The 244504-nt window shown below is 42.3% G+C and overlaps 3 protein-coding genes and 2 long non-coding RNA genes across 22 annotated transcripts; 3 read left to right on the forward strand and 2 right to left on the reverse strand.

Annotated features, from left to right (window-relative positions):
* Positions 1 to 7947: 7947 nt before the first annotated feature.
* LOC141410366 (uncharacterized) lies at positions 7948 to 14073 on the reverse strand. Its single transcript, XR_012435278.1, has 2 exons — positions 13862 to 14073; positions 7948 to 9209 (listed from the first exon to the last, which is right to left on the reverse strand). It is a non-coding gene; the product is annotated as an uncharacterized lncRNA (long non-coding RNA).
* Positions 14074 to 33914: 19841 nt separating this feature from the next.
* SLC25A4 (solute carrier family 25 member 4) lies at positions 33915 to 37944 on the forward strand. Its single transcript, XM_005556412.4, has 4 exons — positions 33915 to 34132; positions 35426 to 35912; positions 36423 to 36563; positions 37483 to 37944. The coding sequence occupies exons 1-4, from the start codon at positions 34022 to 34024 to the stop codon at positions 37638 to 37640; spliced, it is 897 nt and encodes a 298-aa protein (XP_005556469.1). The 5' UTR covers positions 33915 to 34021; the 3' UTR covers positions 37641 to 37944.
* Positions 37945 to 53437: 15493 nt separating this feature from the next.
* On the reverse strand, positions 53438 to 101438 carry CFAP97 (cilia and flagella associated protein 97). Of its 8 annotated transcripts, none has more exons than XM_065545751.2 (5): positions 101333 to 101438; positions 82586 to 83646; positions 67483 to 67748; positions 55684 to 55834; positions 53438 to 54587 (listed from the first exon to the last, which is right to left on the reverse strand). In XM_065545751.2, exons 2-5 carry the CDS (start codon positions 83628 to 83630, stop codon positions 54457 to 54459), a joined length of 1593 nt encoding a protein of 530 aa, XP_065401823.1. In that variant the 5' UTR covers positions 83631 to 83646; positions 101333 to 101438; the 3' UTR covers positions 53438 to 54456. The 8 variants fall into 8 exon arrangements, with proteins under 8 accessions (XP_065401823.1, XP_065401822.1, XP_005556471.1 ...); XM_065545750.2 differs by having other exon boundaries at positions 101340 to 101429; XM_005556414.5 differs by lacking the exon at positions 101333 to 101438 and adding an exon at positions 98644 to 98740.
* Positions 71378 to 75859, forward strand: LOC135971048 (uncharacterized). Its single transcript, XR_010587108.2, has 2 exons — positions 71378 to 73475; positions 74348 to 75859. It is a non-coding gene; the product is annotated as an uncharacterized lncRNA (long non-coding RNA).
* Positions 101439 to 104667: 3229 nt separating the features above from the next.
* Positions 104668 to 242922, forward strand: SNX25 (sorting nexin 25). 11 transcript variants are annotated; one of them, XM_045391913.2, is made up of 20 exons: positions 104668 to 105338; positions 140898 to 140982; positions 152374 to 152590; positions 157878 to 158050; positions 160880 to 161066; positions 171013 to 171111; positions 176196 to 176266; positions 191990 to 192171; positions 199396 to 199527; positions 202200 to 202472; positions 211589 to 211753; positions 218614 to 218745; positions 221252 to 221392; positions 225173 to 225286; positions 230419 to 230583; positions 232443 to 232560; positions 236633 to 236699; positions 240901 to 241082; positions 241575 to 241675; positions 242341 to 242922. In XM_045391913.2, exons 1-20 carry the CDS (start codon positions 104913 to 104915, stop codon positions 242419 to 242421), a joined length of 3111 nt encoding a protein of 1036 aa, XP_045247848.2. In that variant the 5' UTR covers positions 104668 to 104912; the 3' UTR covers positions 242422 to 242922. The 11 variants fall into 11 exon arrangements, 9 of the variants coding, with proteins under 9 accessions (XP_045247848.2, XP_005556482.3, XP_015306576.3 ...); XR_012435279.1 differs by lacking the exon at positions 171013 to 171111 and having other exon boundaries at positions 211589 to 211707; XM_005556425.4 differs by lacking the exon at positions 171013 to 171111.
* The last annotated feature ends 1582 nt before the right edge of the window (positions 242923 to 244504 follow it).

Genomic DNA, 244504 nt, shown 5'->3' on the forward strand with positions numbered 1-244504 from the left:
ACCGGGTAGCAGAGGGTTCTGGAACCCATGTCAGTGAGCCTGAACATCTTCCTGAGCGTAGGCTCCTTGACATGGGTTCCAGAGCCCTCTGCTACCCTGCAACCCATGTCAATGAGTCTGAACATCAGTAGGAGAGTCACTGGAGAGCCTGAGTGTAGAGTGGACAAGATTAGACTCGATTTGGAAAGACCTCTCTGGCTTCAATGTGGAGGACGGATCGAAGTGGGGATGGATCGAAGCGGGGACGGATGGAAGTGGGGACAGATCAAAGGGGGGACGGATCGAAGGGGGGACGGATGGAAGGGGCTCGCTGCTGGTTGAGGCTGTGGCAGTGAACACAGTGAGACAAGCACAGGCATAGCCTGTTGTTAATAATGTTGTATTTATAGTTTTTGGCTTAAGACTTTTTACCTAATATTTCATATTTAGGGTTTCCCATTTCATTAAAATTTCATTGTAATCATTTTTAATACCTGCTTGGCATTTCATTTTATGGATAATCCATGATTTATTTAACGACCTTCTATTTTTAAAGGTTGTTTCTGTTTCTTATTCTAGAATGAGTAGAATTAACATTTTGGTGCAAGGATTCTTGTCTATATTTTATAAATATTTTCATAAATGTTAAGATTATACTAATCTCTTGCATCAGATGGCAGAAGAGGTGGCGGCAGTGTTACCAAAAGGGGGTGTGTGTGTGTGTGTGTGTGTGTGAGCAGTTTTACTTTGTCCTACCTAAATTGCAGATCTTTCAAAGAAGCCATAATCTAATATATTCATCCCCTATGTTGCATGGGGCAGGGAAGGCTGTGGGTTTGCACTGCATAGCACATTGTTCTAACCAGGCAAAAGGGCAAGCGCTGTAGAAGGCCAAAGCTAAAAATACAGTGTGGCACTGGGGAAACGAAGGAGCTGTCCAGGGGAAGTGAGTCATACTGAGTCAGTACCTCTCCTCCTGTACACAGCAGTAACCTCCTCAGCTAGGGAAAGCAGACTGGTTCTTACATGAAAGTAATTTCAGGTCAGGCCTGGTGGCTCATGCCTGTAATCCCAGCACTTTGGGAGGCTGAGGTAGGCAGATCACCTGAGGCCAGGAGTTTAAGACCAGCCTGGCCAAAATGGCAAAACCCCCATCTCTACTAAAAATATAAAAATTAGCCAGGTCTGGTGGCGCACATCTGTAATCCCACCTACTCAGGAGGCTGAGGCGGGAGACTCACTTGAACCTGGAAACTGGAGGTTGTAATGAGCCAATATTGCCGCTGCACTCCAGCCTGGGCGGCAAAGCCAGACTCTGTCCAAAAAAAAAAAAGTAATTTTAATAATAATACCAATAATTTTGGTAACAAATGGAGTAATTTCATTCCTGTAGCGCTTTTGTTCCTAGAGGTCGACTTCTCATGGACCATCCATGGACCGGGACACCCCTTGTCCATTAGCACAGGGTCTCCAGGAAGACAGCACCACACAGGCAAAGAATCTAAGGAGCTGAGCCTCCCTGAAAGTTTCTCACTGGGTCTGGTAAGACTCGGTGGATTAGAAGAATGGCATTCCCAGTCTAGAGGGGCAAGCAGGGCATTGAGAGGATATTGTGCACGATCCCTGTCATTACCGTGACCCTGGAATTTCTCAGGAAATCCAAATAACTAATGCCAGTTGGACTGTTTATAAGGTTTCCTCTCTTCAGGAAATCATCAAAATATTCTCTCAGCTGCCAGGCCAACTTCTTCAGGACTGAAAGAAAATCTTTTTTTTCAACCACAGAGAGAGAGAGCAAACAGCCATTGCTACTTGACAAAGTTTGGGGAGTGGGAGGTGGTTTTATTTTGTTTTTTTGGAAACAGGGTCTCCCTATGTCACCCAGGTTCATCTCAAACTCCTGGGCTCAAGCGATCCCCCAGCCTCAGCCTCCTGAGTAGCTGGGACTTCTGGTGTGTACCACTATGCCCAGCAGGTTTGGGTTTTAAATTTTTTTCCTTCTTGTGAAGAATCTCAGGGAGGAGGATGGAGAAGAATATGGAGAATTTATTAGCATAATTTTAGGTAGCTACTATGTATGGATAAAACACAACAGGGCTATAAAGTCATAGTGACTGACTTCCTGGGGCTTACGTTATAACTGGAGAGCGAAAACTCCATGTTAGTGGTTGTTACAACTATTTGTACAGATAACCTTTCCACACCAAGTGCTACAACAGTCCCAAAGAGGGAGGGCTCACTCCCTGCTAGAACATCCAGAAAGAGGAAGATAGCAGGGACATTTTTCAATGGAAGGTTATTTCATTTTCTCTTTAGAACTTGTCTATTTAAGACTGAATTAATTTAAAATTTTATAAAATTATGCCATTCACAAAATGACCAAAATATGTAGAAACACATGCTTAACACTTAGGTCATGTATCTTTTCTAAATAGATAACTTAATATATAGGTTTATTTCCAATCTTTATTTTACCCAACTGATTCATGTCTTTAACATAACTAAAAACCAAAGCAAATCAGGTTACATTTATATTTTGCTCACTCTATGTCTCCACCCTGCCTAGATATACTGGGATTTACAAAATCAGAGAAATGCTTTTCAGAGACTCCCATAACAGACAGAAGGACTGGAAGCAGTGGATCATGCCTGTAATCCCAGCACCTTGGGAGACTGAGGCCGGCAGATCACCTGAAGTCAGGAGTTCCAGACCTCAAGACCAGCCTGGCCAACATAGTGAAATTCCATCTCTACTAAACATACAAAAATTAGCCGGTGTGGTGGCACATGCCTGTAGTCCCAGCTACTTGGGAGGCTGAGGCAGGAGAATCGCTTGAAGAAGAGATTTGGGTGGGAACACAGCCAAACCATATCACCTGTGAACTTTGAAATTAATAAAAACAATCCAAAGAAAATATTTAGGTAATAAGAATTCTAACCAAGCAAATCCTACAGAGCTTACTTTTCTCTTTGCCTTCGCATTGGTTTGAAAATCTAATTCTAATGGTAAGTATTTACTGTGTGCCAACTATGTATTATCCAGTGGAGTTAAAAAGATCAATAAGAAAATAGCTCTACCTTCAAAGGGCTGTTATCCAGTAGGGAAAATACACTTGTCCATACATGGTTAAATGACCCAATAGGCGGGGCACAGTGGCTCATGCCTATAATCTCAGTGCTTTTGGAGGCCGAGGCGGGCGGATCATCTGAGGTCAGGAGTACCAGACCAGCCTGGCCAACATGGCGAAACCCCATCTCTACTTAAAAAAAAAAAAAAAAAAAAATAGCCGGGCATTGTGGCACATGCCTGTAATACCCCAGCTACTTGGGAGACTAAGGCAGGAGAATCGCTTGAACCCAGGAGGCGGAGGTTGCAATGAGCCAAGGTTGCACCATTGCACTTGTTGCCTGGGCAATAAGAGTGAAACTCCATCTCGAAAAAAAGTAAAAAAATAAATAACCCAATACCATTTACAACCTAAATAACAGAGAGGGAGACTCTAAAGGAAAATGATGTTTATTTGGGACTAGAGCACTGCAGTAGGAGTACACACTCCATAGTAAGCTCTGCATATTCAGGAAGGTAAAGGAAGACAAAGGTCTCTAAAGGAATAAATGAGGAGGATTACAGAATTGTTTTGAGATAATTATCCTTGGCTACAGGATCAATAGCAATTATGGCACCAGTCCAAAGCTGGACAAGCAGTTGATGGGCAGTTGTCCTCACAGAATTATTTTTTTGAGTAAGGTTGCAAAGGCCTTTGTGCAAGCTTGTGGTTTTTGCAGAGTCTTTTATGATAGATCCTGTTGCCAGGCACTTGTGAGAGATCTCCCTTCCACGGCCTTCCCCAGCCCCATTTGTCAGGATTTTTAACACGAGTGACTCCAATGTTGATTCTGTCAACTTTCACAGATACAAATTATTAAGACTGATACACCCAAGTGCTGACAAGTGTGAGTGGGCTAAATTGTATTCCCTCAACATTCATATGTTGAAGTTCTAGCCCCCAGCACCTCAGAATGTAACTGTATTTAAACATACAGTCTTTGAAGAGATAATTAAGGCCAGGCATGGTGGCTCATGCCGTAATCCCAGCACTTTGGGAGACTGAGGTAGAGGACTGCTTGAGGCCAGGAGGTCAAGACCAGCCTGGGCAACATAGTGAGACCTTGTCTCTACAGATAAATACATTTTGGATAGAGTTAATTAATGTGAAATAAAATATGGTTATTGGGGAGGGGTTCTAATCTAATCTGACTAGTGTTTTTGTAAGAAGAAGAAATTAAGACACAATGCACAGAGAAGGAAGACCATGTGAAGACACAAAATGATGGACACCTGCAAGCCAAGGAGAGAGGCTGCAGAAGAAAACCAACTCCAGTGACACCTTGATCTTTGACTTGCAGCCTCCAGAATTGTAGCAAATACATTTCTGCTGTTTAAGCCACCCAGGCAGTGATACTTCGTTTTGACAGCCCTAGCAAACTAATACAGCCAGATATTTTATTAGTCCATTCTCATACTGCTATAAAGAAATACCGGAGACTGGGTAATTTACAAAGAAAAGAGGTTTAATTGGCTCACAGTTCCACACGCCGTACAGGAGAAGCCTGGCAGCTTCTGCTTGGCTTCTGGGAAGGCCTCAGGAAACTTACAATCATGGCAGAAGGCGGAGAGGCAGCAAGAGTATCTTACATGGCCAGATCAGGAGGAAGAGAGAGAGGAGGAGGAAGGGGCTACACACTTTTAAACAACCAGATCTCGGGAGAACTCACTATCGCGACAACAGTTCCAAGGGGGATGGTGCTAAACTGCCCCCATGATCCAATCACCTCCCACCAGGTCCTACCTCCAACATTGGGGATTACAATGTGACATGAAGCTTGGGCAGGGACACAGATCTAAACCATGTCAGAGACATACAATATAGGAATTTGTATACATTGCTGGTAAATAAATGGGCACATTCATTTTGGAGAGGCACAAGCCCCAGTAGCCAAAAAAATCCATTTGAATTATCTATTCTAGAGAAAGTCATGCAAATGTGCCCCAAAAGACATATGGAAAGCTGTTCAGTGAAGCATTTTATCTAACTGTGAAAAAAATGAAACTCACCTCCCCTCAGTGGAAAATGGCTAAACTGTGGTTCATTCACACAATGGAATTCTACAAGACAGTTAACATGAATGATCAAATGTATCTGCATATATCAACAGGGATAAATCTCAAAACCAATGTTCAGTGAAAAAAGAAAATTGCAAAAATATTTCTACAATATGATATCATTTATGTGTAGTTTTAAAACAATTGTCTATATTGTTTATGCACATATACATATGTGTAAAAGTACAAATACACACATGAGCATAAGATGCGTGTAAGATAATGGTTAAGAGCACAGACTGTGGTGCTTCCTCACCAATTATATAACATTTGATAACGTTAATCCTGTGCCTCAGCTTCCTCATGTGTAAAATGGTGTTAATGATAGTGCCTACCTTATTGGATCATGGGGAAGATTACATTAGAAAATGCATACAAAATGCTTAACTCAGTACCTGGCTCATAGCAAATGCTCAATAAATATTATATTATACTGTTGTTTAACAAACGTCCACTTCAAAACTCATGGTAAAATGTGTCATTGTGATGGTATTGAGAAGTGGGAACTCTAAGAGGTAGTTAGGTTATTAAAGCTGTCATCATGGGAATGGGCTCATTACCATGGGAATGGGTTTGCCCCCTCTTACAATCAATCAATCAATCTCTCTCTCTGTCTGTCTCTCTCTGTCTCTCTCTGTCTCTCTCTCTCTTGCCCTTCCACCCTTCAGCCATGTTATGACGCAGCAAGAAGTCCCTTGCCAGATGCTGGTGCCTTGACATTGGACTTCTCAGCCTCCAGAACTGTGAGCCAATAAATGTCTATTTGTTCTAAGAAATCTTACTAGATAAGGGCCAGGGGCCGTGGCTCACGCCTGTGATCCCAGCACTGTGGGAGGCCGAGATGGGTGGATCACGAGGTCAGGAGATCGAGACCATTCTGGCTAACACGGTGAAACCCCGTCTCTACTAAAAATACAAAAAATTAGCCTGGCGAGGTGGCGGTGCCTGTAGTCCCAGCTACTCAGAAGACTGAGGCAGAAGAATGGCGTGAACCCGGGAGGCGGAGCTTGCAGTGAGCAGAGATCGCACCACTGCACTCCAGCCTGGCGGACAGAGTGAGACTCCGTCTAATACACCCAGTGTAGACCAGGAGGAAAGCTAATGCTGGTGCGCATATATACTGTTAGTAATAAGGTAAATTGGTGTAAGTTTCTGGAGAGCAGTTTTAAAAATATTCCTAAAGATATTCACAATTATGTTTTGCCTGTAGGAAATAAATGAATAAATATTTATGTATATCCATTAAAGTCTTAAATATAGTAAATATAATAGTGAATAACTGGTAATAATTTACCAGTTTGGGGGAATTGTTAAATTATAATATATCCATTTGATAAACTCTTAGGTGGATATTAAAATTCATATCAAAACTCTAATTAATGATTTGTTGAAATGTTCATGACGTGATAATGACATTCACGAAATAATAATGAGGATGATCACAAATTTTGTTTTATTTACATTTAAAAATTTGTTAAACTAGAGATATACCAACATAATAATAGTGATGATCAGAGTGATGAAATTATTAGGTGATTTACATTTTCTTGATTATATTTTTCTATAGGTTCCAATTTGTCCATAATAAATGTGTTTTTTTAATCTGAAAAATCCTCAAATGTAAAACAATGAAATGTGGGCCGAGTATAATTCTTAAAATATTTACTTTTTGCCTCTTTTTTCTGGATCATGTTTTTCAAGTTCTCTCATATTCCTAAATTCTTCTCTGAACTTGTCTTTCAGTCACTTATTTACATCAAGTAGCTCTTCTTCTTCCTCTGTTCTTGATTTTTTTTTTTTTTTGAAATGGTCTCTAGATATAACTGAAGAGGGAAAAGATCAATTATTTACTTAATTTAAAATTATATAAAAAGATAATTTTTTGGCAAAAAGTAGGTTTGACCCTTTGCATAAAGCATTATTTTACTTTGGGAAATACGGACTTAAATCACTTTTCATAAAAATCTACACTATACCTATACATGTCAGAATTTTTTAACCTGGAGTCCATGAACATCTAGGGATTCACATAATTTGAGGCAGCCTCAAATTATGGTCTAGCTTTTTATTTCCTCTTCGTAATCCATCAGCCTTTGGTAAGGTCTTTTTGAACCCTCAGCTTTGTCTCAGCTGTGCCTTGGAGTCTCCTAGGAGGGCCCTTAGGCCACAGCTGGGGGAGCCTCCCCATGGTGGGTGTGGAGGTGGCCACAAGCGTTGATGAGAAGTCAAAACACAAGTGACTCTTGGGGGCACAGAAGGAGAACTTCTCAGCCTGGCTTCTCGGTCTCACCTGGGAGATTCATTTTCAGTGTTCACCTTGAAAGTTCTGACTTTATTAAGAAAGGTGATTTTTTTTTATGATGTACACATACTTTATAATGTCAAAGAATAAACACGTGTAGCTTGCCTCATCTGTTTAGTTTTTACCTGAAACCTCTGCGTGCTTTGATGATTCATTCTGATCTTCTACTCCCAATTTTTTAAGAGTTACATCTCTGTTGAGAATATCTATTCTCTTCTCACCATACCACTAATGGAAATGATACGTGTGGTTTAATATGTAAGTTTTATGACACTGACAAGTTCATTGTCTAGCGATGGCACATGTGAGCTATGGGGGCTGCCAGTTTCTCCTCCTGGGTGCCTATCAGACAACACCGTTCAACACAGCTTTCTTCTTGTCGAGCCCAGATTCAGCCTCAGAATTTTTCCCAAGTTCTACCAAACACTTGGCAATGGTATGCAGTATGAAACATACTGATTTATATATATGTATACAGATATACACACACACATACACACAATGGATTTGTCTGTTTTATTATATTTAAAATGAACAATTTTTAGAAGTCCTTTGTCAGGCCATGTGTCCTGAGTTTGGATTTGAAAAAAATATTCTCATTATATGCACACCACATATACTCTTGCATGCGTAATTATGGTGAAATACATCAACTGCTCATGCTTTGCCTTCAGTAGGAAATTATACGGATAGGTCCTGGCCCTCTGGGCTGTGTGATTTCACAGGTTGATTCTTTGAGGCCCAGACAGAATATGTTTGGGCCTGACTTTGTCACCTTTGTAATTTTTGTTTTTTGAAACGAAGTCTCACTCTGTCACCAACGCTGGAGTGCAGTGGCACAATCTCGGCTCACTGCAACCTCCGCCTCCCAGGTTTAAGCGATTCTTATGCCTCAGCCTCCTGAGTAGCTGGGATTATAGACATGTGCCACCACGCCCAGCTAATTATTGTATTTTTGGTAGAGACAGGGTTTCACCATGTTGACCAGGCTGGTCTCAAAGTCCTGACCTCAGGTGACCTGCCTGCCTCAGCCTCCCAAAGTGCTGGGATTACAGGCGTGAGCCACCGCACTCAGCCTGTTATCCTTGTAATTAATAACTAATGTTCTTAGCTACTTTCCCCTTCCGCTGAATCTCCCTCTTTCTTAATCAAGGCTTAGAGAGGTCTTTTTTAAAATCCTAGCCTCAGTATCATTCTTTCATCTACTGAGCTATTCCATGGTATGAGATCCAGGAACCTGTTTTCAATAAAAAGAACAATGGATTGGCTAAAATGTGAAGTATGTTTCACCATAGATATATCTATACAGTATATGGACTCCCAGTGGCCTTTTCTTTTGCTAATAAGACATGTTCATTTTGATTGTTAGAATTTTATCATTTGAGTTATCAGTGTGAAGGCAGAGGGGAAATAACCAGTAAGTCACGCCTCTAACTCTGTCTGAGATAAAAGCCCTCTGCGAAAGACATTTAGCCCTATGAGTTCCAACAGAAGCTGCTGGACATTCAGAATCAGCTTGCAATTCCTTTTTTTGAAAAAGACATGCAGTGATTTACTCATTAGGTCAAAAGCAGAGAGGTGTCTCCCTTGTTTCGGCTTCTCCGTTGAGGTTTATATGGATCTGTGAGGCTGCCGTCAGTGCCCCTGCCTTCTGTTAAAGGGGTCAAATCAAGCAAGAATTCCGAGGGAATCGGTTCCTCTTCCCAAACTGCTGCATAGACTAGCTCTTCAAACTTTATTGTGCTCTTGGCTTGGAGTTTCAGCCTATAAGAAATTAAGAATATAGGGAAAGGAAAAGGGATTTGCAAATAGAACAGAGTTGTATTCCAGGAAACACAGTAACCAGATCCCTTCCCAAAGCTTTTACCCTTTTTAGCTCAGATATTAAGTTTGTTGTTGGTGGTGTTGTTTTGTTTTGCTTTTTTGTTGTTTTTTGAGACAGCTTCTCACTCTGTCACCCAGGCTGGAGTACAGTGGCATGATCCTGGCTCACTGCAACCTCCATCTCCCGGGTTCAAGCAATTCTCCTACTTCAGCCTCTGGAGTAGCTGGGACTACGGCCCGCACCGACACACCTGGCTAATTTTTTGTATGATTTTTGTATTTTTTTTTTTTTTTTTGGTGGAAATGGGGTTTCACCATGTTGGCCAGGCTGGTCTCAAACTCCTGACCTCAAGTGATCCACCAGCCTCAGCCTCCCAAAGTGTTGGGATTATAGGCATGAGCCACCACACCCAGCCAGATATTAAGTCTTAAAGTTTAAAAACGTGGTTTCGAATTTTACAGTTTTCTTCAAGTTGATGTGGAAGAAAATTAGTAACAAGTTAAAAAATAATAATGAAGACAGTGACTTTGAAAGTAGGACTATCAGTCTAAAAGTAACTTCTTCATAAACATACTCTGTGTTGTAGAAATTGATCACACAAGCTGTGCCACTCTTGTCCACCCAACCAAAATAGAGTGGAGGTCTGGGGGGAAGAGCGCTCAGGACACGTGACATTGCTCTATAAATAAAACTTCTGCAAGTCTGGTGGCTGAAACTGCCTATTGTAGCCTGAGACCAGTTTTATCTGTGGCCTCAGCAGCTACAACTCTAGGACTAATCTTGGCCACCATGGTCACCCACCAAATGGAGCTGGCCAGCCCCCGGAGCTTTGCTAAAACCAAAGAACTTTCTCCAGGACCACACACACAGAACATTCCCTTTTTTTTTTTTTCTCATAAAATCCCCAATCTTCTCTTTATTCTTTAGACATACCAAAAACCACTTAGTCTGCCTGTATGCCCTGAATTGCAATTCTTTCTTCCCAAATAAAGTGTTAAATTTAGAGTTTCATCTCTAATTTTTTTATTCTCACTTCCACAGTGTGTATGTAGGTGTATGTGGGGCGAGGGGGACAGGAAAAGGAAGGGAGAGAGGGAGACAGAAACAGATCATAATCCTGCTTGCCTGTGTGACAGGACTGGATTTTGTGTTATATCATGGTAGAAATCAGATTGTGGCAGCGAAAAGAAAGAACGACAGCAGGAAAGCATTCCTAATTCCTCACATGTCTGTCCTGCCAGCTGAACCCTTCTTCAGGGATCTCCCAGCTTCAGAGCCCTCAACCCCTCTCCCTGCCCTGACTCGGCAGGGCATAAATTGTAGCAGTCACAGGGTCCCATGCAGGTGATCGGCCTGAGCAGGAGTTGGGGATGCTGCTTGGGACTGATCTATCTTCTCAGGAATTTAGACAACACCATGAGAAGCGCATCTCTGCAAGAATTAAAGAGTCCCCAGGACCAAAAAGGAGATATGATGATTTAAAAAAAGGAGAGGTCAGCACCATCCACTTTGATGTCATTGCATGTTGCTTCCCTCATATAAACAATACTACCGGCCAGGTGCCGTGGCTCACACCATAATGCCAGCACTTTGGGAGGCCGGGGCCAGTGAATCCCCTGAGGTCAGGAGTTCAAGACCAGCCCGGCCAACATGGTGAAACTCTGTCTCTACTAAAAATACAAAAAAAAAAAAAATTAGCCTGGTGTGGTGTTGCATACCTGTAATCCCAGCTACTCAGGAGGCTGAGACAGGAGAATCCCTTGAACCCAGGAAGTGGAGGTTGCAGTGAGCCAAGATCACGCCACTGCACTCCTGCCTGGGCAACAGAGTGAGACTCTGTCTCAAAATAAAAATAAAAATAAAAAACACAACACAACAATATTACCTTCACCCGTTTTTCATCTTCCCTTCATCCTGTCCTCCTGCCTCCAGTTTAATTACTTGGTAAGTTCGCTAAACATTTATTGAGAATAGAGCACTCCCCAAACACTGGGGATTCACAGTTGATTAAGACTTGGTCTGTGTGAGCAAGGCGCCTGGCCTCGCTGGGACCGCTAAGCACGTGATGGCCAGTGCTTTGACAGCGGGGTGTTGGTACAGCTGTGCACATGGTCCCCTCCAAGTCTCATGTTGAACTGTAATCCCCGGTGTTGGAGGTGGGGCCTGGTGGGAGATGACTGGGTCACGGGGGTGGATTTCTCTTGAATGGTTTAGCGTCATCCCCGTGGTGCTGTGCTCGAAATGAGCGAGTTCTCACGAGATCTGGTCATTTAAAAGCGTGTGGCATCTCCCCGCACACTCGTTGGCTCTTGGTCTCATTCTCACCATGTGATGCGCCTGCTCCCCCTTTGCCTTCTGCCATGATCGGAAGTTTCCTGAGGCCTCCCTGGAAGCAGATGCCAGTCTTATGCTTCCTGCACAGCCCGCAGAACCCTGGGCCAATTAAGTCTCTTTTCTTATAACTTGCCCAGTCTCAGCTACTTATTTATAGCAGTTCGAGAATGGCATGATACAGGTGTGGATACCAGAAGGACATGGAGCACAGTCACTTAAATCTGGGTGAAGGGTCGTGGGTGGGGGGTGGGTCAGGGAAAGTTCTGCAGAGAAGACAACGCTGGGGTGAATTCTGAAGAATGATCAGCAAGTGACAGGGGAAAACCTGGGGTGGGAGAGGTGAGCCAGAGGTGGGAGTCGGATGGGACCCACATGAGGCAGGGAAAACAGCTAAAGACGAAGGTGAGAGACAGCAGGGTGTGTGCAGGGCATTGCGGGGGGAAGCCACAGGGCTGGAGGAAGATGCACAGGGGCGGAGAGGGATGAGGCGGGAGAGGTGGACAGGTGCTGACCGGAATGGGCCTTGTTTCCTGAAAACAGGACAGAGGTAGTCTCAGCAAAGCACACATGAAAATGGCCTGTCTACTATGTCCCCTGTCTTGGGGACTAAGAACCTATTCAGTTTGAGCCAGCAAACACTGACCAAGTTCTGTGCCCTGTGCTAGGAGGTACAGATGAAAGGTGAGTAAGACAGTACCCCTGGCCTTGTAGAGCTCGCATGATAGGAAGAATTCTGGAAGCAGGGCTATCTTTGGGCTTCTTCTGTTCATTTTACTTCCCTCTTATTGTTTAGTCTTTTCATAAAGTATCTGTAAATCTTCTAGCCAGCTTTCACTAGAGAAACAGGGCAAGAAAATGATTCTGCTCTTCCTTGGGACCAGAACACGGAGAGGGGAGGAAGCAGCACCCCCTGGGGCCTGCATGGTGTTGGTGATCTCAGAGAGGCCATTCTAACCAAGGGCAAACAAAAGCCTGGGACTCAGGACAGGAGCCTCTGGTCCAGCTGTCCCTCCCCCTTGAGAGTCTTGGTCAATTCTGTCTCCTGGCAAGAAATCAAACCTTCCCATTTTAGTTTAATAAAGGAAGGGGGTTCCCTTGTACCTGGGTGCCTTGTTATTCAAGTACTACCTACCCCCAACGTAGAGAATCTTCTCGGTCAAGCCAAGAAATCAGTTATAATCCAGTCACCCACCTGGAGTCTCCCCACTTAGCCCGGCCTTACAGACAGAGACCCAACACTTGCATTCACCTGCAATACATAGGCAATACCCACTCAGCGGGGGCCGCCCGCGCACATCCCGCAATACCCACTCAGCAGAGGCCGCCCGCGCACATCCCGCAATACCCACTCAGCAGAGGCCGCCTGCGCACATCCCGCAATACCCACTCAGCGGGGGCCGCCAGCGCACATCCCGCAATACCCACTCAGCACGGGCCGCCCGCGCACATCCCGCAATACCCACTCAGCACGGGCCGCCCGCGCACATCCCGCAATACCCACTCAGCACGGGCCGCCCGCGCACATCCCGCAATACCCACTCAGCACGGGCCGCCCGCGCACATCCCCCAATACTCAGCACGGGCCGCCCGCGCACATCCCGCAATACCCACTCAGCACGGGCCGCCCGCGCACATCCCCCAATACCCACTCAGCAGAGGCCGCCCGCGCACATCCCGCAATACCCACTCAGCAGAGGCCGCCCGCGCACATCCCGCAATACCCACTCAGCGGGGGCCGCCCGCGCACATCCCGCAATACCCACTCAGCAGAGGCCGCCCGCGCACATCCCGCAATACCCACTCAGCGGGGGCCGCCCGCGCACATCCCGCAATACCCACTCAGCAGAGGCCGCCCGCGCACATCCCGCAATACCCACTCAGCGGGGGCCGCCCGCGCACATCCCGCAATACCCACTCAGCAAGGGCCGCCCGCGCACATCCCGCAATACCCACTCAGCACGGGCCGCCCGCGCACATCCCGCAATACCCACTCAGCAGAGGCCGCCCGCGCACATCCAGCAATACCCACTCAGCACGGGCCGCCCGCGCACATCCCGCGATACTCACTCAGCAGGGGCTGCCCGCGCACATCCCCCAATACCCACTCAGCAGGGGCCGCCCGCGCACATCCCCCAGTACTCACTCAGCACGGGCCGCCCGCGCACATCCCGCGATACTCACTCAGCAGGGGCCGCCCGCACACATCCCGCGATACCCACTCAGCAGGGGCCGCCCGCACACATCCCGCGATACCCACTCAGCAGGGGCCGCCCGCGCACATCCCGCCCATCTCAGGGCTCTGGGTGGAATCGGGGTAACAGAGTTCCCCATCAAGAAGACCCTTGGCTCCTCAGTGGTGCTGACTGGAGGGAAATTAAGAGGAGAAATGTGCGTAGCAGAGCAAGAGAGGAGAAAACACAACTCCTACACCTCATCCACTTCTGTCTCCAGCTGGATTCCAGGCTGCGAAGATGGGCGGGCCCTGCTGCCCAGCCGGGTTCCGGGCTGCGGTGATGGGCGGGCCCTGCTGCCCAGCCGGGTTCCGGGCTGCGGTGATGGGCGGGCCCTGCTGCCCAGCCGGGTTCCGGGCTGCGGTGATGGGCGGGCCCTGCTGCCCAGCCGGGTTCCGGGCTGCGGTGATGGGCGGGCCCTGCTGCCCAGCCGGGTTCCGGGCTGCGGTGATGGGCGGGCCCTGCTGCCCAGCCGGGTTCCGGGCTGCGGTGATGGGCGGGCCCTGCTGCCCAGCCGGGTTCCGGGCTGAGGTGATGGGCGGGCCCTGCTGCCCAGCCGGGTTCCGGGCTGAGGTGAAGGGCGGGCCCTGCTGCCCAGCCGGGTTCCGGGCTGCGGTGATGGGCGGGCCCTGCTGCCCAGCCGGGTTCCGGGCTGCGGTGATGGGCGGGCCCTGCTGCCCAGCCGGGTTCCGGGCTGCGGTGATGGGCGGGCCCTGCTGCCCAGCCGGGTTCCGGGCTGCGGTGATGGGCGGGCCCTGCTGCCCAGCCGGGTTCCGGGCTGCGGTGATGGGCGGGCCCTGCTGCCCAGCCGGGTTCCGGGCTGAGGTGAAGGGCGGGCCCTGCTGCCCAGCCGGGTTCCGGGCTGCGGTGATGGGCGGGCCCTGCTGCCCAGCCGGGTTCCGGGCTGCGGTGATGGGCGGGCCCTGCTGCCCAGCCGGGTTCCGGGCTGAGGTGATGGGCGGGCCCTGCTGCCCAGCCGGGTTCCGGGCTGAGGTGATGGGCGGGCCCTGCTGCCCAGCCGGGTTCCGGGCTGAGGTGATGGGCGGGCCCTGCTGCCCAGCCGGGTTCCGGGCTGCGATGATGGGCGGGCCCTGCTGCCCAGTTTGGCTCCTCTGGCCTCCACAGATTCTACGGTCAGTTTGTCGGCCTGAGGTCATCCAGAAAGTCACAACGCTAAGAAAGATGTACTCCTGTCATCAAAATGGTAGATGTTCATCAGCATTCCAGGCAAAGAAAATAACAAAGCTTAGGGCACTCTTCCTACTGACAAATCAACTTTTAAAAACTTCTTATTTTTGGTCGGGTGCAGTGGCTTACACTTGTAATCCCAGCATTTTGGGAGGCTGAGGCTGGCAGATCACCTGAGGTTGGGAGTTTGAGACCAGCCTGGCCAACATGGTGAAACCCTGTATCTACTAAAGATACAAAAATTAGCCGGGTGTGATGGTGCGTGCCTGTAATCCTAGCTACTCGGAAGGCTGAGGCAGGAGAATCGCTTGAACCCAAGAGGCTGAGGTTGCAGTGAGCTGAGATTGTGCCACTGCACTTCAGCCTTGGTGACAGAGTGAGACTCTGTCTCAAATATATATATATGTATATATGTATATATATATTTTTAATTTTTGTGGGTACATAGTAGGTGTATGTATTTATGGGTTACCTGAGTTGATTTTACATGAGTTGATAAAAGCATGCAATGTGTAATAATCATATCAGGCTAAATGGGGTATCTATCACCTCAAGCATTTATTCTTTGTGTTACAAACAATCCAATTATACTCTTAGTTATTTTAAAATGTACAGTTAAATTATTTTTGAGGCCGGGCACTGTGTCTCACGTCTGCAGTCCCAGCACTTTGGGAGGCAGAGGCGGGCAGATTACCTGAGGTCAGGAGTTCGAGACCAGCCGGACCAACATGGTGAAATCCTCTCTCTACTAAAATTACAACAATTAGCCAGGCATGGTGGCGGGCACTGGTAATCCCAGCTACTTGGGAGGCTGAGGCAGGAGAACTGCTTGAACCCAGGAGACAGAGTTTGCAGTGAGCCGAGGTCATGCCGTTGCACTCCAGCCTAGGTGACAAGAGTGAAACTTCATCTAAAAAAAAAAAAAATTGTTTTGGCCTATTGTCACCAGGTCTTATTCATTTTTTTTAAAAATTTTTTTGCACTCATTAACCCTCCCTACTTCCCTCATCCCACCTCCCCCACTGCCCTTCTTAGCCTCTAGTAACCATCCTTCTATTATCTATCTCCATAAGTTCAATTGTTTTACTTTTTAGCTCCTACAAATAAGTTAGAACACGTGAAGTTTATTTTTCTGTACCTGGCTTATTTCATTTAACATAATTACCTCCGGTTCCATCCATGTAGTTGCAAATGACTAGATCTCATTCTTTTTTATGGCTGAATAGTACTGCATTTTGTCTATGTACCGCATTTTCTTTATCCATTCATCTGTTGCTGGACACTTAGTTTGCTTTCAAATCTTGGCTATTGTGAATAGTGCTGCAATAAATGTGGGGGTGTACATTATCTCTTTGATAACACTGACTTTCTTTCTTTTGGGTATATACCTAGGAGTGGGATTGCTGGATCATATGGGAGTTCTATTTTTAGTTTTTTTAGGAATCTGCAAACTGTACTATAGTGGCTGTACTAATTTCCATTCCCACCAACAGTGTATAAGAGTTTTCTCTCTCCACATCCTCACCAGCATTTGTTATTGTCTGACTTTTGGATAAAAGCCATTTGAACTAGGGTAAGATGATATCTCATTGTAGTTTTGATTTGCATTTCTCTGATGATCAGTGATGCTGAGCACCTTTTCATATGCCTGTTTGCCATGTGTATGTCTTCTTTTGAGAAATGTCTATTCAGATCTTTCGCCTATTTTTAAATAGGATTATTAGATTTTTTTATAGAGTTGTTTGAGCTCTTTATATATTCTGGTTATTAATTCCTTGTCAGATGGGTAGTTTGCAAATATTTTCTCCCATTCTGTGGGTTGTCTCTTCACTTCGTTGATTGTTCCTTTGCTGTGCAGGAGATTTTTAATTTGATGTGATCCCATTTGTCCATTTTTTCTTTGGTTGCCTGTGTTTCTGGGGTATTACTCCAGAAATCTTTGCCTAGTCCAATGTCCTAGAGAGTTTCCTCGGTGTTTTCTTTTAATAGTTTCATAGGTTCAGGTCTTAGATTTAAGTCCTAATCCATTTTGATTTGATTTTTTTATGGTGAGAGATAGAAGTCTATTCCTTTTGCATAGGGATATCCAGTTTTTCCAATACCATTTGTTGAAGAGATTGTCTTTTCCCCAAGGTATGTGTCACCTTTGACAAAAGCGAGCTCATTGTAGATGCATGGATTTATCTCTGGGTTCTCTATTCTGTTTCACTGATACATATGTCTGTTTTTATGTCAGTACCATGCCATTTTGGTTACTATAGCTCTGTAGTATTACTTAAAGTCCAGTCCTGGCATGGAGGCTCACACCTGTAATCCCAGCACTTTGGGAGGCCAAGATGAGCAGATCACTTGAGTCCAGGAGTTAAAGACCTTATATCACCCAGAGTATTGCTCCTATCACAAAAGGATTCTCAGGACCACAGTGATAGCTCCACCACACTTGCAAAAAAGAACAAAGGTGCAGGCAAAAAACTGACCAAGACTGTAAACTCAAATAACTAATATTTCTATTAGGTTAAACGAGATGAAAGTGTAGTTTTATGTCAACTATCATCATTTCTATATAGTTTAACGTGTGTGTGTGTGTGTGTGTGTGTGTGTGGGTGGGTGGTGTAATTAAAACATACATCCAAAAGTTGTTTCTGGGAACTGATTCCAAAAGTGAGACTTGGCAGGCTTTGGATAAGCTATCACCTCTAAATTATCTCCATCACTTTTAAAATGGAACTATGACATACTTTGATGTATATTTAAAAATGTACAGAAGAAAAATAATTCCAACAGAATCTCCTCTCTTCCAAGTCCTGCAGTTCTTTAAATTCTGCACCTAAAAATATCCCATGTATAAAATGTAGAATAGCATTTGTGTGTATTTTGATGGCTAAATGGATAATCCTTTATAGGACTATCTATATTACCCCAGGTGTGGGAGGGGACATTAAATAAGGGACCAGAAGCCCGGCGCCTACTAGCTGTGTGGCCTTCTGTGGACTTCAGTTCACATGTGTATAAAACAAAGATAACTTGCCTCATGGAGTAACTTGTGAGTATGACATGACACGTAACGAAGTAAGTGAGAGGCCCTTACAATTATAAAGTGTTAAAAATGTTGATTACTACATTTCCATAAAGGGCAAGGCTGCAGACCACTGGAGAGTCATAGCTGTGGTTTGAAAGGAGCTGAAATAGATGTGGCTTCCACTTCCTGCAAGGGAAAGAGCCATCGGCAGACAGGCTTCCGTGTGATGACGGCGCAACACGAAGGACAACGTGCCGGTGTGTGAAATCAGTTAATGTGGTCAGTGTGGACAGACCCATCTCAGCACTGCGGCCCTGGGAGGTTATTTCACGGGCCTAAATCATTCAAATAGGCTTCACACAGGGATCAGATTGATTGGGTAATTATACATGCTCATTTCATTATTCTGGTCGCGTAGAGAAATAATCTTGTTGTTATTGTTTTAGAGACAGGGTTTTGCTCTGTCGCCCCGGCTGGAGTGCAGTGGCGCCAACACAGTTCATTGCAGCATCAAATTCCTGGCCTCCAGCATTCCTCCCTCCTTGGCCTCCCAAAGGACTGGAATTACAAGCGTCAGCCACTGCACCCAGCCTACAGAGAGAGTTTAAGCCCAGCTAGTTTCTATGGGTTTTGTCTATTTGTATCATCGGCGCATTAAAACAAAGGCACTTTGGTAAACAGCAAACACACAGATGATCTGCTTGTGCAGAGTGCAGTGACCAAGATGTAGTTGCTGCCCTCCAAGGTCTCACACCTGGGCCTGAGTGGTGTTTTCCAAAAGACCATCAAGATGGCTAAATAGCAGAAAGGAGAGCTTTACTGGGTATATCAGTTTGCAAAATGGGAAGAGATGGTCTCCAGCATGGACAGAAGGTGCTCTCTCTTTGAAGAGAGAAAGGGCAGGTTGGTTTCATGCCTTACAGGGTCTGTATTGCACAATAGAATCAGAGATATTCAGCAAATTTTGGGGGAAAGCTATACATATTTATAAGGGGCACTGAGCACATACATAGTGCATATACATATATATAACATATATCCCATGTTCACTTTGGGGTGGTGTTTTAGCATTAAAATGAGGTGGGGCCAGGCGTGGTGGCTCACGCTTGTAACTTTGGGAGGCCAATGCAGGCGGATCACCTGAGGTCAGGAGTTCGAGACCAGCCTTGCCAACATGGTGAAACCCCATCTCTACTAAAAAATCAAATATTAGCCCAGCGTGGTGGCAGGCACCTGTAGTCCTAGCTACTTGGGAGGCTGAGGCAGGAGAATCACTTGAATCCGGGAGGCAGAGGTTGCAGTGAGCTGAGATTGTGCCACTGCACTCCAGCCTGGGCGACAGAGCGAGACTCCCTCTCAAAAAAATAAACAAATAATTAAAAAATAAAAAATAGAATGTGAGTAGAGGGATGGAGGAAATGGGATTCATTCTGTAGAAAATAGGGAGACATCCTAGAGGCCTTCAAGCAGGAAAGTAACACCTCAAAGGAATGAAGACCCAGATGAAGGTCTACTTCCTCCCACCATCACTGGTGCCAAGGCCAACGCCTGGTGATTTCTGGGTTTTTTGGCAGAGTCTCACTTTGTCACCTGGCTGGAGTGCAGTGGAACGATCTCGGCTCACTGCAACCTCTGCTTCCTGGGTTCAAGCGATTCTCCTGACTCAGCCTCCCAAGTAGCTGGTCTGCAGGCACCCGCCACCATGCCCAGCTAATTTTTTTAATATTTTTATTAGAGACGGGGGTTTCACCATGTTGGCCAGGCTGGTCTCGAACTCCTGACCTCGCGATTCGCCGCCTCCCAAAGTGCTGGGATTACAGGGGTAAGCCACCGCGCCCGACCGATTTTTTCTTTTCTTTTCTAATTTTAGATTCCGGGATACACGTGCAGGTTTGTTCCCTGGGTATATAAACCACGATGCTGAGGTTTGGGCTTCTATTGAACCCATTAACCAATTAGTGAACATGGTACCTGATAGGTCGCTTCTCAGCTGTTGGCCCCCTCCCCCGCTTGCACCTTTGGAGTCCTAATGCTCATTGTTCCCATCTGTGTGTCCGTAGGTTCCCAACCTTTAGCTCCCGCTTACAAGTGAGAACATGCAGGATCTGGTTTTCTGTTCCTGCGCTAATTGGCTTAGGACATGGCCTCTAGCTGCATCCATGTTGCTGCTAAGGTCAAGATTTTGTTCCTTTTTATGGCTGAGCACCTGGTGATTTTTAAAAAGAAAAGTTTGCTGAACGGAACCTGTTTACACTGAGGCCTGCACGGTGGGGCTTCCGGAAGCAGCACTCCTGCGGAGGCTGCGACCAGGCCCCAGCTAGAGGCGCCTGGGGGTCGCGCCTAGGCAGGGAGAAGCTCCGGGGGACGAGGCCTCTGACCAGCCCCGAGCACTCGGCTCCCGGCACCGCGGTGGGGACCCCAACCGCGCCACGCGCGCCGAAAGGACTCCGCGAGCTCCTGCAGGTAACGGGCTGGGTGCAGTCCGGAGCCCAGACCAGGCCGCTGCTGAATTATGCCCGGGGGAGATCCGCGTCCTTCAGGGCGGAAGGCTCAGAAACGGAGCGCGCGAGCTTCTGGGCGGCGGTAAGGGCGGGTTGGGAGTTGGGTTCGGCGAGTTCAAAGGAGGCTCCCGGGCTGCAGAGGCCCCGCCAGGCTGTCCCTGCCCTCCGAGCCCGGTCTCCTGCGGTCTCCTGGACTGCGGCGACGAGGGGTCGGGGCCGAGGCTCCCGTCGCCTGGAGATGCGCTGCACGCGCAGAGCGGCTTCGGGGCGCTGCGGCGGGACCGCGGGTGCGGGAGGGCGGAAGGGGGCGCGGACGCTCCGGAACCCACGGCCCAGGCTGACCCAGGGCTTGGAAGACCCTCGGGAAAGTGCGGGCGTTCTGTGTCCGGGATGTGTGCTGCGGGTCGGACTGGGGGTTAGGCTGAGAAGGGGGCACTGAGATTTATGTATTTATTTACTTATTGAGACAGAGTCTCTCTCGTCGCCCAGGCTGGAGTGAGTGGCGCGATCTCCGCTCACTGCAACCTCCGCCTCCCGGGTTCACGCCATTCTCCCGCCTCAGCCTCCCGAGTAGCTGGGACTACAGGCGCCGCCACCACGCCCGGCTAAATTTTTTGTATTTTTTGTAAAGATGGGGTCTCGCCATGTTGGTCAGGCTAGTCTCGAACTCCTGGGCTCAAGAGATCCTCCCTCCTCGGCCTCCCAAAGTGCCAGGATTCCAGGCGTGAGCCCCGCGCCCTCCCTCCCCTGGCGGTGATTTGGCCTGGAAAGCTCCGCCGCTCTGGCCAGCACCGGTTTCCTCCCCGCCTCCCCGCGCTCCCACGCCCGCCTAGTTCAGAGCGCTGGTGGCGTTACCCGCAGCCTTGGAGTCCCCTTTACTGTTCCCAGAGGAGCTGCGAGGTGGAACTGGCTGCGCGGTGGAGGTTTTCTCCGGCCCCGGGACGAGTGCCCAGCGTCCCTTCCCCGCGACGCTCCCTCGGAAGCCCGGGGGAGAGCGCAGCAGAGGCGGGGAGGAGGCGCGAGCGGAGGGGACCGACTTCCACCGCACCCGGGTGTCGCCAGCCCCGCCTGGCCCTCGGCGCCGGGACCCGGACGCACCGCGCGCATCGCGGCTGGTGGCCTGGTGGGGGACTGCGCCTGCGAGCCCCTGTTCACGCAGAGATATCGGGATTCTCTGAACCCCAGAAATGGGCCTGGCAGGGGAAGGAAGTTGCAAGAAAGGAGTTAATCTGCAGGCCGCTCAATTCTTTCTATGTCAAATCGCTTCATCCTCCTCTCAGCATGTCAGAGCTAGGGGTGACCGAGTTACGCCCCGGGCGCTGCCTGAGCAACGCTTTCTACCGCGGTCCTGGTGTCTCCGCTCCCTGGAAATACATGCCGAGCGCTGACTGTGTACCTCTTTCTGCGGCTTGCGGAGAACAATTAAAAAGGTCCCTGCACGAGGCCGTTCTAGTTCGCATGTCCCTATGACGGCTTTGTCTGCTACTCAGGTTAAATGTCCCGTTTGTATCTTAGTGGACTTGGCGGATGGTAGGCGCATGTTTAGCCTTAGTGGACCCTACCAAATGGCTTTCCAAAGTACCATTTTATTTTTCTTCCAGCAATGTGGGAGAATTCCAGTTGTTCCGCTTTCTTGCCAGCACTTGGCATTCTGTTTTTATTTTAGCAATCTGGAGTGTGCAATGGTATCTCACTGTTCTTGTTGTTTAGGTTGATTCATGTGATATTGCTGTTAATGGGCCACTTTGGGATTTATTGGCAATTCCTTCCTTCCTTCCTTCCTTCCTTCCTTTTTTTCTTCCTTCCTTTCTCTCCTTCCTTCCTTCCTTCCTTCCTTCCTTCCTTCCTTCCTTCCTTCCTTCCTTCCTTCCTTCCTTCCTTCCTTCCTTCCTTCCTTCCTTCCTTCCTTCCTTCCCTCCTTCCCTCCTTCCCTCCTTCCCTCCTTCCCTCCTTCCCTCCTTCCCTCCTTCCCTCCTTCCCTCCTTCCCTCTCTTTTCTTTCTTTCTTTTTTTTGACAGCCTCGCTGTGTCGCTGGATGGAGTGCAGTGGTGCCATCTCACCTGATTGCAACCTCCACCTCCTGGGTTCAAGTGATTCTCCTGCCTCAGCCTCCCGAGTAGCTGGGACTACAGGCCCCCGCCACCACACCCAGCTGATTTTTGTATTTTTCATAGAGACAGAGTTTCATCATGCTGGCCAGGCTGGTCGCGAACTCTTGACCTCAGGTGATCCGCCTGTCTTAGCCTCCCAACGTGCTGGGATTACAGACATGAGCCACCGCCCCCGTCCTTTATTGGCAATTTATTTATTTATTTATTTATTTATTTATTTATTATTATTATTTTTGAGATGGAGTTTTGCTCTTTTTGCCCAGGCTGGAGTACAATGGCTCGATCTCAGCTCACTGCAAGCTCCGCCTCCCAGATTCAAGCGATTCTCCTGCCTCAGCCTCCTGAGTAGCTGAGAATACAGGTCTGCGCCACCATGCCTGGCTAATTTTGTATTTGTATTTTTAGTAGAGACGGGGTTTCACCATGTTGGCCAGGCTGGTCCCAAACTCCTGACCTCAGGTGAGCCGCCCACCTCGGCCTCCCAAAGTGCTGGGATTACAGGCATGAGCCACCGTGCCCAGCCGGCAATTTCATGTTTTAACCTAATAATTTGCATTTCCCTGGTGAGAAATGATGTTGAACACCTTTTGAAATGCTGGTTAACTATGGGTATGATCTCTTCTGTGAAGCCTACGTTTCTCTTCAAGCCTGATCTATTTTTAGATTAGGTTACTTGTCTTTTTCTTTTCTCATCATCTGTAGTGTAAACCAAAGAGTATCTGAGACAAGTCTTAATCAATTTAGAAAGTTTATTTTGTCATGGTTAGCCACAGGAGGTCCTGATGGCGTGTACAAAGGTGGTTGGGGTACAGCTCGCATTTATACGTTTTACGGAGACATAATACATCAAGCAGTAAATGTAAGGTTTATATTAGTTCTATCTGGAAGAGCAGGACAACTGGAAGGAGGAGAGCGGCTTCCAGGTCATAGGTGGATTTAAACATATTCTGATTGGTGACTGTTCGTGGTGGCGGCTCACGCCTGTAATGCCAGCACATTGGGAGGCTGAGGTGGGTGGATCACTAGAGGCCAGGAGTGCCAGATCAGCCTGGTCAACATGGCGAAACCCTGTCTCTACTAAAAATAAAAAAATTAGCTGGGTGTGGTGGCACACGCCTGTGGTCTCAGCTACTCAGGAGGCTGAAGCATGAGAATTGCTTGAACTGAGAGTCAGGGTCTGCAATGAGCAGAGATCGTGCCACTGCACTCCAGCCTGGGCTACAGCGCAAGACCCTGTCTCAAATAATAATAACAATAATAAAAATAAATAAATAAACCTATTTTGATTGGCAATTGGTTGAAAGAGTTATTATCTATAGAAAGGAATGTCTAGGTTATAAGATCACTTGAGGTCAGGAATTGGAGATCAGCCTGGCCAACATAGTAAAACCCTGTCTCTACTGAAAATACAAAATTGCTTGAACCTGGGAGGCGGAGGTTGCAGTGCGCCAAGATAATGCCACTGCACTCCAACCTGGGCAACAGAGTGAGACTCCTTCTCCAAAAAAAAAAAAAAAAAAGTTAACATAGTCCATTTTCAGCCAGATGTGGTTGCTCAGGCCTGTAATCCCAGCACTCTGAGAGGCCAAGGTGGGAAGATTGTTGAGCCCCAGAGTTCAAAGCCAGCCTAGGCAACATAGCAAGACCCCATCTCTACAAAAAATATACATCAATACAAATTAGTCAGGTATAGTGGAGCATGACTGTGGTCCCAGCTACTGGAGAGGCTGAGATGGGAGGATTGCTTGAGCCCAGTAGGTTGAGGCTGCAGTGAGCTGTGATCACACCACTGTACTCCAGCCTGGGCAACAGCAAGGCCCTGTCTCAAAAAAAAAAATTGAAAAAAAAAAAATCAGTTTAATATTATGTATATTTTACCACAATTTTTAAAAGAAACACCCTCCTCCCCCAAAATAGTTCATTCCTCTGTGTGTGTGTGTGTGTGTGTGTGTGTGTGTGTGTGTGTAGAGACAGGGTGCCTCACTATGTTGCCCAGGCTGCTCTCCAACCCTTGGCTCCAAGCAATCCTCCTGTCTTGGCCTCTTAAAGGGCTGGGATTACAGGGATGAGCCATCCCACCCAGCCTATCTTTTTACTTTTGACCAAGTGCATTTCCTGCAGCAGCATATACTGGGGTCTTGCTTCATTTTCCCCATTTGAAAATCTCTGCTTTGACTTAATTATTTTCTCTATTATTTTAAGACTGCACTGTATGTCTTCTTAAAAATAGAAAGGGTTTGGGTTTTTTCCCTTAATTTTGTGTACTATCGACAGATCTTTGATAAAAATTAGAAACTTAGAATACTATTCTGAGAATAGCTATGTGTGACCTCCCTCTAGTGGCCACATTGAATAATGTCATGAAATGCAAGCATTTCTTCTGGAGCAGAGCTTCTCCGTGGCAAGCTATGCACATTGAACTATTAATTTGACTTCAGTGTTATCTGCAACTGTGTATAAACTGGTATCACAGTCCTGAGAGACACTCAGTGCCTAAATAAGCCAAGAGGGGGAAACTTGGCCTCCTTGGAACCTGGAAAAATAGTAGCCACCTAAAATAATAACAATTATGGTGTCATTAGCCCCTTAACATGTAATTCAAAAACACATGTAGTAGTTGGCATAGGATAGTTATGGTAAATAAGCAATGGAAATGATGAATTTCAAGGACACGTAGAAGGAGGACAAAAAGTGTAAAATAAAATGGCAGAAATAAAATTTAAAATATGGGCAGTCATTCCTTTGCAACTTCTTTTGAATCTATAATTAATTCAAAATAAAAATTAAAGAATATCAGTGTAATAATAAATGAAAATGGATCCAAACTCTATAGTTAAAATAATGAGAATTTTTCTGAGCACGTGACACACTCCTGTAATCCCAGCACTTTGGGAGGCTGAGGTGGGCGGATCACCTGAGGTCAGGGGTTCAAGACCAGCCTGGCCAACATGGTGAAACCCCATCTCTACTAAAACTACAAAAATTAGCCAGGTGTGATGGCGGGCACCTGTAATCCCAGCTACTCAGGAGGTTGAGGCAGGAGAATTGCTTGAACCCAGGAGGCAGAGGTTGCAGTGAGCCGAGATCACAGCACTGCACTCCAGCCTGGGCGACAGAGTGAGACTCCGTCTCAAAAAAAAAAGAGAAGGAGAAAGAAAACATAGAGGTTTACAGGGGATATACTTATACAGAATGATTGAAAGTAAAGGGTTAGAAAAATATAAACCAGGCAAATACCAAAGGAAAACAAATAGCTCTATTAATTTGTGGGGGGAACGACTTTAAGGCAAAAAGTATTACTACAGATAAAGAGGGCCACAACTTAATAATAAAAAGTTAAATTCACCAAAAAGATATAACAATTCAAATTTTATAGGTCTTTATTTTTAATTAATTAATTAATTAGAGATGGAATCTCACTGTGTAGCCCAGGCTGGAGTGCAGTGGCACTATCTTAGCTCACTGCAACCTCTACCTCCCAGATTCAAGCAATTCTCCTGCCTCAGCCTCCCTGGTAGTTGGGACTATAGGCATGCACCACCACACCCAGCTGATTTTTATATTTTTAGTAGAGACGAGTTTTTACCATGTTGGCCAGGCTGGTCTCAAACCCCTGACCTCAAGTGATCTGCCCACCTTAGCCTCCCAAAATGCTGGGATTACAGGAATGAGCCAATGTGCCTGGCCTATTTATTTATTTATTTTTAGACTGGGTCTCACTTTGTCACCCAGGCTGGAGTGCAGTGACGCGATCTTGGCTCACTGCAACCTCCGCCTCCCAGGTTCAAGCAATTCTCCTGCCTCAGCCTCCCGAGTAGCTGGGATTTAAAGGTGCCTGCCACCATGCCTGGCTAATTTTTGTATTTTTGGTAGAGATGAGGTTTCACCATGTTGGCCAGGCTGGTCTCAAACTCCTGACCTCAAGGGATCCACCTGCCTTGGCCTCCCAAAGTGCTGGGATTACAGGCTCACCACGCCTGGCCCGTGTATGCCTTTAAAAACAAAAGGCTTGAAATGTATAAAGGAAAATTCAACAGACCTCAAGGGAGAAATTGATAAATCCACCATTAAAATGACTGTTGTTTTATATGGCAGGCAGACACGTAACAGAAGATCACATTGCTGCTAGTGTAACTACGCTTCATTTATATGATGACATTCCATGTACCTACATTTCACAGTGCTGCACAAAAATGGCGGTGCTTTCCAGGTTCTCCCTCACTGCAGAAATCTGACAGCCACTGACACAGAAATTAAAGTGCATTCTTTTCCTATTCATTCAACAAGCAGTTACTGAAAGACTCTATGTTGTGTTGAAGGCGTAAGGTTTATACAGTAAAGGAGTCAGTGCTGTACTTAGTTTAGCTATTTAATATAAATTCATAATTCATAAGCTTTTTTTTTGAGAGATGGGGTCTCCATCTGTCAGGCAGGAGTACAGTGGCGTGAACACGGTTCACTGCAGCCACCATCTCCTGGGCTCAAGTGATTCTCCCGCCTCAGCCCCCACAAGTAGCCCAAGTAGCTGGGACTACAGGCGCACCACCATGTCCGGCTGATTTTCGTTTTTGTTTTTGTTTTTTTTGGTTTTTTTTTTTTTTAGAGATGGTGTTTTGCCACGTTGCCCAAGCTGGTCTCCAACTCTTGAGCTCAGGCAGTCTGCCCACCTCAGCCTTCCGAAGTGCTGAGATTACAGGTGTGAGCCACTGCGCCCGGCCTCGTAAGCCAATTTCACAAAGATTTATAGAGAAAACCACCCTGAAGTGCACTTCCCAAATGCACACACACACACACACACACGCACACACACACACGCACACACACACACAGAGTTAAATCTCAGTCTCCTTCTTAATGTGCTTGCTAGAACAAGGAACAGTAATAAGTTTCCAAAATTCTGATGTCTTCAGTTACATTGTTTTTTTGAAAATAAGAGAATACAGTAAGTACAAATATTGCTCCACAAACTCAGCTGGGCAAGGCAACTTAATTTCTATTCAGTCACCATTCTGTCAAGCGGTGGAAATAACCTGGGCCCGCATTTCTCTCCACTGCTCTCCCGTGGATGACTAAGAAGGCGAGGGGAGGGGAGGGGCGCGTGGTCCGGATCTTTATCTGGCCCGGCTGGACCCGCGCATCCCCTTCCGCTCTTCAGTCTGTGCTCCATCAGGGTGTTCTAGCAAAGTCACGCTTTCCTCACTTCCAACCCTGAGGCTCTTCAGGGCTGGCTGTCAGCTAACTGTGGCGGCCTTGAAAAGGAAACGTTGTTCTGCTGCTCCTGGGCCACATTAGAGACATTAGAGCAGGAAAAACTGAACGGGGCTCTGTGGGGACCTTCACTCCAGCAGGCTGCCTTCCTTGTGTGGACGGTGGAGACAAGCAAATCCCTCAGGTGCCGGGTTTGTTCTCCGTCTCCCTTCCCGCGCTTGGATAAACGGGGCTGGCCGTGAGCTGTGTGCGGGGTGTGCGGGAACACCGCCTGGCCGGTTCTTCCCGGCGTCTGTGCCTCCCTGCGCTGCGCCGAGTCCAGGCCGCTCCTTCCCAGGGATCCACGCGAGCCTCCCGTTCTTTGCTTTCTCTCTAACTTTCTTCCTTTCTCTCCAGGTTTGGGAAAACTTCATGTAATCTTTGGAAGAGTAGCTGAGCAGGAAGTTTTTTTGTTTTATCGTTTTTTAAAATTGAGACGGAGTTTTGCTCTTGTTGCCCAGGCTGGAGTGCAATGGCGCGATCTCCGCTCCTGGCTCACGGCAGCCTCCACCTCCCGGATTCAAGCGATTCTCCTGCCTCGGCCTCCTGAGTAGCTGGGATTACAGGCGTGCATCACCACACCCGGCTAATTTTGTATTTTTAGTAGAGACGGGGTTTCTCCATGTGGGTCAGGCTGGTCTCGAACTCCGGACCTCAGGTGATCCGCCCACTTCGGCCTCCCAAAGTGCTGGGATTACAGGCGTGAGCCGCCGTGTCTGGCTGTGTGCGGAAAGCTTTTTGCTTTCCCTCAAGTATTCTACGAAGTCCGCTGGACTTCAGTTTTTTCTCTTCCTTTGGAAATTCTACTGCCGAGAATAGACTTTTATTTCCTCTGCTTCCGGAATTTTTTTTTTTCCTGTGGCGGTGACACAGAATGTCTAGCTGACTATGCGGAAAGGGTCATGAGGTAGAAGAACACATATGGAAAAAATCCTCATTCCTTAAAATAGCAACATATTGTTCTTCAGTAGTACAGATGAAAAAAATAGTCTCTGATAACATTTGTTGCATACTGATTTTAATAATAACAGGAATAAAGCATGTGTTTTAAAAAATGATAGGATGTGTGAAACACAAAACACTAGTTCAAAATGTGTTTACAAAACGGACCCAGTGGGCCGGGCGCGGTGACTCACGCCTGTCATCCCAGCACTGTGGGAGGCCGAGGCGGGCGGATCACGAGGTCAGGAGATCGAGACCAGCCTGGCTAACACGGTGAAACCCCGTCTCTACTAAAAATACAAAAAATTAGCCGGGCGTGGTGGCGGCGCCTGTGGCTACTCCTGAGGCTGAGTCAGGAGAATGGCGTAAATCCGGGAGGGGAGCTTGCAGTGAGGCGAAATGGCGCCACCGCACTCCATCCAGCCTGGGCAACAGAGCGAGACTCCGTCCCCCCCAAAAAAGATAACGGACCCAGTCAGCTCCAGGTGAGTAACGGTTTTATTCACAGAGGTTGCCTGTGGGCAAAACTGGAAGATGCCAGCCTGGCAGGTGTGTGGTTATGGTCGGAAGGCATTATTATACGAGCATAAACATTAGCTTCATTGTGTTGTATGATACTCAGTGTGCTGGTTGGAGGCTTCAACAAAGTAAGGAGAGGTGCTAAGATTGGAAGTGGGAAAAGAAAGGCTCAGAATCTGTCTTTAGGAAGTGCACAGGGTCTGCCTGTGTTTATTAGGGTGCGCTACAGGGTCCCCCAGGCCTCCCTGCCTCCAGCAACCAAGAGGCCAACCTGAATCAGTTTCCCCCGGAAGCAGAGTGCCTTCTAGGAGAAGTCCCTCTGTCTTTTCTATGATTCAAGGGCTCCTCTGCCCCCTCAAATCACCTCCTTTAAATAATAAGGCGCCAAATCCTTCTAACAAAACTTTTTGTTTCACGAACATTCGTAAAACGTAAAAAGTACAAGTTCTGATGGAGGCAACACACTGAAAGTCACTCTGCTGAAAGTACAACCAGAACCCCCCTTGGGTCCTTGCCAGGCTGCATTGGAATTGCCTGTAGGCACCACAGCTATGTCTGTTCCTGGCATGTAAGCTTCTCCACGTAGCCTGGGCAACATAGCAAAACCAGGAGACCACAGCAAAACCCACAAATTAAAAAAAAAAAGAAAAAAAACCCATATATATATATAAAACCAGGTGTGATGGTATGTGCCTGTAGTCTCAGCTACTCAGAAGGCTGAAGCAGGAGGATCCCTTGTGCCTAGGAGTGCAAGGTTTCAGTGATCTGTGATTGTGCCACTGTGCTGCAGCCGGGGTGACAAAGCAAGATGCTGTCTCTAAAATAAATAAATACATACATACGTACATACACATATAAATATCTTGATCCTCTTTGCTTATGCTGAAATTTACCATGTGAACAAATAGTAGTAGTGTGTTCTAATTCCTAATACTTTAAATGTACACCTGCACTCAGGCATTATGTTATCACCACCAAAAGCACATCTTTTATTGTTTTTCTTTATTTCTTGTGACTCTTACTCTTTAGCAACTCCCATTCTCTATTCCCAGTTTGGTAAGAGACTAAGTCTATAAGAGCTTCCACTAAAAATCCCAAAGGCTCGCTTTCCACCCTACTCTCATTTCTACATGGCCCTGTTCCCACCAGCATGCAAGACCCCATCCACGATTGAAAGCAGAGTTTCTTCTCATCTCCTAGATGCCTCGTCCATTCTCCTGCTGGAAGAAAGCCACTAAGTACTGGGTTGGGCGGGTGGACACGTGTTCTGCCGAGCACCATTCTCTCCCCTGCCTGTGTAAGTGATACCAGGATCTTGTGACCCCAGGCAGCTCATGCTCCTGAGGGCATCTGAGGCCTCTCTTTTCTGAGAAAGTCCATGGAGGCAGAGGACAGTGTATGAGTTTCCATGAAAAACCTCTTGTCAAGGATTCCAGCTATGACTCCTTCTATAGAACAGGGTAACTGGAGAGTAGCTAAGGAGAAATATATCTCCCATTTAGAAAACATCAAAAACTCTGATTGGTAAAATTAAGTGTAACAAAGATGATAATACTTCCTGAATTAGTATGTTAATTAAGATTTAATTTAATTTAAATGTCTAATATCTTCCCGTGATGTTTAAATAATTGAACAACTTGATAGTAAAAATTAATCCAGACATATAAGCAGATAAAACTTTATTTTTTAAGTGATTGTAGAATCATATATCAGCTTATTTTTTAAAAATGAAGATCAAATAAATATGTCATAGTGTGGATATTTCATAAATTAAAGCTATTATGACAACTTAATATATGACAAACTAGACTTAGTAATATAAGACAAATAATGGAGAGAAGAAAATATCTGCTTAAGAATTAGTATTGGGATACCCACGCATGATATGGAGAAAAGTGAAATTAGACCTATACCTCCATACAATATAAAACATGGTGTTAGACATTTTAAAAATAGCTACCCAAAGTAGAAGAAAAAAACTGATATATGTACTAGAGTAAATAGACTGCTATATCTAGAAAAGAGATACATTTACATCAGAACATGAAGTATATCATCATACTATAAATCTGTTCATAACACTAATAGAACGATATAATAAATACCAAAAGGAAAACAACAAAATGAAAAACATTCAACACATATTTAGTGCCCCAAATATATAAAGAATTGTTGTTAATATAAATACTCTGCTTCCACTCCAGCAGTAGTCAATGAAGATTAAAAGTTTACACAAAAGGGAAACTTTGTCAAACTGTCAGATTCAATTGAATCATATGGAATATATACAGCTTCATAGTAATTAAATACAAATTCAAACTCATAAATAACTCACAAATAACTCTGTTTTTTGAAAGCCCGTGTTGGAGGAGAGTGTGAGAGAAAGCCCATCTGAAGAGCAATTTGTCAACATGTAGCAAAAGCTACAAAACTTTAAAAATCTTAATCTATCCATTCCATTTGGGAAATATATGAGAAGAAAAAACTTAGAGGAGAAAATGAAGTTTGTGCAAGTTTCAATATAACAGCATTACTTTTCTTTTCTTTTTTTTTTTTTGAGTGAGAGTCTTTCTCTGTCGCCCAGGCTGAAGTGCAGTGGAGTGATCTCAGATCACTATGACCTCTGCCTCTCAGGTTCAAGCGATTCTCGTGCCTCAGCCTCCTGAACTGCTGGGATTCCAGGCATGAGCCACCACGTCCGGCTAATTTTTGTATTTTTAGTAGAGATAGGGTTTTGTCATGTTGGCCAGGCTGTTCTTGAACTACTGACCTAGGTAATCTGCCAGCCTCAGCCTCCCAAAATACTGGGATTTCAGGCATGAGCCACCACACCCGGCCTATTTTTCATAATAAAAATAAGACACAATTCTAATGTACAATTAAAAGGAAAATGGAGGTTTAAAAGCAACTCTATATTACAGGATGGGATACAGTGCGCTATTATAATTAAAAAGGATTACTGTGTGGATTATGCTGATCCATGGAAATCTGTAAGTGAAGTTGTGATAAAGTGGAGCAAGTGATGAATACACTGAACTCTAAGGTCTTTGGAGATGGGCCATGTCTACTTATACTCAATCGGCAGGGCTACACTTGGTTCTTGGGACACAGTGAATGCTCAACAAGAGTCTGTTGAATGAACACATACATGGTTTATCTGTTTGTCTCTTCCGAGGTCTTGACTTTCTGTCTGCTCTGACCTCAGGCAACTTTGCACTAGTTCCTAGCTTTCATTCTGCTTACCTGGATTGCGGAACTCTAGCCTGCCCCACTCTTAGAAAAACGCTTGCCCTCTGTGGCCCTGGAACCGGAGTGACTTCTGCTATACCAAAGTCTCCAGGCCCAGGTGACACACAGCTGCAGCTCCATAAACCTCTAACATGATGTCAGCAAACATAATAAAGAAAAAGCTTATAAAAACAATAAACTTCGTTAAAGGTACAAATGAAAATTAGCAAACACGGGAAGATCATTGAGTAAAGAGTTTAAAGTTAAAAACAAATTGCAGTCATTCTAGGGGAAGGAACAGTTGTATTTGAAAAGCTGTATGGTTACATGAACTGCCTAAAAAACAAGCTAAGGAAAATAAAAGCTCAAATTTATATATTTTAAGAAATTAATTGCAATCAATTTCCTGGGATTAAATAGCATTTCCTCAACCCCAGCTGCCATTAAAAAGAGGCAAATACAGCTAAGGACTGGATCTTCTCTGGAAGACTGACAGCACTGACCCTCAAGAAGGCACCAGCTGACTGAGAACATTCTGCCCTGATATGTGCTGAAATTCCGCTGAGAGCAGAGTGGTACGTTAAACCCTTTAGGGGCTTACAAAAGAAGTGACCTGTGTTTTAGAGTCAGAGTTTTGCCAAAACAAGTATGAATTCACCTAGTCCCCCCTGCACCAGGCCTTTCCTGTGGGCACTGAGTGCCAGACACATCAATATGTAACAGCAGAATGAATGATGGAACGAACGATTGAATGAAATGAAGTGAGAGGCAGCAGTTTGTCAGATTCTATGAGGCAATCACAGCATCGAGTGACCACAGTATCTGAGAGGATTGCCATTTATTCTCTCCGGAGCGCACGGCTCTAAGGAAGCCCATATCCAGGCAGTGAGTTCTGGTGGGGGGCGCCTTTAGATGCAAGAAGGAGGAAACGGCTCGAAATCCCTGGGCCTGAGGGCGGCCCGTGCAGGCCGGAGGGTCAAGAACGCTCCGCTGGAGGCAGCCGCCCGGTGTCTGCCCCGGCTTCAACCCGGCCTAAGGCTGCTTGTGCTATAAATACGCGGCCCACATGCCGCAGTGACACGGTGTTCCTTGGGCTCGGCGGGACAGATAACATGAATGTGCCCTTTAAATGTCCCAAGTTGCAGGGACAGCCCCCGGCCCAGCCCCGCTCCCGGAAACGCCTTCGCCCCCGATGCCCTCTGAAGCGGGAGGAGGGGGCGCCGCGTTCATGCCCAGCCAATGCGCGGCGCGCGCGCCGGCCGCGACCCGCCTCCTCTCGCGAGAGCCCGGCGCGGATATAAGGGGGGGCTGCGGGCTAGGCGGCGGCCCCTTCGCGTCGCGCAGGGTCGGGGACTGCGCGGCGGTGCCAGGCTGGGCGTGGGCGAGAGCGCGAGCGGGCTGCCTGCGGGCTGAGTGCGTCGAGCTGTCACCATGGGTGATCACGCTTGGAGCTTCCTAAAGGACTTCCTGGCCGGTGGTGTCGCCGCTGCAGTCTCCAAGACCGCGGTCGCCCCCATCGAGAGGGTCAAACTGCTGCTGCAGGTGAGGACGGCGCGGTGCAAGGGGTGGCGCGGGCGCGGTGCGAGGCGCGGGCGCTGGCGAGGTGGGCCGGGCGGGGCGCGCGATGCGGCGCGAGCTGCAGGGTGCGGGGCGCCGCGGAAAATCTGCGCCAGGCCACAGGCCCGGGCGCCCGCCCGCTTGTGGGGGAAGAAGGTGCCCTCTGCGTAGAGACAGGTCCAGCGTCAGTCGCAGATTCCTGGTGTCGGGTGGCGCCCGGCGTTCGGGTGTCTATATATGGAAACCCACCCGGAGCCGGTTTACGTGTGCCAGATCCTGCGCCCGTGACAGCACGGGCGTGCACTCAGGCCTGGAGGCACCTAGTGATTGCCAGTATTTTTGGCACCGTCTTATGCGCACGCACCTTTACAATGAAAACACCAAAATAATCATCACGCAGGAATTCCCTTATCGTATCTCACGCACAGTGCTGTATGCAGGCTGACGCCTTCATCTTTATGTAACCTCTGTGAGAGAGTTTTTCTTCTCCATTTTACAGATGAAGCTGAGGTTTTGAAATGTTAAGAAACAATTTTCGGAATAAACTCAGATCATCCTGTCTCCAAATCTTTTCCTCCCCTACCTGGTCGCTGAATGGCTTATCATCATCCTCCTGTTTTTCTCCACCTGCCCAAAAGGTCAGGGCCCCTCAATGAGGAAGAGCCCAATTTGGGAGTCAAAATTGCTAACAAAACCCCCCACAAATTGCTCACAAAGGCAGCGAACCCTCAATAATTGATTACTTGGATTGTCTGCTTGAAAACTTTGGAGCCCTAATGCTTAGTGGATTTATTCTCCTTCCTCTATTAGAGCATCTACTAGAGATCCTCATCTCCAGGGTGATCAGAGTGACACTGAGAAATTGTCATTTTTTGGCCATCATGTCTATTAAATCCAAAGCCCTTTGAAGCAGGGAGTGTTACTCATTCTGTCCCCCAGTAAGCCCCTCATACAGTTCTCAGACCTAGGGAAAGTGAAATAGATAAATGGCTAGCTTTATACAATTCAGTCACCTCTTCAGTTTATTTGGGGCAACACCTTTTCCCTCAAATACCCTAATAATTGAAGCCACATTGGATTATTTTGGCTTGTTATCTAGTAACTAACATGGATAACAGTATCCATTTACATGTCCTCAGTATCCATTTGATTTCCTCATCCTTTTTTTCTTCAAAAAAAAAAAAAAAATCTAGGAAGTGCAAACCTTCTTTTTTCTCCTGTCCTCTTCCCCTGTCTCTGCCCTGCCTGTCCTCTATCACCCACCCTCCCCTCCACCAGGTCCAGCATGCCAGCAAACAGATCAGTGCTGAGAAGCAGTACAAAGGGATCATTGATTGTGTGGTGAGAATCCCCAAGGAGCAGGGCTTTCTCTCCTTCTGGAGGGGTAACCTGGCCAACGTGATCCGTTACTTCCCCACCCAAGCTCTCAACTTCGCCTTCAAGGACAAGTACAAGCAGCTCTTCTTAGGGGGTGTGGATCGGCATAAGCAGTTCTGGCGCTACTTTGCTGGTAACCTGGCATCTGGTGGGGCCGCTGGGGCCACCTCCCTTTGCTTTGTCTACCCGCTGGACTTTGCTAGGACCAGGTTGGCTGCCGACGTGGGCAAGGGTGCCGCCCAGCGTGAGTTCCATGGTCTGGGCGACTGTATCATCAAGATCTTCAAGTCTGATGGCCTGAGGGGTCTCTACCAAGGTTTCAACGTCTCTGTCCAAGGCATCATTATCTACAGAGCTGCCTACTTCGGAGTCTATGATACTGCCAAGGGTGAGAGAGGGGCATCAGGGGAGAAGGAGGGCGGTGTGGATAGAGGATCCTACGGGATCTGTAACTCACAAAGGACTTGATATATATCCATCTTGTTTTTTTCTAGTCTCTGGGATAATTGAGGCTTCTGAATGAGGAGGTGGTGTGCATAAATTAATAGCTAAAGCAGTCTTCGTGTCCTCTACTGAAATACACTCTGGCCTTTAGTTATTAAGAGAGGAGGAAGGGGGAGCCTGTCTCCCTCTAGACACAGCCATAGCAGTTACTGAGTTTAACTTGAAGCCACTTCCAGTGCCCTGCATATGAGCAGAGCACTGGCTCCCCGGGGTCCAGAGACGGCAGCAGCCACCTTTGCTGGCCGCCTGCTCATACGTGAGGCACCTGCACAGGGGCAGGTTCCCCGCAAGGTCAGAGCGTGCAGCTGGAGGTGCGGTGGCCTCTCTCCCTCCACCTGCTTTCTGCTGAGAACAGTCGCTTCATAGCCGTTCGGCTTCTTGGCTCTGTCCACAGGGATGCTGCCTGACCCCAAGAACGTGCACATTTTTGTGAGCTGGATGATTGCCCAGAGTGTGACGGCAGTCGCAGGGCTGGTGTCCTACCCCTTCGACACTGTTCGTCGTAGGATGATGATGCAGTCCGGCCGGAAAGGGGGTAAGCTGGTGCTCTACTCATCTAAACCTCTTTATTTTTGCCCGAGGAGAACGTTTTACAGTGTTCCTTTCAGTCTTCCTGACTGGAAATTAATTTTCAAAATTATTTGATAAGGACTTAGGGAAGAAAGATTGTATTAATTTCCCCCTAATAGGATAGTTGACATTCTCAACTATCCTATTAGGGAAAAGTTTTTTCCATTTTATTAAAGAGATGGTAAGAACATCAACAGAAAGATACTTAGATGTGAATTTAACTAGGTATCTAGCGTTGTAGAGACCCTAGGCCCTCTTCCCTATGAGCCTGGGTGCAACAGCTGGGGAGAAGTAGTAGCTGCTGCTTACGGAGAACTCTCGCTTCCCTCTGACTTACAGGTGTTAGTGGGATGGGGTGTTTGGCTGGGTAGAGATGGCCTGAAGCAATCTGTTGTGCCATAAAAAGTTTTGGCTTCTATAGGGTGAACCATATGAAATTGCCACTTTAAAAATCAAAAACAGTCCAATGTTAGCAGTTTCATATGTTTCAACTCGTTACAGCCTTTTATTTTAACTGCATAACCTTGTGCAGTATCATCTGACGCTAGGCCGCAGTTTGGTCCTCCATGAAACAAAGTAACCACGTAGCGTAATACTCCTGCTGCTCTGCGCCCTTCTTGTTTCACAGTCGGGCAGTCTGTGAATTACTTGGTTAATTGCCCCAGTTCTTCACTGACCTTGAACTAATGGAGTAGGAATGACAGGAGGCCCAGCCTGCCAGTTAAGCAAGGAAGGACATGTCCAGTGGAATGTTGCATGGAGCTGGGACTCCATGCCCAGATGACCCTGATTTTATACAGCTGGTAACAGTGTGTGCAGGTATCTTTCAGAGGAAAGGTCTCTTTCCCCCAGCGTTATGGAGCCCTCACCGTTTGTTTCCACAGCTGATATTATGTACACGGGGACAGTTGACTGCTGGAGGAAGATTGCAAAAGATGAAGGAGCCAAGGCCTTCTTCAAAGGTGCCTGGTCCAATGTGTTGAGAGGCATGGGTGGTGCTTTTGTATTGGTGTTGTATGATGAGATCAAAAAGTATGTCTAATGTAATTAAAACACAAGTTCACTGATTTACAGTGACCTTGATCCACAAGTTCACAGATCCATTGTGTGGTTTAATAGACTATTCCTAGGGGAAGTACAAAGATCTGGGATAAAACCAGACTGAAAGGAATACCTCAGAAAAGATGCTTCATTGAGTGTTCATTAAACCACAGATGTATTTTGTATTTATTTTACATTTAAATTTCCACAGCAAATAGAAAATAATTTATCATACTTGTACAATTAACTGAAGAAGTGATAAGAAATAACTGAATGTGAAACATCAATAAAGACCACTTAATGCACGTTTTCTATTTTATTGAACTCTTATTAACTGTAAAATGCGTTTTTAAAAGATCAAAAATGTATATTTTCTAGCATGATTCATTTATCAGTCAGTGGCCAAGCTTCTAAATGCTAGATATTATATTGAGTATGTATTATATGAGAACATACAATGCTTAAAGTTCCATTTTTCAAACTCAGGCAGGTCATATTCTATCTTACCCAGTGTTGCTGTAGGCTAGAAAGTGACAATGGCTTTTGTAATCCTGCCTTGTTTTAGGCACTTTCCTGCAGTCTTTAGAAATTCTGAGATTCTGCTAAAAGCTTTAAGTCACAGTCTGGAGAATTTTCTATGATTAGGAAATGCTCTGTTTTCATCCCTTTAGATAACTGTGACACCTAGAATTTTATGATAAGTGGAGAGTGTTCATTGAAAGTCAAGGCCAGGTGCGGTGGCTCACACCTGTCATCCCAGCACTTTGGGAGGCAGAGGCAGGCTTATCACTTCAGACCAGGAGTTCAAGACCAGCCTGGCCAATGCAGCGAAACCCCATCTCTAATAAAAATACAAAAAATTAGCTAGATGTGGTGGTGCACACCTTTAATCCCAACTACTCGGGAGGCTGAGGCACCGGAATCGCTTGAACCTGAGAGACAGAGGTCACTGTGAGCTGAGATGGCCACCACATCCATCCTAAGCAACAGGGCAAGACCCTGTCTTAAAAAAAAAAAAATCAGTTGTCTTAGTTCAGGCCACTATAACAAAGTACTGTAGACTGATGGCCTATAAGCAACAGAAACTTAGTTCTGTAGACCGGAGGTCCAAGATCAAAGTGCCTCTTTGGTCAGGTTCTAATGAGGGCCCTCTTCTGGGTTGTGGATTACTGACTTCTTGTATCCTTACATGACAGAAAGAGCGACAGAGCTCTCTCTAGTCCCTTTTATAATCTCACTAATCCCATTCATGAGGGCTCTACCCGCATGACCCAGTTACCTCCCAAATGCCTTTCCTCCAAACACCACCACTTTGGGGGTTAAGATTTCAACAGATGAATTTTGAAGGGACACATTCAGTCCATAGCAGCAGTTATCAAGCTAGTATTTAATACCTCTTAGGCCCCGTGGAAGGGAGAAAAGATAGGAGGGGAGAAAAGGTGAGATGCCATTGTTAGATAATTTAAGACAGTACATCTTGCTTGAGAAGGAATAGAAAGGAAATGAAATCGGGGGAGGGAGTGGTGGGAGATGGAGACTTTGAAAGAAAATAACTAGATTTAGAAGCATGGGTGTGGAAAGCATCCTTCAGTACTTCTGTAAGAATTTATCAAGACCTACAGGAAGTCAGTTTTGCATTTGCCCCTCCGAGATTTGTGAGCCAGGGGAAAATACTTAGAATTTCAGGTTGGAAAGTTCACACTTTGGGACCAGGAAAAGACCAAACAGTTGCTCTAGTCTCCTGGATTGTGACTAATCGGAAGACCTGTTGGGATTACAGGTGTGCACCACCGCACAGCTAATTTTTTGTATTTTTATTAGAGATGGGGTTTCACTGCGTTGGCCAGGCTGGTCTTGAACTCCTGGTCTGAAGTCACTCATTGTGATAAGTCCCTGTATCCTTGGCAAAGCTTGAAAGGCAGGCAAATGTCTTCTCGGTGTTTTCTAACGGGTGGTTGGGTGGTGGGGGTTGGTCTCTGTTCTTTACCTTGCTTACCAAGCCCTTCCACGAACTCACTCCTGCCTCCCCAGCTAAAAATTAGCTGTGTTGCTTTTACCACAGTTACCAAGGTCTGAGTTTTATAAAATCCAGGATCACATCTGACCTTACCTAGTAGATATCTAGGCCAATAGAGTCTAAAGGGCTAAAAAGAAGGTACCTCTCCATCCTGTGTCCTAGAGGTGAGGTAGCACATGTGCAGTTAGAGGCCTCCTGGATCCATTGTCCTCCTGTTGCTTTTCATTCTAAGGATAATATGAGGATCCAAATCCTGTCGCTGATAGGGAATAAAAGCAGGGCAGGCTAGTAGGCAAGTACTTTCATGGAGTGTATCTCAAAGCAGGGCCCAAGTTTAGGAGGAGGGAGACCTGACACAATGAATGAACAGTGCATGCTCCCAACCCAACCAAGAAACATAATTGTGTTCTGGTCTTTAATCTTGGCATGGAAGGGGGAGGGAAGAGGCATGAACATTTATTAAGTAGTGCACATTGTCCACATTCTGCATGTGACCCAGATGTCGGCCCTCCCACTTCCTGCTGAGGTTATCTCTAATGAACGTTACCCCAGGCCCTGCTGAGCCAGTTCCTTACCGAGGCCACTTAACTCACCAGGAATTCCTAGAACCCTCAGCCTCTGACAGAGTGCTGGGATCTGGCAGGAGAACAGGCAGTACTTCCCTCACTAACCTACCCTCATGCCATACCATCACTGTGCAAAGCTGTGTCATGCTGGAAGGTCTGGTTTACGTAAAAGTGGCAACCTCGAATTGAGCATCCGACTCTTGGGTACCCGCCCCAGGAATTTCTCATCAGCCCTGTTTCCCACACAGCTCTCTCCTAGGCGCAGCCCTCCCTCACCGCCACCACCCCCTGCCCCAATCATTTTTAGGTATTTTCTCCCCTAAAGCCTCACCTATTGGCATCTTACATCTTTTTAAGACCTTATTTTAAATGTATGAGAAAAATTATGGAGGATGATACAACATGAGTGAGTCCATAACGGTAACAATTGGACACTAAAACAGTAAAAACTTGTCTCAAGTATTTGTGTTGAAATCTCAATTAACTGAGCGACTGCTTCCGTTCCATTTTATTCTGTAAAATATGTGGTATCCCTTGTGTTGAGGTGGCATTTACTAAACACCCACAAGGTGCAAGGCTGCAAGAGAATGCAAGCACCGCAAGAAGGACTTATCTTCTACACCTGCGATAATGCCCAGGCTGGAGAAGGTGTGTAGCAAGTTTCTGTTGGATGTAAGAAGGAGCGAGAAGGGAAGGTGCATCTAAAAAGCACAGGGAACCTACAAAATACTTGGGAGAGGGTTTCATCAGTTCGGGTGAAATCCTGAACATGCAAAGCACCGTGGGGGTGGCCAGACAGGCTTGTTGGAGTTGTATAATGCAATGAATAAAAACTTACGGCTGCCTTAAATACAAATTTCAAGCCCTTAAATAAAATTGAACAAAGTCTACCGTGTCATAAAGATTCTTTGCTTTTCTGCTCCTCCTGAATAGCAGTAATTTTATTAATCCACAATAAAGTATAGTTGATCTCATTCACAGATTACATATCTGTAAACTGGCTTCACTGACAAACTTTATTTGTAACCACTTTAAGGTCCTTGGACACACAGCGATGTTGCCTGACACACATGTCCCCAGCTGGAGTGGAACAAGGTGACACTTACCCGGCCTTTTCATTTCAGCCTCATCCTGTAAACAAGCATCCTGTTCACGTGTTTACTTCATGCTACAGTAATTCTGCTGTTTAAAAAGGCCCCCAAGCTTTGTGCAGTGGCCAATGCGGTTTATCTGAGGCACAATCATTGCCAATTAACCCCCAAGCAGAGTGCACAAGTGCTGTTCCTCAGCACAGGAGGGCTAAAACATGCCTTGTGGAAAATGCATGTGTCAGAATAGCTGGCTTCGGGCCTGGGCCATGAGCTCAGTGTTAACCATCAGCAATATATATTAAATAAGGTGTCTTTAAGTGTAAATACATAAAACAAGGTTATGTATGATTTTTGTGACCAGCGGCTCATGGGAACCTAACCTTGTATTTCCGCTTGGCAAAATGTTTCAGTGTTTGCCTCAACTTTGTAGTATGTAACTCCTGTGAATAATGGGAATCAGCTGTCTTACCATTTTTGAAGTCATAAACATTGTAGAAAGATCACCAGCCAGGCATGGTGACTTGTCCATAATCCCAGCACTCTGGGAGGCCGAGGTGGGAGGATCACTTGAGCCCAGAAGCCCGAGACCAGCCTGGGCAACATAAGGAGACCTTGTCTCTACAAAAAATAAAAGATTAGGTGGGTGTGGTGATACATGCCTGTAGTCTTAGCTACTCAAGAGGCTGAGGAGGGAGGCTGCAGTGAGCTCTGATTGTACCACTGATTTCCAGCCTGGGAGACAGGGTCAGATCTGTCCCTAAACAACAACAAAATGCCTCTAACATGCCTCACATCAAACATCTCGTGTGTGACTTTTGTGTGTTCTACATAGTCATTTTAATTTTCGTAGCCCTTTAAGGATTAGATGAGTTTAGTTTTGCCATTTTTGCAGTCACTGATGAATCACACATATTGAGTGACACCCATGTATGGCTTCCTGTCAGCCTGAATGCCATAACCAATGCAAAAGCTTCATATGGTCCTTGCTCTCAGGGGCTTTCTTTTATTAGGCAAGTAAAACAGACTAAAAATATGTGAGACGTGACTTAAGTAACACACCACATAACATATAATCTTAAGTCAGTGTTTCCTCAGCTTTTTCTAGCTAAAAGCTTATTTTAGTAACCCAAATGTGATGTGATGAAGGCATGGATTAGAATGATGGCAATGAAAATGAGTAATGTGTTTTGAAGAACAGAAAGGACATGATACAGACATTGAAGAAAAAGGTTAATCAGGCCAGGCACGGTGGCATACGCCTATAATCCCAGCACTTCGGGAGGCCGAGGTGGGCGGATCACGAGGTCAGGGGTTCGAGACCATCCTGGCCAACATGGTGAAACCCCATCTCTACAGTAAAAATACAAAAATTAGCTAGGCGTGGTGGTATGCACCTGTAGTCCCAGCAACTCGGGAGGCTGAGGCAGGGGAATCGCTTGAAACTGGGAGATGGAGGTTGCAGTGAGCTGAGAGTACACCACTGCACTCCGGCCTGGTGACAAAGCAAGACTCCGTCTAAAGAAGAAGAAAAAAAAATGTTTATCAGTGAGAATGCCAAGGTTTTATGCCTTCATGTTTGAGGGAAAAATAACAATATGTTCATTGCACCTGGGAAAAACAATTTTCATTCTTGATCCCTAATCCAAAAATCTGAAAACCAAAATGGTCTAAAATCCAAAACTTTTCGAGCACTGACATAGTGCCACAGATAGAAAATTCCACACTTGACCTTGTGATGGGTCACAGTCAAAACTTTGTCATGCATGCAATTATTAAAAATACTGTATTAATGACCTTTAGGCTATGTGTGTACTGTGTATATGAAACATAAATGAATTCCATGTTTGGACTTGGGTCCCATCCCCAAGGCATCTCATTATGTATATGCACATATTACAAAATCTGAAAATACCGAAAATCCAAAACGCTTCTGTCCAAGCATTTCAGATATGTTACATACAACCTTTAATGACTGAAGTAACATTAAAAATATCCGGGAAGGGACCTGGCAGGGTGGCTTGTGCCTGTAATCCCAGTACTTTGGGAGGCCAAGATAGGCAGAACTGCTTGAGCCCAGGCGTTCAAGGCCAGACCGGACAACATGGCGAAACCCTGTCTCCACAAAAAAAAAAAAAAATTCAGCCAAGTGTGGTGGCACACGCCTGTAGTCCTGCTACTTGGGGGGCTGAGGAGGGGCGATTGCTTGAGCCCAGGTTGAGGCTGCAGTGAGCCATGTTTGTACCACACTGCAGCCTGGGCAACAGAAAAAGACCCTGTCTCAAAGAAAAAAAAAAAAAGACTCATCCATCTTCTGTCTTCAAGAGACCAAGCTCACAAGTAAAGACACCACAGGCTCAAAGCAAAGGGTTGCAGAAAGATCTACTATGCACAGAGAAATCAAAAAAGAACAGGAGTCACTATTCTTGTATCAGATAAAACAGACTTTAAACCAATAAAAATTAAGAAGGACAAATAAGGGCATTACATAATGATAAAAGGCATAATCCAACAAGAAGCTTAACTATTTTAAATATACACACCCAACATTGGAACACCCAGGTTCATAAAACAAGGTCTTCTTGGCCTATGAAAAGACTTAGACAACCACAAAAGAACAGTGGGAGACTTCCACACCCCACTGACAGCAGTAGACGGATCATCCAGGCAGAAAAACTAACAAAGAAACTCGACCTAAACTCAACACCTGACCAACTGAACCTCACAGACATCTCCACAGAACACTCCGCCAGCAACCACAGAATATCCATTCCTCTCATCTGCACACACAACACACGGACCAACCACAGGCTCCATCATAAAGCAAGTCTCCAAAAATAAAAAAAACCCAAACTGAAACCATACCAAACACATTCTCAGACCACAGTACAATATAAATAGAAACCAATACCACGATCTCTCAAAACTACACTAATACATGGAAATTAAACAACCTGCTCCTGAATAACTCCTGGATACACATCGAAATTAAGGTAGAAATAAAAGCACTTTGAAATTAATGAAAATAGGGACACAGCTTACCAAAATCTCTGGGATGCAGCTAAAGCAGTATTAAGAGGAAAGTTTAGAATGGGCGTGGTGGCTCATGCCTGTAATCCCAACACTTTGGGAGGCCGAGGTGGGTGGATCGTGAGGTCAGGAGTTCGAGACCATCCTGGCCAACATGGTGAAACCCCATCTCTACTAAAAATACAAAAATCGTCCTGGCATGGTGGTGTGCACCTGTAGTCCCAGCTACTTGGGAGGCTGAGGAGGGAGGATTGCTTGAGCCTGGGAGGCAGAAGTTGCAGTAAGACAAGATCGCGCCATTGCACTCCAGCCTGGGGGACAGGGCGAGACCCTGTCTCAAAAACAAACGAACAAAAAAACCCATACAGAAGATCAGTGAAACCAAGAGTTCTTTGGGGGGGGGGGGGAGATTAATACAATGCTAGCTTAGCTAGATTAACAAAGAAGAAAGATCCAAGTAAGTATAATCAGAAATGGCAAAGATGACATTACAACTCATCCCACAGAAATACAAAAGATCCTCAGAGAATACTATGAACAACTATGCACACAAAATTTAAAATCTAGAGGAAATGGATAAATTCTTGGAAACACACTATCTCCCAAGATTGAATCAGGAAGAGGCTGAAACCTTGAATAGACCAATATATCAAGCTCTGAAATAGAATCTGTTACCAAAAATAAAAATTCAAAAAAAAAAAAAAAAAACCCTGCAAAAGATGGATTCACAGCCAAATTCTACCAGACATACAAAAAAGAACTAGTACTAATCCTACTGAAACTATTCCAAAAAAAACCAACAGGAAGGGATCCTCCCCAACTCATTCTTTGAAGCCAGCATCAGCCTGATACCAAAATCTGGCAGAGATACAACAAAAAAAGGACTCTTCAGGCCAATATCCCTGATAAGCACAGATGCAAAAATTCTCAACAAAATACTAGTAAACTGAATCCAACAGCATATCAAAAAGTTAATTCACCAGGATCAATTAGGCTTTATTCCTAGGATGCAAGGCTGGGTCAACATATGTAAATCAATAAATGTGATTTACCACATAAACAGAATTAAAAGCAAAAACCATATGATCATCTCAATAGACACAGAAAAAGCTTTTGGTAAAATCCAACATCCCCTCATAATTAAAAAAAAAAAAAAACCCTCAATAGACTAGGCATCGAAGGAACATACATCAAAATAATAAGAGCCCTCAATGACGAACCCACAGCCAACATCATACTGAACAAGCAAAAGCTGGGTTTCCCTTGAGAACTGGAAGAAGACAAGGATGCCTGCTCTCAGCACTCCTATTCAACAGAATATTAGCAGTCCTGGCCATAGCAATAAAAGGAATCCAAAAGGAAAATAAATCAAACTATTTCTCTCTCTCTCTCTTTTTATTTTTATTTTATTTTTTAGACAGAGTCTTGCTCTGTTGCCCAGGCTGCTGGATTGCAGTAGCACGATCTCAGCTCACTGCAACCTCTGCCTCCCAGGTTCAAGCGATTCTCCTGCCTCAGCCTCCCAAGTAACTGGGACTACAGGCGCGTGCCACCATGCTTGGCTAATTTTTTGTATTTTTAGTAGAGACAGGCATTGTGTTAGCCAGGATGGTCTTGATCTCCTGAACTCGTGATCTGCCTGCCTTGGCCTCCCAAAGTGCTGGGATTACAGGTATGAGCCACCACGCCTGGCCAAACTATCTCTCTTTACTGACAATATGATTCTATATCTAGAAAACCCTAATGACTTTGCCAAAAGGCTACTAGAACTGATGAACAATTATAATAAGATTTCAGGATACAAAATCAACGTAAATTTATAGAAATCAGTAACATTTCTCTACACCAGTAACATCCAGGCTGACAGGCAAATCAAGAACACAATCCCATTTATTATAGCCACAAAGAAAATGAAATACTTAGGAATACAGCTAACCAAGGAGGTGAAAGATCTCTAGAAGGAGAACTATGAAACACTGCTGAAGGAAATCAGACATGACAAAAATAAATGAAAAACATTCCATGCTCATGGGTTGAAAGATGTTAAAATGGCCATGCTGCCCAAAGGAATTTACAGACCCAACACTATCTCTATCAAACTACCAACATTTCTTCTAATTTCTTCATGGAATTAGGAAAAAAAAAAAAAAAAAAACCATTCTAAAATTCATATGGAACCAAAAAAGAGCGAGTATTAATAGCCAAAGCAATTCTAAGTAAAAAGAACAAAGCTGGAGGCATCACACGGGCACAGTGGCCAAAATAGCATGGTACTGGTACAAAAACAGAGTAGAATAGAATGGAACAGAAGAGAAAACTCAGAAGTAAAGCTTCACACCTACTACCATCTCATCTTCGACAAGGCCATCACCAACAAGCAGTGGGAAAAGAATTCCCTGTTAAGTAAATGGTGCTGGGATAACTGGCTGGCCATATGCAGAAGATTGAAACCAGACCCATACCTTTCACCATGTACTAAAATTAACTCAAGATGGATTAGATATTTAAATGTACGACCTCAAACTCTAAAAATCCTAGAAGAGGCCAGGCGCAGTGGGCTCACACTTGTAATCCCAGCACTTTGGAAGCCTGAGGTGAGTGGATCACTTGAGGTCAGGAATTCAAGACTAGCCTGGCCAACGTGGTGAAACTCTACTGAAAATACAGAAAGTAGCCGGGCACGGTGGCACCCTACTCAAGAGGCTGACGCAGGAGAACCACTTGAACCAGGGTGGCGGAGGTTGCAGTGAGCCACTGCACTCTAGCCTAGGTGACAGAGCCAGACTCTGTCTCAAGGGAAAAAAAAAAAATCCTAGAGAAAAACCTAGCAAATACCCCTCTAAACATTGACTTTGGCAATGAATTTTTGGTTAAGTCCTCAAAAGCAACTGCAACAAAACAAAAATTGACATGCGTGACCTCACTATTCTAAAGAGCTTCTGCACAGCACAAGAAACTGTCAACAGAGTAAAGTTACAGAATGGGAGGAAATATTCATGAACAATGCCTCTGACAAAGGACTAATATCCAGAATCTACAAGGAACTTAAATCAACAAGCAAAAAATAATCCCATTAAAAAATAGGCAAAATCAGCCGGGCGTGGTGCCTCAAGCCTGTAATCCCAGCACTTTGGGAGGCCAAAGCGGGCAGATCATGAGGTCAGGAGATTGAGACCATCCTGGCCAACATGGTGAAACCCCATCTCTACTAAAAATATAAAAAATAGCTGGGAGTCGTGGTGCACGCCTGTAGTCCTAGCTACTCAGGAGGCTGAGGCAGGAGAATCGCATAAACCCGGGAGGCGGAGGTTGTGGTGAGTTGAGATCATACCATTGCACTCCAGACTGGGCGACAGAGCAAAACTCCATCTCAAAAAAAGGGCAAAATGTCAGGAGTTTGAGACCAGCCTGGCCAACACGGTGAAACTCCATCTCTACTAAAAATACAAAAATTAGCTGGGCGTGGTGGTACAGACCTATAGTCCCAGCTACTTGGGAGGCTGAGGCAGGTGACTCGCTTGAACCCGGGAGGCGGAGGTTGCAGTGAGCCGAGATCGCACCACTCCAGTGCAGAGCACTGGGCCACAGAGCAAGACTCCACCTTAAAAAAAAAAATGGGCAAAGGAGATGAACAGACACTTCTCAAAAGACATGTAAGTGGACAAGAAACATGAAAAAATGTTCGTTATCACTATCAGAGAAATGCAAATCAAAACCACAATGAGATACTATCTCACACCAGTCAGAATGGCTATCATAAAAAGTCAAAAAACAACAGATGCTGAAGAGGCTGTGGAGAAAAGGGAATGCTTATACACTGTTGATGGGAATGTAAACTAGTTCAGCCACTGCAGAAAGCAGTTTGGAGATTCCTCAAAGAACTGAAGACAGAGCTACCATTTGACCCAGCAATCCCATTACTGGGTATATACCCAACGGAAAATAAAGCCTTATTCCAAAAATACACATGCAATTGTATGTTCATCTCCATGCTATTTACAATAGCAAAGACATGGAATTGACCGAGGTGCCCTTCAGTGGTGGACTGGATAGAGAAAATGTGGTACATATGCACCAAGGAACATGACACGCCATAAAAATAATGAAATCATGTCCTCTGCAGCAACGTGGATGGAGTTGGAGGCCATAATCCTAAGCAAATTAACACAGAAACGGAAAATCTTCTCATTTCTAAGTAGAAGCTAAACACTGAGCATGCACGGACATGAACATGGGAATAGACACTGTGGACTACCAGATGGGGAAGGGAAGGAATGGGACGTGGACCGAAAAACTACCCATTGGGTAATATGCTCATTGCCTGGGTACAATATACATGTAACAAACCTGCATATGTACCCTCTATATCTAAAAGTTGAAAAATTCTAAAAAAGTGTTCAATCTAATTATTAGTCAAAATAATACAATTAAAATCACAATGAGCTATATTAAATATCTACTTGAATAGTTAAAACTTTAAAAAAATGACTGAAAGGCCAGTTGCTGTGGCTCACACATGGAATCCCTTTGGGATTGCAAGGACTTTGGTTGGCCTCGGCAGGAGGATTGCTTGAGCCCAGGCACTCGAGACCAGCCTGGGCAACACGGCGAAATCCCATCTCCACAAAAAAATACAATAATTAGCTGGACATGGTGGCGCATGCCTGTTGTCCCAGCTACTTGGGAGGCTGAGGTGGGAGGATCGCTTGAGCCAGGGAGGTCAAGGCTGCAGTGAGCCATGATCGGGCCACTGCACTCCAGCCTGGGTGACAGAGCAAGACCCAGACTCAAAAAAAAAAAAAAAAAAAAAAGAAAAAGAAAAAAAAGACTGACAATAATATTAACGAGTCTCTAGAGCAACACAAACTTACACTTTTGTGGAAGAAGGAGCTGTTACACTCACTGTGGAAGACTCTGGCACTGTTAAACACAAGCACGGCTCTGAGCCAGCAACTCCACTGCTAACTGCATGCCCAACTAAAACGTACACACAGAGCAACCAAGGCACGTTTACAAAAGTCCTCACATCAGCATTATTTGTAATAGTCAAAACCTAGAAACCACCCACAATATCCATCAACCACATAATAGATACATGAATCATGGTATAGTCAAGTACTAGAATACTACATAAAAATCAATGTGAACCAATTACAGCTACATGCAACAATATCAAAGAATCTCACAAACATAAAGATGTTGAGCTACAAAGTCATACATAAGAGCATAATCCCATTTATATGAAGCTCAAAAACAGGCAAAACTACACTCAAGTGTTAAAAGTGAAGACAGTAGTTAATGGAACAATTAGATTTTTCTAGTTTGTACAGGTAACTATGTGGGAAACAGATATATTTGCTTACTGCTGCATATTTTCTGCATGAAATAGATTCTCAGAATGCAATCAAGAACAAAGCACCCTCCAGACTTTGCAGACTAGCTATAATTCCAAAATGTATGAGATAAAATGTGATGTGTGGTTTTTTGGTGAAGACTATCATTGCAATATATATCCTGTAAGAATTTGGCACCATAGTTTTTATCATTTTTGGTGACTCTTCAAATACGTTTTTTTTTTGAGATGGAGTCTGGCTCTGTTACCCAGGCTGGAGTGCAGTGGCGTGATCTCGGCTCACTACAACCTCTGCCTCCTGGGTTAAAGCGATTCTGCTGCCTCAGCCTCCCGAGTAGCTGGGACTACAGGCACACCACCACCATGCGTGGCTAATTTCTGTATTTTTAGTAGAGACGGGGTTTTACCATATTGGCCAGGCTGGTCTCGAACTGCTGACCTTGTGATCCGCCCGCCTCGGCCTCCCAAAGTGCTGGGATTGCAGGTGTGAGCCACCGTCCCCGGCCTCAAATTCTTTTACTATCTTATAATTGTGGATTAGAGTCATGTGAAAAAACTCTGTCTCATTATAGTAAAATAATGATGTTACCTCTTAAGTTTTATTTTGTAAACCAGTTAAACCTCAAAAATGTCATCTAGGGCAAATAGTGCAACTTACCTGGATTTACCAAATAAATTTGGAAATGGAAGCATAGAATCTTGAGTCTATTATGGTGGCTCCAAAAATATCTCTAAATGAATTAAAAATCCATCACCAGAATTGAAAAATCAAATAAAAATTTCTGCCATAACATAATCCTATTTGCTCTAGCGTTCTTTCTCTTTGCTGTTGAGAGCTCAGATAAGCTACTGCAGGAGCTACTCGGGAATTTATTCCAATGGCGCTAGTTTTATTAAACCCTCATAAAAAGTTCCTAAACTGATGTTTTGCAGCAAGCTTTAGGTGTTTATTACTCATACAGAACACGTAAGAAACGATGTACATGACTACTTTTAAAAAATATTTATTGGCCAGGCGCAGTGGCTCACGCCTGTAATCCCAACACTTTGGGAGGCTGAGGTGGGTGGATCACTTGAGGTCAGGAGTTCGAGACCAGCCTGGCCAACATGGCAAAACCCCATCTCTACTAAAAATACAAAAAATTAGCCAGGCATGATGGCGTGTGCCTGTAATCCCAGCTACTCAGGAGGCTGAGGCAGGAGAATTGCTTGAACCTGGGAGGCGGAGGTTGTAGTGAGCCAACATCGTGCCACTGCACTCCAGCCTGGGTGACAGAGCGAGACTCCATCTCAAAAATACAAACAACAACAACAAAAAGCCCATTTCTTTAAGCTGTAAGAGTGTCCACTGTATTGTAGTACCATAACAATTTTACAGAAGCAATTAGATGATGTAGTTTAAATAAATTCTGATTAAGAATATAATTTTAAGCAAACTCTTTTCCATGTAAATATTATACTTTCAAAGACAGAAATAACTGACACCATCCTTCCAACTTTATTCCTACTAATTCTTGGTCTTGTAAGGCACGTAAAAGTTATTCTGATTTTGAAAATAGGAACAAGACAGCGCATTTTAGAGATAAACATAGGATCAAAACTCAGTTATCTTTAATGCTTTTATTTCCTTCTTCATTATGCCAGGCTAGTTCTAAATGCCTAAAATACATTAAAATGGAACAGAAAATTTTAAAAGGATGTTAATTTTAAGTTTCTTACTAATCTTTACTCATAGAAATAAAGAAGCCATAACTGTTAAGCACATTTTCTAAGATTGTATATAATCATTTATGGGTTAAGACTTTTTTGGCATTAAAGATAGTAAACTTTTTATGAATTTAATTATTAAAGTATAATCAACTCACATCTTTGGATTTATATTGGTCTTAACATGTTTCACAGTATGCAGTATTTGAAGAATCTGAAGATGAGAGGCACAGTCATCACTTACCCGTGACCGTCACCTTCTTAAAGCTGTCTAGATACCTATTTTGGACACTCGGGTTAGCAGGGAGAAAACAACTGCATTACACTACATTTTTCAGCAAACCGAAGAACTTTATTTGGAGTAATCGCCAAGAAAACAGCTTTTTATGGAAACTGAAAAGGACAGTAGAGGAAGTATAAGAGCTACCCCTTAAGAAATAACTTTAATAGTTAAAAAACTTTCATAGAATCTTACTAAAAAGGAGGCAACATTAGTTCTAACTTTTGACAGAGATAAAAATAACTGAACAAGAATCTGGCCTAATAACCAGACCTCAGATTACTATACTTTCTAGTTATAGATGTAAATCTTCAAAGTACATATATTCAGTACAGGTCAAAAAAATATAAAATAGTGCTCGACCATCCTTTACTTTTTCATGTCCTTGAAAACAAAAAGAGTAATATACTTAAGTAATTCCTTAAGAATGTCCCTTAAACTATAATAACTTCAGAGCATCTTGACTTAGAGAATATACCACATTTTCCAACTCCTATTTGTCTAGTCATATTCATTATATATAAGTAACCATGACAACAGAATTGTAAGTTCTGCTTAAAAGACTGTTGCCCTTTCCAACTTTTACTTTAAGTTGGATCCCTGTTATCAGTAATACTTAGATGAACTTCCCCTTTCAAAGTAGTAAAAACTAAAGCATTAAATTAGTACCTAAAATCAAAGTACAGTTTTTATTTATAAAACTATTGTGTTGTATCCTGACATGTGGCAGCAAAGATAATATAAAATGTATTCAGAGACTAATGCCATTATGAACAGAAAAGACTATATATAAATATATATAATCTTTATATATATATATAAATCTTTTTTTAAAGATTTTTAAAATAAAATTTATAAAAAAGATTTTATATATATAAAAAGATTATATATATAAAACATTTTTCTGGAACAACTTAAAAATCAATTTTTAAAAAACTGATTAATTCACTATTGGACAGATGTTCAAAGGCTAAATTTAAAATTCAGCATTATCTTCCCTCTCTTGAAATACAGGTTATATAAACATTCAAAGTACAGTAAGTTAAAAAACAAAAGAAAATAAAGCCTTGGTTTAGTATAGCTAAAGCTTACATATACAGCAGGTGTAATAACATGTTCATCAGAACAGAGCATCAAATAACAATGAATGAACATTATGGCCCTCTAAAGAAGAAGAACCTCAAAGCCAGGTTGTGGTCACATGAATTATTTAACCTCACTGCGCCCACGTTCGCAGGCCCTACCCTCAACAAAATCTATTAATACAAACTAAAACCGAGACGTTTGAATTGATGTTTTGGAAAATGTAGTAACACGTTACTGTTAAAGGTGCTAAGGAAAAAGCATTCAGCATACGTGCTACAGAGCCTGACCACTGGAAAACAGAAATCTTACTGTGGCTACAGATCAAAAATTCATACTGAAGACAGACATTTGTCATTTAACATGGAACTTTTCCAATACATTTTAAGGGCCTACTGAAAAGGCTAGTGGTGAACAACGATGGTAACAATGAGATACCATACTTTGCTATACAAAAGCCTAAGTTTGACAGAAAAAAAATTCTAATTTGGAAAGTCAGCAGTATTAAACCCTATCTGCCATTACCAATTCCGTCAAGATTACTAGGTCTTTAAATGTGGGGCTGGTAAAAATAATACTTCCAGGGTTCAATCAAACAAATCAGAGTAAACCAAAACAAGAAAAGTAGCCAATATTTAAAGCAGCAGCCTCAGCAAACGTGTGATTTATTTCCCTTTTTGTTCAAATTTTAGTTTTCTCAGGCCTTATAAATACTTACTGGAATTTCTAAAGCATTTCTTTCTTACGCTAGGTCTTCTCTAGTAACACAGTAAATACTGAATTACCTAAAACGCTGTCCAGCACACCCCAGGATCTGCTTCTTGGCTCTTCATGCTGATGGTGCCATTTCACTGATTCAACAAATACTATAGGTTTTGCTTATGATGCAACTGATGTGGTCCTTAAACTATTCACAAGTTAGAAGACTGTAGCTCTAAAACCTACCTCATTTCTAAGAATCATAAATAGGACTTTACCTGAATGCATAAAAACACAAAGGGAAGCTTCTAAGTTGAACTTTCTAATATTCATATTTGAAATGGTTTGGAATGGTTGATCAAACTTTTAAGATCTAACACTCAGTGCACTTATACAATAACTAGATACCTCTGGTGAATTACAAGAATTGCTCCAATAGAAGCGTCTCTCAATCTGCTCATCAAATCTAGATCAGCTCTACCAATGAAAACACATTTCAAGATTTGTTTCATAATCAGTGTTCAATCTCATACAATCAAGCTACGCCATGCCACGTAAGTTCTAAAGCAGATGAAAAACAAAGCCAGCCAAATTTAGGAGCTAAGCTCATGGTATAACGCTTATAAAGAAATGAAAATAACACAAATTGAAAACTATATAGTGAACATCTTGAGTACAACATGCAATGATACTATCATTACTATTTTGACAGCATGACAATGGAATCAATTTCTATAATGAGAAGATACACATGCATACCACTATTTCTCTATTAAGAACACATCTTATATGAATACATCCTCAGGAAACACTCTTTACATTAAATCGTCTTTTTGACAATAATTTTGCACTGAATAACAATAAATTACAACGCACTGTTGTACACCTTAAATTGCTAAACGGTATTATAGATGTTTACACAGAGAATTGTCGTAATAGCACGAGCACTTCAATAAAAGTTGTGTGAACAATGTTTAAAGTAAAAAAAAGTGTTTTATAACCAAGCTGTACGGACATTAGGGGGTTTAGGTCTTCTTCGAGGGTGGCCACTGGAGGGGTCAACAGCTGATCGCTCACTCCTACAACTGAGACCACTCGTAGCACTGGATGTCCTGGAAGCTCCTCCTGAAAATACACAAAGAAGAAATATCTGAGAAACTTCTCTTCACTTTAAGTCCAGACTAGTTTTTCTTCCACATTCTATGTGTGTCTAATAGTCTAATGCAATGATTCTCGACTAGGAATGCACTTCAGAATTCCCTGTGGAACTCAAAAAATATAGTAACAAACACACCCAGATGCCACCCCAGGGGATTCTGAGGCACTGGACTGGCATGGAAAACAAACATTTGTAAAAGCTTCTCAAATAATTCATGCGAAAAAAATCCCTTCGTATAACCATTTATATACTACATTTAGGGACAGTGCTAAAGTATGACTTACTAAAACAAGACCCTGTCTTAGTCACTATACCACGGAAGCAAGGTTTGGAGAAGAATAAATGGAACTACTAGTCATGAGAGTTGAAGACTCACACGGGGCAGGCGCTGGGAAGTTGTGGCATCGAATGGTTTGGTATTACCTTCTATTTATTACATAGTTTAGAATGCATACATCAAGTACAATATAAACTTCTGTAAAGGACACTGACCTTTCTAGATGTTGCACACTCCGGCACTAAATGGTCACTCCATTCTTGTACTCTCTGGGACACACAACTGGCTAGGTCTGTAACTGATCACACAACAAGCCTTACTGCTTACTGTAAAGTGGTAAGGCTTGCTGTGTGATCAGTTTGCTAATTTTTGTTTTAGTTATCCAGTAAGTAAAAAAAAGCACATATAAGGGCTGGAGTCTATTAGCAATAATTCTTAACTACCTAGGGAGAATGTTTCAGCAGCTTTTAAACAGCACATCTATGCATTTCTTCCCTCAATCAACTTTAAAATTAAAAGTACTTCCTCAATTACCTCAGAACCTACTGATATTTTCGATTGTTTTATCTCCTGGTTTCCTTCCTGTCATTATAGGCTGTAAATGAAACCTGAAATTAAGTGAACTAATACAAATAAAACAAAACATGACAGTGAGAAATAACAGAATGCACTCCAGTGCTGGCATTTAAAACTCTATCAGAATAACATAAGTGACATTTTTTTAAAAAATGGATACAAGATACAAACAAATATAAAATAATTTTGATCTATTTTGTCCTGCTTACTTAATGGGCTGTATTGGCCGAGAGTGGATCTGGCTCGTCTGGACAGTGGTGATGAGCTGAGATAGCCCATATTGCGATGATAGTCCATCAGTTGTTCTGAGCGTTTCATACCTACTGTTGGTTTCACAGCCTCAAGCCTTTTCAATAAAGCCTTCAATAAAGACAGTCAATTTGAAAGCCAAGGTTAAACAGCAATCATTTTTAACAAGGCAATACATTCTAGAGCGTGACACTCACTTTCTTTCCTTTTTTAAGAGATAAGATCTTACTCTGTCACCCAGGTTGGCCTGGAACTCCTGGGCTTAAGGAATCCTCCCATCTCAGTCTCTTAAGTAGCTGGGATTACAGGCGAGACCCCACCACATCCGGCCAAAAGATTTTAAATCATTCCTGACATACCATGTGAAAAACATATTTCAGATAATTTAATTTCATAAAAATCCAAGGGTTTTTGCCTATCCCACAGCTCACCAAACCACTGTGATATAACAGTTCATCCAGGGGTGTCCAACAGAGAGAATACAGTCACGGGTTGTTAGTTTCTGTTTCTGGTTGGGCCAGTAAAGCCCCTTCCTCATCTCTCTTTCCTGCATATCGCTAGAGACAGAAACTAAAAACCATGGCTTCAGGTTGCTAAAAGCCTAAAACAGAACAACAAACAACAAAATCAGGTGGGTTAGACAAGCTTGCTAGAGGACTGATTCTTTTGTGCCAGGTTAGTCTTAGGAAAGGTGCTGTAAGTTGAAATAAAATACATTAAACCTGATTTTCTCACAGACATGATGTAATGGGAGTTATAATGCTAAGAACCTAGTGTTAAAACCTAGGACTGACCACACACACATGGAAGCTACCACAGATTCTCCACATGTACGTTGTAGAGCAGTGCCTTTCACCGTTTCCTTTGCATAGTGCCTCGAGGGCTGGTAGGCCACTGGGGAAAGGCCAGCAGGGAGGGCCCTTGGGTCTTCCCCTGCTAATTTCTACTAGCCCAGCTATGCTTTCTGCATTGTCTGTTTTATATACTAAAGATTCTGCATAACATTTAATTTGGAGAAAAAAAGCTTTTACTGTTAAGAAGTTTGAAAACCAATTAGTAAAGAATATAAAGTTTTTAAAAAAGATATGTAGGCTGGGCACAGTGGCTCATGCCTGTAGTCCCAGCACTTTGGGAGGCCAAGGCGGGTGGATGACCTGCTTGAGCTCAGGAGTTCCAGACCAGTCTGGACAACATGGTGAAACCCTGTCTCCATTTTAATATTTTAATTAAAAAAAAGGATATATAAACCAATTGGCCAAGGCAATACAGTATCCAATAACATGGTAATTTTTTACAATTCAGTAACACAGACTAATGTATAATGTTCTAAATTTTGTTTATAATTATTTCTTAAAAGGTGAAAGAGTTTATTCTGTTGGCTTTTCATAGGCATTGTTGAGAAAGAAATACTGAGGAAGACCAAACCGCTTGGGGAATTGATCCATGATTGTATTTTGTTATTTTCTTTATTGATTCAAACTTTCTCTGAAGGAAGCTAATCTTATTTGCAAAGGGAGTACTGACCTGCACTAAGTTTCACATTAAAAAATCAGACTCATGAATTCAGTCATAGGACAAGTTTTCTCTGTACAATCTTTTTTTCTTTCTTCCTTTTATTGTGGTAAAATGAAACCACATTTTAAGCACTTCTAAGCGTACGGTTCTGTGGCATTCTGTACGTTCACACTGTTATGAAACATCACCACCGACCCCTCCCAAAACTCTTCTTCCACTTGGTGTTCGATCAGTTTCACCCCTGCCCTTCTGCGCTGAGTTCCTGAGCAGCAATTCCAAAGCAGGAAGAGATGGTGGAAGAATAAGCCAAGATATGCAGGGGAAGGGCCATTTAGAAAAGGGAGAGGAGGTTGTTATAGAAACAAAAGGAGGCTTGGAGGCAAACGGCAGAGGGTGCGAAACACACGCAGAACCGGACACAACAACCGAGAACATCTTTACTGCCTGCCTGCATGCTGCTCCTTCTGTGTGAAGTGCCCCTCCCTAGTTTTTAGCCTTCAAAAGCTAGAAAAGAGTCACCTACTCAAATTACCCAACTAGTGTTAGTGGTGCCCTTTGCTGAGCTGAGTTTTGATTTGAACGTGGTTCCACCTGACTGTAAAGTCCACGGTCTTCCATCATATTCTCTTTCTTGCATTGTGGACAGAGAAGCTGTGTGATTCCGGTGTCCAAACCTCCTGAAATTGTATCTTCTCTACCTGCAGTTTATAAGTGTACTGGAACTTCCTGGGGTCACATCTTCAGTGTCTTTCACTAGCAGAGTGCATCTGCCGTTCTGTCTGATTATCCTATTAACTACGCACTGAGCTGTGCAGGGTAGAAAGGACAAGACAGAAGACCTGGTATTTTCAGTTATCTTTCAATTTTGCTTTTTTGCTGGTAGAAGTCTCAATGTCTATTAAACTCCTAATGTCCTAAGTTTATTTATTTGGTTGGATGAGTATTTTTTCTTTTACAAATTTTAAGATAATTACAATACTTATTCATCAGATACAAAACAATATAGATGTGATCAAAGTCAACTCTGAAATAATTGTACAATAATGCAAAAAGTAAACCCATTCTGGAGTCTGATATATAAATTATCAAGTTTACACGCAGAAACTTAGGGAAATAAGAGAGAAATGATTCGGCTCATGTACCCAAATCACACGGAACAATACCATGTGTCCATCTGAGTGTTACATGAATAAAACAAGCTAAACAAAAGCTAAAGGATGTGAGAAATAACTCGTCTATAGAAATAATATCAAAATACAAAGTGTTGATTACCCTAAATTTTAAGGTGTAAACTAACCTTGTCCGACCTGTGGCCTGCAGGCTGCATGCGGCTCAGGATGGCTTTGAATGCGGCCCAGCACAAATTCATAAACTTTCTTAAAACATTATGAGATTTATTTTTTTGGCAATTTCTTTTTTTAGCTCATCAGCTATGGTTAGCATATTTTATGTATGGCCCCAGACAATTTTTTTTCTTCCAATGTGGCCGAGAGAAGCCAAAAGAGTGGACACTCCTGGTGTAAGCCCCAAAATCAAAAGTGTATGCATTTTAATTTAGTCATCAATTTAGAACTCTTATGTAAAACTTAAAAAACAGTAGTTCAGGTTGGGTGTAGTGGCTCACATCTGTGGTCCCAGCATTTTGGGAGGCCAAGGCAGGAGGATTGTCTGAGCCCAGGAGTTCAAGACCTCCCTAGGCAACATGGCGAGACCCCGTCTCTTCCAGAAAATACAAAAATTAGCCGGGCATGGTTGTACGTGCCTGTGATCCCAGCTACCCAAGAGGCAGAGGAGAACGGCTTGAGTCCAGGAGGTCGAGACTGCAGTGAGTCATGATCACACCACTAGACTCCAGCCTGGGTGACAGAGCAAGACCTTATCTCAAAAAAAAAAAAAAAAAAAAAAATCCAAAATGCTGTAACAATTCTAATACAGTGATAATAAATGTAAGGTATATAGTCAGAAAGATTTGGGCTTAACACTTGGCTCTGCCACTGATTGTATCCTTGATCAAATTCCATGACAGGGATATTAATAATGAAATAACCTCAGAGTTAGTTTTTAGTAATTAAGTGATATAATGCATCTACAGTGCTTAAAACAGTGCCTAGTATCTAGCAAAAACTTATTCAGGCTGGGCGTGGTGGCTCACCCCATAATCCCAATACTTTGCAAGGCTGAGGCAGGCAGATTACTTGACGTCAGGAGTTCGAGACCAGCCTGGCCAATACAGTGAAACCCCATCTCTACTAAAAATAGAAAAAAAATTAGCCCGGTGTGGTGGCAGGCGTCTACAGTTCCAGCTACTCAGGAGGCTGAGGCATGAGAATCACTTAAACCCGGAAGGTGGAGGTTGCAGTGAGCCGAGACTGTGCCACTGCACTCCAGCCTGGGTGACAGAGTGAGACTCCTTCTCAAAAAAAAAAAAAAAAAAGAACTTATTAAAATTAGTGATATTGTTAATACTGCTGTATTTTCTAGTTGTCTGACATGCAACAACAGTATTATCTTCCAGCTAAGTTTTAAAGTACATGATAGTTAGGGGAGTATTTTATATTCCTTCTTTTTTTTTTTGAGATGGAGTCTCGCTCTGTCGCCCAGGCTGGGGTGCAGTGGCCGGATCTCAGCTTACTGCAAGCTCCGCCTCCCGGTTTACACCATTCTCCTGCCTCAGCCTCCCGAGTAGCTGGGACTACAGGCGTCTACCACCTTGCCCTGCTAGTTTTTTTTTGTATTTTTTAGTAGATGGGGTTTCACTGTGTTAGCCAGGATGGTCTCGATCTCCTGACCTCGTGATCCACCCGTCTCGGCCTTATATTCCTTCTTTACATTGCTCCTAACAGACATTAAATATTTAATGGATTAAAAAACAATAAGAATGGTAATGTATGGTTTACAAAATCTTAGAACTGCCACTCAAATCAGGTTCTAATAATGAATCCCAAAAGAGTTCGTCCGCTTTTTTTTTTTTAGAAACTGCATTTTTTGGCTGGGTGCGGTGGCTCACGCCTGCGATCCCAGCACTTTGGGAGGCCGAGGCAGGCAGATCATCTGAGGTCAGGAGTTTGAGACCAGCCTGGCCAACATGGCGAAATCCCATCTCTACTAAAAATGCAAAAATTAGTGGGGCATTGTACAAAAATACAAAAATTAGTGGGCACCTGTAATCCCAGCTACTCGGGAGGCTGAGGCAGGAGAATTGCTTGAACCCAGGAGCTGGAGATTGCAGTGAGCCAAGATTGTGCCACTGTACTCCAGCCTGGGCAACAAGAGCAAGACTCTGTCTCAAAAAAAAAAAAAAAAAAGTGCAATTTTGGGTAATTATATATATTAAGGTAAACAACTTGAAGTTTTGATATATGTATACATGTTGAAATGATCACCCTTGAGCTACTCACACATCCATCATCTCACAGGGTTACCATTTTTATTTACATGTGTGGTGAGAACCCATAAGATCTAGTCTCTCAGCAAATGTCACGTACCCGAGACACAAAGTTCCAGTCGTGCCAGATGAGTAAGTTCTGGAGATCTAATGTACGGCATGTTGACTATAGTTAACAATACTGCATTATATACTTATTGATATGGTCTGACTCTGTGTCCCCACCCAAATCTCATCCCGAATTGGAATCCCCACGTGTGGAGGGGGGACCTGGTAGGAGGTGACTGGATCATGGGGGTGGTTTCCCTATGCTGTTCTCGTGATAGTGACGTAGTTCTCACGAGATCCGAGGCTTAAAAGCGGTAGTTTCCCCTGTGCTCCCTCTCCGTCCTGCCTCCATGTAAGACGTGCCTTGTTTCTGCTTTGCCTTCCAGCATGATTCTAAGTTTCCTGAGGCTTCTCCAACCTTGCAGAACTGTCAGTCAATTAAACCTCTTTCGTTTATAAATTACCCAGTCTCAGGTAGTATCTTTATAGCAGTAGGAAAATGAACAAATACACTTGTCCAAATATTTATTTTATAACCAGAATTATTCTCTTCAGAAAAAGAATTAACCTAGCCCATCTTTTGATGTTTAAACAAATTTAAACAAATAAATAATGTCTTAATGATTTCTGCAGCCATTGGCAGACGAGAGTTGCTTTAGTGTTTCTAGAGTGATGAAGCAAAGACCTTGTAAGGACACTAAAAAGTAACAACTGTCCCCCACACAGGGAGAATCAAGACGACTGTTCTCTACATTTCAACAGCGGGAGCCACAGTTATCATTAGCTGGCTTTCTTCAATGGAAGGAGATAACAGATCCTAACCAGAAAAGAAGGAAACCCAAATTAAGTACACTATACATTATTTCAAGATCTTAGAACAAAAGTACTGTTAATCAGTAGATTAATATTCATAGTAGGTATGAGACTTGCTATAAATCTTCATTTTTGTGACAATTTATCACAATCTCCCTTTAATTATTCTGTATAAGAATACTCCTATAGTATTCTTATTCTGAAGTTACTCCTATAGGCCAGGCACAGTGGCTCACGCCTGTAATCCTTGCACTTTGGGAAGCTGAGGCGCATGGATCACTTGAGGTCAGGAGTTTGAGACCAGCCTGGCTAACATGGCAATACCATCTCCACTAAAAATACAAAAATTAGCTGGGTGTGGTGGCGTAAGCCTGTAGTCCCAGCTACTCAGGAGGCTGAGGCAGGAGAATCACTTGAACCCAGGAGGTGGAGGTTGCAAGGAGCCAAGATCACATCACTGCACGCCAGCCTGGGTGACAGAGTGAGATCATATAAATAAATAAATAAAATAAAGTTACTCCTGTATACTAGCAGGCAAAGCACAGAAGAGGAGAATTTTATTATTTATTATTTATCTATTTATTTATTGAGATGGAGTTTTGCTCTTGTTGCCCAGGAGAGTATCTTGGCTCACTGCAACCTCTGCTTCCCAGGTTCAAGTGATTCTCCTGCCTCAGCCTCCTGAGTAGGTGGGATTACAGGAGCCCTGGGATTACAGGCACCCACTAAACACGCCTGGCTAATTTTTTGTATTTTTAGTAGAGATGGGTTTCACCATGTTGCCCAGGCTGGTCTCAAATTCCTGACCTCAGGTGATCTACCGGCCCTGGGCTATTTTTCATTGAATGTTTTAAAGAACTGCCTTAGGCCAGGTGTGGTGGCTCACGCCTGTAACCCCAGCACTTTGAGATGCTGAGGCCAGTAGATCACCTGAGGTCAGGAGTTTGAGACCAGTCTGGCCAACATGGTGAAACTCTGTCTCTACTAAAAATACAAAAACTAGCCAGGGGTGGTGGCACATGCCTGTGATCTCAGCTACTCAGGGCGCTGAGGCAGGAGAATAGCTTGAACTCGCAAGGCAGAGGTTGTAGTGAGCCAAGATTGTGCCACTGTACTCCAGCCTGGGTGACAAAGCGAGACCTTGTCTCAAAAAAAAAAAAAAAAGAAAAAGAACTGCTTTAAGTTTCTAAATTCATACATGCCTTTTATTTTTAAAATAAAATAAAATAAAACACACAAGAACTCCTAACTGGAAAACTTATGCTAACAGCTGCAGAAATCATTAATACATTATTTATTTGTTCGTTTAAATTTTTGTACATGAAAAGATGGGCTAGACGATATTGTCTATTTATTTTCATTCCCCTGAATTTAAAATTTGCTAATAAGCTAGGCGGGGTGTTACACGCTTGTAGTCCCAGCTACTCAGGAGGCTGAGCTGGGAGGATCACTTAAGCCCAGGAATTCAGCCTGGGTAACATCTCCAAAAGCCAACAAAAAACTCCCCCCAAAACAAGAGCAACAAAATAACTAAGGACTATTTTATTTACAAACATAATCTTAGAAAGTAAAAAAAAAAAAGTAAGTTAACTCCATTTAGTTAACTTTAGGCTCCAACCCTGATACTACATTCCTCTAGGAATCTTACTTCCTCCATAACTTTGCTTGAATTACTTCTCTCCCCTCAACATTCTTTCACACCTGAGGAAACTGACACGCATTCAAAAGAATGAAATAATCTCACTTCTTCTTAAAGGGTAAAGTGAAACCATAAACCAAGTATCTTTAACCACCTCTCCTTCTGCTAAGATTGTTCTTGTGCTCTTTTGGAAAAAAGTTCAAATGAAAAGAAAGAGATATGGTTCAACAAGAATCTTCCTTTCTTTTTTTTTGAGATAGGGTCTTGCTCTGTCACCCAGGCTGAAGGATCACTTGAACGCAGGAGGTGGAGGTGGAGTGATTATGGCTCTCTGCAGCCTTGACCTCCCAGGACCAAGTGATCCTCCTCCTCAGCTTCCGGAGCAGCTGGGATTACAGCCATGCGCCACCACGCCTGGCTAATTTTTTATTTTTTGTAGAGATGGAATCTCACAACGTTGACCATGCTGGTCTTGAATTTCTGGGCTCAGGCAACCCTCCAGCCCTGGCCTCCCAAAATGCTGGGATTACAGGCGTAAGCCACTGTACCTGGCTAAAAATAATATTTCAGAATTCATGAATTAAAAAATTACTCCCCTTTTTACAAGTAATAAAATTCTAATATTATTTAAATTATAATGATCATTGAGGCTTTCTACTGATAAAGTTATCTACTGGATAAAAACACTCTCTATTGGATAAAATTTTCATTTCTCTGAATTCAAAATTTGCTAATAAGCTAGGCTAATAAGCTAGAATAATTTTTATTACCTTAATTTTTGTTTGGATGCAATGTTTAATGAGAGGAAGGATAGTATCTACCTATTGAAACAAATAATGATGATCTTGAACCTCATCAGAAGGACAGATGAACAGTATGCTTTTAACTGTAGAGCACAGAAGTCAGTTTTATACAATCGTTGCCTTCCTTCTCTATCTTTTCTGCACAACGCTACTTCTTTGTCTGGGATTATTTCCATCTAAATAGCCTCTGAATTGCTAACACACTGATGTAAGAGTGCCAGAACAGAAATGCTTTAGTCATCATGTCTGTTAGCCACCTGAATTGTTCTCTGTCACTGGAGATAGAGCAAATGAAGGAATATAAATCATAAAAAATATAAAGGAATGAATTCTGTTTTGCAGTATATCTAACACAGAAATAACTACAAAAGTGTGTCTGTGTGTGCTGAACACATGCATGTATATTTTAAATATTAACAGTTTAGCAAACAGATTAAAAGTTTATCAGCCCGGGTGCAGTAGCTCACGCCTGTAATCCCAGCACTTTAGGAGGCTAAGGCGGAAGGATTGCCTGAGGTCAGGAGTCTGAGACCAGTCTGGGCAACAAAGTGAGATCTCATCTCTCCAAAAAAAAAAAAAAAAAAAAGTATCAGCTCACACTTAAAGAGTGAATGTGGCTCTTTTTTTTTTTAAGGTTGAGTATGAGAAGGCTTAAAGTATGGTTAAGACCATACTTCTGGTCAGGAAGGTAATATTTAAGACTGTCAAACAGGCTCAATATAAATAGTTATATTTATATTACAGGCATGAGTCATCAGGCCTGGACTAATAGGATTTTTTAAATAGAAAAATAACCAAAGTCAGTGGGTGGAGTGGCTCACGCCTGTAATCGAAGCACTTTGGGAGGCAGAGGAGGATCATGTAGTCAGGAGATTGAGACCATCCTGGCTAACACGGTGAAACCCCATCTCTACTAAAAATACAAAAAATTAGCCTGGTGTGGTGGCATGTGCCTGCAGTCCCAGCTACTCAGGAGGCTGAGGCAGAAGAATCGCTTGAACCTGGGAGGTAGAGGTTGCAGTGAGCTGAGATCGCGCCACTGCACTCCAGCCTGGCAACGAGTGAGACTCCATCTCTAAAAAAAAAAAAAGTAAACTCAGGTTCCTTAAAAAGCTAAACAAAATTACCATATGACCCAGGAATTCTACTCTATGTGTACACCCTAAGGAACTAAAAGCAGGGACATGAACAGATAGTTGCCAATATTCACTTCAGTATTATTCACTGTAGCTTAGGTCTACACCTACAATGGAATAGTATTCAGCCATAAAAAGGAATTAGGTTCTGACACATGCTACAATATAGATGAAACGTGAAAACATTTTAAGTGAAATAAACCAGATATGGTCCTAACTCATATGAAATATTTAGAATAGCCAAATTCATAGAGACAGAAAGTAGACTAGACACCCTCAGATGATAAGCGGGTGGGGAAAGGAGAGCTGTTTAATAAGCACAGCATCTGTATGAAGTGATGAAAACGCTTTAGAAATAGATGGTAGTGACAGTTGCCCAACACTGTGGATACGCTTAATGCCACTGAATTATACACTTAAAAATTGTTAAAGTGACAGTTGCCCAACACTGTGGATATTCTTAATGCCACTGAATTATACACTTAAAAATTGTTAAAATGGCAAATTTTAAGTTATATATACATTACTACAACTTAATAATATACCCAAAATCATTGAATGTGTATACTTTAAATGGGTAATAGTCTGTGAATTATCTCAATAAAGCTGGTTAATAAAAAAAGGTAACCCCAAAGCTAGGCAACCTGGATTTGCACCTGGGCTCTGACACTTGCTAGCTGTGTGACCCTGAGTAAGTTCCTGTGCCCCACCCAGTGTCTCTTTTACTCTTCTGTAACTACAGTAACCGTAAGATTGCTATCAGGATTTGCCTGAAACGCCTAACACTTGTAAAATAGTATGCACAATGTAATTGTTGATTAAATGAGATCAGCCCAGAGACAGGTGCGAGAGTGAAAACAAAGGAAGTAATCCCAAATGTTTGCGACATATGGGAATTTCAAATTTCCATGAAACATGAATGAATCTTGAATATTGCGAAGGTGATGTGTGGAACGCTATCACCTATCTCAGCTCCCACCAACCTCATTTCACCTAGCTTAGTTATCTGTTCCTTGCCACGTGCAGGGTAATCCTCTTGAAGGGTTCAAGACTACTAGTTTTTATAAATAGTAATCCTAGCTTCCCAAATCTTGGGGTTAGTATGGTAATAAAGAAATGTACAAAGGAGTTGTTACAAGTTTAGGTAAGCATATGGTTACGTAGGAAAACACTGGTAATGACACATAAGGAGGGTTAATTTTGAAAATCGTCTTAATAATTTTAATAGCTTTCTAAATTATTTTAGCTCAGAGTTTATGTGTTCATTAAGGGTCTAATTCTAGTTTAAGAGACTACCCAGGTTTAAAATCTTGGCTCAGCAGCATACTTAGTAGCTCTGTGCTAAATATTTAACCTGTATGAGCTCAGTTTTTTCATCGTAAGATGTGGATAAAAATAGTTACCTACTTCAGAGAATTGTTGTCAGGATTCAGTAAGTTAATACTTGGAAGATACTCAGAAAACAATCTCTAGTGTTTAGTAAAAGCTCAGTAAGTATCAGCAATTATTATAAACTAAATCTTATGAAGAAAATATGCTATAATAGTTTTAAATGTGAAGATTTTCAACAGTTCCCATTTTTATTTTCTTAGAATATCAAACTATATGATTTGTAACAATCAATGTTTCATACATTTAAGTAGCAGACTAACAATTTGGCCTATTGGAGATACACTGATCCTTTAAAATAAGTGATACAAAATTTATTTTAGCTTTCTGGGACACAATAAAGTAAAAGAGATTTCACTAGTGACTGAATACTTCACAGAAGAAACACTGTATCTGACCCTTGGATACCACTTCCTGTTCCACTGTAGTGATTTAACTGATCTAGGCAAATAAATAATGGAACTTTCAGTATTTTCCTTTAATGGTCTCCTTCTCTCTCTTTTATTTTTTTTGTTTTTTTTCTTTTTTTGAGATGGAGTCTGGCTCTGTTGCCCAGGCTGGAGTCCAGTGGTAGAATCTCGGCTCCCTGTAACCTATGCCAGTCGGGTTCAGATGCTCCTCCCACCTCAGCCTCCCAAGTATCTGGGATCACGGGTGTGTGCCACCATGCCCAGTTAATTTCTGCATTTTTGGTAGAGCTGGGGTTTTGCCAGATTGCACAATCTGGTTTCAAACTCCTTGCCTTAAGCAAGCTGCCCACCTCAGCCTCCCAGAGTGCTAGAATTATAGGTGTGACCTATAATTCTATAGGTCTGCATCTGGCCAGTGGTCTCTTAATATATAGTTTCCTGGATAAAAATACATATTGTATCTTCCAGACTTACAGCACATCATATGTTTCATACCACACATACTGTACCTGCTCTTAATGTAATGAAGTTTGAATATTTGGCTGTATTTAGGTTTCCTGTAAGCTGGACGTACAAACCAGTGCAAACACATTTTCTTTGATGACTATTTTAGTTACTTACCAAGTTTTCTCTCTCAATCCTTTGTTGTTCCCTCTGTCTGTTGAGAGCACTGTGATATAACTTTGGGGGATGATCAGTTGATCTAGGAATTGTACTTTTGCTTCCTGGCTTTTCCGCCTGTCTTGACAGTTCTTTCAAAAGCCTCTGATTTTCCCGATCGATCTGTCTCACCTCTTCTCTTGTGAAAGAGTAGTTTTTCCCAGGTGCTACTGAAGGTTGATCAAAGTGATGCTTTTGTGGTCCTTTTTTATCTAATTGCAGAAAAGCTACAGAAAAGAACAAAAAAAAGAGAAAATGGTCAAAGTAAGTATGTGGTACATGCTTTTTCTTCCTCCTCCCCTTTCTTTTGAGACAGAGTTTCCCTCTTGTTGCCCAGGCTGGAGGGCAACGGCGCAATCTCAGCTCACTGCAACCTCCCCCTCCTGGGTTCAAACGATTCTCCTGCCTCAGCCTCCAGAGTAGCTGGGATTACAGGCATCTGCCACCACGCCCGGCTAATTTTTGTATTTTTAGTAAGGATGGGGTTTTACCATGTTGGCCAGGCTGGTCTTGAACTCCTGACCTCAGGTGAACCATCCACCTCAGCCTCCCAAAGTGCTGGGATTGCAGGCGTGAGCCACTGTGCCTGGCCCGGTGGTACATGCTTTAACCCTTAAAAATATGTATTCATACATGAAAAAGTATGTATGAAATAATACTAATGACATCTGGATTACAACTTTGTCAGAAAAAAATTAGACGTAGCTTAGTATTTTATGCTCACCAGGTTCCTTTTGTAGAGCAAGACTTCTAGATTAATTTATCTATAAGCCCTTTAAAATTCAATTCTAAAGGAAATTAATAGTAAGCTATTTTTCTCTAATGTTGTTTTTTTTTTTTTTTTTTTTTGAGACAGGGTCTTGCTCTGTCCCTCAGCCTCCTGAGTAGCTGGGATTAGAGGCATCCGCCACCAAGCCCGGCTAATTTTTGTATTTTTAGTAGAGATGGGAGCTTCATCATGTTGGCCAGACTGGTCTTGAACTACTGACCTCAGGTGATCCACCCACCTCGACCCCGCAAAGTGCTGGGATTACAGACATGAGCCACTGCACCAGGCTGAAGGGTGGGTTTTGATCAAAGGGTGGCATGAAGCACATTTTCTAGGATGATGGAAATGTTCTCTGTTTTATATTAGTTACTGCTGCTCTGCTAACACATCACCACAAAACTTAGTTGTGTGAAGCAGCAGCCTGCAAAGACTCAAAGGCCAGGATCAAAGTGCCTAACCATGGCACAGGAAATGAGGTGCTCCTGGAACAAACTTAGTACCAGCTTCGGGACCTGCTTTGGGACCTGGTGGCCAGCACAGCTGCAAGGGCCTAGAGAAGGCTGTTGATGAAGTCTCAGACGATGAAATGGCAAAATGTTTAGCAACACTGTGCTTGTGTTAAGGGAAATGGAAAAACTAACAACTGCACTGGTAGATCTGGCCGAGCAGAGCTCCAAGCAGAATGCTGAAGGTACCAGTGGTCTACTTTACCCACAATAAGAACGGACAAAGAGAGGTGAACTAAAAAAATAATAAAAGAACTGGCCAGTTTTCAAACAAAATTTACAAAGAATATAAAAGAGCCAAGACTTACGGGGTTTAAAAGTAAAACTGTGCCTCATCCCTAGCCTTTCCCAGGAGATTCTCAAAGTACTCAAAGAGCTGTAGCTAAGAAACCACATCTGAGGAATCTCAGCTGCAGCTGGAGACATGATTTACATCCCAGATCTCCAGGTAGGCGCATCTGTGGAAAGGGCGAATGCATTTTTGCATATGGGAAGAATGTTAATAAATCTGTGGCCAGAAGTTGGACTGAAGAGATTTTAAAATATCAAATATTTAAATTAGGGATTATTATAATTTACAGTATTTGACACTCCTCCCATTAAGAAGTAGGGGTTTATGCCCTTTTGCGTTAAATCTGGGAGGGTTTATGACCATTTCAACCAATAGAGCATGAAAGAAATGATGCTATGTGACTTTTGAGGCTAGGTCATAAAAGGCAGTGAGGTTTCTGCCTTGTTTCCTGGAACACACGTGCTTAGAATCCTGAGCCACCATGAAAGAAGTCCAACTACCCTAAGGCTGACACATGAGGAGCCAGGCCACATGCAGAACCCCATGTGGGCCCTTGGGTTCTGGTCTTCAGGTTGTACCAAGCCCAGGCACCTGATGTGAGTACACAGCACCTGGTTGACTGTAGTCCTGGTCACTGAATCACCTCTACCTTTGGGTCTCTCTATTCCCTAAGTGTTGGGGTAATCTGTCATGTAGCAGTAGTAACTGATTAGTTCATCACTTTTAAAAAATCATTGTGTGACAAAATACCTGTGGCCAAGAGCATCCCACGAGCAGATGCAAGTTTTTGTTGTTACTGGTTAAAATTGATTATCAATGCTTCCATGGTGATGTGGCTTCCCAAATGTTATTTTCTAGTTCTGTTTTGCCTTTATCACACATTTCAAATCAATGACTTTTATCTTTTTGGTGTATTTGACCATTTACTAATGTAAAACACCCTTCTCTATCTCTTTTAGTGATTTTCACATCTTGAGTTCTATTTTGTATATTAATAGATTGGTAAGTTTTATTTTCTCCTTGTTAAAGGAGATATGCCTGGCATATATTTTTCTAGCCCTTATTTTCATTCTTCCTATACTATTTTAAATACTTTTTTAGGCTGAATTTTGTTTACTTTTTTCCCAATTCTGTTGGCATATATTGAGCACTCATATTTAGCATAACAGAAACCCTATCAGACAGGGCTAGTGTTTTATTTTTTTATTGTGGCAAAATACATGGAACACAAAATTTACCACATTAACCATTTGTAAGTATACAGTTCAGTGGTAATGAATATATTCATATTGTGTAACCATCACCACCAACCATTTCCAAAACTCCTTCCATTGTGTAAAACAAATTCTGTATCCATTAAACACTAACTCCCCATTGCTCCCTTCCCTTAGCCTCTGGAAGCCACCATTCTTTGTCTCTATAATTTCAACCACTCCAAGCATCTGATATAATCATACAGCATTTGTCTTTTTGAGACTGCCTTATTTCACTCAGCATCATGTCCTCAAGGTTCACCCATGTAGCATTATGTCAGAATTTCCTTCATTTTTAAGGCTAATACTTCTGGGTTTTTTTAATGTGCTCTGATAGTATCTTCTGATAAGTTAAAATCACCCAGCCACCCACTTGCATTGTTTGCACTCTTTTTCTGTGATCTTTAACCAAAGTTTTGTTACTGTTTTTTCTCATTCTTTTCTATTTTGGAAGACTGACTGAGTTTAAAAATTTTTTCTCTAAGATTTCCTCCAAAAGTTTGCAGCATTATGAATAGTCTGATCACCTATTCTAATTCCATTCCCCTAGACCTCAGGACCCCTTAACACCCTCCTAAAGACTGAGGACCCCAAAGAATGTGTATGTGGGTTACATTTACTAATAGTTACCATGCTAGAAATTAAGTGTTTTAAAGCTATTAATTCCTCTAAAAATAATAAACCAATTATATGTGAACATAACATTTTTATTTTTAAAAGCCAGCGAGTGGCAGAGTTTAATGGTTTTGCAAGTCTTTAATGCCTGGCTTAAAACCTTGTCTCTGCAGACTTTTGTCTGCAGACAAAGATACTACAAAAATACAAAAATTAGCTAGGCATGGTGGCACATGCCTGTAATCCCAGTTACTGGGGAGGCTGAGGCATGAGAATTGCTTGAACCCGGGAGGTGGAGGTTGCAGTGAGCAGAGATCACACTACTGCACTCCAGCCTGCGCAACAGAGTGAGACTCTGTCTCAAAAAAATAAAAATAAATATTAATAAATATATAAAAAGCAAATTAAGGCATAGTCATAGTCTTTTTTTTTTTTTTTTTTTTTTTTTTTTGAGACAGAGTTTTGCTGTTGTTGCCCAGGCTGGAGTGCAATGGTGTGATCTCAGCTCACTGCAACCTCTGCTTCCCAGGTTCAAGCGATTCTCCTGCCTCAGCCTCCCTAGTAGCTGGGATTACAAGCATGTGCCACCACGCCCAGCTAATTTTGTATTTTTAGTAGAGACGGGGTTTCTCCATGTTGGTCAGCCTGGTCTCGAACTCCCGACCTCAGGTGATCCTCCCACCTCACCTCCCAAAGTGCTGGGATTACAGGGATGAGCCACCGTGCCAGCCGGGATAGTCTTGTTAGTGAAAACAGTTTTGTCCTCGAAGATCCTAAAATCATCAAGCTTGCTCTTTTAAGACTCTGAAGTATTACACTCTTCAGCTATGAGTCTGGTGCCTCTCTGTTGGCTTTTGCTTTTCTTAAATGTTTGGCAATACTTGGTAGTGTGTTGGGGGTATTGAGATTTCCTGCAGTTTGCCAGGAAGAAAGGATAAAATGTGCTGCCAGGCAGGACGTGCTGATAGCTAATCTCAGTATGGGCATCTCCTTTCTTACAGAGCATAACAGGGTCTGTATCTTCCCCTCAAACAAGGCACTTCAATCCCTCACACATTGGTATCATTTTAGCAAAAAATTTAACCAGTTTCTTTGCTCACCAATGCTTCTTTAATCCCATTTCTTATATTTATTTTTCTTCTCAAAATACATCCTGTAGTGATTATTTCATAGTTTATACAGTAGATTTTGAGGTAACGTATTTCTAAAATGTTTTAAATTTTGCTGTTTCAGATTCTTTTTAAAGAGACCTAATTTTACCTACACAAAATAGGAAACATACCTTCGAATCTAGTGTGGTCAACTTCTTCAGTGCTCTCCAAATAGGTGAGATTCATGCCATAACTTGATGTCTAAACTTCTGTTTACTACTCCATTTGTTTAATGCCCTCTCTGCCTATTCAGGGATTTACAGCTCAAGATCAAAGATCTAATTCCAACCATTTTTTGACATTTACATAGCAAAGGCAGCTTTGCACGGAGGTGGAAAATTCCCCAACTCAGCCACCCTTGAGCTTTGAGGTTGAATATTCAGAAATTCGACTAATCTTTCAAGATCCACTTTAAAGTCCGGTATCTAATACTGCCAGTCTGCAACGATCTTCCCTTCTTCCACTATTTCTCACAGAACCTGAAGAACTCTGAAGTTAGAATGGACCCTAGCAACATGTATCAACAATCTCCTCCCACAAATAGAGTGTCTGAAGCTCAGAACAGTTGCTGGCTTGTTTGTGATCACGTCGCTAACACCAAGAAGCCTAAATTTTATTCCACTTTCAAAACTGTCTTTACCTTGGTTCAATACTGTTCATCATTCCATGCCCTATACTGGCAGATTTAATTTTACATTCTTTTATTAATCTTTGTTTCATAGGTTTAATATTTTATAGTTCAAATTTCTATTTCATAAACAACAAAAGGGCTGGGCGTGGTGGCTCACACCTGTAATCCCAACACTTTGGGAGGCTAAGACAGGCGGATCACCTGAGGTCAGGAGTTCACGACCAGCCTGGCCAATAAGATGAAACTCCATCTCTACTAAAAATACAAAAATTAGCTGGGCGTGGTGGTACGTGCCTGTAATCCCAGCAACTCAGGAGGCTGAGGCAGGAGAATCGCTTGAACCCGGGAGGTGGAGGCTGCAGTGAGCCTAGATTGCGCCACTGCACTCAAGCCTGGGTGACAGAGCGAGACTCTGCCTCAAAAAAAAAAAAAAAAAGTTCTTTTAAACCAATAAATGTTGATGTGGTTGGCTATAGGTATCCTTCATTGTCTGAACGCTCACCTAATATGGCTGTTAATTTGCAAATTTTTTACTCAGTATTCACTAGCAGTAAACTGGTTTACCGAACCTCTGTACTGAAGTCCGTGAAAATGTTTAAACTGAAAAGATGCAGAGAGTATGCTGCATTCCTGCCTCAGCCGTGCTCTGACAGGCTCACGTGTCGTCTTCACCATTATCCTCCCCACACTAAGTGGATTTACGTTCCAGGAAGTGGAAAAGGCAGTGAAGAAATCAGGTAAACCAAAGCAGCCTAGAAAAGCTTAGTTAGTAGAAGTTAGAAGTGATAAAGTATATTTAGAGATGAATGCAGAAAAGGCACAAGCCTGGCTCTGCATACATATCCACCTACCGTGACCACAGTTGCAGTTATACGGTGGAAAATAAAGAAAACATAGGAAAAGAATTTTAGATCTGAAATGCTTCACTGTGTAAATCGAGCATGAATAATTTTGAAAAATGATGGCCATACCTTATGTAATAGACTGACAAAGTCATAATTAGTGTTTAAAATGCTTTATTATTATAAAGAATCCTTGGTGGATTTTTATGTTATGGACTCCAATAACAGATGTACCAACTGGCAAAATGCCATGTTTGTTCCCGTGCCTTAAAAAGCCCCGAGCGCCACCTGCTGGCAAATCTCTTCTATGCACTACTATGAATAAAGCTTCCCTTCTACATTTTAGCTCAGCATCTGTGTTCAATGTTTTTCAACAGTATTTCAATTTAATTATAACTGGGGAACTGTTCAGAGTTTGGGGTAGGATTCTTATTTAAAAGTTAAAAAGATTTAGGTTCTCTATATCCAATTAAGTTTCAGAAATGGGTTAGATAGGAAGAGTGAAGAATGCTTTATTTTCAATAGAACCAAATAGTTTACTGACTGTCTCGATATTCAGTCCAAGGTCCCTAGATCTGCAGCACGGGTATCACCAGCAGGAGCTGGTTAGAAATGCCGATTTAGCTCTTACCTTAGTTTTACTGAACCTGAATCTGCATTTTAACAGTATCCCTGGCTTAACCGTCTGCATACTGAAGTTTGAGAAGCTCTGTTGGACAAAGTTGGCTGCCCAATTACTGTACATCTATTTTCCTCCTACTTCACAGATCCCTGGCTTCCAGGATGAGCCTGCTTGGCCCCGGATAATCCCATTTCCCTACCAACGACTGGTTCGGGAATGGAAGTGTAACCAGTTCTGGACAAGGAGACCTAAGTGGAAGCTAACTGGGCCACATTTCTTTAAGAAGTTTTCTCCATTCCGAGAGTCAGAGAAGAGACAACGTCTCTTCCTCGGGACACTGCTGTGTCTGAAGGCGGACACTGCGGTGTCTGAAGGCGGACACTGCGGTGTCTGAAGGCGGACACTGCGGTGTCTGAAGGCGGACACTGCGGTGTCTGAAGGCGGACACTGAGAACAGCTGCAGACATCTCCTAGCAGCCTGAGAATGAAGCCAACACCAGGGCTGGAGGAACAGTGCTAGAAAGTAGGTCCCTGATGACGTTTTGAGCCACTCAGTCAACCCTGAAGCCTATTCTATCTTTGGGCGGCCTGTTATATGAGAAACATTGTTTCATTCAGAATTTCTTTCTTGTATTCAAAATCCTGGATAATCACTGATGACCCTGAACAAAAAGCCCAGAAATCAGACTATTTTCTATTAGACGGTTTTTTAAAACTTGACAATTCTAAGAGTCCAGTGTTTCCTTCCTGTAAGAAGCTTTTTTTGATTGGCTGAAACAATACCTTCCTTTTGTATGCTCGTTTTTTATGCTCTTTCCTAGGGTACAGTGGGGTTTATAATCTGTGGGATCAAATAGTACTTACAACATTTTAAAAAATGGAAGTGTCCCCTTAAAAATAAAAATTATGATTTAGTCAAACAAGCCCATATTTAAAAAATAAAGCCCACTAGACATATTAAACATTTTAATTTATCTTCTAGAACATTTCTCTCTTCAATCCATTTTTTAACCTAATCTTATAAGAACAATATTTTTTAATGGCAAACAATAGGCTGCTACTTTTTAACACATTTCCCATTTGCCCCAAGAAATGAGTGCTGGCAGTGAGCTGCACCTTTTTTTTCTGAATGGGAAATGGGTTCAACACACAGAAATCACAGTAAGAACTATGAAGGAAGAGCAATGCAGCAATAGAAGTTTGACGCACAAGAAAAAAACCAAATATATCAAGATATATGTTATTACACAATATTAGTGAACAATCTGCATTATCTCATGAAATTTTATGATTTAATTTCAACCACTATCCAATTTTTGCATTACAAATATAATCTTAAAGAACAACTCTGGGCCGGGCGCGGTGGCTCAAGCCTGTAATCCCAGCACTTTGGGAGGCCGAGATGGGCGGATCACGAGGTCAGGAGATCGAGACCATCCTGGCTAACACGGTGAAACCCCGTCTCTACTAACAAATACAAAAAACTAGCCGGGCGAAGTGGCGGGTGCCTGTAGTCCCAGCTACTCGGGAGGCTGAGGCAGGAGAATGGCGTGAACCCGAGAGGAGGAGCTTGCAGTGAGCTGAGATCCGGCCACTGCACTCCAGCCTGGGTGACAGAGCAAGACTCCGTCTCAAAAAAAAAAAAAAAAAAGAACAACTCTATCACTTCGAGGAAAACAGTTGATAGTATTTGTTACCAATAATAAAATTTGAGCTTTTTAGCAAAAAATAGTATTTTAGGTAAACTTGTATCTGCCACCATGAGTTTGACAGCTTCTCAAGAGCTTTCTGATGAGGCTGGTAGTGATATGAACAACTATGATTTCTATATAATGTATTCTGAAATTTACCAACTTTTTTTTTTTTTGAGACAGTGTCTTGCTCTGTCTCCTAGGTTGGAATGGAGTAGCATGATCTCAGTTCACTGCAACCTCCAACTCCCTGGCTCAAGTGATCCTCCTATCTCAACCTCCCCCAGTAGCTGAGACTACAGAATCATACACCACCATGCCTAGGTAATTTTTGTATTTTTTGTAGAGACAGGGTTTCATCATGTTGCTCAGGCTGGTCTCAAACTCCTGGGCCCAAGTGATCTGCCTACCTCTGCCTCCCAAAGTGCTGGGATGACAGGCATAGCCACTGTGCCTGGCCTGCCAACATTTGTAAGCTCAGTGAAACAGTATTTTTCAAATACCCAATATGTCACATTACAAAACCATGCATAAGTAAAATATACATTAAAACTCAATCAAGAAATATCAATATGTTAGACCAATGGAACAGAACACAGTCCTCAGAAATAATACCACACATCTACAGCCATCTGATCTTTGACAAACCTGAGAAAAACAAGAAATGGGGAAAGGATTCCCTATTTAATAAATGGTGCTGGAAAAATTGGCTAGCCATAAGTAGAAAGCTGAAACTGGATCCTTTCCTTACTCCTTATACGAAAATTAATTCAAGATGGATTAGAGACTTAAATGTTAGACTTAATACCATAAAAACCCTAGAAGAAAACCTAGGTAATACCATTCAGGACATAGGCATGGCCAAGGACTTCATGTCTAAAACACCAAAAGCAACGGCAACAAAAGCCAAAATTGACAAATGGGATCTAATTAAACTAAAGAGCTTCTGCACAGCAAAAGAAACTACCATCAGAGTGAACAGGCAACCTACAGAATGGGAGAAAATTTTTGCAATCTACCCATCTGACAAAGGGCTAATATCCAGAACCTACAAAGAACTCAAACAAATTTACAAGAAAAAAACAAACAACCCCATCAAAAAGTGGGCAAAGGATATGAACAGACATTTCTCAAAAGAAGACATGCATACAGCCAACAGACACATGAAAAAATGCTCGTCATCACTGGCCATCAGAGAAATGCAAATCAAAACCACAATGAGATACCATCTCACACCAGTTAGAATGGCAATCATTAAAAAGTCAGGAAACAACAGGTGCTGGAGAGGATGTGGAGAAATAGGAACACTTTTACACTGTTGGTGGGATTGTAAACTAGTTCAACCATTATGGAAAACAGTATGGCAATTCCTCAAGGATCTAGAACTAGATGTACCATATGACCCAGCCATCCCATTACTGGGTATATACCCAAAGGATTATAAATCATGCTGCTATAAAGACACATGCACACATATGTTCATTGCAGCACTATTCACAATAGCAAAGACTTGGAATCAACCCAAGTGTCCATCAGTGACAGACTGGATTAAGAAAATGTGGCACATATACACCATGGAATACTATGCAGCCATAAAAAAGGATGAGTTTGTGTCCTTTGTAGGGACATGGATGCAGTTGGAAACCATCATTCTCAGCAAACTATCGCAAGAACAGAAAACCAAACACTGCATGTTCTCACTCATAGGTGGGAACTGAACAATGAGATCACTTGGACTCGGGAAGGGGAACATCACACACTGGGGCCTATCATGGGGAGGGGGGAGGGGGGAGGGATTGCATTGGGAGTTATACCTGATGTAAATGACGAGTTGATGGGTGCTGACGAGTTGATGGGTGCAGCACACCAACATAGCACAAGTATACATATGTAACAAACCTGCACATTATGCACATGTACCCTAGAACTTAAAGTATAATAGTAAAAAAAAAAGAGAAATATCAATATGTTTTAATGTAACAGACTCTGAAATTCACAATTAAAAGTTAATTGAGATTAATTTCAGATTTCACATTGCAACATCTAAGAAACTACTGCTTGTGAGCTGGGCGAGGTGGCTTACACATGTAATCCCAGCACTTTGAGAGGCCAAGGCAGGCAGATCACCTGAGGTCAGGAGTTCCAGACCAGCCTGACCAACATGGTGAAACCCCATCTCTACTAAAAATACAAAAATTAGCCGGGTGTGGTGGAGGGCAGCTGTAATCCCAGCTACTCGGGAGGCTGAGGTGGGAGAATCGCTTTAACCTGGGAGGCAGAGGTTGCAGTGAGCCGAGCTCGCACCACTGCACTGCAGCCTGGGCGACAGAGTGAGACTGTCTCAAAAAAAAAAAAAAAAAAAAAAGGAAACAGAAAATACGACTTGTGGTATAAAAAAAAATCCACAATTAACGGAAAAGGTTATTAAAATACTCCTTCATTTCTGAACCACATTTTGTATATGCCAGATTTTCTATATATCCTTCAGCCAATGATATATAGATTATAATAGATTATAAGCAGAAGGTGATTTGAGAATCCAGCTATGTTCTATTAAACCAGACACTAGTGATTAGCAAAAATCACTGATTTTTTGGACATACAGCTTTTTCATGACATATGTTACTTACATTATATGGCAACTATATAATGAGTTTATTACTACTATTAAACAACTATTTTTAAAATGTTTAATTTCTAATATGATAAATATTTATGGATATAAGCTATAGCCTATATAAACAAAAGCTCTTCAGAATCCTCAATAACTTTTCCGAATGTAAAAGGGTCCTACGATCAAAATGTTTAAAAGCTGTGTTAGCACACTTGAGGTTGGTGCTGGAAATCCAGAGCAGCAGGAGACAGCTGCAGCCTGCTGTCTATCAACCCAATGAAGCATCCACCTAGCGAATCGTATGCTCTAGCTTAATTAATGAACACACAGACTGGGAAGTGGCCATAAGAATTAGAAGAAAAAAGTGAAAATTGTTACCCCAGATGGCTTGATTAAAAATTAGAGATTTTACCCAGGGGAGAATATTCATCAAACTTCTTAAAGATTGTAATGCAGAAGGATGCCCAGACTTTTTCTATGTATTTCAGATGGCAAATTTAACAGGAATGGGCAACTGTTACAAAAGCAAATTTCCCCGAAACATATGAAATACATTTCCTAACCAGCAGAGCTGAGCAACAGAAGCTGCTTCCTGACAGTCCCTTCAGTCCACAAATACTGTCTACTATGTGCCTGTATTTGGGAATTCCAACAAGAAATAAGATCCTGCCTTCGTTCACTCCAATGGGACACACGAGCAAACAAACTACACTGATTTCGGGGTCCGGTAACTATCTCGATGGAGGGAAACACGCTTTTGCGACACAGAGAGGTGTGTAAAAGCTCCCAAAGATAGATGCCTAGAAAAAGGCTCTGTGAGGCATGGTGTATAAACTGAGAGACTTGAGAAACAGGTAGAAGCAGAGCCCTGTGCAAAGAAAAAGGGCCGCGGCAATGCAAGTGCCCCACCACTGGGAAAAAACCTGGAGTGTCCTTACAACAGTAGCAGCAACAGCAAGTGTGACTGGAGCACAGTAATACGACATCAGGTCCAAAAGGCCAGCAATATCCATACAACGTAGAGCAACGGTTCTCATCAATCTTAACAGCATACTAGACCAAATGCATCGGAATCCCTGTGGGTAGAGCCTGGGCGTCAATATTTGTTTTAAGAGTTCTCTAGGTGATATTAATGCACTGCCTGGGATGAGAGTCTGTTAGGCAACAATAAGGAATTTAGATATTATTATCATTTTTTTGAGACGGAGTCTCGCTCTGTTGCCAGGCTGGAGTGCAACACGATCTTAGTGCAGTGCAGTGGTACGATCTCTGCTCACTGCAATCTTCGCCTCCCAGGTTCAAGCTATTCTCCTGCCTCAGCCCCCTGAGTAGCTGGGACTATAGGCACCCGCCACCACGCCTGGCTAATTTTTGTATTTTTAGTAGAGACGGGGTTTCACCAGGTTGGCCAGGATGGTTTCGATTTCTTTACCTCATGATCTGCCTGCCTCAGCCTCCCAAAGTGCTGGGATTACAGGCATGAGCACCATGCCCGGCTGATATTATTATTATTTTAATAATAATATATGGGTTTCACTATGTTGCCTAGGTGGGACTCAAGGGACCCTCTGGCTCTGGCCTCAGCCTTCAAAGTAGCTGGGATTATAGGCATGTGCCGCTATGCCTGGCTTCATATATATATACACACGTAGATACATTTTTTTTTTTTTTTGAGATGGGAGTCTCGCTCTGTCATCCAGGCTGGAGTGCAGTGGTGCAATCTTAGCTTACTGCAACCTCCACCTCCCAGGCTCAAGCAATTCTCATGCCTCAGCCTCCCGAGTACCTGAGAATACAGGCGTGTGCCACCACGCTCGGCTAATTTTTTGTATTATTTGTAGAGATGGGGTTTTGCCATGTTGGCCAGGCTGCTCCCAAACTCCTGACCTCAAGTGATCTGCCCACCTCCACCTCCAAAGGTGCTGGGATTATAGGTGTGAGCCACCGCTCCTGGCCAGGTATTATTTTAATATAAGAGTAAGTCACTGAAGAGTGGAAACTAGTAGGACCGATTTCCTTTTTTTTTTTTTTTAATTTACTTTGTAAAAGATCACTTTAGTTCTTTTGGGAGGAATTGAGGGCATGAACAGAAAACTCTTTAATGCTGAAAGTTCTAAGAGGCTGAATAAGCGTTTATCAGGAAAGATTTATGGGATGGAGGCTTAGCCACTAGATGGTGATGGCCAACACTAAGAGTGTGATTTTTCAGAGACTCTAAACAATCAACAGGTACAATCAGAGAAAGGGGGAAAAAATGCCTACAAAAGTGCCAGATGCAGTGGCATGCACCATAACCCCAGCCCTTTGGGAGGCTGTGGTAGGAGGTTTGCTTGAGGCCAGGAGTTCGAGGCAGCCTGTGCAACATAGTAAAACCTCATCTCTACAAAAATAAAAAATATTAGCCAGGTGTGGTGGGGCATGACTGTGGTCCTAGGTACTCAGGAAGCTGAGGCAGGAGGATTACTTAAGCCCAGGAGGTCAAGGCTGCAGTGAGCTGTGGTCATGTGACTTCACTCCAGCCTGGACGACAAAGACCTTGTCTCAAAAACAAAAAACAAAACCTACAAAAGAGGGAACATCAAGTGTGAACTGCTCCTAAATACACTTTGTCAATTTGACCGTGTTCTACTAACAAGGTATTTATGCCCTTACATTGCTACCATATGTAATTTATCTAGCTAAAGACTTTAACATTTCTTTATTTATTATTTTTTTTTTTGAGACGGAGTCTCGCTCTGTCGCCCAGGCTGGAGTGCAGTGGCCAGATCTCAGCTCACTGCAAGCTCCGCCTCCCGGGTTCCCGCCATTCTCCTGCCTCAGCCTCCCGAGCAGCTGGGACCACAGGCGCCGCCACCTCGCCCGGCTAATTTTTTTTGTGTGTGTTTTTAGTAGAGACGGGGTTTTGCCGTGTTAGCCAGGATGGTCTCGATCTCCTGACCTTGTGATCCGCCCGTCTCGGCCTCCCAAAGTGCTGGGATTACAGGCTTGAGCCACCGCGCCCGGCCAGACTTTAACATTTCAAACAAGGGAAGAGAATTCTATTTACAATTTAAAAACTTTATCATCAACTGACCTAAAACCTACCCAGTGTTATTAGTTCTATTAACTAGTCCAAAGATAAAACTTTGAAATTGCTTTTATTTGAACTGGAAAATTGTTACTTTCAAACTAAATATAAATAATAATAAATTGATACAGAAACAAAGCAAAAAGACTATTCTAGTTCAAAAATACCTTATATCTTAAAGCAACTTAATGTTTTTCATCAATTTGGTAATTATTTGTAAGTAATGCTCTTTAGCCTCTAACTTAAAAGTCTAAAGAGTCCTCTTTAGTTTGCTCTGAGTTCTCTCATTTGCCAGCATTCTTGCCGCTGTCCCTGATATGAGGACACCACATCGGGTGTTAGCCTGAGCGCTGCTGCCTGTCGTGCAGAAGAAAGCGAAACATGCCCGTGTCTCTATCGCAAGCAGAAAAACATCTAGCTCCCCTTCTCTCATTTATCTTATCCACCTGTTTTCTTTAGGCATTGTGAGTTTGTAAGGCACTAAAATAAAATATGTATTATACAAATACAAACTACTATACCAAATAATACAAATGATATTCCAGATATTTTTATGGTAAAATACAGTATTTAGTAAAGTTACTAATAATATCAATTATTCCCAACAATAAAAAATATCGGCCGGGCGTGGTGTCTCAAGCCTGTAATCCCAGCACTTTGGGAGGCCGAGACTGGCGGATCACGAGGTCAGGAGATCGAGACCATCCTGGCGAACACGGTGAAACCCCGTCTCTACTAAAAAATACAAAAAACTAGCCGGGCGAAGTGGCGGGCGCCTGTAATCCCAGCTACTCGGGAGGCTGAGGCAGGAGAATGGCCTAAACCCGGGAGGTGGAGCTTGCAGTGAGCTGAGATCCGGCCACTGCACTCCAGCCTGGGTGACAGAGCAAGACTCCGTCTCAAAAAAAAAAAAAAAAAAAAATCTACTAGAACAATCAATGCAAATTCATAGCATTTAATATTTATGCTCCATATGTAAATACACATACTTTAAGAGGAAAAGAAAATTACCTTTCAAAAGATGGTTCAGATCCATTGTGTCATGTAAGACTTTTTGTTTATGTCTGTGCTCCAAACTGGAGTCTAACACTGAAGACGACTTTGAGGACAGACCAGGCTCATGTTTTTCTTTCCCTTTTTTGGCTGATTTCAAATATTTTGAATTATTTTTCAAATCCTCAACATCTTCATATATTTCTTGGCTCACATTTTCTTGCTTTTCAACTTTCACTTTTTGATCATTTGCTATGCCCAGTTCAAAAGACTGAAGAGGGCTAATGTCTGGAGTTGATAAGGGACTTACGTCGGTCACAGTATCTTCAGACTCCTCAGGGTAGTGGCCACATTTTGGTGTCATACTTGAAGGCTGTGTTTCTGTCGATTTTATTTCTGATTTATACTTCTGTTTTGGTGACAGGAGGGTTACACCAGATACATGTTTCTTGGATGATGGAGATGAATCAGATAGATGGCTATCAGACCCTGCATCTAAACAATCTGTGCTTGAACTTGAAGATGAGGAAGATAAAGAGGAGGAGGAAGAGGAGCTAACTTTGCAATACTTTTTCCTTATGCTTTTTTTAACGTTGGTAGATGGTTTGGTGGACTTGGACTTGGCATGGTATTTCTTCCCATCATCACTGCTTTCCTCTCCATCTGTGTAGTAATCATCTTCACCTTCTTTTACAATTTTGGGAATTCTACTTGGAATGGACACATGTATTTTAAGTCCTGTTGTAACATCACACAATTTTTTTGATCTTGAAGAGGCTGGCAATGAGAAAGAACTTACAGTTTGTGTAACATCGTTCTCTACAGGGTGTTCTGGGGGAAGTTTCAGGTTTCTTTCATTTCCCTTCTCAGTAAGATAATTTTCTGTTGTTTGCATTCCAGTGTTCGAGTTCACATTTTTTGTATCTTTATCTATTCTTTCCTTCAGGTCATCATTTTGCTTGTCAAAAACTGAGTTAGTTTCACATTTCTTTCCTTCTTCAAAGTCACTGTCAAAGAAAGAATGGTCGACCTCACCTTCTAATATATCTCCAAACTGATCCATGATGGCAAAAATATATCTGCAAAAAAAAAAAAAAAAAAAGGTAAACATCAGACTAAAGAGTGATTTCCAAATACTTTCCATTTGTATACAATAATTATTTTCCCAAACTGACAAGTGTGGTTAATATATAAAAAAAAAAAATTATAAAAACAACAAAAAAGTAACTCAGTGAAATGATGATGGGGTTGTATGAGTAACAAGTTCTACCAATTATTTGAAAAATAAAAAAGTCCCATAATTAAGTTCACAAGAAAATAACAGATCATCAAGGCAGGGATGTCACAAACATGGATACCTAAGCGAACCTTAAGGATAATCTGCCTTCTATAAATTAAGTACAACGAAACAAAGAAAAAGGCTTGACGCGGTGGCTCATGCCTGTAATCCCAACACTTTGGGAGGCCAAGGCAGGCGGATCACCAGGCCAAGAGATCGAGACCATCCTGGCCAACGTGGTGAAACTCCGTTTCTACCAAAAATACAAAAATTAGCTGGGCGTGATGGCCCGTGCCTGTAGTCCCAGCTACTCGGGAGGCTGAGGCAGAATTGCTTGAAGCCAGGAAGTGGAGGTTGCAGTGAGCAGAGATCACACCACTGCACTCCAGCCTGGTGACAGAGCGAGACTCTGTCTCAACAACAACAAACAAAAACAAAAACCCAAAAAATATACAAATTAAATACAATTAGAGTTTAGAATAAGAAAGGATAGAGTTAAAAAAAACTCATAGGTCACCTCCCTTGAGAATAAAAGTCAAAAAAATAAAAGAAAGGAAAAGAAGAAAAATCTCATAGGACCAGCTAAACCAGTCCACACACGATTCTAGTGGAAGCCGTGCAGTGAGGACTGCCTAACATGTTTCAGGACTTGCTGTCCCTGTCCCCTTTCTGCTCCTTTACCGCAGTTAGGGAGGAAGCAGCAGAGACAAGGAGATGATTCTTGTCAAGGTTCCCCATCCCTTCTTGAAGAGGAACAAAAGTTCTAAGTCACACAGACAGGCTGCACAGGTATGTCAAACTTCTGAATGTGTGATCACAAACTGTGCCAAAAGCACATGTAGAAAATGAAAGGGGAAGAGTATATGTCTCACTGTGTTAAAGGGGGTCTGATATAAGAGATATTTCACAGCAGACAGCCAATGGCTGTCTAAAATGGAAAAATCAAGGCATATTATTCAGACACGCGGAGTTAAGTATTACAAAAAATGGATTAAAATGTTCAAAGTAGTTCCCTTTATTATGGGGCAGGGACCACTTGATTTTTGTGTGTTTTTTTCCTTAGAGACCACTGTTTTTGTTATAGACCTTAAATTACTAGTTGACCTGTAAATTTATATATTACTATGATAAAAACATTGATTTAAAATATTTTAATATTCCATACAGTTAAATTAGAAACATCACTATAAAGTCATAGTCTTTAAAAAAATTTTTTAATCTGTTATTACAGTGGTCAAAGCAGCTGTGTCACATTATCCATTACTGATAACCTTAAGATCAGAATTGACCTTCTAATGCTATTCTCCACTAAAAAAACCCCAGGACTCCTTGGCAGGCAGGGGACTGCATTTCTGGAGCAAAGAGCCTGGATCAGCTTATTGTTGCCAGAAAGCACAATATTCATAAATATGCCTGGGGTGGCGGGAATCAAACAGAGGATCAGTTTAAAGGGGCTTCCACTGTCCACGTTGGACAATTCAGCACTGAAAAAGAAAAAAGACAAGTATACATAAAAATGAAAAAATAATTTCTATGAGAAGCCATGAGTACACACTGATATTCAACAGTGACAATAAAATAATTTCCAATAATAAAACAGCAAAGGGCAGGGCGCGGTGGCTTATGCCTGTAATCCCCAGCACTCTGGGAGGCCAAGGCAGGTGGATCACGAGGTCAGGAGTTCGAGACCACTCTGGCCAACATAGTGAAACCCCATCTCTACTAAAAATACAAAATATCAGCCAGGTGTGGTGGTGTGCACCTGTAATCCCAGCTACTCAGGAGGCTGAGGCAGGAGAATGGCATGAACCCAGGAGGTGGAGATTGCAGTGAGCCGAGATCACGCCATTGTACCACTCCAGCCTGGGCGACAGTGCGAGACTCTATCTTAAAAACAAAACAAAACAAAACAAAAATAGCAAAAAATGCAATTATGTGCTCACTATATTCATATTATAATTAATTCTATTTTACATCAAATCAAGGAGTAAACAATTATGTAATCTGTATCCTAAACCAGCCACAACACTCTGCAGCCTTTAATTGCTTAAGTGACTGTGCAACCTTAAAAAAATCCTTTTTAAAGTATAGATATAATTTAAAAGTGAGTCAAACTTGTATTATTAATACTATTGTGATAAATTAACATGACAGGTTAAGGTATGTGTGGTAATACATTTTATCATGGGTTAATTCTGCTTGTCTTTAGTGTTTCGAAGAGTTGAAAAGACTCTGACGTATTAGATTCATAAAAATTAAACTGTCATCTACATTTAAGCACAGAAGGGAATCTAATTGATTAAATCAGTAAGTTTAGACTTAGCTGGTTTTATAAACAATATCTAAGTGCTTAGGAAGATTTCCTTTGATAGGTTTGTAAGTGTGCCTAGCCAGCAGTTTGAGGTACCTAAAAAAAAAAATCTAAACAATAAAAATTTGTGATGTTAAGTTAGCAAATGGTATACAACGTTTAGGAAAATTTAATATATTTTATCAGCTAAATGAAGATTAAGCAAAATACAAGTGAGTTTTAAAATTCTAATGTGTAAGAAGATCTTAAAATTTAAGATTATAAATGTATACCTAATAAACATTAAAATACCAGTTTTACTATTTTCCATAGCATCGATTAATGCCTTCTCATTTTAAAATTCAAACTGACAGAGGGAAGTCTCTATCCCAAATCCTTAAAAGACAGATACTTGATAAAGTTTATTTTTATGTTTTATCTTTTGAGACAGGGTCTTGCTTTGTCACCCAGGCTAGAGTGCAGTGACAGGATTCTAGCTCACTGCAGTCTCCAACTCCTGGGCTCAAGTGATCCTCCCACCTCAGCCTGCCTAGTAGCTGGAACTATGGGCATGTACCACCACACCCGGGTTTTTCTTACTTTCTTTCTCCCTTTTTTTTTGAGACAGAGTCTCTGTCACCCAGGCTGGAGTGCAGTAGTGGGATCTCGGCTCACTGCAGCCTCCACCACCCAGGTTTCAGTGACTCTCCTGGCTCAGCCTCCCAGGTAGCTGGGATTACAGGCATGTACCACCATGCCCAGCTAATTTTTATATTTTTAGTAGAGATGGGGTTTTGCCATATTAGCCAGGCTAGTCTCAAACTCTGAACTCAGGTGATCTGCCCACCTTGGCCTCCCAAAGTGCTGGGATTACAGGCATGAGCCATCGTGCCCAGCTTCTTCTTTATTTTCTAGAGACAGAGTCTCCCTATGTTGCCCAGGCTGGTCTTGAACTCTGGGCTCAAATGAGCCTCCCATCTCAGCCTCCCAAAGTGCTCATTACAGTCATGAGCCACTGTGCTCGGCCTCCTAATAAAGTTTTTTTGTTTGTTTTTATTTTTTTGAGAGAGAGTCTCATTCTGTCACCCAGGCTGGCGTGCACTGGCATGATCTCGGCTCACTTCGAACTCTGCCTCAAGCAATTATCCTGACTCAGCCTCCTGAGTAGCTGGGATTACGGGCATGAGTTATTACGTCCGGCTAATTTTTTATTTTAAGTAGAGATGGGGTTTCACCATGTTGGCCAGGCTGGTCTCAAATTCCTGACCTCAAATGATCTGCCCACTTCAGCCTCCCAAAGTGGTGGGATTACAGGTGAGAGCCATTGCGCCCAGCTGTCTCAAGTAATTTATACAAACTGAAACTTGTCTCTTTCAAAAGGCATCTGGCACTTTTAGAGCCATAAAAAAAACTAAAAACTTCTGAATCAGGCCGGGCGCGGTGGCTCAAGCCTGTAATCCCAGCACTTTGGGAGGCCGAGACGGGTGGATCACGAGGTCAGGAGATCAAGACCATCCTGGCTAACACGGTGAAACCCCGTCTCTACTAAAAAATACAAAAAACTAGCCGGGCGAGGTGGCGGGCGTTTGTAGTCCCAGCTACTCGGGAGGCTGAGACAGGAGAATGGCGTGAACCCGGGAGGTGGAGCTTGTAGTGAGCTGAGATCAGCCACTACACTCCAACCTGGGTGACAGAGCGAGACTCCGTCTCAAAAAAAAAAAAAAAAAATTCTGAATCAGTAACGTCACTTCTGAAAGTTTATCCTAAAGATATTATACTAAAAAGAAAAAAGATGCCCTGCACAGTGGTTCACAACCATAATCCCAGCACTTTGGGAGGCCAAAGCGGGCAGATCATCTGAGGTCAGGGGTTTGAGACCAGCCTGGCCAACATGGTGAAACCCCATCTCTACTAAAAACACACAAAATTAGCCAGGTATGGTGGCATGCGCCTGTAATCCCAGCTACTCAGAAGGCTGAGGCAAGTGAATTGCTTGAACCCGGGAGGCAGAGTTTGCAGTGAGCCGAGATTGTGCCAGTGCACTCTAGCCTGGGTGACAGAGAGAGACTCTCTCTCAAAAAACCAAAACCAAACCAAAACAAAACTTTATTAGGAGGCCAGCCACAGCGGCTCACGTCTGTAATCCCAGCACTTTGGGAAGCTGAGGTGGGAGGATCACTTGAGCCCAGAGTTCAAGACCAGCCTGGGCAACAAAGGGAGACTCTTTAGAAGTCGGGAGTGGTGGCTCATGCCTGTAATCCCAGCACTTTGAAAAGCCAAGGCGGGTGGATCACCTGAGTTCAGGAGTTCGAGACCAGCCTGGCCAACATGTGAAATCCCATCTCTACTAAAAATACAAAAATTAGCTGGGCGTGGTGGTGGGTGCCTGTAATCCCAGCTACCCAGGAGGCTGAGGCAGGAGAACTGCTGAAACCCAGGAGACAGAGGCTGCAGTGAGCTGAGATCGCACCACTGAACTCCAGCCTGGGCGACAGAGAGAGACTCCATCTCATAAATAAATAAATAGACAAATAAAGGGAATTCTAGCATTACTTGTAACACTGAAAAGCTTCTATCTATAAATATTACTGTTAACATAATCACTTAGATCAGGAGTCAGCAAAGTACCTGTCCACAAGCCAGATCTTGTCTGCCGTCTGTTTTTGTAAATAACATTTTACTGGAACACATCCCCACTCACGGGCACAGGTATTGTCTCTCCCAGCTTTCACACTACGACTGCCGAGCTGAGTAGTTGTGACTGAGACCCTATGGCCCACAGAGACTAAAATACTTACCATCTGATCCCTTACTGAAAAGTTTGTAGGCCGGGCGTGGTGGCTCACGCCTGTGATCCCAACACTTGGGGAGGCCGAGGCGGGTGGATCACCTGAGGTCAGGAGTTCAAGACCAGCCTGGCCCACATGGTGAAACTCCTTCTTTACTAAAAATACAAAAATTAGCCAGGCGTGGTGGTGCATCCTAGCTACTAGGGAGGCTGAGGCAGGAGGATCACTTGAACATGGGAGGCAGAAGTTGCAGGGAGCTGAGATCACGCCATTGCACTCCAGCCTGGGTGACAAGAGCAAGACTCCATCTCAAAAAAAAGAAAAGTTTGTAGATCCCTGGTTGATTTTATTTAAATTTTTTGAAGAAACAGGTCCTCACTCCATCGCCCAGGCTGGAGTGCAGTGACAGGATTCTAGCTCACTGCAGTCTCCAACTCCTGGGCTTAGGTGATCCTCCCACCTCAGCCTCCAGAGTAGCCGGGACTACAGGCGCACACCACTGTGCCCAGCTTGTAGACCCTTGATTTAGATGATGTATGAACATGAAAAATACAGAATACAAAACTTTTCTATACTGAATAATATAATTTACAGTTAAAGCAAAAGTAAAGGGGAGGAGGCCATAAATTAAGAATTGACCTGTTAAAAGAAAAATGACACACAATCCCATTATAGTGCCATTACTGTTACCATAATAGTGTTTGTGTAATAAATTAGGCAGATAAGTGATGTGTGGGAGTCTGCTCAGTGGTTGAAATGAATGAATGGAGTCAGACACACCCAGACTCAAAATATGATTCTGCTACTTCCCAGTTGTGTGATCCTGGGCATGTACACAGGATGTTCACCACAGCACAGCATCCACTACTGTTTGCAATAGCAATGCAAGAGAAACAACTTCACTGTCTATTAAGAGGAAAATGAATAAACAAATTGTGTAAGCACATATCTGCCAAAAAGGATACACTGAGATCTAAAAAAATAACATTGAATAAAAAAGCAGAATTTAAAAAGCCAACGAGGCTGGCACCATGGCTCACGCCTGTAATCTCAGCACTTAGGGAGGCCAAGGTGGGAGGATTGCTTGAGCCCAGAGCCCAGGAGTTCCAGACCACATAATGAGCCCTCGTCACTACAAAAAATTAAAAAATAAAAATTAGCTGGGCATAGTGGTGTGCCTGTAGTCCCAGCTACTGAGGAGGCTGAGGTGGGAGGATCACTTGTGCCCAGGAGGTTGATAATGCAATGAGTCATGATTAACCACTGCACTCCAGTCTGGGCTACAGGGCAAGACTCTGTCTCAAAATAAATAAATAAGCAAGCAAGCAATGATACAATTACATAAAACTTAAAACATATACAAAACAATGCTATGTTCTTCATAAGCACAAACATACAAGCCAAGTTATAGAACATGGATTGGAAAGACATACATTAAACATGAGTATAACCCACGAGGGGAGGGGAGAGGAGTAGTGTGGTCAGGGGAAGGAGAAATAGAAAAACTTGGATAGAGGCCAGCGATCATGGATCATCACAAACATAAAGACTGTGGCTGATCATAATCTAATTTTGCCCACTTGAATGTAAAAAGAAAAACAAACTAAAATAGCCACTGAATGGTGAATCGGTCTTATAACACTGTCATTAAACTCCCAAAAATGTCACCTTTTTTTGTAAGATAATTCACCTTTGAAAACAAAATGTCAAGGAGTGGAATAAAAAGAATTGTGGATACCCCACAGTGTAATGGTGAGCATTCTGGACTCTAAAAAGAACTGAGGTTTTATTGTTTTTTCCTTTCTTACTGTGTTGTGTGGTTAAGAAAAGAATATCTTTGCAATTAAAATTTTTAAATTAAGTTTCTTCAAATTTCAAAAGTAAATGGTTTAACAGCATAGCCTAGAGTAATATCTTATACACTATGGGTCACAATCCAGTGTAAAATCAATTAAGTAGCTCATGTCAATCATTAAACTGACAAAGAAGTAGAATAGAGTGTAATCATCAAGAGTGCATTACAGGCCGGGCACAGTGGCTCATGCCTGCAATCCCAGCACTTTGCGAGGCCGAGGCGGGCAGATCATTTGAGGCAGGAGTTCAAGACCAGCCTGGCCAACATGATGAAACCCTGTCTTTACCAAAAATATAAAAAATTAGCTGGGTGTGGTCACACACGCCTATAATCCCAGCTACTCGGGAGGCTGAGGCAGGAGAACCACTTGAACCCGGCAGGTGGAGGTTGCAGTGAGCTGAGATTGTGCTTGCAGCCTGGTAGACAGAGGGGGAGAATCCATCTCAAAAGAAAAAAAAAAAAAGAGTGCATTACATATTATAAGAATAAGTTTCATGAAACTGTTGTTTCTATTACTTATATGCATGGTGTGCACTAGGCCTTGATGTAAAACTAGCTTCACATTCCCGAGAGTCACAGGCAAGGGTTTGAAATGCCACTCATCTATGGAGATAAAAAGCTTTCATCAAAAAGTAATGTACTACGATACATATAAGATGGAATGAAAGTTTAAACTTTGGGTGGTACTAGACAGTGTCAAGTGGCATAGGTAATATGACAGTGTCTAGGGAAACTCAGCTAATAGATTAAGGCCTCACTAAAATAAATCAGGAGCCAGAGTTGAAGAAATGTAGTTTAAGGCCAAGAACAGTGGGTCCTGCCTGTAATCCCAGCATTTTGGGAAGTTGAGGGGAGTGGATAACTTGAGGTCAGGAGTTCAAAACCAGCCTGGCCAACGTGGTGAAACCCCATCTCTACAAAAATACAAAGATGAGCCGGGTGTGATGGCAGGTGCCTGTAATCCCAGCCACTCAGGAAGCTGAGGCAGGAGAATCGCTTGAATCCGGGAGGCAGAGGTTGCAGTGAGCTGCTATTTTGCCACTGTACTCCAGCCTGGGCAATTGAGCGAGACTCCCTCTTAATTGAAAAAAAAAAAAAAAAAAAAAAAAAAGACATATAGTTTAAATTACAAATATAAAAAATAAACATTTTCTTGAAATTTGAAGAAACCAAAATCAGAAAATTAGCTATAAGAGATGGATGATTACACTGTCTGAAGAAATGAAGAGATCTTAAACATAACAAAAGAGCACTTTTACTAACTCACAATCAAGTAATAAGTTTCAATTAATTCTTGGCCCAGAATTAATATTACACATATTTATATAAACTTATTAACAGCCACGTGACTATTACACTGAATGTCTCTGCTGGATTTTACTGGCAAATATATTAATAGGAAAGTTGTTTTTTAATTTAATTTTTTTTTTTTGAGACAGAGTCTTGCTCTGTCGCCCAGGCTGGAGCGCAGTGGTGCACAATCTCGGCTCACTGCAACCTCTGACTCCCTGGTTCAAGTGATTCTCCTGCCTCAGCCTCCCGAGTAGCTGGGATTACAGGCGCCGCCACCACACCCAGCTAATTTTTGTATTTTTAGTAGATACGGGGTTTCACCGTGTTAGCCAGGATGGTCTTGATCTTGATCTCTTGATCTCGGGATCCACCCGCATGGCCTCCCAAAGGGCTGGGATTACAGGTGTGAGCCACCGCGAAAAGTTGAAATTTTCCTAAAAGTCCACTTAACGTCCAAATCATTCCAACTCCCATCCCTTAGAAAATTTTAAATCAAAAGCTAGAAATGATTAAGCTTAGTGAGGAAGGTATGTTGAAAGTCCAGGAGACGGGCCAAAAGCAGGCCTCCTGCACCAGTTAGCCAAGTTGTGAAAGCAAAGAAAAAATTCTTGAAGGAAATTAAGACTGCTACTCCAGCGAACACAGGAATAAGAAAGCGAAACAGCCTTACTGCTGATATGGAGAAAGTCCGAATGGTCTGGACACACCAAGTCAGCCACCACGTTCCCCTAAGCCAAAGCCTAGTCCAAAGCAAGGCCCTCACTCGCTTAAGTCTATGAAGGCCGAGAGAGGTAAAGACGATATAGAAATCTCAGGCTACCAGAGGCTGTCTCAAGAGGTTTAAGAAAAGAAGGCTGCTCAGCCGGGTGTGGTGGCTCATGCCTATAAACCCAACACTTTGGGAGGCTGAAGTGGGCAGATCACTTGAGGTCAGGAGTTCAAGACCAGCCTGGCCAACACGGTGAAACCCCATCTCTACTAAAAATACAAATACTGGCCAGGCGTGGTGGTGGGAGCCTGAAGTCCCAGCTACTCGGGAGACTGAGGCATGAGAATCCTTTGATCTGGGAAGGCAGAAGCTGCAGTGAACCAAGATTGCATCACTGCACTCCAGCCTGGGTGACACAGACTCTGTCTTAAAAAAAAAAAAAATAAGGAAGGAAGGAAGGAAAAGAAGTCTTCTCTATAACATAAAAGTACAAGGCAAGCCAGGCATGGTGGCTCACGCCTGTAATCCCAGCATTTTGGGAGGCTGAGACGGGCAGATCACCTGAGGTCAGGAGTTCGAGACCAGCCTGACCAAAATGGTGAAACCCTGTCTCTACTAAAAATACAAAATTAGTCGGGTGTGGTGGCACATGCCTGTAATCCCAGCTACTCGGGAGGCTGAGGCAGGAGAATCGCTTGAAGGCAGGAGGCGGAGGTTGCAGTGAGCCGAGATTGCATCATTGCACTCCAGCCTGGGCAACAAGAGCGAAAACTCTGTCTCAAACAAACAAACAAACAAACAAACAAAAAACAGTACAAGGTAAAACAGCAAGTGCTGATGGAGAAGCTGCAGAAGATCTAGCTAAGAGAATTGCTGAATGTGGCTACAATAAACATCAGATTTCCAGTGTAGATGAAACAGTCTTCTATTGGAAAAGGATGCTAACCATCTAGGATTTTCATAGCTAGAGGAAGAAGTCAATGCCTGGTCTCAACACTTCAAAGAACAGGCTGACGGAGCTGGTGACTTTAAAATGAAGCCCGTGCTCATTTACCATTTCATAAATATTAGGGCCCTTAGGCTGGGTACAGTGGCTCCCGCTTGTCATTCCAGCACTTTGGGAGGCTGAGATGGGTGGATCACTTGAGGCCAGGAGATGGAGACCAGCCTGAGCAACATGGCGAAACCCCGTCTCTACAAAAAATAGAAAAATTAGGCAGGCGTAGTGGCATGTACCTGTAATCCCAGCTACTTGGGAAGCTGAGGCTGGAGAATAGGTTGAACCCAGGAGGCAGGTTGCAGTGAGCTGAGATCGGGCCACTGCACTACAGCCTGGGTGACAGAGCAAGATTCCGTCTCAAAAAAAAAAAATCTGGGTACGGTGCCTCACACCTATAATCCAAGCACTTTCAGAGGCCAAGGCAGGCAGATCACCTGAGGTCAGGAGTTCGAGACCAGCCTGGCCAATATGGTGAAACCCCCATCTCTACAAAAAATAACAAAAATTAGCCGGGCTAATTTTTATATTAATAGTCTCAGCTACTTGGGAGGCTGAGGCACGAGAACCACTTGAAACCAGGAGGCAGAGGTTGCAGTGAGCCAAGATTGTGGCAGTGCACTTTAGCCTGGGCGAGGTAGCAAGACTCTGTCAAAAAAAAAAAAAAAAAAAGAAAAAGAAAAAATCTTAAGGGCCCTAAGATTTATGCTAAATCTACTCTGCCTGTGGTCTATATATAACACAAAAAGCCAAAAAGCCCAAATCACAGCACACCTATTTACAGCCATAATTCACTGAATGTTTTAAGCTCACTGTTGAGATCGACTGCTCAGACAAAAAAATTCAAAATATTACTGCTCATTGATAATGTACCTGGTCACCCAATAGCTCTAATGAAGATGTGCAAGATTAACGTTGTTTTCACGCCTGCTAACAACATCCATGCTGCAGCCCATGGATCAAGGAGTAAGTCAACTTTCAAGTCTTACTTTTCAAGAAATGTATTTTGTAAGGCTGTATTGGTTATAAATACTAATTCCTCTGATGGATCTGAGCAAAATAAATTGAAAACTTTCCCCATTAAGAACACTTATGATTCAGAGGAGGTCAAAATATCAATATCAACAAGAGTTTGGAAGAAGCTGATTCTAACCCTTATGGATAACTTTAAGGGATTCAAGACTTAAGTGGAGGAAGGAACTGCAGCTGTGGTAGAAATGGCAAGGGAACTAGAATTAGAAGTGGAGCCTGGTATTTTGGAGGGCTGAGGCAGGAGGACCAGTTGAGCCCAGAAGTTTTATATCAGCCTGGACAACACAGTGAGATCCCATTTCTTAAAAGAAAAAACTAAACTACAAAATTAGCTGGGCACGGTGGCTCACACCTATAATCCCAGCACTTTGGGAGGCTGTGGCAGGCAAATGACTTGACGACAGTAGTTCGAGACCAGCCTGGTCAACACGGTGAAACTCCGTCTCTACTAAAAATTAGCTAGGTGTGGTGGCACATGCCTGTAATCCCAGCTACTTTTGGGAGGCTGAGGCATGGGAATCACTTGAACCTGGGAGGTAGAGGTTGCAGCAGTGAACCGAGCTCGTGTCACTGCACTCCAGCCTGGGTGACAGTGACATTCTGTCTCAAAAAAAAAAAAAAAAAAAAGCTGGGTGTGGTGGCACGTGTCTGTAGAGGCTGAGGCAGGAGGATCACTTGGGCTGGGGAGGTTGAGGCTATAATGACCTGTGATCATGCCAATGCACTGCAGCCTGGGTGACAGAACAAGACCCTGTCTCAAAAAAGAAAAAATAAGCAGTGCCTCAAGATGTAACTGAATTGCTGCAATCTCATAATAAAACTTGAACAGATGAGGACTTGCTTCTTATGGATGAGCAAAGAAAGTTTCTTGAGATGGAATTTACTCCTGGCGAAGAAGCTGTGAACATTGTTGAAATGACAACAAATGATTTAGAATACTCAGCATACTTAGCTAATAAAGCAACGGCAGGGTTTGAGAAGACTGACCTCGTTTTAAAAGTTCTACTGTGAGGCTGGGTGCTGTGGCTCACGCCTGTAATCCCAGCACTTTGGGAGGCCGAGGTGGGTGGATCACTTGAGGTCCGGAGTTCGAGACCAGTCTCACCAACATGGTGAAACCTCATCTCTACTACAAATACATAAAAAATTAGCCGGGCGTGGTGGTCCATGTCTGTAATTCTAGCTACTTGGGAGGCTGAGGCAGGAGGACTGCTTGAACCCGGGAAGCAGAGGTTGCAGTGAGCCCAGATCCCACCTCTGCACTCCAGCCCAGGTGACAGAGCAAGACTCCGTCTCAAAAAAAAAAGAAAAGTTCTACTGTGGATCAAATGCTGTCAAGCAGCATTACAAACTACAGAAATCTTTTGTGAAAAGAAGTCAATGAAGCAAAGTTAATTATTGTCTTATTTTCAGAAATTGCCACAGCCATCCCAACCTTCAGCACTCAGCACCCTGGTCAGTCAGCCGCCATCAACAGTGAGGCAAGACCCCCCACCAGCAAAAAAAATTACAACTCCCTGAAGGGTCAGATGATTGACAGCCATTTTTTAGCCATAAATTATTTTTTAGATAAGGTATGTACATTTCTTAAGCATAATACCATTATACCCTGAACAGACCACAGTCTAGTGTAAACATAACTTTTATATGCACTGGGAAACCAAACAATTCATGCGACTTGCTTTACTGCGAGATTTAATTTATTGTGGTGGTCTGCAACCAACTAAAATATCTCCAAGGTATGCCTTTATTTACTCCCATGGTTTAAACCCCTAGAAATCTAATCCTCCACCTGGTTTTAAGATCTCTTCATGTCACATCTCCATGGTTTATCATCTTTTAAACACTGTATAGAAACTTTCTGGCCTATCCACTTGTTTTCTAGAAAAGCCCTGTGTCATTGTGAAAATTAACATAAAATAAAATACATATGCCTTTTCCCCTGTCTGGTAAGTTTAACTTCTGGAGCCCCAGCTGCAGGAAAAAGCTTTTTGTTTTTCCCTCCCCCGTCCCCTACACTTGTCTCCTTGCCAGACTGGGGAGCTCCTCGTCACTTCCTCATCTTTGTATCCCCAGTACCCGATGGAAACCTGACGAATTTAGTCATTCAAAGACTGTTTATCCTGCAAAGGAGTTTGGAGTTAGGAGATTTAAGATTGAGCCGTGCTCTTTGCTACCCACAAGGGCAGAAAAATCGCCTTGTATGTGTATGGCTGGGCGTGGTGGCTTATGTTATAGGCTCATACCTGTAACTTTGGGAGGCCCAGGCAGGCAGACCACTTGAGCCCAGGAGTTTGAGACCAGACTGGCCAACATGGCCAAACCCCACCTCTACAAAAAATACAAAAATTAGCCGGGCATTGTAGCTCTCGCCTGTTGTCCCAGCTACTCCAGAGGCTGAGGTGGAAGAATCGCTGGAACCTGGGAACTGAGGCTGCAGTGAGCCGAGATCCGGCCACTGCACTCCAGCCTAGGCAACAGAGTGAGATCCTATCTCAAAAAAAAAAAAAAAAAAAAAAAAAAAAAATCACCGTGTTTCAGCCTAGTTTCCTTGATAGTTTGCTGTCCTCTTCCCCCACCCCTCCAGATACACACACCAGAACTATGCCTTTATCTGCATCTATGGTAAGGTCATACAAGTCCCCAAGAGCTGGAAGCCGGCTGCCTCCCTAAATGGCCACAGTTCACGCGCCATGGTGCGTAGTCCGGTGCCTGTGAGACTTTTCAGGTTTAAATTTTGGTTAATAACATCCAACAGCGTTATTGTAAAGATTTAAACACTCATGTGACTTAATTTACAGGAAAATTTACCCAACAATCCCATCCACTAAGCAATTCTTTTGATAACATTTACTACGAAGTGATTTAATTTACCACAGAGAATAAATAAGAAAAATGACTTAATAAAGTAGTTAAGACTCTCTTTACAACAGACTAGGAAAGGGTAAAATTAAAGGATAGTTCATCAGCCCATAACAACCCTCTGGTGCTCAATCAAGACAGAGCTTTGCCAGGAGGGGCGTGGCTCACGCCTGTAATCACGGCACTTTGGGAGGCCGAGACAGGAGGATGGCTTGAGCCCAGGACTTGGGAGGCTGCAGTGAGACATGATCGTGCACTCCACCCTGAGGCACAGAGCAAGGCCTTGTCTCAAAAAATAAAAATAGAGACAGAGGCAAGTTTTCACCAAAGCTGCCTGGGAGTCACTGGACACGCCCCACTTGCCAGGTCCTACAGTCAGCAGTAACCCGACTAGCGCTTTCACCGAACATCAGGAAAATACACAGAAAAGCACCGGACACTTTTTAAACTGTCATCTTGTTACTGTGACATTTCTGTAGTTAAATAGTACAATAGGCCTCCAACAAGATACCCAATTGGGTACATGAAAATCCCGGCCCAAATTAAACACCTGTTTCCAGGAACTCTGGGCTCTTGTCCACACCCCCTACCGTCCCCGGAAGGCAAATGGTCCCTCGGGCCTCGTGGGATAGGTTCGAGTACTGAGAGGTAGGAGGCAGTCGTCAGGGCCCTGCATGTGGTCGCGGCCCAATCTCAATTTAGGGATGATCCCGACCCTCAACGCCACCCGGAACGCGTGAGAGGGCGGGACCCACCGTTCTCGCCGGGGAACGGGGTGCGGCGGCGCCGGGACCCGCCGCCACGGGCGCCTCTGTCGTGGGGGCGCGGCCTCCCACCGCCCGCGCAGGCTTCGTTAAACCCACCCCGAGTACTCGCCGCCGCCTGGGCTCCGGAGCGGGGAAACGGATTCGAACGGAAAGGAGCGTGACCCCGCGAGCAGGGAGGCAGGAGCCGCTCGCGCGCCCCTCACCTGAGAGCCGCGGCCGCCACAGCCCCACGCGCGGCGCTGGCGTACTCCCGCGACCCTGAACGGGCTCCCGGCGCCGCGCGCCCGCGCTTCCGGAGGCGGAGAGAGCGGAAAGGGAAAGGAGGGGCGGCGCGGGGCCCGGCGCTTCGGGAGAGGCGGGGGCGCACGCCTGGCCTCGCGCGGCCCTCCCGGCGGGCGTCACAGAGCGCGGCGGGCAGGCGGCCAGGCCGGGGCTCCACGCGGGCGGAGCTGGAGGCCGGGCCAGGGACGCGCACACGAGAAGAGCCGCGGAAGAAGGCGGTCCAGCCCGCGTGGTTGCCAGGGCGCCCTAGAGGCATTACTGCTGCTCCCGGCTGCCTAGGGCGACGCGGGTAGGCCCCGTTGTTATCGTGAGTTAATACGGAAAGCTGCCTTGATTATCTTGTAATTCTCTACCAAAACAAGAATAAAAAAGGACGGCGGCTGTGTGTTTGTGATATTTTCTATCAGCAAAGTTCAGTTCATACCACTAGTTCGTTCTATGGACCAGAGGCTGGTAGCAGAATGGAAAGACCTTTGCCGAGGGGTCCACGAGGTGGGTAGTTAAAACAATCTAAGGTAAAAATGATCTCTGCAGAATATATTGAATGCAATAACTTCTCGTTGAACTCTCAGGTATGGTAGGATGATGGCACCCCAAAAATGTGTACCTCCTAATCCCCACATCACGTGAATATGTCACCTTATGTAGCAGACAGGACTTAGCTGATGTGATTAAGGATCAAAATGGGAAGATTAACTTGGATTATCCAGTGGACCCAACGGAATCACAAAGGTCCTTATAAGAGGGAGACAAGAAGTTCAAAGTCAGTAGTGGGAGCTGTGAGCACAGAAGCTAGAGGTTGGAGTGATGTCAGAAAGAGGTAATGAGCCAAGGAGTGCAGGTAGGAGCTGCAAAAGGAGGAAACGGATTCTCTCCTGAAACCTTCGGAAGGAACCCGAGCCCACAAATTTTGATTTTAGACTTAAGACCTTCAGCACTGTAAGACGATACACTTGTGTTGTTTTAACTACTAAATGTGTAGTAATTTGTTATAGCAGCAATGGTACCCAATCCAGTAGGTACTCAATAAATATTGTTCATACCCTAAGTGCAAAGAAGGGTAGGAAATATGGGTCTTACCCTGTCCCGGGGAGTTCCAGTAAAGATTGTCTGTTTTGGTCCTTCACAATGCATTTTGTACTTGTTGGTCTTAATTACCAAAAGTATAATCAATTCTCTTTTTGTTGCCTAAAAGAAACCATTGGTTGGGCGTGGTGGCTCACGCCTGTAATCCCAGCACTTTGGGAGGCTGAAGCGGGTGGGCCACCTGAGAGGGGTTCAAGACCAGCCTGAATAATATGGTGAAACCCCGTCTCTACTAAAAATACAAAAATTAGCTGGGCGTGGTGGTGTGAGCCTGTAGTCCCAGCTACTCAGGAGGCTGAGACAGGAGAATTGCTTGAACTCAGGAGGTGGAGGCTGCAGGGAGCCAAGATTGTGCCACTGCACTCCAGCCTAGGCAACAGAGTAAGAACGTGTCTTAAAAAAAAAAAAAAAGCATTTCACTTTTTTTTAAGTGCTTAATAAAACTACGTTGGCACCACTTTCCAGGGATAGTTGTTAAACTGTGGTCGGCCGGCACGGTGGCTCACACTTATAATCCCCTGTACTTTGAGAGGCCAAGGTGGGCAGATCACCTGAGGTCAGGAATTCCAGACCAGCCTGGCCAACATGGTGAAACCCTGTCTCTACTAAAAATACAAAAATTAGCCAGGTGTGGTGGTGCACATCTGTAATCCCAGCTACTCGGGAGGCTGACACACAAGAATCACTTGAACCCGGGAGGCAGAGGTTGCAGTGAGCTGAGATCGCACCATTGCACTCCAGCCTGGGCAACAGAGCGAGCCCCTCTCTAAATAAATAAACAAACTGTGATCAAAAGTTTATCTTACAAAGGACTTGAGTAGATATTTCTCCAAAGAAAATATACCAATGGCCAATAAGCACATTGAAAGATACTCAACACCATTAATTAGGGAAATGCAAGTCAAAAACACAATGAGATACCAGGTCACAGCCACCAGGATGGCTTTAGTCAAAAAAAAAAAAAAAAAAAAAACCAGAAAATAAGGATTGGCAAGAATGTGGAAAGATTGAAACCCTTATGCATGCTTGTGGGAATGTAGAATACTCAGCCACTGTGGAAAATGGTATGGCATGTTCTAAAAAACTTGAACATAGAATTATATGACCCAGCAATTTCTTTCTGGACATATACTAAAAATAAGTGAAAGCAGGGTCTCAAACAGATACTTCTGCACCCATGTTCATAGCAGTATAGCCAAAAGGTGGCAAAAAAACTCAAGTGTTTGTTCATCAACAGACAGATGAAGGAGAATGTAGTAGATACATAAAATGGAATATTATTCAGCCCATGAACTGTGTGCCTCCGGTCCACGTTACAACATTAAGATGTGCTGCAGGACAGATAGAATGAGATGTATGCTGGGCGTGGTGGCTCTCTCCTGTAATCCCAGCACTTTGGGAGGCCGAGGTGGACGGATCACCTGAGGTTGGGGGATTGAGACCAGTTTGACCAACATGCAGAAACCCCATCTCTACTAAAAATACAAAAAATTAGCCAGGCATGGTGGTGCATGCCTGTAATACCAGCTACTTGGGAGGTTGAAGTAGGAGCTCCTCTTGAACCCGGGAGGCGGAGGTTGCGGTGAGCCAAGATTACACCATTGCATTCCAGCGACGAGAGCGAAACTGTCTCAAAAAAAAAAAAAAAAGGAAGATGTATTAATGTTCTCCAGAGAGACAGAACCAAAAGGATATAGATAGATATATGAGAAGGAATGTATTGGAGAAATTGGCTTACGTGATTATGGAGGCTGAGAACTCTGATGATACATACACCCTTCGCCAGCTGGAGAGCCTGGAAAAGCTGGTAGTATGGCTCAGTTCAACTCTGAAGGCCTCAGAACCAGGGAACCGGATGGCATAACTCTGAGGCGGTAGGCCTGAGAACACAGGAGGCTGCTAGTGTAACCTGGAGTCTCAACGCCAGAAAGCCTGGAGTTCTGCTGTCCAGGGATGGGAGAAGAGTGTATCCCAGCTCCAGGGCACAGAGGAAACCACCTTTTTGTTCTTTCTGGGCCACAGCTGATTGGATGGTTGCCCACATCAAGGGTGGATCTTCCCCACTCAGTCCACTAACCCAGGGGCAATCTTCTTGGGAAACACCCTCATAGACACACCCAGAAATAATCCTTTGTTAGTTTTCCAGGTAATCCCAATCAAGTTGACACCTAAAATTAACCATTGTCACACTTATCTTACCTCACTTCTCAATGTTCCTCAAACCACACAGGGTGGAGGCTGGACTACCATTTGTTAAACAAATGTCAAAGTGTCAATGCTGATTTAACCGCAATACATTTCTCCAAAAAATATATACAAATGTGCTGTGAGGAAGTTTTCTGACCCCAGGCTTACATTTATTAATATCTGCATTACTCCTGGGTATAACATATGTGGGTGTATTGGAAAGATCAGGGTCTTAAGAGTTACAGGCCTGGCCTGTCAATAAGTTTCAGACCAGTTGGTTCAAGTTATAATCACTTAGCATTTGTTAGGAGGCTAAGTTGCTGCTATTCTCACAAAGCTACAAAACTATCCACTTTTTTTTTTTTTTTGGAGACAGTGTCCTGCTCTTTTCCCCAGGCTGACGTGCTGGCGCCATCTGGGCTTACTGCAATTTGTATCTCAGGTTCAAGTGATTCTCCTGCCTCAGCCTCCTAAGTAGCTGGGATTACAGGCGCACGCCATCACGCATGGCTAATTTTTGTATTTTTAGTACAGACGGGGTTTTGCCATGTTGATCAGGCTGGTCTCAAACTCCTGACCTCAGGTAATCCAGCCACCTCGGCCTCCCAAAGTGCTGGGATTACAGGCATGAGCCACCATGCCAGGCCCAAAACTATCCACTTTTAAGCATAGAATACAGATCAGGATCAATAAATTAAATTTTTTTTTTTTTTCTGTAATATGAGATGACTAACTCACAGAATTCTTAGGAAGCATCATGGCATAGTGATTCAATGCACAAGCTCTGAAGCTAGACCACATGGAGTAATAACTAAATCCTAGTTCTGTTATTTATTAGCTTTGTGATGTTGAGCATGTTATCTTACCTCCTGTGCTTCAGTTCCCCACTGTGTAGATGGAGATATCTGTTGGGGTTGTTATGAAGATTAAATGAAGTATGTTTGGTCCTTAGAATAGTATCTGGCACACAGTAAGTGCTGTTAGTTACTATTATGATGAGCTAGCGCTAAAATTGAAAAATTAATTTAAATTTATCATAAAGCCTTCAGAATACAGTCCTCGGCATGTAAATGATCAAAAAACATAGATTTGGTTGTTGGTGATAACAAGCCACTATGCTTTATTTGAATAATTTGGGTTTGTAGGGTACACTTTGAGGGGCTCCAGTTGGCTGAAAATTAACTATTTTAGAGGCAAAAGGGCTTCTTCAAAATTAATTATACTGCTTTATTTATTTTATTTTACTTTTTTGAGACGAAGTCTCACTCTGTTGCCCAAGCTGGAGTGCAATGGCACGATGTCAGCTCACTGCAACCTCCACCTCCCAGGTTCAAGTTTCACTATGTTGGCCAGGTAGTCTTGAACTCCTAACCTCGTGATCTGCCCGCCTCAGCCTCCTAAAGTGCTGGGATTACAGGCGTGAGCCACCGCGCCTGCCCCTATTTTCTTAAAAAAGAAGTAAAGGAAGCTGGTAACTTCTTTTGATCATCACCTTGGCATGGCAAAGTCACATCTAGCATGAGGCACTCTTCATTTCTGACTTAGAAGGTTTAAGAAAGAATGAAGTGAGGCCGGGCGCTGTGGTTTATGCTTGTAATCCCAGCACTTTCGGAGGCTGACGCGGGCGGATCACGAGGTCAGGAGATCGAGACCATCCTGGCCAACATGGTGAAACCCTGTCTCTACTGAAAATACAAAAATTAGCTGGGTGTGGTGGTGGACGCCTGTAGTCCCAGCTACTCGGGAGGCTGAGCCAGGAGAATGACTTGAACCCGGGAGGTGGAGATTGTAGTGAGCAGAGATCGCCCCACTGCACTCCAGCCTGGGCAACAGAGACTCCGTCTCAAAAAAAGAAAAGAAAAAAGAAAGAATGAAATGCCCATGAATACCAATTAATACTAAAAGTAAAAGCTACATCTGCTACTTTATTAGTCTTAGCAGTAATTGCCAGTGTTTAAGTAGCATATTGGCATCTAATTAGCAAGCGTTACCTGTATATTACTGGCTGGGACTATGACAGAAGAAAAGGCAAATATATACTCTAAAAATTATTTGGACCACGTTCTTTTGCGTGGCTGATAGCATTTGTGCTGAATAGTTGGGGGGAAAAAAGAAACAGAATTGGAACCAAAGTGATGATGGGCAGCTGCCTGCACCCTGTTACACCAGCAGACTTCTGTGGACCTTTCCATAGCTAGGAATTGCAGGCTTCACTTACTCCACCGCACGTGTCTGATGCCTTGCTTAAGGCGGCAGGGTGGGAAAGGGAAGGTCTTTAGAAACTGTGACAGGCAGGCTTGGGAACAGCTGCCTATTTAAATAGCGAGTGAAGACCAGGCGGAAATGTTGGAGGCTGCAAGCAAAGAGAAGAGGTTACTGCCGGTGATGAGCGGAGAGGGAGAATTACGGGATCACCTGAGCTGGGGAATTACCAGCGCCGCTGACACCTGCAGCAAAATTTTCCACGAACAGACGGCATCCTGTGGAGGCGGAGGGGAGCGTGGGAAAGAGCGGTGTGCGCCGCGCTGGGTCGCGCCCCCTCCCCGTGGGGCCCCGTCCCGGACCCCGCCCCCGCGCTGTGGGTGGGCGCCTCCTGGCTGTCACTCAGCTGCCGCGGTGGCTCCCGGCCCCGCCCGACACGCACTTCAGGGCGGCCCCGCCCCGCCCGCGTCAGGCTGGCCAGGCTTCAGTCACAACACGGTGGGGCTCCCTGGCTGCGCCCGGCCCGGCAGCTACGGGCCCAGCGCCTGGTAGCGGCGCTGAGGGGTCGCCGAGAGGGGCCCGGCGGCGTCTGCGGGGGCCGCTCCCTCGGTGGACCGCGGGCGAGGCATGAGCGCGGGCTCCCCCTGCCTCCGGAGCGCCGGCGGGGGACCGCGGGGCAGGAGATGTGCCTGTCCTTAGCGGCCCAGGAAGCAGCATGCACCCCGATGCGACCGACAGTGGCGGCGCTGGCCTCAGCCCCGCGCGGGCCGCAGGCGCCGGCGGCCGTCCTGCCCCGGGCTTCAGGCACGAGCGGCGGCCGGAGTCCCCGGGGGACGCGGAGGCAGCAGCGGCGGCGCCGGGGGGCCCGGGCGGCCGGAGCTGGTGGGGGCCCGTGGCGGTGGCCGCACTCGCCGCCGTGGCCCTCTCCTTCCTGGGGCCCGGCGGCGGGGAGGCTGCAGGGGCCGCGGGGCTGAGCTCCGTCCTGCTCAGGCTCAGCCTGTACCTGAGCTGCGCTGCGGCCGCCTTCCTGCTGGGGACCCTGTTCGCCCTAGTCTGCCGGAGCCCGCGCGCCCCGCCGCCCGACTTCGCCGCCGCCTGGAGCCGGCTGGCCGCGACCTCAGCCGCCCGCCGCCCGCCGTGGGTAAGTACCCGACTCCTGGCCACCTGGCTCCGCCGGCGCTTCCCGCTTCCGGTGCCAGCGCCCGAGCCCCGGGGGGCCGCGGCGTGCCCTTCTCGAAGCGGGAAGCCCGGAGCCGTGGGGCTGGGCTGCGGCCCCAGCACCCCGCGTGCGGCGGGCTCCGGGCTCGCGCTCCGCGGTGCTGGAGGAGATACGCGTTATTTACTAGGCTCTGTGGTCACTCGACAACCATCCTCAGTCACAGCCCTGACGGTCTCCCCGGACCTTCGGCGTCGCTTGCCGTGGGAGGGTAAGAAGGCAATCACGGCGTTCGCTCCGCGCAGGCTCTGCGCGCGGTCCTGGCCATCCACTTGGTTCTTCTGGCCGTTCTCGGTGGGAGGCAACTTTATGACCGTTTGCTGATGAGGAAAGTTGCTTCGGTCACTGGCCCCGCACCTCACCCCTCAAGCCCGCGTACGCTTCCCACCACCCCATCCTGCCTTCCACCATGCTGATAAGTATTGGAGTAGTGCAGTCCCCGGCGGCTTCTGTGATTTGGAAGGGGGATGCCAGAAATCACTGGTTTGCACCGAAAAGAAAGCCATCCTCAGCGTGCTGTGGGACATTAGGGCTGGGGCTAGGGAATGTAGGAAAGCACAGCATTTTAAATGAGCGCTTCTCATCCTCAGTTGCCAAACCCACTGTCCTATCTTTCTTTCACATTCCTTCTCATAAGCCTTTAAAGGGAACTTTATTCTATCCCAGCTTAAAAATTCACTGCTCGACAGAGTGATACCATCATTCCACTGAAAATGCCCAAGCGCTTTGGGGTAAGAGAAATGGCAGTGGCTCAACTTCATAAGAATATTTGTTAATGATCATTGTCCCCAGGGTTTGTATTTTGCTTATCACATGACCTGCTCACTCCTTTATTTTAAAAGAAAGCATCACACTCCACCAAACTACTCTCAGTGTGTTAGTTCAGATTGCAGCACTGAGATAATGGCGGAAGGCTGTAGTAGGTAACAGACATTTCACTCAGAAGCTGATAAACAAGGCAGTATATTAAGGAACAGGCATCTCCTGTTTTTAGAAGTGGTCTCAAAAATTAGTAACGTTTGTTTCTCTTACAAAATCTCCACTTAGCCATCCGTTTTTCATATCTCATTTAGCAGGAGTTGGGGAGCAGATGTGTCTCTCCTCTCGCTTTTTTTCTGCAATGACAAGTAAGATTTTACTAGTTGATTTGTTGATCAATAAAATATGACTTAATTCTTGGGTATTGTAAGATGTTATAATTGATTCAGTAAATATTTATTGAGCTTCTTGTGTGAGCCAGGTACTGTTTTGGAAGCTGAGGTTGAATCAACAAGACACGTAAATATCCTGCTCTCTGGAGATCTTATGGGGAAGCAGGCAGCAAATAAATACTGTGGGATAGTGATAAATGCTTCTGAAACAAACAGTGATTAAGAGTTAAGAGACAAGAGGGACTAGTAGGTGGGGGAAGAAGTTTAGAGGGTTAGGTTAAGATAAAAGTCCTGGTATTACAGTCCATCTCCCAGGGCATTGAAAACCTCCTGTTGTGGGTTAGCAATCTGTTTCCTGGAAAATGCATTCCCCCAGATCTCCCAGCTCACTGGCACCTCTGGGTAGGTAAAACTTGGATTATCATCTAGAAAGATTGTTTAGTAGAGGAGTTGGAGAAAATAGTATTTTAAAGGTGACAGAGAAAATGCAGCATGTATAAATCTCTCATGAACACTACCGGAAGATTTCAGGTAATAGAAGAGGTGAAGTATAATATAAGGAAAAGGAATATTGGTAATTATTTTTGTCCTTGAATTCCTAAAATAGCCTTAAATAAGACATTAAGTGCGTTAGGGGCCGGGCACAGGTTCACCATGTTGCCAAGGCTGGTCTTGAACTCCTGACTCAAATGATTCTCCCTCCTCAGCCTCCAAAAGTGTTAGGATTACAGGCAATAGCCACTGTGCCTGGCCTAACCCTGTCTCTTTAAAAAAAACAAAAAACTAAAAGAAAATTTTAAGTACATTAGGAAATTACATTCTAAGTTATGTATTGCTTAGAACTGAAATACATGTCATTCACATGAAATTCTATTTTCTTTGTAGTACTGGTACTGTTTACTCAAGCCTCTAGTGCTGTATTTCCAATAATTTGTGTAATTTGTGTGCTTTTTTTTTTTTTTTTTTGCTTTGAGACAGGGTCTGCTCTGTTGCGCAAGCCACCATGCCCGGCTAATTTTTTGTAGAGACAGGGTCCTCAAGTGATCCTCCTGCCTCAGCCTCCCAAAGGGCTAGAATTATAGGCATGAGCCACCGTGCCTGGCTGTGTGTGCTTTTTAAATGTTCTCTTCTTTATGAATGGAAGAGTGGGAAGCAGAAGCATGTGGTGTAGTATAAAATATCTACAGTCAGTGCTGTGCGAGCTGGACCACACAGGTCAGCTAACATATGTGGAGGGGGAGGCTGTTTAGCAGTGAACCAAATGGAGCTCCTTAGAATAACAGTGACTACTGTACAAATTTGGATTCAGCGTGAAGAAGAGAATCCTCATTTATTCTTACATATTTTGAGTTCTCCTAGTGTGAGCTATACATGTCAGACACTGGGATCAGTCCTTCTAGCTCTGTATCCCTCCCTTCCCTTGTTTTTTCTTCTTGACTTCTTTTGGTAGAGGAAAAAAATGCATACACTGTTAAACATAGGTAACTAGGGAAGCCTCACTGAAAAGGGAAAGGTGATTTTATGTCTAGAGGTTTTCAAATGCTTCTGTATAGTTCATAGGGTAATAGTTATCCATTGTAAACTGCCTGTGGTTAGGACCTGTGATTGACACCTTTTGTTATCGCTTATACCTAGTAGGAGCTCAAGAAGCGTTCGCTGATGATGATGACGAAAGTTATGTCCATTTGTGATCACTAACTTAGTGCTTTTCCCTTCCAGTTGATCTTGTATCTATTGAGCATCTCCTATGTGCATGGATTTTGATTTACTTGGATGAGAATCACTGTCGATTAAAGTTCTAAAAATAATTTTCATCTCAGAAATTTCATCCCAGACTTCTGTGGTACCTTCAGATAGCACAGAAGCTTTTATGAAGGTCAAGAAGGTTGATGCTAAAGTCTTGACAGATGATATCTGGACCCCAGTTTAGAAAAACTTGGACTTTTGTTACAGGTGAGCAGCGTGGAACTGTGATGCTCTAGGGCCGGCCTTCTCTTGGTGTTGACAGTTGTGAGTCCAGCTTTGTTGTGTGGGTTGTCGCAGTGTGGTGTCCCGTGTCCAAGGTTGTTTGATTTTCTGCCAGGCCAGTTAACTCACCTGGGTCTGAACCTCATGTTTACTAGCCACAGTTATTTGACCTCAGCACTTGATCCAGCCAAAACAACAGCAAGAGAAATAGGGCAAGAATGAATCCATAGTTCAGAAAACCTTGTTATCATCACAAGATCAGCAGTTCGAAGTGTATCTTCTCATAATGGAAAAGAGGACACCATTTCTTAGGTTTTGATGGTAGGAAGGTAAAAGAGAGTAACTGTCAGTTTTTCTGTGGTGTAGTCTAATGCAGATTTTTCTCTTTTACTCTAGGGTTTATTAGATCTTTTTTTTTTTTTTTTTTTTTTTTAAAGACAAGGTCTCGCTCTATTGCTCAGGCTGCAGTGCAGTGACCTGACCATAGTTTAACCGAGTACCCCCACTTTCCTAAGAGATGGTTTAATTATTTTTCTCTCTCTTCTTTTTCCCCCAGTTCCCCACTTCCCCTTTAGAAATGCAAATATAGCCTGTTACCTCCCCTTTAGCAGACTCTCCCTGTAGGGCAAGTTCATCTACCTGCCAACATGCTCAGCCCTTAGAGACTTCTTTCTTTATGTCCCCTGAGTTCAAAAATAAATAGGCAGTTGCTAATGAGGATTGGACGGCTGATACAAGAAGTCCACAGAAGTTGGGTGTGCTGGGTGTGGTGACACACACTTTTAATCCCAGTGCCTTGGGAGACCAAAATGGGAGGAATGTTTGATGCCAGGAGTTGGAGATCAGCCTGGTCAACATAGAAAAACTCCATCTCTACCAAAAAAAAATGACAAAGAAAAAAAATTAGCTGGGAGTGGTGGTGCACATCTGCAGTCCCCAGCTACTTGGGAGACTGAGGCGGGAGGATCGCTTGAGCCCAGGAGTTTGAGGCTGCAGTGAGCCATGATCACACCGCCATATAGAGTGAGACCTTGTACCTTAAAAAAATAAAAATAAAAAGTTGAGTGCTTAGTAGAATATTGGAAACTAAAGGCCACTGCCATGTGAAGAAAGCATTAATGAAAGACTTAAAAGTTTAGCCAGAAAGTAGTTTAACAAGTTCATCAAATCGGATTAATAAGCATTTACTGAATGTCTGCCACCTACCTCATATTCTGACCTTGTGAGGTAATTTTGTTGTCTAGTTAGTTGCTGAGTGCCAGTGTCAGACACAAAGTGTGTGCTCAATAGATGGATTTTTAGAAGAACAATTTTAAGTATCCAACTGACATTTTTAGGTCTGAAATTTCAACCACAGTTTCCTAGAGAAGGGTCAGAGCTTTGCAATAGGTGGCATTAAGAACTGGAATAATGCTTTCTGTAAGCACATGGCACTGTTTTGGGTGTTGGGGAGGATTCCAAGATGCATAAGAGTATTCCCTTCCCTGCCCTCTCCAGCCCAGTAGATTCAACCCACAGGGAGGCCTGGGTGGGAGACCAGATGTTTGTAGAGACAGACAGTAAACACATTCACACAGCAATCTACTGCTCCAGTTCGCTTGGGTCAGACGACTAGGATTCCTAAATGAGTTCTTTTACTAATACAAATGTTCTTTGAGTAAAACAAACTCATTTAGTTACTCGAGGGGAAAAGGAAAAGAAACGGGAATTAGGGAGACTACATACAGCCTCTTTGTGACTTTTTCCTTTCTTGTGCTAATGTGATAAACTAATCCTCAGTCATTTGATTATGGATAATGGCATGTAATATATTTACTGTCTTCAGAATATTCTTTTGTATTTTAACTGGGGAATTTAAGTCATGGCGGCCACTGAGAAAAATACTTTTGAGGAAGGTGGCTTTTTGAAAACTTTAAATCCTCTCTGTGGTATAAGTGTTGTTTTACATTAAATTCATTTTTTTCATTTAAATTCATTTCATTTCATTAAATTGCATTTCATTAAATTTCATTTAAATTAAAAATGAAAATTTTTCATTTTCATTTAAATTAAATATTTTTCATTTAAATTCATACAAGATCTGGCTCTTTCGCCCAGATTGGAGGGCAGTGGTGCCATCTTGGCTCACTGCGATCTCCTCCTCCCCGGCTCAAGCCATCCTCCCACCTCCTGCCTCAGCTTCCTGAGTAGCTGGGACCACAGGTGTGCACCACCACACCCAGCTAATTTTTGTATTTTCGGTAGAGATGGGGTTTCGCTATGTTGCCCAGGCTGGTCTCGAACTTCTGAGCTCAAGTTATCCACCCATCTTGGCCTCCCAAAGTGCTGGGATTACAGGTGTGAGTCACCTCGCCTGACTTAAATTCATTATTTTTTAATTTAATTTTTTCCATAGGTTGCACAATCATATGATTTTAAAAAAGCATGCAGAAAGGTATACAGTGAAAAAACATCTTCCCTCTAGGCAGCCACTATTAATAGTTTGTGTTTATTCCAGATATATTTGACACACATCTAGGCACATACACACATGTATTCAAAAGGAGAAGTTTTTGATACATATAATCTTGGTATGTGAACAGTGATTACACATAAAGGAAAATTGTTTTCTGTATCATCTGTCATGATGGAACTATTAAGATTAGTCAGCATAAGATGAAGTTGTAGATGAATAGTGATAACTTCAAAGTGTGAAGGTACAATACATAATTAGGCCTGGGACAGAAAACAGTGCTAATCAAGTGTACCTAGGAAATGACAAAAATGTGTATTTGTTTGTTTGCTGTTTGTTTTTTTGAGATGGAGTGTCGCTCTTGTTGCCCAGGCTGGAGTGCAGTGTCACGGTCTTGGCTCACTGCAACTTCTGCCTCCTGGGTTCAAGCGATTCTCCTGCGTCAGCCTCCGGAGTCGCTGGGATTATAGGTACCCGCCACCACACCCGGCTAATTTTTATAATTTTTAGTAGAGATGGGGTTTCACCATGTTAGCCAGGCTGGTCTTGAACTCCTGACTTCAGGTGATCCACCCGCCTCAGCCTCTCAAAGTGCTGGGATTACAGGCGTGAGCCACCTCCCCCGGCCAACACGTTTGTATTTGAATTTAGCAAAATCGTCTAAAGGAAGCAATATGTGTTCTTCTAATTTTTAAAAAACAACAAAATGGGTCCAGAGTACATGTACCACTTGTGATTTGAGTTACCAGTGAGTATGTGAGATGACTCACAGGAGCTAGGATTGGAAAGGTAGTGTTGGCCAGGCCGTGGAAATGCCGGGGAATAGAACTGAATTTTAGTCTTCAGGCGTGGTGACTGTTGGCATTTTCTGAGCCCAGGAGTGATAGCATCAGAGCTGTGCTTTGAAACATTGAATGGATATGTGATTGGGATGGACTTAAAAGGAGAAATACTGGGCCGAGTGCGGTGGCTTATGCCTGTAATCCCAGCACTTTGGGAGGCCAAGGCAGGAGAATTGTTCAAACCCGGGAGATGGAGGTTGCAGTGAGCCAAGATCACGCCACTGCACTCCAGCCTGGGTGATAGAGTGAGACTCTGTCTTGAAAAAAAAAAAAAGAGAGAGAGAGAGAGAGAGAAATACTGTGTAGCTGCAATGATGAAAAGTGAGCGTTAATGAAGCTGTGTTTTTGTGAACGGAGACAACAGGCAGTACCTTCAGGAGTGAGTGAGACTTTGATACGATTTTCATTAGTTATCATTACAGATAGGTTCAAGAATATTCTCAGGAGGGCCCTAACATTTCTTTTAAACAATAAATTCAACCCCAAACCAAAGGATCCCACAGTATATAACAGCAGATGTATCCTAGGAACGTCTCCCAAGTTGAATATTCTACTTGGAGCCTTCTTAGTTCTGGCCGTTCCCAGGGGATTTATTTCGCACACCTGAGTCTTAAGCTGCTTTTGTTTTTGAAGCACACTGTCACATTGGTCATGGTAATTGACTGTTGCCTCCCTAAAAATATCTTAGGCTTCGTTTCCCAACCATATCATTTTGGGGATGGGAAGTGCCCTAGATTCCTTAAAATGTAGAATTCTTTATAGTCAGAATGGTACACATGGTTGTGCTAGAAAGGTGACGCAGCAAGTTTGGTGCCAAGGGTTCAGGACACAGAAAATGAACAGTGTCTGTGGAAGGCTGTTAGTATTGAAACAATTGCATATCACCTTGCCAGCATTTTTAACATTGCAGCTGTACTTTTGAAAGAAAAAATTGCAAACTCAGAACCTGTATTTTTATCCTTCACAGCTGTAGGTCACCTATCCCACCTAGGTTGTTTGGTTGAATGGGGATGACAGGTAGGTAGGCAGCCCTTCCCAGGGGCTCTTCTAAATAGCCTGAGGATTTAGGTCTAAGTCACACCCTGCTTTAGTCTAGGAGTGTGTGCTTCTATAGTGTTTTGAGACGGAGTCTGGCTCTATCACCCACGCTGGAGTGCAGTGGCGCATTCTTGGCTCACTGCAACCTCCGCCTCCCGGGTTCAAGTGATTCTCCTGCTTCAGCCTCCCAAGTAGCTGACACTACAGGCGCCCGCCATCACGCCCGGCTAATTTTTGTAGTTTTAGTAGAGGCAGGGTTTTGCCATGTTGGCCAGTCTGGTCTCGAACTCCTGACCTCAGGCAATCCGTGCCCCTCGGCCACAGAAAGTGCTGGGATTACAGGCATGAGCCACCACTCCTGGCCTGCTTCTGTAGTTTTTGTAAGTATGGTGGAACTTTCCAGAAATCCCAGCATGTTTGCATGTATGTTGGTGGGCCTGTCAGCCCAGGTGCTGCTTTGGGAGAAGGCAGCTAGGTGTGTGAGGTATGCCTGCTTTGCCCCTGCAGCTAGCCAGCACTCAGCAGCTACTCTAAGCACTTGCCAGTCCTGCTGTTTGTCAGCCCAGGGTTTCTAGGTATGAGTAGCCACAAGCTGGATGTAAAGAAAAATGAATATGGTTTAACTGTAAGTAAAACGCTTCTGAAGCCAAGAGGGGAGCAAGGGATTGTGCATCTTTAGGATAAGACACATGAACTTGTTTATTAGGCTACTAGGATTTATTCAATAGACTTTCTATTTTAGTGTGGAATATATCTCTTGGAAAATTAGATAAATATTTTACAAATACTCATTTCTAAAGTAACCTGAATTTCTGTAGTTCTCACCCACCTGTATATATGGGTGAGTTTACATAAATTAAACTAATTTTAAAGTTTTTTAAATGAGGTTCTGATCGCATACAGAACCTCATCCTCTTGCAGTACTCCTACGTCCTTGCTCTACCACCCCATCAGCGTTTCCGGGAGCCACAGACAGTGTCCCATGTATTTGGGGATACTTTCAACTTCCATTCTTCCATTCTTGTTGCCTGCAAAGCACTGGAGAGAGGTCCCTGTGCTATGGCGCCACTGCCAGTCTGTGAGAAAGATGTTCCCTGCCAGGGTGCTACTGTCTCAGTCCTCCAGGGCTGCGTGTCTGGAGGGGCTTGGTCTGTCCTTCGGGGTTTATCTAAGCCAAGGCCCCATGTATGCTTTATAGAAGCTGGGAGGTTAGCCCTGTTTCTCTCACTCAGGCTTGTTTTTATTTTTATTTTTATTTATTTATTTTTTTTGAGACGGAGTCTTGCTCTGCCGCCCAGGCTGGAGTGCAGTGGCCGGATCTCAGCTCACTGCAAGCTCCGCCTCCCGGGTTCACGCCATTCTCCTGCCTCAGCCTCCCGAGTAGCTGGGACTACAGGCGCCCGCCACCTCGCCCGGCTAGTTTTTTTTTTTTGTATATTTTTAGTAGAGACGGGGTTTCACCATGTTAGCCAGGATGGTCTCGATCTCCTGACCTCGTGATCCGCCCGTCTCGGCCTCCCAAAGTGCTGGGATTACAGGCTTGAGCCACCGCGCCCGGCCATGGCTTGTTTTTAAAAAATGTTTTTGGGCCAGGCATGGTGGCTCACACCTGTAATCCCAGCACTTTGGGAGGCCGAGGTGGGCAGATCACAAGGTCAGAAGATTAGGACCATCCTGGCTAACACGGTGAAACCCTGTCTCTACTAAAACTACAAAAAATTAGTCGGCGTGGTAAGCACGTGCCTGTAGTACCAGCTACTCAGGAGGCTGAGGCAGGAGAATCACTTGAACCCTGGAGGTGGAGGTTGCAGTGAGCCAAGATCGTGCCACTGCACTCCCGCCTGGGCCTACAGAGCGAGACTCTGTCTTAAAAAAAAAAAAAAAGAAGAAAAAATGTTTTCTTCTTATGGAAGCTAAGGAACTTATGCCCCTCCTTGCATCTCCTGTGAAGACGGCGTCTTCTTTTTTCTTGTGGCTTCTCTCCATCTGGCTCAGACTGACTGCTGGGATCAAGCCAGGGCCTTCTCTAGTCCCCAACCCTGAGTCCCTACACATAAGCCACCTCCCACAAGGCCTCTTCCTCTTATGTAAATCAACTCATGAAAATACATACCTGAGGGCTGCTTGCAGGCTGCCAATTTGTTATACATGAAATCTACATCTCAACTGTTCCAGAAATTTCCATGTGTTTTTCCTGAAGCAGAGTTGTTAATCTCTTTTTTTTTTTTTCTGATTTTTTTCCCATTTCACTGAATCTTTCTTTTTTTCTGAAATTGCAACCCCTAGATAGCTCAGAAAGTTGGATGTTTCCCAGATTTGCATTTGGGTCATTCTTGAGGTCTCATTCTTTATTCTCTTAGTTTAGGGCAGTCTCAACTTTGGCCTCCTACAATGATCATCCCTGTCGACATTGAGGACTTAAGAGATTTATTCCTGAGTTTCAGATCTAGTTTTGGGCCTCAGACTTATTTATTCAACTGCTTAACTTGACATTTCCACCTGGCAGTCCCAGTGGTACCCGAAGCTTGAGTCCATGACATCTTATGACCAATGTCTGTCTCTGTTCCTCTTGTTCCTGTGTCAGTGAATAGCACCTCCGAAAGTCAGGTCCCACAACTGAGTCCTTTTTTTTTTTGAGACGGAGTCTCGTTCTGTCGCCTAGGCTGGAGTGCAGTGGCGCGATCTCGGCTCACTGCAACTTCTGCCTGCCAGGTTCAAGCAATTCTCCTGCCTCAGCCTCCCGAGTAGCTGGGATTACAGGCGCCCACCACCACGCCTGGCTAAATTTTTATATTTTTAGTAGAGACGGGGTTTCACCATGTTACCCAGGATGGTCTCGATCTCCTGACCTCGTGATCTACCCGCCTCAGTCTCCCAAAGTGCTGGGATTACAGGTGTGAGCCACCGCGCCCGGCTTAACTGAGTCCTTCTTGACATCTCCTTCTCCTCATACCCCATAGGCACTCCATCAAGTCCTGTCCTTTTACCTCTTTTGTTAATTTTATTTTTTTATTCATTTATTTATTTTTGAGACAGGGTGTCACTCTGTTGCCCAGGCTGGAGTGCAGTGGCACAGTCATGGCGCACTACAGCATCGGCCTCCTGGGCTCTTGTGATCCTCCATGCCTCACCCCCACAATAGCTGGGACTACAGGTGGGTGCCACCACACCCAGCTAATTTTTTTTATTTTTATTTTTCTGAGACAGGATCTGGCTCTGTTGCCCAGGCTGGAGTGCAGTGGCATGATCTTGGCTTCCTCCCACTTCAGCCTTTCAAGTAGCTACGTCTAAGGGTGCGTGCCACCGCCCTTGACTAGTTTTTGTATTTTTTGTAGAGACGGGTTTCACCATGTTGCCCAGGCTGATCTTGAACTCCTGAGCTCAAGCCATTCATCTGCTTTGGCCTCCCAAAGTGCTAGGATTAAAGGTGTGAGCCACTGTGCCTGACCCGCGCTAATTAAAAAAGTTTTTCTAGAGATGGGGTCTCTGTTGCCCATGCAGGTCTCAAACTCCTGGACTCAAGCCATCCTCCTGCCTTGGCCTCTCAGAATGTTGGATTACAGGGGTGCCTGCCCTTATCTCTTGAGTATCTTGCATTCATCCACTTCTTTCAGTCTTTCCTGCTTGGTCTCAGCTACCATCATGTCCCACCTAGATAACTGTAACAACCTTTCCATTGGTCTCTGCCTCCATGTTGGCTCCCCCTTCCATTGATTCTTTTAAAAATGCAAGCCTAATCAAATTCCTCTTTAGCAACATGTTTGTTTAAAACTTTCAGTAACTTATTGTTCTTCCTAGATCTCTAGCCTAACCTCCAGTCATAATTACTGTCACTCCTCATGCTCCACCCTCAGTCCTCATAGGGCCCGGCTTTTTCTGTCTGTAGGGACTTTATATATTGTTTCCCCTGCCTTGAGCACTCCGCTGCCCCCTGTACCTAGTTAACTTCTCTTCCTTTAGACCTCAGTCATCAGTTTTGCAGGGAAGCTTTTCCTATCTTTCAACTTACATCTTCTTATAGTGCCATAATACCTCTCCTTCACTGTGGGTATATAGCACCATATATATAGCACCATATACCCCTCCTTCACAGTAGGTATGTAGCACCATATACCCCTCCTTCACCATAGGTATATAGCGCCCATATACTGCTCCTTCATGGTAGGAATATAGCGCCGTATACCCCTCCTTCACGGTAGGTGTATAGCGCCATATACCCCTCCTTCACGGTAGGAATATAGCACCGTATACCCCTCCTTCACGGTAGGTATATAACGCCGTATACCCCTCCTTCACCATAGGTATATAGCACCCATGTACTGCTCCTTCATGGTAGGAATATAGCGCCGTATACCCCTCCTTCATGGTAGGTATATAGCGCCGTATACCGCTCCTTCACAGTAGCTATATAGAGCCATATACCCCTCCTTCACGATAGGTATATAGAGCCATATACCCCTTCTTCACCGTAGGTATATAGCGCCCATAAACCGCTCCTTCATGGTAGATATATACCCCTCCTTCACGGTAGGAATATAGTGCCGTATACCGCTCCTTCACGGTAGGAATATAGTGCCGTATACCCCTCCTTCATGGTAGGAATATAGTGCCGTATACCGCTCCTTCACAGTAGATCTATACCCCTCCTTCACAGTAGGAATATAGTGCCGTATACCGCTCCTTCACAGTAGATCTATACCCCTCTTTCACAGTAGGAATATAGTGCCGTATACCGCTCCTTCACAGTAGATCTATACCCCTCCTTCACGGTAGGAATATAGTGCCGTATACCCCTCCTTCACAGTAGATCTATACCCCTCCTTCACGGTAGGAATATAGTGCCGTATACCGCTCCTTCACAGTAGATCTATACCCCTCCTTCACGGTAGGAATATAGTGCCGTATACCGCTCCTTCACAGTAGATCTATACCCCTCCTTCACGGTAGGAATATAGTGCCGTATACCGCTCCTTCACAGTAGATCTATACCCCACCTTCACGGTAGGAATATAGTGCCGTATACCGCTCCTTCACAGTAGATCTATACCCCTCCTTCACGGTAGGAATATAGTGCCGTATACCGCTCCTTCACAGTAGATCTATACCCCACCTTCACGGTAGGAATATAGTGCCGTATACCGCTCCTTCACAGTAGATCTATACCCCTCCTTCACGGTAGGAATATAGTGCCGTATACCGCTCCTTCACAGTAGATCTATACCCCTCCTTCACGGTAGGAATATAGTGCCGTATACCGCTCCTTCACAGTAGATCTATACCCCTCCTTCACGGTAGGAATATAGTGCCGTATACCGCTCCTTCACAGTAGATCTATACCCCACCTTCACGGTAGGAATATAGTGCCGTATACCGCTCCTTCACAGTAGATCTATACCCCTCCTTCACGGTAGGAATATAGTGCTGTATACTGCTCCTTCACAGTAGATCTATACCCCTCCTTCACGGTAGGAATATAGTGCCGTATACCGCTCCTTCACAGTAGATCTATACCCCTCCTTCACGGTAGGAATATAGTGCCGTATACCCCTCCTTCACAGTAGATCTATACCCCTCCTTCACGGTAGGAATATAGTGCTGTATACTGCTCCTTCACAGTAGATCTATACCCCTCCTTCACGGTAGGAATATAGTGCCGTATACCGCTCCTTCACAGTAGATCTATACCCCACCTTCACGGTAGGAATATAGTGCCGTATACCGCTCCTTCACAGTAGATCTATACCCCTCCTTCACGGTAGGAATATAGTGCCGTATACCGCTCCTTCACAGTAGATCTATACCCCTCCTTCACGGTAGGAATATAGTGCCGTATACCGCTCCTTCACAGTAGATCTATACCCCTCCTTCACGGTAGGAATATAGTGCCGTATACCGCTCCTTCACAGTAGATCTATACCCCTCCTTCACGGTAGGAATATAGTGCCGTATACCGCTCCTTCACAGTAGATCTATACCCCTCCTTCACGGTAGGAATATAGTGCCGTATACCGCTCCTTCACAGTAGATCTATACCCCTCCTTCACGGTAGGAATATAGTGCCGTATACCGCTCCTTCACAGTAGATCTATACCCCTCCTTCACGGTAGGAATATAGTGCCGTATACCGCTCCTTCACAGTAGATCTATACCCCTCCTTCACGGTAGGAATATAGTGCCGTATACCCCTCCTTCACGGTAGTTGTCACAGTTGTAATTTTATACTCATTCGGATGGCTCCTGGTGTTTCCTCTTCATTAGTTATTGAACACCATATGAAGGCAGAAACTTCCCTCTGTGTCTTTAAGGCCTAGTCGGATGATTTAGTAGGCAAGTGATACATATTTAAAAGAATGAATAACTGGGAATCAGTAAAGCATAGGCACAAAGAGAATGGATTTGGAGTTTGTCATTGGTCTGGATTTGAATCTGGGCTCTCCCCTAATAACTGTGACAGTGGGCAGCTTGCTTAAGAGAGAAGTCTCTCCATCTGAAAAAAGGATATAGTAAATACTTTCAAAGGTTCTTTGGAACAATGTGATAGCATTTGTAAAATAAAGATTATCATGCTTTGGATATGGAAGATGTTAAGTGGTAGCTTTTACACTTATTTTTTACAAACCTTTTTATTATAAAATAAAAAATGCAGATTCAGAAAATCCCACCAAACAAATGTATAGATGGATGGATGATTATAGAGAGAACTCCCTGGAGATACACCCCTTTGTATCTCCACTCCAATGTCATCACCTTCTCTCCTACCTTAGCAACCTCATCTTGACTTTATAGGAATCACTTCCTTGCGTGTCATTATAGTTTTATCACTCTGGTGTGCATCAGTGGACATAATAGTTTAGTCTTGTCTCTTAAAAAAAAAGTTTCCCTTCTATCCTTTTATTTTCTTTAGTTTATCTACTGAAGAACCTAGAGGATTTGTCCTATAGAGTGTCCTGTGTCTGGATTTTGCTGATTGCATATCAGTGATGCAGTTCAATGTGCTCCTCTGTGTGCTCTGTGTCCTGCAAATTGACAGTGGGTCCAGAGGCCTGCTCAAACTCCTGTTTGATTCCTTTGGCAAGACTTTAGCTAGTGGTGTGCTCTTTTATTAGAAGTCATGTTGTACCTGGTTCTCTTTCCCTTTGTGATATTAGTAGCTATTGACACTCAATACCTAGATCCATTAATTTATTAGGAGTGACAAGATGGTGATATTTTGTCATTTTTCAGTTATTGACTTAAATACTTTTAGAAGAGTATTGTCTCTTGTCCCTTGTCTACTCTTTGGTTACATAAAGGTACAGTTCAGTAGAAAAGCTGGATGAAACCTTGATTCTTCACTTTATCAGTTTCCACAATGAGTTAGTTCCTTATCCTCTGAAGGTGACCAATTCCCCCATTGTGTGTTTTTAAAAAGTATTATTATGAATTCTGCTGGGCGTGGTGGCTCACGCCTGTAATCCCAGCACTTTGGGAGGCTGAGGCAGGTGGGTCACTGAGGTAGGAGTTGGAGACCAGCCTATACAACATGGTGAAACCCGTCTCTACTAGAAATACAAAAAATTAGTTGAGTGTGGTGGCGGATGCCTGTAATCCCAGCTACTCGGGAGACTGAGGTAGGACAATTGCTTGAACCCAGGAGGTGGAGGTTGTAGTGAGCTGAGATCACACCACTGCACTCCAGCCTGGGCAACAAGAGCAAAACTCCGTCTCTTTCTCTCTCTCTCTCTATATATGTATGTAAAATGAATTCATGGATTTGACTATATTTGATGGGTTTCAATAAGTTGTGATTAATATATTTTTTTGAAGCCTATATTATCCCATCTTTGGCCAGTGGGAGCCCTTGTTAGTTGACTCTTGCATCCTTTGGACATAACCCTTGTGGTCTTTGAGTGTTTTCTTGCTATGTGGTATAACAAAATGTTTCAGGCTCGTTTTGAATGTCTTCTGCTTATACCTGAAATTAACCATTTCTCCAAGATGAGCCCTGTTTGTTTTTTTAAAGTGGTAAATGGCATTTCAATAACTCGTTCTGAGTGTCAGGGAGGCTTATTACTATTGGACTGGTCATTGTTTCTTGACTTCCTCTATGGAAGGATCTAAAAAAATACATATGAGATCTGTGTATTGCAGAAAACAATCACCCAATAGTTAGATTTGTATATTCTATGTCTTTTTTTTTTTTTTTTTTTTTTTTGAGACGGAATCTCGCTCTGTTGCCCAGGTTGGAGCGCAGTGGCACGATCTTGCCTCACTGCAAGCTCCGCCTCCCGGGTTCATGCCATTCTCCTGCCTCAGCCTCCCGAGTAGCTGGGACTACAGATGCCCACCACCACGCCCGGCTAATTTTTGTATTTTTAGTAGAGACGGGGTTTCACCATATTTCACTGTGTGAACCAGTATGATCTCTAGCTCCTGACCTCGTGATCCACGCGCCTCGGCCTCCCAAAGTGCTGGGATTATAGGCGTGAGCCACCGCTCCCGGCCAGTATGTCTATGTCTTCTTAAAGGCCAGTGACACTCACTTTGAACTGTGCTTTATAATCCTCTATGTCATTTGCTTAGCATGGCATATGTTGGCATTGTTAACGGGTTCAGGGAAATCATTCCTGTGGCCCCAGTTTGACTTATTTCACCATCATCTATGACTATGAATACAGTGGACAAATACATGTATTACAGGAGTTATATAATGTGAACGTCATGAAGTGAATGCCTTAGTAATTGGTAGAGCTAAACTTAACATCTCTTGCACTGGCTGTTTGCAGATGTATTCGCTGCATTACGTTACCCAGTTTAATTCTGACATCTATCATGGGAGGTAGGGACTGTTATTCTCATTTTGCAGATGGGAAAACTGAGATTTAGTGAGGTTAAATGATGCGCCCAGGCTACCTAATCAGTGAAAGAACTGAGTTAAACCCATGTCTCTCTTTATTAACTCTGGAGTCTACACACTTAACCACTTTATTGCCTTTTTAATTATTAAAAATTTGTCTGGCCTGATTCAGAATTAAAACAACTTGGGAAGCTTTGGGATGATTCTAGGATCTGCTTAGGACTTAATGTCACTTCAGAGGTCTCAGAATGAACTTGAATGATGTCACAGCTGTCCCTTCTGTGCTCATGAGAATCTTTACTAATCAAGTAAGGCACCAGGATGTGACTGCAGAATCCCTCTCAATACAGCATTCCAGGCAGCCACTAAAAATTCATGCAGTTGGTACATAGCATGAAACCCATCTGGCATTTTGAGTGAGAACCTAGTAGAATGGCAGTGGTGCCTTTTGGATTCTGTGATCACTTTTTCTGTGCCTATATTACTGTGTCATCACTGCATTATAACAGCCAGGCATATACTTTTTTAGTCTCTTCTGGTAAAAATCAGTGTTTCCCAAACTATGATTCATTAACACTTAGTTCTGGGAGATGCTTTTAGGTACACTGCAAAAACAAAGAAGAGGAAGCACGGGAGGCTAGTTTGCTGGTCAAATAAGTCTGAGAAAACTAAAATTTTTTTTGTTGTTTGTTTGAGACAGGGTCTCACTGTGTTGCCCAGGCTGGGGTGCAGTGGCACAATTATAGCTCACTGTAGCCTTGACCTCCTGGACTAAAGCAGTCCTCCCACCTCAGCCTCCCAAGTAGATAGGATTACAGGCATGTGCCACCACACCCAGCTAATTTTTAATTTTTTTGTAGAGACAAGGTCTCACTATGTTGCCCAGGCTGGTCTTGAACTCCTGGGTTCAAGTGATCCTCCTACCTTGGCCTCCCAAAGTGCTGGGATTACAGGCATGAGCCACCACACTGGGCCTTGGAAAAACAAAATTCTTAAAGCTTTACAATGTGTGTGATTAAATGAACATTGTAAGAACTCCTACTATAAAGAAATCTGTTTAGCTTTTTGATCCAGTGTGCTCTAAACATGACTGATCCCTGTATCTCCTTCCTTTGATTTTTAAACAATAAGGAGATGTATTCTCTTAAGAAAGAATACACAGTCCAGAGAGAGGACAAGCTCAGGGCTAGGGCAGGCTCCACGTGGAGACCACTGAGCCTCCAGGACCGTTTCTCTGTGTTTCTTAGCCCTGTGCGTCGGAAGAGCTTTCGGGCTGTTGTCCGGGTGACCGTATCTGTTTCAGGCACCACGGCCATGCAGGATGCTACCCAGAGGAAGAGAGTCCCTTTTTGGAACAAGGAAAATGTGCTTAGAAATGCTCCTGGCAGTGTTCCTCTCACATCTTACTGGCCAGGTTTGGGCAGGTGCCCGTTTCTTACCTGTTGTTGGCATGGGGGACAGGATTTCTGTGATGGGCCGAGGCCAGTCATTTATCTTTTTTGTTTTGTTTCCCTTACGTCATTGTGTAGAACTAGGCCAGTCACTTAGAGAGGAGGGAGGTTGTGGGTCCACAACGCTTGGCCTCGTGTCAAGTTCTTCATGACAGGGCTGCCCTGCCTTTGTAGCCTTCACTCGTATTCCTCTTCTTTAAGCCGAACTGCTTGCTGTTCCCGAGTTTACCGTTGGGCGGGTGTGCGTGCACCTGGGAAGGCCTTCGCCTGCATTTTTGTAGGTTCAGCTCCACTTGTTGTTGAAGATCTGAATCAATTGCCCTTCCACCCAGGCGGCTTCATCATGCTCTTCATTTCTGCTCGGTAAGCATGCATTTATTGCGGGCAGGAGAGGGAGAGATCTAGGTAATTCCAGGTTTCTGGCTTGGAGGTTGAATGGGCACAGGTGCCCTTTGTGTAGGTTTGGGATGGTGGGACCTAAGGATGTGGTACATTTTGGCTATGTAGATTTTTTGATGCCTGTGGATCTGTCCAGCTGGCGGTTAGGTCTGCAGGTGTGCAGTTTGCAGGAGAGATCAGGGTTAAGCAGGTCGATTTGTTGGTGGTCAGTGTATACCTGACAGTTAAGACTACAGGGAATGAGACTGCCCAGGGCAGTAGGATGGCTGAGAAGCAGCGAGTCCAAGTGTAGGCAAGGGAGGAGCAGCCCACCGAGGAGAGAAAGAGCATTTAGAGGCTGTGAGATAGAGAGAGAAACTCAGAGAGCAAGAGGGAGCAGATGGTCAACAGTGTCTGGTGGGGCAGAGAGGTCCAGAGGGAGGACCGAGGGTGTGCCCTGGACTTGGCAACTGGGGGGCCTTTGGAGGTCCATGCCAGTGTGGTTTGGGGGTGGGAGTGGAGAGGTTCACAGTGTGCGGCCTGTGCTCTGTAGAAGCCTGGCTGAGAAAGCCAGAAGAGAAAGTGGTACCTAGAGTAGAGTGTGTGTTGCGGGATTTTTGTTGTCAGGGAGAGACATTTAAGCACATTTTTAGGTTAAGGGAAAGATGGGAAAGTAGAGAGGAAGGGCCTGAACATCTCAGAGATAGATGGCAATTGATGGAGCCATGCCCAAGGGGGCAGGATCAGAGCATAGGTGGGGGGTTTGACTTTAGTAGGAGATAAAAACGGGGGCACATGGAGAGAACTTCGTGGAGAATGGCAGGGAATTAAGGTATTTCAAGCTGGATAGTCTCGAATATTTTGGTAAGCGGGAGACAAAATTAATTACTGATAGTGAGAACTATGATATGTGTAGAGGATATTTTTTTATTTTTATTTTATTTTATTTTAGACAGCGTCTTGCTCTGTAGCCCAGGCTAGAGTGTAGAGGAAGATTGTAGCTCATTGCAGCCCTTTACCTCTTGACCTGAAGCAGTCCTCCTGCCTCAGCCTCCCAGAGTGCCACAATTATAGGTGTGAGCCTGTGTCTGCACAGGGTAATTTTAAGAAAGGCGGTAAAAGGTTTGGAAAAAACATCATTGGAAAGAATAACAGCAGAACCATTTATTGAGCCCTTATTGTGTACCAAGCATTTCACTAGACACTTTACATTCTCATTGAACCCTCACAGTTATCCTATGAGAAAGTTTCTGCTATTCCCATCGTATGGGTCAGGAAGCAGGTTTAGAGAGATGGGGTGACTAGCCGAAGGTGACAGAGCTTGCTAGGATGGTGCCAGGCTTTCTTTGACAGGAGAGCCAGCCCTCTTGATCTCTGTGCTCTGCTGTCTCATCAGGGAGAAGCAGCATCGCAAAGGTACGTGGGCTGAGTGCTGAGGAGTTAAGGGCCAAGATGTGAAGCTGGAGGCCATGAAAGACTAGCGACGCCTGCCGTGTGGTTGTGAAACTTTTGTAGCTGGAACGCTAACAAACTCCTGGAGTGAAGCAGTGGAGATGTCTGTGGGCTTGGTGTGACAGAGGGCCAGGGCACAAGAATGTTTCATGAGAGCCCCCCAGGCCTCATCAAGCCAAGGGAGGAGCCGAGGCCCGGAGGACGCTGAGAGCTTGGAGACAACGGAAGGGTCAGAGGCCTGCGAGGCCTCCTATCTGCTGTCATGCAAAAGCCTTCCATGTGGCCGTGAGAATGGGCGAGCGCCGAGGAGTGGGGATGAGGGTTGCTGGAGGCGAGGAGGTCCAGTTGCCGCGTGGGTGGAATGTTCTATGTCTGTTGTCTTTTTTCTCTTTGACTGAAGGAATTGCCCCCAGAAGTTCTCTGGTGAAATGTTGAAGGAAGATTGCATGATCCATTATTAAATCAGAGGGATGAGGAGGCTGAGGGTGGGGAGAATGGAGGTTGCCATCTGTTGTTTATTTTGCCCACGGCTATCTCTGGGTGTACCAGTGTCATTCAGGCCATTCTCTTGTGACTGTGCCAGGCACAGTTTTACTGACTACATGGCACACAAGTCAGGTATTGGGAAGAACTGTTTCTTCTTTAGAGGAGTATGTTTTAACCATGTTAAATTTCCAAGAATGGGTTTATTTATTGCCTCTACACAGTGTAGACCATTCCAGGAAAATAAATGATTTTTGATTCAAGCATGATATTTATTTATTTTTATATTTTTATTTATTTAGAGACAGGGTCTCACTCCTGTCACCCAGGCTGGAGTGCAGTGATGCAATTATGACTCTCTACAGCCTCAACTTCCTGGGCTCAGGTGATCCTCCCACCTCAGCCTCCTGAGGAGCTGGGACTATAGGCACATGCCACCACGCCTGGCTAATTTTTAAATTTTTTAGTAGAGATGAGGTTTCGCTGTGTTGCCCAGGCTAGGCTTTGAATTCCTGGCTCAAGTCATGGGCGCACCTTAGCCTCCCAAAATGCTGGGATTATTGGCGTGAGCCACTGTGCCTGGCCTAAGCACTGTATTTAAAACTACCTCTCATGCATTTAACTGATTTTCCTTGCCTTTTAAAGTGATTAATGGATTGTTACTATCATTGTGGAATAAAATTCTGTAGAGAAAGTTCATACTGCCTCTTTATGAACATACAAATGAAATATTATAATTATCATTTTAGTTAACCTAAAGTCCAAGTTATGAATGACTCTACATTAAAACAAACCTTCCTGATTTTCCAAATAATTAAACACTTCTGTTTTTTTCAGGGATCATAATTTTTTTTTTGAGACAGAGTTTTGCTCTTGTTGCCCAGACTGGAGTGCAGTGGCGTAATCTTGGTTCACCGCAATCTCCACCTCCCGGGTTCAAGTGATTCTCCTGCCTCAGCCTCCCAGGTAGCTGGTATTACAGGCAGGCACCACCACACCTGGCTAATTTTGTATTTTTTTTTTTTTTTAGTAGAGATGGGGTTTCTCCATGTTGGTCAGGCTGGTCTTGAACTCCCGATCTCAGGTGATCCACCTGCCTCAGCCTCCCAAAGTGCTGGGATTACAAGCATGAGCCACCGTGCCTGGCCCAGGGATCATAATTTTCATCATCAGGACCAGTTAGCAGTGTTTCCTAAAGTGTGGTCTGAGGGTCACAGAAATAATTTAGGAAATGTTGTTAAAAATACTATACTTACTCTAAAGACATATCCTAAACTTTGTGAATTAAGAATGTAAGGGAATAGTGTCTAAAAAATCTGCATTTGAACAAATTCCCCAAGTGATTCTTGAGGAAAACTGATGTAGAATGTTTTCAAGTTACAGATAGGGGCTTCCTGATGTCAACAAGGCCCAAGGAAACTAACTCACGTCTAAGAGATGGCACCACTGCACTTCAGCCTGGACAACAGAGCAGGACTCCATCTTCCAAAAAAAAAAAAAAGCAGAATTTATTCTTTGAATGTCAACACATTTATTTTAGGTAGAAGCAGAAGAAGCAATTTGTATGATCTAGATCTGGACTGCAGTAAATAACTTATAGTCATCAATTAAAAGGGATATAAAAGTCTGCCTCTTTGAGTAGATTTAATTGCATTGTATTTTTGTCTTTATGTAGCTAGTCTTTTATGGCAGTAATTCATTCCACATCTTAATATGATACGTTTATGCTATCTGGGCTGCTGGGTATGGGGTCCAACTTTTCACTTCAAAGGAACTATGGAAGTCAAGGTCCCATTGAATCAAATTACCAATGTAATATTTTTTTCTAAGTATTTTATCACCAGTTTATTTAAAAGCTAGTTAATGTGAAAAACACACTCACCCGTCTGAACCCAAAGAATGAACTCAGAGACACGAAGAACAGCAGAAGTGAGACTTTTAATGGTGGTCTTGCGAGATGGGGTGTCTGCTAGGCAGGCACACCGGGGGCAGTTTCAGCAGGTAATTTATCTCCTAGCATGCAAGTCCCCTCCCCAGTTCCTCATTGGTCAAGTACTATGGGGTTACAATCTTCCCGGAAGTCGCCTGAGTTTTATTATCCCCCTTATAAGGTTATACCCCATCCCCTTCCTCGCTTAAGTTTCAATTTCCCAATAACGAAATTTTCTTCCCTTTTATGGGCTGACCCCTCCTCTACATCCTGTTTGCTTATCATGACTTTCTAGGTGCACGAGCCGTGCAGTCTGTCATGTCCACAGGCTGGATACCAGTACTTAGATTATCATGCCTCGAAAATGGACCATTTAAAATGTTTCCTCATAGTTAACAAATTAACTAAGATAATGGAATTATGGTATTCCAGGACAGTAATGGAGTACAAAACAGTGATTGCTTTCGTGACTAAAGACCTCTGTGAAAAAGGCAATTCTATGTGACTCATTCAGTTGTTGAGTTACAGAACAGCTTTAAAGAGGGGCAGCTCTTCTGGCTTCCCCATCATTGATGTTCAGTGCTATCAGTGAGAACTGTTATGACATGAGAATTAGTTTTGCAATATACTTCAATATGTATGAACTTCAAAATTCTCTTAGATTGATTGTATACTTGAGTAATTTTTCTTTTGTGCCCTGGGCCAGAAAGTGAAATGGAGAGAGCATGCCAGAACAGGAAGAATATTGGAATTCCTAAGCCCAGCCTTCCATGGTGGTATGGCTCATTAGCTACCGATTATGAGTTTCCATCAAAAATAAAGCCAAGGCTGGTGGTGGTGGCTCACACCTGTAATGCCAGCACTTTGGGAGGCTGAGGCGGGTGGATCACCTGAGGTCAGGAGTTCGAGACCTGCCTGGCCAACATGGTGAAACCCCGTCTCTACTAAAAATAAAAAATTAACTGGGCATGGTGGTACATGCCTGTAGTCCCAGCTACTCGGGAGGCTGAGGCAGGAGAATCACTTGAACCTGGGAGGCGAGATCGCGCCATTGCACTCCAGTGATAGAGTGAGACTTTGTCTGAAAAAAAATAAAAATAAAAATAAATGAAGCCCTGTGAGTACAGAGAACATAATTTGTTTACCGTTCCCTCTCCAGTACCCAGCTAAGTGCCAGGCACACAGAGTGAGTCCTTAGTAAATGTTAGATGATTGAATAAATTGATGGAAACATGATTCGTATCATAGAAACCTATGATTTCCCTTATGAACTCAAAATTACAATAGAAGCCAGTGATAAAATAGTTACAGAATTTTTTTTATCGTACAAACTTTTTTAGGAATGCAAAAATTATTGTCAGGATTTTCAGTTACCTTTTTCTAAGCCAGTTTGCTTTTCTTCATTCATTTTTTCTAGCCTCTATTCGTTCTCTACTTGCCAATTTAGTCAAACCGCTATCTGCCTGTATGTTTTCAAGTACATGTTCTGATTTCAATTTTCAAGTGTTTGTCTGATTTGAAATATACTTAAATTTCTCTTGTAATCAAATGGAGTATGTTTTGTACAGAACTTCAGATCTAAATCTTAGAAATTAGAGATAAAGCTCTTTTTTCTCCCCACGAATCTAATTCTTCCAGTTGAATGGAAAAACAACTTAAGTATTATTATTATTGTTATTATTATTATTTTTTTTAGACTGAGTCTGGCTCTGTTGCCCAGGCTGGAGTGCAGTGGCGTGATCTCGGCTCACTGCAAGCTCCACCTCCCGGGTTCACACCATTCTCCTGCCTCAGCCCGCCACCATGCCTGGCTAATTTTTTTGTATTTTTAGTAGAGATGAGGTTTCACCATGTTAGCCAGGATGGTTTCCATCTCCTGACCTCATAATCGGCCTGCCTTGGCCTCCCAAAGTGCTGGGATTACAGGCGTGAGCCACCAGGCCCAAAAACAACCTAAGTATTAATAACTGACCTCAAAATCTACTTCTATTGATCAGTTAATAAAGATTTTGCCTTTGTGTTAATACTTATTTTTCTTTTAGAAAGCAGGTTAATCAGCAGGATACATTACGAAAGGAATTTGCTATGAAAGTAAAATATGACAGCATGAGAGGTCATAACATCAATCCCATGTAATATAACTATAATCATTTTTCAGAAAGGTAATTAACATTGTTAAAAAGTTTAGACTATGACTTTTGGAACCATAATAGTAACCTGTATCTGTGAACTGCTTTATAATTGTTAAAGCACTTTTACGTGCATATTATCCTCCTTCAAATGCATAATAATTCATTAATGTAAATAGTGCAGGCATTATTATTTTACATTGACGTGACTTTCAGAAAGGTGGACATGTTCATTATAGCCCAGCAAGTTAATGGGGAAGAAGCAACTGCAGCCTCATTTATTCTGGGTTTTAGCTGAGTGCTTTTGCCACTCTAATGTGATGGAATATGCTTTTGTCATAGTAATAAGAAGGGGATTATGCCCCAGTGGGAAGCACATTTTAATTTCGTATTTGTTCAGAGAAGAGATCTAATGGTTTCATATCCCTTCATAGGATGTAGTCTCTGGATCTATCTTAACACATAATTGTCTTTCATTATGGAAGTATAAACAGAACCTGAATCATACATTTGATGCATATAGGCATGGTTGGCCTTTGGCCTGGACGCAAAACATACTTTGATACATGGTGTAATAAGCTACAGAAGCTTCTGATCTAATCTGACATTCATCTTCCTCTATGTTCATGTGAAGTAAAATCAGGATACAGATGTAGGCTTTTGGAAGCTGTGTTGATCTTATTAAGTACCCCTCAGGGATAGAAGGCCCTGACCTGTGCCTTCACACGGCCTCTCTTGTTCATTACTCAGTTCTCCTTCTGGAGGTGCCCTGCTCAGAGGACCTGGGCTTTCAAGGGACATGGTTTAGGGTTGGCCAAACCTAAAAGACATGGTTTCGGTTGGCCAAAATCCCTTTTTAGGGATTCAAAAAATCTCTGAAAAGGGATTTTTCCAGTTCACCTATGCATAATTTGTGCTTCAAGGCCAGAAAAGCTCAGAGTACCTCACCCCCCACCCCATTCTCTCCTTTGTTCCTTCAGTTTCTTCTCAGCTGATAGAAGACTCCCCTTTTGGCCAGTTGCAGTGGCTCACAACTATAATCCCAACATTTTGGGAAGTCAAGGTGGGAGGATTGCTTGAGGACACAAATTCAAGACCAGCTTGGGCAACATAGTGAGACCCCTGTGTCTACAAAAAAATAAAAATAAAAAATTAGCTGGGATTGGTGTACACGCCTGTAGTCACAGCTCTTTGGGAGGTTGAGGTGGGAGGATTGCTTGAGCCCTGCTGAGTCTGTCCTGTGGACCCTGGCCGAGCCAGATGAAATGAATATGCAGATGCAGGTATTTTGCGTGAGTGTGGCTAGGGTACTGCTGGCACTAGGGGCTGAAAAGACCGTGCAGTCCTGATAAGCCAAAGCTGCTTGTATATATTCAGTACAGATTTAATGACAAAGGCTTGGAGCCAACATAATCTGTGGGTAATTAACATTGTTGTGCCCCCTTGCAGGGAGCAGTCTTGTGTGCAGACAATCTAAGGTCAGCTTCCGGACAACATAAGTAAATAAACTTACCTAGATAAATTCCCCTCCATTCCCTCGCATCTACTTCTCACCTTCTGCCTCAGGGTAAGAGAATTAGCTGCCTTCAGCTTTGCAAAACCTCCTGGCCTTCCAAGAAGGTTTGCATCTTTCCCTATAACTTTTTATAACTTTTTACACCACCCTGACCGATCCCCTATAGTAGCCAGGAGTTTGAGGCTGTAGTGAGCCATGACTGTGCCACTGTACTCCATCCAGCCTGGGCAACAGAGTGAGACCCTGACTGGAAGGAAAAAAAGACTCCCCTGTGAAACAAAAGAAAATTCTTGAGTCATTTAATCTTTTGAATTAAGTCAGAGTCCAAATCCAGCTATATATTTTATAGATGCTTTTAGTATGTTTTAGAACATTTTTGGTGGTACCAGTAGCATAACAGTGGCAACAGTTTTTGTTTGAAATAGAAAAACAAAGGTGGAGACAAACTGAATATAGAGTAAGAGAATAAATTATGGTATAAGCTATTCAAAACATTGTCTGAGTCTTTTATTATTATAAAAGATATTCATGATAAAGTACTGAGTGTAAAAAGCCAGATACAAAGTTGTATATATACCATGATCCCAATTTCTTTTAAAAAGTGTACAAATGAAAAAGTTACCAATAATTTATTGTGGTCAGACATTGTTACAGTACTTGGTGTGTGTTAACGCTCATATCAATTTTGTGAGGTAGGTACTATTGTTATCTCTATTTTACATATGAGGAAAGTGAGCTATGGAAAAGTAACTTGCCCAAGGTTACATAGTAAGTGTTGGAATCACTGAGAAGAAGGAAATATACCAAAATGGTATTAGTGATCATCTGGATCATTATGAGTCAGTTTAATTCCTTATATCTATAACAGAGAATGTATCTCTGCTGTTTATGTAATTGGAAATAACAGTTTAAAAAGAAATTATAGCATCTTTGAAATTTAGAAAAACAGTAATATGAGAAAACTTGTAGGTTGAATTTCAAAGAATAGCTGCTCCTTCCTATATCTAAAGTAGAAATTGTGCTTGATTAAGAGGGGAAAAAAAGACACAAATCCACTATTTTCTGTTAATACAATCTCCCTAAACGATAACCTCTCAGTATCATGTTAACAATTTTCTGGGTTTTTTTGGTAAGGAAAGTAAGATATTCCTTTTTTTTTTTTTGAGGCGGAGTCTGGCTCTGTCGCCCAGGCTGGAGTGAGCGGCGCGATCTCGGCTCACTGCAAGCTCCGCCTCCCGGGTTCCCGCCATTCTCCTGCCTCAGCCTCCCGAGTAGCTGGGACTCCAGGCGCCGCCACCACGCCCGGCTAGTTTTTTTGTATTTTTAGTGGAGACGGGGTTTCATTGTGTTGGCCAGGATGGTCTCGATCTCCTGACCTCGTGATCCGCCCGTCTCGGCCTCCCAAAGTGCTGGGATTACAGGCTTGAGCCACCGCGCCCGGCCGTAAGATATTCTTTAGTTTATGGTTCAGCATAATAAAAGCGCAACTCAGGAAACTGTCAAACCAGGTTTTGTTCGGATATTTAAATGCTTTACATCATAGCAAAACATCTCCAGGGAATGTGCACTTTCTTCTCTGTAAAGCGTATCCTCAAAGGCAAAAAGTACTTCAAGAATTATGTGCTCTGTTATGCTGTGTCTTACTGGTTGCTTAACTTTTCAACCTCTCCTTGCCTTTATTTCTGCCATTCCTGTGCCTTTAGAAAACCCATCGATCAACCAACTTTGGATTTGTTGAAAGTTGGTAACATTTTGAGTTGTATTTGTGATACCGTCTGGTGGGTGCTCTGCTAAGAGCTTTGTGAGAGCAGCCATTACAGACTAGACGCCCACGGCTTGAACATGGCTCGAAGTTTAGCCCAAACAGTGGCAGCCTGCAGAGTTTGTAATAACATTGAATTAGTTGAAGATATCATCCAAAATTCATAACTTTCATTTTTTGTTGTTGTTGGGGAAAAAAAAATTAGTCCGGATTTGGTGGCTCTTGCCTGTACTCCCAGCACTTTGGGAGGCCAAGGTGGACGGATCACCTGAGGTCAGGAGTTCAAGACCAGCCTGGCCAACATGGAGAAACCCCGACTCTACTATAAATACAAAAATTAGCTGGGCATGGTGGCACGTACCTGTAGTCCCATCTACTCAGGAGGCTGAGGCAGGAGAATCACTTGAACTCAGGAGGTGGAGGTCGCAGTGAGCCGAGATCGTGCCACTGCACTCCAGCCTGGGCTACAGAGAGAGACTCCGTCTCAAAAAAAAAAAAAAAAAATTTAGAGCACCTAGCAGCACAGTTGTTGCAATCCCCTTTACACATTTAGAGTTCTTTTCAGGCCCCTATCATCTTTTTTTAGATCCCTGATATTATTTATTTGATCGTCTTGAGGCATATTAGCCCACATAAAATGCAAGCTAGAGAGGAGAGTGGCTGGGTCAAGGACCCACATTAGTAAATGGCAGAGCGGAGCCCGCCTGCCGTGGGAGCCTGTGTTCTTCCTCTTAACATGACTGCTTGACTTCCAGGTGGGGAATGACACTATGGCTCACGTGACGATCTTTTGTCAGAATCTTAGTCATATTAGGTGTAGCTGACCTTTCAAGTTTCTTAGTCCCTTCTCATCCTTCTGGGGAGGGATATGCCTATTTTCTTCATTTCTTTGGTTTGGAATAAATCAGTCTTTGAGGCTGAGGCAGAATATCATTGTTTTGAAAGAGGTCCTGGTTTTGAGAATATCATAGTTTAAGAATGAGAGTATCAGTCATGAGATCCCAGTGGATCGTCAGATGCTGAGTATACTTGGAGAGACTCAGCCATGTGACGGCTCCATGTGGTTAATGATGATTTTTGGGGAGTTTGTGTTTGCTTTTATAAGATGAACCATTTCAGTAGCTTTATAGGATATTACACTTGTCACCCCTTGAACTCTGTACAACTGTTTCCCTTTACAAAATAGCACCAAAAATACATTAAACTTTTAACTGTATGTAGTGGAGGCGAGAGCACTTGTTTATTTGAGAAGACCAGGTAATAGGCATGAAAAAAAATTGTGAGTTACAGGTTGGCTGTTCTGGCTGCCAGTGAGCAGTGTCCTACTTAAAAACAGCGGACAATGAGGTGTGTATATTGGCTGGATTCCAGGGAGTTTCTGGTTGTTCAGTTGCTCCTGGTGTCTGAGTACTCAGGTTTCTCTGCCTGGCTTCTCTCTGGATGTTGCTTCCTCATAAGAGGGTTTCTGTAGCCTTGACACAAAGATAGTTTGAGCACATTATGGCTGGTACTCCGGAGTAAACAGAAAGCTGACATATATTCAGAAAAGGGTTTATTGATAAAACGTATGCGCATTGTCACATATATGAAAGAAAAGGTTTCGGCCAAGTGCAGTGGCTCACGCCTGTAATCCCAGCACTTTGGGAGGCCGAGGCGGGCGGATCACAAGGTCAGGAGATCAAGACCATCCTGGCTAACACAGTGAAACTCCATCTCTGCTAAAAATACAAAAATTAGTCGGGCATGGTGGCAGGTGCCTGTAGTCCCAGCTACTTAGGAGGTTGAGGCAGGAGAATTGCTTGAATCCAGGAGGCGGAGGTTGCAGTGAGCCAAGATCACACCACTGCACTCCAGCCTGGACGACAGAGCAAGACTCCATCGCAAAAGGAAAAAAAAGAAAAGCTTTCAAGTTTTGCTCTGTCTTTAGAAAAATACTCTAAAAATGTTCTTAAAATGTTCTCTGTCTCCAGAAAAACTCACTGGGTAGTTAAAAATGATCTTGATACGTTGTTTTCAAATAGGTTTAAATCTTAAAATGAAGACAAACTTTATTTTTGTTGTTGTTTTTTAAATCTTTTTTATCTTTCGCTTTTTTTTTATTTTTTATTTTTTGTGTGTTGTTTATTTATTTAAATAGAAAATAAGGTGTATATTTTACAGGACAGTGGTCTGTTTCACCAAGAGCTTTTATGAGTTAATATTGTGATATGGATACTGAAAACTTAAAGCAAGAGATACTGAAGATTATCAGTTATCCTTTGTGAGTGTATTTTGAACATGTGTTTTCTTTCCTCTTTCCTAAAACAGGGATTTTAGGAAGATGATTGTCAGGAAGAGGTTGTCTTTACCTGAGGCCTATGCTAGCATAATAGAACAAGTCTTTGGGGAAATGTGCCTTGTGAAGTTCCTTTTTTTCAAACCTATAAATAAGAGAATGAAGACAATTATTGCTTGGTTGTCCTCAGAGCCACAGGAATTTATTCATGTTTTAAATTTGTTGAATTTTCATTACCTTCTTTCTCTTTTTTTCTGAAATTTCATCTTGGGGAAAATGATTAGTGGATTCTACCCTTTTGACCTGAAAGAAATAGAATATGTAGTGGCTACTCATTCAGACATGAGGAGATTCTGGCTTTATAAATAATAAATCCGTAAAAAGGAATTTCCATGCAGAATGTGTACAGAAAACTGTTTTTCCTCTACTTTTGTACCACAGCAAACATAAACATAGAAGATTTTTGTGACAAAATGTGTGGGTGTTTTTTCCCCACACACCAAGCAGCAGACACCAGCAGGGTGCCCTCTAATTGTTCCAGCACCGTCTACCTGGAGACAGTGTCAGAGCCCATAGGTTAAGCGGGGCTCAGTCCCCAAGAGCCCTCAGCCCCCCACCCTCAACATTAGTCTGTAAGTCTGGGCCTCTGGAACTTCTGACCAACCAGCTTCAATTTGAGGTGCCCATGACCCCCTTTTGGGTTCAGTTAATTTGCTGGAACAGCTCACAGAACTCAGGGAAACGCTTACTTACATTTACTGTTTTTTTGTAAAAGATATTGCAAAGGATACAGATGAAGAAATGCTATGGTGAGGGATGGGGGAAGGGTGCGGAGCTTTCATGCCCTCCCTGGGCACCACCCTGCAGGAACCTCACATGTTCAGCTGTCCTGAAACTCACTGAGCCCTCCTCTGGAGCTTGCCTTCCTCTATAGTATAGAGTGGGACTCTCTGATGGGAAGGTCTTAAGACCCACAGCCAGAGAGGCAGGGGACCCTGAGAGTGGAAGGAGGACAGAAAAAAGGCAGAGGCCTCCAGGCCAGACACACCCAACATTATAACAAAAGCCTGGAGCAAAAGACTGGCTGTGGGAGTTAGGAGCCAGGAACCCTGGATGAAACCCGATACGTATCACAACATTGCACATAGTAACCCAGTTATTTTTGGCCCATGAGGTGTTTTTTTTCTCTTTCCTGTTCTCCTGGCTTACAGATTCTCCCTCAGGCTATGGGGATGGGATAGGAACAAAGAACTGTTTTCTCTCTAGTAAGGGCCGGTGACTCCTAGCGGGTAGGGTGTGGGAACTTCAGAACCAGATTGGAAAATCAGATTGAAAGAATAATAGGTAGGGGTTTTGCTTAAATAGAGCTGAAATAGAAAACATTATTCTCATAAACCCATCTCCCCTGCAATTTGATTTTTATTGTGGTAAAATACTTATAAAATGTGCTATCTAAACCATTTTTGAGTATACAGTTCAGTGATATTAAATACATTTACAATGTTATGCAACCATTGCTACCATCTATCTCCATAACTGTTTTCATCTTGTAAAACTGAAACTCTGCTAGGCACGGTGACTCGTGCCTGTAATCCCAGCACTTTGGGAGGCCTAGGTGGGAGGATCGCTTGAGGCCAGGAGTTCATGACCAACCTGGGCAACATGGTGAAACTCCCATCTTTACAAAAAACTTAAAACATAGCGAAACACACAGAGACACACATTTGTAATTCTGGCTACTCAGAAGGCTGAGGTGGAAGGATTGCTTGAGCCAGGAGATCGAGACTACAGTGAGACAAGATTGCACCACTGCACTCCAGCCTGGGTAACAGAGTGAGACCTTATCAAAAAACAACCCCCCCACCAAACTGAAGCTCTATACCCTTTAAACATTAACTCACCATTCCCCCCTTCCCCTAGCTCTTAGAGAAACCATCGTTTTATCATTAAATAGACGAAAGGCCTTATTCAGATGTAGTCAGTAGTGACAAACATGTTTGTAGGTTACATGTAAGTATGAAGTAGAGAGATAAAAGAAATAAACAGACACATCTGTTTATCTAGGAAGATAAAAAATAAGAATAAAAAATAAAAATTTTTGAAGGAAGTTATAAAGATAGACACATATCCAAAGAATATACTTCAGATATGCATGTCAGTCATATTCATACCCAGCCCTTACAGGCTGTTTCCATTTTAAGAACTCAAATTCAGGAACAACTCTTGTTTGTTTGTTTGTTTATTTGAGACAGTGTCTTGCTATATTGCCCAGGCTGGATGCAGTGGTACAGTCATGGGTTACTGTAGCCTTCATCTCCTGGGCTTAGTCAGACCTCCTTCCTCAGCCTCCTGAGTAACTGGGACTACAGGTGCCTGCCACCAAGCCCGGCTGATTTTTTAAGTTTTAGATGGGGTTTCACCATGTTAGCCAGGCTGGCCTCAAACTCCTGACCTCGAGTGATCCATCCGCCTCTGCCTCCCAAAGTGCTGGGATTGTAGGCGTGAGCCACTGCCACCAGCCAGGAACTTCTTTAAAAAGTTTTTTGGCTTTGGTTTTGTCATTTGATCAGTATTGTTCATTTAACTATTTGCCAAAGCATTGAGAAGTTGTGATTAAAATTATTTAGCAGTGTAGACCTCTGAAAGCATTTAACTCAATTAAATATTACCCCCAAAATTCATAAGTTATTTAAATATCTGCCTGATGTTTTAAAAGCAGTAGAATTTGAAAATTCCTCATTTCTTACATTTTTTTTCTTCTGTGAACCAAATGAAAAATGTTAAAATTTCAATAAAATCTAGACCATGTATTTAATTTCATAGAGAGCTACCCAGAAACTAGAAAATAGTTTTAAAAGGTCACATGATTTTCTTTTATGCATTAAATGTCTGTCTATATGTGATTATGATTAAGATTTTTAAAAAATTCCTTGGGAAAATATTGAATGCTATATGTTAATTTGAGCATAAAGGAATGTCTTTTCTTTCTTGGGTGCAACATGTACATCTTACGGTTTAAAAAAAAAAATTCCACTAAGAAATCTTGAATCTGTCTTTTTTTTTTTTTTTTTTTTTTTTGAGACGGAGTCCCGCTCTGTCGCCCAGGCTGGAGTGCAGTGGCCGGGTCTCAGCTCACTGCAAGCTCCGCCTCCCGGGTTCACGCCATTCTCCTGCCTCAGCCTCCGGAGTAGCTGGGACTACAGGCGCCCGCCACCTCGCCTGGCTAGTTTTTTGTATTTTTAGTAGAGACGGGGTTTCACCATGTTAGCCAGGATGGTCTCGATCTCCTGACCTTGTGATCCGCCCGTCTCGGCCTCCCAAAGTGCTGGGATTACAGGCTTGAGCCACCGCGCCCAGCGAATCTGTCTTTTTTTCCTCTTTTTTTATAAGGTCACCAGAAGACTTTTGTTTGTTTTTAATAACAGCAAGCACGAACAGGGATGACATCCTTGGCACTTGATTGTAGATAGCATGAGACTAATCAAGGACTGGAAATTCTCCACTCTCAGTTGGGTGGCCTGGGGCTGTGGGATTGATTGCATCTGTGCTGGTCTGGCCTCTGCTTGAGAACAAAGTGGTTCTCCACACTGGTTTGTAGGATGAGGGTGACAGTAGCATTAGCCTTTTAGATATCCAAGTCATGTGGCAGTGCTGGTCAAGAACTTGTAATATTTCTCACCTGAAAAAAAAATGATCTGCAATTTTTTCCTTCCAAACGAATAAGTAGACCCCAATTATGTTATACATGCTTTTGATTACTGTGATATGTGATCAAGTAAAAAAATCTTCTTTTTAATGTAGTCTCACTAGACGGATAGTGGGGTTTTAATTCTATAGTCTCTCCTTTAAGAAAAAAAAGAAAAAAAATGCCAAATAGTATCTTCCCTCCCCACCCCCCAGGCAGAGTCTTGCTCTCTCACTTGGGCTGGAGTGCAGTGGCGAGATCTCACCTCACTGCAACCTACATCTCCTGGGTTCAAGCTCTTCTCATGCCTCAGCCTTCCGAGTAGCTGGGATTACAGGTGCCCGCCACCACGCCCAGCTAATTTTTGTATTTTTAGTAGAGACGAGGTCTCACTGTGTTGGCCAGGTGGACTCAAACTCCTGACCTCAAGTGATCTGCCAGTCTCGGCCTCCCAAAGTGCTAGGATTATAAGTGTGAGCCACTGCACCCAGCCCAAAGTAGTATCTTTATACAGTTATTTATTTATTTTTTTAACATCACTTGCTGTTATACAGACACACATAGACTTAAAATTCTGTACCTCTGGCCTAGAGGAAACCACTTTTAAAAGTGTTTGTGCTTGCAAACATTTTCCCATCATAGAAAACTTTCCATGAAGGTATATATATATCTTTTTAATGGTATACCATAATTTATTTAACTCTTTGTCTATTGACATATATATAAAAACTTGCGTCACTTCCAATTTTTTTGCGCCTATAATTAATATAGCAGTAAAATTCCTTATACTTTTTCACATTTCTGTTGGGCAGAGCCCTAGGAGTGGCAATGCAGAATAGAGAGTCCTTTAGGCCGGGTGCGGTGGCTCACGCCTATAATCCCAGCCCTTTGGGAGGCCGAGGCAGGTGATCACATGAGGTCAGGAGTTCCCGACCAGCCCGGCCAACATGGCGAAAACCCATCTCTACTAGAAATAAAAAATTAGCTGGATGTGGTGTCGTGTGCCCGAAGTCCCAGCTACTCTGGAGGCTAAGGAGAAGTGTTTGAATCTGGGAGGCGGAGGTTGCAGTGAGCTGAGTGGTTGCAATGAGCACCACTGTACTCCAGCCTGGGCAACATGTGAGACTCAAAAAAGTCCTTTGAAATTTTGACATATGTGGCTCAGTTGCCTTCTTAAAAGCTTGTAGAAATAGATATTTCCCCCAATAATATATGAAAACAACCATTTCCCTGTGTCCTTGTCAACATTAGATACATGAGTCCTTTCCTCTGCCTTGGCAGTCTGATGGTGTCTCGTTGCTCTAATTTGCATTCCTCTAATAAAAAAGGGGATTGCATTTTTTTGTCATACATTTATTGGTCATTGTTTATCTTTTATGATTTCCCTTTCAACTTCTTTGCTTGGTTTTCTTTTGAGTTATTTTTCTTATTTTTGGAGTCTGTATGTAATAATATTTCTTTGTTACACATGTTATAGATATTGCCTCCTAGTCTATCATTTATGTTTCGTTTGCATCATCTTTTTTGAAACAAGAATTTTGTATTTTAGGTAGTCAGATTTGTCGTTTTTTTTCCCTTTCATACCATTTGGATTTTGTGTTTTATTTTAGAGAAGCCTTTTCCATTCCAAGATTATAAAAAGCTGCTCCCTTATTTCGTCTTAATTCTTTTTTAGTTTAAAACATGTTTAGCTGCTTAATCTTTTTGGAGTTATTTATATGCAAAGTGTAAGACCGTAACCTTTTATTCCCATGTGAATATCAAATTATTCCAACATCATTTACTGAATAGTGTGTGATTTTTATCATTAATTTCAGTTTTTTAAAGAAAATTATGTTCTTAATTTGCACATATATAGCTACATCAGTTTGTGTACTCTCTACCATTGTGTTGATTTATTTATTCCTATACAGTCACTGTACTGTTTTGATATCTGGTAGGGAAAATCCTTCCTTAATTTTTTTTTCCAAAAAATTTTAACCTTAAGCATTTATTTACTTTTGTGGAAAAACTTCTATTATTCGTTAAGCCTTATCTTAATGCTTGTTTAGATGGCATTTCATACCTTTGATTTTGTTTTTATATGTGATTTATTCATTCAGTAATCTGCTTTGTATTTTTTTCTTTTCGTTTCAGAGTCCTGTGTATGGAAGCTGGCATGAATCAGCTCAGTCTAGAAGGGTAGTAATTTCTCATAATATGGATAAAGCTCTGAAAGAAGGTAAGGATTAAATGAGAGTATGTAATTACCATGTAAAGCAATTCATTATGTTCTAAAAGGAAAATAATAATCTCCAAATTTATTCTTCTTGTCTGCATGTAGCATTAGGAATTTTTTCTTCATGAGTTTATATTTGGTGACTAAATACATCCATGTTTTGTCTGCATGTAAGGGATTTACATATTTGTTGAGTAGGAATTTACAGATCATATGAAACTAGCCAGCCAGGTAGAGCTAGTTCCATCATATGAAGCACAAATCTCTTCTCTCTTTTCTAAAATGGGTTTTAGGAATTTTTTTTTTCTTCTAGTTATAACCTAGAGAAAGCATTTTGGGGATAGACAGACTCAGGCTCACTCACAGACAAACCAGTTAAACCCAACTAAGTGATAGTAGTCTTTCAGAGGAATGAACATGCAATGAAGCTTGTATTGAAGGCAGAAGCGGGGTGGTGGAAGGTAAAATATGGCTATGTCTGAAAGTGGGAATAAATAAGTGTGCTTTTAAATATTAAAATTTTAAAAGATAATATATTTTGAGGATCAAATTAAGGTTTAAGAAAGATTTTAAATATCAAATTTCTAAAAGCAGTGACAGTTTTAGTTAACTTTCAGAAAACAAGCCATGAGTTTTTCAGGTGAATACATGATGTTAGACATGACGTTAAGAGAACTGAATAAGTGATAGGTACATACATAAGTTTTACTCATCATAGTTCACAAAAATCACCATATCAAAATCTGAAAATGAGAGTACTATATCAGTACAGAAACAGTTTGAAATTGTGTGGATTCATATAATTTTAGACCTTTGGGGACATAATTAAATTTTTAAAAATATTTCTATTAGTAGTTAAAGTACAATGACATATAAAACTTACTGGATTTAAAGTTTAGCTATTATTCATAATCTCATAATCACAATTTTAGAGTATAAGATTGGCTGGGTGTGGTGGCTCATGCCTGTAATCCTAGCATTTTGGGAGACTGAGGTGGGTGAATTGCTTGAGCCCAGGAGTCCAGCCTGGTAACATGGTGAAACTCAGTCTCTACAAAAAATATAAATATTAACTAGGAATGTTGGCACATGCCTGCAGTCCTAGCTACTTGGAAGGCTGAAGTGGGAGGACTGCTTGAGCCCAAAAGGCAGAGATTTGCAGTGAGCCTGGATTGCACCACTGCACTCCAGTCTGGGTAACACAATGAGACCCCATCTCAAAAAAAATGTGCAGGATTTATTCTTAATTGCTTTTATTGAGGTAAAATTTACATACTTTGAAATGTACAAATCTTAATTATACAATTCAGTAATTTTCATAAATGTGCATAACTGTATAACCACCTCATTCAAAATAGAGTACATTTCCATCATTCTAGAAAATTTGCCTCATGCTCCCCTTTGATCAACACCGACCCTTCTTGGTATCACTTCGTTTTGCTTCTTCTAAAAGTTTATGGAAATGGAACCATACAGTGTGTATTCTTTTATGCCTGGCTTCTTTCACTCAGCATAATGTTTTCGAGATTCATCCATATTGTGTGTATCAGTTTATTCTTTGTTACTTTTGGGTGGGTGGTATTCCATTACACTGATCCAGCTATCACAATATGTTTATCCTTTCTCCTGTTGGACATTTGGGTTATTTCTAAGTTTTGGAAAGTTAGTCAATAGTTGCTATCAACAAGTATTTCAGCGGACATATATTTTTATTTCTCTTGGATAAATATCTAGCAGTAGAATTGCTGAGCCATACGATAGTTGTATGTTTAACTTTATAATAAATTACCAAACAGTATTCCAAAATGGTTGTATCTTTTTAGACTCTCACCAACAATTTATGAGAGTTCCGGTTGTTTCATATTACCACCAACATTTGCTGTTGTTTTGTTCCTCTTTTAGCCATTCTGATGGGTGTATCTTACTGTGGCCTTAAATTATGTATCCGTACTGACTATGATATTAAACACCTTTTCATGTGTTATTGACAATTTTCAGATTTTTATTTGTGATGTGTCTATTCGAGTCTTTCTTTTTTAAACTTAAATTTATTTATAGTTTTTAAAATACCTGGATTCATGTCTTTTGTTAGATACAGATAGAGAGAATTTATCTCCTAGTTTGTAAATTGCCTTTTGTTTTCTTAATGCTATCTTTGAGTGGATGTTTTCAATTTTGATAAAGTCCAATTTACCAGTCTTTTCTTCCTGTCTGTTCTTTAGATAGATAGGATGATGATGATTTTTTTTTCAAGTTCACCAGTTGTTTTTTCTGTCTCATCTCCAATCTGTAGTTTAGTACATCCAGTGAAATTTTTATTGCACACTTTGTGCTTTTCATGTCTAGAATTTCCATTTGGTTCTTTTTTCTTGTTGTTGTTTCTGTAATTTTTGCTTCTCTGCTGAGATTCTCTCATCTGTCAATTATTATGACATTTTTATTTTTACTTTCTTGAACATATTTTGTAGTAGCTGCCTTAAAGTTATTTTATGCTAATTCCAACATCCAGGCTATCTTGATGTTGGTTTCTGTTAATGGCTTTTTCTCTTGACTAGATGTCACTTTTTGGGGGTTTCTTCTGATGTCTAGTTGTTTTTTATTGTATACTGGACAATGTGGATGCTGCTTTTTAGACATTCTAGATTCTGTTATCTTCCTCTGAAGAGTTTTTTAGTATACAGTTTAATTAATGGTTGATCACCTTGAAGATACTTGGTTTTTTATACATTTTCTTAGGATGGGTGTGTTTGGATTTTGTCCTTAATCTAAAGTGAATCCCTCAGTCTGGGGACATAGACTTAACTCCTGTGGTTCATGGCCTGTCCACAATTGCAATGAAAAGCCCAACACCATTAGTGGAATTCTAGCTCCAAACTCTGTCTCCCCGGTGGACAGTAGCTGGAGTATCTGCTCAGGTCTTTGAGTCTTCCAGCTGTTGCTTTCCACTGGTCTCCTGTCGTCTTACCCCTATACATGTGTAGTTCACAGTTGACAATTTTACGTGTGTAGTTCACAGTTGACAATTATACATGTGTAGTTCACAGTTGGCAATGAGTTTGAGAATCTGTACTTAGATTTCATGGCGTTTATTTCTTGGCTTTATTTTCAGCAGACCTGGCAACTCTTAAATCTGTTTCCTGATATATTTAAAAAAAAAAAAAAAAAAAGACCTTCTCTTCTAGTTTACTGCCTGTACCTCTAAGACTGCTGTTGCCTGTAGGGAAAAGCTGTGTGTAAACATGGATCTTACCTGGTACCATTCCTTTCTTTCAATAATAGATTCCCTTCTAATTGCTAAGTTTGGTTGCTCTCAGTGCTTTTATATACAGATGGTTCCTGATTTATGATAGTTCAGATTATGATTTTTTTACTTTTGTGGGGTGGGATGGGGGTGTTATTAGGATGCAACTCCATCATAAGGTGAGGAACATCTGTAGTTTTTTAATATTTTTTCCAGATTTCCAAATTATTTTCTATAGGAAGGTTAGTCTGATATAAGCTATTCTACCACCCCTGGAATTAGAACTCTGCCCTTAATATTAAAAAAATTTTTAATTGTGTTAAAATAGACATAAAACTTATCATTATAACCGTTTTAAGTATATAGTTCAATAATGTGTTGTGTGTGTGTGTGTGTGTGTGTGTGTGATGGAGTCTTGCTCTGTTGCCCAGGCTGAAGTGCAGTGGCATGATCTCGGCTCACTGCAACCTCCGCCTCCTGGGTTCAAGCAATTCTTGCGCCTCAGCCTCCCAAGTAGCTGACATTATAGGCACACACCACCATGCCCAGCTAATTTTTGTATTTTTAGTAGAGATGGTGTTTCACCATGTTGGTTAGGCTGGTCTCGAACTCCTGACCTCAAGTGATCTGCCTGCCTTAGCCTCCCAAAGGGTTGGGATCATAGGCGTGAGCCACCGCGCCTGGCCTTAGTTCGGTAGTGTTAAGTACATCCACATTATCATGCAACCAATCTCTAGAACTGTTTTCATCTTGCAAAACTGAAGCTCTTTACTTGTTAAGTGACAACCCCTTTCTCTTCCTCCAGCCCCGGTAACCACTGTTCTACTTTTTGTCCCTGAGAGTTTGGCTACTCTAAGTATCTTACCTAAGTGGAATCATATAGTATTTGTCTTTTTGTGTTTGGCTTGTTTTACTTGATGTCCTCAAGTTTCATCCGTGTTGTAGCATGTGACAGGATTTCCTTCTGTTTTCAGGCTGAATGATATTCCATTGCATGTGTGTGTGTGTGTGTATGTGTGTGTGTGTATATGTGTGCCACATTTTGTTTATCCATTCACTCATCAGTGGATGCTTGGGTTGCTGTCCACCTTTTGGCTATTGTAAATGATGCTGCTATGAACATGAGTGTCTCTTTAATTTTTGAAGACTTAGAAATTTATCTGTATTTAGACGTGACCTTTATTTTAGACCAGTTTGTTTCAGAAGTACTTGTGGGGAAAGAAAAAAGACAGGATAAGGGTTGAGGCTTAGTTGGCAAAAACATTATCCTCAAGTTAATTTGTATTCATTGGTTTCTTCTGAAAGGAAAATGTTTTCCAAAACCTTTGGGTAAGCGTTTTAGTTTATTATACTTCGCCATTTGTTTTTAAACCACATTCTTAATGTTCAAATTTTTTTTTACCTGTCCTTCGCTTTAAAGCGGTTTTCAGAGAAAAGCTGCGAAGTTGCGCATTATATAATCTTAACAGAAGGAGAGCTAGTAGCTGCTAGAAAGTTAGTTATTGGGAGTAAAATTCATGCATTTGGCAGTAGTTATTCAACAGCAACAACAAACAAAACTAGAATCACCTTCCAAGAAAAATTTGACCAGTTAATTTTATGGAGAATTATAATCTAGAAATGTATGTTGAGAAGGCTAAGAGGTTTCATCAGCATGTAGAAAATCTTTAGTGGTTATAATTTGTATCTCGGGAGTGGTTTGATTTACATTTCTAAACCCGACACCAATATATTTAATTGGAATTCAGAATGTTATTAACTAGCTATAATAGATTTAATATTAATCAAATTGAGGGTCTCGTACATTTGCAAAACATTAAATAATATACTTGTTAAGGCTGAAGTAATTTGAGTTCAGTTATATTAAATGCTTATGAAATATTTATCTAAAAATCTCCTCCTTGGAAGCTAATTTAAACTAGAGAACATTATGGTACTATTTTATCTTTATGTATCTATTTTATTGTTTTTAGAGTGTGTAATTTAAAAACATTTAAAGAGTTAAGTACCATATAAGGCATGTATGTGTGTCTGCAGGTATACATGTTCTACATGTTTGTGAGTAGATATTTTTATGACTAAATTTGTGCTTGTGTTGTAGCTCAGTATGTTAGGATTTAAGTCTTTACGGATTGAATTACAAAGAAGAAAGAAGTAATAGTCAAAAATGCAGAGCAAAATAATATACTCCAGGTTTCTATGGAACCATAAGAAATACTAAAGCTACAAATGCTGTAAGTTAAATGGCACACTTGAGGAAAGTGATCGAAGCATATGACTGCTCTGTTTTGCTAGCCAGTTTAAAATGTAAAACTATATTTTAGGGGTTCAGATCTAATATGAATGAACTCTTGAGAAGTCAGAACAGTTACCCCTCTGTACCAGATAACTTCAGAAATTTCTCCAAAAGCTACATTTATCAGAAAACTGACAGAAAATAGAAAAAAAAAGACTTCTAAAAATCTTTTTGACTTACTATTAAATCTCAACAGCTCTATTGCCTAATTTGCACTAGCCTACCTTGAACTATCTCCAGTGTGGACCAGATAATTTAATTGTATAATTATTGAGTATATGTTATTTGTTCAGTGGTGTGTTGAATGTTAAATTGAAAGTTCTTGAATTGAAAATATAATTCTTCATGAGATTGTATCTTTTTCAAGACCTTGGGGATGCTGACCTCAGACTGTCTTATGAAAGACACTGTCTGCCACACAAAATACTCTGAAAAACAAAAATCCAAACGCCACATATAAAAAAACCCACTGTCTGAATATCTTAGAATTAAAGGCCTTTACCCTCATTTTTTGCAATTAATGTTACAGACTTTTTTTTTTTTTTGGAGACCAAGTCTCACTCTGTTGCCCAGGCTGGAGTGCAGTGGCATGATCTCAGCTCACTGTAACCTCCGCCTCCCGGGTTCAAGTGATTCTCGTGCCTCAGCCTCCCAAGTAGCTTGGGACTACAGGGATGAGCTACCAAGCTCGGCTAACTTTTGTATTTTTAGTAGAGACGGGGTTTCACCATGTTGGCCAGGCTGGTCTTGAACTCCTGACCTCAGGTGATCCACCCGCCTTAGCCTCCCAAAGTACTGGGATTACAGGCGTGAGCCACCGTGCCCAGCCCACATATACATTTCAAGGTGAGTACATTTCAGCTAGTTTTGATTGGCTCTTAATGCTTTTCTGAGTTTCAGTGGTAAATATGCCTATAGTAATTGTTATACACAGGATCATAACTTGAAAACAATCATGACAGCAAAAGATACTGCAAGGTCATTGTCAAAGTATAACAGAAGTTTTATGGAGAACAGAACTTGTGTATAGAACTTTTAACAGCTTTGGAACAGGTCCTGGATAAGGCAAACCTTATGTGGTAGTCTTTTTTCCAAGGCCTGCCGTATGGCTGTTCCAGATGTCTGGCTGTCTCGGAGTTAGATGGTGGCACGGAGGAAGCAGGGCTCGCGTGACTTCTCCCACCCTTTAGAAAGCTCAACTCATCAAGTTCTAGTTCGTGCTCTTCTCCCAGTGACATGAAATATGTGTACTTTTTTTTTGTTGGATAAGTAAATAGCTCTATCAATCACATAAACTAATAACCCCAAATCTTTCCAGAAGATGACTTTCCATTGCATTTTAAAACTTTACAAACCATAAAAGACCATCTAAATGAACAATAGAATTGTTGTTTATCATTGTCATTGTCAGACAAGTTTCTGGTTGAATGAGGACTGTCTCTTTGTTCTAAGAGACCCAGGCCGTGGACTTTTATGACCCATGGGGCTCTACCTCATGGGCAGGACATGTATCTCTGAATTGTATTTCTGAATTGCTCAGGGGAAAAGGCAAGGGTAGAAAAAATGGCCCTCTTGAAGCTCTCTTTGTTATACTGTTTACTTAGCTCATTCCTTTTCTGAAAATTTGTGGGTAGCAATTACCTAACATCCTGTTGTCTAGACTAACGTGGGAGCCTTTTAACTTGTGTCCTCATCTATAGTTTTTCTCTACTTTGTTTTCCTAAATCCTGTTTTCAGTTTAACCTAACTAAAACTAAAGTTTCCATCATGTTACGTCATTCTTTATAATCTCCAGTGGCCTCCTTTTTACCAACTCATTTCTTTGAGAGCAGTTCTAAAACTAGATATACTTGAATGACAGTAGCACCTGAATTTGTGTTGGGTGTTATCATGGCTTTAGAAGGAAGATTTTTTTTGCCTGGCAGTGGGATAAGTGTTCTTTCATTTCTCATTGTGATTAATTATATTGTTTCTGTGTATTTCTTTTTTTTTTCTTTAGTTGGCATCTTGATGTTGAATGTTTATTTCTTAATAAAAGCCATGAAATAATTTTATGGTTATGAATTTCTCTGTCTCCTTAAATTGACCCGTAGGGTATGTTTCATTTTGTTCATATGTGTACTTGTGTAAATTAGTTTATATGGTTATATAATTTATATTTAGAATCATGGCTTTGTTTTCTTCTTCTTCTTTTTTTTTTTTTTTTTTTGAGACAGTCTCGCTTTGTCACCCAGGCTGGAGTGCAGTGGCGCAGTCTTGGCTCACTGCAACCTACGCCTCCCAGGTTCAAGTGATTCTCCCGGCTCGGCCTGTGGAGTACCTGGGATTACGGGCGCCCACCAGCATGCACGGCTAATTTTTGTATTTTTAGTAGACAGAGTTTCACCACGTTGGCCAAGCTGGTCTGGAACTCCTGACCTCAGGTGATCTGCCTGCCTCAGCCTTCCAAAGTGCTGGGATTACAGATGTGAGCCACCGTGCCAAGCCTGTACTTTTTATATTTATGTATAGTTTTATGATACTTAGTTTGAAGAGAAGTATCGTTGCTGGGATTACAAGCCTGAGCCACTGCGCCTGGCCTCGCCTGTTGGTTCTTTGTGTCTTGTACAGCAGTTTTACAAAGTACAGCCTTTTACATATATTTTTTCATGTAAATGTGTTTTAAACAAACTGGATATCCAGTGGACGAGGATGCTATTTTAGGTTTTGCCTGTCTTTTACTCATGCAGCTATCTTGTTCACCTCTGTGCAGGACTACAGTGTGCTGAGTAGAAAGAGTGACTGGCAGGTAGGAGACTTGGCTTTGCCACCTCTTTGAGCAAGTTACTTCACTTCTTTGAGCCTCAATTTCCTGAAGGGATGAAACTCACTCCCTGTGTAGGAACCATGGTCTATGTGTTTGTTACCAATAAATGAGATGATAGGATGAACCCATTCCTGTTTTTGCAGTTTCATCTGGGTCAGAAACCATTTCCGCTGTTTTTCCTTAATGGAATCATACGATTTAGGGATGAGATGTAGCTACCTTTTGCAAAATCTAGAAAATATAACAGCCATATATTCAAATTAATATCTGAAAAATGAGCAGAAAATGACTAAGAGTTTCAGATGCCTTGTTTTCTGGTTTTGCTTTTGTTTTACCTTCCCTTTTGTGTCCAGTGCTTAGTGATACGGATATTGATTCCACCTTACATACTAGAAGCCCTCTATAAATTGTATTTGCTGAGTAGTAAAAGATCGAGGTAGTATCTTTTTTTCTGTCTCTGGCAATTAATTGTTCTCAGCTGGAAGGCACAGTTATCTTATCCCTACAACTTAATCACTCTGAAAATTTATCTAAACCTTTGCATCATTGTTTGTGAACAAAAATCTTAATGCTGTGGCATATTTTTGAGTTATGGGATTTTAAATGCTGTTTTATAAATTATTATAAAGCTGAATTGCAGAATACTGGAAATGTGAAAAAACCTTGAATGTACTTCCATGGTTGATATTCAGCCATGAAAAAAGCCATCATAGAATATTAATACAAAAATTGTGCTTCCTTTGACCTGTAGGCACTTGCAAATATGTGATTCCGTTGTGATTCAGTTTTCTAAGAAAAATGACTCCCTCTCCCCACCATACAATCCCTCCCCCAGAAAGCTCACCTAAATTTCTTTCTTTTTTCTTTCTTTGAGTCAGGGTTTTGCTCGCTCACCCGGGGCTGGAATGTAGTGGTGCTGTCTTGACTCACTGCAGCCTCCACCTCCCAGGCTCAAATGATCCTCCCGCCTCAGCCCCAAGTAGCTGGGAATATAGGCATGCGCCACCATATCCGGCTAATTTTTGTATTTTTTGTAGAGATGGGGTTTTGCCATGTTGCCCAGGCTGGTCTCAAGCTCCTGGGCTCAAGTGTTCCTCCCACCTTGGGCTTCCAAAGTTCTGGGATTACAGCCGTGAGCCACTGCTCCCAGCCAATTTATTATTCTTAAGCTTCTAAATTGGCGTGTAGTGGCCAAGATGCATAAAATGAACCCCAAATTCTAAGCTAAAAACTTGTTTGACAATTATAGGTTAGTTATTCATAGGGAATTGTGAAGTAGATCTGGTTCACGTAGGATTCCCGGGGATAAAGTAGCGTGCAGACAAGCAAAGAAAAGCAGGAGGATAAATTATTTATCTGAAATGATGTATAGTCACATCTGTAATTAAGCCCAATCAAATAGAGTTTGAAAAGTTAAAAAAAAAAAAAAACTCTGAGAAACAAGTGATAAAAAATGACCTCGGTACCCTTGAGGTGGAGCAGGATTGTGTAGCTAAATGTTTTTCTCTCTTGGGGCCCTGTGGGGAGTCACCACCAAGCCCACCAATATTTTATTTTTGAAAAGACGTAGCTTCTTGCAGACATCACGCTGGCTTCAGCTTCTTTCTATATAGGCTTTAGAAATAGTGCTGTCCAACACAGTAGAGCACCCCAAATGTGGCTGGTTCAAATTGAGATTGCTGAAAGAATAAAATATATACCAGCTTACAGAGCTTAGTATGAAAAAAAGCAAAGTATTTTATTTTAAAAAAGGTTTTAAATATTGATTACATGTTGAAATAATATTGTGAATATATTTTGTTAAATGAATATATTTTGTTAAATGAATATATTATTAAAGTGAATTTTACCTGCTTCTTTATACTTTTTTATTGTTTATCTTATTTTTTATGAGCTTCTTGTTGTGGTATCTTTTTACTTTTTTAATGTGTTTTCTAGAAAACTTAAAACTTACATATGTGGCTCTCATATTCATATTAGATAGCACTGGTCTATGGCTAGGCTTTCCTAATTCCGAAGCACAGAATTAAGAACATAGACACTAGAAATCTTCCAAAGAAGGCGATTGGCCATAGAGGCTGAGCCTAGTGTGATATCCAAGACTGGTTTATGGGATTCTTCCTATGTTAGTTGAGGTCTTGTTACAAGACAGAAAGCACAATGTAATTGAACAGGGAGAGTTAAATATAAAGAATTATTAATGTACAACATGGGATTAAGTACTAAGGAGTAAAGAGACACCAAAGAATATAGCAAGAGCAGATATTGGGAGCAGCCATTCTCGCTAGGGCTGAGGCAGAGCACCTTAGGACAGAATAAATTTGGAAGAAGTTTCCTTCTTTACCTTCGAATTGAGATCCAGGCCTTGGAGAAGGCACAACCTTGGCCCACTTGATGGTGAAGAAGGTTGAGCAGATACCACAGGCGAGGGGGAGCCACCCATAGGATGCCAGCAGAATTCTTTCGGAAACTCCCCTGTGGATGGCACTGGAACTCGCTATTGGGGTAAACACCCTCGGGTACCATGCCTGCTGCTAAATGTGGCAGGAACAGAGAAGAACACACAGGAACTGGGGAGAGCAGCCCCTTCCTCCTCCAGTTGCCCTCCAGCATGTGCTACTGATAGACTTAACGTTATGCCAGTGGGCAAAGAAACTGACGGTGTTTGCAGGGCCCAGCTCCAGTATCATAGAGCGGGACAAAAAGGCTGAATTCGGAGCGGAGAGGCAATAGATTGATAATGGGTGCACTTCATAAGTGTATTGCTCTGATTTTTTAAATAAATTTAGGTAGTTTGGCACCAAGATACAATATTTTAAAATAGGGCTCTGTAGGAAAATTTAGGACGTGGTCACCATACCTAAACATTCTAGTTAGATGAGAGTCTTTCGTTTTAAAAGACTTAGGAATTCTCATGAGTTCTGTTTTCTCCTCTCTTTAATTTTAAACAGTGAATATTAAATAGTTAGGTGGCCAGTTTCCAGTAGAAATGCGGTCTTGGTGTTTGCTTCTTTCATTTGTTTTACTCATTGCTTTGTTTATTCCTGGTAGTGTTCGACTACAGTTATAGAGATTACATTCTGTCCTGGTATGGAAACCTCAGCAGAGATGAGGGACAACTTTACCATCTGCTCTTGGAAGACTTTTGGGAAATTGCCAGACAGCTGCACCACAGACTGAGTCACGTGGATGTGGTTAAAGTTGTCTGCAATGATGTTGTGAGGACTTTACTCACTCATTTCTGTGACCTGAAAGCTGCTAATGCCAGGTAACTGTTATAAGCAACTTACCCCCTTTTTTTGCATTACATTTTTTTTTTTAATTGAGTAAGGGGTCAAAGTCAAGATAAAACTCTAAAATATTCTGCCTATTGCTGGCACTTGCTTGAAAATGTAGATTTATTAAGGGGGAATAATTATTGTGTTCTGATAGAGTAGTTTTGTTTTTCACTTTCTGCTGGAAAACCACTTATAAATACAATTAATTCTATAAATAAACAGTAAAATGAATTTTACTGAGCCAGCACTGTGATGATCTTATAGTATTATGAGTACCTAGACATAAAAAATTTAAATATAGTGTTTTCTAGCATGAGCAGAGTGAATGAGTTTACAGTATTTAGACAAATTTAAATATGGTTCATGTTTCTTTTTGTGAGTCCTGTGTTGAACTCTGTTGCATCACGATATCCTGAAAACTGATTTTCAAAGGTACTTAATATTGGAGCTTCTGGGCTTTAACTAGAGAAATTTCATTATGAAAGTAGCTAATATTTAGGCTTATTAGCCCTTTGTATTGTTACATAACAGTTGTACATATTGGAGCTTGTAGGCTTTAATTAGAGAAATTTCATTATGAAAGTAGCTAATATTTAGGCTTGTTAGGCCTTTGTATTGTTATGTACCTAACAATTGTTCATAAAAAGCTGTCCAACTGAAATGAGTAGCCTTCTGCCTGTGTGGATATGGACACTGTTGGAACAGGAATGAGAATAGTTAATGTGGCCTATTCTCGCCTTCAGGGAAGAGGTAAAGTATTTAGATGACATCACCCTTCTGCCCTGTGATGCTGTTCCTGTAGGCGACCTTGCTGCCGAATGCGGCTGTGCAGCAGGTCTCCATTCCAGCTGTCTTGCCCCTTCCTGTGACTCTTCTTCCTTCCCTCAGATTTATGAGGCCAAAATCCACAGAGCCGTGACATGCCCACTGTTTTCCAGCCTGCCACCCCTGTGTTTTGTGAACTTTTTTTAAAAACTATGACCCACTGTGAGAAATTCACTTGATATTATGACCCAGTTTCATAAAACAGTACTTTTATTACCTCTAATAACTTTGACACTTTTTTTAACATTTTAAAAAATTAATGTTTAAGACCAACTCAATTTTATTTTCTTACTTAAAAGTCACAAACCATGGTTTGAAAACCGTTACTGTAAAGCAGTGATTCTCAGACTTTTTGTTCCTAGGATTTCTCTACATTCTTAAAAGTTTCTGAGAACCTCAAGGAGCTCATTTCTATGGGTTCTATCTAGTGGCGTGCTGGAACTGGCTTGTACGGGCATGCAGGAGTGAACTGTGCACAGGTCTTCCCAACTTTTGGTTCAGTTATACCGATTTTGGTAGCTTGAAATGGGCCGTGGTGAGAGTATTTACACCATGGAATGGGCAAATGATCCAAATCAGAGCATTTTTTTTTCTCAGGAGAGCCAACATTTACCATTTCACAACTCATCGTATCTATTGATATTTACCATATTTGATATTTAAAAACTAGGAATTTTTAAAGTGCAAGAGTACATGGTACACTTTTCCTTAGCCATAAGAATGATGATGTCATCTCACATCATGTAGCCTGTGGAAACTACTATGCTTGGAAGAATGAGAATGAAAAAGACAAATGACCTTTTTATATTACTACAGTTTTAACATCCCAGATCCCCTGCAAGGATCTTGGGGACACCCAGGAGTCTCTGGACCTCCCTTTGAAAACTGCTGCTTATAGAGAAAGTAACTTCCAGTAAGCGGGGAGGGGTGTGAATCAGTAAGGAAAGTGAGAGAAATAGGGCTCTTGGGTTACCTCCTAGAGTCTCAAAAGCTTCAGCCTCTGCTTTCGAAGTGTTCACCAACCTCTGCAAGCACCTGCTAATTTGCTGTGGTATCCATTATTTCAAGTGTTCCATAGTCCCTCTTGACAAATACTGTGAAAGACTTGTTTGAATTCAGTGAAAGCTCATTTGAAAGTATGTAAATGATGGTCCAATAGAGGACAGTATTCTATCTCTCTCTCCATATATGTATATTATTTTTTATTTTATTTTTTTCTTTCAGACAGTCTCACTCTTTGCCCAGGCTAAAGTGCAGTGGTGTGATCTCGGCTCACTGCAACGTCCACCTCTCGGGTTCAAGAATTCTTGTGCCTTAGCCCCCCGAGTAGCTGGGATTATAGGCATGTGCCACCACACCCAGCTACATTTTGTATTTTTAGTAGAGATAGGGTTTCACCATGTTGGCCAGTCTGGTCTTGAACTTCTGACCTCAAGTGATCCACCTGCCTCAGCCTGCTAAGGTACTGGGATTACAGTGAGCTACTGTGCTGACTTGAGGACAGTATTTTAAATCAATGTTTATTCCAGTTAGAAAACTGATGGGTTTAGATTTGGGAGAAGAGCAAGTGGTTAGAAAAATTCAGTGGTTTTATGATTATCTAATTTCAACATGAGAATATATTTTTCATCCAGACGTTTACTAGCTTTTGAGATTACTGCTTTTGTGGATAATATAAATATATGGATAAAGCATCAGAATAATAGAAACAGAAAGTGATTTAATATTAGAAGCTCCTTCTCTTTGGGCTTCTAGTTTTCTTATGCCAAGGGTAGATTTATTTCACTGGCATCTGGGCTATGCCTAGAAGCTCTAGTTGATGATAAAGAATAAAGAACAAAGAAAAAAAAATTCTACCACATTTCTCATGGATTATGGATATTTGAAAAAGTACCAGTAGGTCACTGGCATTTTTCATATAGATGATTGTGTCCTGGAGAACTAATATTGTCCGTGTAGCATCTTATACAAACCATACAATCAGACCGGCAGACAGGGAGTCCAGGTTTAATGGCAAATAGCTGTATCTGCCTGCCCCAGGTCCACAGTGCACTTGTCCTAGAAATCTCCAGTAGTGTGCAGATGTCTATTGGCTGCAGAATGACTTTGGTAGCCTGGGTAGCACCCAATTGAATTGGCCACTATCAGACAAACAATAATAAATTGCCTTAATAAAACAACACATCGTTTAGTTGACTGGTGGGCAATTGTTCCTGGAGGCAGCTTTCCGGTCAGCCTGTATTTATTTCTAGAACATCATTCTGTTGCCACTTTAAGCCAATCTAGATCACATTTAATTCTTGCCTCTGCTTCCTCTTCCTTTGTCCCATCTGTCTTGCTCCAGCATGTTTTGGGAAAATCTAAAAATGATTGCTTTTATACTATTATTTCAATAGCATCTTTAATTTCATAGTTTTCTTCTTTGCTGGTCAAGTACTGGCATGCAGTTTGAGGGAAAAAAAGAGTGTGTTTTTTTCGTGTTTTCCTTCTTTATCTCTGAAATGTTCTTTTTTATCTTTGTAATTTCTGATTGTGGTGTAATGTAGAGTTGGGACTTGAGATTGAAACAGAGCAGGACTTGAGAGAGTTATTTCTACCACTTATTACCTCTGTGACGTTGACTGTTCACATAATCATTCAGATCTTAATTTTCTCATCTATAGAATACAAGTGATGATGTCTACTTTTTGGTGTAGGTAGGAGGATTAAGTCATTGTACATTTGAAACTTTTTAATAAATATTAAAGTCCTTTTGCTTACTCAAGGAATGAGAACCCAGAGGTAAGTAGTAGGAATTACACAAACAAATGATTGATCCACACGGAACACAATAAGGATGCTGCAAAGACTGATGGCTACAACCCACCAGAAGGCTAGTAGACGTCTCCTGCCACAGAGCAGCCTCACCCCTCGTGATGCTTTCTTGGCTTTGAAGCAATACTTGATGTCCGCTTTCTAGAGCACGTCTTAGGAATATCCTGCTCGGAGTTAGTGGAGGGATTCCAGGGAGAGATCTGCCTTTCCTTTTACCGTAGATCAAGCTGTTCTGGCCAGCCCTCTGGCCTTTGGCTCAGTCAGAAGGATTTTCCCTAACTTAGCTGTAGGAGGGAGAGGAACTTGTGGCAGTCTGAGCACCAGGCTCCTTTGTTGTCTGCCTTCCACTGATACGGAGAAGGCACTGTGGGCTCTTTGAGAGGGATTTTGATATTATTTAAATAAGCTTCTCTATTAAAAGTGGATTTTTTTTCCCAACTTCCTCCAGTGCTTATTAACTAAATAGATATTTTAAAAAAGAATTACCTTTAAAAGTGCTTGACATGATAAAGGAGTAGCATCTTAACCTTACTATAATAAAATATCAACCTAGCTGGCAGCAAAGCTAGAGTTTAAAATAATTGAAGATGCCTTTTTTAAAAAGTCAGCATATCAGTATATGCAAAAGGCTTCTTCTAAAAATTTCTTTTCATGTCGTTGGCTTTACACGTTAGGATAGAATTCCTCCAGGTTGTACAAGACAGAGGAAACCTTTCTTTTCTAGCGATATACGCTCTAGAAACTAGTCTTCAGTCTCCAGTGCAAAACTAAATTTCAGTTAACACCTGAGAGGCACGAGTTATAAAGGCACTAATATGCACTACTTTCATTTCCTGTGCAGTACCTGGTATGTTTCTCTCCCTCTGTTTCATGTTTTTTCTCAGTGTTACCTACTAGTTACTGTAAGAATCTCATATACTTTGCCTCCTTATCTAGAAGACATTAGAAAAAGCAGCATCCCAGGCTTTCCTGAATCACTATCAAGATACTTTGGGAAGGGAAGTATAGAAAGTTCTGTTTTCCAGTCCTCTTCACTCAGATATTCCAAATTAATGGTCCTGGGATGGAGTCAGTACCCACAGGGAGGTGCACAACCAAAGTTGTCAAGACTGGCTGAAAAATACTTGGGAGCCTCACAGAAGGCAATTTGCCAACAAGTTAGATAATGTGGAGTTTATAGACCCTCTGGCTCACTTAAACTACCTGTAGTCTCTTTATCCTGTGATCTCCCAGTCAGAAAGCAGGCTGGCGACCTTGGTTTATGCTTTGTTAGGTTTTTTTGAAAAATGAAGCTGGAGGTCACACTTAAGAAAACATCTAGAAGACTTAAAAATTACCTAAATAAATACTCGTACCTTTTTAGATTGTTGCTATGATTCTGGAATTATCTATGTACTCTTTGATGCTACTGAAGCTAGTCGTTATGATTTCATTTGAAATCCAGAAAGGCCATGCGTTTGCATGTATTCTAGCAAAAGTTTTCCAGGTTAGTTGATGGTTGAGGAAATTTGATTGTTGAGGAGATGGCAGAGTTACTATAACCAATGCGTTTCCCATTTGAAATATTTTTTACCTACTAGTACATAATTGAATTGTTTCTAGAAATTTCTCTCCTCCTTTTTCACTCTCTTTGTTTAGACATGAAGAGCAGCCGAGGCCTTTTGTGTTGCACGCATGCTTGAGGAACTCAGATGATGAAGTAAGATTTCTACAGACGTGTTCTCGGGTTCTGGTGTTTTGTCTCCTCCCCTCAAAGGATGTGCAGTCTCTCAGCTTACGTATAATGCTTGCAGAAATTCTCACAACAAAAGGTAAACTTGTACAGTTGATTTTACTAATTCAATAAGTGCGCAAACTAATGTGCTACATACTAATGTGAAAATAATTTGTATAACACCTATGCAGACCTTGTTTACTGTTGAACATATGGGATTTGAAGTATTTTCAAAATTTTGTTATGTCTCTCAAAGTATTTGGCCACACAGGATAAACTTACATTTTTAATATGACATATTGCCAGATACACGGTCCATTATGTTGTATGTTTTGACACAGAAAACCAGTTCTTATGCTCTCCACAGGGAAGCATTCATTTGTGATAGCTTTTGAGTTATCTAGGCTAATAATATGTACATTAATGAAAGTATGGGCCGGGCGCGGTGGCTCAAGCCTGTAATCCCAGCACTTTGGGAGGCCGAGACGGGTGGATCACGAGGTCAGGAGATCGAGACCATCCTGGTGAACACAGTGAAACCCCGTCTCTACTAAAACTACAAAAAACTAGCCGGGTGAGGTGGCGGGCGCCTGTAGTCCCAGCTACTCGGGAGGCTGAGGCAGGAGAATGGCGTGAACCCGGGAGGCGGAGCTTGCAGTGAGCTGAGATCAGGCCACTGCACTCCAGCCTGGGCGACAGAGTAAGACTCCGTCTCAAAAAAAAAAAAAAAAAAAAAGAAAGTATGCGTGTGTGTGTGTGTGTATAATAGGTATATAATATCCATAGTATGTATGTTTATATATTACGTGTGTGTATAATAGCTATATAATATCCATAGTATGTATATTTACATATTACATACGTGTGTGTATAATAGCTATATAATATCCATAGTGTGTATGTTTACATATTACGTGTGTGTGTGTGTATGTGTGTATTCAAATTCTTTTTTTTTTTCTTAAATAGAGGTGGGAGTCTTACTATGTTGCCCAGGCAAGTCTTGAACTCCTGGGTTCAAGTGATCCTCCTGCATAGGCCTCCCAAAGTGCTGAGATTACAGGTGGGAGCAACCATGCTTGACCACAGTCAAATTCTGATTAGTATATTTACTTAAAATATCTTTGCTATATGATTTATTGGTAATGCCTATATAGTAATGCATTGATTAACAACAGGGATATGTCTCAAGAAATGTGTCATTAGATAATGTCATTGTGCACATATCATAGAGTGTACTTACACACCTACATGGGATAGCCCACTACACACAGAGGCAATATGGTGTAGCCTATTGCTCCTAGACTGTAAACCTGTACACCATATTACTCTGCTGAATACTGTAGGCAGTTGTAATACAATGGTATTTGTGTATCTAAATATAGCAAAGGTACAATAAAAATACGGTATACAAGATAAAAAATAGTACACCTATATAGGAGACTTACCATGAATGGAGCTTGCAGGACTGGACGTTGCTCTGAGTGAGTCTGAGTGAGTGGGGAGTGACTGTGAAGGCCTAGGACATGACTGTGCACCACTGCAGACTTCATAAACACTGTACACTTAGGCTACACTAAATTTATTTAAAATTTTATTTTCTTCAATAAATTAACATTAGCTTACTATAACTTTTTTTACTTTATGAACTATTAATTTTTTTAACTTTTTGACTCTTGTAATTAGTCATTTATCATCATTATCAAGTATTATGTACTGTACATAATTGTATATGCTGTATTTTTATACTATTGACAGTGCAGTAGGTTTGTTCACACCAGCTTGACATCATTAAATGCTAGAAAATTTTCAGCTTCATTATAATCTTATGGGGGCTACTGTCATATATTCGGTCTGTTGTTGACCAGAATGTCATTATGTGATCCATGACTGTACATAATTTTGTGAACTTGGAATAAATAAAAAGGAACTGTGGCACAATATAATGTGATTACTCGAAAAAAGTTAACTGTATCCAAGGAAATGCTTAGTCAGGATAAGAGAAACTTTCCCTCCTCTCAGTCTCAGACAAATAGCATCGCGTTTGAGATGCGGTGATTATCTCATTTACTCTCTCAGGATAAGCCAGCTGTGCCCATCAGCTATTAGAACCAACCACAGAGCAAAGAGGAAGTTTCAAAGGATGGCTTTGTAATAGTGTCATTGACTTTTTAACTTCCTCTCTAAGGTCTGTTTTAACCACTTGGGGAGAATGTTGACTTGCATCCTTTGGCAGACTAAGTTTGCCAAAACATATTGAAACTTATAAGTAATATAAATAAATAAAAGAAAAAATCAGTGTACCTAATTTTTTTTGGTTTTTTTTTGTTGTTGTTTTTTGAGACGGAGCCTCACTCTGTCGCCAAGGCTGGAGTGCAATGGCGCGATCTCGGCTCACTGCAACCTCCGCCTCCTGGGTTCAAGCGATTCTCCTGGCTCAGCCACCTGAATAGCTGGGATTACAGACGTGTGCCACCATGCCTGGCTAATTTTTGTATTTTTAGTAGAGACAGGATTTCACCGTGTTAACCAGGCTGGTCTCGAACTCCTGACCTCAAGTGATCCACCTGTCTCAGCCTCCCAAAGTGTTGGGATTACAGGCGTGAGCCATCGCGCCCAGCTTTAATTTTGATAGTTTTGTTAGCAACTTGAGTTCCAAATGACTTCCCTTCATTATTCCTTTACATTTCACTTATTTATTAAAATGACAACTTGATTGTAGCCACAGATGATAACATATTTGGAGGGATAGGCAGCGGTATGTGTGCGCGTGTATACATTTTTGAATTGTTTATTGTATTATATAGATATTCCTCTGTTTGGCTACTTGGAAAATGTTTTCCAAATCTGGTTTCAATTATGTGATGTATAAACAATTCCCTTAAAGAAGAATACCTTTCTCAGGGGCGATTTCTTCTTCTTCCTGTAGTCTTGAAGCCGGTAGTGGAGTTACTGAGTAATCCAGACTACATTAACCAAATGCTGCTTGCCCAGCTGGAGTACAGAGAGCAGGTGAATGAGCACCACAAGAGGGCCTACACCTATGCCCCCTCTTATGAGGACTTCATCAAGCTCATTAACAGCAACTCTGATGTGGAGTTCTTGAAGCAACTAAGGTATTTGGTCTTCAATTATAGCACAGCAACAACTACTGATTATCATCCGCTGCCTAGTTAGGTTAAAAAAAAAAAGTAGGCAGGGAAGCAGAAATAAAACAAGTCTATAAATCTTACTATTTTGTGACAGCTAAATTTATCCAGCATCACCTTAACAGTGTACTTAGAATGGATTTTTTCAAAGTATTAGGTTTTTCAAATACAGTTGACTCTTGAACAATTTGGGAGTTGGGGGCACCCACAATCCCCATCGCCCCCACCCCCAGTCAGAAATCACATGTAACATTTGACTTGGGCCTAGCACAGTGGCTCACACCTGTAATCCCAGCGCTTTGGGAGGCTGAGGTGGGCAGATCACTTCAGGTCAGGAGTTCAAGACCAGCCTGGCCAACACGGTGAAACCCCATCTCTACTAAAAATACAAAAATCAGCTAGGTGTGGTGGCACATGCCTGTAGTTCCAGCTACTCAGGAGGCTGATGTATGAGAATCACTTGAACCTGGGGGATGGAGGTTGCCGTGAGCTGAGATCATGCCACTGCACTCTAGCCTGGGTGAGAGAGCGAGACTCCGTCTCAAAAAACAATAAAAACAATAAAAATAAAAAATAAAAAATGACTCTCCGTATACTTAACTACTAAATACCTTACTGTTGCCCAAAGCCTTACCAATAACATAAAGTTATTAGCACTTACCTTGTATGTTATATGTATTATGTATTATATTCTTACAATAAAGTAAGCTAGAGGAAAGAAAATGTTATGAAAATCAGAAAGAGAAAATATATTTACTATGCAGTAAGTGGAAGCAGATCATCATAAAGGTCTTCATCCTCATCTCTTCACATGGAAGTACGCTGAGGAGGAGGAGAATAAGGAGGGATTTGTCTTGCTGTCTCAGGTGGCAGAGGCAGAACAAAATCCTGTGTAAGTGGACTCATGCAGTTCAAACCTATGTTTTTCAAGAGTCAGCTGTAATGAGGCTATAATAGATTGAAAGCTCTTCAGATGTCAGGAGTACCTGCTTAGCTGCTCAGATGACTACCTTAGAAAAGCTTTGGAAGGACTTGGAAGGACATCAGAAGGAGATGATGTGTTTTTAAATTACAGAGTAGAACATTGTGTTGGTTTTTGTTTGTCTTGGACAGTACAGAGGCTTGGGTTTGGGAATAAGAGGTTCTAGATTAATTATTTTGAGAAAACACATTTGAAAATACCATAGGAGTATCTTTTATAGGGGAGCGCAATGTCCCTTGTTATACCTGAGTTATTTTAGGGGTGAGTGTGTATTTTTGTGTTTTTTTAAGAGTATATACGCATTTAGTGTGATTATATAGTATTGTCTAGTTTGTAAATTTTCTAGGCTTCTGTTTCTCTACTCTTCTTTTTAATGTTCCCAAATGATAATACATGGGAAAGAAAGAAAACTCTTATATGTTCATTTTGTTTCTCATTAATAATTTTGGTAAATCCCTGATGGAAAAGTAAAATATTGGTTGAAATTGGGTGTTTGAATTAGTTGAGGGTTTAAAACTTGTGACATTCACTTGTGAACTGGGGTTAACGTTAAGATGACTCATGCTGTTTAATTTTCTGATTCGAATAAAACACCATCTAAGGAGACATACCTTGTAGATGCCACTGTGTTCTTATACATGGTGTCATATCTTAATCTAGGTGTCACAAATACATAATGACGGGTTCAGTTTACAAATATATACCTCAAATACATAATGACGGGTTCGATGTAAATGGATTTGTTTACAAGTAGTTTAATTTTGGGTATAATAAAAATCTGATATAATATCTGGAGATTTTATGTTTCTCTTGCCATGCATAATTTTGAATAGGCTACATGATATTCTTTATAGATTTGTTTTTATTTACGTCTGAGTCTAGACATTTCTTTTTTGTAAGTGTGACACTTGAGCTAGAACCCAAGAGCCGGTATTCCAGGTTTGTTATGTGAGGCTTACAGGTTACATCCACTCAAGTCATCCTTATCCCAGCGTCCTTTGATTCCTTTTAAAGCCTCATTCTATAAAAGTGAAAGAGCTCACAGTGGTGGAACACCCTTGTTGCCTCTCCTCTCCCTAAAACTGCACACACACACACACACACACACACACCCCAAACTCTAGTTGTAGGGATGCTATTCAAACCTATACTCAAATACTCATCCACCTGGTGCTTTTATGCCTGCCGTTCCCGGATTTGTGGTGCCTGATGTGACAAGGTAACATGATGACTATGCCCCACAACATTGTAATTTCTTCCTAAGACATTGTTTATGAACAGATAATTCATGTTGATAATTTGTGGCTTCATTGAATTCCTGAGCATTTTTCTTTAACCAAATAGTCTTTCCACAGTAAAGGCAGATGTGGACTATTTGGTAACCCCAAGCGAGTTTAAGATAACAATCGAGAGTCAACAGTGGCAGATTAAGAGAATCGGTATTCCTTGTTCTTACAGACTTGTGGGTGAGTGTTCTATTTTGTGTGCCAAACTGAAGATTCCAGCACATAGGGATGTATTTAATAGTTAATGGAGGAAACAGAAAGGCCTGAGATTTTTTTTTTTTTTTTTAAGAGACAAGGTCCTGCGGTGTTGCCCACGCTGGACAAACTCTTAGGCTCAAACAGTCCTCCTCCCTCAGCCTTCCAAGTAGCTGGCACTACAGGCGAGCTCCTGATTTTTTAAAAATCAGAACTAATTATTTTGAATGATCTACTACTGGTTCTCTAGCACCATCTGTTATTTTGCATCTTAACACAGTTCCTGTATTGTAAGATGAATGAATCTTGATAAAAATGAATGGTTTATCTTCTTCAAAATGTACCAGCCAAAGATTCAGAACTATTTAAATACTATATACAGTTCATCATCTGGTAGATAAAGAAGTAGCTCAAAAAAAAAAAAAAAAAAAATCCTAGCACTTGGGGAAGCTGAGGAGGGCAGATTGCTTGAGCCTGGCAGTTCAAGACCAGCCCGGGGAACATGGCAAAACCCCATCTCTACAATAAAAAAACAATAAAACTGTGGTGTACGCTGCTCCAGGATGATTGAACAGCTTACTTCTGTTGCAGTAGGAACATCATGGATTGCCTTAACTCGATTGACCAAACATTACACCGAAATTCTGATTTTACGTTTTTCCTTTCCCTTCTGATACGTGATGAAACAAAAATAGTGTGAGCCTTTAACTCTTTCTCAAAGATCACTTCCTCTTGACATCATAAATAGGGCAAGATTAAAGGGATAGCGCCCTAGGTGCCCTGAGAAGCAGGCCCTTTGGTCTTGAGCACTGAGGGACTTAAGAGGCAGTAGAAGTGCTAAACTGAAGAATGCCTTTAAAAAAATGAGATATGATTCACATACCATAGAATTCACCACCTTTAAGTGTACAATTCAGTGGTTTTAGTGTATTCAAAGACTCTGTGACTGTCACTACTGTGTAATTTCAGAATATTTTCATCACCCTAAAAAGAAACCCTGTGCCCACTAGCAGTCACTCCCCATTCCTTCCCTCCCTGCAGCCCTTGGCAACCACCAGTCTGCTTTCTGTCTCTATGGATTCGCCTAGTCTGGGCATTTCATATAAATGGAATCATGTAGTATGTGGCCTTTTGTGTCTGCTTGCTTTCACTCATTGTGTTTTCAAGGTTCATTTGCATTGTATAACGTATCAATGCTCCATTCCTTTTTTTGGCTGAATAATATTCCATGGTGTGAATATAGCACATTTGGTTCATCCTTTCACTAGTCCATGGGCAAGCTGGATCGTCTGACATTTAAAGGATGCCTTTTGAGTGACCGTTGAGCATCTTCAGTGACATTGTCGGTGACTGTTGATAAGTGAGAGTGAAATAAAATGTTGCAGTTCCTAACCTCTTTCTAGTATGGCCTCCTGCCACGGCGTACCCACCGCCGCCAAGGAGTGACGGGACACAGGCACCAGGAAGGTGCGTTCCTTTTGTGCACTATTCCCGTTCTGTGTGTTGTATGTTCCTCTTTCTTCCACCTTATCACTAGGCTTTGCATTTCCAGCAGGGTTTGCAGAGTCAGTGGGAAGGGCACTTGGAGGTATTTGGATTAGATAATCGAGCTTGTCAGGGGTGACTAGTCTGTTAGAGGCAAAAGGAGTCCATTCTCAGATTTAATTAGGTTGGATCCTTTTACAAGGGATCTCAGCTCACTGCAACCTCTGCCTCACGGGTTTAAGTGATCCTCCCACCTCAGCCTCCCAAGTAGCTGGGACAACAGGCACACGCCACCACGCCTGATTAGTTTTTGCCATGTTGGCCAGGCTGGTCTTGAACTCCTGGCTTCAAGTGATCCGCCTGTCTCAGTCTCCCAAAGTGCTGTAATTACAGGTGTGAGCCACCGTGCCCGACTGTAACTGTTTTCTTAATTCATAGACTGAGCTATTCTGTTGTTTTTCTGGTACAATTGTAGTACTCTGCTATCTGACTTTGTTGGTGTTTTATGTTACTAGCTTCAGATTGCTCTCAGTACGATTTTGGGATAGGCTGCCTGAGGCAGGTAATGTGTTTTATTTAGACTAAGCAGTTGATGTACCTATCCACTTTTATTTTTTACGTATTTGAGAGATGCATATTTTCTAAAGGAAATAAAGTCCTTCAACTCTGTTAGGGCAGAATGCACTAAAAACAAACACAAAAAAACCTTGAAGGTGATGTTTGTAGTCCTGGAATAGTTTGGTTATTTTCTGAATCAGCATGAAGTGCTTTCACAGTAGAACTAGAAATGCATCTTTCAAATATACTAACTTAGTGGTTTTAACCTTGACTGTATGTTAGAACCACGGAGACCTTTTAAAAAAGTAAGTTGTGTATCCCACTAGCTTTTGTAGCTTTTCCTTCTTCTTCTTTTCTGGATGCAGGGTGTTGAAGTGAAGATGTGGTGGTTATACTTGTGTGATATTTTGAATTTTCCATTGTTTTCTGGTAGGAGCAGTGACCGACTCTGCTAACAGCACAAGAGCCAAAAATGTGAATGCCATCCTGGTTCAGGATATTAAAGGGCAGCTGGATAGGTTTCCCACGGTTGGTGGGGGTGGTGAGGGATGCCACAGTCAAGGAAGGCAAACCAGAGCTCAGAATGAAGGTGCATCTATTAGTGAAACTCACAAGTGCCATTATACTAGAGAAAAGACTGAGTGTTCCATTGTTTTGAAGATAAAGTGGGGTCAAAGCAAACATTACAATAGAAATTAAAGGTCTGTCCTTTCAGAACCTCTTACAGAGGCGCGGGTGGCTTGTGGCCCAGGAAAGCATCCGGTGCTGCCTGCATTGTATAATCCTGCAGTGCATTGTAAACTGTGTGCTAATGAAAATGGTTTGCTCTTCCACAAGTAGGTGCCTCGGCTTCACCCCTAGGAATTTTTATCTAATTGGTCTGGAGGGGAATCCGGGCATCAGGATTTTTTAAAAGCTCCCCGGGTGATTGTGACATGCAACTAGCATTGAGATTCTCTTGTAAATGGAGTATTCTTCCATCTGCTTCCCATCTGAAGTGTTGACTAGACATCCTGTTGTATAATTCATTGCCCTCTAATTATCTGAAAACTGGTTGTACTATGTGAGATACATGGAAACTGTTGAGGAGAATATGGACTGAAGTGGACGCCTCATTTTTTTACCACGTTTATTGCAGTGAACAAAGGGTGTTTTCTCACTGACCTTCCTGAGAGACATTTTCAACCTAAGGTTTCTCAATCTTGGTAAAATTGACATTTGGGGCTAGATAATTCTTTATTGTGGGAGGTGGTTCTGTTTATTGTAGAATTTTTAGCAGTGTGCCTTGCCCCTGCCCACTGAATGCCAGCAGTATTCTGCTGTACCCCTACAGTTGCGACAAACAAAAATGCTTCCAGACATTGCCAAGTATCTTAGGGGGAAAAGCTGCTCCTGGTTGAGAGCCAGTGGCTTCAACCCATGAATAGATTGGAGGTACTTAAATTACTTAGAATCCAATTCAGCTGAAGGTTACCAAAAACCTCCCAAATAATGATGGCATCCGAAGTATACCAGCTTTTCCCCCAGATTGATTGAGGTACACGTGACCAATAAAAATTCTGTATATTTAAGGTGTACAGCATCATTTATTTATTTAGGGACAGGTTCTCGCTCTGTTACCTAGGCTGGAGTGCAGTGGTGCAATCACAGCTCACAGCAGCCTTGACCTTCTGGGCTCAAGGGATCCTCCCTCCTGCCTCAGCCTCCCAAAGTGCTGGGATTACAGGGGTGAGCCACCATGCCTGGCTGATATTTGATGTATGTACACATTGTGGAGTAGTTACCGCAATGAAGCTAATTAACATATCAATTACCTCACATGGTTACCTTTTTGTATGTGTGGTGAGAACACCTAGGATCAACTCTTAGCAGATTTCAAGTATATCATACGGTATTACCAACTATAGTCACCACGCTGTGTGTTAGCTCTCCAGGAGTTACTCACCTTTGTACCCTTTAACCAGCATCTTCCAGTCTCCCTGCCACCTTCAGCCCCTGGTAACCACCATTCTACTCTCTGCTTTTAGGAGCTGGACTGTTTCAGATTCTACATGTATGTGAGACGATGCAGTATTTGGCTTATTTTATTTAGCGCAGTGTCCTCCAGGTTCACCCACATTGTTGCCAATGGCAGGGTTTCCTTCTTTGTTAAGGCGGAATAGTAAAGCAGGCAGCCCAGGACTTGTGGTATGGGGGCTCCTTCCTTCTCAAGGACCCAGTCTCCTTCCAGCTCACTGCCCTGCCATCCAGAGAGTATTGTCCAGAGTTTTCATGGTCCAGGGTGGATTCTAGAATTTCACCCATCATATCCTAATTCCAGCAAGCAGGATGAAGGCAAGGAAAAAAGATGACAGAGGTTATACACTGGCTGTCTTTTTTTTGGGGACAGAGTCTCGCTCTGTCACACAGGCTGGAATGCAGTGGCGCGATCTCAGCTAACTGCAACCTCCACCTCCCGGGTTCAAATGATTCTTCTGCCTCAGCCTCCCGAGGCTGGGACTACAGGCATGCCCTACCATGCCAGGCTAATTTTTGTATTTTGGTAGAGACAGGATTTCACCATATTGGCCAGGCTAGTCTTAAATATGGCTGTTGTTTATTATCTATGGGATCCTGGGAAAGGGAGGGAGGCCACTGTGCCGGGATAATTTTTGTATTTTCTGTGGAGATGAGGTGTCATTATGTTGCCCAGGCTGGGTCTCAAACTTCTGGCCTCAAACTATCCACCAACCTTGGCCTCCCAAAGTGTTGGAATTACAGATGTGAGCTACCACGCCAGGCTGCAATTTTTTTTAATAGAGAAAAGCTGATAATAACCAAAATGCCTAACAAAAAAGGTTTGGTTAAAAAGATTTTTGGTGTATCTATACAATGGAATACCATATATTGGTCATGGTGTAGCATTAGAATATTTAATTGTGCTGGAAAACATTAATTATAAATTAATGAAAAGGCTCTAAGGCAATATGTATAGCATAAACCTAGTTTTATAAAACAAAAAAATTATGTTTGCATAGAAAAAGGTTATAAAGATAGTTCAAATGTTAATAGTGGTTAACTTTGAATGTTGTGCTTTGTATATTTGAGAAAATATACATATGCTACTATATATATACATATACATATGCTACTTCATCTTCAATGAACATATGCTACTTTAGAGAAAGTAAAAACTGGTGCAGACTGAGAAAGTCACATCTGCCCAGCCATTTATCAGACTGGTATAACAGACGCTAAAGCCACCTACAAAGTAAACAGGAAACAGTATTTCCCCTAAGTACCTGCCATGGCAGTAAAGTGTCCTGATGATCCTCTTCTTTGTGCTTTCGTATTCACTGAGAAACTTTGTTTTCAAAAATCTTCAGCTGCCACTTCCTGTTTGGAATTGTATCAGTAAGCATGACAGATTCTGCTCTTGCCTGGATGATCTAAGTCAGCCTGACACAAAGAAGCAGCTTCGATTTACGACCCAGAAGCAGAGCTGCAGTTACGGGGTTTCTGGACTCAGTATGTCTATCTGACAGCTTTCAGGAAGTGAGACCCTGGATCCCCCCAACGTTGACCCCTTTACACAGCCCTGCCTTGAGCCTATCAAAATGCTGCGTCATTTAAACTTCACCTTCACTCCACTGTTCCCTAGAATCCCATAGTAATGTTATGTTTTCCCTGGTTTGGAGAGGCCCCACAGGTTCCACTGCTACACTGTCTCTTGCTCTTCCTGGGGGTCAACTGACCTGAGTTTGCTGGACTAGAGTGATCCTGGTGGTCTCAGGTTGACTGGGCTAAAATGCTTCTGTAATCAGGAAAAAGTAAGGCTGCTTCAAATTTATACATATTTAACAAACATATACACGTACCATTTCCCCAGATAGTACATATCTAAAGACTCAGTAACTGCATTAAGGAAGAATAATAATGAACATTGATTGAACTCTCACCGCGGGGCAGGCTGTGTTTTAAGATTTTTAAGGGTATTATCTAATTTAAGGTGTATAACAGCCCTTTGAGGAAAACTTACTGTTATTACTCTTTTTTATAAATGACAGTGCTTTAGTTTTCGAAAGCTTAAATCATTTTCCCGGGATGACATAGTGTGTGTTAGAAACAGGATTTGAACACAGGCCATCCAGTGTGAGAGCTCACATTCTTCACTACTCTGATACCCTCTCACTTATCCAGCAGTCAGTCCCTTTTCGTAGTGCCAATGGATAGGAAAAAACTTCAGCTTAACTGACTAAAAGCATCATGGCTTTATGTATTCACACATTCTTTAACTGAAGTCCCTCTAACAAACACATTCCTAGCCTGTGGCAACTCTGAAAACATTATTATAAAATTCTTTAGGCCGGGTGTGGTGGTTCACGCCTGAAATCCCAGCACTTTGGGAGGTGAAGGCGGGTAGATCACTTGAGGCCAGGAGTTCAAGACCAGCCTGGACAACATGGTGAAACCCCATCTCTACAAAAAATACAAAAATTAGCTGGGCGTGGTCGCGCACACCTGTAATCCCAGCATTCCAGAGGCTGAGACACGAGAATCGCTTGAACCTGGGAGGTGGAAGTTGCAGTGAGTCGAGATTGCACCACTGCACTCCAGTTTGGGCAACAGAGCGAGACTCTGTCTCTAAATAAAAATAAAAATTCTTTGGTTTTTCATAGACACTTGTAATATGTATGGTATTCTACTCCATAATCTTACTGATTTTTATAAAACATTGTTTTAAACCATTTATCACATTGCATACCTGAGACTAAGGTTTGGCCAGCCTTTGACTCTCCCATGAAATTATAGCATGTGCATGTCCGGACAGGCTGGAGGGCAGTGGCGCAATCTCAGCTCACTGCAACCTCCACCTCCCAGGTTCAAGTGATTCTCCTGCCTCAGCCTCCCGAGTAGCTGGGACTGCAGGCGCCGGCCACCATGCCCGGCTAATTTTTTTTTTTTTTTTGTATTTTAGTAAAAACAGAGTTTCACCATGTTGGCCACGCTGGTCTTGAACTCCTGACCTCAAGTGATCTACCTGCCTCGGCCTCCCAAAGTGCTGGGATTACAGGCATGAGCCACCCCGCCCAGCCTTGAATCTGTGAATATCTAAGGTGATCACTTTGAATTGCTGTGTAGCATTTCAGTGAGTTTGAGATTGTTGGGAAGCGTTCAGAAACACAAATTTGCTCTTTTTATTGGGCCAGTTGTAAAATACCAAAGAGAGATGACGTGGCCGCTCTGGGGAGCAGATGGCAGTTATCTTTGTGTGGCTTTTCCTTATCACTGGGACAAAGGATACTGTAGGTAGGATCTTGCCAGAGTTGGAAAACAGCTGAATTCTTGTTATGCCCCTCCTCCCTAATACTTGACTTTACATTGTTTTGCAAAATATATACCAACAATCTGTGCACTTTTGATCAAGGGAAAGTATACAAATATCAACCCTCCTGATTCTTGAACCGAACTCAACACTTGCAAAGTCATATCCTCCTCTGGAGAAAGAGAGCCAAGTGAGTGCTAGGTAACTCTGGAAGCCCGTGTCCTCAATGATAGCCAGCATTTGGATATGTTTGGATGTATATATTGTATAGTTTTGTTGAGAAAAAAACAAGAATGAAAAAGTCAATTATTTCCTCTTGATATCCAGTAACAGTGAATTAAACAAATTCAATAATCATCTTCAGATACCTACTGTGTGCAAAGTGCTGTGTGCAGAAGGTCTGGTGAGTACTAAGATGAACTGGTTACACTCCTTGGATTCCACCCCCTGCCATCAAGTGTTTGCAATCCAGCACAAGAGACCCATGTGACTATAAGTAGCTAAGTAGGAAGCAAGATCCTAAGACTGGAAGTGGAGTGTAAAGCACCAAGGAAGTGGGTAGGAGCAAATATTTTATTCTACAGCAGGGAAATCTTAAGAAAGCTTCAGAGAGGAATGGCCATGAATGGAGTGTTGAATAAGAGTTAATAGGATTTCAGCAGATAAGGGGAAGTGATGGTGTGCAGGAAGAAACAGGAGTACTGTTAAGAAGAAGGAGAAATATTAATGAGAAGGGAGTCAGGAAAGACCTGGAGTGTGTTCATGGTATCACATTTGGTCTGGTTTGGCGGAAACAGTATGCAGGAGGGATATAGAAGGCAGTAAAGCTGGAAAGATGATCTGGCATTGGCCATACTTATGTACTTAGAATAACCCTAGAGAAGATAAGTATTAACCTCTATTGAATTTTAGAGTAGCAGGAAAATGGTTAGGAGCATGAGCTTTAGAAGCCAGGCAGCCCTGGATTGTCATTCCATCTCTAGGACTGAAAAGCAATGGGACCTTGTATAGATCTCATATGAGATCTCATAGATCTCATAGAATTCTAATTTCCTTCTCTGTAATGTGGATGTAACTATAGCACCTTATTATGAGGGTTAAGTGAGATAATGTAAATTAAAATATCGAAACAGGTACCCAGTACAATCTGTGAATGCTAGCTGGTATTACATTATAATTTTGTGGTTTCCTTAAAACAAATCTTTAACTCTTTACTCAGATGGTGTGTATTTTCTTTGGTATCCTTGATGACTCATTTGTTCCAAAGCATGAATCACTAAGAATATCAAAAGAATAAATTGTTCAAAATATTATTTGTACCTGTTAAGTGTTAGAAATGTTGACTCTTGTTAATTTAGCTCATTAATATCTATTGAGTGCCTACCATATGTTTAGTGCCAAGCTATATACTATAGGAGAATATAAGACAGAACTCCTGTGTTTAAGAGGCTCTTGATCTAGTTGGGGAGAAAAAAGTAGTATATCTTTATTATACATAAAACTATGGTTTTGTAGTTTTCAGCCTACATTCTTAGGCTCAAAAGTGTGTCAGCATTCTTTGAAGGTGTATTAGGCCTTGAAATGTCTGGGCACACCATTTTCTTTGTTCACAGCATTCCTTGTGGAAGTGTGACTCTTTAAAACAGCAATATGAAAGAGTAAATAGATACTACTGTAGAGCAGAAGTAATTCAGGATTTCAGAGAAGACAGATATTGGTGTGCATTATAGGGATGGGGAAGACTTGAGGGAAGAAGTAATATACGTAAGATCCAGGTAGGTGGATAAGTAGGAAGACTGCCTTCCAGCAGGAAACAAAGTGTAAGACTGTAGTTTTGAGAGGGCAATATAGAAACCAGCCAGGCTTAATTAGGTTCACATTCATAGAAAAAAAAACAAAGGAAGTTGTTGAATAATAGAGCTAGTGCCAAGTTGTGAAGGGAATGCAGGCAGGAATGTGGGGTTATTCATTTGGGGAGGTGTAGGGGGTATTGAACAAGGGAGAGATGAGGAGAGTGGTCCCGTAGGAGGGTGTGTTGACAGGTGCCCAGGATGGTTTGGATGGGAGAGAGGACTGAAGTCAGGGAGACAGACCATTTAGCCATTGCAGTGACCCACTTAGGAAAGAAGGCAGCCTGAAATGGTGGTAGCCGAAGGTAGAGTAAGCAAGGAGCTTGTTTAAAGGCATTCAAAGGACCATCCACAGGGCTTTGAAACTGGTGTTTATTGGTAGTGTAGATACCTAAGATGATTTTGAGAAGGATGATGGTACTAGTAGAGAAATGGAGAGGTAAGGAAACCTTACTATGGAAGAAAGAAGGTTAGTTCAGCTTGAGTAGGCTTAGGTACATAGGTAGATAGATAAAATAGCTAGAAAAAGTTAAAAATGACTTATAAGTCTACCATTTTAACACAACTGCCCTTCATTTCATCTCTATTTTGTCTCATACTTCTGGCTCATATATACACAAAGATACATATCTGCCATCATAAATGTATGTGCCATTTTGCATTTTAAAAATTAATCTGTCGTAAACATCTATTTTCCTGTAGTGTTTATTATTATAAGTATTACTGGCTGGATGCTTTCTGTTTAATCTGATATGTCCTGAAAGCAAGGACCATATTGGTGGTGTTCATTTCTGTCTGTGTAGAACATAAGAAAAGATTAAGAAGCGTTTGTTTAATGAAAGCATTATTGGCCGTACTCATTATTGACCATGAGTATTTTCATGTGTTTCTTTGTAGAACTTTCTACAACAAACATGTATATGATAGTTTGGGCTTTGGGTTTTTATGTTTGTTTTTTTCTTTTGTTAAACTGTTACCTTATGATAAATTCTTGAAATTGGAATTGCTGTGTGGAAGCACATTAAGTCTTCCTCAGAAAGCTCTCTATCTGTTGGAGTGGCATTTGGCCACAAGACAACTTGACATGCAACAACTTAAATGAGGCAGGTGTTTATTTTCCCCATGTCGCCACATGTCCTGAGATTGGTAGTTGGGGGCTGTTTTGATGGTTCATTATGTCATTGGAACCCTGAACTCCTCCTGTCTTCTTATTGCATCATCCTTAGCTTGTAGTTTTTGTTTTTGTGTTTTTGAGACGGGGTCTTGCTCTGTTGCCCAGGCTGGAGTACAGTAACACAATCATAGCTCACTGCAACCTCAACCACCCAGGCTCAAGTGATCCTCCTGCTTCAGGCTCCTGAGTAGCTGGTACTACAGGTGTGCACCACCACGCCCAGCTAATTTTTTTTTTTATTTTTAGTAGAGACAAGATCTCCCTTTGTTTCCCAGGCTGGTCTCAAACTCCTGGGCTCAAGCAATCCTCCCACCTCAGCCTCCCTAAGTATTAGGATTATAGGCATGAGTCACTACACCTGGCCTTTTTCTGTTTTGGGGTTTGTTTTGTTTTTTGAAGAAACAGGGTCTTGCTCTGTCATCCAGGCTGGAGTGCAGTGACACAATCATAGCTCACTGTGACTTTGAACTCTTGGGTCCAATGGATCCTTCTGCCTCATCCTCCAGAATAGCTAGGACTACCGGCATGCATCACCACTCCCAGCCAACTTTTTAATTTTTTGTAGAGATGAGATCTCACTATACTGCGTAGGCTCTTGAACTCCTGGCCTCAAGCAATCCTCGTGCCTCAGCCTCCTAAAACGTTGGGATTGCAAGTGTGAGCCACTGTGCCCGGCCTAGCCTGTGGCTTTTACCCTCATGATTGTAAGGTACTGCTGTGCCTTTAGCCAATTGCATCCTTGTTTGACACAGAAAAATGAGGGAAAGATGAGGACTAAAGTTGGAAAGGGCTTTTCTGTGGAGGCTGCTTTTAGCCCACTTTCCTGGAATCCCTGCCCAGTGACTTTTGCCTATCTCCAAGGCTAGAATGATATCACCTGGCCATCTCTGACTGCTGGGGAGAAAGCCTTTTTAGCTAGGTGTGTCACTTTCCCTGATAAAAGTGTAGGTCACTTAGCAAGGAAGGAAGGGAGACTGGACGTTGGGCAGGCAGCCGGCAGCGTCTGCCATCATCTCTGGCTGGCATGCCAACACTGATCCTGACAGCCTGCTCTGAGGTCATGAGAGTCAAGCACTGATGTTTATATTACCCTAATGAAAAAATAAGATGCAAATTTGTGAGGAGTCCACGAGTAGCTATGACTAAGATAAATTTGTCTCTCCTCTGGGTTTTAGTTGAAAGCAAAAGAATATATGTAATTGTGTGCTTTAAAAGCCAGCCATATATAACATTAAATCTTAGAACACTGCACGGCTTGTGTTCAAAGTAAGAATTAATGTTAAATAATTTTATTACCAGCAGATGAAATTAATTCATATAATTAAGGGCTAGGAAACACTCAGGATAAGCCAGTTTGATTAGGGCAATACTTAGTAATCATTAAAGGGCACTTAAGAATTTGGATTTGTAAAAGCATTGAATTTATGCTTAAAATAGCTACAACTGCAGGGTTGTACTCAGCACTTAAAATGTAGAATTTTATTTATTTTTCCTGACTTGGAGGTCTTCTTAGGCACACATATATATAGCTGGTGCTCTAATCTCATGCTTCTCAGCTCTCCGTGTGCCTTAGAATTGCCAGGGGAGCTTTAAAAATATTGATGCGAGTCCTGGTGCAGATATTTTGATTTGTTGGGTTGGAGACCGTCTTCTAAATGAGAAGCAATGAGGCAGTGCACTCAGGTGGGGCAGTGGGGCTGCCTGGGAGAGGACAGTTTTGAGAACAATTGAAGACGGCACCATCCAGTAGAACTTTCTGCAGTGAAGAAAATGTTCTACTCGCACTGCCCAGCGTGGTCCACAAGTCACAGGTACTGTGGATCATTTGAAATGTGGCTAGTGTGAGGAACTAAACGTTTGTTAGTTTAATTGGATGGCTACATGTAGCTCGTGATCACCTTATTGGACAGCACAAATGTAAGAAGTGGAATCAGCTAGCTCTGCTCACCTAGGAGTATGGAGGAGAGGGAGGCTGAGCATAACCTCAGAGTTTCTACAGCAGTTATGCTTCTGGTATAGGGAACAGAGTGGGGGTGAGGAGGCTCGTGGTGATTACATGAGGGCTTCAGAAGTGACTAGCATGTGGTGTGGGGCCCGGCCTATTGCAGATGCTCAGTCCCTGTTGATTATTTTAATGAGCCGTGGGCAGGATTCAGCTCCCGTGTGATATTTGTTTAGTATAAAGACAGTCTAAAGTTATTTCTGAAAATAGTATTTTCTTCCTCTTAAATCTTTTTTCCTTTTCTCTTTTTAAAAATCAGGTATCAAATTGTAGTGGAAATAATCCAGGCGACTACAATCAGCAGTTTTCCCCAACTGAAGAGGCACAAAGGTAGGAGCGGGTTTGTTTTCTTCAGGTCCGCATCTGCAAGGGCAGCCTGAGCCCCGGGCTTCTCCCTCCTGTCAGGTCTTTGGCAAATAGGAGCTTTTCTGGCTCACATTTAAATATTTCAATTTATTAGAACAATACTATTACAGTATTAGAGAAGTAAATATAATTTCATCCTAACAAAAACTTTTGTTTGTACTTCTATATTCCTGTATAAACTTTATTCAGCTGCAGTCATAATTTTTAGAAGGTTAGAATCATTCAGTATGTAATGTATCTGTTCTGTTTTTAAATGAAACATGATTACATAATTCTTTTTCACATATTGAAATTTAATATTTCTATCTTGAAACATAATCTTGATGGTCATTTAAATGACTCCAATAAGTTGAGGTTTCATAATTTACTTAATCTTTTCCTTTATTTTCCTTTTTAAAGCATTTTTTAAAGGAATTATAAAATCTTTTTCCTTTATTTAAGCATCGGATTGCTAATAGTTTTTTCTGTCTTTCCACTCTTGTGTTGTAGTTTTGTTGGGGGGCGGGGAGGGTGGCATATATATATATACACACATACACACACACACACACACACACACACACACACACACACATATACACATATATATATGTATTGCTCTATCTTTTTCTTCCTGTTTGTTTCTCTTCCAGTGAAGTAAGATTCTTTCCTAGGCAGGATACCGAAGAATGATTAAGGTGTGAGGATGGCTCTCAACTCCCTTGTAGTTTGCCTGATGCTAGAATGTTCCCCCTTGCATATACAAAGGTAGAGAATGTGTAAAATCTAGAGTGCAGAGCAGGTCTTGCTTTGCAGCTGAGGGGCAGCAAACACGGCTTCCACCTGGAAGAACAGACATTCCACAAAAACCTCCAGGCCTGCTCCAGTCTCTGCCAAGGAGAGGAAGTAGAGTGCTAAAAGAACAGGGAGGAGTTGGGCCAAAGACATTAAAGCATGCTTTCAGGTTTCTCATCAGCACACAAAAGCAAAGGAAGCTCGGGCTGGGGACTTGGACCTGGACTCGCTCCCTGAGCCTGACAGAAGGTAGGAGCAAGTAGAAAGCAAATACAGGTATAGACTATGAAGAGGCACTGATTCCTCAGCTCAGCCTGTAAGGAAGCCTGTGCAAGTATGTCCATTCAGCAGTGTTTACTGAGCACCTACTGAGTGGTAATGATACGCTAGTAAACAAAGCCAAACCTCTGCATTCTGATTCCCCAAACTAGGCTGGGAGGAAGTTAGACAATCACCAGAAAATATGTGGTGATTTCAGACGGTCACAGGTTCCTTGGAGAAAAACAAAGCTGGGATGTGGGGAGCCCTGGTAGGGAGCGCTGGTTCTGCTGCAGGGGAGGCTAATTCTGCATTCAGTTAGTGAGTTGGGGAAGACCTCACTCAGATGGTGGGCTTTGAGCAGTGATTTGGAAGCCTTGGGGTATCTGGAGAAGGGCAGGTGCCAAATCCTGATGCAGAAACTTGCAGGGTTTATGGAAACTGATGGGGCTGAAGAAAGGGAGAGAAGCCAAACACGAGCTCAGAGAGGCGGCAGGGAACCCAGTCACAAGGGCCTGACTGGTACTGCGGGGACTTGGGATTTTACTCTGAATGAGGACGTCTTTAAATGGGCTTTTGAGCTAAGGAGACTTGATCTGATGAATTGCTACAAGAGCGTGGACTCTGTTCCTCTCCTTTTTATCATTGTTCTTGCAGAGAAGATGCTTCACTTCCAGATAGATGGGTAACTGTTTGAAAGAGAACACTGCAGAGGCATGCCCTCTTGCCACTGTAATCTTCTTTAGTGCCCCTCTTTGAGTTCAGTCAGCAAAATACCTTTCTTATTTTGTTATTCCATTTAGTTCGCTAGGGCTGCCATTAAAAAGTGCAAGCTGGGTGGTTTTAACAACAGAAATTAATTTTCTCACAGTTTTGGAGGCTGGAATCCCAAGACCAAGGTGTCAGCAAGGTAGTTCCTTCTGAGAGCAGTGAGGAAGGACCTGCTCCAGGCCTCTCCCTGTCTGCAGATGGCCATCTTCTCCCTGTGTCTTCACATTGTCCTTTTGTACCTGTCTTTCCTTCATGTCTACATTTTCTGTTCTTACAAGGATACCAGTCATATTGCATTGGGGCCCACCTAATGACTGCATTTTAACTTGATTGACTTGGCAGACTCTGTCTCCAACTAAGGTCACATCCTAAGGTACTTGACGTTAGTACTTCAGCATCTGAATTTATTTTGGGAGTGCGGGAAGGACACGATTCAGCCCGTAACAGTTATGTTATAGACATTCTCAGTGATGCTTGATTCTTTCGTGTCTGTGTTTTCCGTTTAAGCTGTCCTTGCAACTCTTTTGGGTATCCCGGCTTCCTTCTGTGATTTAAGCACTGAGGAAAAGACAAACAAACTGAGCACTCTTGGGGCCTTGGAGCCATTTTGCCTGGGACAGAAAACATTGAATACTGGTTTCATTGCTTCTCTGAGGTTACTGGTTAGCAGTGATTGTCACCTCCGGCCTCTGTGTCCGCATAGTATAATGCTGCAGTGACTTTAATCTTCCTGCTTTTTGCACAGTTAAACTGCTTAGATAAACTCTTACTTGCTTTGTGCTTAATACAAAATTTTAGCATGAGAATGTGTGTACATGTTTATATATAAGGACAAAGTAACTGGCAAGAATTTAGTCTTAATATGGTATATTCTGGTTGAATTTTAATTATAACTGAAGCGTTTGGTTTATTGTAAGTATTAGTTTCTCTCTGCCCAAAATGATCAAAAAGGTCAGAATCTAGTTTAAAGAGAATGTATTCAAGTTCAGAAGTTGAGGACTACAGACAGGGACACACTGCCAGGTTGCCTTGAGTGCTGCATAGAACAAAAGAGAGGCTCACGTTTTTAAAGAGAAAACACAAATCAGGAAAGGGGGCAATTACAAATGTTGTCAGGAATTCTCATGGGTTTACAGAAACAACATTGGTTAGTGCTTGGCTGTACATAGTTAAACTGTAATGTGTATGACATTTTATGACTGCCTGGCGTTAGTCGAGAGCCTGAATAGAAGTGGCTTCAAGAAGTAATTATTTAGCTCATGGGGAAGTGTGACATGACCTCTGTTACATTCTAAATGCCTTTCTGGCCCTGGTCATTTAAAGGAGCTCACATTCCTTAGAAAAAACGTTTTTCTTTTGGGGAGAAGAGGGTTAATTATGGCGAAATAAACCTAACAAAATTGACCATTTTTAAGTGTACAGTTCTGTGGCATTAATTACTTCCATACTGTTCTGTAGCCATCATTACCACCCATCTCCAGAACTTTTCATCTTCCCAAACTGAAACTTCATACCCGTTAAACAATAACTCCGCCTTCCCCGCTCCCCTCAGCCCATGGCAACCACCATTCTACTTTCTGTGTCTCTGAATTTGACAGGTCTATGTACCTCGTGTAAGTAGAATCATACAATATTTAAAAGGTTCTTCTGTCTCAATTCCTAGAGCTGCCATGGCAAAGTACCACAAACTGTCTGGCACAAACAACAAAAATGTATTATCTCACCGTTTTGGAGGCAAGAAGTCTAAAACCAAGGCTGTGGCAGGGCCACGCTGCTTCTGAGCGCGCCGCGGGAGTCTTCCGTGTCTGTGTGTTAGCTTTCCATGTTGCTGGCAATCCTTGGTGTTCCCCGGCCTGGAGGTGTATCACTGCAATCCCTGCCTCAGTCGTCACGTGATATTTTTCTCTGGCTTTGCATCTCTCTTTTCTTAAAAGGGGTGCTAGTCATATTGGATCGGGGCCCACCCTGATTAAGCATGACTTTATCTTAACTTGATCACATCGGCAAAGACCCCATTTCCGAATAAGATAGCTTTAGTAGGTATGTTGGGGTTAGGATTTCAACGTATCTTTTTGGGAGCACAATTCAACCCACTGCATTTTAACTGGCAAGTTCAAGTATAGCATTTAGTTCCCTTTTTTGTGTGTGAAAATGCTGGAAATATTTCTTTTTAGCAAGCTTTCTGACCACATTAAGAATTTCTGCCTTTTCTCCTTTTGGGTTAATTCTGGTATCAGTATTTAGCTTTTTCTACATTAGTCCCTTTTATGACTATAATAGGGTTCAAAGTTAGGAAAACACGCTTTGGCAAAAAGTAGACTAGCTAGAACAGTGTAGGTAATTCCAGCCACCACGTGCCTCCGTGTCCAGAACAAGACAGGTTCCATGGAGGAACTGTGTAGGTAATTCCAGCCACCACGTGCCTCCGTGTCCAGAACAAGACAGGTTCCATGGAGGAACTGTGTAGGTAATTCCAGCCACCACGTGCCTCCGTGTCCAGAACAAGACAAGCTCCATGGAGGAACTGTGTAGGTAATTCCAGCCACCACGTGCCTCCGTGTCCAGAACAAGACAGGTTCCATGGAGGAACTGTATAGGTAATTCCAGCCACCACGTGCCTCCGTGTCCAGAACAAGACAGGCTCCTTGGAGGAACTGTATAGGTAATTCCAGCCACCACGTGCCTCCGTGTCCAGGACAAGACAGGTTCCATGGAGGAACTGTGTAGGTAATTCCAGCCACTGTGTGCCTCCGTGTCCAGGACAAGACAGGTTCCATGGAGGAACTGTATAGGTAATTCCAGCCACCACGTGCCTCCGTGTCCAGAACAAGACAGGCTCCATGGAGGAACTGTATAGGTAATTCCAGCCACCACGTGCCTCCGTGTCCAGAACAAGACAGGTTCCTTGGAGGAACTGTATAGGTAATTCCAGCCACCACGTGCCTCCGTGTCCAGAACAAGACAGGTTCCATGGAGTCAGTGCTCTGGCAAATGGTGCCGGTCCAGTAAGAAAGAAGGGAAGCACAGTGACGAGGGGAAAAAAGTAAATTGGACTTCTTTAAAAATGAAGAACTTGGCTGAGTGTAGTGACTCTTCTATAATCCCAGCAGTTTGTGGGGACCAAGGAGGGAGGACTACTAGAGGACAGCAGTTTGTTTGTTTGTTTCAGACAGAGTTGCACTCTTGTCACCCAGGCTGGAGTACAATGACGCAGTCTCGGCTCACTGCAATCTCCACCTCCCAGGTTCAAGCGATTCTCCTGCGTCAGCCTCCCAAGTAGCTGGGATTACAGGCACCCACCACCATGCCCGGCTAATTTTTTTGTATTTGTAGTAGAGGTGAGGTTTCACCATGCTGGCCAGGCTGGTTTTGAACTCCCGACCTCAGGTGATCCTCCTACCTCCACCTCCCAAAATGCTGGGATTACAGGCGTGAGCCACCGTGCCCGGACATGGACGGGAGTTTTGAGGCCAGCCTGGGCAACACAGCAAGACCTTGTCTCTACAAAAAAAATTTTAAAAAATTATCCAGGCATGGTGGTGCACACCTGTAGGCCCACTTGCTGGGGAGGTTGAGCTGGGAGGATTGCTTGAGCCCAGGAGGTCAAGGCTACAATGAGCTGTGATCATCCCACTGTACTCCAGCCTGGGTGACACAGCCAGACCCCATCTCAAAAATAAGAAATAAATGAAAAACTTATGTTTGTCAAGGGACATTATCAAGAAAATGAAAGGACAACTCACAGAATGGAGGAAAAATATTTGCAAATCATGTATCTGATAAAGAGGTTGTATCTATAATATGTAAAGAACTCTTATAACTCAGTAATCAAAAGAGCGATAACCCAGTTGAAACTAACACAAGACATCACTTCATACCTTCTAGGGTAGCTAAAATGAAAGAGATAAGAACTGTTGGTGAGGATATGGAGAAATTGGAAAGCTTTCACATTGCTGTTGGAAATGGAAAATAGAAGACAATTTGGCAGTTCCTCAAAATTTTAAACATAGAATTACCGTGTGACCTAGCATTTCTACTCCTAGGTGTATACCCAAGAGAAATGAATTTGAATCTCCACAAAAAACTGGAATGTTTATAGTAGCATAATTTATAATAGACAAAAATTGGAAACAACCAAGTCACCATCAATAATGGATAAACAAAATGTGGTATATCTAGACAATGGAGTATTATTCAACAATAAAAAGGAATAAACTTTGAAAACCTTATGCCAAGTGAAAGAAACTAGAAGCAATAGGGCACATATTGCATGATTTCATTTATATGAAATGTCCAGAATAGGCACATCTATAGACAGAAAGCAGGTCACTTTCCAGTGTATGTTGCTAAGATGTTTTGATGTAATATTTACATTATATTTTTATTTATTTATTTTTTGAGACAGAGTCTCACTCTGTAGCCCAGGCTGGAGTGCAGTGGCGCGATCTCGGCTCACTGCAAGCTCCACCTCCCGGGTTCATACTGTTCTCCTGCGTCAGCCTCCCCAGTAGCTGGGACTACAGGCGCCCGCCACTACGGCTGGCTAATTTTTTTTTTTTTTTAATTTTTAGTAGAGACGGGGTTTTGTTGTGTTAGCCAGGATAGTCTCGATCTTCTGACCTCGTGATCCACCTGCCTTGGCCTCCCAAAGTGCTGGGATTACAGACATGAGCCACTGCGTCTGGCCCATATTCATAATTTTATAGTAATGAAAACATTTCAAAATAGTGCCATGAGGGATTGCAGCACTAACAGAGTTAGAAAAACAATGTAAAACACAATTGTTTATAAACAGAAAATGAAAAAATAGACAAATGATGAAGACTTTAAAAAATATCTTTGGAGTATTCCAACTAGGAGGCTGATGCACCAAGTAGGAATAAGGTATTGAAATCTAGGACCTGGATAATGCTAGTGAAAAGGAAGGGATTGATAAGGAAGATCATGAAGGACAACAGCATGCTTAGCGACTCGCGGAAGATGGAACAAAGGATCCAAGACAATGATAGTGCCAGTGCGATCTGCTGACTTTACAGAGGAGGGAACAGCGGTCAGTTAGTCTAAATCACTTTGATCAAAAGGAGTAAGCATCAAGCACGCATAAATGCAGCTCAAAACACTTTGCTCAGCGAGGTCATCCCTTCTAGTCAATGTGTCCCATTCCTGCAGGTTGATGAGATCAAGTTTGGGGTATAAAAGAAAAAGCCTTAGCACAGGAATTTGGGGGCTTGGTTCAAGTTCAGTTGTGCTGCTAGCTTCCTGATGGAATCTGCACAAGTCATTTTATTTCTCCAGGACTCAATGTTTTTCCCCTTTAGATTGAGTGCTCTAGATAATCATAAAGGGTTCTCAGTGAAGATATTGAAAGAGTCAGGGGTTACGTAGGGGTTTGGTCTCGGACATCCTGGATTTGGGGCAAGAGGGGCATAGGAAAGTCCTCATTTGGCATTTCTAAGCTGGGATTCATGCTGTGGAGAGAGAACAACCGTGAAGAGAAATATTTGGAAGTTACCATTATAGAGACAGTAGTTAATAGTCTTCTGTTTCTGCTCTTTCCAGGTCAAGTATCAGTAAAGCTGATGCTGCTGCATTATTAGAGCAGAACAATGTATTAACAATCTGAAGTGACTTCCGCTAATTCATTACACCATCTGTTGTCTCCCCATTAAAATTCATATGTAGGTGCTTTCAATTTTAAATAAGTTATAATTTAAGTGCAGATACTTTTTCTAAGGAAAAATAAGAACAAATTTAGCATTCCTCCTTGTCGTTTTCCTTTTAACTCAGTATGAGTAACTTATTGGATGTTACGGGAAGTCAGTCTTGTATTTCTGTGATCTTTGGAGTTTTGATGTATGGTTGGCAAATAAAAGTCTAATTTATAGAATGCTTCTAGACAGCTGCATTAAAAATAGCTATGTCATTGTTTCTCAGATTGACCCTCCCTTTAATTTATTTCAATAAGAATGTGTTTCCGCCCCTCCCATAAAAGTCATTAAAGGTAAATTTTTAGCATTAAAAAATCTCCCCAAAATATAATTATTGAGTTGTTTTTGAAGATCTTTGCATTTTGGAGGTAGTGTGATCTAGTGAAAATCAGACAAAGAACCGGAGAAAAGTTAGTCGTAAGTAATTTTGTTTCCAATGTTCTTTCTCCTTATTGCTGCATTCTTTTTTACAAGTGGGAAACTGAGGAAGTTTAAAAGAAGAATGAACAGATGGACGATCCTAGGAATGTTTAGTATTCTACCTAGAGATGGGATCTCTATTTGTGAATGTAGTGTATATTAATACACACAATATATAAATATGGTTTTGTTCCACATAAAGATGTTTCTGGTGAGTCTTTTTTTTTTGGAGACAGGGTCTGGCTTTGTCACCACACTGAAGTGCATTGGTGCAATCACAGCTCACTGCAGCCTTGACCTCCCGGATTCAAGCAATCGCTTCCCGGGTAGCTGGGATGACAGGTGCACACCACCGCGTCCAGCTAGTTTTTGTATTTTTGTAGAGATGGGTTTCACCACATTGCTTTTATAACCAACTCTACTCGCCCTCTCTCCCCCAGGAGAACTTCAGTCCTCATAGACTCTAACACCGGCATTTTATACAAATAAAGCTGACGTCCAGGGATGTCAAACAACTTACCTGGTTTGAATAGAACTAGTTAGTCACACACTAATCCGACACAAATCCAGAACTTGAGCCCAAGTCTCCTGAGTTTCGTCCTGGGCTCCTGCTCACAGCAAACATTGTACGGGGTCAGATCTGAGTTCTCAAATTTGCTCAACTCACAGTGCCGATTTGGGAACAGGGTTCTGCTTGTAATTTTATATGTGGATTTAATTGCTATATTATTCCTTTAAAAACATATTGCAAGCCTGTTGGAGGGCCTTAAACCAACGGGAGTGCTAGGAGTTCCAGCACCGAGACATTAAAGGAAGGCAGGGCAGGGCACGCAGTGGGCACACCCTGGTCGGGCTGCACAAAGTCCGTATGTCTCTGTACTCTTCTCCATCATAAAGTGAGTGGTGCCGCCATCAACTCCTGTACGATTTCTGCTATTCCTCGAATATACTCTCCACTGAAGTGGAGTGACACGTTAGACTATGAAATCTCAGGTGTTTAGTGTGATAAGAGAAGCCCATTTGTTCTTTCAAAAAAGGACATACCAGCCTCAGGTGGAAAAGTAAGGCAAATATTTTTTTGAGTTCCTTAGCAACTATTGAGGTGATTTCTAGATAATTTTGAAGAAGTTTGTGATGATTGGTAACTACTGAGAATTGCTGCCGGCTTTGTGTTAAGAGGTCAAGTACCATTTCTCACTTCGAATCTTGACTAGTCCCTAAGTAAATATATACGTGTTTCTTGAACCCTTCTGTCAAGAGGATTTAGTAAAACTTCTATTTACTTATTTATATTTTAGAGACATAGTCTCACTCTGTCGCCCAGGCTGGAACATAGAGATGTGATCATAGCTCACTGTGACTTCAAACTCCTGGCTTTAGTGATCACGGCTCACTGCAGCCTCAACCTCCTGGGCTCAAGTGATCCTTCTGCCTCAGCCTCCTGAGTAGCTAGGACTACAGGTGCATGCCACCAAGCCTGGCTAATTTTTAAACTTTTATTTTTTTGAGATGGAATTTTGCTGTTGTTGCCCAGACTGGAGTGCAATGGCGCGATCTCGGCTCACCGCAACCTCCGCCTCCCAGGTTCAAGCTATTCTCCCACCTCAGCCTCCTGAGTAGCTGGAATTACAGGCATGCGCCACCACGCCTGGCTAATTTTGTATTTTTAGTAGAGAAGTGGTTTCTCCATGTTGGCCAGACTGGTCTCCAACACCCGACCTCAGGTGATCTGCCCACCTCGGCCTCCTGAAGTGCTGGGATTACAGGCATGAGCCACCACATCTGGCCTATTTTTTTTTTTTAGAGAGACAGAGTCTTGCTGTGTTGCCCAGGCAGGTTTTAAACTCCTGTCCTCAAGCCATCCTCCCACTTCAGCCCTGCACAGTGCTGGTATTACAGGCATGAGCCACCACATCCAATCTAAAACTTTTATTTGGATGTACAAGAAAGATTCAAAAGCTGGTTAATCTGTCAGTGCACATACAGTTGAGGATTGGAGAACCAACATTTTCTAGGGAGGAAGTCTCTGCTCCACACCTCAATTGCCTGCATTTCACAGGGAGACCTGAGCATCCTGGGCAGAGGAGAGAAGGGAGCCCATGTTGAGGAGTGAGGGAAGGGGAAGGAGGGTGTGGCCTTGTCCTCTGTTTGCTCTAACCTCCTTGTTAGAGCAGCAGGCTGTACCTCTGTATCAGCACTACTTAGTGGGGCCAGGTGGAGGGTAGGAGGTGGCAGTTTTGCTCCCCAGGGGACATATGACAGTAGTCTGGAGACATTTTTGGTTGTCATCTCTGGGGGAAGGGATGCTACTGGCATCTAGTGGTAGGGGCCAGGGATGCTGTTAAACATCCTGCCAATACACAGGATAGCCCCCCACAGCTAAGAACTATCCTGCCCAAATGTCAGTAGTGCCGAGGTTGAGAAACCCTGCCCTGTATTATCCATTAAATCCCTCAGTGAGTCTGCTGAGGATGCTGCCATTATGATATGCCCTGGAACATGGTAGCATGTTATGAGGGAAGGAAAATATTCTACTGTTGGTGTTTTTCTTTTTTGATACCTGAAAACCACAGTGGTGCCATTTTAATCCAGTTGTACTATTTCTGGAGTCATCAGTTTGCACTTTAAGTTACTTTGCTGTCTGCTGCCTTATTAGAAATCGCATCTAACACTTGTCGTTAGATGTTGGTGTTTTTGTTTTACTGCAAGCCACTTCACTTGCTTAAGGAAGAATTATATCATGGGCAGGGGATTTATAGCGAAAAGCATTTCTGTGATGTTATTCAAAGTCTGTTGTAACGTCTTTGTAGCCAAAAGAGTTTAATGTCTAATCTAAATGTCTTTTTCATTAAATGAACCCAAATTCACCCATTTCCTTTTGCTCTGATCTCGGTAGAACCTAGACTATCTAGAAGGAAAAACAGTAAATGTTTGAACTAATTGCTTTGGAATATTACAGGTTAGTGCAAAAGTAATCGCGTTTTTTGCCATTAAAAGTAATGGCAAAACCCGTGATTGCTTTTGCACCAACCTAACATCATGTGTGTGTTCATCTTGGCACCAGTTTAAAGACCCCCTGCCATCCAGTGTTTCGCTGGCCACTTCTTTTTAAAGCTAGATTAAATGTTGTGTGATTAACCCAGTTTCTAACAATGCACAGTTTTACTACTTAAGACTCTACAGAGAAACAGCCACGTAACACTGGCGTGAGCTGGGTCACGGGGTGTTGTCACACACCCGCTCGCCTATACTTTTCTTGACGTGAATATTTCTTGGATGAATGGGTTTTAAGGCCACAAAGAAATGTATTCATCTGCATCACTGGATTTACAAGGATTTTAGCATGCCAGCAGCATGGGATGCATGAGCTCTACGTTAGTCCTTTGGCTCTGAATGTGGCAAAAATAAACAGAACCGTCTAAGCAACAAGCTGCTGTTGCATTTGTTAGCTACAAGCTTTGTGATGAGACAGTGGCATTGTGTTGCCCATCAGCAAACAGAGCGCATTCCCGTGAGCAAGCCACATTCAAGCAGAGCACCAGAACATTCTTCCCAGCCTTGCAGCTGGGTTTTAGGGAAAGGTTTTTCTCTTTCTCACTTGTCTTTGGAATTTTCTTCTGGGTTTTGTCCTTTTAGAAAGGCTTTTTAAACTTTGGGTAAAAGAACGTAGAGGTTGATAAATGGGTGTCAGTTTCCTGTGTGTGTCTCTCTCTCTTTATTAACATGTTTTAACCCCAAATTAAAATTGAGGTCTAGGTTTGTTTTACAAATAAGAGGCAACTTGAGCCCCGAAATTTTTAGAGTAACGTAAACATTATACACAAACTATGAAGTTTAAGGGTATATATTTAAAAAGTAAAGTTTTGTTGAAAAATTAAGTCTTCCAAGCATGTATTTCCTTGGATACACCCACAAAACAACTTACTTTGCAATAGACTAATTTTGGGGCAAACTACATTTACCTTCATCCTCCCACAAAGGAGTCTCTGAAATACTATTTTTTTCCTGTTGAGAGAAATGCTAAATTAGTGAGTATTTAGGCAGGTCCTGTCTGTTGGCCAAGCATAACACAAGTTCAGAAACCATTATTGAAGTAAATGAAAAGGGGATGAAAAGATATCTGATAATACCTGACAGATCACCTTGAACAAGGCCATGTATTGACCTGAGGCCTGCCTGTGGCCCTTTGTGTTCAGTACAAGAAAAGCTGCTTCTGATAAAACTGTTTTATGGTACCGTGTCTTAAGTTTTTCCAGCTCATTTGTGCAGCCTCCCTGAGTACTATGTTATGCATTTGCACATTTGACTAAGTGGGACTTGAGAGCGGTAATGACCATCCTAGGGAACCGGATGGAGGTCTCCAGCTGGGAGGATGTGCAAACCATTACTTAGACTGCTCTCAGGGAAACCAAGAGACAAAACGCAAATGCTCTTTTATCATTGGTAGTTTCAAATCTAGGCGAGGTATGTGCTGACTCACCTCCAGAGAGGATGCTTTCACCTGCCCAGATATGTAGTTACCATGCCTAGGGAGAAACATTCTGTTTCTCTAGCGGTCCTCTGGGCCCTGAGCATTCCTGGCAGTCCTGCTGAGCGCCTCTGCTTTGCATGAGAGATTCCGCACTTGCCCCCTTTCCTCAGGCCTCTGATCACTCAGTCTCACCCCCTCACTCCACACAGACGACCTTGCTCTCTACTTGCACACAACTAAATCCATATGAAGGGAACTGCTCTGGCATCTAGCCATGTCTGCAGACTTCCTCATATCCAATGTCCACCTGCTCTGCCTTCCATGTTACTGCAGGGGAGGAGGTGGCCTTTCTCCAAAGCTGGTCTCTGATCTCTTCACCTGTCTTCTGGATACCATTCCTTGTCTGTCACCTTTCTCAACTTCTATTTATTTATTTATTTTGCTCTGCTGCTCAAGCTGGAGTACAGGATCATCACTCACTGCAGCCTCAAATTCCTGGGCTCAAGTGAACCTCCCTCCTCAGCCTCCTGACTATCTGGGACTACAGACACGCACTGCCACACCTAGCTAAGTTTTTAAAAAACTTTTTGTGGAGATGGGTTTTGTTATCTTGCCCACGCTGGTCCCAAGCACCTGCCCTCAAGTGACCCTGCTGCCTCAGCCTCCCAAAGTGCTGGGATTACAGGTGAGAGCCACCATGCCTGGCCACACCTCTCTTTACTTTTTACTGATTTCTTCTCATCAGCATTAAAACCAGCTCAATTCTGTCTCACTTAAAACAAAAACATCCTTCCCTCACCCCAGCCCTTGCCTTTAGGTATATATACACAGCCAGCCTGTTCTCCACAAGGTGTAATGCTCAATGTTTAGTCATTTTTAAAAAAATTAATTTTGTATGAGTATTTTGCTTTTGCTTTAAATGATATGTCAACTTAAGGAAACAAACCATTGTTACTGGTTTTAAATTTAAAAAAATATTTGCTTGAGGTGGCATAACTTGTAAGTAACAGAGCCAGGATTCTAACCTAACTCTGATTGCAGGCTCTTCTGAAAGCTTTCCACTGGATTTGACCTGGGGTCCCTAGTGATCTTGGCAACAGCAGATTTGGTGGAGGGTGGGTTAGAAGCCAGATGGGAGTCCTTGAAGAGTAGGAGTTGAGGATGCTCACCCTCTTTCTTTCCTCCTCAGCCCCAAATTCTAGAAAGAACACAATACCTGATACATATTAGCAAAATTAGCATTTAAGAGTTCATTGATCCATTCAACTTCTGATTAATGAGTATCTCCTGTGCTGCCAGGCACTGTTGTAGGTGCTGGGGATATAGCAGTGTATAAAGAGATAAACACCTACTTTTATGAGGATATATTTACGATCTCCCTTGTCAGCTTCTCTTTCCCCTTACTCTTAAGGGTAAGGTGTATCTCAGTTGTGTCTAGGATTATTTGTTTCCTCCTGGGTTGTCTCACACACTCTCATGATGTCATTTACTGTCCCAAAGCTGAATGTTTCTGAACTCTAGACCTTCTCTCTCCATTTGGGTACTCAGAAGCCCGCAGACTCATTTTGCCTGTTTGGTTGTCTTTTACTGTGTAACAAACTACCCTAAAACATAGTGTCTTTAACAACAGTCACTTATTTCGCTCATGAAGCTGCAATCTGGGCAGGGTTTGGAAGTAATGACTCTGTGTCACGTGACATCAGCTGGAGTGGCTTGACTGGGGTGGGACAGTTTACTTTCAGGATGGTGTGCTCACACGGTGCCTCATTGGTTCTGAATATGAGCTTGAGATCTCAGCCAGAGCTGTGGTCCAGGGAGCCCTGGTTCCTCTCCATATAGATCTCTCCAAGGACTGATGGTTGAAGCTTCCTCAAAGCATGGAAGCCTCAGGACAGGTGAGCCACACATAGTGACCCAGAGCTCCAAGTCCTCGGTCTTTTATGATCTCGTCTTGGAAGTCATAGCATCCCTTCCATCATAATCATGACCCCAACCAGATTCAACAAAAGGAAACATATATTCTACTTGCCAGAGGGAGATTGTCAGAGGGACATTGTAAAAAGAGCATGTGAGATGGAAGGCATTGCAGGCGTTTTTGGAAAATATCACCTGCCACATTGTCCAGAGTTGCGTTAGCATCTTCCACAAACCTTTTTCTCCAGTGTTTCTAGCTTAGCAATTGGCCCCACCATCCCCCTGGCTGCTCATGTTGGAAACCTAGGAGCCATATTTGATACCTTTTAATTTCTCATCAACCTGCCCTCTACCCTGCCCAGCCAGTCACTGGGTCCTGACATCCTCTTGTCCTCTCTACTGGCCTGCCGTAACCCTGGTATAGGCCATCATTATCTCCCTCCTCAGTTGGACTGCAGTGGTCTTCCAGCTTGTCCTCCTCCTAGCAGTCTTTCTTCTTCCAAGCTATCTTTTATCCTGCTTCCTGTGTAATCATTAAAGATACAAATCCATTTATGGCACACTCCTGCTTAAAACCCATTAAAGCTTCTCAGTACTCTTGGGCTAGAGATCAAAGTCCTTTCTCTGGCCTGAAAGGCTGTGCACCTCGTAGCTCCTGCCAGCATCAGAGTTATTTTGGATCTTCTGGCTCCTTTTGCACCTGCTCTAACGGCCTTCTTTCAGTTCCTCGAAAGCTCTGTTCTCTTTCCTGCCTATTTCTCACTTTCACATTCGCTATTCTTTCTGTCTGCCATACTCTACTGATTATTCATGTTTGTTTAAATATAATTTCCTCAAAGAAGCCTGAGTTAGAATCTTCTGTTAAACAGTTCATGGTATATGCATATTTTCTTCATAGCTTGTGTTATAGGTGCTTGGATTCCTCTCTTTGGATTTCTTACTTGCTAGACTCTGAAAGGTCCATGAGGGCCAACAATTGGTCTTCAATCTCAAAAGCCTAGCAAGTGTCTTGACACATAACTAGCACTCAGTACATGCTTATGAATGAGTGTTTGTACGTACACATTCATATAAAGATGTTAAAGAATCCACACACAGATGTGTGAGTGCATTTGTACCGAGGTTTTTTTAAAAAAATGTTTTACCCTTGGGTAAGATTTGTCAGTGGTATATTTGGAAATTATATTTAGAAATGATTGGCATTTGTATTTGGGAGTATGTGTATGTATTTATTGTGGATTCTGTTCTGTTATTTTGTTTAGTATCCACTTGGTTCAGAATGCCCACAGCAGACACCGATCTGGTTCTGAATCGCTCTGTCCTTTCATGCCTTGTCCTCTGACCAGGTACTGTTCCTCACTCCTATTCAAGGTAAAGAAACTGCGGCAATGAAAGCTGATCTCCTGAGGGCCAGGAACATGAAGAGGTACATCAACCAACTGACTGTGGCAAAGAAGCAGTGTGAGAAGAGAATCCGAATCCTAGGAGGCCCTGCCTATGACCAGCAAGAGGATGGGGCCCTGGAGGAGAGGGAAGGGCCTCAAAGCCAGAAGGTAGAACTTTATAGTTTCTTGTTTTGACCCTACCAAGTTTATTATAAATGCTGATAGAACTACATATAAAGACTTTCACCTTTTTAGTACTGAACTTAGACATGTGTGCCATAACTACACACTTACATATTTGCTTTATGAGTCAAGGAGCTATATTCCTTGGTGTCTTTGACTTCTGTGGATGGTAACAGGTATGACAGATAGGCATCGGGTGTGTGCGTGTGTGTGCGCATGTGTGTATATTTTTCCACCTCCCCTTTGTCCTGCCCAGAGGACCCAGAAGAGCATATTTATATTTACAAGAGTCCAGTCAAGTTTCCCATTATCAATTGATGAGAAATAACCACCTATGAAGTAGGAGGCATCTTCCAATTATTTTACTTAACTCTTGCCACAATATTATGAAATTTCTACTTGATATCTTCATTTTTCAGGTGATGAAATGGTGAATTTACGTATCTTACCTAAAACCACATAGATAGGAAAAGGTAGAACTAGATAAAAGCCCAGATCTGGTTGGTTTGCAAATCTGAGTGCTTTCTCACTGAAACATATCATCTCTCTGACTGTTTTTGTCCTGTCCAACTTCAGGCTGTCTGTCAATACCAACCAAATCATGGAGCTTAGGGAAGTGTTTTAGCCCTACCTCAGTACCTGTCCTGACTCTGAAGGACCAGACTTGTCTTCCAAGATCTGGAGCATGCTAAGATAGAAGGAAGCAGCCCCATGACCCGCCCAGGAGCTTAGCTGTGCCATGGAAGGAACGGGACCTCAAAGCAGATGCCAGACTCCTCTCCTGTAGTGTGTCTTTTAGCTACAAAGAGGCCAACATTGGTGTAATGTAACTCACACCACAGCCTCTGACCTCACTTGTTCTGATTTTCAGTCTCTTGATTCTTTCCTGTGTAGCTCTCAGTTCTACTTCAGCTACTCATCTGTGATGTTCCCCTGCCTCCCTATTCCGCTGATAAGCCTTGGCTTTCTTCTTGTTTCTGGCCAGTCTCAGCTAGAGCCTCTGCAGGCAGGGCCAGCCCCGCACGGGCCAGGGTTCTGCAGCACCTTACACAAGTGGTGCGAGAGCCTCTGCAGGCAGGGCCAGCCCTGCACGGGCCAGGGTTCTGCAGCATCTTACACAAGTGGTGCGAGTGCAGCTCCAAGGAGCTCCTGTTTTTATAGAGATCCTCTAACCACAGGAAGTCTGTTGATTTTGCTATTAGCAAAATAAAATAAAATATTTGAGATACTGGCTCTGTGTTCTAGATGGAAACGTAACATTTTGGTGAATCAGAGAGATGATAGATTTGACAGGTTGAATGTTGCTCCCTTCCTCCTCCTTATTAGCTTTTTGTTTTGGGGCTCTTAGGTTAATTTCTAGCCACATTTATCATAGATGAGATCTTTGTCTTATGTCCCCTTCATTCATTCAACAGACATTTATTGAGGGCCCACAATATCTCAGTTATAGTGCTAGGTACTAGGATTAAAAATAAATAAGACAGAATCCCTGCTCTCAAAGAGTCCCATGTAATTATAAAATAAAAAGGTAAGTGATCCAGTAGAAATATGAGATAAATACCTAGGAGAAGTGCATAATGGCTTGCTACCTAGTCAAAAGATGATACACTTTTAGATGTGTGGTACAGGAAGATCTCGAGAAAGATACTGGAAACTTGTTTTAGGGGAATTAAATGTGATTTCAGTGCAGGTTGTCTGTCCGGCAGTGTCTACTGGAAGTAGACTTAATCCAGAGTGCCAGATCCATTTTTGATTTGTTCTTTCCAGACATTCAGGAAAAGAGAAACTCATTTCTGTTGCAGTAGTTCATCCTCAGAGTAAAACCATTTCCTCTAGTCTTCAGGATGGAGGGCTAAGATGAGACAGAATTCCAATAGTTATAGTCATTTGCTATTTGAAAGGTAAGACTTTGGTTAGTTTGGGGCCATTCTGATGTCTTCATGAGTGGGAAGAAAACTTTTGCTATGACCTCATCATATCTGATCCAGAAGAATTACCATTAACTTTATTTCAGAATTTCGACTTCCAAATCAGGTTAATCCTCCAATTAAAATAAAGATTCAGAGTGAATTTTTAAAAAGGCAAGACAGTTATATGTTGCTTACAAGAAACTAAACATAAAGACACAGATAGGTTGGAAGTAAGAGGGAAAAAGACATGTGAATACTAAGCAGAAGAACTCTAGAGTAGCTACTGTGAATGTCAGACAAAACAGACTTCAGAACAAGGAGTAGAACCAGAGATGAAGAACATTTCATTATGATAAAGGAGTCAGTTCATCAGGAAGATGTAATAATCAGATGTTCTTAATCAATAGGGAGACCTTGAGAGTGTACATGAAGCAAAACCTGACAAAAATGAGAAAAAATTTCACAAGTACAGTTGGAAATGTTAACATTCCCCCTCAGTAATATCAGTAATAGGAAGATGTGGAAAATTCCCAAATATTTGGAAATATAAGTAGCATATCTAAATAAGGCTTTCATCAAAGAAGAAATTATAAGGAAAATTAGAAACTATTTTCAATGGAGTGAATATGCAATATATCAATTATTTGTGGGATATATTATGATATATATATTGTGGGATATATTGTGCAGTTAAAGCAGCACTCAGAGGAATTATATACAGTTGGCCTTGAACAATGTGGGGGTTAGGAGTGCTGACCCTCCCCTGAGCAAAAATTCACATATAACTATAGAGTCTCCAAAAGTTTAACTACCCATATCCTACTATTAACCAGAAGCCTTACCAATAACAGTCAGTTAACACAGATCTTGTATATGTATTATATACTGTACTGTTACAATAAAGTAGGCTATAAAGAAAATGAAAATGTTACGAAGAAAATCATACGGGAGAGAAGGTATTTTTACTACTCACCGGAAGTGGATCATCACAGGGGTTTTCATCCGCATCATCTTCACATTGTCCAGGCAGAGGAGGAGGAAGAAGAGGGGTTAGTCTTGCTGTCTCGGGGCGGCAGATATGGAAGAAAATCTTGTACAAGTGGACCTGTGCAGCTCAAACTCATGTTGCTCAAGGGTCAACTATACTTTTTAATGCTTGCAGCAGAAGAGAAGAAGGGTATGAAATCAGTGATCTAATCTTTTAAGAAGCTATGAATTGGCCCAGTGAGGGGCTCATGCCTGTAATCCCAGCACTGTGGCAGGCGAAGACAGGAGGATCGCTTGAGGCCAGGAGTTAGAGACCAGCCTGGGCAACATAACAAGACTCCCCTCTCTACAAAAAAAAAAAAAAGAAAACTTTAAAAAAAATTTTTAAAGAAGCTATAAATAAAAACTAAAATAACTAGAAGGAAGGAAAGCGAGAAGATGTGAATTACCAATATTAGGAATGAAATAGGACATCACTACAGATGCCACATACATTCAAAGGATGCTAAGGGAATAATGTGAACAACTTCAAGCCAATAAATTTGACAATTTAAATGAAATAGACAAATTCCCTGGAAGATACAAATTACCAAAACTGATTCAAAAAGAAATAGAGGCCAGACGCAGTGGTTCACGCCTGTAATCCCAACACTTTGGGAGGCTGAGGTGGGCGGATCATGAGGTCAAGAGATCGAGACCATCCTGGCCAACTTGGTGAAACCCTGTCTCTACTAAAAGTACAAAAATTAGCCGGGCATGGTGGTGGGCATCTGTAATCCCAGCTTCTCAGGAAGCTGAGGCAGGAAATCACTTGAACCCGGGAGGTGGAGGTTGCAATGAGCCGAGATCACGCCATTGCACTCCAGCCTGGGTGACAGTGAGACTCCATCTCAAAACAAAAAACAAAAAAAAGACAAAAAGAAATAGAAACTCTGAATAACCCACAGTTTATTGAAGAATATGATAATAATTTAAAACCTTCTCACAAAACTCCAGACTCAGATCATTTCACTGGTGATTTTCTTTTTTCTTTTTCTTTTTTTTTTGAGATGGAGTCTTCCTCTGTTGCCTAGGCTGGAGTGCCAGTGGTGCGATCTCAGCTCACTGCACCCTCCGTCTCCCAGATTCAAGCAATTCTCTTCCCTCAGCCTCCTGAATAGCTGGAGTTACAGGCATGCACCACCACACCCAGCTAACATTTGTATTTTTAGTAGAGACAGGGCTTCACTGTGTTGGCCAGGCTGGTCTCCATCTTCTGACCTCAGGTGATCTGCCCTCTTTGGCCTTCCAAAGTGCTCGGATTACAGACATGAGCCACTGTGCCCAGCCTCACGGGTAAATTCTATAAAACAAGTAAGGAAGAGATAATACCAGTCTTAACCATATTCTTTCAAAAAACGGAGAAGGGAGCGCTTCATCTCATCCTAGGAGGAGGCTAGCATAACTGATACCAAACCAGAGGAAAAAAACTACAGAATGGTGTCCCTCATGACCCTAGACAGAAAAGTCCTTAACAAAAATACTGGGAAATCAGATCCAGCAATCTGTAACTCACAAAAATAATGTCAGTATATGTTCTCCTGACAGTGGGTCCTTAGTATAATCATTGTCTACTTCATGTCTTTGCAATGCTATTATTAAGGCTTAATGGAATATTTGTTTTTAAAACAGCTTAATTAAGGTATGTGACATGCAGTGTACTGCTCGTATTTAAAGTGTACAATTTGATAAGTTTTGACATACACATATATTCAATTAAACCATTGCCACAATCAAGATAATAAACATAGCCATCACCCACAAAACTTTTTTGTGTCCTTTGTAATTTCTCTTTGGATCCCAGTTGAGAATCACTGCTAATCCTTTTATCCGTATTTATGTAACTAGAAAGTGACCTCTTAACTATTCTGATTTTTGGCACTTATTTTGCCTTCTCTTTCTCCTGGTTCAGGCTCTTCCTGATTAGTTTTTGTTGTTGTCTTTGTTGATTCAGAACAGTTATTATTAGTAAGTCTCAGAACAACCTGGAAAGTAGGTGGTATCATTCACATTTTATGGGTGAAAAAACTGAGACTCAGAGTGATGGAGTAACATAGAGCTCACGGAACTGGAAAGTAGTGGAGTCAGGATTCAAACCTCAGTATATCTACTTCCAAAGCCTGAGCAACTTTAACTTCACAGCGTTGCCTTCCTGTCTTGCTTTGTTTTGAAAGCAAAAAGTCTGTGTTGCCTTATTTTTTTTGCAACCACCAGTGGCCCCAAAATGGAAAGATAGAAGGAAGAGTTAAAATAGGGTTGAAGAGGAAATGGAAATAGGAGTACATGGAGTTTGGAAATCAGTGGCAATAAATGGCAGATCCTTATGCCAATTTGCGTATCATTTTCCTTATTTGATCCAAGGCCAATCCAAAATGAACACTATCGAATGCAGCCCAGGACTTGACTTGAATCTGAAAGGGTTTCCTGGCCCTTTCTGTTGATGCTGGAATTGTTGGCACATCTTCCTTAGCCAAATTGATATGGGTTCCTTTAAACCCCTTTGGAGCATGTACAGTTAGGATTTTGTGCTTCAAAATGCTTCACTGGTAGACTTTACATAAAGACACATGTTCTAGTGTTCCACAGCTAGTAAACTAACTAAATATTATTGGTCTGAAATATTTATAGAAATGAATTATTAATGGTCTGTAGCAAGGGATATCCATGTCCTTAAGTTAGTTACTAGGAGCTGTTAGAAAATGCCTGCCCCGGCAGCCCATAGAATGGGAGAAAATTTTTGCAATCTGCCCATCTGATAAAGGTCTAATATCCAGAATCTACAAAGAACTTAAACAAACTTACAAGAAAAAAACAACCCCACCAAAAAGTGGGCGAAGGATATGAAAAAAATTAAGCTGAAAGCTGAGTCATGCAGGAAGCTGCTTTTCCTTTTGTTCCTAAGCAGAAGTTACAGACAGAAGGTTTGATATCTCCGCAGGTAGCTACTCTGTGTTCATCTTATCTTGTGTAAAGTGCCGATTTACTGAGCGTCAGAGGATTACGTAATTGACTATTGCCCTGCCTGCTCCCTTTTGCTTGGAACGTGTGGATTACCATACTCTCCTTTCCCCTCCAGCCCACTTTTCCCCTTTAAATATTGAAGCACTCAAAGTCATCTTTGGAGAAAGGCACAGACTGTTTCTGTGACTCCATGTTTATTTCTTCCAGACATGTCCTTAATCTTGGCAAAATAAACTTCCAAACTGATGGAGACCTGTCTCGGACACTTTCTGATTTGCAATGCCAAATAAATCTTTGTTGAATGAGTGAATGGGTAATAGGAAATTGCTATTTTTTCAGTATGTGCATTTCGAATATTCAGTAAGCTTTATTCCATTTAAAATGTAGTAAGAGATATTTCAGTTTACCAGTACTATGTTACATCCACTCTGACTTTAAAAAATGCATGTTTTCAGCTCAACATCACTGATTGTTAGAGAAATGTAAATCAAAACCACAATGAGATACCATCTTACACCAGTCAGAATGGCAATTATTAAAAAGTCGAGAAACAACAGATGCTGACGAGGCTGTGGAGAAATAGGAACACTTTTACACTGTTGGTGGGAATGTAAATTACTTCATCCATTTTGGAAGACAGTATGACAGTTCTTTGAGGATCTAGAACCAGAAATACCAGTTGACCCAGCAATCCCATTACTGCGTATGTACACAAGGGAATATAGATCGTTCTGCTATAAAGACACATGCACATATATGTTTATTACAGCACTATTTACAATAGCAAAGTCATGGAAGCAGCCCAAATGTCCATCAGTGATAGACTAGATAAAGAAAATGTGGTACATATATACCACAGAATACTACACAGCCATAAAAAGGAATGAGATCATGTCCTTTACAGGGACATGGATGAAGCCAGAAGCCATCATCCTCAGCAAACTAACACAGGAACAGAAAACCAAACATCACATGTTCTCACTCATAAGTGGGAGCTGAACAATGAGAACACATGGACACAGGGAGGGGAACAACACACACCAGGGCCTATTGTGGGGTGGGCGGACAAGGGGAGAGAACTTAGAGGACTGGTCAATAGATACAGCAAAACACCCTGGCACAGGTATACTTATGTAACAAACCTGTATGTTTACTTAAATAAATTGTAAATTACTACAATAAAATTTTACTTTATTCCTTTAAAAAAAAATGCATTTTTACCCTAAATGTAGAAATTAGTCCATTGGAAGTTAAAGCTAACTGATATTTAAAATTTGATTTTAAAAAATGTTTTCTTAAATTCTCTCAATAGATTCTTCAGTTTGAAGATATCTTGGCCAATACTTTCTACAGAGAGCACTTTGGAATGTACATGGAAAGGATGGACAAGAGAGCTCTGATTAGTTTTTGGGAATCTGTGGAACATTTAAAGAATGCTAACAAGGTAGTATATGTAGGCTGAAAGGAATATTAATCACTAGCTGATGTGAACTTGGCATGTGAGACAGTGTATCTGTTTTTCTCAAGATAAGTATACATTAAAAGAATCTTTTAAACCAAATACAATATTGACATTGTGTTCTAGCCCATAATGGCAAATAAAATTACATTATATTTTTGCAGAAGATGCTTTTGAATGTGTAGTCAAGGGAAAAGAGGTATTATAAATGTACCAAGAGATTGAATTTAGTTTTGAGTATTTTTCTTTACACATTATAAACAGGCATATACATATCCACATTGCTATTACAATGAATTTGGTCCCCTCACCTACACTTCAGTCTCATAATCTTGCCATTTATAATATCATAATGTGCATGTTTCATACTTTGCCTTTTATTTCAATTTTTTTTTTTTTGAGATGGAGTCTCAGTCTTTTACCCAGGCTGGAGTGCAGTGGGGCCATCTCGGCTCATTGCAATCTCCACCTCCCAGATTCAAGCAATTCTCCTCCCTCACACTCCCAAGTAGCTGGGACTATAGGCACATGCTACCACACCCAGCTAATTTTTGTATTTTTAATAGAGACAGGGTTTTACCATGTTGGCCAGGCTAGTCACAAACTCCTAACTTCAGGTGATCTGTCTATGTGGGCCTCCCAAAGTACTGGGATTACAGACATGAGCCACCACACCTAGCTTTTATTTCAATTTAAATATGAATAAAGGAAAATAAAAATGTTTTTGGGTACACATACATCTTGCAATGAAGATCCCAGTAATCAGCATTGTGCTTTGCATTTGGCAATATATATTTAAGAATTATGTGTACACAGTCTTTGTGTATACAGTCAGCCTTCCTTATCTGTGGGTTCTATATCTGTAGACTCAACCAACCATGGACTGAAAATATTTGGGGGGAAAAAACTGCATCTGTACTGAATATGTACAGAGCCTTTTCCTTGTCATTATTTCCTAAAACTACAAAATCACAATCATTTACGGAGCATTTACATTTTATTAGGTATAAGTAATCTAGAGAGGATTTAAAGTATACGAGAGAATGTACATGGTTATATGCGAAAACACTGCACCATTTTATATCAGGGACTTGAATGTCCTCGGATTTTGGTATCTTCAGGAGATCTTAGAACCTATCTTCCATAGATCCCGAGGTACAACTGTATATGTATGTATATGTCTATAAACATACACAATATCTATAACGTGACGTATGTGATCAGTATATACTATTGTGAGAGGTTTATTGAAATAAGTATGAAGAGGCCGGACGCGTTGGCTCATGCCTATAATCCCAGCCCTTTGGGAGGCCAAGGTGGGCAGATCATAAGGTCAGGAGTTCAAGACCAGCCTGGCCAACATGGTGAAACCCCGACTCTACTAAAAATACAAAAATTAGCCAGGCATGGTGGTGCATGCCTGTAATCCCAGCCACCTGGCAGGCTGAGGCAGGAGAATTGCTTGAACCTAGGAAGGCAGAGGTTGCAGTGAGCCAAGATCACTCCAGCCTGGGCGACAGAACAAGATTTGGTTTTGGGGAAGGCAGGGGGAAACACCAAGAGCATTTTGTACATTGAATTACTCATTCGCATATGAATGTTGCTAGAATAGACTGCCAGTTTAAAATATATCGTAAATCATAAACTATATTTGTTAAGGAACTAAATCCAGTCTTTAAATCTTCTTAGGAATGCCTTTTATTGTTAATTTACAAGCCCCAAATTACCTAATTTTATCCAATATTGTATTTGCTAACTCTGTTACTCATTTTAATCACCAGTTTTGACTACAAATAACTTCTGGTTGTTCTCAAAGGAATATTGTAAAGAGCAATCTAAAAAGTTTTTCCTAAACTATGGAAGAGAATTTGAAATTTTTCAGTGGAATAAGAGCATATAGCTTCTTTGAAATAGCCTTATTTTTTTGATCTAGCAACATTGATTTGGACATTCTGGGATGTATGTTAAATTAGTTATGTTCATTAAGTTGTATGCTTTTGCTCTTTACTGTTGTCGAAAACTTTGCATAACATTCCTAGAGTTAATGCAATGCCTTTAGAGGAACTATAAAGATTATGTTAATCTGAAGAGAGGTTTTGCATTTCTGAAGTAGGCTGGTGATGACCCAGGCTCATTGCTGAAGACAAAGCTGTCTAATACAAGCTTGACGAGGACATAATCATTCTGAAGTAGTCATTCTGAAGAGTGTTTTTCTGAGTTACACAGTTATTATATTGACTTCTTTCTGGGATGAGAAATGGCACTTCTAGTTACTTATATTAGGTAATATTAGGTAAAAAGTTAAATTGATATTAGCTAACACATTTTTTTCTTGCGGAATTCAGATTTATGAAAAGGAATCTATTACAGGAGGAGAACTGTTATTCTGTTTTTCCCGCCTCCAGTGGTTAAAAGAAATTGCAGGTGTTGACTGTTTAACATGTTCATTTAAAGAACCAGTTTTTTGTTTTGTTTTGTTTTGTTTTGTTTTTTAGGATCTGACATTTGCCTCTGGATCCTGAATATGGACACAAAATTCTACATACCAGGGTGCACCTTAAGTGTCTTTCTTCTGACTTTCAAATGCAGAGAATTCAGAGAAAAATAATTTTTCTCAGAGATATGTCTTACTTTTCTTTATCTTCCTGTCTTTTCAGAATGAAATTCCACAATTAGTTGGTGAAATTTATCAGAATTTCTTTGTGGAGAGCAAAGAAATATCTGTGGAAAAATCACTTTACAAAGAAATTCAGCAGTGTCTTGTAGGAAATAAAGGTATTGAAGTATTCTACAAAATCCAGGGAGATGTTTATGAGATCCTAAAGGATAGGTATTACCCTTCATTTATTGTCAGTGACCTGTATGAGAAATTGTTGATAAAAGAGGAAGAGAAACATGCCTCACAGATGATTTCCAACAAGGATGAGACGGTGAGTCACATTTAACTTTCTGCTCCTTTTTATTGGATAAGCTTTTAAATATGTTTAGGTGGGTGCATATTGTGTGAGCCAAATTTGATGCACATCTTTATCTTTTAATATACAGGACCTTAAATAGAATAAAAGTAACATATTTTAATATACAAGACCTTAAATAGAATAAAAAGTAAACGTGAATAACCTTGTCTCTGGTTGTATGTATTTCTTCTTGCCCTTTTATCCTCTGACCTACATGTTCCCTCCTGCTGGCATTGAGTCAGAGACCTCCTGCCCTCTGTCTGTTTTAGACACATCTCTGGTCTGACTCCTAAAAAGTGAAGACAGAAAGTCTGTAGGGTAGGACATTTATGGGTTAGACCAGTTAAGAAAACCAGTAGAACTATAGCCCTAGAAGAGAGAAGAGATGGGGAAAAAATGAGGAGAGGTAGGGAATGCAGGAAGGGTTAAAGGAAATATTTTGGAGTTTAAAAAAGTCAGAAGAAATTAAAATGCTCCAAAAGAAAACTTGCTAATGTAAGAGTTAAATAAAGAGGAAAGAAACACGAAAAGCAGCTCAACAGTCAAAGACAGACTTATTTTGGAGAATAAACCTGAGAGGGGCTTCTGGAAGATTTTTTTTTTGATCAGGAGCACTCTGTCTTACAGACTAAGAGTATTTAAGGGTTTTAGGGTGAGAGAGCTTATGACAGGCTTGGAATGTTTCTGTGTGGAGGAGAAGTTTATTGCAGGGTTGGAATGTTTCTGGCCAGAGGGGAGGTTATCTTGGGGCTGACATGTCTCTGGCCAGAGGGAAGGTTATCTCGGGGCTGGCATGTCTCTGATCGGGGAGGGGTTTATCTTAGGGTTGGAATGTTTCTAGTTGGAGATGTCATTTGTGGTTTGTGGTCTTACTGACCTTAACTATTAGGCTGATGCCCTTTGTATTTAGGTGATTTTTGATCAAGGGGATCTTTAGAATGGCAGTGCTTGTCCAAGATGGCGATGCTCCTGCTCTGTCACTCCAGACCCTGTAGTTATAAAAAGGACAAGGGGTGGCGTGTTCTTTCTGGCTACTTCCTGCTGATGAGGGGACGGAGAATTTTCTGGTCTTAAATTGACTGTAGGAGTAATGCCATCTGTAGATGTTTTTGGGTAGTTATCTGTGAAATAGCCATAATCCTGTCATTTAAAAATTTTTGAAAAAGGTTAATTAGGCAGGGTAAGAACATTAGTCCTAGGCATATTATTAGGAGAGGGCCCAGGAATGGGATCACCCATGCTATGATTTTGTTTCCAAACCAAGAATCCGTTTGGTTATTTTGGTATTCCCTTAGCTTTTTAGCCCTTTCTTTAAGTTTTTCAGCAGTTTGTCTCTTACTAGGCCCAATTGATTGAGATAGAAACAACATTCCTCACCCAATGAGAGACAGAGGCACTTGTTTGGGAAGGTCCATGTGTAATTTTCTGTAAGTAACCATTAGTAAAAGACAAATCGCCGGGTGTGGTGGCTCACGCCTGCAATCCCAGCTCACTCTGTAATCTCAGAGACTGAGGCGGGTGGATCATGAGGTCAGGAGTTTGAGACCATCCTGGCCAACACAGTGAAACCTCGTCTCTACTAAAAATACAAAAAAATAGCTGGATGTGATAGCATGCGCCTGTAGTCCCAGCTACTTGGGAGGCTAAGGCAGAAGAATCACTTGAACCCGGGAGGCGGAGGTTGCAGTGAGCCAAGATTGCGCCACTGCACTCCAGCCTGAGCGACAATGTGAGACTCCATCTCAAAAAAAAAAAAAAAAAAAAAAAGACACATCATGGTAGGACTGATTTGCTGTATTATACTTGGTTTAATTATTTGCATACAGCACAGTAAGAAGAATTATTTGTTAAATAGGACTTTTAAATTGGCTTTGATGAAACTTTGTTCCGTAGAAGGAATCTGAGATAAGACCTTTTTAAAGCCAAGTCCAGTCATGGATTTTTACCGTCAGATACCTATGAGTTGGGTGATGTTTCTCCTCTTGAGGTTCCAGGATAACTTGGGGTTCCTGGCCTGTCAGAAAGTGACCTTCTTTACTTACCACAGATCAGAAACCCTGTACAGGAACTGTGTACACAGTATATGAGGCCAGTTTTCTAAGGGCTTTATTGGCTTCGTAAGTGAAGTTTGATTCCTTAAAGAGAAGCACACCATTCCAGTCAAAGCCTTGGTAAAATAACCACTTTTTCCAACTGTGCCCTGTTACAAAAGAAAACAAATTCTTATTGCACTTATGCAAATAACTATATTGCCATAACTTAAGAATACTCAGAGATAGTTTCCAAATGCTAGAGAAAATCAGGTAGAGAGAAACAAGTATGCTTCAAATTTTGTTCATGGGAGTATTGCTAAAAGCTATCAATAGCTCAAAAGAAAAGTTACTTTGACTTTGAAAAGCAAAACAAAGGATTAGCAATATTTTAAGCAAAACGTCAGAAAGATCACTCCAGTCCCCTGTTAGTTCTGTTCATGCAGTTAATTCCTGTCCTGCTTGACATTAATGAACGTTTTAGCTATTCAAGAGTCCTGAACATTTTTCCTCTATTCTGATGTCACAATCTCCAAAGTTATCAGAAACCTGCATTTAAGAGCACCTGTTAGAGCCTTATAGCTGATTATAAAACCACCTTCTAAAGAGGACCAAAACAAGACAACAATTGTTTATGGAGGACCAAAAGTTTTAGGGTAGCCATCGTTAAAGACACAATGGACAAGGAAATCTGTTACTTCTGTGGCACAAAGTAATTTTAACACAATTATAATTACTACTGATAACATACATTAAGATATATCAGAATTATAGGAGTCTCCCATAACATTGGAACACATACCAATAACTTATTTATGCAAACATAGCCCAAAGAAAGCTGAACACCATTTTGTATTTGACAATGCTTCCTATATGATTTTATACCAAATAAGCCAAATTTTACTTTTATATTAGTGTGCTATTAATGTTAAACTCAATTTTTAATAAACCTTGTAGACACATTTACCCAATTTTAATGTTTGACCATAAGGTAAGATTTTTATAGACCCTTTTTAACCCTTTATAATTTTTGTTAAGGAGCAGGTTAGTGCTTTGAGAAAAACCCGTTGTGCTTTTATTTTAATGCTCAGTTTACAGAAAAACTGGATGATACCCCTTCAACTTTAGCCAATATGTTTACACACAGAATTTCCTTTACAATTAACCTTCCAAAACTTGTGTGAACCTTCTTTTTTATTTTATTCAACTTAAAACAATTCTTTAATCTTTTAATCTAGGTAAAAATCCACATTCCTATGCCTCCTTATAATCTTTTTGCCAAAAGTATATGTAAAATGTTTTTTCAATAGTCTTAAATACATATTACACTGTTAACTTTTAGCAACCTTTACTTTTGTTGGTAAGTTTGGGGTTTTAATTATGTACCAGGTGGAGAGCTGAGGACCTGGACAGAAGTGCAGATAAGGTCTGACTTATTCCAGCATTTGACTCTGTGTGGCCTGGGCCTTCTCTAGCTGTGAAGCAGGCAGGTTGTACAGCTAAGAGTTATAGTAGCATTTTATAAAGCATTCAGGAGGCTTAATCACTTTTAAATTGTACAACATTTCTTATATGAATTCCCTTTTATAAAATTTTTCACAACTTACACAGACAATCTCTGACATGCCTCGACTTTCTGATTTGTTGTAAACATCCCTCTCTTTAAACAACCAGTTAATTTACTTTAGGACAAGAATTTACCATATAAGATACTTTTTTATATAAATTATCTTTTCTTTAATATCATTTGCATAGCTAGGGGGTATGGCTAATTTCACATGTCCCCAGGCCTTATCTATTTTTGTGTATTAACTTAGTTTACAGTTTAGCTTTGAAACAAAGATGGTAACAATCCTTTCCCAAAACAAACTTCCTTTATGTCTGTGGACTAGACTGCCTAAAGCCACAAGATTAGAAGTTAGGGTATTTCACTAAATAGTTCAAGATGTAGCTAACTTTATTAGACCAATATTAATGTTTCATTTATTAAAAAATTACACAAGCAAAGATTATTCCGTCTGGGCTGAGTTATAATTTTGTAGCCTGTATGCTAGATTTTGACACCTTACAGCATTTGGCAGAGATAAGTATGAAACTGCTTGATCAATAAATGAAAGCAAAAATGTATGCAGGCAGTTCTTAAGACATTTCTGATCTTACTGTGCCAGTAAGTTGTAAAGTCTCGTGAACTGAAAGATTGCATAGCTTTTACTTTTCCCATAAAAATATTTGATTTAAGCACTGATTTTTATTAGGCCAATTAATTAGAGCTCTTTTAGTAGACATTGCACACAACACATGTATAGCCACACAGACACCCAGAAGAAGATCCAGTAGTTATAAGATTTTTTTTTCTAATTTCCCAATTGGATTATTGGCCTTTGGGTGAGGCCCTTTAAGAACAAAGGCTAGGAAAACAATTTCCATGGCCTAATAAACAAGTGTAGCTGGAAGACAAAGACAGATTTTGAAAGGTACTTACTCACCTCTAAATCCAGGGTTCCATAAGGAAAACAGAGATTTTTTCCCAGAACGGGATTTGTGGCACTTTTTTGGTTTTCCCAAGGAGCCCCAGGCCACCAGATGTCATTTTAGGATCTTTCATACATGCACCAAGAGTGGCAAGACAGAGTGGAGAAAAGTAATTCAGTTGACTGGGAAAAAGCCTTTTCCAGGAAAACAAGATTTACGAAGAGGAAAACATAAAGGCCTTTTAAATATACTCATAGCTTGGATATTCATTTTAATTAAGTTGAGTGCTCTTATCGGGGTGAGGTTGGAGGTTAGAGTTATATAAATGTCATGCCAAGTTAAATTAAAGAATTGAGTTATGTGTAGGAATTCCCAGTGATAATGAGAGGGATTTTCAGAAAAAGATCCCAGATGCTGTTTGATCTGTGACAAATCAAACATGGAGAAAGGGACATGAACGCAAGCAGTGCCTTCAACCCCAGCTGCTTCCCGGAGGGGGAGAATGGCAGATTGACTGGTTGGAGTAGTTTTTGAACAGGTAACAGGTGGAGAAGGAGGAGGAGCAGGATTTGGGACTGAAGGCTTGGGGGCAGGAGGGGCCACTGGGGTGGAGGTTTGAACAGGCGAGGAGCAGATGCAGGGGAATAAGAGTACAGAGGAGATCCATCTGCAGGCTCAAAAGGGGTTTCCAAGGAAGGAGTTTTGGAGGAAGGAGACACCCAGGGAGGGTTTTCCTTTAAGAAGAAGGATTTCATGAGGGGTGCGAGCTTGACATAGGGAGGGTTGGGATCTAAGGTAGAAGAAAGCCTGAATATAGAGAACCACTTGCCATTTGCTATTCGTGGTTATAAAATTGTCAAGGTCCCTGAGAATTTGAAAGTCAAAGGTGCCGTTTTTGGGCCATCAGTTGTCATTATCTAATTTATATTGGGGCCAGGCTGTGTTGCAGTGAAAAACCAAACACTTTGGCTTTGTGCTTCTTTTTTTTTTTTTTTTTTTTTTGAGACGGAGTCTTTTTCTGTCACCCAGGCTAGAGTGCAGTGGCTGGATCTCAGCTCACTGCAAGCTCCGCCTCCCGGGTTCACGCCATTCTCCGGCCTCAGCCTCCCGAGTAGCTGGGACTACAGGTGCCCGCCACCTCGCCCGGCTAGTTTTTGTATTTCTTAGTAGAGACAGGGTTTCACCGTGTTAGCCAGGATGGTCTCGATCTCCTGACCTCGTGATCCGCCCATCTCGGCCTCCCAAAGTGCTGGGATTACAGGCTTGAGCCACCGCGCCCGGCCTGGCTTTGTGCTTCTTATAAGCCAAGTTTGGAGAAGTTGTGAAGGATGTAGGAATGTGGGATTGTTTGGCACCCATGTGGACGAGTGAGAAGAGGCTAAGGGTATCTGTTTTTTTGTTCCAGGCATCCCCAGACAAAAGACAGAGACCCAGAGTCCTCTTTCCAAAAGAGGATGGTTAAGCTAAGAAGAAACTGGGTATCCCCAAGATTTCTTCTAGTTTAGTCCCACTGCTCCTCTGAGGATCAGGATGGCAGACCTGACTTTCCTGGGCACCGTGAGAAAGCCTAGGGAAGGCAGATTTTACCAGTTGTCTGGATTAGTGTCTGATGTTGGATGTTCCGGTTGGAATCAGCAAAGGGCCTCTTTGACTGGAGCTGCACAAGGAAGACAGAGAGAGAGAGAGAGAGAGAGAGAGAGAGAGAGAGGGGAGGAGGAGGGAGGAGGAGGGGACAAAGACTAGAGAGCTAAATACGTGTTGCGGGCAGTTGGAGGTGGATTCCTGAGACCTGAGGGTTTTAAGAACCCACCTGTGAGTAGTCCCAGCCTGAGGCTCACAGTACACTTCGGGTTAGTTGTCCTCCTCACGCAAATCACTCAAAAAGTGAAGTGAGAGACAAGACAGGGTGGGTGGCCAGAGACTCAGGGTCCAGCAGGACGGGGTGCTGCTGCCCACTGCTTCCTGAGTTGCAAGAGAGTCTCTATCCCCAACACCCATCCTAGGTTTCAGTATCAAATGTAAGAGTTAAAGAAAGGAAAGAAGCATGAAAAGTGGCCTGACAGTCAAAGACAGGTTTATTTTGGAGAATAAACCCGAGAGGGGCTTCTGGCCGATTTCATTCAGGAGCATTCTCTCTTACAGACGAAGAGTAGTTACTGGTTTTTAGGGTGAGAGAGCTTATCACAGGCTTGGAATGTTTCTGTGTGGAGAAGAAGTTTATTGCAGGGTTGGAATGTCTCTGGTCAGAGGGAAGGTTATCTTGGGGCTGACATCTCTCTGGCTGGAGGGTTATCTCAGGGCTGGCATGTCTCTGGTCAGGGAGGGATTTATCTTAGGGTTGGAATGTTTCTGGTTGGAGATGGCATTTGTGGTTTATGGTCTTGCTGACCTTAGCCATTAGGCTGATGCCCTTTGGATTTAGGCAGTTTTTGGTCAAGGGAAACTTTTAAATGGTGGTGCTTGTCCAAGATGGCGATGCTCCTACTCTGTCAGCTAAACCACACGTTAAGTCTAGTTTTCTTATAGCGTACACAATTATTTTGGATAGCTCCAGTTGCCACCTCTTATTTACTGTTAGTGACCCCTATGAGTTTTAAGGTTTGCGTGAAAGGAAACAAATTGTTTTTATAGTCATCTTACATAGAAAGATTATGATTTGTCTTGGATTTTTTCTTTCTGCCCAGTTCACTATCTCCAGCCCTGAGGACTCAAGTGTTTGCTCTTGATGGTATTAGAAGTCATCTTGGGGTCTCTGAACTGTTGGTTGTCTAAACTTCATATACATTCTTTTTTTTAAGTTTTGTTGCTTGGTCCTTTACATGTAAAATCACTGAGCTGATTAGTCCAAAATTCGCTATTTATTGCATTTTATTTTTGATAGGTCACAGTTTGTTGTATCTATGTTATCTCTCTACTTCAGAAATTAAGATGGTTAATTTTACAGCAAATGCTGTAAAAGAGGTTATTCAAATTAATTAAGACATCTATACTCAGCAGATACATTGAATAAGGATGTGAACTGACATTTGATGTGAGGTGACAGTAAACAAATAGGAAAAAGTATCTACTTTCACCTAGGATTCAAAGAGGCTGATACATAACTGACCTTTCGAGAACTCCAACTCTTTGTTCCAGTAATCTCTAGAAGTGGGAACTTTAGGAAATTTATCCTAGGAAAATAATTAAAACGTAGAAAAAAGTTTATGCATTTGTTTGTTTTTGTACATCTGGGACAGCAATAAAGCAGAATCAACCCATAACAGGAGCATCGTTAGGAATGTGCCTCATAAGTTCTCAGTGCCATTGTTGTTCTAATTATTCTCATACAAGGCTGACTTAAAAATGGTAATTTTGAAGATGATAATACCCTCAATACCCAGCATTGTGTGTTATGTGAAGAAGGCAGAATACCCATTCAAATGAATACAAAGTATGAAATTATATATCATTTATATATATATTTATAGACAACCAGTTAAAAGAACATATGGGCTGGGTGCAGTGGCTCACATCTGTAATTCCAGCAGTTTGGTAGGCAGGTGGATCAGTTGAGGTCAGGAGTTCAAGACCAGCCTGGCCAACATGGTGAAACCCTGTCCCTACTAAAAATACAAAAATTAGCTGGACATAGTGGTGAGCACCTGTAGTACCAGCTACTCGGGAGGCTGAGGCAGGAGAATGGCTTGGACCGGGGAGGCAGAGGTTGCAGTGAGCTGAGATCATGTCACTGCACTCCAGTCTGAGCAACAGAGTAAGACTCTGTCTCAAAAAAAAAAAAAAAAACAAAACACACACGTGCAAACAGCCTATTTTTCTATGACCATTGGTACTTTATTCTTCCTTGAAAAAATTTTAATTTACTGTTTGTTACGATTACTAAAAGTTAGAACAAGAAAACCTGGAAGAAAGTTAAGGATAAACTGGAAGCTGGATCTCAGCAGTTCTCTGCAGTGCCCTGCATGCTGTTGCTGCTCATGAATCTAATTCCTGTGCTGTTGGGTAATCTAGCCAGACGTTTCCAAGTTACAGAGTTCTTATGACTATTAAGTCACTTTCAAATGCTATTTTACTTGTAAAATAATATACCTATTGATTTGTAGAATATATCAAGAGAAGGACTGACCAAAGTATATACTGAAAATACTTTCGCTCATGGGAATATGGTAATTTTCTTTTATTGCATGAGTTTTTAATAATATACTTAGGAGACTGGAAAGAAGCCAAAAGTCAGTGTCTTGGTTGAAGATTAGGTACAGAATATCAGGTCGAGTTGGGAAGAAAACTGAGTTGCCGTCCCTTGTTCTATGCAGATTTCCTTAGACGTACCACTTGGGAAATAATGGCATGGGATTTCCCCCCCTTTTTTTAGGCTATAAAATGTTTCCTTTTTGCAATTCTGAACACCATTTACTTTGGTTCCAAAGACTTTGATTTTTCTCTTTGCTGAGAAAAAGCAGTCTGAATTTTCTACTTTGGTATTCTTTCCTTCCTGAAATGTAGTATTTTGCAACAGGGTATCGTGACAGATAATAATTACTGAATTTTCTATCATTATAAGATATGGTGGTATGTTACTCTCCCCTCCAGGGCCCAAGAGATGAGGCTGGTGAGGAAGCCGCGGATGACAGTACCAATCGGATCAATGAACAAGCCAGTTTTGCTGTAAACAAACTGCGAGAACTAAATGAGAAACTTGAATATAAAAGGCAAGCTCTAAATTCTATTCAAAATGCACCAAAACCTGACAAGAAGGTAACTCTTTGCTTTCAAGGTTGTCTTTGAAAGTTTACATTTGTCTAATTTGGTAGTTTTCAGTTGAGGTTGAGAAATGTCCTTTTCTTTTAAAATAATTTTAACCATGAGCAAGTTCCATTGTTATTTTTTTGCTTCTAGGATAGAACTAGAAAGCATTTGTTTTTAATCTCTTATGGTTTGGAGTTCTTTCTCAGTTTCAGCTGTGAGTAACTCTGTCCTTTGCATCTGCTTTGCCTACAGGGCCTTTTGGGAACAGGCTAAGTAAGCTTTCTCTTGTGCCAGGGTCATTTCTGAAAGTTAATTAAATACTTGAGGACAATATTTTGAAAAAAAAAAAGTTTTCTTTTAACTGCTGCAAGTGCAATTTAGGGAACTTTACAGTATTGTACAGGAAATAAATTGTTTTGCTAGAAAACAACAATTTGAGAGTTTAAAAATGTACAGCATCTCACTAATTGACCTTTCTCAAACCCAAGCTGTGGTGTGGCTTTTTGCTTTGTGTTTTGCTCCTTAGAATTAAACAAGGAGGTTTCTCTAATATAGATATGGCTGATGCACTTTGGTCTGCCAGATTGGTCTCTGGCACTTTCTGAATGTGTGTTTGAGGATTTCAAGTGGTCAACATGAGAGCAACTTAAAATAAAACAATTTCAGTGAGTCACAGTGGGTTTTCTGTGAGCATGTGCCCAATCCTATTGAGCCTTCTTTAGTACTCTTTTTGTAGACATTCAAATGCTTTTGTAGTAGGAGAATGTTCCTGAGACAAGATGTAAGAAAAATTGGTATCATGAGCCTGTCAGCAATTTACAATTAAAATATCTATTAATCTATAATCCAGTTACTGTCTAGTTAAACAGTGAGTTTTCTTCAACAAAGAAAAAGCAAAAGAGAAGGAAGAAAGACCTGCAAAGGTGTGTCATCTTGGTTAGTAGTAATATTTTTACAAAATTATGTAGGAAGAAGTTTAATGGGAGTGTCACATTCATAATCATTGGTGATGGGCTGGCTGCACAATGAGATTACATACCTGTAATCTCAGCCCTTTGGAAAGCTGAGATGGATGGATCGCTTGAGCCCAGGAGTTTGAGACCAGCCTGGGCAACATAGGGAGACCCCATTTCTAGTAAAAATTTTTTAAAAAAATTAGCCCAGCATGGTAGTGCATGCCTCTAGTCCCCAGCTCTAGGCAGGCTGAGACAGGAGGATCTCTTGAGTCTGGAAAGTCAAGTCTGCACTGAGCCGTGATCACGTTACTGCACCCCAGACTGGGCAATAGTCTCAACAACAACAACGACAACAACAACAAAAACCCGTGGCCAGGCGAATGACTCACGCCTGTAATCCCAGCACTTTATGAGGCTTGACAACATTGTGAAACCCCGTCTCTACTAAAAATACAAAAATTAGCCCTGCGTGGTGGCGGGTGCCTGTAATCCCAGCTACGCAGGAGGCTGAGGCAGGAGAATCTCTTGAACCCAGGAGACAGAAGTTGCAGTCAGCCAAGATCATGCCACTGCACACCAGCCTGGACAACACAGCAAGACTCCATCAGTCAATCAATCAGTCAATATTAATCGTACTCTGAAATGGAAACAAATGGCCAGGTTTCCTGGATTGTCATAAGAAATAGTTCATTCTCCCCCTTACAGGGAGTCATTCCCAGTTACTACATACAGAACTCAAAAGCCTGATCGTCTTCCCAGTGATAGGAACATGTCTGAGATGATCCACAGAATTTGCTGGCATGGCAGATAATCTGTATCTGCAATGTGGCGTGTTCTTTAAGAACAGCTGTCTTATTTATTCTGGATTCATCTCATTATAAATTAAAATGCATCTATGGATAACAGTATGAAAGATAAGCTAGAGAATGTTCATTGAATTATTTTCTGCTTGGTTTGTTTGTTTGAAAGACATTCTTCAGCCCTTCCTAAAATAACTTTTGATAACCATGGAATAAACATTCTTAGCTATATTATATTTCATATATATTATATGAAAGAATTTTCAGGAAACGTGGAGCAATTCACTGGTACTATGGCTTAATTTGAACTCTACTCTCTGATCTACGTTTGCTATGTAATCAGATTGTCCACAGGCTACTCACGGAGCACTCTGCTTCTGGCAGTTGCGCACGGGACAGAAAGGGCCCTGAGGATGGAAGGCAGCTGATCCTTCTCTCCAGAAGGAGACATAGTCCTCCTTTTGTGTTTTACTCATGTTGGTAAAAAAATTAATAATTAATTTTTTAAAAAACTTAAGATTGGCCGGGCGTGGTGGCTCATGCCTGTAATCCCAGCATTTTGGGAGGCCAAGGCAGGTGGATCACCTGAGGTCAGAAGTTTGAGACCAGCCTGGCCAACGTGGTGAAACCCCCCCTCTACTAAAACTACAATAATTAGCCAGTCATGGTGGCGGGCACCTGTAATCCCAGCTACTCGGGAGGCTGAGACACTAGAATCGCTTGAACCTGGGAGGTGGAGGTGGCAATGAGCCGAGATCACGCCATTGCACTCCAGACTGGGCAACAGAGTGAAACTCAGTCTCAAAAAAAAAAAAAAAAAAAACCCTAAGATTGATGTTGAAAACGGTTTTGGCAATCTAGCAATTAACACACTCCACCCCCAATATCTTGTAATAGTAAGACTTTTCTGGATTAAATATCTAATTATTAATCAGATCATTTTCCTGTAAGTACACAGTGGTGCAGACTTCTCCTCAATACAGAATGCCAGTGGTTTGCTTAACCCTCCTTCTCTCACAGACCTCTGTACCAGCAGTGTAATTAGCCGCCAGATGGTAAAGCTAGCCTTTTAGTTTGATTCCTGAAATTTACTGCCTAGGTTTTTTTTTGTTTTGTATTGTTTGTTGTCTTTGTTGTTGAGACGGAGTCTCGCTCTGTTGCCCAGGCTGGAGTGCAGTGGCCCGATCTCGGCTCACTGCAAGCTCCACCTCCTGGGTTCACGCCATTCACCTGCCTCAGCCTCCCGAGTAGCTGGGATTACAGGTGCCCGCCACCTCGCCCGGCTAATTTTGTTTTGTATTTTTAGTAGAAATGGGGTTTCACCATGTTAGTCAGGATGGTCTCGATCTCCTGACTTCGTGATCCACCCGCCTCGGCCTCCCCAAGTGCTGAGATTACAGGCGTGAACCACCACACCCGGCCGGTTTTTTTGTTTTTTTCCTTTACAGAGATTTTGTGAGTCTGGAGCAAACTGTCCAATTCTAGGGTAATGCTGGGAGTAAACCATTAACCATGAAGAATCTCAGTAACACAAGTGATGAGTAAATGCATGGTGCTGTGTTAGTCACTGAAGACTCAGTGTAACATAGAGTCTGACGCCTGCCCTCAAGGAGCAAATATGCTGGTTATGGAATTAAAACAGACATGAAAATAAAATGATCACAGTACTTATTGATGATAAAATGCAGGACAATGGCATAGGCAAGGTGTGCTTCCTGTAGGCTTTCTGAGGAAGGAAAGAGCCCTTGAACACTGCATATTCAGGAGAGTTTTGGAGCAAAGCTGCTGTCCTCAAACTACAGAGTTATATAACTTTATAGGCTTTCTCATAAAAGAGATCTGAAGAGATGGTGAGTGTGGCATTTAAAAAATATTATTTATTTTTGTAAATTCTGGTAAAATATATGTAACATTTACCATTTTAGCTATTTTTAAAATTTTATTTTTTATTTCAGTACATTTTTAGGGAGCTGGTGGTATTTGGTTACATGAATAAATTCTTTAGTGGTGCTTTCTGAGATTTTTGTTGCACCCATCACCTAAACAGTGTACACTGTACTCAGTTGTAATCTTTTATCCCTCATCCCTGCTCCAACCCTCTCCCGAATCCCCGAAGTCCAATGTATCATTGTCATGCTTTTGCCTCCTCATAGCTTAGCTTCCACTTATGAGTGAGAACATATGATATTTGGTTTTCCATTCCTGAGTTACTCCACTTGGAATAATAGTCTCCAAGTCCATCCGGGTTGCTGTGAAGGCCATTATTTCATTTCTTTTTATGGCTGAGTAGTATTCTATGCTCCTGTGCTCCATACAGACCACATTTTCTTTATCCACTTGTTGATTGATGGGCATTTGGGCTGGTTCCGTATTTTTGAAATTGCAAATTGTGATGCTATAAACATGCCTGTGCAAGTATCTTTTTTGTATAATGACTTCTTTTCCTCTGAGTAGATGCCTAGTAGTGGAATTGCTGGATCAAACAGTAGATGTACTTTTAGTTCTTTAAGGAATCTCCATACTGTTTTCCATAGTGGTTGTACTAGTTTACATTCCCCCCAACCGTGTAAAAATGTTCCGTTTTTACCACATCTACTCCAACATCTACTATTGTTGTATTTTTTTTTATTATTATTATGGACATGCTTGCAGGAGTAAGGTGGTATCACATTGTGGTTTTGATTTGCATTGCCCTGATAATTCCTGATGTTGAGCATTTTTTTTATATGCTTGTTGGCCGTTTGTACATCTTCTTTTCAGAATTGTCTATTCGTGTACTTAGCTCACTTTTTGATGGGATTGTTTGTTTTTTTTCTTGCGAATTCGTTTGAGTTTTTTGTAGATTCTGGATATTAGTCCTTTGTTGGATGTATAGATTGTGAAGATTTTTTTCTCACTCTGCGGGTTGTCTGTTATTTCTGCTAATTATTTTTCTGTGCAGAAGCTTTTTAGTATTTTGCAACCATCACCAGAACTTTTCTCATCATGAAAAACTGAAATTTTGTATCTATGAAACAATAGTTCCCCATTTTTCCCTCTCTCCTGCTCTGGAAAAATCATCATTCTATTTTTTATCTCTATGAATTTAGCTACTCCAACTACCTGATGTTAGTGGAATCACGCAACATTTGTCCTTCTGTGACTGACATTTTTCACTTAGAGTAATGTCTTCAGGCTTCATCCATGTGGTAGTGTGTGTTAGAATTTCATTGCTTTTTAAGGCTGAATCATATTTCATTGCATGTTTATACCACATTTTGTTTTGCTAACTATCCAGCAATAGACACTTGGTTTACTTCCATTTCTTGGCTATTGTTAGTAATGTTACAGTGAAAGTGGTTATACAAATACCTCTTAAAAAGATCTTGCTTCCAGTTCTTTTGGTATATACCCAGAAGTAGAATTGCTGGGTTCTATGCTAATTCTGTTTTTAATTTTTTGAGGAATCATTAAACTCTCTACCGCAACATCTATACCATTTTACATTCCCACTACCAGTGCACAAGGGTTCCGATCTCTCCATGTCCTCCCTGCCAACACTCGTTATTTTCTTATTTTATAGTAGTCATCCTAATGGTTATCAGTTGGCATCTTATTTTGATTCTGATTTGCATTTCTCTAATGATTAGTTATGTTGAGTATCCTTTCATGTCCTTATTGGCCATTTGTGTCTCTGGAAAATGTCTGTTCAAATCCTTTGTGCGTTTTTAAATTGGGTTGTTTGTGGGTTTTATTGAGGTTTAGGAGTTTTCTATATTCTGGAGATGGAAACTCTGTCAGAAAGGTGATTTGCAAATATTTTCTTATATTTTGTGGTTTGCATTTTTACTATATCAGTAGTGTTCTTTGATGCACAGTTTTAAATTTTGATGAATTCCAGTTTGTCTATTTCTTCTTTTGTTGCCTGTGCTTTTAAAGTGTCATAACTAGTAAATCATAGCCAAAGCCAATGTGATGAAGCTTTTCCCCTATATTCTGTTTTGTTTTTGTTTTATTTTGTTTTGTTTTGTTTGAGATGGAGTCTCGCTCTGTCTTCACTCCAGGCTGGAGTGAAGCAGCACAATCTCAGCTCCCTGCAACCTCCAACCCCCAGGTTCAAGCAATTCTCCTGCCTTAGCCTCCTGAGTAGCTGGGATTATAGGCACCCCCCTACCAACCTGGCCAATTTTTGTATTTTTAGTAGAGACAGGGTTTTGTCATGTTGGCCAGGCTGGTCTCCAACTCCTGACCTCAGGTGATCCACCCACCTCAGCCTCCCAAAGTGCTAGTATTACAGGTGTGAGCCACTGTGCCCTGTACCCGGCCCCCTATATTCTCTTTTATGCATTTTATGATTTTTAGCTCTTTTGTTTAGATCTTTAATCTACTTTGAGTTAATTGTTGTATATAGGGTTGGGTGGCAAGGGTCCAGCTTCTTTCTTTTGCATGTATGAGTATCCAGTCTTCCCATCATGATTTGTTGAAAACACTGTTCTTTCCCCCATTGAATGGTCTTGACACCCTTGTTGAAAATCATTTGACCATATATTATTTCTGGGCTATATTCCCTGGGTCTGTATGTTTGTCTTTATGCCAGTACCACACTGTTTTGATTATTGTAGCTTTGTAGTAAGTTTTGAAGTCAAGAAGTATTGAGTCCTCCAACTTTGTTCTCTTTCAAAATTGTTTTGGCTATTTGGGGTCTCTTGAGATTTTATATGAATTTTGGGATGAATTTTTTTTTTTATTTCTGCAAAAAACTGTTACTGAAATTTTGTTGGGGATTGCATTGAACCTGTAGATTGCTTGGGGTAGTACTGACAGCAATATTAATTCTTCCAATCCGTGAACATGGGATGCCTTTACAGATATTTGTTTTCTTTAGTTTCTTTCATCAGTGTTTTATAGTTTTCATTGTAGAATTATTTCACCTCCTTGTTTACATTAATTCCTAAGAATTTTTCTTAATGCTATTGTAAGTGGAATTTTTTTCCTAATTTTGTTTTTGGATTATTCACTGTTAGTGTATTGAAACACAGCTGATTATTCTGTGTAGACTTTGAATCCTGCTACTTTGCCGAATTGCGTAGTTTTAAGTGTTTTCATAACTCCCAGGATATTTTCCCTGTGGCAGATTGTTTCCAAGTTGAGGGATGAAATAATCCTAATAGAGAAAGAACGCACAGACCTTCAGCTGCACATGGCAAGAACGGATTGGTGGTGTGAAAACCTTGGCATGTGGAAAGCCTCCATCACCAGTGGAGAGGTAGGTTTGAGTGCTTTTCCTCTTAATTTATTTTAAAAGTTTGACCTTATTAAAAAAGATTTTATCCTGAAGAATGAAGATTGAGGGTAGAAGACTTATGCTCATTCTTTTAGACCATATTTGTCCTACCTTCCTTCCCCCATAATTTTCACTCTGGTTCGCTCATGACTGGGAACTATACAAGGCTGCGTGGTGTAGATCTGATCTCACTCCACTTCAAACAGCACTTTTTTCCTGTTCACTGGAATTGAAAGCAACTTTAATGTCCTTGAATTAGCCATTTATTTTTCCATTGAGGGTTGAAATGAATCTTGGAGCCATTTATTTTTCCATTGAGGGTTGAAATGAATCTTGGAGATGAAAAACTAAAAATGTAAGTGCATCTGATTGTTTCATCCTACTGACTTCAATTGCTTAAATTTCAGTATCTCTAAACTCTTCAATGAATATATTTTTTGAATTGTTTTGCTGTTTTATTTTTGAGGGATATGAGATAAGAGTTTGTAGAACATACTGTATCCCTTTTCATTTGTCTATAAAAATAATTTCATTTAGGAGGAAAGATGCTTATAGGAGTTTACGTCATTACTGTTGACAACTTCCTTCTCCCCTGCCCTACTGTCTGTCAAGTGGAAACCTGGCGATGAAAGTCATATAATGTGGTCGTTTGCATAACCACATTATATGCAAATATCAAGGTCCTGAACAAGAGAGTGCTTTTTTTGGTCCTCAATGGTATTTCATATGACTTATCTTTGTTCTTCCCTGCCTTTCCATCAAGCCAGTGGCTTGACACTCTTACAGGGGTTGGGAGAGGGTCAGTTCACAACCTTAAATTTATCTCTAGGTTGGATAGCAAAACAAAGCATGTTCTCCAAGACCTACCCTGAAAGGACACACAGTACATGAGAGCCTAACCAGGTGCCTGCTGCATGTCCTTGGCACTTGCTGGTGCTCCCATTAAGCTAAGCTGCTGAACAATACACATTTCTCCATGGAAGGTAGGGAGCAGTGGATCAGGGAAGGTCATGCCCAACCTCGGACTCCCACATAGAAACCCTCAGTAACTGCAGGTAGTTATTGTTTGGGTGGAAGTGTAGGAAGGTAATGGGCTCAGGGGAATGTAATGGCAAAAGCTGCTACAAGAGGCTGCTGGAGGACAGAATACAAATTCTGTTATCTCCTCAGTTTTGCTTAGAGCTGGCCCTGACACTTCACAGCATATTAAAATCATCTTCCAAAGGCAAATATTAGGGGAGGCAGAAAGGGAAGGAAGGAACGGAAACCATCACAAGGCTCTGTGCCCTGGCAGTCGGTTGCTGCTAAGGAGCTTGCTGAGGTACTCTGGCCCGGGAAAAGATAGTGGAAATGGGAAAGGGGTACCTGACGTCTGGAGCTCACAAAGCAGTCCCAGGAAGGTGCGGAAGATGCATTTTCATCAAGCCAGACATGCCTGTATTCTGTGCTAGCTGACTCATCAGAAGTGTGGTCTTAGGAAAGTCAGGTACCCTGTCTGTACCTCTACTTCCCTATCCTTACAGTGGGGTGATAATCCTGCCTCACAGAGGGGGTGCTCAGTAAACCTCTCATCTCTTTCCCTTGCCTTTCTTACTGACTCTAATTCAATTTATGATGCTAATTCAAGCTCAAATTCAATGCATTTTACATTTTTTTCTTTTATCTTCTTATGTTAAGTATAGTAGTGGCCTATTCTGGATTATTGTGTGTGTGTGTGTGTGCGCGCACACACACACACACAGACACACACAATATCTCAGTTGGGAGGTAAAGGAAATTTTATCTCCCAGTGTAAAATTTAATAAGAATAGAAATCAGGGCTTGTTGGATCCTGAAATTAAACTGGAGGTGCCCTCATCCTTCTCCGAGAGAGGTTCTGATGTATTTGGTGCCTGTTTGCTTGCTATTAATTTATTTTCAAAGTAACACAGGATGAACCTACTGTTTAGTTTTCTTTTGCTGTGTAACACATTTCATGCTTAAAGCAACACCCATTTATTGGTCACACCTCTGTCGGTCTGGAGTCCAGCTCAGGGTGCCTTGGCTCCCTGCCGGCTGGATCACAGGCTGAAGTCAGTATGTTTCCCAGACTAAGGTCTTGTCTGAAGACCCAGTAAAACCCACTTCCAAGCTTATTCAGAGTGTTGGCAGAATTGAGTTCCTTTGGTCATGGAACTGAGATCTCTGTTCTCTTGCTGGCTTCCTTCTTGGAATTTGAATCTTTCTGACTTCCTTTCGTATTACTAGCTAGCAAAAACTCTTTGCTTTTAGGTTAGGCCCACCTAGGAAATCCCCCTATTTTAAGGTCTACTATGCCATATAACGTAACTTACTCGCTAGAATAAACTCTGTAATATTCACAGTTGCAGGGATCCTGCAGGGTACACCATGAGGAGGGAAATCTCCTTAGGAGGACACTTGCAAATCTTCCTGCTGCATCCGTTCACCATGCTTTTTGTTAAGTATCGATTTTGATGTTTTCCCCAAGGTTACAGAAGAGAATGGTGAGCAATTGCCGTGTTACTTTGTCACGGTAAGCCTACAAGAAGTTGGAGGAGTTGAAACTAAGAACTGGACAGTCCCCAGAAGGCTCAGCGAGTTTCAGAATTTACACCGGAAACTCAGTGAGGTATGAATACTCATGAATGCAAGATTCTAGAATTACTGCACAAGAGCTCGTTTCAATTTTTACACATAAGAAAACTGATTAATCTTCGTCCTTTGCTGTTGATACTGGCACAGTGGCGCTTTCATCCTGACATTTGGAAATTGACTCATAGATCAAACCATCTAGTCTAGCCTAATTCCATCAGGACAGATAATTGTCTGATTTTCATTGTAAATCGCCAGAGAACCCTAGAGCTGGAAGAGGCCTGAGCATCATCTACGTCTCACACCTGGCAGTGGCCGATTGTGATTCATGGATGGTAGCGACATCAGTTACAAGTTGCAGCAGTAGAAAGAACGAACTGCACTGGATTCTCTCACATACACAAGGGAGGCAGTAAGGTGCAGTGCTTGGAGCACAGCCTCTAGAACCAGACTGCTCAGCTCTGAATGTCAGCTCTACTCTTCATGGCTGTGTGACCTGGGATTTATTTATTTACTTATCCTTTTATATATATATATATATATATTTTGAGACGGAGTCTTGCTCTGTCGCCCAGGCTGGAATCCAATGGCACGATCTCAGCTCACTGCAACCTCCGCCTCCCAGGTTCAAGCGATTCTCCTGCCTCAGCCTCCCGAGTAGCTGGAATTACAGGCATGTGCTACCACGCCCAGCTAATTTTTGTATTTTTAGTAGAGACAGGGTTTCACCATGTTGGCCAGGCTGGTCTCGAACTCCTGACCTCAGGTGATCCACTAACCTCGGCTTCCAAAGTGCTGGGATTATAGGTGTGAGCTATGGTGCTCGGCCTGACCTGGGATTTATCATTCACTTGCTTTTTATCTCTTTTTCCTTATCAGTGAAAACGAATACTAATAGTGCCTACCTTATGGGGTTGTTATGAGAATTAAGGGAATATGTGTATGTAAAGCATTTAGAAGAATGTGTGGCACATGGTAAACACCATTGTGTTTTTTGGTAGTAGCAGCAGTAGTAATGAGCACTGTTTCATAGACCTTTGGTTTCGGTTTTATTTATGTGTATATGTATATGTGCATTTTGGATTGCAATGTAAAATGTCTGAAAGCCACTAATCTAGGTTAATTCTTTTATTTGAGAAATGAGGGAAACTGATCCCAGAGCTTAACTGACTTGTCATAGGACATGTACATAATGGCTAAATCAAGATTATTAATAGAATCTTACTTTTAGATTATTCTTCCTACTTGTCCTCAGGAATTGCTGTCTTCTCTAATTCTCCTTCTGCTACGGGTCATTGCCTTTCTTCCCCAGCAGTGAACAGTTCTTCAATTATTTCTACTTGAATTTAGGTCCATTTTTCTCTCCCTCAGCGTGAACTGATACTGGTCAAACTGTAACTGTCATAGGGTCCAGCTGCTCGCTGCTTGTAGAAAGAAGCCATCATCATAATAAGAGTGAGGTGTGACAAAAAGAGAGTGAGATTTTATTATCCATGCTAGCAAGGGAAGGAGTGGGCAGAATTCTTACTAAAACTTTCCACCCTCAGCCAGGCATGTTGGCTCACGCCTGTAATCCCAGCACTTTGGGAGGCTGATGTGGGCAGATCCCTTGAGGTCAGGAGTTCAAGACCAGCCAGGCCAACATGGTGAAATCCCCATCTCTACTAAAAATACAAAAAATTAGTTGGGTGTGGTGGTGCACACTTGTAGTCTCGGTTTCTCAAGAGGCTGAGGCAAAAGAATCACTTGAACCTGTGAGGCGGAGGTTACAGCGAGTCAAGATCATACCACTCCACTCCAGCCTTGGCGACAGAGTGAGATTCCATCCCAAAAATAAAAATAAAAATGTCCACCCTTGAATTGTGGAGGGAACCCAGGGGATTTTAAAGAGAGGGTTTGGAATGCAGAAGAGGCAGCGGGACTAGGAGTTGTCAGGTGGCGTGACCTGCCCTGATGGCTCGTCTTGAATTGTTGTTCCATCCAGTGAAGCAGCCGGCGCCGCTGTGGCTGGAGGTGTCTAGTCCGTATCAGGATCTGGCCCTTGAAGCTTCTAAGGAAATAGATGACCAGATAAGGAGCGTGGTGTGTGCTTAACAAGCATGTGGGTAAATCAGTGTGCATAAAGCATGGAAGCATGGGATGGGGAAAGAAAGGGAGTGGAGGTTCACAGCACATTCCCAGGCTGCACTTCAGAATGAAAGGAGACACATACGCAGCCTATCTCAAAGTTACATCTTGAGATTAAGGAGAAAGGAGGAAGGAAAACAAAGTTTGAAAACGTGGTTTGAAGCCACGCTGCTCCTTTACAAAACCTCATGGGCACCTCTCAGACTCCTCTTCTGTGAATGAAATGTGTCTCTGTTCTTTAACCTTGTCCCCAGAGTGGCTTTTTAACCTGTTTTCATCACTACACACTATAATTTCTTCAACTGCTTTTTAAGGACAGTGACCAAAACTGAATGTCATGCATGCTACATTTCTCAGACGACCTTTGGTCACCTTCGCAGTGTGGAAAGCAAAAATTTGTCTCAGTATAACAATGAATTTTCCCCAAAGTTGTTGAGTAAAATTGATACTACAGAAAAAATGTGTTGTTTTCTCTGTGAAAAACTATTGTGAAACCAAAGTTTAGTATCAAAGCAGGAGGAAAAAGAGTTGAGGGAAAATTTTGAAATGTCTTGGGAAAGTAAAATTTACTTAGACAATCGAAACAATTACATGGAAGCATTAAAAGAAACAAACATGGAAGTCCACGCCCGTCCTGTGTCCTCTTTCCTTGTCTGTGGACTGATGGCTGGGCTCTTGTCTTACCCCGGCCCTTTCCTACGGTGTGAGTTTTCCCGTTGTGAGAACGCTTCCTGTCGGCAGCTGTGACAGGAAGCACCTTTTTGGGTACTTTGTGATTCTAGTCTTCCCTTCCAGCTCTCACTGCCTGTTTCATTTCTCTAAAATTTCACAGAGTTGTTGTAAGGATGAAATAACACATGCCATGCTTCTAGCACAGTGTCTGGTAGAAGGGAGGACTTAATCCACGAAGGGTGCTCTTTTCGTACTAGGAATATATTTTGTTAATATACTTACAATCTATAGTTTGCCACTGAGAGGCAGTAATAAGGCCGGGAGTGGTGGCTCATGCCTGTAATCCCTTTGGGAGGCCGAGGCAGGAGGATCGCTTGTATCCAGGAGTTTGAGACTGGCCTGGACAACATAGACCTTACCTCTACCAAAAATTTAAAAATTAGCCAGGCATGGTGGTGTGTGCCTGTAGTCCCAGCTACTTGGGAGGCCGAGGTGGGAGAATGGCTTGAACCCGGGAGATCAAGGCTGCCATGAGCCATGCCACGACACTCAGCCTGGGTGACAGAGTGAGATCCTGTCTCAAAAAAAAAAAACAGAAAAGAAATGCAGTAATAGAGCTACAACCCAAGTTTTCTTTGTTCCTGTTGTTTACTTTTGTTAACTTTAGCTTTTTATGGAGATGTTATCAACACAACACCTTCTAGTTGAAAAACTTTCTGTGAGCCAGGTTTCCATTTGTCACATCATGTGCCGCTCCACGTGGTGTGCAGGTCCCTTGTACCAGCCTGGCCGTGTGACTTCCCAGCTCCCGGGGATCTGTAGGTTTGAGGATGTAGGTTTCCATCAGTTTCCGTTCCTCCCAGTTCTTCAAGCCTGATTAAAATGGGTACGTTTTCACCTCAGAGGAACAAGTACAGGAGGAGGAGATTTGTTTTGTTCTAATTATTATTATTCTCAATCTTTTTTTAAGATTAAAATGTAATTTCAAAATACTAACATTTCATTTTTCCCCCCACAGTGCGTCCCTTCTTTAAAAAAAGTCCAGTTGCCTTCTCTTAGCAAGCTGCCTTTCAAATCTATAGATCAAAAGTTTATGGAGAAGTCGAAGAATCAATTAAATAAGTTTTTACAGGTAAGCAAGTGAAAAATGTGGGATATGAGAGAAAAAGTTATTTGGGGTTAAACTGTCATCATTCTAAGAGCTTGGTAGTTTGGTTTTTGTTCTCACAAGCCATGCTAGATGCTAAAAAAAATCTTGGGTGTTTTTTTGGTTTGTTTGTTTGTTTTTGGTTTTTGTTTGTTAGTTAGTTTGTTTTTGAGCTGGAGTCTTGCTCTGTTGCCCAGGCTGGAGCGAGTGGCGCGATCTCGGCTCACTGCAAGCTCCGCCTCCCGGGTTCACGCCATTCTCCTGCCTCAGCCTCCCGAGTAGCTGGGACCACAGGCGCCCGCCACCCCGCCCGGCTAATTTTTTGTATTTTTAGTAGAGACAGGGTTTCACCGTGTTAGCCAGGATGGTCTCGATCTCCTGACCTCGTGATCCGCCCGCCTCGGCCTCCCAAAGTGCTGGGATTACAGGCGCGAGCCACCGCTCCCGGCCAGGTGTTTTTTTTAAATTAAAATAAAATGTACATCTAAAAATACACGTAAGGGTGTAACTGTCTCCATTTCACAAACTGAACACACCCACGTAAGTAGCAGCCAGTCTAACAAACTGATTTTCACCAGCAGCCCCCGGCTCCCTCCCATCACTGCCCCCCACCAAAGGGAACTGCTGTCCCAGCTTCCAACACCATAGATTAGTTACAGTTGTCTTTGAACTTTATATAAATGGAACCGTATAGTGTGGATTCCTTCATCTCTGACTTCTTTCACTCATTATGTTCACAGGACTCGTCCATCGTGTCATCCTAGTTGTAGACGATTCGTTTTTGTTGCTGTGAGAGGTTTTCATTGTGTGAATACACTGCATTCCAGAGTCATTCCATTGTTGATGAGCTTTTGGCTCCTTTCCACTCTGAGGCTTTTACCAAGAGTGCTTATATAAACATGTAATACTTGTCTTTTGGCAGATATATGTCGGCTGATGCCCAGAGATTAGGATTTTTCCGTTTTTCTTCATGGTCATAGCAGTTTTTATACCCTCCCCAGCAGTGTGTAAGGGTTCTGATTGCTCCACATCCTCACCAACACTTATTTTTTGCCTTTTTCCTCTTAGCCATTTTGGGTGTAGTGGTATCTCATTGTGTTTGGGGTTTTTGTTTTTTCTTTTTTTTTTTTTGAGACGGAGTTTCACTCTTGTTGCCCAGGCTGGAGTGCAATGGCACGATCCTGGCTCACTGCAACCTCTGCCTCCCGAGTTCGAGTGATTCTCCTGCCTCAGCCTCCTGAGTAGCTGGGATTACAGGCACCTGCCACTACGCCTGGCTAATTTTTGTGTTTTTAGTAGAGATGGGGCTTCACCATGTTGGTCGGGTTAGTCTCAAACTCCCAACCTCAGGTGATCTGCCCACCTGGACCTCCCAAAGTGCTGGGACTCCGGGCATGAGCCACTGCGCCTGGCCATTTGTTGTGTCTACTTTTCTATTGTGCTGCTGCTCATCCTTTCCATAATGCTGTGTGGGTTTGTCCACAGTCTGGATATGAGTTCCTTGTCCGATCTTATGTGCTACAAATATTGTCCCCCTTTCTATCGATTGTCTTTTCCTTAATGATTTCTTTTAATGTACAGATGTTCTCAATTTTAATTTAGCCCACTTTATCATTTTTTTTAAAAATTATTTTATGGTTAATGCCTTTTGTGCCTATTAAGAAATCTTGGCCTACTCCAAGGCCCTGAAGATATTTTCTTAATTTCCTTTAAACACTTTATTATTTTCTCTCAGTCTGTTTTTAAATAATAAGGCCAAAGGTGTGCTGTCCTCAATAACAACCACTGTTTTTTCCTTTGCTGCACCATCTATATTCAGAGTATAATTGTTAATCACACCTTGGCTCTTAAAGCCCTGAAGTTCTCAGAGGCATGGAACTTTGCCTCATAAAACAAGTTTTGCCTATGCAGTAGAAGCTAGAAATTCTGAGACTGAAAAAAATACTCTGCATATTTGTATCCTTTAAAGAATTCTTTAAATTGACATTGCACTTTTACGTATTTATGAGGTATAGTTTGATGTTTTGATACATGTATATGTTATGATCAAATCACAGTAGTTAGCATATCCATCACCTCATGCATTTATCATTTCTTTATTTTTTTGAGACGGACTCTTGCTCTCTTGTCTCCAGGCTGGAGTGCAGTGGCACGATCTCACCTCATTGCAACCTCCACCACCTGGAGCTACCTGGGCTGAGGCAGCAAGCAGTTCTCCTGCCTCAGCCCCCCAAGTAGCTGGGATTATGCCACCACGCCTGGCTAATTTTTGTATCTTTAGTAGAGATGGAGTTTCATCATGTTGGACAGGCAGGTCTCGAACTCCTGACCTCAGGTGACCAATCTGCCTCGGCCTCCCAGAGTGCTGGGATTACAGGTGTGAGCGACCGTGCCCAGCCACATTTATCATTTCTTTGTGGCGAGAACATTAAAAAACCTTTCTTCTCGCTCCTTTTTGATATATAATACCTTACTGTTAGCCATAGTCCCCCAACTGAGCAATAGAACACCAGAACTTATTCCTCCTGTTAAATTGTAACTTTCCAGCCATTGACCAATCTCTGCCGTCCTTACCTCCCCAGTCTCTGGTAACCACCTCTCTCTGCTTCTAATGTATCTATTTTCTTCAGATTATACAGATGAGCGAGGTCATGCAGTATTTGTCTTTCTGGTTTGTTTCACTCAGCTTAGGTCCTGCAGGTTCATTCACGTTGTTGCAGTTGGCAGGATTTCATTCTTCTTTATGGCTGAATAATATTCCATCTTGTTCAATCTTTTGACTTCTCTGAGCCACACTGCAAGAAAAAGGATGGTCTTGGGCCACACATAAAATACACTAATGATAACTGATGAGCTTTTAAAAAAATCACAAAAAAATCTCATAATGTTTTAAGAAAGTTTACAAATTTGCATTGGGCCACGTGTAGCCCACAGGCTGTGGGCTGGACAAGCTTGATGTATGTATACCACATTTTCTCTATCCAATCGTCTGTTGAACGCCTAAGTTGATTCCATGTCTTGCCTCTTTATTATGAATAGTGCTGCTTTAAACATGGGAATGCAGATATCTGTTTGGCATACTGATTTCATTTCCTTCGGATACATATCCAGTAGTGACATTGTTGGATCATATGGTAGCTCTATTTTTAATTTTTTGAGGAGCCTCCGTACCATTTTCCAGAATGACTGTACTAATTTACAGTCCCACCAACAGTGTACATGGGTTTCCTTTTCTTTCATATCCTTGCCAACACTTCTTTTGTCTGGCGTGAGATGGTGTCTCCTGGCTTTGATTTATATTTCCCTGATTCATGATGTTGATCATTTTTTCATTTACCTGTTTTCTATTTTTTATGTTTTCATTTGTCTCTATTCAAGTCCTTTGCCCACTTTTTAATGGGATTATTGTGTGTGTGCGCGCGCGCGTGTTTTGCTGTTGAATTGTTTGAGTTGTTTTCCTTCATAATTGAATATAATTTAAGGTCAAAGATTTACATCTCTAATGATTTCCCTATTAATATGCTGATTGTATTAAATTTGAGACTTACCATTAGTATCATCCTGCTATTTTGTGAAATGTTAGAGAGTAGATGAGGGAAGGACATCAAGGTAGGGGGAGAATATCTCACTCCTTCTGATCCATCTTCTCATACAAGTTGAACTGACCATTTAATTCTGAAAAACAAAGACTGCAGCATTCCGGGACAGGGAGGGCAGTAGGGGCACTGCCCATCCCCCTTAATCTCCTTCTCAATGGCGATGGCAGGGCCTGCCCACCTCCAGGCCAGTCTTCTGCAGGGTACGTGAATGCCGATGGTGCTCCATGGACCCCTTGTCCCCAGCGTGGCAGTATTGGGCCCTCTCAGAGGTGATTTTTCTAGGGAAGGTCATAGCACTTGTCAGGTCGTTCGCCATCTCAACAAATAGGATGTTGCCGTCATGGACCAACCCCTCTGGAACTGAACCTCCACCTCCCCCAACACTGTGTCATCAGAGGCATAGCTGGCTCCTGAGTGTTCCATCTCCCTATGTGGCTGACAGTTCCTGTAGGTTTACTTATTCCTAAGCCCGACGTCTTATAATACTAGATGTGTAAATATTCTGTGGTCACATTGTTAATTCTGCCATCTTACCATGTAGCACTTGCTTGTACATAGACAAGCTCAATTTATGTTCTTCTTTACTCTCTTCTAAGGCCAGGTAAGTACATACAGAACTTTCGGAGCTTTCCAGTTTGAGGGCCAGTAGAAACTTATATATGGCCAGGTGCGGTGGCTCACACCTGTAATCCCTGCACTTTGGGAGGCCGAGGCAGGCGGATCACGAGGTCAGGAGCTCGAGACTAGCCTGGCCAATATGGTGAAACCCCATCTCTACTAAAAAATGCAAAAATTAGCTGGTCGTGATGGCACGCGCCTGTAGTCCCAGCTACTTGGGAGGCTGAGGCAGGAGAATTGCTGGAACCTGGCAGGCGGAAGTTGCGGTGAGCCGAGATCGCGCCACTGCATGATGACCGAGGATAACCGAGTGAGACTCCGTCTCAAAAAAAAAGCAAAGAAACTGTTACCTAATTATGTAAATGCGCACTGCCTGGAAAGTGGCAGCATGGGGAAATGAAACTATTGCCTGGCAGGTAGTGCCACCATGTGATAACTCAAAGTTCTTTTTTTCAGCTGATGTACAAAGTCTGAATATAACCATAAAAGGCAATTTAGAGGTATCCATGTGTAATTTGCAAAAATTTAAGTTGGTCAAACACAGATGAGTGAAAGTTGTATTTCACAAGTGATAGCACCTGGATCTGTGAGCTGGAAAGTAAGAATCTTCCGCTGTACCAGGCGGTGCAGAGTGGAGTGAGTTCTACCTTCTGCATAGGTGTCTCCCATGAGCGGAGTGATTTGGGCACTACTAGTTAACCTGGAGAGGATTGTTTGCCGTTAAGATCATTAATAGTTGATCTTATACAGTTTGTTTCAGGGGGAAGGGGAAGTGGTTTTAGGCTTAGAAGTCTGAGGAAAGTAAATTTGTGACAGCTCCGCCTTGCTTGCCTTTGCTTGTAGCTCCCAGCCGCACAGACAGTTTCCCACACTAGAGCATTAATCCTCTTTCTTCCACAGAATCTGCTGTCAGATGAAAGACTGTGTCAGAGTGAAGCACTTTATGCCTTCTTGAGCCCTTCTCCTGACTACCTCAAGGTTATTGATGTGCAGGGGAAAAAAAATTCCTTTTCATTATCCTCATTTTTGGAAAGACTTCCTCGCGACTTCTTCTCCCACCAGGAGGTGAGCTGTCCAAAGGGTGAACCACTTTTGTAGCGTATTTCAGCAGATACTAAGCTCGTGCTCCTCATGGGGGGAAGCACATCCCTCCATTTTCAGCCATCATCACTGTCACATTTTGAGGCACCTGCTTGTATTTCTGTATCTTAATTCTTCCAAGTGACTCGCAGGGGAGGACAGAGTGGTTTTACCACTTCGGAGTTGGTAAGTGAAAGGAGAGTAGGAAGTTCTGCAGGAACCCCGCTACACACGGGGCACCAGTCCCCAGGTCTAGGGAGGCCGAGTGTGGGCCGTCGTGGGTGGGGGCGGGGGATTCATGCTGAAGGTTCAGTAGAGGAGGTTGTGTTTATGGAATAGGCTGGAGGTCGTTGGCCTGGACTGGTGGCTTTGTGCCGTGCTCTAATGGAAGATGAGGTACAGCACAGAAGCGGGGAGGAGTGAGGTTCACGCCAGGCTGAGAGTTTAGGCTGTATTCTCAGGCATGAAGAAGCATGGGCTATACTGAAGCAGGATGATCTGGCAGTAGTGTGTGGATAAGGGAATGTATAGAGCCTGCAGAGCTTTCGATCTCATCTTCTGAACCCCAGACTTCTCTCCAGAGTAGGCTGTGCACTCCTGTGCACACCACGGAGGTACCTTGCCTGGCCCTCTTGCAAATTGCACAGGACCACCTCTGAAATGTGGCTTCCCCTCAGTCCACTGCCAGATGTCACTGCCTCTTCATCGGAGGTGGCTTCGAGTTTGGACAGAGGAACTGATGGTGAAAAGGAGCACACTGCTCTTCTGCATTCTCAGCTGGCGCGGAAGTCAGCACGTCCCACAGAGCACACCCATTCCTGCTCCGGTCCACACGTCTACCCTTGGCCACCCAAGCGTCTCCCCCTCTTTCCTTCATGTGTCCGTCTGTACCTGGCTGGCTTACCTGTCTCACCTCCCTTTTACTCCTGAACCCCTGGAGTTGACATATGGCTCAGTCACTCTGTGAAGTGACCTGAAGCTGCCAGTGGCTTCCTCTCAGTCTTTACCTTTCTCAGCCTCTTTGAGGCGTTTGCTGTTGCTGGACTTCTGTGATGCTGTGAGGTTTTAGGGAACTCCTCTAGCTTTTATGACTTCCCCGTCCCTTCCTCTGCTCGCCTGATGTAAGTACCTCCCAAACACCTGCCTGGGCCCACGTTTCAGCTGCTGCCTCTACGCAGACATTGCGGTACACTTCCTCAGCTGCTTCCAGCACCTAACGTCGGCACCTCTGGGACAGCACTGTGTCCTGCCCTGTGTGTCTGTCAGTCTCCCCAGAAGGCACCTCACACTCATTTGCACTAGCCTGGTGCCTGGTAGATCATATGAGTTTTTAACTGAAACCTGCTGATGTGCAGATGAAGAAATGGGACTATCCGAAGGACAGAATAAAAGCTTAAGTCACAGCTTTAAAAATAACCAAATTACTTTAAAATGCATGTTTGTAAAAAAAAAAAAAAAAAAAGTGAATTTAGAAATATTTACTTCCTGCTGTTTTAAGGGAGAGAAAACTAAATAAAATAAAATAAAATAAAAGCCTTAGTTTTGAAATTCAAAATGGTTAGAAAACTATTTTATTGTCTGTTAATTCACTATTAATTAACGATTATTAATACAGTGACAGATTTTTTAAAATTAGCTTATTTTAAGCCTTGAATAAGGCTCTAGAATCAGGCTTTTCTGATTCTGTCCTCTGTGTTGAGAATGGATAGTTTCTGCATGAAAACTGAAAAATTCAGGCTAAAATATGAGTAGACAGTTTGGGATTTACACTTGAAAAAGGAGAACAACTCTGCCAATTTTCTTGGATAAGTTATCTGCTTCCTGTGACTTTGCTGTATTCCCAGGAGGAGACAGAGGAGGACAGTGACCTGTCAGATTATGGCGATGATGTGGATGGGAGGAAAGACGCCTTGGCTGAACCATGTTTCATGTTGATTGGGGAGATTTTTGAACTTCGAGGAAGTAAGCTTCTTTGTTATTGTTTAGTGGTATTTGCTAGTTAAGTGGTATACATAATCGTACATGCACATGCATTTAATATCCCTTTATTGCTGAAATGCATCAGACATGTATTTATATTCATGCTTCCATTCATTCAACATAGCCTTTTAAGAGCCAACCCAGGCCAGGCGCAGTGGCTCACGCCTGTAATCCCAGCGCTTTGGGAGGCCAAAGTGGGTGGATCATGAGGTCAAGAGATCGAGACCATCCTGGCCAACATGGTGAAACCCCATTTCTACTAAAAATACAAAAATGAGCCGGGCGTGGTGGCGCACGCCTGTAATCCCAGCTACTTGGGAAGCTGAGGCGGGAGAATCACTTGAACCTAGGAGGCGGAGGTTGCAGTGAGCCAAGATCGCACCACTGCACTCCAGCCTGGGTGACAGCGAGACTCTGTCTCAAAAAAAAAAAGAGCCAACTAGACACTATGCTACATATACCACCCCAAGACAGATACCATCTCTGTCCTAACGTAGCGTAGCATCCTGATTTACTTTGCACCACGTTCCTCTGACTACAGAAGGTTGGAATCCTTTTTATGTGACTTGGCGTAGCTTCATTGCCTTATCACTAAAAGTTATACAGAAAACTATTCTGCATAGCACAGTAAGAATCCTGTTGTTAAGAGTGAGTTTTGGTGTTAGGATAATTCCATGGCAAGGACGTGGGAATGCCTCTACCCTGTTTTTCAGCTACCTTTTTTCCTCTTGAGCAGTAGTTCTTCACGGAGGGAGGGAGGGACATATGGTGATGTCTGAAAATGTTTTTGATTGTCATACCGTGGAGTGAGGGGTGCTACTGGCATCTCATGGGTAGAGTCTGGGATGCTGCTAAACATTCTACAGTGCTCAGGACAGCCCCGCGGCAGAGTTATCCTGCTCCAAATGACAGCAGTGCTGGAGTTGAGAAATCCTGCCCTAGTGATTCCTCAAGGAGAGATGTATGTAGAAGAAACCACTGTAAAATGGGGATCAAAGTTCTGTTTCTTTAAGAGCTGTACAAGTGCCTCTCCCCGAAAGCATCACCTTGGTGACACGTAAACTGGACTTCCTGGCTTAGTGTTGAGCGTTGAATAGGACTTAATACTACTCTCCGTCCACACGTTCACAGCTCCCAATACTCTAAGTCTTGACACCAGCAGACTTTGTCATACCTGGAGCCTCAGTACCAGCTAGAGATATGGCGGGTGCCCACGGGCACACCTGACCACCTCGAAGGGGAAGCAAATGATAAGAGCAAGGGTTAGTAAGACTCAGTAATGGCACCAGCCAGCCAAACAGTGCAGCGGCAATGTCCTGGGCTCTGTCGTTCACATCAGCACCTTTTCCCTTGAGGCAAAGGAGTAGGCTACCAGTTGGTCTTACATAGGAAATGGGGCCGTGGATCCCTTCTCATTTATAAATCCCTTAACATGTCACTTAAAGAATTGTTAACAGATGAAAAAATTTCAAGTGCAACTTGAATTTGTCTTCTGTGTCTTAATCCTCAGTATCTCCTACAATGCCTGATCCATTGTAGGTGATCAGTAACATGCCTGGATGGATGCTCTGATGAATGAATAGGCAAGAAAAATGTTAAGTGCCAGAATGAATTATCTTTGCTATCTTTGCTTATTGACCTTTTTCTCCTTCTGAGCCAAAGCTAAGAGAATGTATAATGTCAGTCATCAAACACTTTGAGAGCTTCTGAGCCAAAGCCAAGAGAATATATAATGTCAGTCATCAAACACTTTGAGACCATATGTTTTAGATACAGATCTGTAGGGAAACAAAAACATATCAGATGCAGATTCTGCCATCAGTGAATTTTCAGATTAAGGGGCCCAAAAATGTAATTCACATTAAGCGACAGACAAAATGAAATTCTAAAGTGCAGGCAGAGATTTACACATAAGGATATTTTAGCATAATTACACTAATGAAAAGTTGGAACTAAGATAAATTTTGGAAATGGAAGATAACTTACTGAAGATGTATCTATATGGTGGCATATCATCCACATATGAAAACTCCTTTCAGATAAAAAACATAATAGCCTTTCAATATTTGGGACGCTTTAAGACATACATAGTGATGTTTAACTTGATTCAATATAGACAAATAATAATCTACCCAAAGTCTGACTCTTCTTTGGTGAAATGTGGCCCATTAAATCATGCATCTCCCCAGTTTCCTATAGAGTTGATAAGAATGAGGGCCCTGTCCGAGCCTTCATCATTGTTTTTGTCTTTGCTGTTGGTACAGAGCTTAAGAGACACGGTAGGCGTGTCAGAGCCAGTATCAGCCAGAGCAGGGCTCCTCACCATGCCTGTAGCATGCACTTCCTCCATCTCTGCCTGCTCGGAGCATATTTGGTTTTGCTAGTGGCATTTCAGAGAGAATAAATAGAACCTCATTTATAATGAGATGTGATCTATTCGTCATCAGCAGAATCCTAGTGCTCGTGCAGCTGCCTCTGTGGCTTTGAACAAACAAGACTGGAGTAATGGGGCTCGTGTGTATGTGGGTATCGGGGGGTATTGGGGACTAGGGAAGGTGAGGGAAAAATAATAGAGTAAGGGGCTATCAGTGATAGAAAATTTGTAGCAAAATGAGTTTTGGTTTTTGCTCTAGTATACAGAAAGGGACCAGTAATACCCCTGCCCCTTTCTTTTTAAAAATAACCCCCTGGTCGTCAGGCACTCTTCCTAGAGTTGCACTTGTCCTCAGACCCTCTAGGTATGAGCCACCTCTTTCCTGCCCTAGAAAGGCAAAGTGAAGTTATCATCACTGACAGACGCTCATCCCAGCCTCAACGCCAATCTAAAACGAACACGTCTACATGCTTGGCAGCATTCCAGCAAATTCCATCAAAAAGTTTAAGACATTTTTGAGGTATGGTTCCGACTCTAAGACTTGACTTTACATGAGGGATTCATACTACTTTAACTGGATATTTTGATCCATTAAAAAAATTAGAAATGGCTTTAGAGTATATTGAAGTCTAATGCCAAGTCTATGTTTTCTATGATTTTTATTTGTGTGGTTGCCCTTGTACAGAGATGTCTGGGAATTTGCCATTGTTACTTTTTCTTAGTGGATACAAGAGCCCTGAACTCCTGGCCCCATTATGACTGAGTCTGAATTTCTTATTTCCTCGTATGTCAGTAGCCAAACACTTCAATAGATGGAGGTGAATATATAAATGAAAATTTGGGTTTAAGTTCCAATTTGTGAACCTAAAATATCCTCATAGCATTTCTTTGCCTTCTGTTGGTTTATGTTCATTTTCTATACCTATAAAAATGTGTCTCTATGTCAATAATAAAAGTGTAGATCTGTAGAACCCTTCACAGTCTTTTTCACACACATGGGGAAAGACCTTCAGTGCAAAGAAAGGCACATGTTAATACCATCCTTTCCAGAGGAGGAAATTGGGGTTCAGAGAAGGTGACTTGTGCCCTGCTGCTGGGGGGTGGCGCTGGAGACTACAAATTCATTTCTCATTCAGGGTCCTGGCTCTTCACCGTTCACTTATCCTCTCCCAAATACGTGGTCTATATAAAGTACACAGTGATCTGCAAACTGCTTCGAACGGGAACAGTTAGACCCGTCAGTTCATTAATATTTCAAAATACTTGACTGCAGATGTTTCTCATTCCGCAGTGTGTTCAAAATTGGGTTCAGCAAGCAGACAGAAATCTAAAATAGAATTACACTGTGTGCTGGCAGAAAACAGACATGATGTCAGTAGCCCAGGGACAGATGAAGTACTCTTAACACTTGCGAGCTCAGCTGTTGGGAGGCATTGAAACACTGTAAAAACTCTGCTTTCATCTCATCAGTTGCTTAGTAGAAAATGAAAGCCTAGTCAGAAGAGTTTTCCTGAGCAGAATTTCGCTAACCTAAACCCAAATTCTGCAGATGTCATAGTCTTGACTTGATGGCAGGACTCAAATGATCTTAAGTGGTAAGATTTATGCTTTGTACAGCTATGAAAATGTCCCAAATTGTGATACCCTGTGATAAAAGTTTTCCTCTGGTTTCTGTTTTAGTGTTTAAATGGGTGAGAAGAACATTAATTGCCCTCGTTCAGGTCACTTTTGGAAGAACCATCAACAAGTGAGTTGTATGAAATTAATATTTGGATCCATGCCGTACTCTTTTGCCTTGACAGTCAAATTACCGTATAATCTAGCAGCCAGTGATTTAACTGAAAGTCTTTTATTTTCTCTCTCTTTTCATTTCTGATATGATTCTAAGATTGGATAGGAGAATCGGTTTCTGAAAGAATTTCTCCCACAGAATGCATGTGGCAAGTTAGATAAGAAAAGCTTGAGCTACTTCCGCACTCTGGCTGGCGCGGGTCAGGAGGCTGTGCTCTGTAAAGCTCCCCTTTGATCACCACAACTAGTTTGAGTATCTTGGGTAGAATGTTTTTATGTCAAATAATGAGAATCAGTTTAAGGTTTAGACTGTAAGCCAGAAGGAAAGTAGGATGAGCATTACATGGCAGGCATTTACTTAGAGGAAAATACAGACCATATATTAAGGTTTTTAGAGTTGTCTAGCACTGAAGTGCTAACTCTTCTTGTTAGTTAATATCTGAGTATCCACTGGGGTGCATGTGTGGCCCTGTCATCTAGCACTGTTATAAGCCATATGTATATTCTAAACTATATTATTTATCCATATACATAAAGGTATTATATACTTATACCGGTCTTTCGCTGAGTGTTCTAATGTTGCTCATAAAAAGTAGTCCACATTTTGATCATTCATTTATGAAAGCCCTGGGTTTGTTATTGAGAACTCAATTAATACAGTCAATTATTATCAGTTTCTAAGAAATTATTGGAATTTTTCATAACTGCAAAGTCACGTAGCCAATAGAAGTTGAATAGATTTAGATCGGTTTAGGCCTGAAAGGGGGTCTTAGAGATTAGTCTAACTCCTCATTTTGTTGGTGAAGAAGTGGAACCAAAGAGATCAACTGCTTGTCTGAAGTCACCAGACCCATTAGCTGACCTAACCTGGCCCCCTGGCCTGGTGCCTGCTTCATCTCTACACCTGGAATTTGGAAATACTGTTATCAAGATCTTTTATATGGTAACTCTATACCCAGAATTCTTCACAAGATAAACATTATGATTTCCTGCAGAATAGGAATATGAGTCAGCTTCTAGAAATAAAAAAAAAAAATCACTTTTTGATATAACAAAATAAGTTTTAAGGTGAAATTATCAGATTTTCCCAAGTGAAAGATTTAGTGGTCAGACATTGGTACAAGGTTAATATGATAGTTTTACCAAATAAAGCTTATAGATTTTTATAGGAAACACTGTAAAGAACATTTGCTATTTTTCTTACTGATTTGCCAATGAATATATTTTCCTTGTGGTCAGAAACAAAAGTTTACTTCTACCTAAGGTTAAAAAAAAATAGTTTTAGTTGGCTGGACACAGTGGCTCATGCCTATAATCCCAGCACTTTGGAAGGCTGAGGTGGGCAGATTGCTTCAGCCCAGAAGTTCAAGACCAGCCTGGGCAACATGGTAAGACCCCGTCTCTACAGAAAATAAAATTAGCCAGGGGTGGTAGTACACACATGCCTGTGATTCCAGCTCCTCAGAAGGCTCAGGCGGGAGGACTGCTTGAGTCCAGGAGGTCAAGGCTGCCGTGAGCCACTGCATTCCAGCCTGGATGAAAGACCAAGACCTTTCTTCCAAAAAAAAAAAAAAAAAAGCTGTAGTTGTCCATTACAGGCTTCTTTAGTTGACCTAAGTATCATAGGCTTTTGTTCTAATCAGAAAAACTGGCCTGTTTACTTTTTTGTTTTAGTCTAAGGCAAACAAACCTCTTTTGTATTGACAAGCCTTAGATAAAGAAATTCCCCCAAAAATGCCAGGCACGGTGGCTCACGTCTGTCATCCCAGCACTTTGGGAGGCCGAAGCAGGTGGATCACTTGATGTCAGGAGTTCAAGATCAGCCTGGCCAACATGGCAAAACCCCATCTCTACTAAAAATACAAAAATTAGCCGGGCATGGTGGGTGCATGCACCTGTAATTAAAAGAAATTCCCCAGATGGCCTTCTGTTTCTCAGTACTCAGGACTTGCTAATTTAGTTTCCTTTTCAGTTTCAGCAAATCATGCATACTTTCCTTGCTCCTATTTATGATATTGGCTCTTAATTATAAAATGAGCAGCCGTGGGTTGTAAGTGGTGCATAACATCAGGCAGTTATTTTCACGGGGATGGAGAAGAGGCACGTGTAGAGGATTTGCAGGCTGTTGATTTCATTGGGCTTTTTGTCAAGTAGTGATCATGGAGCACATGGTTCTTTGCTATTTTTGCCTTCAGCAGATGATGACGCATCACGAAATTAAGCAGCAGCACAGTGTGTGTCTCTTGCCTTGTAGACTACAATTTCACATGCTAGAATTGCTTCAAAAGCATCGGACGGGCTTCGGCTGATAGAAAGTCAGATCTAAATCGGTAGAAAATAACTTAGATGATGACCTTTATGAAGAGTCACTTCCTAATCTCAAGTTGTAAACTGACATTTTAGGAAGGTAGGCAGGCAGGTCAGCAGATGCTCTCGTGAACCACAAATTCCGTTAAATTAATAAACTTATTTTATGTGGTCTAGATTTGAATTGCACAGTTCCAAGAAATATAGAGAAGAGTCTGGGAGATGTGCAGCTATAGATGGAGATGACAGTGTAGTTTGACTCATAGTGGAGTTTAGATGTACATTCAATAGTGACTGACTACTATGTGCAAAGTACTGGACTTGAAACATCTATTTTAGATACTATCTGAAAACCTTACATTGTCCATTTAAAATTCTGGTTGGAAGTCAGATTCTTCAAGGGCTTTTTAATATATTATTATTCATGAATTGAGTTTGAAATGTGAAGTCCTTCTGGCACAAATAGTCTAAGATGATTCTTTTCCCCTTTTTGATGGAGAGACTTTCTCCTCCCAACCTCACAACCACTCTTGGGCTCTTTGAACTGTGTGTAGTTGTCTCTTGACAGCAGAGGACCTGTAACTGGTTAGAATTTGACTAACGACTGGCCCGGTGCGGTGACTCACGCCTGTAATCCCGGCACTTTGGGAGGCTGAGGCGGGCGGATCACAAGGTCAGGATATCAAGACCATCCTAGCTAACACAGTGAAACCCTGTCTTTACTAAAAATACAAAAAATTAGCTGGGCGTGGTGGCACATGCCTGTAGTCCCAGCTACTTGGGAGGCTGAGGCAGGAGAATCGCCTGAACCCAGGAGGCGGAGGTTGCAGTGAGCTGAGATTGTACCACTGCACTCCAGCCTGGGGGACAGAGCGAGACTGTCTCAAAAAAAAAAAAAAGAATTTGACTAATGACTGACGAAATGGGGTTGTGTGGAAGACCTGGGTAACCAACTCAAATGCGTAACTGTGCAAGTCAAATGCCTGCCACCCAGTTTTCGTTCTTGTGGAATTTTGAAATTGGCCACACGGCGGTGTATCTGTGAAAGGGACTGTCTTTTTCCTTGCCTCATGGGCATGTGAAGTGCTTTATGTGGATCCGAGTATCCTGCCTAGCATTCTCTGCCACAGCAACACTAAAAGACAGCTATGGAAAGCCTGCTCCTCCTGCAGGCCTTCAGGACCCCAGACCACTTCTAACAGTCTTTAAATGGATTTATGTTTTCACCTTATAACACTTCATGGAAATGTTGCAGTCTGCAGACAACTCAATCTCTCTGTTCTTGTCTTTACAGACTGAACACAGCCAACATTTGGAGAAGTTAGTGCCAATGACAAAACTAGCTCTAGGAATAAATGGTCATGCAGTATTACCAAAATAAAAAAATTGGCCAGGCGGGGTGGCTCACACCTGTAATCCTAGCACTTTGGGAGGCCAAGACTGGTGGATCACCTGAGGTCAGGAGTTCGAGACCAGCCTGGCCAACATGGCGAAACCCCATCTCTATTAAAAATGCAAAAATCAGCTGGGCGTGGTGGCACATACCTGTAGTCCCAGATACTCGGGAAGCTGAGGCAGGAGAATCACTTGAACCTGGGAGGCGGAGGTTGCAGTGAGCCGAGATTGCACCACTGCATTCCAGCATGTGTGACAAAGCAAGACTGCATCTCAAAAAATAATTAAAAATATATATAACTTTCAGAGCCAGAGTTTAAAAAATCCAATTCCTAGTTTTTTCATCAAACATTTAGGTCAGGCTGTATCTTAACCTTCGCATTGATAAGTGCCTTTTGAGAGCAGAGTACACAATTTCTAAAAACCTCATCCAAGAAATCTTCTTCTCTTAAAAGACAAATCCGGGACACAGTCAACTGGATTTTCAGTGAACAAATGTTGGTCTACTACATCAATATTTTCCGGGATGCTTTTTGGCCACATGGGAAGTTGGCACCACCGACCACAATCAGAAGCGAAGAGCAAAGTCAGGAAACAAAACAGAGAGCGCGGCAAAAGCTGCTTGAAAACATTCCAGGTGAGGCCTGGGCTGTTACAGATCATGAGGGAATGTGAACCCCATTGAGGTGATTTTCATTTATGTCTTGCAGGAACCATTTTTTACAATGAAAAAAAAAAAAAGGATCATACTCTTTTAAGCCATTTTTTGTCACTTGCTAAGAAGTTATACTGAGAATGTTAACTTGAAAAATGTTTTAGAACAGATAATAAACTTTGTGTTTTGGAAATCCTGCTAAAGTATAGTGTTTTGAGAGCTTAATTTTTAGCAAAACATTAACATTTTAATTATTAAAATTAGTAGTTGCAACATACTAAAACTGTAATTTGTATAAATGCCTTATGTTGAAAAATTCTCTCCTGAAGCATTTGCGAGAACTGACCATTCATGTTTCTCATGCCTCCATGTCTTTATTGACTGAATGTGTATAATGTTATATTCCTTTCACCGCAAAGCTATGCACTGAGCACTTTATCAATAGCAGCATAGAATATAAACTTAATTTTTCAGATATGCTTCAGAGCCTTGTTGGACAGCAAAATGCCCGCCATGGCATAATAAAAATATTCAATGCACTGCAAGAAACAAGAGCCAACAAGCATCTGTTATACGTGAGTGAATTAAAGCCCAGGGGGTTTTCTGCTTCATTTTTGTCTGTTTCTTCATTTGGTTAGAAAAAGCATGTACCCCAGTGGCTGCACGCTCGCATTCTCACAGACTAGTCATTTCCCTTGACTTTTTTTTTTTTTTGAAACAGAGTTTCGCTCTTACCCCCAGGCTCGGGTGCAGTGGCGTGATCTCGGCTCACTGCAACCTCTGCCTCCTGGGTTCAAGCAATTCTCCTGCCTCAGCCTCCCGAGTAGCTGGGACCACAGGCATGCACCACCACACCTGGCTAATTTTTGTGTTTTTAGTAGAGACAGGGTTTCGCCATGTTGGCCGGGATGGTCGCTAACTCCTGACCTCAGGTGATCTGTCTGCCTCCGCCTCCCAAAGTACTGGGATTACAGGCAGGAGCCACCATGCCCATCCTCCCTTGACTTTTGATATAACATTGCCGCCTAACTGGTTGGTTTTCTTATTTCAGCAAAGCCAACTGTTTCCCAGTCATCTCTCTGATTATAGTTACCAATATTAAATACTGTTTGAGAGTTACTTGTTTACTGAGATTATTTCAGACCTAAAATTACACTTTTCTCTTAGACGCAGATATTTATTTTGAATAAACCCTTGGAGAAAAACATTTTTCTACTTTTTTCCTTCTTTCTTGGTTCAGGTGCTGATGGAACTGCTGCTAATTGAACTGTGTCCTGAGCTGAGAACTCATTTAGATCAACTTAAAGCTGGCCAAGTTTGAGACTGCACAAATAAACCACCAGAAAAATGTCTGTGTAATAATAGACATGAAACATTTTCCTCTTTTCCACAGAGGGCTTGACTGAGAACCATACTGATTTTTATTTTAGTTACCTCCCTCTAGTTTTATGTGAAATCAGCAGAATCGGGGAGGACGGGACTTACGCTGTGGTAGGCAACAGAAAAAAACTTCTATTGATTTTTATTTAATATAAATACTTTAAAGATCAACATACTGATTGAAATACAGATGCTAATATGTGAGCACCTAGGAAGTATTTTAAATATTTATGAAAATATTTTGTTTTAAAATGAACTATGAATATTGTACAGTTAATTTCCTCACTGAGGATTGTGAACTTTCTTATATTATTTCATGTATATTGAAGAACATTGTTGTGCAATGCTTTGTGTAAAGTTATTGTGAAGATTTTATTGTCTTTATTTTTACCAAAGATTTCCCATAGTTTTAGCATTCAAAGCAATAAAATATAAAAATGAATCTCAGCGCTCTATGATATTTAAGATACTTATATCTCAAAGAGGTTGAAACTCTACAGGCAGTTCAAATATTTATTGAATGCCTTTTTAGGGAAAACGCTATGCACTTAACTACTTCTGCAGGGAAGTAAAAGTTTGCTGCCTTCTCCAGAAACAAAATAAATCTGTGAAAATATATGATTTTTAGTGAGCAGAAAGAGCCAGATTAGTGCTTGAAGTGAGGCATTAGGGAGGAGAGATGGGAGCTGACCCTTGGAGTATGGGCAGGGCGGAGATGGGGGAGCGGAAGGAGGAAGGCAGCTACTTCAGGGGCTCGGTTGTATCATCGAGCCTTTTAGACCACAAGGGCATTAGGGGAGATCCAGAGGACAGACTTCCTGTTACTGATAGTGGGACCATGGACAAGTACTTCATTTTCCTGGGTTTCACCATCTATTATGTGACAACAACATACTTTCCCCTCTCTAATCCCCAAGAATATTGAAAACAACACAAACAAGTAAAACGTAAAAATTCAGTTTGAATCCCTGAAACATACTCCCCTAATGCCCCAGTATGTAACCTGTGCCAGTTTATATACGTATAATATACGTATCATACCTGCCAACTTCTTGATAAGAAACAAGTTCTGAAAGATAAATGATTAAAAATTAGTAAACCAAATGTTATCCTTAAGATTTTTTTCATTATAGCTTTTTTATCCTTTTTTCAGACCGTGATATTTGACACTTAAAAAAATACCCAAAGTTGGCTATTGATAAAAATTATCCTTCAAAAGACTACATAGAAAAAAACAGATAAAATACATTCAAGGAAGAGAGGCAAGGTGAAGTTGTCAAGCCCAGAGAACTTACCATAATACAATTATTGGAAATGTCCATTTTAGGCATAATTCTATGCTATCATTTAAACTGTAGCTGTTAAGTTTATATTGCAAATGAGAAAGATCACTATTATTTTGTCTCTATATTTATTTATGATAAATTGTCATTTTTCCATGAGATATCAGCTATAAGGAATCTTAGAGAAGGAGTGTGTGTGTGTGTGTGTGTGTGTAAGAGTCATGATCTGGAAGCCTCAGCTCGAGTTACAGACTCACCGCACTCGCAGGTCAAGGGGTTTATTACTGTCCTCAGCAGTGGTAGTTTGCACGGGCTCACTTGTGCCAGAGCATCAGCTTTATGGTAACTACAGTAAACTGAAATTTTACATTCTGCATTGGATTTATGGAAGACATTTGAGCACAGCATGTTACCACATATGGCACACGTCAAAGTGTATGATTTCTGAAACCCATCTTTTAATGGCAGTTTAAAAAGTGCTCTTTAGTTAGGGTCGATCTTTTATTATGTTCCTATTTTAAGATTCTTTTTTTTTTTTCTGGAGACGGAATTTCGCTCTTGTCGCCCAGGCTGGAGTGCAATTGCACAATCTCAGCTCACTGCAAGCTCCGCCTCCCGGTTTCAAGCCATTCTCCTGCCTCAGCCTCCTGAGTAGCTGGGACTACACGCCCAGCTAATTTTTGTATTGTCAGTAGAGGAAGGGCTTCACCACGTTGGCCAGGCTCGTCTCGATCCCCTGAC

This window comes from Macaca fascicularis, chromosome 5, assembly GCF_037993035.2.
Source record: "Macaca fascicularis isolate 582-1 chromosome 5, T2T-MFA8v1.1".
Taxonomy (NCBI): domain Eukaryota; kingdom Metazoa; phylum Chordata; class Mammalia; order Primates; family Cercopithecidae; genus Macaca; species Macaca fascicularis.

Excerpts from the sequence above, each read along its gene's own strand:
- SLC25A4 (XM_005556412.4), top strand. The coding sequence starts at position 34,022 with ATGGGTGATCACGCTTGGAGCTTCCTAAAGGACTTCCTGGCCGGTGGT. Across the intron at positions 34,133-35,425 it reads GGGTCAAACTGCTGCTGCAG|GTCCAGCATGCCAGCAAACA; the intron begins GTGAGGACGGCG and ends CCCCTCCACCAG. Across the intron at positions 36,564-37,482 it reads GCAGTCCGGCCGGAAAGGGG|CTGATATTATGTACACGGGG; the intron begins GTAAGCTGGTGC and ends TTGTTTCCACAG.
- CFAP97 (XM_065545751.2), bottom strand. The coding sequence starts at position 83,630 with ATGGATCAGTTTGGAGATATATTAGAAGGTGAGGTCGACCATTCTTTC. Across the intron at positions 67,749-82,585 it reads TCTGAACCATCTTTTGAAAG|CTTTTCTGCAATTAGATAAA; the intron begins GTAATTTTCTTT and ends TCTTTTCTGTAG. Across the intron at positions 55,835-67,482 it reads GGATTGAGAGAGAAAACTTG|GCTTTATTGAAAAGGCTTGA; the intron begins GTAAGTAACTAA and ends TCTTTATTGAAG.
- SNX25 (XM_045391913.2), top strand. The coding sequence starts at position 104,913 with ATGCACCCCGATGCGACCGACAGTGGCGGCGCTGGCCTCAGCCCCGCG. Across the intron at positions 176,267-191,989 it reads CCAACTGAAGAGGCACAAAG|GTAAAGAAACTGCGGCAATG; the intron begins GTAGGAGCGGGT and ends CTCCTATTCAAG. Across the intron at positions 218,746-221,251 it reads CCTCCATCACCAGTGGAGAG|GTTACAGAAGAGAATGGTGA; the intron begins GTAGGTTTGAGT and ends GTTTTCCCCAAG.